The 279,346-nt window shown below is 47.0% G+C and overlaps 2 protein-coding genes, 1 long non-coding RNA gene and 2 pseudogenes across 6 annotated transcripts; 4 read left to right on the top strand and 1 right to left on the bottom strand.

Moving 5' to 3' along the window:
• Nucleotides 1-1,573: 1,573 nt before the first annotated feature.
• Nucleotides 1,574-17,912, top strand: LOC149915579 (uncharacterized). 2 transcript variants are annotated; one of them, XR_016471974.1, is made up of 4 exons: nt 1,574-3,014; nt 3,556-3,670; nt 11,139-11,360; nt 17,359-17,912. It is a non-coding gene; the product is annotated as an uncharacterized LOC149915579 (long non-coding RNA). The 2 variants fall into 2 exon arrangements; XR_016471973.1 differs by lacking the exon at nt 1,574-3,014 and having other exon boundaries at nt 3,319-3,670.
• Nucleotides 17,913-136,997: 119,085 nt separating this feature from the next.
• Nucleotides 136,998-256,189, top strand: RALY (RALY heterogeneous nuclear ribonucleoprotein). Of its 3 annotated transcripts, XM_090152250.1 has the most exons (10): nt 136,999-137,138; nt 175,138-175,226; nt 236,283-236,547; nt 240,971-241,043; nt 247,910-247,957; nt 248,102-248,262; nt 249,360-249,473; nt 250,290-250,435; nt 254,320-254,368; nt 254,513-256,189. In XM_090152250.1, exons 3-9 carry the CDS (start codon nt 236,292-236,294, stop codon nt 254,362-254,364), a joined length of 843 nt encoding a protein of 280 aa, XP_090008376.1. In that variant the 5' UTR covers nt 136,999-137,138; nt 175,138-175,226; nt 236,283-236,291; the 3' UTR covers nt 254,365-254,368; nt 254,513-256,189. The 3 variants fall into 3 exon arrangements, with proteins under 3 accessions (XP_090008377.1, XP_090008376.1, XP_031461543.1); XM_090152251.1 differs by lacking the exon at nt 175,138-175,226 and having other exon boundaries at nt 136,998-137,138; XM_031605683.2 differs by lacking the exons at nt 136,999-137,138; nt 175,138-175,226; nt 254,320-254,368.
• LOC149915578 (uncharacterized) lies at nt 213,522-217,525 on the top strand (annotated as a pseudogene).
• LOC149915577 (uncharacterized) lies at nt 218,596-222,089 on the top strand (annotated as a pseudogene).
• Nucleotides 256,190-265,777: 9,588 nt separating the features above from the next.
• EIF2S2 (eukaryotic translation initiation factor 2 subunit beta) lies at nt 265,778-277,916 on the bottom strand. The gene is made up of 9 exons (XM_031605681.2): nt 277,758-277,916; nt 273,456-273,636; nt 272,470-272,573; nt 271,149-271,284; nt 270,742-270,842; nt 270,176-270,324; nt 269,293-269,349; nt 268,182-268,267; nt 265,778-267,417 (listed from the first exon to the last, which is right to left on the bottom strand). The coding sequence occupies exons 1-9, from the start codon at nt 277,770-277,772 to the stop codon at nt 267,242-267,244; spliced, it is 1,005 nt and encodes a 334-aa protein (XP_031461541.1). The 5' UTR covers nt 277,773-277,916; the 3' UTR covers nt 265,778-267,241.
• Nucleotides 277,917-279,346: the final 1,430 nt, after the last annotated feature.

Genomic DNA, 279,346 nt, shown 5'->3' with positions numbered 1-279,346 from the left:
CCAGCTTGCTTTCCTGAGGAATTCATGCATCCTGACAGGAGTTGTCCAAGATGAAGAAATTCCTGATCACAAAATGCGTACGCACAAGAATGAGAACATGGCCTTGCTTCTCACTTGCAGAAGGGTCACAAGCAGTGTGAGTACTGCTTCTGTATTTCCACCTGACCAGTAACAGGTCTGCACCACTGCTATGGTTGATGGAAAATCCAAAGTGAGGCAGTGTGAGTTCTGTGTATGATCAAAATGTTTTTTTCAGAAAGCTCCACTCTGCTGTCTGGTCAACATCTTGTCAGTTCTGCTTCACTGTGGAGCACCTACATCCATTTGAGATGCCACCTGTGGGTAAATCAGCTACAGACGTCTGCTTCCCCTTTGCCCTTTATTATAGGTGTTATGTATCTTGTGGTCTGCCCCATATGAAGTTCTTGGTATGCAACTCACTGGAATTTGTCCAGACTTGTAGAACTGCTGCTCCTACCATCCTGCACCATCCTGCATACAGGTCCAAACCAAGCTGTGGGAAATTGTGGAAGACACTGGATTTTCAGAAGAATCAGAACATGGACATTGAGCACTGCTAACACTGGCCTTCTGATGCCCTGTTGCTTGGTGTATTCAGCAATTCTGATAAGTATTTTGTCATTCTCTACAGTGCCTTGGAGACATACACATGACTCCTGAGTCACTCCAGCTCAGTATATACAAACCACAGAACAGCAGAAATTAATGCTCTTGGTCACTACCAAGTCAAGTCAGATTAAGATCGATGATGTGTACATATAATTTGTATATTAATTTTCTGTTACTACCCTACATGCTGGGGAACTCTTAAGTAGGGGTCACAGGCCCAGCTTTTATGCAGGTGGGTTTGCCAGCCTGTCCAAAACAAACAGAGGGCATTGGGTTTCATGCAAGTGATAATTTGTATGTCTCTCCAGGACAGCAGTCCCTTTTCTCTTCCTCAAATATCTTACTGATAGAAGGGCTGCTACCGAGTGCTTGGTTTCCATACTTGTAGGGCAATACAGTTCATGAGGTAGGCACCAGGTATCAATTGATGTATCTAGCCCATTTTTTCAAAACCGTATCTCCCCACATGCACACCCAGCATGTGACTAGGAAATGTCATGGTCCCTGTGACAGCCATTCAAACAGGAACATAGCAATGCTGTGCCAACAGACTGAACTGCAGAAAACCTGACCCAGCTCAAAGGGGCAACTGCTGCCTCTCCTTCATCTGGGGCAGCAGCTCTAACATCAGCAGCATTAACTATTCACTCCCTGATCATTTCAGCCAGGCAGAATTAGGAAAGAACTGTAGTGAAGCTCTTGGAAAGGGCATAAGACATGTTGCTTCAGGGAAGGACATCTGTTGGCAAAGAGAAAGGAAAACAACAGCAAAGCAACCTGGAAAGGATGGAGAAGAAGCAGGGGAAAGAAACAAGACTGGCCTGCAGCAGGGAAGATTCTCTCTGAGCAGAGTGGATCAGAGGGGATTTTTTTTTTCCTCCTTGCACAAAGTTTTGACTTTCCATTGAAAGCAGAAAACCTCAAAAAAAGAAAAGAAAAGAAAAGAAAAGAAAAGAAAAGAAAAGAAAAGAAAAGAAAAGAAAAGAAAAGAAAAGAAAAGAAAAGAAAAGAAAAGAAAAGAAAAGAAAAAAAAGCTTTGTTTTCAGCAACTGTCAACAAAAATGGATGTCAGGGGGAAATTCTTTACGGAGAGAGTGGTGAGGTACTGGAACAGCTGCCCAGGGAGGTTGTGGATGCCCCGTCCCTGGAGGTGTTCAAAGCCAGATTGGATGGGGCCCTGGGCAGTCTGGTCTAGCATTAGGTGGAATGGTGGTGGCCCTGCGTGTGGCAGGGGGGTTGGAGATTCATGATCCTTGAGGTCCCTTCCAACCCTGGCAATTCTGTGAAAATCACTTTAAAAAACAAATCTTGGGAAAAAAGCAAGAAAATAGCTGAGGAATGGCTGATTCTCTGAGATACAAACCTACCACCAAGAAAAGCATGCATTTCTTAGATAGCAGTGGAAGAATCTGCTAGAACTTGTCTTCTGCTTTGCAGGGGAGAGAGGAGCTCACCCATACTTGTCTGAGCAGCACCAAACACCAGACGAACACAGCTGGCTCTCTGGGACCCATCTTCCACTGGTGTGCAGGGGCAGGAGCAGCTCAGACACAGGCAAGGCTTTGAAAGGGGTTGTGTAAACAGGCTGGATAAGCTGCAGAGATGCTTTATGTGGCAGAATAAGAGAAGAGTCATTTTGGAGCTCTCTGCTGTGCAGCTGCCCCAGGGTGCAAGAGGTGAACTGAGCCAAGGAGACTGAAGTCAGAAGAAAACTGTAATGGGCAGAGGCAGGTCCTGAGCTGTTGAAAAATCAAGAGCCAGCCCAGGAGATGCTTTATATATATATATCCCTAAACAAAAAATAACAATGAAGACAGTGATGGACTTCTTGTGAGGAACAAAATGTTATGTCTTCTGTGGCAGTGGATACACCTCACCAAATTCATACAGTGAAGCTGTAACCCTGAGATAACTAGCTGCTTCTGAATAGCCTCTGTGCTACAGAATTTGAAGTCAGGGCTGAGAACAGCCTCTTGATGCACTCAGGGGCAAAATATTAAATGTAGAGGTTGCAGGTGGAAGCCAATACTGCTATCGTGACCTTCCTAACATCTGTAAGTGCACTGGGGCCAACATAGATACAGGCAAGCTTTAGAGAAGGTCTCAAACAGCTGTCAGAGACAAAGGAACAAAGCAAGCCGACAGACTTGCTGTGGCAGTTTCACAAGCTCAATCAATTTTTGGCTGAATGGAATACACAGAAAACTATTGTCTGAGATTTTTCCAGGACAATTAGACAAGGATGAAAGGTAATGCAAAAGGTGCTGGCATGAACTCAGCTCAAATCCAGACTGGATTAGCCCAAGCTAAAAGGAGCCCAACCTAAGCTTCTATCACAGTCTCGATCACAAGGATGTCTGAGAAATCAAGGAGCTCTCATTATGGTAAGAGATTAAAGATCTTGATTAATTTAATACAGCAAAATGTAGGCTGGGGGGAGGCAGTTACTGCCTGTATATGCATGGAGAAAAAGAGAGAAACAAAATAAAAAAAAGAAAGTATTGTACTGAAGTCTAGCTTCTATTGCAAAAGTAGACACAAACATAATAACAAGCAAATAATATATAGAATGACTTAATGAACTGTGATTAGAAAGGAGAAGATAATTCCTTACCATCTTGGCAGTGAAGGAGTCTCTCTAACTGAGAATTGCTCTACCAGATGAGTAGCAGAGAGACACCTGGGGAAGAGCAGGAAGGAGCCCATTCTCCCTAATGTAGGTGGTGGATGAGTAAACTGTCTGTAAAACCCTACACTACATGGAGACCTAGGGTGGTGCTGTCAAAGTGAAGGCATTTGTTAGTAACCTCATAGAAAGGTAAGAAAAAGTGTGTTTTTGCTGTTGTTGTTTTTTTAAAATTAAAAACAAACAAACAACACCAAGCACCTTTTCCATCCTATTTATTTTTCTTTTTACTTTCCTAGATCATCTGCTGTTGTTTTGTTGAACTGTTTTGCTGCTGTTATGTCTGAATTCCTGCTTCCCATTTGCAACCTCAGAAACAAGAACTTGGGTAATTGGATCTGATAGAGCCTGCAGGTAAAACTCCTCATTTCATGTGACTGTTTTCCACATCCAGTATCTAGTCTATGCTAATACAGGCACTTTTCAGCAACTTTAATCTCTGCTAGCTGAAGTAACACTTGTGAGGTTCCCTGAGACCCAGCTGTGCACCCATCTCTCCTCATAGAAGAACCATCCTTCTGGAGGGCTGCCATCAGACCCTGGCAGCGACTGCTTCCCAGCCACCTCCTGCACCTCTCTGATAGGTAGGATGGATCCTGTCATGATCCGACAGTTGAATCCTTTGGCCTTCATCAACTTGAAGAGAGATCAGTCCTCATCTAAACAGTGTGGAGGCAATAAAGCCTGAAAGAGCAGACAAACAAGAAGGCTGAACAAAAACAAGTGAATAAAAAAATAAATATTGGCTGTGTTGCTTCAGAAAAGCACTGTCTGGGGAAAATTGTGTAATGCTATAATTAGATTTTATCATAATGCATCTGAGGAAGGAAGATGAAATGTGGTCACAAAGAAACATTGTCTGGCACAAAATCTCACCTTTGAGTTTAGTTTTCCATCTTCGGTAAAATTGGCCTCATATCGGTTCCTTGTATGTGTTTTCATTTTTCTTAAGCTTTTAAGAGCTATAAAGCAGACACTTCATCTTGTGCTCCCATCTTTGATCTTCTCAGGGTTCATTAATGGAGCAGGGCTGGTTGGATTCATTGCCTGGATATCTGCCACAGGAGCTCAGATGAAGGCAATAACCAACGGCAACATTCAATCCTCTCTGCGGGGCAGCTCTGGAGATGTACATAGGGAACAGTTTTCTGAGCTCAGTCTTTTAGACTCTGATCTGCTTCTTTGCTGTGCTGTAGATCTAACTTCTGAGACTTAGAGAAACATGCAGTTAGGAAGGAACACTTGGAGGTCTGTAGCCCAAAGGTGAGCTGAGTGAGAACCATTTGCATCAGGTTTTTGAGGGCTTTGTTCTTTGAGTATCTCCAAAACTAACAGTCAGTATTGAACTTCTGCTCTAATATTTGATTAACCTAATGGGGAAACACTGTCAGGGTTAAAAAGTTGTGTCAGTGGTTCTGTTTCTGTTGGGGGGCAGTGAGCTATAAATGATATATGGAATCAGAAACAGGTTCTGCCTGTTGTGTTGCACTGGTACATGATGGGGGCTGGTACAGCCTTTGATGGCCTTCATTCATCTCCCCTCCTGCTCACTGAAATCATCAAATATGTAGGCAAAAAGAGCCTCTGGCAGCAGCAGGCAGGTTACTCCTGCTTGAAATAAGCAGAAATCCAAATCCTCAAAGCTTGACTTTCACCAGCGTTTTCTGTATAGAGGATGGGGTGCACTACTGGACCTGCTCCCACCATAGGATATGCCAGAGGTAGCTGCTTAGTGAAAACCATTTACAGCTGTACCTGCACTATGCTTCACCTTTGCAAGCACAAAAGCGAAGAGACAAAAGCCTCTTATCTCTTCTCACTCTGTTTAGCTCAACTTCTGTCCCCTCTGCTGGGTGTCCCAGCTTGGAATCTGCAGGGAAAGCCTTGGGAGGCTGCAGTGTGGCTCCTGGGCAGTGCAACTGGTGCGTGGTGTATCTTGCTTTGCTTGGGAGCCCTAAAGGCTTTCATGCCTGCACTTGCAGTCACAGAGGCTCTGCTCTGGTCCTCTCCCCAGCAGCAGAACCTGAGCAGTGTGCTGCTCCCCAGTATGTTTTGCAGGTTGTTTGCTGCAGCCTTTTCCAAATCAGTCTGGTGGAATAACGAAGCACAGTAATGATTCATGAGCTGTTTTATGTTGGCTCCTTGCAGTGCTGAAGGGCGAGGCTGTGAGCTCAAGCACTGCGCTGCTTATCAGCGGAGCAGAGGGACAGAGCACCCTGTGCTGGGTCAGACGTGTCCCTTTTATGTAGCCTGATCTGGCACCCCATGCCTTGAAGAGATAGTGCTAGATGTCTCATCTAATAGGACATCTGCCATGTACCTTCCTACAGCTTTCATTTAAGGTTATCTGTAATACAAGGTTATGTTCGCTGAGATCCCGGGAGCAGAAAGCCTCTCTTTCACTGTTACTCTGCACAGATTGCCTTGATGGCTTGGTAAGTGAATTATGTAGGAGACATTACACTGTGAAGAACTGACCTTGTCCTTAACCTCAGCACATTCTTCAATTAATGCCCTGCAAGATAAATTAATTCTATTAATCCATACAGGCCTCAGAGCAGCTGAACTGGGATTTCTGCGTTTCTCACTAAACCAAATTCTCCCTTTCCCTTCCTAATGAACCTTTTGCTTACAATCAATAGAAAAAGGCTACTTGAAAGCAAAATGAAACAGTGCTTGCTGTACTTAAAGCATGCTTGCCCCCTGCAACCCAGCTGTGAAGGAGGACAGATGCTGAGAAGCTGCACTGCACTGCTTTTTGGCTTCTTGACCATCCCTCAGGCAGAAAACCCACTCCACTAGCAGGGCACAGAGCTGGGATGGAAACAGGGCCGTCTGACTGCAGGGAGGTGTCCAGCAGAGATCCCCCAAGCTGTGTCTGCTCAGTGCAGGTGCAGCATTCAGGCTAATGCCTCAAACACGGGGGCCTTGGGAATGCTTCAGTGCTGCCCGAGCATCGCTGCCGGTGATGTACTGAGCGCTCATCCACTGAGCACCCCTGGTATTCTGGTTTATTTGATTATACTTTATGGGGCGGACATGGTAGCTGTCAGTATTGGCAGTATCTAAGATGTATAGGTGACAAGAAGGGAGACAATTTCTCATGGCATAATAATGACGATTAAGGATGGGATTCCTCCAAAGCAATCAGGGAAGTCAATGAGAGTCAATAAGAAGTGGGTGCCTCATTTCCTTAATGTGCTTTTGAAAATCCTAGCCTAAAACATTGGTATTTCATATGGACACATTTAAGTCTGTACAGGAGAAGTCTCAAATCCTTTCTGAAAACCGATATGCATATTGTAATTGGAACAGATTAAATATGAATATCCACAGCAGCTTAACCTCTTATTCTTCTTATTTAAAAAAAAAACATCGGGTGTTTCAATCATAAGCAGCTACATCCTGCAGTTAATAGTGGGCCATATCCAGACCTGTCAGCTCACACAGCTGCCCTGAGTTGAGCAGAGCAGTTCTGATCTACCCCAGCTGGGGATGAGAGGCTAAGTGTGAGATGTAACCAGAGCAATATTATCAAGTTGCAAATATATTCAGAGAAGTGCTGGTTATCCAGTGCTCAGCATACATAATGTCTCTGTAGGCAGCCAACATTCAGACAAGAAATAGGGCACACGTTGTGAGCAGTGAGGGTAATTAAACTGTTGGAGCAACTTACCCTGGGGAGGCAGCAGCTCTCTGTGGTGTGAAATTCCTACACTGGGAAAGAGACCATTGGAAAGAGACAATCTAAAGCAAACAAAAAGTCAGTTGCAGGGATCATGATGGGGAAGTCCTGTTCTGAGTAAAAGAGGAGGTTAGACTTTGATTACCCTGACGGACTCCTCCAGGCTGCATGCAGACATTGTGTTGCTGATTCTGAAAGGCAGCAGCAGCAGCCCAGCTTCTCAGGGTGCACGTGGATTTTCCCTTTTTCTCTGTAGCAGCTCGTGCTCACTGATCACACGTCTCATTTTGTCTCATTTCTGATGAAACTCCAGGTCTCTGTAGGATTCCTCATGGAAAAAAAACTGCATCTCACCTGGTGTCACACCAGCACTGTTACACCCAGCTCGATTCATCTGCTTTCAGTTAGAGCTCATCCAATGGCTGTGAGTGCTTGGATGGCTGTGCTCAACCACTTCATTAGAGTCCTTTGCAACAAAGCCTCAGCACAGATGACGTCCCTGTAAATGTATGTGCAGTTCTGGCTATTTCACACCTCTCTGACAGCAGAGACTTGCATCGAGCGGCTCACCACATGATACATCGGTGGTGAGAAGGAGGGAAGAGACAAAGAAGGAGAAATTTGGACTGGTTTATGAAGACTGTGGAAATGAATTTGTATTTGAATGCTGACAGACTTACAGCTGCTGACAACTTAAACCTATGCATTTTGGAGGACGGTGTTTCATCAAATGCTCATCAGGTACTCTGGAGTGGATTTATGCAGCCAGCAGTAATACAACACAAAATGTAAGGTAAACAGGGTGGAAAGTAAATCACCAACTCTCTACTAGCAAATAAGAACTCTTCATGTTTCGGCTGACATATGCAAATGGAGAGGATGGAGGCATGTATGGCAGCGGCTCGTCCTTGGAGCTGCGGCTGTGTCTGAAGCAGAGCTGGGGATAGAGATGGCACCAGGAGTCCCTGCAGAGACCTCTGCCACTGCTTTGTGTCTCAAAGCACGGTTCGCTGAAGGACTTAAACCCCTTAAGCATGGTGGGATAGCAGCTAAGGGAGAAAGGTGCTGTTCTTGCACAAGGGCTGGGCTCGGTCGCACTGGAGGTGCACTGAACCCAGTGTGCTATCCCTGCCGAAGGCTCCTGCTCAGGGAAGCCCTCCAGAACAAAGCAGACTTACAGTAGTGCTGCACCAAAACAGACTGCAATGCTGATACTCATGGTTAGCAATACAGCACAGCAAGGATGAGATCCTGCTGGGGAATTACTTACGTGTGGCTTCAGAAAAAGCAAACTGCTCCCATCACATGCTTGTGCAGCTGAGCAGCCCTTGAGGCTGTAAAACTGCACCATCTTCAGTAGATCCCACTGGTGAACCTGCTCTGGATCAGCATTCCCCCTTTGCAGTGCTGGCTTGAGCTACTGTGTCTCATCCAGTTCCTTGAAATCTCCAAAGCCGCTCTGGCTCAGACCTGCCTGCTGCAGCTCCCTCACTCCACATCTTCCTCCTCTCATGTCCCACCAAAGCCTCCCCCTCCTTCTCTGGGCCACTCGCCCAGCCCTGGGTGCCATACATGATCCCCACCCACCTGCCTGCTGTCCTTCAGGCACCCAATGCTATGAGTTGAGCTATGGTCTCGTGATCAGCTTCACATTACAGCCCCTGGACAGGACACCACCCATGTGTCCTCCCTGCTATCACCCTCCTCCATTTTGCATCAGCATATGGGGTCCAGGTTCCCATTTCCCCCACCAGGAATCAGAACTGGTCTGGTCCAGGAGCTTCATTTATACCTTTCTGTCTTTTCCTGGGTTTGATATGATTTGAAATACTCTGGGGGAGGGGATGCAAACACATTTCCCATTACGTGCGTATCATTAGCTTTTCCCTTTGTATTCGTGATTTAATAACTTCTGAATCTGTCACAATCGGTGTTGAAAGGAGCGTGGCTGGATGTAATGGCATGATTTGAAAAGAAATGCTAAAAAACAGGAACAGTCAGCATCCTTTTTAGCAGATGTAGAGTGAATAATATTTAGGGACGTGTTTATAAATCAGTACACCCTTTAATTAAGCAAAACATTTTGCTAAGAAAGAATAAATTAGCAATTCATGGCACAAGGCTTGGCCTATTATCAAAGAGCTTGTACACGATAAAGCACAATTGCCTGCGTGTCTTAAGAGCTAATTATCAGTAACTTGTTTTATTCTTATTTCAGAGCTGCTTGTGAAGAGATGAGACAAAAATCTACATGAGGGGCATGGGCTGGTGGCTTGGCTTTCCCTTGGCTCTCTTTTGAGGCTGCCTTGAGCAGAAGGGCACCTGTGGCTGCTGTGCAGGCCCAGGCTGAGGGGAGGATTGCTCCCATCCAGCACGAGGCAGAGCCAGCACTTCTCTCTTACAAACTCATTCTGTAATGCTGCAAAAGTTATATTAATCTTGGTTTCTTTTTCACAAAGTGGGGATGACAGCGCTGCTGGGCTGGTGGAGGTGTGCTGAGGATGGAGACATGAGGCTGAGATGTTTGATGTGGAGATGTTTGATGTGGAGATGAGGCAGACAAGGACCAGGAAGAGCCTGAAGAGAGTGAGCAGTGATGGAGTCTGGGGTTCCCAGTGCAGCTCTGCATTGTGCAGAGCCTGTGGCACACAGGAGGCATCGCACAGATCTGAGGGAAGAAGGAATGCCATGTGCTCTATCAGAAACCCAACAGAAAGGCAATAGGGGCCTCAGATCCCAGGACCGGAGGGACGTTGATGTATAAGCCTCAAATATTTGTCTCTTGGGCACATGCCAACAGAAGAGCTTAAGCACGCCATGCTGGCACGAGTGACAGGATTATGAGCGGTTTCAATCTGATGCAGATGGTCTTCCCATTTGCTTCCTTGTTTAAACAGCAATTTGGCAAGTTTGTCATTCATAAAGCTTTTATAGCGCTCCACATGCTTCTCCCCTGTGGCCCACTAGGAGCTGCTTGGATGTTTGTTGATGTCTGGAAACACGCATTAGTCTTTAATGAGGTTGTATTCATATTGTTTCCTTTGGTCAGAGGAGCCTTGGGAATTGCACACTATAACATGTATCCCCACTGAAAAACCTGCAGCTACCCACCAAAGCATCACTTGATGCTCAATGCACAGCCCAGCTACTGGAATGGGGAAGAGAGGAGTGCATTGAGATGGGCTGAGAAAAAGCTATGTGAAGTCACAGGTGTTACTCAAAGCAGAGGCATTGGAGAAGAATGGAGACAGGGCTCAGGCAGCCCCATTGCAAGGCACTGCTGGACGTGGAGCAGGCAGAGGGCATTCCCTTATGAGCTGGGGAAAGGCTGAGGAACCAGCTCAGAAGGTGATGTGGTGTGATGTGTGTGCTTCCCACACCTCGGATAAGCTCTTCTTTTATTAACCAGGCAAACAGACTGCAGGAATCCTAAAGGGTTTTGTTTGCCCACAAGTAGTATCGATGCAAAGCACAACTGAAGTATAATCAATTAATAGCTTTCGTGTCGTTTTGCTGAGTGTAAAACAGCAAAGCATCACGGCTTGCATTGGCACAAGCTGCTCAGATATAAAGGCAAGTAAATATTTAGCCAATAATTTTGATTTTGAGCAACAATATGCATCTTTATTCCTTACTGGCTTGTTTGTGTTCTTAATAGCAGGAATAAGGCACGCTGGGGTATCAGTCTTTAACTCAGCATATTCTGCAGTGGGACATTGTCATCTTTGCAGAAACTCAAGAAAAAGTCTTTGGCATTCTGTACTCTGCAGGTACCTCATCCAGAGCTGCCTATGCTCATGTATTCCAGCAGTCTTTTCTGTTGTAATTAGGACCTGCCACAAATACAGCTTGTGGACAAGGACTCCTCATCTATTTTTCTGTCCCCTCAGAAGAAACCCACACAGTTTGTTATAGATCAGTGTATTTATAGGCTTTGCTCCATGGCAAACAGGCTAATTTTTCACCCTTTCCTTATCTGTATGTACTTGCAAAGACCATGTTTCATGTTACTTGATGGAGAGATGTGAAAACAAGAGGCAGCTGGAGGTCAGACAACGGCAGGCAGGTACCCATAGACTTACCTTGCTGTGGGACCTCTGCCAATGCATTTAACACTTCTGATCCTGTTTCCCTCAGACGTTGTGAGAAGATAACACAGAAAATAACACAGGAGCAGGACTGGAGCCCCGAGAGGTGATCAGCTTTGAGCAGTGTGACACCCAGGCAGCAGAGGAGCACGTCTCACCGAGTGATGGTGGTGGTGGTCAGTCCAGGCTCATGGCAGGGCGAGGCACACTGATGTTTTCCATCTGGAATCCAAACCAGACCCATTTGGAAGGCACAATGGCCAAGTACGAGGTAAGCTTTGCAAGGAGACTAGAACAGTTATACTGGTGAGAGTGGCCACAGCAAAGGTCCATGTGGTATCTGCCTCCAGCCACGGCCATGACCATGGGAGGATGTGAGAACAAGGGTGGTATCTATTGTAATACCAACCAATTCCATTTCAGAGGCAGCTTGAGGTGCAGCCAGGGAAGCTCCCAGATCAGCTGTGCGTGAGGATAACCCAATTTTAAGCATCCTGAGAGCTCTGACAAGGTGCTGCCCACCACTGTCCTGCATTAGGGGGCAGATGTCCGAGCACTGAGGTGCAGGTCTGTCCTTCTATCATGGGTGTTTTTTGCTCTGCCTGCTCCAGCCTCTATTCTGTGCGCTGAGAGGGCCTGGAAGAGTTGGGGAAAGCAGCTTTTTTCCCTTTGACATAAAAGCTACTCACAAATTCATCTCACAGCTCTGCGTGTCTGCTGCCATACAAATGCCTCTCTTTCTTGACTCTGTCTTTGTACGTCTCACAGAAAATGTATCATCAGGAGGATATATTACGACATTTTTGCAATACTATCCTCTGCAGCATATTGCAGAGCATCCTTCAGTGGATTTCCTTCACGTGCAGCTCCTGCCATTAGCGTTGTGAGTTCTGCCCAGAGAGATGTACTTAGAGGTAATGGGTTCAAAACACATGCGAGTTATGAAGTGGAGTGAGAGGTTATGCAGTACTCTTAAAGGATTTCAGTGGAGAGAGTTTGAAAGAACCACCAGCCTTGGTATGTGGGGAAACAGCCCTAGAACTGAGGCTATACTCTTTTTCATGCTGTCATCTGATCACTGTCATTTGCTCTGAAAACAAATCACCTTAAAAGAAAGGATTAGACAGGACCTTTGCCTATATTGCATGTTTCATTTTTTCTTTCAAATGAGATGAATTAATACAGATAGGAAATTTGCTGAGAGTATTATAGGAAAGTCATGCACACATGGAAAGGAACATTGAGATAAACCCCTTGATTGAATGTAGAAGCACCAAGCTGTTAGGGAACCCCACACCTGGACTCATCAGTTCTCCCATGGGAGCTGTCCTTGACTAAAACATTGCTTTGTGCTGTCAAACAACAGTAAATAGCAGAATGTGTGTAGGATTTTTTTTGATTCTTTGCCTGTTTGTTTCTAAACAAGTGTTTTAAGGCGCAAGAAAGAGGGGAAAAAATATCTGGGACATCTGCAAATAGCAGAGGGATCACCAGGTCTGCTGTAGCTGAGAGAATGCCATGCCCTGGGTTGGGCTTCACCTAATAGACGGAGGCATAGCAAGACTTGTTCTGTGTTTCTGTCCAGGTGCCTTGGCCTCTGTTTTCACAGGCTGAAGGATTGAGCCATGCATGTATTCAGAGCCCATACGTCTTTCTCTACAACAGTGCATGCAAATGCTGGGTTCAAGCTTTGCTAATGATTGTCAGAACCTGCAAAAGGATTAGAGCTTGGTATTCGCAGGCTAACAAAAAGAAAAACAAAACAAAACAAAACAAAAAAGCAGAAAAATTGGCTCCAGACTTCTGGGGATTGGTGAAAAATTGTGTTTATCTTATTCTTAAAGTGTTTTTCTCCTTGAATCTTTTGTTGTAAGTTTTCAAATGAGACCTGCAAAGAGGACAGCCTAAAGAGGTGTGTTTGCCTCCAGAGCACGTTGTGTGGCCACCAAGCAGCACTCATGGCCTCCTGCAGCCCTCAGCTACCCAAGGAGCCCAGTGGGCATTAGGGGATTCTGGAAACGCACTAAATAGCAACAAGAGCAAGTACAGAGATGTTGGGATAATGCGAAGGAAAGAGCAAATGTCACTGGGTGGGAGCAGAGGAACACACAGAAGACAAGAGATGAACACTTCCAGCATGTAGCCTTGCTGCATTTTCACTGCAACCACCACTATGTCATTGCTCAGAAAAGGTGGAGGGGAAAAATACAACTGCAAGAGCTGAGGATTCTACAAATCACCAGTTATCACAGAGGAGTGAATCTGTCATAGGATGTAGGAGGGGAATAACCCCCTGTGTCTTCAGGAGAGCCCCACTCCAGCACTGCTAGATACCTAATTGTTTTCAGTGCTGTATGTTTGTACAATGTCAGTGATAACGACAAGCATGAGATGAGGTATTTAATCTTCTTGGAATTCAGTTTCCTTTGTATTGCCATGGCAATGCAAGGAAAAATTTGATCACTAGCTGAGACACTCCAGTAAAAATTAATACAGCTTCTGCCAAGGAGAGGAGACTGACAGCTGTGTTTGTAAGCCTGATTTGAACCTTCTGTTTTCCATGTTATATCAAAAGCCACGAGCCCAGAGAAAGTTGAGGGAAAAAAGAAAAATCTTACAGCAACATAAGAGAAATGCCTGAAGTTGAGAGAATATGTTTAATTCTTACTAAATTGGCATCAACGTCTGTAGCTGACTGCAAGGCAAGAAAGTCCAAACTCCCTTGAGGCAGCAAGTTCTAAAATAACCTCCTACTGCAGCATTTTGCTGTCAGAAGTTCTAACTTGTGACTCTGCTCATCCTCTGTAACATCTTCATGCTCACTGGGGCAGGATCTGCTATTTTATCCCTTGTTTGTGACATAGGAGCAATAGACCCATGTCTGAGGTCTCTCATGCCAAAGTAAAAAGAGCCCCAATTTTAACATCCAACGAATTTAATGTTCTTTATTCCCACTCATAACTATGGTAGTAATTATTCTCATAGTTCTACTCATGCCTTAATAAATGTTTTAAGCCTGAGCAAGGGATACAGGTGTCCACATCAGCAGTCAAGTGTGCAAGTGGAAGGTGGCATGAAATTAAGTGAAATGATTCCTCCAAGCACCATCCTCCCATAACTGACCAAGAAAGCACCTCTCTGAATGACAGATCACAAACCTCCTCTCTGCATGTCCTCATTGGTGCTAAGGGAAGAGGACACATCAAGGATGGTCTTCTCTTCACTGTTCCCACTTGCTTCTTAGAAGCTGTCCAAGTACCACATGTTGTGCACGTGAGTCAAGGTGAATGTTCTTCGTGAAGACCCAGAGTTGATGGGGATGAGAAGAGGAGGTGTGAGAATAGGGCTGATGTGCACTGCAGGCAGCCAAGGAGCTCAGGTGGTCTCAGCATTTTGAGCTTGATCAGAATGCAGACTGTTGCTGCCCCAATTAATCAAGAAGAATTGAGGTTGGCTCAACCACTGGAAGCAGAACTCATTTGACAGTAAGGAGATTGTTCTCTAAAACTTTGTAAAGGTCCAGAGTATGATAAAGCCAACAACATCCATTGATAGTAGTGAGGGTTGCAATGTTCATGCCCACAGACGTTTGTCCATCGTCATAAGAGTCATGGATAAGGTCAGCTGTGACAGCTTCTGCCTACAAAAGCTTCTGAATGTTTTGAATTGAAGCCATTTGAGTAAGTGCCAACCACGATGATGTTCACCTTGTCAGACTAAATTGTTTGCCACCGCATTTCTTGGTGACATCTTTGGGCAGAGCCCAACCAATGGTTAACACAGTGGGATCTGCAGTTCAGTTCAGTCATCTGGAACAAAGCCACAGCCTGTCCAGCCCATAACTTAGCAGCTGTGACAGTACTTGAAAGCCAGACTGACATCTCTCTAGCTCAGACACACATTCATGTCAGCTCTTGTAAAGTTTGCATGCTGGGGATCTTTCTTTATGCAGGTGATTCCTACGGGCATGTAGACTTCTGCCTGCAGACTCCTGCCAGGGTTCAAAAAAAAAGCCTCCAGTTGTAACTTTCCTTTTTCCCTACCTAGCACTTTATTGCAACTGGAAATGTTTCATAAGGCCACCAGCCTAATTGAAAAGATACTATCTGAGATACTCTTCTGAAATATGTATGCGTTTAGAGTTAACTGTACATGCAAAATAGAAATATATGCATATGTATGTACTTACAACCATTTTTTCTATTTTTGGCTGTATGAGCACATTTCCTGGGATCAATTTAGATTCTGATCTCTGACAAATTAGTATGCAGGACTAATATTTTCCAAAGGCATTTGTTTGTGAAAAAAATGCATATTCAACTGCACGTCCAATTTGCAAGTAGACTTTCTGCACTGCTGTGTACTGATCAGGAATTTCATGGAAAATAAGTCTGTCCATTTGCATTACTAGTTATCTGATTTACCAGCACAGTCATTCATGCAAGCTAGACACTTGGGTGAATTTAGATTTTGTACATGCATGTATGTAGCTAAGTCTATTGAAAAATCTAGGTCAAACACTGTAGAGAACTTTTGGCCTGACTTCTGTAGTCACAAGCACTTTGCTGTATAAGAAATTGATTCTAGCACATTAGAGAAAGGGCTAGAGGAAGTTCTGATCAAATGAAACAGATTTATGTAACTCAGTCTCCCCAAATTACAGCCACTGAGAGTTTCTTAAGTGGAGAACTTCCCATTTTGTTCAGCTCCATTAAAATGGAATCTAGCAGTGCCACCACTGTAGCACAGTAACAGAGCACTGCAGTTTGATATGCATCCTGCTGTTCCACTCTGAGGTTCAAACTTGAGGTTGAGGATTGATCTAGTTTTCCAGGCTTCCTTTTCTAAAGAAGCGAATGGGAACTTCTGCCCTCAATTCTGACTCACGGTTATCCTTTTTTTCTCTAGAAGATTCCTTACATTTACTCAGTGGGAAAACATATAGGTACCGGTAGGCAGTATGAGTGAATGGAAACATCACCCTATGCTCATGCCTTTAACACAAATCTCAGCTTGAATGAGTTTTGGGGAGGGAGGGAAGGGAATAACCCTGTTTCTCATTTATCACATATGGCAAAGTTTGAGGTCTTTGTGAAGGTGAGACTTCAAATCGTCTCTTTTTGTTCAGCCCATCAAACATGCCAGCATCATCACAGCAATTTCTGAAGATAATTTATTGATTGATATAAGGGAAACACAAGTACAACATACTTAGATGGTTCACATGTCTCTAGCTTAGCTCAAATAAGCTCAAATAAGTCAAGAAGAAAGACATTCTCCAGCACTCAGGTCTGCTTGACGGAGTGATCACATCCATCACAGTCAGACCGACTTAAGCTTTTACATGACAAGAGCCTGCTTGTCAATGGCTTTAGATTTGAATAATATAAATAAAGAGAAAATCCACAAATATAAAGACTAAGCCAGTGGATACAGAGACTAAGCACTGTGGAAAGAGCCACCAGAGCCATCTATCCAGCAGTTTTAGGTAATCACAATGTAGGCTGCATCTCCCACGAGATTCAGAGATCCTCCTCTTCACACATTCCCACCAATCTATAAAACATCTCTCAGGAAACTTAGGAGTACTACTAAAAAGGTAAGCGACAGAATTCCCTAAAATTAGGTGTACCAAATATGTCATACCTCATTTGAAAGGGGGAGAGCTCCTTGCTTTCACTCCTTCTTGCATCAGTGTGTCACACAGTCCTTGCAAAACGCCAGGAATAAGTAGGTAACTCTGGTGCTCAGGATGCATTTGTCTAGTCATTAATTCAGAAGGCATACGAGGCACTAACTAGCTGGAGGGAGGAAGCCTGTGCCAGCAAAGAAGGGCCTGCTGAATATATAACAAAAAGTGAAGACTGATCTCGGTCTTCGCAGACCACATCTGCATGAAGATGTATGTGTCAGGAGAAACATGGCTATCCAGAAGGAAAAGCAATTAGAAATGGTAGCTTTTGACAGTAAGCAGTTCCTACCCAAGAGGGCTGAACAAGTATCCCTCCTTCCTTTTTGCTAATGCAAAGATAACGTATGAAAAATGTCACTCAGCACAACAGGAGAACGAAGACTGGCAGTGTGAGGGAAGGAAGGACCAAGAGGAAGAGCTGATGAGAAAGCTCTTCTTCCAGAAATGCCAGCCCTGATGTGAACTGTATGGACATGCTGAGGGACAGCTGAAATCTGACCTAAATACCAGTTAATGAATTTGATTATTGAACTTCACATCTTTCCAAAGTAACCTTGTTTCTTCCTTTCTGGTCTAGCGCAACCAGGAGGAGTTTGAGGTCTGCATACAGCCACAGAGCCATGGCCCCATGGGATCACAGAGATATGGTGGGACAGCTGACCCAACTGAAAGGCTGCCGGGGTGGACATGGACTTTTTTAGAAAGAATGGGGCTGAGGAGAGAGATGGGAGGTCATCTGTATGAGAGCACAGGAGGAGTACAAGGTGAGCAGGCAGAAGCTTTCCTTGGAGAGCATAAGCACAAGCCTTGGCTGGGCTGCTGGTGGCAGAGGGACAGCTGGTCTCCAACCCAAGACCACACAAATTCAGTACGTTGGGGGAAGAAAACAGAACTCACGCTGAAATATTCATGAGAAAATACTCCATTCACAATGTATGCTTGAGATTGCAAAGTCCTCAGCAAAGTACTGCCTGTGTGTGTGTTTGTTTCTGTACGCGTTTATATGCAAAAAGTCTGTTGGTCAAGTTATCCTTTCTTTACACTGTGTCCCTTTTTCTGCTTTATGAAAGATTAATGACACTGAAGAAGTTCTAGACACCTTGTCCAATGGGCTAAAGTAACCAGGATGAAATGAGAATGGAGGTCAGTATTTCCTCGAAGGCAGATCCTTGCTTTCGTCTGTCCCCAGGGACAGCTGGAGCATATGACAGCAGGCAGGACAGGAGCCTGCAGCGATGCTCCCATCCTATTCAAAACTCTAGGGATAAACAGCAGAGCTTTGGCTCTGAGCCCTTCATTCCAGCAATCAAACCCACACTGGCAATAAATCAAGTGGCAAACCAGTGTGTCCATAGATCCTGCCAAGTCACTTTAAACCGCAGTTGTTGGGTCTTTTCTGTGACATTTTGATGTATGTCTTTGGCCCATTAGAAAAATAACTTCATTTCCAACCACAGTTTATGTAGTGAGACAATTCTCCCCTTCATTGAAGATCCCTCTAGATAGTCAGACTGAAAAGCACACGATACTTGGCTCGGGTTAGAGGTAAACAAGCTGGCATTGTGCAAAAGCCCATTTCTCAGGGATCTGGCAAGACAGATCAATGCTGAGGGGTGACAGCAGCTATGAGGGCAATGAATGGAGACAGCAAATACAGCAGAAAACACGAAGCATTCCCTCCGTCCCGTCTGCAGGCAGTAAGGGGCAGCAAACACTGGTCAAGTTTTACCCTGCAATTACACAGATCATCTTTTCAGGTTTTAAGGATTTTGTTGGATTTTTTTTTTTTTCTGTTTGCTTGTTTGTTTTTTGTTGTTGTTGCTTTTGTTGGACAGTGCATCTTTAAAGATGCACAGAATGACCACTCCAATATTGCCAGCAGCTGTTCTGGTTCTGTGGGTCCCTCATCTTCCCAACTGAGGAGGAACAAAATCTCTGAGCTGAACCAGACCTCAGGCTGTGTGGTGCCCGTTCACACAGGGACTACACTTATACACAGCTCAGTCACCTGCCATAAATCTGTGTAGATAAAGCCAAGGTGGGATGCACATCCAGCAAAATGTCAGCATCACCGAGTCCAGGACCCTGCCACTATGAGCAATGACATTGCAGAGAAAGAGGTAGGAGTAGCATCAAGAAATTCAGAGGCAAAACTGAACTCAGAGGTAAAAATGAAGGGCAATAAATAACCAGAATGTGTCCCACTGTGGCTGGGAGCCCTTCAGTGACATGCAATTTCTCCCTTTCCTTCCTGGCCTCCCCAGTTTGGCCTTGGGATGAGCTGCTTAGCATTCTTCAAGAACAGGACAGGAAAAAAGAATCATTTGGCTGAATAATGGCCTTTAGAAGAACATGGAAGATTTTATGAAAAACTATTGGCTTTTTAAAATGCATTTCTCCTTTTTTTGATTTTTCAGTGATGTCCTCTATCAGTCTTTTTTACTACAGAGTGCAATGTAAACTAGGCACTTGTTTCTCTGCCAGATTTTTTCTTTTAAGATACTTCTAAAATCAAAACACTATCAAAATAATTAATCTACAGAATATTTACTTTTGAGAAGATGAGGTGTGTGTTTTTTCTGAAGGCAGATGCATGGAGAACAGTTATTCAGCTCTGAATATTTCAGTGTGCAGAGTACAAGACAGACTGCTCCATAGCACGCCCCATCCAAGCTCTGCCCAGACACTTATTTTCCTGCACCAGGTGCAAAGGTATCCCATGTTCTCTCCTCTCACCAGCCAGATTCCTCGTTCTTACTCTGCTTATGAATATGTAATGCAGCTGGTGCAGGAGCAGCAGCTTGATTACAGATTTCCAAGCCATGTGCATTGCTCCCCACCAGCTCACCCAAGAGCTTTGGGCAAAGCACAGTGTACAGGATTTCCAAACAACACAAAGCAGCAAAAGGCACCAGCTAGTTGCACCACAAAAGACTTCTTTGTGCTCACCTCATCAAATCTTTAACAGCTAATATTTTAGGAGCGATATCTGAGAAGTTTTTTGAAGAACGGCTTATATGATGGTTCTGTTAACAGCAGCAAGAACATGCACAGGGAAGTTTATTGATTCTCTTTATTGAGCTAAGTTTGCTTCCTAGAATTCAGAGTCAGAGGTGGGCTGTGACTGCAATACTGAATTACCATGAGCTGCCCACACGTTGGAACCATCCAGAGGTGCAGCTGCCCTGAACAGACTGCCTAATCACAGCAGGCTGCAGCTCTAACCTGCTCACGAGGGAGAGAAATGGAAGCTAGAGGAACGGAAGATGGGAGGATTACAGAAGGTTTCATTGGTCCTCCCTGTCCATGGGCCGTGGGAAAGTTTCTGCTGCTTGATGTATTTGATGGGTAGATCAGGAGTGGATCATGAGACAAGGGATATCTGAAACATGGAGGGCCAGAGTAAGACATTTTGGGACTGGGGTGGGTTGTGTCATAATCCAGTGCTTATTCCTTTCCCACCTCAAACCCTTCCTGTAAAACCAGATCCGATTGAAGTTCTTGATGTCTAGCTTCTATCCAGCAATTACATGTTAATTTTGCTGGTTATGCTGTGTTCCAGCAGACATGCATTGCCTGTGCATTGCATTACCTTCTTCTAAAAGTAGTGCTTAGAGCAGTGCTCAGCCTACTTAGAGCTTCCTGAGCCAAAGCTGGATGTTGAGGTGGAGTGTGCAATGGCAGAGACAAGGAGAGAAATGATGTGCACAGAAGGAAAGAGGAAGATCCGGCAGGACCTCAGAGCTGGCTGAAGAATAAGTGCCAGAGGGCAGGGGAGGAGGGCAGCCAGCCCTCAGGCTGACACCACACACAGACACCACACACCTTTTCATCCTCAAGCATTCATAAAATAAAGAAAAATAACAGCCAACTACCTACTGCTTCCTCATTGCACAGGCCACCCTACAGATCACCACAACCTGAAGTCTGAGAACGTCTGCTCTAGATCCCTCATCCAACCAGCACAGCACAGCACATGGTTATGTGGTCGATATCACACAGCAGGAACCAGCCATGTAAAACCACTTACAAGCACACAGGCATCCCCACCTGATACATGTCTTAGAGCTACATTCCACCCCAGCACTCCCAGCTTCTGCCCTCTCACAGAGGAGAGTTACAGACACCCCAGTGTGTAGGAAGAGCAGAACCAACCCCAGTATCCCCTTCCTGCTGGCTTCCAACCCATCAGCACCAGCTCCACTGCTCTGCCCAGCCCCAGGCTGCATTATTCTCTGCTCCATGCTGCACCTGATCAGAGGCAGCCTGCACCTCACCCTGCCCTTCCAGCACCCCTTCCCTGCTTCACCACATTTTCCTCCTCCATACAGCCACTTCTGCCACTTAAAGAACGCCTCCTCTGCTCCTTGTCATCTTGGACAAGCTTGTTGTGCATGGATAAGCATGTCCTCTCCCAGGTTATCACTTGCCTCCTGGCAGCACAGCTGCACTTTCTGAGAATTTACAAGTCTATCTGCTTAATAATTCCTTAATATGCATTCAGCATCTTGTGCTAGCACAGGTGGGGACCTGAAGAAACTCAGTAACGGCCTTCAGCTGTTCTTTCCCTTCAGTCAACCTGTGTGTAAAGCCTTTCCTCTATGTTATACAGGGCTGACTCCAGCACCTCATACAGCAGCAGCCATTCTACAAGAAGTTAATGTAATAACAGCATAGCATCAAGTTATTTTAGGTGTGTGCTGGCTTCGTGTTTCTTGCTGTGTAGTTATATCTTAATCCTTTTAAAGTTCATTACAACTGTTTTAATTTTAAATAGGATCATTTCAAGGTAAAATTGATTTCCGAGCTGCTGCATGAAAACCAAACATGGATTTCTCCTACACTGCATTCACAGCAGTTGTGTCTTCATCCACCTGCCACTGAAGAAGAGAATGAATTAGTAAAATATAAAAACAAAAACAAAATTAACAATTGCTTCTTTGAAACTCTTAGTTTCAAAGGTCTGTAAGACTGTTCTTACATTGCCATGTCCTAATCACAGTTGTATCCCATTCTAGGGAGAGTTCCTTGAACTTAATAATCTGGATCATAGAATCATAGAATCTTTGGATTTTCCTTACTTTGAAATTTAACTCCATAATGCTGAGCCTCTAATGCTTGTCTGTACAACACTTGCAACCTGTGGTTGCATGCTTTAACCTTGGCTGCAGATAAGTGCCATCATTCTGAACTTTTCCACTCTGTTTATACAGAAATGAATATTATTTTTGGCTCAGCATTGTCCTCAGTCCTCCTGTTCTGCATTCATTTCTGCCCTGCACTATCACTGCTGTTTAATGCAGTATATGCACAGCAGACATGGCCAAATGCTTTCCAGCTCTGGATAACACCTTTCAAGGGGGCAACAACTTGGGAAACTCCCAAATTTCCACCTTTCTGCTCCATATATTGTCCCACCATCTTCCCTTTGCAGCTGCACATCCTCCTACCCTGCGCAGACCCACGAGTCCACTCCCCTCCCTCTTTCTGATGCAGAGGTGATTGTAGTCCCAGTGTGTTAACAATTATAATTAGTCATTAATCATTTCCCAGCTGACACTCTGATGTTGTCACTGGGGAGGCACAGTAGCCCAAAGATATCCTCAGCTGGGATTGAGTATGACTTCAGCACAGCTTTATTTTATTAAGATGAACTTCTGAATGAAGACATTCAAGACACGTGTGTGATTGCCCTGATTACTGAGCTGCTTCAGCTTCGTATGTAAAAATTGCTGTGATCTCCATAAAGGTCCCCTCCGTTAGTCTGATTTCTCAGGCTGCACTCTTGATGTAATGGGGGAATTGTCTGGAGTGACCAGGGAAAAGTGCTCGGGTCAATCTGCAATGCAGTAGGAGACCATGCTTAGTATTAATGCTATTTCATTTCTATTCCTAAGAGATCTCAATTGTGTCGAGTCTGGACCATAGCAGGCACTGAGCCACAGTAGATGACAATTCCTAACATGCGGCAAATGCTATGAAGGAAAAAGGCATAGCTGACTGGCAGTGCAACATTAAGTAGCACCACAGTTTTCCGCTATTTTGAAAATCTGAATGTTTTCATTGGGTCTATCTCCAGACCTTAGAGCTCATCTTCATCATTGCCCTCTGCCTCCTTCCTACAGCTGTAAGGCAGTGCTGTCAGAAGTGTGGGTGTGAAATATGGGCTTCTCTGGATAGAAGTGTGGCAGAATCCCTGTGAAGAAGGCTCAAGGATGTCTGAGGGAAGAAGTGAAGAGTGGTCAGCTGATGGTTTGGGTGTAAGAAATTGCCCTGAGTGACTTCCTCCAGAAATGTTCCTCGAGACATTTACACTGATGTTATTTTTGATCTGCGAATAACAGATATGATTCCTTCAGCAAAATCAAACGTGATGATGAGGGCCTGAGAAATAACGTCATGTCTCTGGAAAATGGCAGAAGGAGCTCCGTTAGGGCCACGGGTGCACAGGAATCTTACTGGAGATGTCTGTCCATTTGTCTGAGCTGCCCCTCCACCATCAGGCTGAACCCATGGGCAGTGCCTGCAGGTGTGCTCACACAGTGACAATGGCCATTGAAAGCTTTCAGCTTGGGATGTGCAGAAGAAAGCAGCAAGCAACAAATGCCCACACACAGCTCACTTGTAGAAAGAGTTCAAAGTAATTCCTATAATTCACGCTTGAACCCTCAGCTCTTGGGTGCTTGACTTTGCCAAGCAGCATCAGCAAAAGCTGAATGAGCATTTAAGTTGTCCTCAGGAAACAAAAAAGCAATCAATAACTGTCTCTCTGCGTTCCTCTCCTTCTCCCTTCCCAGGGAGGCAGCCCTGTTCCCACCCAGATGCTGATCAGGCTGAGATCTACCTTCAGTGCAGCCACTGAGCCGCTCACTTTGCTCCGTGTGAGGTGGCACACAGCTTCCCAAATTGTACCCAGCACTGTGCCTTCACAGCAGAGCTATTGTGGGCTGCAGCCCAACACACAGCAGGGAGTGCAGGTAGAGGCAATAGGCACAGAAATGGGCATGGCAGTGCTGGGCTGGTGGCTGGATGAGGTGATCTTTGAGGTCTTTTCCAACCCTAATGATTCTCTGATTCAAAGCACAGGTGTGAACACTTGATGCACAGCAACACGGATGGTTTCAGGATAGTAAACGGATGCAGGAGCATGTAGCAGACCACAACATTGATTTTCACTTTTAAAATCCAACTTTTCTCCATTCATTTTTCCCCACAAAACTGAGAAATTGAAAACCTGTCCCCTCCTCCTTCCCCTCCCTGATTTTGAAGACCTTATTTTGTGGCTAAAAAGAGCTGCATCTTACTGTAAATATTTATAGCATTTCAAAACCAATACTTGAATATTTTGCTGAAGAGAAAATATTGAATTTTTCCCTATTCATGCTTTTTGTTGTTGTTGTTGAAGGAGAAAGCCAGACAATTTCAGCCACACAGAAAACGTTCTCATTTGGGTCAGACAGCTATTTTGAGCACAGGACTGATAACCATCTGCAGTTATCATCCACAGACAATTGGATGAATGTTCCCTTGCAGCCCAATAGGGCAGGTCACTGGCAGCATGTCTTACTCATTAAAAGCAAAGAGTAGCATGGGGATGTCACAGAACCCACAGCAGGAGCAGCATGCGGAGCCGTCCCTATCACGAGGCAGTGTAGGTGGTGACTTCTGTCAAAAACCAGCCCAGGAGGAGGTATAATTAACAATCACCTCTTCATCCCATAAATAATGGCTTTCAGGGATGATAGATGAAGAACCTGAAGGTGCAATACATCTTCACATTAAGCACTGCAGCTCCGTGTCTCTGCTGCTCCGTTCCCGACTTCGTTGGGAGGCGGTGAGCTATCAGAACTCAACCTGACGCGTCTGCTTTGCTCTGAAGGCTGTGCCCCATCTCCAGTAAATTACAGACCAAACTTCCCGGACTGCCTCCTTCCCTTAACTTTTCTGAGTCACAGTTACGTGCACCCCCCTATATACCCATGCAATATATATACCCATGCAAATATATGCATATAGATACGTACACACACCACATACACACTGTTATTTATCCCTCAGACATCAGTGTCAACCTCTTCATAACACATTATTATTCTATCAGGATCATTCCAGCTAACAAACGTTAGAGGTACAACTGCCCCTAGGTCTCCTGGTATGATGTACATTAAAGTTTAATGCTATATTGATGTGTGCATTGTGTTCCATATGAGCCAAGCTGTTCCATTAACTATGTGCAAAGGGCTATGAAGTTATAACATTTATCTCCCCGGACGCTCCAGATTACTTTTTCCTGTTGCATGCCTCCAAGGCTAAACATCTAGTCCTCAATTTACGTAGAGCTGTTAAAATTTTTAAACCTCTGTAAATGATGAACAGTTTATCAGTGTAACCGTGTTGTTGTCAGCCCTGGCTGGGGAGGATGAAGGAATGTTGGCGACTTTCCAGTGGTCTTTCTATTTTATTTTTTTTTTTCTTCATGTAAAGCGTGAGTTGGGTAGAAACAGTATCCATTATTAATAGATAAATGTTTTATTGAAGATATAAAGACCACAAAGATTTGTAACTTTAATAATCTAGATTCTTATTTTAAATTCTGTAACATTATTATTTATTGAACAGCAGAGGATATTTCTTACAGGATCGCAGTTGGGCAGAAACACAACAGAATGGTTCACTCCATGCCATCCAGGGTAAAAATATTTCCGGCAGGCTTCAGAGCATCCCAACAGGACATTTTTTCAATATATTTTAAAATAAATTTGTCACTAGCTGTTTCCAACAAGGCCCATACATTTTCCAAGGGAACTCTTTTTTCTTCACTTCACTTCACTTCACTTCACTTCACTTCACTTCACTTCACTTCACTTCACTTCACTTCTGTTGCTGCACATTCTGCAATGTCCTCACACCGCATTCTGCAAACTCACATTTCTGTGAGCATTCACATTTCTGTGTTAAGCCAGTAATGTTTTTCTTCTTTGCTGTGCTGTAGCAATGTGATACCTGCATTTCCTCCTCTCCGCAGGGGGATCTGTTGCTCTCAGGCAACTGAGTGAACAGAAAGGGGAAAAGGAACATAATTTTGAATTTCATTTCGCTTTCCCTCCTTGGATTTCATTGCATGTGCTTTTGTCATGAATGTTCTTCCAGCACTTACCAGACATCGCTGGGGCGATGTGAGTAACTGTTCTGATCAAAGTAAGGTTGGAAGTCCAAGGAATTTAAAATATAGAGTGATATAATCTGAACTAATTTGAGTTACAATTATTTATTTCTAAATTTGAGGGGAAAAAAATCATTTGAGTACTTTAAAATGATGGAAGGGTTTTTGGAAATAAATAAGCCAAAAGAAAAGCAATCAGGAACAGCCCAGTGCAACTGTAGCTGGCAATAGTTTCATAACAAAAAGACCTCAAAACTTGCACTTTCTATCTCCAATAGAATCATAGAATCACAGAATGGCCTGGGTGAAAAGGAGCACAATGCTCATCCAGTTCCAACCCCCTGCTATGTGCAGGGTCACCAACCAGCAGCCCAGGCTGCCCAGAGCCACATCCAGCCTGGCCTTGAATGCCTGCAGGGATGGGGCATCCACAGCCTCCTTGGGCAACCTGTTCCAGTGCCTCACCACCTCTGTGTGAAAAATGGCAGTGTTTCTCAGAAAACAAATCTTCTGTTTGCTAAAAGGAAATGTTGTGTTTCCATCTAACTTTTCTTTACCTGAAAAGAACCAGAACAAAGTGCCCTCCTGCATCTGACAGTGCTGATGGCATTAGGAAATTTAAGACATCCAAAACCTTCAGCATGATCCAGCCCAAAAACCAGAATACGGAATTCCTAAATCTCACATCAAACCTCTTGGGATGGTCTGCCTCATGCTTGTTAGCAAACCTTTATTTTTTTTTAATTTTGAAATTCTGGTTGAAATTTTGAAATTCTGGGTGAAATGTTCCTGTTCAGGTCAGCACTTTTCTCATACAATATTTAATCTGCTATAACTACGTACCTACAAACTTATACTACTGACTCCATATAGGCTTTGTTCAAAACTTAAACATGGAAAATTTGTTGCTGGAAAAAAAAAAAAAAAGGCAAATTTTGTTTGCCACTTCCTATTCAAAATCTGAAATGATCCATTTAAGGGTTTTACATTACATCTGATCCACTGAGGAAATGTTGGGTACTTAAACAAGGCCCACCCAAGGGAGGGAGCAATTTCAATATACTTTTCCAATCACGTTTACCATAATATAGTTCAAAGTTGCTAAGGTATCGTATTTCAATACTTTCTAAGTGAACATTTATGGTTTTGATTTTTGAAAACGATGAATTTCAAAAGGTTGTGGTTACAAAAAAATAGAAAAAAGAATAACCATAGAACTATCTTAAACCACTTATTTAACTGTTTATTAACCAATACCTATTACTTTTCCCTCTATTTAACTATTTATTCATCTTCTCAATCAAGTGTTTACCAACATTTGAGCAGGTCAGAATAAAGCTTCAAGCTGTAGGAGCGCTGATGATTTTGAGTTTAGCTCATGGATGAAGGAGGGCCATTTGGTGTCCTTGAAGCTGCAGAAATCCCATGGAATAAGATGTCCAGACTCCTCTGGCAGCTTCTGGTGAAGAATGCTGTTCCAGATCTTGCAAAAATCATTAAAATTTCATGTGCTCCCTTCCACGCCAACATGTAAAATCAACTGTAACTGTCTGGACCATTAGCTGTTATTTTTAGAAGCAAAATTATACCTTGACTCTGAATGAATATTGCTTATGTGGAACTTAATTTACCAGGAAATTCTCCAATATTGCTCATCAGATTGGTTTAACACATTACATTTGGCCAAATACTGCCGAAAAAAGTTTATTGGGCCATGAATGTACTCATGATTTTAGTGCATGGGCACAGCAGGTTGTGCACGGCTGGTGGGCATCATTCAGAACAGCCCTGCTCAGCTGGAACCTGGGTTTCACCGTGCCCCGTTTGTTAAGGATGAGCAGTGTGTGTGGTGGGTGGCATTTATCTCTTGTTTATGTTCTGCCTTAAATGTGAGGCTGGGCATCCTGGACAAGTTTTAGAGCTCCTTCTGGACATGAAATTGTAGGTCATCCTTAACATATTCTGCTGACCCATGAGACAAATTGTGTTTCTATTAAATCAAGCCTTCAAGGAACATCTTCCCTGACTTGACAGTGACTAGTTAGTCTCACTTGCAGCAAAAAATTATGGAGCGACAGGCATCTGACAGCAATTTCTCAGTGCCTGGGATGGAGTTTTCCTTCTTGTTCCTTGGCAGGTTGCAGAGTAACAGCAGCAGTTTATCAGTATGTGCTTCAGGGAGGGAATTTTTCGTTTCACTCCTGGCCTTTTGCAGGAAACCATCTCTTGATAGCAGAACTAGAAGGTGTGGAAAGCAGAGATAGGCTTTCCACAGCAGGAGAATCAAGATTTCAAATCTGAGCCTGTTTGGTGGAGCTCAAAGAAAAGGCACAGAGAGCCCAAGGGGATGAAAGCTCCAGTGTGAGTTGGAGTATGCTGCTGTGTGTCCCAAGCATTGGAATTAGGGAACGTGGAGGATGTGCTGTGTTTTGACATTGCAGGCAGTTTCTTAGGCAGTGTTCCACAGCTGTCTGTTCAACGGGGCATGGAAACAGGACTGTAGTGGCTAGAGGTGTAACCTCTTGGCCCATTGGTCTATTGGGTGGTAGAACATAGAGCATTTTGGTGGGATTGAAACTCTTCTGCTCATCCCAGCACTCAGGACAGGAGAAGCAGAGCCCTGAGCATGGCTGCTCACAGCATTCATTCATCCCATCCCTGCTCTGAGGTGATCTGGAGAAGAAGAGCTGGTTGAGTGGCATCTTAGTGTGGAAGATTCCTTCAGCAGTTGGGAACAGTAGATATGAAGATACATCTAAACCATTGCATTTGCCAAAACTTATCAACCAACAGCTAACCAAAATCACACAGAAATACTTTGGGAGATAAAAACCAAGAAGCTTGTTGGTTTGATGGGTTGTTTGCTAGGAGGAGGTTTTGGTTATTAACAAATATGGAGTCATGTTGTGATAAAAGAAATGATGTAAATGACTGATTTCATTAGCCAATAGTATTAGGAACCTTGATGTATTTTCAAAATATGAGTGAAGAAATACTTGAGAAATAAATACGTACAATAGGTGAACATAAAATCTCAATGGAAGGTGAGGACACTGTAACTTTTTTGGTTGCCTGTGAATCCAGATCACATCAAGAACAAATGAGCAAAGAAGGAAATAGACTGATGCGCTGATGGAAAGCCACTGCACTGGGGCTGTCACAGAAGATACGTGTATTCTGCCTCCTGGTTCCTGCTCAGTACCTCTGTAGTGTTCCACAGTAATTTCTAATATGGCAATCTCAGCAAAAGTAAGTGATGTTTATTGGGCCCTCTCTCATATCAGATGAACCTGATGGTGGAGGATATCTGTCTACTACCATTGCTAACAGCAAGCTTTGCAAGTAAATTTGTGCATGGTATAAAATGTTGGCTTGAGTGGGAATGCCTTGGGCCGAGGGTCCCACACCACAGTCATTTCACTCTGAGTTTGCCAAATGTCCCTTAAAACACTGGGAAAATGCTGTGATCTGAAGATGAAAAGTGCTGAGATCATCTGCTGGAAGATGTTACAGTTGTGTGTGAGCTGGTATCTAAGCACAGCGGATTATCTCTCAATCTAATTAAGTTTTTGCATATAGAAGGATTAAATTTCATTTACAATGAAGAGTTATTTCTAAAGCTGAGGAGACACTGTAAAATTTGGTAACTTTAGAGTACTGGGATAACTCAAACAATTATTTCATATGCTGAGACAGCAGAAAAAGAAATGAGAAAGCCAGAAAGCCAGTAGGAAAGAAAGGTGAGGTCAGGAAAGAGCTCCAGTTTGTTCCTGGAGAGGGAGAGCAGGGATTGCTGTAAGAGAGCAGCAAGGCTGCAGTGGGTGACTGTATTGCTGGGATCTCTGCACAGAAGGATGAGTGGGTTGGAAATCAACAAGCCTCTGCTATTTCTCAAGGCTTCATCTCCAACTGAGGCCCCAGTGCAAGAAAAAACACAGTTATTCACATTGTCTGTGTGGTAAATATGAAGAAAAAGCACAACAACAAAAACTTGCCCCTAAAATAATAACAATGAATTGTAATGAAACAACAAGATCTTGGTGAAGCTTGCTTAGGTGTTGTGAAACAGATGAAATGGTGGAAGAGTCGGGTGAGAAGAGGGTGGCAGTGGGCTGGAGCTGGACTGCATGATACTCCTCCCACCATCTTGCTGCTGCTGTGAGTGGGGAGGACAGAGGATGCTCACAGCTCCTGTGATCTGAAAGTGCAAGCACTGTGGCCCCTCCAGCCCACTGCATCTCTTTGAGAAGCCTGTCCCTCCTCATCACATCCAGTGCAAAGCCCTTACTAGGGCACAGGCATGGAGGCAGGTCCTTACCTGGTCTTGTAGCACCTCTCAAGAAAGTTGCATCCTGTGTGTTCACAGGTCCCCAGGTATCAGATCCTCCTCATCTGGATGTCACTCAGCTTCTCTGTCCCTCAGGTGCTTCCTCTTAATCCTCTTTGTCATCAGCATTGGCTCCAATTGTACAGCTCCAATTGTACAGCTCTCCCCATGCACCACGGGAAGGTTCAGCTTAGACACTGAGAAGATCAGATTGGACGTTAGGAAACATTTCCTCTCAGAAGGAGTAGTGATGCAGTGTCACAGCTGCCCAGGGAGGAGGAGCAGCCACTTCTCTGGAGGTGTTTGAGAACTGTGGAGCTGTGGCACTGAGGGACGTGGTGGGCATGGTTGTAATGGTTTGGGGTTGGACTAGATGATCTTAGAGGTCCTTACCAACCATATGATTCTGTGTGCCCAAACTGAAGCCACACAAACCAACTAATGGCAGATCTTCAAGAACTGTTTTATGACTTCCTCCCCTCTCTGGGACACCAGAGCCACCAGCTCCACAGATACAACAGCAGACATTCTCTCCAGGGTAATCTGCTGAAGATTTCAGCTGCTGCCACAGCTAGATGCCTTCCTGACATTTCTGCTAGTTTATGATACTAGTAGCAGTAGGCAGAAATTTCGTCTTGGGTGGCAAAGAATTAACAGATGCTTTGCATCCTGGGGCGTACAGGATGAGTTAACATCCACTCATGCTGGCATGAGCTGTAGCTCTAATTCCCTTTCGTGCTAAAATTAGTATGATGTGAATTCAGATAATGGCACCCATGGAAGACAGAGCAGGAACTTAGTAAATTTTAAAAAATTAATGTCCGTCCTTAAGGCATCATCTTGACTGTTATCAGATTCATTTCCATTTTATCTCAAACCAGAATTGCTTAGAGCCAAATCCTCACAATACCTGGATCGATGGACCATCAGGAATTGAGGAGGAGTGCTCCTGTTAGAACTGCACAACACACCAGAAACATGTTTTGTGGACACTGCCCAGACAGAGATATCAGTGCTCCATCTGCAATAACCCCAGCAGCACGAGCAGGCTGACTGGTACAGCCCCTCGGGGACAATAAGGCAATAAGGCCACCACTGAAGGAGGACGATGATTTGTCAAGCGGAGCAAGTGCTATAAATGGTTTTATTGCCACTTGTTGGGAAGTGCCTTGCTCTTGGCAGTGATGGAATCCTTCCGAGCTGAAGATACTTATCTGCAGGGATAAATCACGACTTACTTTGCTTATGGAAGAACTGGAGCCTGGTCTGGGAGCACAGAGCACACATGGACTCCCAGGGCAGCTCCCGTGTTAGTTTTGAACCTGCAGTTAGGGCCGTGCAGGGGAAGGACAAGGTTAGGGTAGGGTTAGGGTTAGGGTTAGGGTTAGGGTTAGGGTTAGGGTTAGGGTTAGGGTTAGGGTTAGGGTTAGGGATCCTGTGTCTGGAAGCCCCAGCAATAGGAATGATGCCTTGAGGCCAGAATGGAAAAAGACTGGAGTACTCCAATTCGCACCTCATCTGCTGCTCGCATTTCCCTTGGCCATTATTTATTTCCCACACAAAGCATTCAGGAGACTTGATCCTGACCAAGAAGAGCTGATCCTTTGCACTCAGGGCTCAGGGAAGAGGAGCTGGGCTTGTCCCCCTGGCCTGGTCCATCTCACCAAGCCATGCTTTGCCCACAGACACAGGCATCAGTGCAGAGCAGGTTTTGGAATAAGATGAGAGAAATCAGGAGACGGAGCTGCTGCAGGGTCTGAGAATGCTTTTGTTTGTGAGAACAGATTATATGTCACTTGTATGTCTTGGTGATGTAGGTAAGGCCCAGATCAGGCCCAACCAATCTCCATCCTCCTCCTCCCTTCCTCCATCGCCCCATTTTGAGGCAAACACCAAACTTGCTGAAAGCCAGCAAGTGGCAAACATGGAAGTGCTGAATTGCAGCTTGAAAAATGACAGAGAATGATTATTGCTGTCCAGGAGAGAAGGATTAATACATCAGCCCAATGCAAGACTCATATTTTGGGCAAAGTATTTTCATACAACTGAGAATCTACATCAATTTTCTCAGCCACTTGATTCATAGAGAAACAGTGCTGAAGAAATAAGAAAAAAAAAACAAAAAAACAAACATAATAACACAATACAGGCTCAGGGCTTATTTTATCAGTTATCATATTAATGTGCAGCAAGGCACCGGTGGCAGGAAGAAGCTAATTCTCAGGGCATGCTAATAAAAAACGCTGAGCTGAAGCAGAGGATCTGTTGCTGATTTTCTGCTTTGCAAACTGCCTCCCTCCATCGGGAAGGGTGAGAGATCTGACCCAGCACTTTGTCTAATGGGAGGAGGGGAGCAGTGCTCTGCCAGGACTCGGTGCTGAGTGTGATGGATAGGGTGGCTGCTCGGCGTCAGGCAGGGTGCAGAGGGGCCTCAGTCACATCTATTAAAGCAATCCATTTTCCCAGGTTCATTTGGCACTCACTCTTTGTCACCACACTTGTTACCGTTTCCTGATGGTAAATGCTGGGGAACTTCAAGGTATTTGAACAGTCAGAGACGACAAATCCCTACTAAGAAGAAAGTGTAAAACAGCAGGAGAAACATGTTGGCTTCATCCTGAGTGCACATTAAATACACTTCACATTTGTCTAAGGAGATAGTTAATGGGAAAACGGGCTCTTTAATTGAACAGGCTGAGAGTTTCACGCAGCTGCATATAACAAACGCTCAGGAGAAAGCCATTTTTCTAGGCAGGGATCCTATCCTGGGTGAGGCAGGAGGGAGTATTTCTTCCAGAGAATTAACAGCAAATGCAAGTGGCTGGTGAGGACAATCCAGCATGACTCTTTTCCCAGTGCAGCTCTATTTAAAGGAACAGAAAGGGGCTCGGATCAGACATTCAGCCCAAAACTGGCCTAAGGCAACATAAAAGAAGCAAGTTATTTTTGTTGTGCTTTACAGCTGTCCCAAAGCCCAGGGCATGCCAACTGGTGTGTTCAACTTGTCTATGTCACTGGAGCCCGCTGTAAAGCTGCTTTTACTCCTGCTGGGATCCTTGCTGGCAGCATTACTCACCAGGACACTGATGCATCTCTGCAACATGTGCTTCTGTCACCACTGTATCTTCTGCCAGTCCCAGTGCACGTGGCAATATTTGGTCCATTTGAGACCATGATCCAATCATGGAAAGCTTACCATTATGGGGCTGCATGCAAGCCCCTCAGCATCTGGCCTGGTGCCTCCTGGGTCAGTCCTTCCCATCTGCCTCTAAAGCAGCAGGTATCCACACCTGTTGCAATAAGGTGCCAGCCACAGTAGCCCAGAAAACTACTCAGGAACTCTGTATGGGTTTTATAAAACCTCTTTTCCCTGACATATGAGGCATGCTGCACATGTTCATTTGCAGTTGCATCAATCTTCCCATCTCTCCTTGAATCTCTCCTGCCTGTATGCAATCCTTCAAACCCATCTCCTGCAGCACAGCCACTTCACAGTTTAAAGAGCATTTGAGATCCTGGGATTAACCTGGATATTATTTTCCTTTACTTACTAGGAATGTCGTACAGGCACATAAATCACAGAGGGAAATCTCTTAGCTGTCCAGGGTACACAGGTGGTGGGGGCACTCCAAAGCAATGCACCAGCTTTCATGGTCATTGTGGTAATTAATAACACAATAATTAAATGAAGAAAGCTCATTATTGGTGTATCAAGGGAAGGGACAGAGGTACAAATGCAGAGACTGAAGGGATCTCCTCTGTTGGCATCTCCTCTTCCTTCTGATTCCTATCACATCAGCATATTAAGCTCCGTGATAAAAGCAGTGGCTTTTCCCTTCCTCGCTTCCCAGTGGAGGTTGTTGAAGATCTTTCCTCATCATACATCAAGGAATATCCTCATTTGCAACCAAAATTTATATTTAGCCAACTTGTTCTTGTTCTGTAACTTAAATCATCTCTCCCTCGTGAGGCTTTCTCTCTCCCGTGAACAGCAGTCTCCTCTCTTCTCTGATGGCATTTAAGGCTGAGCAGGCTGCAGTAGCATCCCCTCCCTCAGCAGCCCTTTTTTTCCCTGTATCTTCATTATTCTTTTCCACGGCTGTAAGCCTAAAAGCCCTCAGTCTGTGCAGAAGTCCAGCAATGCCATGGTCTGGCCAAGGGCAGCAGCTGGGGATGGCCAGGAGGCTGGTGGGCCTCGAGCGTTGGGCAAGGATGTCTGGAAGGAAATGGTGCCAAGGGGTTCTAGTCCTGACTCCAGGTCGTTTGTTTCAAAGGTGGGATTTGCTTGAACATGAATGGAAACAAATAGTACCAGCTAATTTCAGCTGCTTCTGGATGGGAATCAGGAGGCAGCATCACATCTGGATGCCAAAATGGGAGCTGGATCTCCCTGTGAGCTAAATAGGATGCCAGAAACTCTGCCTTCACCTCCCAGATCACCTCCGCACCTCCTGTCTTAAAAGCCTGTGCTCCAGGAAAGTTGGAGAGCCTCAAGAACAAGTTTTTAAAGGCCAGACTGAAACAACTATTTTAATATTCATAAGGCAACCAAACAAAAGATTTCTCCCTCCTTAGAAGACAGCTGTAAAGTTATTTAAAAGAAGAAATTCCTATCCCCAGACAGCAGCACTGGTTGTAAGATGCCAGTCTCAATGCATGCTCCCCGGTAATTTTCACCAGCTCTAGTTTCCAAAAATCAATTTAAACCCCACTGAGATCAGTTGGCAATAAGTTTAATATGATTTTGATATTTCCTTAAAGAAGAAAAGAAGTTTTACAATTACCAGGGAAAAAAACAGACCCTTCCATCCCTCTATTTACTCCCCTGCTGTCCTTGCATGCACGGAGCTGAAGTCATCCGGGAGGTGTTTATGATTTGTTTTATGCTTTCTCTTATCCTTCACCTACGTTAGTAGGAAATTTTATTTAAATGGCATTTTCTTTAGCACTGCTATCACAAATCCACTGTAAAGCCATTTGGCATGCCCTGTTTCCAGAGGCGTTCTGAGAAACGATTTATGGCTTCATAGTAGTGACTGGTATTGCAGCTCTGTTCATGCTTTGCTAAACTAATGTCTGCAGCTAAAAAAAAGCAACGAACCCCAGCCCACAGACATCCCCAGCTGGTTGCGTTCACGGATCTGGAGATTCACAAACCAGTGAGCGCTCCCAATTTGCCAAGCAGATGAATTGAATCAGCATGCAGAACTTCACCCCATAAACTGGGTAATGGGAGCCAGTTATTGTGGTTCACGCAGTAAATGCCCCCAATTTGCTGCCACATGAAAATAGCTCAAACCTTTCATTGCATCTGTGCTGAAGAATAGAGTTATGTGAGCTCCAGTCATTGGTGACGTGAAAGTTTTTGTCCATATGTGGCTGCTTTGCAGTTTCATACCACTGACTCTAATAGTGGGTTTTGTTGGTCTTTTCAAATTACTACAATTTGTCTGTGTTATTTAATGAGAGTGTCAGTAAGCCCTCCTCTGGAGCCGACCTCCACTTCCATCTGTCCATGTTCCCCAGATACAGCTGATGTTGAGACACAAAGCTGCTGAGGCAAACACAGATAATGGTGCTCAAATTTTTTTGTCCCATTTCTTTGCAGAAGGGTCATCTTCTTGTCATGCAGGATGTAAAATTAGAAAATTACCCTCTCGCAGTATCCTTCTCCAAGGCATAAAGAAATAGCCTGGGCAGTTTCTGAATGTAGCTGATAACCTTATGATCTTTCCTCCCATTCTAGCAGCATAAAATATTTGTAGCTCCGGCCCCCAAACCACCATGTGAGAGGACAAAATAGAGTTAAGAGCAGTAATTTTCAAGAGCATTGGCTCTTTCAAGCTGTTCTATTCAGAGACGCATCAGAATCTCCCTACAAAGAAAGAAGGCATCAAATAAGAGCTGTTATCTTTACATATGCTTCCAGCTTGCAGTGGTGCAGGACAGCTGAGAGCAGTGGGTTGCACTAGCCTGACTTCACATGTGGGGCTTGGCAGTGTGTCTTAGACATAGAATCACCGAATCGTTTGAATTGGAATGGATCCTTAAAGGTTATCTAGTGCAACTCCCATGCAGTGAACAGAGACATCACATCTCATCAGGTGGTCAGAGCCCCATGCAGCCTGGTTTCTAATGTCTCCAGTGATGGGGCACCCATCACCTCTCTGGGCAACCTGTGCCACTGCCTCACCACCATCACTGGAAAAAAAACTTCTTTCTTACATCCAGTCTAAATCTCCCCTCTTTTAATTTGAAACCCTTTCTCCATGCCCTGTCACAACAGACCCTGCTGAAGACTCCAACCCTTCCAGATACTGGCAGGCTGCTACATGAGACATGGCCAAACTGTTTGTAATTAGAAGAAAAATAAAAGGTCCACAACATTACTTTTTAAAACGGTCTTCGGAGTTGCAGAATTTCAGCTTCCTCTGATTCATGGGGCATCTCAGGCTTACTGATGTCTACCCATTAAAAATTGGCTGGATTCAGGCAGTTATGGTGCAGATGAAATAGAAAGCAAGACACAGAAGAGAAAAATAAATCTAGGCAAATCTACCTCAGTTCTGCTCTTAGCTTTATTCATTCCAATCTGTAATGCATTTCAGTGGGCAGGCTCGACATTGAGCCAGAGCCATGTGTCACAGTGCATCCTGTCTATGAAAAGCTGGAAGAGAGAAATACTGGTGAATGGAGAGCAATGGCTGAGGCATGGATGAGTGGAAGGCGGGAGAGGTTGGGCTCCAAGAATGGAGAAAGGGTCAGTTTTCTCTTGCTGCCCACTCCAGCTGAGTTTTGGACCAGTGCCCTGTGTTCTCAGCTCTGAAGGCAGCTCTCATTGACTTCAACACTGAAAGCAACCATCTTAGGTTGCTAGGCCTGCTTAGACACCAGGCCAAGACATGGCGGTGCTGTGGCTGGGGCCTGGTCAGAGCCACTCTGGGACATACAGAGGGCTGCAGGGGTGCAGGATCAGAGCTCAAGCTGCCTTTTAACATCACTGGTAGATCTGAAAAACCAAAATTCAGACTCATCTAGTGAGAAGTTTGCAAAAAGAGACATCTCGCTTGATTTTGAATGATGTGTTTCATTTAATGTGGAGAGAAAAATGTCATTTTCATCTTTGAGGATGGAGGGTACCAATGCTGATGACATGGGAGAAACTTTTAAAATGAAAATTATTTTCAAAGGCAAAAAAATATGTCAAGTCTTTGAAAACATGGAAATGACATTTCCATTTCGGGAGTGTTTTCGTTCCACCCTCCCACCCCCCTACACGTACTAGCTTCATTTTCCTACTAATGCACATCTCATAGAGTCAGGAATGAAATCACAGAATACTTCAGGGTTGCCAAATTTGCATTTCTTCACAGGAGAACATTTCTAATAAAGTGGGGTCCCTTAAGGTGAGACACATCCTGAGCTGTTGAAATGTCTCCTGGCAGAGCAGCTCTCCTGCTGTTGGGTGCGCTTGCTATGAAGCATATGTGACATACTCTACTCCCAAAGTCCTCCCCAGTCCTCAGATGTCATCACCTGCAGACAGATCTGTCCACAGGTGATGTTTGAGGTGAAATCTTGGATCTCTGCTCGTCAATCTGACCCAGCTTTCACTATTTCTCCCACTGCACAAGAATTGCAGCTTTCCTTTTAAAGATAAATAAATAAATAAAATAAAATAAAGAAAAATAGGTTTCTAGGCCAGATAGGCTATGAAAAAAAAAAAAAAAACATCTTTCAGCGTGACAGCATGATGTCATCCAGCACCAAGACTACTTATTTTTTACTGCAGCCTTGCTGGAATTTTCCCAAGGTCTCTTCAGAATCATCTGGAGCATCCTGAAGAAATATGGAGGGTGATGAGAAATGTGGGAAAGGTCTGAGAAGCCTCAGAAAAATGTTGTGGCTTTGAAACTGGACTTTTGCTTTTGGAAAGCCTCTCTTGTGCTGGCTGTGCTGTGGTCAGTAGGTCCATTAATCCTTTAGGAAGTACTTAGACATTTGCTGGCACCACTGGGCTGTTGTCTGAAGGGTGCACATGGGCTGCACATGGAGCAGCTTTGAGCATTGGCTTGGGCTGTGGATGCCCACCATAGAATCATAGAATTGCTCAGGTTGGAAATTACAATTTAGCTTCACAATCTTGATAATTTAGAGTTACACCTCCAAAAATACCACTGTGGAACGTACCTATATTTATCTCCCTACTACTCTCAGGCCCCATCACACTGTTCTGACAGCACTAATTAGTCAGAAACCAAGTTTAAGTGCTGTATTACAAGCTTACATGTAGAAATTTCTGTCCTGGGCTGAATGCTTAACTTAATGAGTGTTTTGCAGTACTCATAGCCTTGCCCTTTGTCAAATATCCATGGACGTGGGCTTTTGTTACACAGAGGGTGGTGAGGCACTGGAACAGGTTGCCCAAGGAGGCTGTGGATGCCCCATCCCTGCAGGCATTCAAGGCCAGGCTGGATGTGGCTCTGGGCAGCCTGGTCTGCTGGTTGGTGACCCTGAACAGAGCAAGGGGTTGGAACTGGATGAGCATTGTGGTCCTTTTCAACCCAGGCCATTCTATGAGTCTATGATTCTATGATTCTATGATTATAAACTGCTACAGCATCCTTATGGATTTATAGCCTACAATAAGAAAATTCTCACAGGAGAATGTGTTCCCTCTTGGAGCAGAATGCTTGCTTTGTGATAGCAGGTACATTTTGGTGATTATCCGTAATTTGCAGCAAAACTTGTCATTTTCATAAAAACTCCGCAAGAATATAAATGTGCACAGGTCACAAATGTAGATACATCATTATTCAAAATGTTTTGACCCACAGTTCTGATATGTCTGACTGGTTCTGTTTCCAAATTTACTATTTGTTTTATCCATCATTGCTTGCTGATATTTCACAATCTCATATCAGCTTGAATATAGAACCTCAAAAAACCACCAAAATGTAATAAAAAATTTTGGAGAACAACAGGAAACGTTCAGAGTTTGAAATCCTGGTGAAAGTGCAGGCATTGTTCTTATTTTACAGAAATATTTTGTAGCATCATTAATTTGAATGAGTTTCATATTGACAAAGTAGAAGCTTGTTTCAGAGATGTTTCATTTTAGCAGGTGCTGACTCCTTGTTGAAAATCTCAGACACTGAAGTCACAAGCTCTACCATAAAAATGAGGCTGGAGAATGGAGGCTGCTCTATTCCACCTGAAATAAACTCCTATGTCCTCCTCCCACACGTTTTTCTATCTGTTCTTATCCCTCATCCTTCTTTTTTTCCACTGTTACTGACTCAGCAGATCACCCTAAAATTTTTGTTTCAGGGGAAAGATAATCATGGTTAGAAGGAGCAGCTTACACCAGGAATTCTTCATGTCTTATTCTCTAACCATTGGCATAGAAAGCTGTTTATCCATGCTTTCATTCCATATTATAGACAGCAAAGTTTTTTCTTTCTGGATGCATTATTCCTAATAACTTCAAAGGATGAGAGGAAGAACAAAACAGTCATGGTTCAAAAGCATCTTGACTTCATGCATTTCTCTGTGCAGAGCATTAGGTCATGTCTTAAGATGCTGTGTAGTATCCAGTGTACTATGAGCACCTCCACAGAAGCAGCTCATATTGGTGGTTTTAAAAGCAATTTTGCAAGAAATGAACTCCACATACACCTGCATGTCCTTCCTGCACCCACTCCAGCAGTGTGACCCTCCTTGAGATCACCAGTAAAACCTCTTGAAAACCCAGCGAAGGGGACTGAGCAGGTCTGCCCATGGAGCTGGGGGTGGCATGGGTGGATTTAATACATTTGCTTTGGGAAACTTCTTTATTGCTTATTATATATGAGGAGGCTCGGTGTAGACTGAATACAGTAGGAATTCTGTTTTCCTCTTCATCGCATTTATTGCTCTCTTCCCCACTTCTCTGTTTTAATCCTGTCTCATTTCAAAACAGCAGTAGAGTGAAATTAATTTCATTATAGTAATTCACGTTATTAGGTACTATCTTCAGAAGCAGTCTGGGATATATGAAAACAAAACACAAAGTGTTAGGGAAGGAGTCATGGCTGCTTCTCCTGAAGGACCAGATCTGGGAGCATGCAAGGACCCTGGGGTCCCAGCAGGTCTCCAAGACCTGCGTTGTGGCAGGGCAGCAGTCACCCTTCTCTGCTGCATTTCTGACCATCAGCGCTTGCCCAGAGCTTGCAAAGCCAACCCTATGGGTCTCCTGATGAAGGCAAACATGGTGCACTCTATCCAGCCAGTCTAGCCATTGCTTGTTGCTCTGGCCAATTGTTTCTCAGAAAATCCCACTGGCAAAGGAGAGATGTGTTTGCTCCCAGATAGCTTTTTCCAGTATTCTCATCACCATGGTAACTAAGCAATTTGTCAACATTACTAGAATTAGCCTCACAATGAAGAGAGGGCAGTGCCATCACCTTCAAAGAAAGGGAAAGGTGCTGTCAGACACAGGACCAGATCCTGCATCAGCACAGGGAGCACCACCACACAGCAGCAAGGGCTGCCTCACCTGCCTCATTCCCATTCCCATTATCCCTCCATCTACCCAATTCTGTCAAAGTTATCCGTCCTCTAATTCATCTGAGCAGTGAGGTGCCCACCCATTTAGCAATGGGAAGCTGAATAAAGTGAGGCAGAACTGTTGCCCCTTCTATAGGATTTCTGTCCACCACACTATCTGTAAATGGCTGCAGGATAGGACACTGCTGGGGGAGAACATCCCAGCAGATCTGTGTAAGTAGGCCCAAGGCAATTTTCCAGCCTGAATTTGAGATGGTCTCCCATAACACTTCCCCATTAGGAAACATCTGTCTGCTACTCTTAGGCTGGAATGGCTGATAATAGTCCCAGTGTAATGGATCATGCTGAAGAATAAATGAGGATACATGTCACATTGGTGGCATTCTAATGAGATGATTTCCCATCCCAAAGAAGGCCAGGTCTGGGCCATCAGGCAGGAACACCTCTCATATATCTTCTCCACATTCCAAAGTCCTTTTCCTTCCAAATATCTCCTTCTCCTTCCAAACCTAAGGCAATTGTTTGGACTCAGAGAATTGTTTTGCCTCATCACCTACCAAGAAGGATCCAAGGGACACAGTTTAGTGGGCATGGTGTTGATAGGATCATGATTGGACTTGATGACCTCAATGGTCTTTTCCAACTTCTATGATTCTGTGATTCTGAGGTTGGAAGAAGTCACGTGGCTTCTGTAGGGAAACACTGAGTCTGAACAGCACTAATTGACATTCAACTTCAAGAACACTCTTCCTTAAATAAATAATTAAATAAATAAATATGTAAATTAAAAAAAAAAAAAGGGGGTGGGGTGGGGGGAATATAGAGAGAGAAATAAAAGCAGAAAGAAGTTAAAGAGCATGGAAAATGCATTACGGCATGAAGTTGTCAAATGGCTGTAGTTATTTTCACACTTTTTAGCATCCAGACTCATCACTTCTGGATAAACAGGCTGGCTGGACCACAGCTGGCAGAATGGATTATGGGAGAAGCCAGGCTAGAAGGCACAATTTCCCAGACTGGGTGAGGAAATGGAATGGTCTCATCCCCTTCTCTCTCACTGTTGTACCTGCTCACTGTGGTACCATACAACCCATGCACACATCTTAGCCAGGTGAATAAGTAAGGCACTGTGAGCTTGAACTTGGTGTCTTGGAGACACAGGATTCATTCACAGAATGCAAAGGCCTTGCAGAAGTCCAGGTGGATGGCATCAGTTGCCTTCCCCTTGTTCACTGATTCCATCACTCCATCAAAGAAGACCACCAGATTGGCCAAGCATGACCTCTCCTTGGTGATACCATGCTGGCTGTCCAGATCACCTGCTCATCCCTCATGTGCCTTAACATGTCTTCCAGGAGGTTCTATTCCACGATCTTTCCAAGCACAGAGGTGAGGTTTACTGGCCTATAGTTCTGGAGTCCTCCTTCCTCTCTTTCTTGTAAATGGGAATGATGTTTCCCAGTCACCAAGGACTTCACATGAGAGCCATGACTTTTCAAATATGATGGAGAGTGCCTCAGCAACCACGTCAGCCAATTTCCTTGAGACCCTGGGATGCATGTTGCCTGGCTTGTTAGACTTGTACACATTCAGTCTCATGAAGCTGTCTTGGACTTGCTCCCCCAGCTCCCACCAAGAGGTTCGGGGATGTGAGAAATATGAGAATCCTGTCTGCCAGGGAAGACTGAGGCAAAGAACTCACTGAGTATCTCAGCCTTCTCCATATCTGCTGCAGCCAGTTCTGCCTTCTCATTTAGCAGACGAGGTACACTCCTCCTTTGGCCTGTCTCTTCAGACCAGGATACTGATAGAACCCTTCTTGTTGTTTCTAACATTCCTCAAGTTCAGTTCCATCTGTGCCTTGGCTTTTCTAATCCCACCTCTATGTGTCTGGATAGCATCCCTGTAAACACATCCTTGTTTCCACAGCCTGTATTGCTCTTTTTTTCCCTGTTTGACCAGCATGTCCTTTCCAAGCCATGCTGGTTTCCTGCCTTTCCTGCCTGCTTTCTTATCCTGGGGGATGGAGAGCTCTTCTGCTCTCAGAAAGGCATCCTTAAAGAGCAGCCTGGCTCTGCTCCTTTCTCTCTAAAGACTTCTTCCCAGGAGGTCTCATCCAATAATTCCTTCAACAGCCTGAAGTTTGCTGTCCTGAAATTCAGTGTCCTGAACCTCCTGTACAGGAGCAGCATGTGCAGCCCTGGCACCTGCAGCTGTGCTTCCTCCTGGGGCTGCCACAGGGACAATTCTGACCCAAGCTGCACACAGCAGTGGTGGGAGCTGCTTGGTGGTGACCCACCCTGCAGGCAGTTGGAATGTGAAGTGACACCTGAAGTTCAAATACTGCTAATAGCTCTGCAGAATTAGCAGTGGGGTTCATTTCAAAGGGCACACCCCTTACATTACATGATTGTCCACTGGAGTTTAATTCCACCAGAAGATTTAAGTAGCAATTACTTTACAAGGATGCTACGTGCAAGGCTGGGAAGCACCTAATCATTGGCTCATAGCAAGAGGAAGGAACTGGAAAACAAATTGCCGCTCAGCTCACTGCCCAATCTTATATCAGTGGTATTTCTGGCTATATATGAGGATTGCAGGCTAAGAAATTTAAACTTTTTGCTGCAGAAGTCTCCTTGGAATACATCATCCAACTCCAGCCTCAGATCTTTGGCTGGTAGAGGACTCTCTAAAAGATGTTTTTGGAAGACTTTGATCAAAACTGCACAAATTTGGTAACTTCCCAGACATCCTGTTTTGTAGAACACAATGGCAAGACCCTCACCAGCTCCACAGACAAACCCATTCCCACAGCATCCTCTGGCTGTGCCCTAAGGATAAAGGGTTCAACCTGAGATCCAGGGGCCACTTAGACCACAAAAGAACACAAACATCTACCAAAAAAAAAAAAAAAAAAAAGTCATTTAGCTACTCTCTGCTCAGCAATACATTGTTTAACTGGATTGAGATGCAATTCATAATCATAATCATCCCTCAAAAATCACCTTATTTCAGTGAGTTCCGTGGAGATAATGCTAAACCAAAGAGCTGTGCTGGATTACTCTCAGTAATAACACATGGATGGAAAAACCGTGCAAGGTTTAGTTTTAGCAAGGTGACATTAGTATAATAGGAAGCTCTTTTGTTGCATTAACAAATTACAGTAATGGTGCCTGGCATTCCTTTAAATAAAATTCACATCACAACTTTATATCTCAATAAATAATAATAAGCATCTTCAAGCATTAGTGGACACATTCCACTTTACTGAAAAGTGATATTAGCTGCCTAATGCAATCTTAATAATACCTCAGCTTACAGCTGATCTGCATCAAGCTGTTCTTGGTCCTTGATGATGATTTCTCTGCTTGCGTTAGCATAAGGCTTTCTTACAAGTCTTCCTACTTTTTCGCTCTCTTTTCTCCATTGGGCACTTGCTGAAGGTATCCTCAGACCAGGAAGAGAGTTCTGAAAGAATTTTTTTTTATAGTCAGTGATTCAGATGCACATGGGAGAAAAAAGCACTGCTCTACATTGCTCTTCCTGTAGTCCTCAGGGTTAAATCATAGAATCACAGAACGATAGAATGGCTTGGGTTGGAAGGAACCCCAAGGATCATCAAGTTCCAACCTCTCTGCCACATGCAGGGCCACCAACCTCCAGATCTTTTACTAGACCAGGCTGCCCAGGGTCCCATCCAACCTGGCCTTGAACACCTCCAGGGATGAATGGGGCATCCACAGCCTCTCTGGGCAGCTGTTCCAGCACCTCACCACCCTCTCTGTGAAGAACCCTGACATGTAATCCAAACCTCCCACCTTGAGCTTGAAACCATTCCTACTTGTCCCATCACAATCAACCTGAATAAGAAGTTACCTCTAGCCCCAGTGGATTTACACTAGAGGAAGGACAAGGTGAAGCACTGACTTCAATGCTATTAGAATTCCACCCCTCACATTCACGGACCACAGGGCTGCCTGGTCTCCATGACTCATTCACCTGTTGGCTCTTCTGCCATTGGTGCCAGGTGTGACACTGCTTTCAATGTTCCCAGTTCTCATCACCAGCATGGGTGGTACCAAGGGGCTTTCAGACAGCTCTGCACCAGAGCTGCTTTGCAATCCATCACCAATGCCTTCTGCTCTGTGCTTACAGATGCTGTGGTCATGCATGTCACCAATGCAAGAAAGGGGCCCAACTGCAGCCCCCAGAATCCACCCATAGGATGAGTAGAACAGGTTTCATTGGAACAAATGAAATACAATATTCCTGCTAAAGAAGTGTTCTTGTCTTTTTATTGGTACCTTGAAACAGGCATCAATGTTGTTCCTTTTTTTTTTTTTTTTTTTTTTTTGGAAAGGCTGTAATCAGCCTTATTTAAATTGGTTTGGTCTTTTGCCTCATGGCATCACCTTGGAACTTGTTCTGTAATGTGCAGGATGATTTTCTGAGAGATGTATGGGCAGACACCTTGGATTCTTTCAGTTTTCATTAATTTGATTCCTTCCAGGCAAGAAGAGGCTGTAATAATGTGATAAAATGTGGAAAGTGGTGACATTTAATATCATAAAAGAGCATAGATGGGGGTTGGTGTTTTTAAGTGTCACTAGCATATTTTTCGGAGGCAGCCCAGTCCTAGGAATCAGAGCTCTGAAATAATTTAATCCTCACCTGATAAAAGGAATCACTAGAAATAATTCACTCCTTGTCTTATTGCATATAGGTTAATTTGGGAGCTCATTATTTATTTGGCAAGTATTTAGCATAACAAATCAACTTCTAGTGACACTGCAGATGAGGTAATTTATACTGAAAGTCAAAAGTAGATGAGAAAAGGAAGATTAAACTTAGTTATTTTATGAGCAGACTGCTTGGGTCCCATTGCGTTACCCAGGAGGGATGGAGGGCAGTAGTGAGCCTGGCTTGGGTTTCCCTTCTCCATGGCTCTTTCTGGGAACAGAGACAAGCAGCCCTCTGTGCCCCAGTGATGAAATGAGCACGTTCTCCACCATTTCATGTCTTCTTGTCACTGGTTGTAGAAGTCAGACTAACAGCAGCAGTTTTCTACATAAAGCTGTTGTAAGGAAGTTTGAGTGGAGAGTAAAGGATCTGCAGTAGGTGAGATTCGGTTATTTTCTGAATTTGGCTTAGTAGTACAGGAGAAAGGTGGTTTCTCAAGTGCAGCCTCCATATATTTTTGTATGAGCTTGCACAGAGCCACAGCAAAGGGAGGCAAGGAGATGGAACAGGAACACCCCTAAACACGTTCAAGTTTCACTGGTTGCTGCTGCCAGCCCAAAAAACAGTGCTGGAAAAAGCCCCAGAAAATTGGAAGAGAAAGAGGAAAGCGGTTTTGCTTTCTGCTTCTGTGTTTTTCATTGCAAATATGGAACACGTATGAAATGTGCACTCCCCATCTGCCCTTGCACAATCCTGGCTGAGTGCACAGTGGAGAGCCTTGGCCAAGGACCCACGTCTAACTCACCAACCCATCCTGCTGTGGTATCATGGCCAGGCAAAAGCCATGGGGGTCTGCCTGGTTTATTGTCCTCGGTCAGGCTTTCACAGGGATCAGTGTCACTTGGATTTGCACTAGCAAAATGAGAGAAAGCGTCAGAAAGTAAAACTTTTCAAGTCAATGTTATCTAGCAGAAACTTCTTGCCTTTCGTTTTCTGTTGCTTTTTTTTTTTTTTTTTTTTTCAAATTATAAAGAAAACGACTCCAAAATAAGTCAAAATTTCTTTTTGGAGAACACACAACATTTTGGGGGTGACAAGAAACCAATGGCAGGTGCTTATGTCTCATACACTGAATGACAAAGGATCATTTTCTCATTTTCTTTGCCCTGAATCCTTTTGTTCTCTAATGTCTCAGTTTGGCCACCAGAATGGGAGAAGGAAAAAAAAGTATTTGTCTACCTTTAGGAAAACATTGGAAATTCACAGACACCTGCCAAGTGCCCTTTGCCCAAAGATGCTTACAGGACAATATTCCTAGAGAGCAAGGAGCATGTTATAGGTCTCTGTGGGGCTACTTCCCTGCCTGTGGGACATGGAAAACCTCTGCATTGAGTTCTCTGTCCTGTTTGCAACCTTGTGGCATCAGCAGAGAGCTGCATCTGCCATCACCCAGCTCAGAAACATGGTACAGTATGTAAAAAGGTGCAGATTTCTGCCACCATCAGACAGACCAGCTAAACCTGAGGTCAGTGCAGCCAGAAGTCATCAAAGGGAGCAGAAGTGATGCTCTTTTTATGGCATTATTTTATTTGGACGAGTCCAACTGAAAAGACTGAAGGACTAAATTTGCTATCGATCTAGTTAGGTGACCAGTCCTTAAATTAATTGTTACAATCTATAATATGCTCCCTGCTGGGTTTCCTATAAAAGTTAGCTTCAGAATGACAGGAGCACTGAGCTGTGCTGGCACCCCCTTCATACAGGCTGATAGGCTCTCCTGACCTGCAGAAGATCTGTTGCTTCCTTAAGAAAACCCAGCAGCTCTTGCTGTTGTGGTGAAACATCCCAAGATATCTCAGTCATATTCTATTTCCACAAGTGCATTTCCTTTCTTGTGAGGTCTCCGAGTGATGCAGAGCAGGACAGGGAGGCATACATAGTCTCACCCAGGGTCTGTAGAGAGGACAGATAGACTGCCTCTGAGTAGGGATCAGATCTCAACGTGAATCTGGGTTAGTTTGGTTCCCAAGCTAGAAACAGCTTTTGGGCCTTGCCTTCTCTAATTAGATTCCTACTTCTGCTTAAGCACCCTCTCCAGCTGCCATGAGCCCCATGCACACATGAAGACAACTTTGTCTCAGCTCCCAGCACAGTCTGGGAGTCATGGGAAAAAATGTGCTTCAATCTAGACTAGTTTTCACCATGTTCTGGTGATTATGCTCCCATGTTCCCCCAAAGCAATCCCCCCATTGCCAGCAACCCATGAGACTAAGCCCCTTAGGGACAGCCCTGGGGTCACTGCAGGGATGTCACTGAGTCCTGTAGGACGGTGAGGAATGCATGTGCACACACAACAATTGTGTGTATTCTTGCCTTCTCATGTTTGCACCCAGTTGTTAATTAACAGCCATAAAAGCTCTACAAACATTTAAACAGACTTTGAATAGCCATGAAAACACAACTGCAACGTAAGCCACCTAATTAATATAACTAAAACATCAAGCTCTGAGTCTGCACAGGGGATCAACTGCAGCTCCTCCTGAGCCCTGACCCACCCTGTGCATTAAGATAATGTAGTCTTAATGCCATGTTCTTCAGGGGACAGATGAGTGATGGCAGTGAGCCCAGGCTGCTGGTTGGGCATTGCTGTGGTGGCGGCCCTTTGCTTTGTATGAGAAACCAGCAGGAACAGCTGGAATTCAGGGAAACATCTTCACTGCTCCTCTCTCCTCAATTTCACTGTTCCTTCTAAAGGAGCCCAGGAAGGCACCAGGCTGGCTTGCAGCTCAGGTGATCTCTCATTGAATGGGGATGGCTGAAAGTTGCCTCAGATGTCTGTACCTGCAGTGTGTGTAGAGAGGCAGACAGAGATTTTTCCAGAAAATTCTGGGCAAAAGAATGCTCTGTGTTTCTTTAAAAAAGGCCTTCTCAGAATGCAGACTGCAGGGGAATGCAGAAGTGGTGCTGGAGAAGTGTCACACCCTGCCTCACACACAGGGGGGGGGGGGGAGACATGTAGTAACACACAAAGTTAACCTTAGAATAGATAGTACTATTCAGAGCCCCATTTTTGAAGGCAAAAATGAGGAGTAAATACAAATGCAAAGTGCTCAGTTTGATTGTGCCCTCGAGAGATTTTTCTGTGCCGCTGCTGAGCTGGTACTATACTAACAGTATCAGTAAAAGCTTTTCCAGCAGCAAATGCCCCTGTGCTGGAACAGCTGACCCTGATGCTCCCTTCTATCAGCCATCCTCTTTATTCAGAGCACCTGCTTGTCTGACTTGTCAGGACCACTTCATGCAAGGTCTCTAAGCATCCCCTAACAGGAAAAACTCGTGCTCATCACTACCTTGGATTAGGTTCAGACAGAAAACCCGGGGAGAACAGCATCAGATTAACTACCTCAAGTGGAATAAATTTGATCCTAAATCTCATTGTTAGTCATCTGGATCACACAATTGCCCCCAGCTCTGAAGATGAATCAATCACCCAAATACCCACATAACCTCCAGCGGGCATATATATGGAGAACTAGAGAGCCACTCCTGTGTCATTATCCCTTTGAATCTCTTTGGGATTAAATGAACCTCTACCAATAATACTTCTGAGAGCCCTGTCTCTGCGTTAAGCCCTGTGCTATTTTCTCACACATGTGTTTATTTGTTTAGCCCTCTAAAATCAGAACACAAACTTCTGCCTTTGCCTGCCCTCTCTTTCCCAATCCCTAGGACAAAGCCCTGTATGGGAGTAGAGCCAGGAGCTCTCGCAGGGCTCCATCCTCCACCTACAACAGGCTTGCAATAAAAGCAAACATCCAACAAAGCCTCACAGATAACTCAGAGGTTCCAGATATCCTGACAAAGCCAAGAAATAACTCTAAGGGATTTGTTCTAGTGCCAGAAGTTTCCATTTTTTACATGCAGCACTTGGTATTCCCCAAACCTGCATTCCTTACTCTACCCCTCTCAGTGCTCTCTGCTGGCTTAGATCACCCAAGGCTCTGGGACTCCTTTTAAAGAAGTTGTGCACAGTCTGCAGTGATTTCAAGCCTAATAAATAATAAGATTACCATATTGGATTTCCTGGATTCTTTGCACTTCTCATGTCATTCCTCTGCTACTTTGCAAGGAGAGCTGGGTCTGTTCAGCCTGGAGAAATGCAACTGAACGAGGATCTCACTGCTAGCTGCAACTGATAGAGCCAAACTCTCAAATGTAAAGAGAGAACAGACACAAGATGGAACAAGTGGCACTGCAGTCAGATGTTAGGAAAAAGAATCCCTGTGCGGGTGGTCAAATAGTGGAACAAAGCATAGAATCTTAGAATGGTTGGATTGGAAGGAGTTTACAGACCATTTAGTTACAAACCCCCTGCCATGGGCTGCCCCTCAGCTCAAACTGCCCAGAGCCCATCCACAGCCTCAAGCACCTCCAGGGATGGGCACCCACAGCTCTTGGCAGCAGTGCCAGTGCCACGCTGCCTCTGGGTAAAGAATTTCCTCTCGTGTGACGTAAATATCCCCTTTTTTCAGTTTAAAACCATTCCCTCTTGTCCTATCACTATCAGACCATGTAAAAGTCACTCCCTTTCCTGCTTATAAACTCCCTTCAAGAACTGGAAGGCTTCAGTAAGGTCTCGCTGGAGCCTTCCCTTCTCCATGCTAAACAAGCCCAACTCCCTCAACCCTTCGTCACAGGAGAGGTGCTCCAGCCTCTGAGCATACTCTGTCTCTCTTGACTCACTCCAACATCTCCACATCCTTCTTGTGCTGGAGGCTCCAGGCCTGGATGCAGCATTGCAGGTGGTACCTCACAAGTGCAGAGCAGGGGGGGACAATCCTCAGCCTCCTTGATGATGCAGCCAGGATGCCATTGGCCTTCCAGTCTGCCAGCGCACACTGCTGGCTCATATCCAGCTTTTGTCCAACAGGACCTCCAGGTCTTTCTCTGCAGGGCTGCCCTCAGTGAGATTTCCCAGCCTGCACATATATTTGTCATTGATGAAGATATTGAAGAGTACTGGTCTCAAGTCGGACCCGTGGGGGGCACCAAGCATCACCAGCCTCTACAAGAGTCAAGAAAAATGGTGGAATCTCCATCTTTGGAGATATTCAAAAGTCCACAGGACCATATCCTGAGCAGTGTGATGTATTTGGCCCTGATAGGTCATAGAATCACAGAATCACAGAATTGCCAGGGTTGGAAAGGACCTCAAGGATCATGAGTCTCCAACCCCCTGCCACACACAGGGCCACCAACCATTCCACCTAATGCTAGACCAGAATATATTTGGAATACAGAACTTCTGAAGTAGCTTCCTAGCCACCTTATTTTGTGTTTCCAAGTATTCTGTGATTCTTTAACAACAAAACAACGCATCCCCACCTTGAGACTTTGTCCTTGGCCCTCCAGATAATGTGCATTACAGCAGCTGATGGACTTGCTGATGGAGGGCTGATTGATACCATTGAGGTCAGCATCTGAGCATCCCCCATGCCCAAGCAGGAGAACTGAGGGATGGGCCCTGCGTGGGGACCCACCAGCAGTGCAGAGCTCGTATATCAGGCAGGCAGATGTCAGTGGCAGACATCAGTCACACTGCCTCAGCGCCATGTGGTAAAAGAGCCTGCCCAGTCAGACAGAAGGGAGCAAAGCTAAAAAGGAACAGAGCTAAAAAAGTAAGCTTGGCTCCACACTTCATCCTGAAGGTATGTGGTAATTTATCAGACCAGATATGAATAATTAAGAATAACTAATCAGATGTCTCCTGGCAGATAAGTATGCACACTCTCTGGGTCTCACTATGCCTCCCCTACATTATGGTAAGCACACTGCATTAACAGCATTACTCCAGACGTGGTCCGAGTCATCCCAAATTGAAAGACAAGCAGGTTTTCCACGAGTTTCCATCCTCCTATAGGTAATTCACCCACATCCCTGAATGGCATGGATTTAGCAGCATGAACACACCTTACCCCAGGGCCAACCATGTGTAGCTCAGAGCACCAGATAATCACCATTGGCCCCATTAAATGCACCTCACTGAATGGCAGTGCTGGGACCACGGGGACAGTGCCATGCCAGTTGAGGTTAATGAGGTGAAAGAGCAACATGCAGAGGGTTATGTTATTACACCCTCAGTTGTTTGTGTGATTAATAATGTAAAATGACACCTCATTAGCTTCAGAAAAGAGAGAGGATAGGTACGGAAGTCTATTAATGTGAGATAACAAGGAACGGTAGCATTTCAAAAGACAGCAGTATTTATCACAGTCCATTTGAAGCTGAAATATCTGAAATGCGCGGTGTTGTTTTATAAAGCTCCAAATGAGTCTTCCTGCAATTGTAAAACATATCAGGATCTTTGTACTGCTTTTAATCTGTCAGTTCACCTTCAAGAATTTAATGAACTTGTCTAGGTTACAAAATGTTTTATTCACGACAAAGGCTGATGCTATCATAGAAGATGTAAATCCCGAACTAATAGAAGCTGAAGTTGATAAAACAGCAATTAATCCACACTGAGAGTAACAAAAATTAACAAACTGCTGTTCAAATATTTATAGCTGGAAAATTCTGCTGAATGTTCACTGATGCCGTTTTGAAAACTGACTTTGAAAGTACAACACCTGGCTTTGCAGATTGCTCTCCCATACGGCGTGCACTGGGACAGAAGCAGCCCTGGTGACAGCAGCACCCGTTTCCAGAGGGCAGTGTGGGAGCACTCATTTCTGATCTTCTCCTCCTGTTGTGTGCTATCCTGAAAATGTATCAATCATAGACTCATAGAATGGCCTGGGTTGGAAAGAACCACAATGCTCATCCAGTTCCAACCCCCTGCTATGTGCAGGGTCACCAACCAGCAGACCAGGCTGCCCAGAGCCACATCCAGCCTGGCCTTGAATGCCTGCAGGGATGGGGCATCCACAGCCTCCTTGGGCAACCTGTTCCAGTGCCTCACCAGCCTCTGTGTGAAAAAATTCCTCCTAATATCCAACCTAAACCTCCCCTGTCTCAGTTTCAAACCATTCCCCCTTGTCCTATCACTATCCACCCTGGTAAACAGCCATTCCCCTTCCTGTTTATATGCTCCCTTTGAGTATTGGAAGGCCACAATGAGGTCTCCACGGAGCCTTCTCTTCTCCAAGCTAAAAAAATGTAAACTCTTTTCTGTTATAGATGGAGATGTGGGGTGGTGGGGCAGAGAATAGATTCACTGAAAGCCATAACTCTGCAGCTGGTGGATACCATGCACACTTCACTGCACTTGCTCAGTCTGATTTAAAAATTGGATATGCCATATATCCAGAGCGGCTCACTGGCTCTGGTGTTAGAGATTTTCTCTGCAGAGCTCTGTTGACTCAGTGGAAAGAAAAGATAAGCTGAGGAAAGGATGCGTGCTCCTGTAGAGTGAGGAGCTGATGTACATCACATTGTTAAAGTCCAGGCATGGTCAATTAATGTAGATACCAGAGAAGCATATTGAGAAGACCACAAATATTGGGAGAGCTGAGGAGGAGACGGTTCTTCTCCATAAGGCAATACCAAGGGGATTTTTCCTGCACAGAGCAGTTTTTCCCTTACTGACCATCACACGATAATATTCTTATTCTGAAAGTGTTTGAAACACACAGCACTGGTCAGGAAATAGCTCCATGGTTACAGAGGTGGGTTGTGGAGCTTCTCAGCTGCTTCTCAATCATAGAGCATTAACAACAGAGACCACACCATTAATAGGAAGGAGAGAGGGAGGGGATAGAGAGGGACAGCCCTGCTATAACACTACCCAATAAATCTGACCCTCAGTAGATGCAACTTGTCTCAGTGCTGCGTTTACCCTTATCTCCCTCTATCTGGATTACAGACCATTCATTGCAGATCTGCACTGCACTAAAAACAAGAGGCGTGCTCCCAGCCCGTTCCCAAACTCTGCTGGAGTCAGACACCCAAAGAAAGAGGAGGAAAGTGCATGCAAACCCTTGGAGGTGGCCGCTCATGGCTGCTTGCAGTCATTTCCATCCCGACCAGTTCTCCCATGCCAGAGTAAAAATTAAAGCTGCCATTTCACTCTGCAGGCAGACACATTTCATAATGCATGGACAGCATATATTTTATTAATTCTGTTTTTTTGTAGATATCCATTTGCATAAGGTTCATCCTTCCACGAAGCTGCTTGTGTTTCCTCTCCCCTTCTGTGAATGCTACAGGTTGATGTGGGGCTCTGAACAGATCCCACAGCACTCTGTAGGTAAGACAGCAGCAAGGTCCTTGGGGCAGAGCTAGGGAAGCCAGCCTGCAGAGCACAGCAGTGAAGGTAATGTGGGGTAATGCAAGCCTCATAGGCACATATCCACCTCTTCAGACAGCCAGGGAGCTGTGTGTGATAGTCACCTGAAACCCGTTTGATGGCATATTATGTTTTCCTTCAACGAGCCTTTTGGAAGCATCGTTTACTTGTAGGATCCAACTGGTGAAGGGGAGAATGAAAGAAACAGTGAGATTTCAGCACAGAATGCTTCTTTGTGTGCTGACGGATGTGTGATAAAGCCCCATTTCCTTGGAGGCTTTGCTACTCTCCCGATCCCTCCTGCAAAACACTGCATTATACCCAGGTAGGTGTCAGTGCTTGTTGTGTGCATAAAGCTTGAAGACTTTTGGCAGCTGGGAGCAGAAGAGGAGCCAGGAGGGGGTAGGAATACCAGTGGGGGTCAAAGGAAAGAGTGATGCTTCATTCATCCATGATCCTCACTGGCTGCTCCTTGCATTGCTGCATTGCAGCACGGCTCAGCAGTGCATTGGTGTGCTCACACAGCCTGCACTGGTGATGCCAACAGCATCTGCTCAGTGAAGCAGCCTGGGTTGTGTCCTCCCACACGTGGAGGGCAGCACGTGGGCACTGGTTGTGACTGTTGCCTGCCTGACCCCAGCAGCTCTCCCACCTGCACCTGGTGCTTCCATTTCCATTTAAATGCTTTTGCTACAAGGTGAAAAACACAGGGTTATGGGACAGGCAAAAGTGCAACTTAATAATGTACGAGCCATTTAGAAACAAGTGGAAAACAAGACTGTCTACTAATAGCACCGTCTGGGGACCAGCACTTACTGCACATGCAGCAGCCATAGGGACTGAGCTGAGGCTACATGAGGGCATAACACAGTTATTTTTGGAGCAGCGTTTCCAAAATCTTTTGGGCTTTCAGTACCTCTCTCAGAAGCACGGCCTGAGCAGCAGTGTTCAGCCATTCTTTTGCTTGTGAAGCTGTGCCATTTCCCAAGGTCAGCCAGGAGAGCGAGTATAGAAATCTTCATGTTCTCCCCTTTGGGACACTTTATACCAAATAAGAGAAGGAGAATGACAGCACCTTTAAGTGAGACAGTCTCAGTAAGAACACATCACATTAGAGAGCATGAACAGAATCAGAAAGTGGCAGATCTGTGCTTAGGGCAAGCCAGGACTGGGGGAGACATGGATTGCCTTTCAGAACTACAAGATGTTTTCAGGGTCATATTTGTAAAGCATTTCTAAAAGAAACTGCAGCACATTTATCAGAAGAAACAGCAAACTTGAAATCAACATCATCCTCTTTTGCTATGTCAAATCAAATGCCCTCATCCCCCATCCTCCATTTCTGTCTTTGTCTAACCCTAATTAGCAAAACACTGTAAGGAATGGAAGTGGATTTTTACCTATTTGTTTTTGCCAGAGAAAGTTTTGACCAGAAACAGTTGATCTACCTTGGATTTTTGTTTGTTTGTTTGGTTGGTTGGTTGGTTGGTTGGTTGGTTGGTTTGGTTTGTTTTCCTCCAGGCCCTGTTGGCAAAGATGGAAAAGTACCTCAACCAAGGGGGTGGAACTGGATGGTCTTTAAGGCTCCTTCCAACCTGAGCCATTTCATGATTCTATCCAGGTCACCTTATTTCTCTTTCATGGTGTTGATTCAGACCCAAAAAGAAAAAGGAATTTCAGGAGGTGTGATAAATAAACAATTAATACGAATAGCTATTGAAAGTTCATATGAGTGTGTATGTTTCCTTCTTTGTAATTATACACTGTACACGGAGAATTGAAAATGGTATATATGAATATACACCAATATAAAATGGTATATAGGAATATATAATGGTATGTATATACATGAAACCTCAATAATTATTGCTAAGACAAAGGTTTTGGAAGGCACGCTGTATGGTCCACAGTGATGAGGAGCTGTGGCTATGTTATAATAAATGTGGTTATGGTTATGAAATATGTGGTTATGGTTAAAATAAAGCATATTTATACAGAGGATATTCCCACGTGCCTCACAAACACGAGTGCAGGCAGCCCAGTGCCAAAACAACACTGTGGAGTCATGGCTGCCGGTGACAAGAATAAAAAACATAGATTGATTATAGCGTTAATTACACCTCTGAGCTACTTCACAGGGTGAGCTCAAGGACTGCTGTGCAGACAGACAGCAAGCAGCAGAATGAGGCACCAACAGGCTACAGAAATCCATACTCCTCCTTGCCCTTGAAGGTGCCTGCAGCCTATGGATTGGAAATGCAATTATTCCTGTACATGTGTCCAACCCCCTCTATGAGCAAAGGTAGGAAATAGTTCCTTTCAGTCGAAACACAGTGAACTTCTGGCCCCATGCAGTTAGAAGTCAAAGCAAACACTTCACTGTTGGTTTCACTCATCTTGGTGTCTTCCTATGTTTTAAATACTGCTGTGATATCCAGGTGGCGGAATCAAGAATAGTCAAAGCAAAACAACTGTTTTTATCGTGATGGGCAGCAGATGGACTTCTTCTTGTCTTTTTTTTTTTTTTTCAATGCAAAATTTATATATATAAAAGATGGTGTCATTATTTCAAGTTCAATATTGAAGAGAATGAGACTCACTCAGACCAAAGCCCTTTTGGCTTTCCAATGCTGGCTGCCTTCATTCCTTCAGTTACTGAGCTTGTAATGAGAAAATACTGGCAAGCAACTCTTAAACTCAAGAGAGCATTATTTTTCTTCAAGGATGTTAGAAAAAAAAAAAAAAAGTAAAAATTCCACGTTAGAATTCTTATTTTAAAAATCATATCATAGACTCATAGAATGGCCTGGGTTGAAAAGGACCCAATGCTCATCCAGTTCCAACCCCCTGCTATGTGCAGGTCACCAACCAGCAGACCAGGCTGCCCAGAGCCACATCCAGCCTGGCCTTGATTGCCTCCAGGAATGGGGCATCCACAGCCTCCTTGGGCAACTTTAAACTGCTGGACAATCTTGACATGGAAATAACCAATACATTTTTTTTATTAGCAGAGTTAAAAAATAAAAAATGAAAAAAAAAAAAATCTTGTTTTGACAAATTTTGTGCTACGAACAGAGTATTTATGAAGACTGAGATCCATCTCAACAAAAACCTTGAATTTCATATAGGTGACTAACTAGGAGTTTATGTAGAGTGTATACTGCCCCGCTATTCTTTACATGGAATATTTCTAAGCAAATAACTAGAACTGCTATGGAATATAAGAATATATACTATCACAGCAAGCTTAAATTTGGAGTTGAGCCAAACAACTGTATACTGGGAAACTAATAAACACTAAGGAAGAACAAGAATACATTGCAAATGTATTTTTTTTCTCGCACCACATGCTTTCAGAGATGCTGAGTCGGTACCTTGGCATTTAACCTGCATCTTGCTGTTACCTGGTAACAGCAGTGACCTTATTTCACAAGATCCAGGTGTACATGGGAACAACCACTTCTCACAGACAGATTTAGCTTGTCCATCAGCCATGTGCAGGTACTCCTAATGTACAGATTTAATTTACTGCAAGCACTGCTTGGCAGGAGGAACAAGAATTAGGCGGTGCAACAAGGCTACTTATGCACTGCTAAATGAGCCCTATTGATCATGAGCATCCTTAACACCCATCTGACTGTTTCTCTCATCTCCATAAACTTCTCACATGTCCCCAAAGCAGGTGGAGGTGCTGATGGAGCTCCCTTGTTGTACACCAGCTGGGAGCAGGGTTTGGATTGCTCCAAAAAGACCAAAACGTCTTTTCCTGCAACAAACTACTTGACTGACCCCCTTTGCTTTTCATTTGAGACAGAATTATTGGTATCAGTGGCATTAGAAGCATTAGAAATGCCATAAAGGAAGGATGAGAGACTGTTAGTGCCCATCTGCAATAGAAGCTCCATTCTCTGGCTAATTCATTCTGCACGACATGTAAGAATTAAACACCACGCCATCAGACATTGTTGGTTACTGGCTGAATGTGGATGTTAGCACCACATAAGGAGTGGCACCTTTATGTCCTCGCTCTGCCTTTCAGCTGCTTTCCCACCTGGGAGGGAGGATAGCCTTCCCCAACCCACTCATTCCTATTTTCTGATGGCAGCAATTGCATCCAGTCGGCTTCATGCTCAATTTAGTATTATTTAAATGTCTACAAGAGGAACATTTGGAAATACACATTTTCATACACTTATTTGCTAATAGACCCTGCAGACCTGACTGCTGCAAACAAAAGGCAGATGTAAGAGGCAAGTATTTATCACAAAAATTCAACCTTCTGGATCCTCTTTTGTTATTTCCAGTGCCTTTGTTTTATTTTTTATTTTTATTGCTTTATTTCAGTTTATCAATCAGCAAAGTTGCAGAAAAATAATTCCTAAAGAGGACACAGACTTCTCCATGACTCTTAGTGCAGCTTGCAGCGTTAGGAGATGAAGGTCAATAAGGCCCATAAAACAGGGGAGGCCAAAAGACATGGAGCAAGAGTCTACAGGACACATGGCATGCAGCAAAACAAGCCAAAAAGAAGCATGTGAGCTGAAAGTATGCTTTAATCCTCAATGTCACACATATTCTTCCAACAGCTAAAATAAGCAACTATTAGCAAAGCTGCCAGAATTAGCAAAGGGAACAAAGCAAGGAGTGTAGCATGGCTCGCAGGATCTGCTTGTAAGTGGAAATGCAGCTTCTATGTGTGGAGCAGTGAAGAAACTCATCACCCCCTCATCCAGCCCTCAGGGTCTCATTATCCCATGGGACCTGGCTCTGTCATCGAAGTGAAGGCCTCTATAGGAGGACAAAAGTCATCAACCAGTCCTCTGGAAGTCAGGGTGACAGACTGGTTTTCTCTGATTTAGGGGACTGTTATCATTTTCATCTGACTGTTGGGCTGTTTTTCCCTTGAACAGAGATATTTTTGATTGGACTTGTGATTCTTTTTTGGCAAAATGAAGAAACTCATCCAGTGGGTGCAGGGAAATTAGGAAGTCCTCTGCCAAGTTTCTGAATGGGTGCAGGGGAACCCAGGCATTAGCATGAGTCCTCACAGTCGTGTTCTAAAGAAAAACCTCACAAGGATGTTCAAGGCCAGATTGAATGGGGCCTTTGGAAGCCAAATCTGGTGCCTGATTTAGTGACTGGCAACCCTGACCATGGCAGAGAGATTGGAACTAGATGATCCCTGAGGTCCCTTCCAACCGCAGCCATTCTGTGATTCTATCACTGTATGACCATCCACAGCTCCATCCTGCCATTGGCTTCCCCAACCATGGGGCCTCCATCACTGAATGCTCATCTCATTGTTTGGCTTCACCTGAAATACTGCTCAAGAAGTAACACATATATTTCCTTCTTCTCTAGACTTGGAAACATTGCTCCCAAAGCCCAGAGAGAGGATACTCAGAGTAAATTACATCCCAGAGAGAGGATACTCAGAGTAAATTACATCCAATTATAGGGACAGAGTTGGAGTTGCACTACTTTTTTCACGCTCTTGTACAAATGGAAGAATTGCTCAAGATGGTAAAAAAGAAAACTTTTTTTGTCATGTTCAGACAGGTCTCACCGGGATGCTCATTGCCTCCTGAGGCAAAAAGAAGGCTCCACAGCTACAATCCAGAATGGCTGACAGAAAACTTGATCTTTGCTTAAATATTTTGAGGCGGCTCAGATCCAGAGTGTGAGCAGCTGTTTGCATCTGGCTGAAGGAGTCTGTCCCCTCACACGTGGAAAGTAATCAAGGCTTCAGAAAACCTTTTGCTCCCACACTGGGGTAGTTTGGGACCAAGCTGGTGCTCTAGCCCCAGGCAAGGCTAGTTGGTCATCCTGAAAGCCATGCAATGAAAGAGGGCAGTGACTAACAAGCTATTGCCTTTAGGAAAAAAAGAAAGTGGGAGAAACCAATTCAGGTGGTAGGATATGGAATTCCTTGGAAGAGGTTGACCTCTTTCCTTCAACCACAGAGTCCCTCAAGGACCACTGAAAGATCTTGGGTATGGGCCTTTCATTTCTGCAAGCCTGGCTTCCAGGTCCCTCAGTGCTGTGATGCTACAGCCCATGATGGGCACCAAAGCCTTCCTGAACAGGAGTTCACATCCTCAGGATCATGTTCTCCCAGGTCTTCATCGCCTGCTGTCCAAAGGAAGTGGGAGGTGGCATGGGCTCCTAGCACCACTCACCAGACTGCCTCCAAAAATAGCACTGACAGTTTCATTTATTTCTTCCTTGAGAAGAACCCCTTCTGCTGCAGAAGGGCTGTGAAAGGCAGCTTCAGATGCTGGGACACAGCCTTGCTCCCAGCACAAATACTTCTCTTCTCTCTGACAGTGACATTTCTCTCATCTCATAGGCAGGCACTAGCCAGATTATCCATACTGGGCTCCCTATAGGCTTCTTCCCACCTGGAGAAGCAGGTGGAGTCCATCCAGCCAGATGAGGAAACTAAAGACACTAAAGGTAATACCAGAAGCAGGGGTGGAGAATGCCTCAACTTTTGACAGCTCCACAAAACTGCTTTGGCTATAAGTGCAAGCAAGGCAAAGCATTTTTAACTATAGGATTTCTTGGGGGAAAGAAAAGGAAAAGAAAAAAGAAAGAAAAAGAAAAAAGCCATTTCCATGACAACATGAAGGGAAATGAGGAAATTCTCATTTCAATGGAGAATGGTGGAAAGAAAAAATTGGATGGTGTGATAAGAACGCCCCTCTTCAAACACAGATACTTCTCAGAGAGGGGAAAACTCAGTGATTGCTTCTCCACTGCCTCACAGTCATTCACATCACAAGCCCGAGCACCGCCTTTGCAGAAGCATGATTAGACCATATATCCACAAGCATAAAGCGTTGGAATGAATGAGGGTCCTATGGCAAGTGCACGGAACGATTCATTCCTCCTACAAAAGTGACAAATAAGGATAATTCCACCTCATTTCCAAGATGACTTTTTGTCCTGGCTGCAATAAAACTGTAACAACTGTAATAGCATAGGCACACAAATTATCTTTTGTGGAATTACAAACCTCTGAGGAATTAGGCTTTTTAGTGCATATATCTACTTGGGTTTTATTTTAGGACAGTGCATGCAATGCAGAACTGCCAACCGCTTGCAACACAGCACGTGCAAACCAAATGGGAGCAACCACATTGAAAATGACTCACTGGATAAAGGACCTGCACCCCAGCTCAGCCTTTATCGATGGTAACTTCAATCTTTCTATCCTGGGAAAGATTTGTGATAAGGTTAAAGATACATCAGACTGTTCTTACCTTCCCTTCACATAAATTTACAACCCCAAGGAAACCTGTTAGGACTAGTGGAGATAAGAAAGGGCAGTCATATTTCCTTATCTGGAATCCTCTGGTTTATAGCACTTCAGTTTATGGTATAGAAGTGGTTATATTCCCAGAGAAAAGGTCCCCATGAACTTCATGAGTAGCTTTCTAAACATTCAACAGCCTCTTGAGAAGATAGTTACAAGTGACTGATGCCTTAAAAAAAAAAAAATTGGGCTCCTACCTGGCAGGAACACAGAGGTAGACAGAAAAAGACTCAAGAGATCATATAGTTACCCCTAGAGATGGCTTTTTCCATTGGATAGGAACACTCAAGTTTGTTTTGATCTCCAAAGCTCCCAAACCCCAGAGCGCCCATCCAGGCTCTGGTGGAGGCTCCATGTGGGAAGCAGTGCTGAGAGTTTGGCTGTAAGATTTAGTTCCTCTTGCGTGAAATTCACAACTGAGCCTATCTGCACAGCTGTTTGATGCTGTGCTTAATGTACTGTTTTGAACGGAATCATAGAATCATAAAGGTTGGATAAGACCACTAGGATCATCTAGTCCAACTGTCAACCCATCATCACCATGTCCACTAACCACTAACACTCAAAGATCCCTCCATCTTACAGCTATGGAGGTTGGTCTTCTCTCATTATAAGTTCACTGTTCACTATAGCTGTGTTGTGACTACAGCTAGGGCCAGGCTGCACCTCTTGGTCATGCTGGACAGGACTGTACCTTTGTGACCATCTTCTTCAACAGGCTGCCTAGAGAGGCTGTGGATGCCCCGTCCATCCCTGGGGGTGTTCAAGGCCAGATTGGATGGGGCCCTGGGCAGCCTGGTCTAGCATTAAATGAGGAGGTTGGTGGCCCTGCCTCTGGCAGGGGGGTTGGAGATTCATGATCCTTGAGGTCCCTTCCAACCCTGGCCATTCTGTGATTCTGTGATTCTGTGATTCTTGAACTCAGCCAACACCTTTCTGTTGTAATGGAAGAGGTGGTGAAATTACCCACCCTTAAAACTGAACTGAACCCATCAAGTGACAATTGCAAAGATCTGCAAATGACACCACTGTGCAGCCTCTCAGCAAGGCTGCATGCAGGAGCTCTGCAGCAGAGCTTTCACTTGTCCCCACTGGAAGCTATTGCCAAGATGCTGGTTTTTTTCAGCTGCCACCCAGAGAATCTCAGGATTTCTCCCAAACCCTGGGGAGAAAAAGAGCTATTCACCCTAATCTGAGAATAAACTGCCTTTGGAGAGAAACCCTTGGGCTACTGTGAGCAACTACAAATAGCTCCATAAACGCCAAGTGCATGGGGAAGGCTGGGACAAAACCCACACTTGGCAGCTCCCAAAATGACACTGCCAGCTGAAATCCCCTTCCAAATGCAAACTGGAACTGATTTCCTCTATGGACAGATCCACCAGAGAACACCACCTTATATTTCTGTTTATATAAGCAGTAATTTCTGTATGCCAGGCTGCTAATTCTATGGCAGATGCTATGTTGTCTGCAGACCCTTGTTTAACCTCAAACTTTGCTGAGAATACATTAGCATCTGAAAAAAAAACATGGGAAACTGCTTCTCACACCCAGGATAATGTTTTTTTATCCAAACTAGAGCATGACTGACAAGACCTAAACATATAAGACTGGATTCAATCCCCAATTCTACCTAAAATCGTTCTTACTTACTCCAGCTGAGATTTCCTTATTTCTTCTACTGCTGTTTGATTTATTGCTGCAAAACACTGAGTTTAGCCCACCTTACCTCTTCTGGCATCCTGCAAAAAATGTCTAAAATATGTGCTAGTTCAAAGAGAAATTGGAAGTACTTTCCAGAAGAAAGGAGCCCAGTGGTAGAGGCAGTGACCAGAGCTCCTTGGGATTCAGGCACTGTGCTGAGGACAATCCAAAATTTCTTATTTATGTAGATCTCAGTGAATGGAAAACATCAATTCTGCATCAGATCATCCCCATCTCACTGATTCTCTCATTGATATTGCCAGTTCTTTGTAAGCCTGTAAACAAAGTGCTCTATAATGTGCTTTTTTACTGATACTGAGCACAATCACTCTGACCACCACTGCTTTACATTGTCCTGGGGAACTCTCCTGTGCACAAAGTCTTCTGAAAAGCACACAAACCCCAGAACCCCAGAGCTGCAAAACACCATGATATCTGATTTTCATCATCTGTTTTCTCTGGTTGCTTTAAAGCCCATGAAGATTCAGATGCCCTCCCCACGTATAGCTTTGCTTTTCCAGCTGGGAACAAAACCTCCATCACTGCAACAGACCCATGCCAGCCCCTCTTCATGCAGCTAAACCGCTCCTCTTCCAGCATGCCATCCATGTTCTGGGTGAAAAGGGCTGCACCAGGTGTGTGATGTTGGAAAGGAAGGAGGAAGGCAAAAGATAAAGGGGAAATCTCTGCTGTTTGATCTGCCAAAAAGAAAATACCTAAAAGCTTTTTCCTTGAAGCTCATAAGGATGAAAGGAAAAGAGAACAATTTACAGGGTTTGTTCACTTGCTTTTCAAAATAAAACTGCAAAGAATGGCAAAAAAAAGAAACAAAAAAAAAAAAAAAAAAAAGAGAATGCCTTTTGCTTCTTTTTATCTGAGGACAGAATGCAGACAGCAGGGCTCATATTTACCTCTCATTTAGACTCAATAAATGTGTCCTGTGAATACATTTTTGGAAACTATTTTTCTTAGGAAATACATTTTATTAGCTATTATTGCTCAATTTGATCTGGTTCTTAAAGGACTCTCGTGGCTTGTGGGGACAGATGAAGAGGAGTGATTCATGACTCACCGTGAAGATCTCACTTTATACAAAGCCTGATCAGTCACTTCATAAGTTTTTAAGGCCATGTGAACACACTGGCGCAGCTGAGACCTGTCTGAAAATGCATGGGGAGGAAAGATAGGGATGTAAAATCAGGTTTTTCCACAAGCATGACATCAGTGTGGACATCCAGGGCTTGTGCAAATGCTTTAGTTATCAAAACAAAACACAGAGGAGCTTTCTTTCCACCCTGCTCCTCTGTCCTCCTCTTCCCCTTTCTATAACTCAATGGGTTCAGAATAAATTTGATCAGGAATTGCTATTTAATAGCTCATTCACATCCAGTGGACAACATTGCTTTATTCAACAGCAGTTGATGTTGTACTTTTACTATCAAGGCCAAGCTAGAAGCACTAGAAGAGAAAAAGGCCACAAAGTGCTTTCAGCTCCCTGGTGCACACAGAGTACTTCAGGCTGTACAGGTTCCTTAAAGTTCTCCTTCAGTGACAACAACACAGCCACACTGATGCATAAGTAGATGCTCTGCAATGCATATTCTCCATACAAATATATATTCTGTGTAGGGATATATATGTGAAAAATATTCTTATGGGAAATATGTATTTTTCCATCTAAAGATAACATTCCGAATGGCAGAGCCATTTTCTTGGTCATGCTAAATGACTTACTACCAAAATAATTCTTTGAATAAAAAAAATCCATTTTCTTTTCCCATTATACACTGGAGAAAAAGAAAAAAAGATGGAAAAAAAGAAAGAAAAAAAGAAAGAAAGATGAGTGAATAGAAGAACTAAAAGGAGCCAGAAAAGGAAGCCACTCATGCCATAGCTACTCCTACCTACCCATCATCTGGAGGCCAGATTTTTCAAGTATTTTTACAATTTCCTTTCCTTCTTCTCCCCTCCTTTCTCTCTAAAACAGTAACCCAAACCTGGAGATACTTTATCAGTAACTCACGTACTCAAACGCATCCCTTTCCTTCTCACCTTACCTGTAATGTGTTAAACAAACCGTTACCAAGGGATGTTTCTTTGCATTAGTTTGTGCAGACGTAATATACTCTCATCTTTTGCTGGATGAAAACTTAAATGAAGGAAGCATTTAGAAAAATACCAACTTGTAGAACACAAATTGCCCTACATGAAGAAAGCTGCAAAATATTAATTAAAAGCAAACACACACAAACCAACAAGAAGGAGGATACAGCTAATTGTAGAATTTAATCACCAAAAAGTGCACCTGCTCGATGGAAGACCAATTATTTTCTTTTTTTTCTAAAAAATTTTTATTGCACTGTAATTAAGGAGCTTGAAGAGGTAAGTGCACGTTTTGTTAGATAAATACATGAAAGGCAATCATACTGCTCTCTGAAGGCTGAGAGATTGATGAAATGGGAGGTGCTGAAGGGGAAAATTTCTGTGGTGCTATTTCAGGGAAGTAATATGAACAACAGAGCTGTACCTGACAACTCGACCCAACTTCTGCATGACCACTCAGTGCTTTAAGGAATGAGGCTCAGCAGGAGCAGATCTCAACCAGTGACGGTGATGGGGTTGGGCCAATACACAAAGCCCACCACTGCAGGTCGACTGCCTGTTTATGAAGCAGTTGCAATCATCTGTGCTTCTCACAAGAAACAAAGGCAGAAGTCTGGCCAAGCTGGGGATTGCATTTTATCAGCTCAGTGGTGATTCAGTCAATTCTTGTAATGTATGTGGAAGCTTATTCGTTTGCTCGCTGCAAGCACACAGACAAGAGCAATAAAAGCAATAGCAATGCCACCAGCAACACAACCTGAGTAAGAGACAAATATTGTGACAACATCACTTCATAACACAGAAGGGAGCTAGATCTGCTTCCTGCTTGGTCTCTCATGTCCCCTGAACGGGGACAACATGCTTCTCTAAATTATCACAGCTTTACTTCAGGGAAGTAGGACACTCTCCATCATTTGAAGATATGCCCTTGCATGTGTTTAGAATGTGCTAAAAGTAAAAACACTTAACTTGTAATACAAACCTGCTAAGGCCCTATTTCATAGAATCATAAAATACTCTGAGCTAGAAGGCACCCATACAGACCACTGAGCCCAACCCGGCCCCACACAGCAGCACCCCAACCCAACCCCTCCGGCTGAGGTTGGTGTCCCAGCGCTCCCCGAGCTCCAGCAGCTCAGGCCGTGCCCGCTGCCCTGCAGCCTGTGCCATGCCCACCGCCCTCTGGGCACAGCCTTTCCTGACCCCCAGCTGCCCCTCCCCTGGCACAGCTCCGTGCTGTTCCCTATAGGACAGCATGAGGTCCCAAAATATATAGGCAGCAACAGAATCAAACTAGAGGGAATTTCACTTTAAACTCTGCACCTGCCATTTAGCTGCATGAACAAAGCACTGCTAAGTGGGAATAAGAGCAGATATATTCTAAATTGCTCTACAACCTCCAATGGCAGGAAATCTGCTGGCAGGGCTGTCACTTGGAAACAAAACTCATTGAAGACTTCAGGCAAAACCTGCATTTCTTCTGTTTCTGTCAAAAACATGGTTTTTGGTGCCAGCCTTGACAGCTCCTCTCCATTATAGCTGATGTCCAGCAAAAACAACAAAACTTGAAAATCAAAAGCAATGCATTCTAGTTGTATGGAAACTGCTTTTCCTCCACCCTGAGCTCCCTAAAGAAAGCTGAGTGAGAGAATAAACTGTACTCCATAATGCAAAAAGAGGAATTGGGGTCTTCTCTTTCACTCACTTTTCCAAAAAATATACAACTAGCCCAGCAAATCAACATGATTAAGGGTGAGAAAGGGAGCATTACTGCCTTTCCAGATATTGCACTCCTGTCCAGCCCAGAAATGAAAAGGTTCTATTGTATTTGTTAGACAGGAAATTCTTTATAATTAAGGGGTACTTTCATAGTCCACAATGCCTCAGACTTTTCACAGAATCATAGAACAGCTTAGGTTGGAAGGGACCTTGAAGATCATTTAGTTCCAGCCTTTGGCCATGATGATCCTGAGAGATGGCACAGCTGATAGCCCCTTTTAAAATCAAGCTCTAGCAATTAAAACCAAGCTGGAAGCTCACAAGGCTTTCTCATCGCTGAGCTGAGACTGTGATTTTCTCCATGGATGCATTTCTCCATAGATGCACATATAGCATGATTCTATTTATCCCCAGGCTCTGTCAAAGGCCAAGTCTGCTGACACACTGCATGTGCATTTTCCTTGTGTCTTACCCTCTTCATATTTTCCTGTGTCTTCTTTGGTCCTATCAGCTCTTTCTTTAAGCTAGAGAGACCTATTCAGTGACATTCTTGTGCAACTGAAGAGATGATTCTCAGTTCATTTTTCTTTGTGCATCATTTGGTTCACAATGATGCTCATGTACTGAAATTGTAGATGTTTCAATATATGCATGCTACTAATGATGCTCTTGGGTAGCTATCCATGACAAGGCCACAACATACATGGTCTCAAAGTACGTCTCCAGAACCACTCAGTCATTAGCACAAATTGCAACACTGGTGTCCACAGAAACATCCATTATACCATTGTGTGCATCAATGGTCAGTGAGCAAACCTTCCAGGTCAGGAGCCTCTGCTGAGAGGAATTGGTACTCTTTACAAGTCCCATGAAAGCCTTTGATATGGAATTACGTTTCTACCAGCTCTGGACTTTATGCTTGAATGCCAGACGGCTGTGGCCTCAGTTACCCAGAGTCAAGGCAAAAGGAGATGAGGTAGGACAGCAAGTGCTCTCCGACAGACAAACAAGAGCTCAGACAGATGAGCGTGCACTGATGCTGAAAGAAATCCCAGAAGGCTTTAGCTGGATGAATCTTGAGGTGAGCTCAACTCCAGTCTCCTGTGAGTGTTTCAAGTATAGGGATGGTGAGCTCCTCCCCAGAAAGCTGGGGTAGTGGGTGTGGGGAGCCAGGCAGAAACTCTATTTCCAGTCCATGGACAGCATTCTCAGCCAGCCTCACATGGCAGATTAGCTCTCAGCAACACTCTTGCTAATTCAAGATGATGGTCCCAGAAGCTCCTAACTCATTTTCTGATGTTTCTCCACTCTTGTACCCCGCAGGCTACATCTTCAGATATGATGAAAGATGCTTTACTTAGTTTAATTTTGCCCCAAGACATGGCAAACCAAGAAAAGAAGCCAAGACAAGCTCTCATGTTACCAATAAATGACAGAGTTAGACTGTCTTGAAGCACAGGAGTTAGATGAGCTTTTTCCTTGCCAGACTAGAGTTTAATTTTCCATAAGAAAGTTGCTGAGAAGTGTCTTGGGGAATATACAGAGAATGAAGGATTTATAAAGTCACATTTTTTCTGCTTCAGTTGCTGGATGCTTCCCTACCAACTTCTTCTTTGCTCTCCTTTGTGCCCAGCTCTCCAGCTTCGCCAGGATCTGCAGTGCTGAGTTGACATCCACCACATGCAGCAGCAGAGATAAGAGTCAGTATAACACAATATAGTATGGAATCAGGAACATTTACTGTGTCATTGCTGGCCTCAATAGGGATAGAGAAAAATACTGTGCAGGGTGGGAAATTTAGAAAACATTCTTTTCTGTGTTACCAAGCATTTTGGGAGCCCTTGTTCTGCAAGCACAGCAACCACACAGCACTGCAAGTGAGCTATGAGGTTCAGCAAGCCAAGATGTCTTACATGGAGTTAGATAACTACTGTCAATTTATGCCTGTATGACTATTATATTTAACAAGGATAATTTAAGAACATCCCATCCATCAGACTCCTTCATTCAGGCAACATGGCAACAAGTATGGATGCAAAGAGCTTAGACTCTCTGAAAGCAAGGTGTCCAGAAACAGCTTTCCTCTCTTCCTTTGTGGGACACTTCAGTATTTCAGTTGTGTCATGTTGTAGATTTTCCATTGGTTAGTTTGTTTTCTTTCATGTATCACACTTTTTTTTTTTTTAATTGTTTAATTACTTTGTTTTCATGGCAAGCATAAAGGTAAGCCCCAGCCAGTTCATGCATTGTGTAATTAATCATATCAACACCACATACTAACTGCATTATTCCAAACATATTCAGGCATTTCCAACTGAAGTGCATCTATACCAACGCACGCAGCATGAGCAACAAGCAGGAAGAGTTGGAAGCAATTGTGAGTCAGGATAATTACGACCTTCTCGCTATTACCGAAACATGGTGGGACCACTCCCATGACTGCAGTGCTGTGATAGATGGCTGCAAGCTCTTCAGAAGGGACAGATGAGGAAAGAAGGGTGGTGGTGTGACCCTTTTTATCAAAGACTGTTTTGATGTTGAAGAGCTTGGGGTTAGTAATGACAGAGTTGAATGTCTATGGGTAAGGATCAGGGGGAAGGCTTGTAGGGATGACATCTTGGTGGGGGTCTGTTATAGACCGCCTAGCAGGATGAAGAGTTGGACAAAGCATTCTATGAGCAGCTTGTGGAAGTCACGTGATCGCCATCACTTGTTCTCATGGGCATCTTTAACTTCCTTGATATATGTTGAAAATATAATACAGCACAGAGGAAGCAGTCCAGGAGGTTTCTAGACTGCAAGGAAGATAGCTTCCTTATGCAACTGGTAGGAGAGCCTACAGGGGTGGTGCCCTGCTAGACCTGGTCTTCGCTTACAGAGAAGGACTGGTGGGAGAAGTGAAGGTTGGGGACCGTCTTGGGCAGAACGACCACGGAACTGTACAATTCTCTATTCTTGGAGGTGTTAAATGAGTGACCAGCAGAACTACTTTCTTGAACTTCCAAAGGGTGGACTTTGATCTGATCAGGGTGCTTGTAGCACGGGTCCCTTGGGAGTCACTTCTTAAGGGTAAAGGGGTCCAGGAAGCCTGGATGCTCCTCAAGATGGAAATCTTAAAGGCACAAGAACAGGCTGTTCCTGAGTGCTATAAGGCGAGCCACAGGGGTAGAAGACCGGTGTGGATGAGCTGGGAACTACTGTTGAGACTCAGGGAGAAAAAGAGAGTCTATGTCCTCTGGAAGAAGGGACAGGCTGGTTGGGGAGATTACAAGGGAGGAGCTAAGGTATATGCAGGGAGGAAGTTAGGAAGGTAAAAGCCCAACTTGAACTCAGATTGGCCACTGCAGTAAAAGACAATAAAAAATCCTTTTATAAATATATCAACAGCAAAAGAAGAACCAAGGATAATTCTCATCCTATACTTGATGCAGCAGGGAATGTGGCCACTCAGGACAAGGAGAAGGCTGAAGTCCTCAATGCCTTCTTTACATCTGCCTTTAATAGCCAGACCAGTTATCCTCTGGGCATTTTATGCCCTGATCTGGAAGTCTGGGACTCTACGGAGAATATAGCCCCAGTGATTCAGGTGCAGACAGTCAGAGAGCTCCTCCTCCATCTGGACTGTCACAAGTCCATGGGACCGGATGGTCTACACCCTCGGGTGCTGAGGGAGCTGGCAGGGGTGATTGCTGAGCCGCTCTCGGCCATCTGTCAGCGCTCCTGGTTAACTGGAGAGGTCCCAGAGAATTGGAGGCTTGCTGATGTGACTCCCATCTTCAAGAAGGGCTGTAAGGAGGATCCGGGGAACTACAGGCCTGTCAGCCTGACCTCGGTACTGGGGAAAGTAATGGAGCAAATCATCTTGGGTGAGATCGCACGGCATGTGCGTGGTGTCCAGGGGATCAGGCCCAGCCAGCACGGGTTCATGAAAGGCAGGTCGTGCTTGGCCAACCTCATGTCCTTCTATGACTGGGTGACCAGACTGGTAGATGAGGGAAGGGCTGTTGATGTAGTCTAGCTAGACTTCAGCAAAGCCTTTGACATGGTCTCTCACAGGCTTCTTCTGGGGAAACTGGCTGCCCGTGGCCTGGACAGGTACACACTCCTTTGGGTAAGGAACTAACTGGCTGGAGGGCCATACCTAATAGGTGATGGTTAATGGAGCTAAGTCCAGCTGAGACCCGTTACAAGTGGTGTCCCCCAGGGGTTAGTACTGGGGCCTATCTTGTTTAATATCTTTATTGATGACCTAGATGAGGGGATTGAGTGTACCCTCAGTAAGTTTGCAGCTGACACCAAGTTGGGAGGTAGTGTTGATCTGCCTGAGGGTAGGGAGGCCCTTCAGAGGGATCTAGAGAAGCTGGATCGCTGGGCTGAGGTGAATGGGATGAGGTTCAACAAGGCCAAGAGCCGGGTCCTGCACTTCAGCCACAACAAGCAGCGCTACAGGCTTGGGGCTGAGTGGCTGGATGAGTGTGGAGAGGAAAGGGACCTGGGGGTGTCGGTTGATGCTCGGCTGCACATGAGCCAGCAGTGTGCCCAGGTGGCCGTTAGGGCCAACGGCATCCCAGCCTGCACTAGAAATGGCGCGGCCAGCAGGAGCAGGGAGGTGATCGTCCCCTGTACTCAGCTCTGGTGAGGCCGCACCTCGAGTACTGTGTCCAGTTTGGGGCCCCTCACTACAGGAAAGACATTGAGGCCCTGGAGCGTGTCCAGAGAAGGGCAACGAAACTGGTGAGGGGTCTGGAGCACAGGCCTTATGAGGAGCGGCTGAGGGAGCTGGGATTGTTCAGTCTGGAGAGGAGCAGGCAGAGAGGAGACCTCACTGCACTCTACAACTTCCTGAAGGGAGGCTGTGGTGAGGAGGGGTTTGGCCCCTTCACCCAGGCCACAAACAGGACCTGAGGAAAAGGCCACAAGTTGTACCAGAGGAGGTGTAGGTTAGACACGAGGAAGAACTTTTTCTCTCAGACAGTGGTCAGGCACTGGAATGGCTGCACAGGGAGGTGGTGGAGTCGCCATCCCTGGCAGTGTTCAAGAGGCGTCTGGATGAGGAGCTGCGAGATATGGCTTAGTGCTTGTGGTAGCAGTGGTAATGTGAAGATGGCTGGACTAGATGATCTTACAGGTCTTTCCAACCTTGTGATTCTATGATTCTATGGTCTATCTGCACTGCACATTAGACCATAACCTCCTCTTTGCACTAGTTCATGCTCTGCACACCTTCCTGCCCCATCCAACTCTTCTCATTCTCCAGCAGCTAATCACACTGATGCTCAGGTCCTTTCCCAGAGGACATATGGACCAGGACCTGCACAGCAGTACCTCTTGATCACAGTAGGCCTTAGTCTTGCCTTAAAGCACTGGGGAACCTTCACCCTGCCTCCCTGAGAAATGGCAGCTCACACCAATGCAGCCAGCCCCAGTGCCAGTACAGACAAGGCACTCTAATCTTTGCTTTGATGTTCAGATAAACCCCAGTGGTAGATATGAAACATGTTCTAAATACAATTAGTTATGTTTGCTCTAAACACGATTCAACTTGTGATTAGTTATATTTGCTCTTCACTGACTCTCTTCCCTTGTCCTTAAATGCCTTCCACCCTCCTCACCCATAGGAAGAGCGTTCCAGGTGATCTGAACTGCTGGGATGTGACCCAGTCAAAGTCCAAGGCAGCCTGAAACTTGAATACACATCTCTGAGAGCCAACAAGACCGCGAGGAGTGGACTTCCCTTGTCTTTATGCAAATAATTTCTGTCTTACTAGCCCTTGTGTTTTGGAAACCTCCAAGAATCAGGCAATCTATTCTGGTTCTTCACAACTCCAGGGACTAAGCAGTCTCATCCAAGATGGTATAAAAGATTCAGAAACCATCAGACAACTAATTGAAGAAGCACAGAAAATGCTCAGAGGGTCCAACTTTATTCTGAGAGGTCCCTATCTGTCTACCCATCACAGTGGGGGTGACAATCCAAAGCCCAAAGGATATCTGCTAGAAGACTCTGCTGAGCTGCAGTAGATAGCATCTCACTGGCAGTCATTCCAGAGTGCAGTCTCACCTTTATGGTAGTGCAACGTTCTGCAGGCTATTTTGATGCCATTAATAATGGCTTTGTTCTTTCCGTTCTCGAGCTGACAGTTCATTTTTCTTCCTACAGGTTCTTGTCATCACACAAGAGAATATTTACATCTGCCTATACTCTGTGCCCGTGCAGTCTTCCAGAAAACTGGCTCATTGGATGTGCAGTCTCATCGGAAGGAGAAACAAGAAAGTGCAATTTGCATCAAGGATGAGTGCAGTTTCCTTGTGGCTCCCCCAGTTTACTTCCAACTTTCCCACTCATGTGAAACCAGAGATCCAGCATTACAATAACTCAAAAGTTTTATCTATAAATGGTCACCTTTCCATAAACTGCTGGAGACTTACAGAAAAACAATTTGGGAGCTCTTTTGATTAGTTTGCTTGGGTCATGTTTTCAAGCAAGTTTCAGCAAGGCAGACAGCTTTAAGCTTGTCAGATACACACGAGTCCAACAGCTTTAACAGAGCATCCTAATGGGAAAGTCAAGAAACAGTGGTGAAGGTTGACAGTCTCCCTTAGCTCCAGAAGTGGGACTTCCCAAGGATCTAAGAGAGACAGAGGCAGTGTCTTGTTTCAGTTTCCACTGAAACGTGGAGAAGCAGCAAGGGCACAAGGGATGTTTTGTTGACAACGTGTCATTGACAGCAAAATAGGAAAAACAATCATGCAAAAGCCACGCTTTTCTTTTCTCAGCAGAAGTCGGTTGTACCTCTTGAATGTAGGGCCAACAACATGGAACTGAGAACCACAATCTTTCAGGTTTAGGTAGAACTAACAGTAACACTGCTCATGGCAATGACAGGGTTAATTACACTATAGCTTTTCCGGGTTGTTTTTAGAGTCTGGTGCTTTTTTTTTTTTTTTTTTTTTTTTTTTTCAGTTCTAGGATTTCCAAAACTAGGAAGCAATTGATTGTTTCACACTAACCAAAGGGCATTTCCCTCTTTGGCAAAGCACTGAAGGAACATGTAATTGTGTAAACCCCTTTGCTTGGGGATCACATTCATGCTGAAGATGATTCTGTTCCACCTGGCAGACACTGGCATCAGTCCCAAGCCCAGTGCAAGTCAGTGCCACCAGACCTGCTTTAGCTTATCTCAGCTTCATATGATCACCACTGATCCCACTGAACTTATCCCCCTCACTAAAGTCTCGTCTGTTGTGCTGTGACTCATTGATTGCCAAGCCAGCCTGTGCTTGCCTTTATGTTTTGCTGATCCTGACTTGACTTCTTTGCTGTACCCAGAGCTGCTTCACCACAACAGACATGGAAGTGACTGGCTGTCCCTAGTGACTGCTACTGTACTCACTCTTCCCATCCCAGTCCTGCAGGTCTGCCTCAGGATTCTGCCATGTGCCTGCTCTGCTGTCATGCCCTGCTCCTAGTTTATAATCCCCCCTGTTATTTCTGTGTGCTATTCTATTCTAATGATCTATTTCTAATGCAAGGCAGCCTTGGAAAATACCCGTCCTGAGGGCAGCAGAGCCAGGTGGTGGCACAGTGTACTTCTCACCCACATCTGCTTCTGTGGAACAAGAAAACAAAACTGACACTTTGTGCAAATAGAACATTAATTCTGATGACAAGGTAATAATAAGGCTAGTATATCAGTACTAGGGCTTTTCTCGTTACATACGCTATGTAAATTACATGTCATTTTTACAAATTGTAAACTAGATGGATGACCAGTGAGATGTTTACATGTGTGACTTGCAACTGAGACTTCCTCACCACTGAAGCAGCATTACTGAAAGCAAATGCACTGGTTGTAGCAGTTGTCCTCCAAGTACAACAGTGGGAGAGCAACGCAGTTCCAATTCAGCATGAGTGAATCATACTCTTCTCCTTTGAAGTGTATTAATAAGATCAAAACATGATTTCCAGAGCCAAGAGGTGAAAATTAGAAAGTCTGCTCAGAAAGTCTACTTTCCCCAACAGAAAGCAAGTGACCCCTGCTTTAATTATGGCAAAATCCCAGTTTGTTGGGTCAGTCCACATGTAAAATGGCAGATTTTGCATTAGATCCTTACACTTAAAATCACAATGATTAGTGGTAAACACAAAAACTAAGCTCAAGTTTTTATTTCAAGCTGATTATAAGTAGGTTGCTTTTAAAGTAATGCCTCCTATTTATTACCATGGAAACTACAACCGATATAAAAGAGCACAATAACACTGTTGGATAGAGCAAATTCTCAGCTACAGACCACTATTTTTCAACATAATCACCTCCATTAGCTGTGCATTTTTGTCAGCAATGGACAAGTGCCTGCATGCTGTGCTTGTAAACGTCTGTATCAGCAGAGGTGACCCACAGTCAGTGGGACCACTTCTGAAACACACCGCCTCACTGTGCTCCCACCCACTGCTTGGTCTTCATAAACCTTCAGCAAGTGCCAATGAGTGTCACTGGGTGACATTTTTTCAGCATGGAGGAATTCAGTCCCATCCCTTTGCTCCATACACACTCCCATGTCAGACACATTCTGTCGGACTGCCCCTCTGCTGCCATCTGTCACACATGGAATGTGCAACAAAATGGAATGGAATATTGGTGGGAAGGTTCAACCTTTATTGCCATCCCACCAATATCCACCTCTAGCATTGTGGGCCAACATCATAAAACAGGAGGCATTACTTTCAGACCAACCCTCATAGCTTTACAGCTGAATTGAGTTCAACCATTTCTGGATGCACTGTGGTTCTGGTCATTTTCCATTATTTTGCTCACTGTAGGAACCACATTGTAAAGGCAGTGGGAAATGCAAAGAGAAGTGATTAAAACAACAGAAAGACACCCATCCTTTAGAATTAATGTTTTAAACATTCATCATCAAATATGGAGAACAGGAATAAAACAACCTCGAGGACTGGATTCTGTTTGTTACCTCCCGATACCTGAGGGAAATCACTGCTGAGAGAAGCGTTAGATAAGCAGTGAACGAATATATTTTTCATATTCTCTCCTTAATACAAATAATAAATTTGGGTCACTCTTTTCTGTGGTGATTTTAATCACTTTTAAGAGCATTCAAACAGCCTACAAACATATATGGAAAAGTTTGAGTCTTGAATTGCCTTAAGCGTGCCAAATAAGAGATAAATTAGACTACAGGATATGAGATGTGTGCTGAGAGGCAGGCACACCACTACTGGAGATTCAGCCTCCTGTCCTCCACACTTTCTCTTCCAGACTGCCTGATACTGGAATGTTAGCTGCACTTATGGCCCCTGAAGTTACTGAATTTATTGCTTTTATTGCTTTGTTTCCCTTAATTCAGCATCAACCTGCTCGTTCCAGTAAGTGAGAAAGAAGGGACAACAGAAAGAAAACAATGAAATGGGGAAAAACAAAACCAAAAACTAACAGCTCACATAGACACAACAGATGTGTCAGCATCAGCTGCCTATTCCTAATCTAGAAAGCAGTTCAACTTTTTGTTTTAACCTCTTGGGTTTTGTTTCAGAGTCCCATGGCTATTTCAGGCTCCAGCCAACCTCTCAGCAGATGCTCACAGTCAGGACAGAGAATGCAGCCAAGTTTTGTCTGGTGGGCTGATGGAATGCAGAGGAGCTCCTACTGAATACCCAAACACCAACTCCTTTCCTGAATGAATCCACTGCACCCAGGGAAACCCTCCTGTAGGAGGTATTGGTGTAGCTGCCACTTGTCCTGCCTGCAGAGCTACTCAGGGACCAAACTCTGCTCCTACAGCAGCAGCCCCAACAATTCCCAGCAGTTTAGGAAGCTCAGTCTTCCTGAGAGCTGGAAGTCACATCTACAGCAGCCAGGAGAGCTTTTGTACTGCAGTACTGCAGCAAAACTGCCACACATCCAGAAAATACTTAAAACAATGCTGGCTTGGAAACTCCAACCAGCTGATACCCATTTTACAAGCCTGGGAACAGTGCTACAGACATCAACACTCATTCAAAAATCCTGCTGTTGATTCTGACCCAGTGACATCCTGCTGATGTTCATCCTCCCCAGTATCCCAGCACAACTTGGCTGACAGGCTGTGCTTTTCCCAAATCCATAACCAATACCTGTTACTGCAGTTGGATTTGCAAATCTCAGAGCACCCAGCCACAAGATACCAGCTCCACCTCTCCACACCATCTAGAGTTTATGACACTCCCATTGCCCTAAGCACAGATTAGCCTCTGCTCAATTGTTTCAGAGCAGATGGACCAATTTACCAAAACCAGAATCTGCTGAGGAGCACACATGTAAGGACTCACTCCTTATGTATACGTAAGGATAGATGGGATTCTTCATGTCTGCACATCCTTCAGCAGACAGAAGAATGAACAGGACATCAAACCAGCTGATTTCTGGGGCTGTTCCTACTCATTCAAGCCTGCCTTACCACCCCCTGCATACTACCGATCCTTTTGGGAGTCCAGCAGTATTCTTTCCATTGTTCCTTAATACAAGAAAGATAGATTTCCATTATTCCCTGTGTGCTGGACCAGCAGTCCAACTAAACAACGGGGAGCCATGGCTGGGCTGGCTTTTATAGCGCAATGTCTGTGAGCTCTCATAAAAGGTTTTGCCTTGATATATCTTCTGGTGCACTTGGAGGGCCTTAGATCAGAGCGACAAAGTCCTTTTCAATTGAACAAGTTCTCCATCTATTAGCAGATCAGCCAAGTATTCCAGGAGGAGACTTGCCTGAAAGAAAGAGCTGTTCCTTTCAAGCCTCACGTCTTACGCTGTCAGAAAGCAAGAAGTGTAGTGAAAAGAATGACCTGCCCTGGGAGCATGTGTTTGGTGACAGGTTCTGAACTCAGAGAGCTTTGGAAGGGCATGAACATGAGCTGCAGCAAGCAGATCCTGATTTGCATCCCACACGACAGCCATGATTTTGAGATTCTCAAGTGGATGACACCTATTGCTCAGTTTGAGGTACTGAGAGCTGCCAACGGGAGAAGAGGCAATCAATTCTGGGACTAGAAGCTACTTGCAAAAGGTTCCTTGGCTCTGCAGCAGGATGAAGGCAAGTGGCTGCACCTGCTCTGTGGAGCAGATCCTCACTGGAAATGCCCCAGAGGCCAGAAGAGTTCCCAGTGTCACCTCCCTCCAGCTGCAAGGATCTGATCCAAGTGCAGTGATGGGGCATCAGGAAAGTGAACAGAACTCTGTGCCTGAGTGGGGATAAGACAGGAGGAGGCTTTGCCCTCCCCTCTTACCTCCCTATCCTTGCAAGCAGAAGCATCTTACTGGCTCACTGCCTCTGGGACAAACCCAGCATGTAAAGTTCCCCTAGTTTTCTGCTTCTCCCCCACATGTGTCCATGCAAAAGTCACTTTCCTGCACAGCATTTGGACTAATCACACCCTGAGCAAGGGCGGTCTCAAACAGCACCACAAGGTCTTATGGGATACAGCCCTTGGCTACACGTAGGCAGGTCGGTCCCATGGGAAGTGCTTGGTGGTTCCTCTCTGCCAGATTAAGGGATTCTTAGCCCTCTGCCTCTTTTGGAAGGAGAGGAGGCTGTGAAAGTGGGCAATGCTGTGAACTCATGGACTCTATCTAAGAGCTTCCTGTTTTGCTATCAGTTTAAACATGGTCACTATATTAAGCTGCACATCATTGACTCAGCAGCCTTCCTGGGAAGTCTCCAAGGCTTCTTGCTTCTGAGCTCGTGCTGTGGCAATGTTCCTGCTCCCAGCCAGCAAGATTTGGGAGTCCATAGAGAGGTAAAGTTACACAAATTGCATTAAAAAAAGACACCACCACAATCTCTATTTCCTCAGTCCCAAGGACAAGCACTCCATTCATACTTAGGAGAAAGCATGGCTTCTCTTTGTGGCTGCATGCTCCTGAGCCTCCTATCCCCACAGCCCTCCCTCCCACCACCTGCTCCCCATGCACATTCCCCAACACCACAGAATGAATAAGGCCACCACTTACGTGAGCATCGTGTTACAAGCGTTTGCAATGGGACCAGTGGCACCGCAGCTGTTGCTGGCTTAAAATAAGCAGAGTTGCTAGGTCTGATTGTGGTGTATTGCAGAAAAGGTTTCAACGAAGCTTTGTTTCTGCCCTCAGCAGAACACTGAAGAAGAGCAAAACTTCAGCACCATTTATCAGAGCTTTATAGAGCTTTTAGAGCACTGTGAAAAATACTTTCCATAGTCAAGGTGATGCATTTTATTATGCTCATCTGACAGCATAACCTTAGCTTAACTCCAGGTTAATGGAACTTACGGTAGCACTGAAAGATTAAAAATTACCAATGAGCAAAAAGAATTCTTAATCTACTTTTTTTTTCCCTTTTCCTTTCAGAAGACAGTTAAAGTTGTACAACCTTAGATTTGACCTCAGGAACTGAGCTGCCAAAGCAAAAGCCCCATGAACTATGAGCTTCTCTGGAGGGCTCCAAATTTAACCTATGGGTGCAGAGGTTGCTCTGGGGCATGGACTTGTTCACTGCATGATAAAGAGCTCATGGTGATGAGCACAGCTCATCTCGGTTACATTATGGCAGTCAACAGCAATTCCCCACTGAACATGGAGCAGATTTCTGCCACACAGATTAAACAAAATAATAGAATCTATATCAAAAAATATGCCAGAAATACTTTTCTTGAGAAATAGTTTCATGGCCATTTTTAAATTAACAAAATTCAGTGACACTGGAGTGTGCTGGAACTTAGAAGGAGCTTATTTGCTCTTGGTCAGACTACGTGGTGACCTGAAGGCTTCTATAGCTGAATGCATGGAACATCACAGTAATACTTCCTTTCTGTGTCTCTCCCATGGCTGCAAAAGCCCTGCACCAAGACCTGCTGAATTTCCACATAGATAGAGGCACACAGCATAGGAAATGCAGTCCTTCTCCTCTTCCTAGGTCCTGGGCACATGCTGAGACTTGGAACTGTCCTCATGATGTCTACCCCAACTGCTCCTGCCCACAGCCTTCAACTCTCCAAACTCACTCATCCCTTATCTTCCACCTCAGTCATTCCAGACTCCAGAGCCCTCAACTCCCCACTGCTCTGGTCCCACCCGATCCTCTTATCTCCTTAGCCACCAAAGAACTCAATGTCTACCATCCAAATTCTCCATACCACCTCAGGTCCATCCCAGAATTCCTCCCATCTTCCCACTCTACCCAGACACCTCCACTATTTCCAGCACCTGGACCTGAATCTGTATGTGACCAAAGCAACAAAACTCCAGCACCACTGCACAGCCTTGCCCAGATGCACCCTCCTATTAGGAAAGGAATGGAGACAGAATGGCCATGGTCTCCTTTACATCATGCCACAAGGATGATTTGTACAAGAAAGGGACTTGAATTTTAATATCCCTGGCTTGCAGCTGATATCCCTCAGTTCTGTGGCTGGCTAGGAACGAGCATCACCTGATGGTGAGCACCATGGGGCAAAGAGGAATCCAGCTCTGACATGGGGGTTGCTGTGCTGAGCTCTGGGGCTCTGCCATGCTGCCTACTCAATTCAAACGCCTTATAAACCAAGGGAAACGCACAACAATCCTTCATTCCAGTTAAGTCCTATCAATATCTTTGTTCTTGCTCTACCAGCCATGCCAACTACTACAGTTCCTCCTGCAACAGGTAACTATGAGCCATCCAAGCCTCTCTCTTTGGGTAAGCAGTAAGCACTGCTGTCAGGGCACAGGATGGATGCAGCACCACCTGGTCTCCTGGCAGCAGCCCTCACCCACTGGGCTGTGATGGAGACAGGGCCAGACACGATGCCATGGAAACCAATGGTAACTGAGCCCTGCAGGTCAGTGATGAATTTCAGGGCCTGGGGAATACAAAGAGGGTCTATTGGCATATCTCTTACACAAGAAGCAGGTAACGCAAAATGTTTGCATGGACCCAAACGTTCCTGTGAGATGAGAGCATCTGTGATCAGAAACCAAGCCACAGCCATAAAGCATAGAAGCATTGGCTCCTTTCTCCTGCTGCTTTTATTTCTAATTTTGCCCCAAATATCTTTCCAGGCAGCAGGAACCAGCTTTACTTCTTCCACATTCCACACTGCTCATATAAGGGAAGTGTGAGGCATGCCACCTTCCTGAATTCCCATATCTGTGGGGTGTTCATGGGTTATATTCACCTCAAATTACAGATTGGTAAACAAAAATTAGTACTCTGCTAACAGTAAGGGATAACCTCAGAGTTTGTCTGGCATGCAGAGTTTGCTCCCTATATATGAGAAAAGTGCATTTATAAATTTATAGAGTAGAGATATAGGCCAAAAAGAATATTTAAACCACATTCAAGTTCCAGGAAAAGCTCTCTTTGACTTCCCTAGGCTTTGGATCATGTTCAGGGAAATTAAGAAAGTTGCCAAAATTCACACAGCAAGTTTGCAGAAAAGCCAGAAGCCAAAAGCTAGATTTGCCAAACTCCAGCATTTGTGCTGAAGCCACTCTGCTGCTGGAGGTGCTGGAACAACAACAACAATCTGCCCGAGTGTGAAATTTGAGCTACCAACCTGGCAGTGTTTTTATTTCTCTGACCTATTCCAGGATTTTTTATTTCTCAGATCCAGGATTTTCCTTGAGCAGGAAACAATTACAGAGAAGATTCAGCACAGTCTCTGGACAGACTCTAGCATGCCTAGGGTAACTCTATAGCTACGGAGGAGAAGGAAAGAAACTCTGCTTTCCAGGAATTAGGACATAGACCAAATGGGGCAGTGATGAACCAAGGATGCAGCATTATGCAGCTGAGCACTGAGATTTCTGGGCTGTGAGCCTAAAGATGCTTTTGCCTTTCTGGAGGTTGCAGGAGACCTCTGTCCCTCTGCTTTGCCTCCACTAGGATTGCCAGCCTTGAGTGGTCACCCACATACCCACCCTTAGTGGGGCAGTGCAAGCTGATGGACATTGCCCAGAATACATTCATTTCACCACTTCAGTTACTGTGGATGAAAGAGGAAGAATACCTGAGGATGTTGGTCTGGCATTGCTTTGTTTGTTAAGCTGAAAATTCTGGCTAAGGGGCTTTCCCTAAAGAAAAGTAGCTGTTGCTGTGAACAGCAGAGTGTTTGGAATCACTTCATATATCAACAAAATGCAGTCTTCTCCATGGGGAAATGCAGCAGCAGTTTACAAGCAGCAGCAAGGAATGAAGATAACACATCCAGTGAAAACTGTAGAGGAAACTGTATATATTTGCACACGCAGACATCTGATTTTGGCTGAGGTACTACAGTGAATTGCTAGAAAACTATCACAAAAGGTTTTCTGACTAAATGTCCTTTAGTTTGATCTGATACAAGCATCTTCTGGATGGAGAGAAAGGGAGGCTGTTTGAAGTAGGACATTTGAAAATAGACTATTGTATTCCAAGGGGTTTTATTTAAAGATTTCTTGTCACTGTTCTAGGCTCTGAAGATCTATTTTTATGCCTTTGTTTTCTTTTGAAAGAGAACACGTTGTTCCAGCTGCCCTATGACTAGCAAAGACGATTATGAAAAGGGAAAGAATTGAGCATTTCCTTCTCTTCATAGCCGAGGAATTTGCATCTTATAATAATGGCTGTAAATTTAGGAGAGTTTAACAGAGCAGAAAGCCCATACATTCACTGGGTATGGCAGTATCTCCCCCACACAAGTTGTGTTGTATGGAGGACATAAGAGATCAACAGGAGAACTTGAGGAAGGACGTGTATTTGTGGAGGGTATGTTAAGACCTGAAACAAGAAAATGCAGCCATCCTTCATGATCATAGGCCTTTAATCCTCATTTTATAAAGGTCTGGACCAGGTCATAAAATGCAACCAATGCTCGGAGCCTGGCCACACTGAGCTGTAAGAATGACATTTTAATTTGGAGGTGGTTGCCCTGTGGAAAGATACAGACATTTGAGATCTTACAACAAGTCATTTGTGTGCTGTACGTAACAAACAGTATTTCTGCAGGGTCTAATGCTGTATTACAAATTCTAACTGTTCATATTTTAATCTCTGTGACCAATGGAAGTCTAATGTATGGATAAAATGACAAATATGACTTAGCAGTGCCGTCTTTCTACACAAAACAGTGGCTTGACCTCAGCTGGACCTGCCTGCTGTTCACCAAGCACTGCAGAACAGCTGGTAAGTCTTGGCAGAGAATCACAGAGCAGTAATGGGAATGATTTTTTCCACTCCTGTGGAGAGAGAACAAAAACATGAATGTACCTTAGAAAGGAAATGACCTGCAGAAACTATGAAGCAAGAGAAGCAAAGTCCTGAGAGGTCTAACAGAGGAAGAGCAAATAGTGTTCTTTGCCATTTCCCCATGAGTTAAAAACTGGTAAAACAAGATCATACTATTCTGATTCATCTAATTAGTGTTTATAAGTATCTAAAGAGAATTGGGAGGCAAATGGATGAGGCCAGGCTCTTCTCAGTGGTGTGTAGGAATAGGACAAGGAGTAATGGCCTAAAACTGGAGCATAGGAAGTTCTGAACTAACACAAGGAAGAACTTTTTTACAGTAAGGGTGATGGAGCTCTGCAGCAGGCTGCCCAGAGAGATTGTGGAGTCTCCTTCAATGGAGATATTCAAGACCCAGCTGGATGCCAACCTGAGCAACCTATTGTGGGGAACTGCTTTAGCAGGGGTTGGAAGGGACTTCAAGAGAGCATCAAGTCCTGTGGTTCTGTGGTATGCAGTTCCAGACTCCGGAGGAGAACACCTTTTCCCACATCATAGTGACTCTGTGGGAGCTTCCAATGTAGGAAGTCCAAGGCGTTGAACATAGGAAGCGAGAAGATACTTAACATGCTAATGAAATATAAATATCCATCACTGAAGATACTCTTTTGAAAGAATATAAAATCCAATTTACAAGAAGTAAACAGATCTCAGCTGTTAAAATGGAGGCCTCAAGTTTTCATGCACTAGGATAAGCCTCTAAGGCATAGAGTGAAGGAGCCTTATACTTTCCTCTTTGCATCAGAAAAAGGAAAATAAACTGAAAAAGGCTCAAGAATTACCACAGTGGACCTGATCCATTTCTGGCAAGGAGAGGCAGATGAGATAGGAAGACGTGAAACTGCCAATTAACACTGAGATGGAAACAGTACAGTGCAATGACTGTGTGGCTGCTCGGTGTCAGCACTCCTTGCTCTTTAAAAGTCATTAGATTCCTTTTGTGGGGACTTTGTCATGATGTCTGCATAGCAAAATCAGCCTCAGAATGTATCTCAGTGAAGCAAATGGGATAGCCAGTAATGTATGACTCAGTGTGAGCTTTTTCAGCAGTAGAAGCAAACCGAGAAAAAAAGACTAATGTTTGAGAAGAAATCATTTTCTGACCAAACATGCTATTCTAGAATAATCAGACCAACATGGATTTCTATTGCATCAGCAGCTGATCCTCCGAGAAGGAGAAAAAAGGGATGGGTAAGTTGGTGTCATGCTTCAAGTTTCTCTAGATTAAACATTTTGATTTTTCTGAAGTGGTTCAAATAATGTTCTTTGATTTGACAGACAGTGTCTGTAAAAAAAGTACTCTATCTGCTCCTATTTGAAATGTATGCTGTCAGTGAGGCAGCTGAAGAACGAATTCTGTTTGTCTCCATCTGAAACATTCACATTTTTGGCCGCAGAGCTATAATGCCGGATTCTGCACAGAACTGTGGTTAAAAGAGCACTCAGGGAATGTTTTCAGAAGAGTTTAACGCTCATCTTAACCTTCCCCACAACAGCCTTGGAGAGTTGGCGGTGTGCATCACTGAGAGCACAACCAGACAAAAAGAAATGTTTGTAGCCACACAGCCTCTCTGCAAAGTGATCTGACAAAAGCAGCCTCCCTGCTCACCTGTTTGAATCACATTGTGTTAATCTGCCTTGCCAGTCTTAGCACCATAAGGACCTTCAGGAACAGCTTCTTTTCATGCAGCTCAGTCATGCCAAAATTGAGCAACAGAAGCACTGTGAAAGAGGGGAAGTCCCAAATCCGTCTCCCTTTTTCCCATGGCTTTGCTTAAGTGTCTTGAACATGAACTCTGAAATGAGACTGTCACACTCCTTCAGGAGCACTGCCCATCAGCTTCCCAGGCCAACTCACTCTGCCTACCAGGACCAACCTTACCAGAGTAACTGTGCTCAATCCTTCTGTTCTTCCCTGTTCTCCTTGAACAGTAGAGCAGCAGATTCAGTGGGGTAGAAGAAGGCCCCACAGATGACTGTGCACAGGCTGGAGGGAGGCTTAGCAGGCAGAATTGAATGCTGTGCACAACCACTATGCATGCACAGGTCTGAAAACTCAGTCCTTGGGAGGTCCCTTCCAAACTCAACCATCTCTGTGTTCTCTGAACTCCGCCTTTGCCACAAAATCCCAGTGCTTTCCAATTCTGCAGGTTCTGTAGGGCTTCAAAACCTTTCTGCTGTTGGTCCTTTCCCACTCTTCTCCTGCTGTTTCACAGCTGGATATGCAACAGAACCCAGAGCTCAATACAGAAGTAGGACCGTGTCAGTGAAAGGAATCAAGCCACATAATATTCTTCAGAGATGAGAACAGCATAGGGTTTTACGAGGGAAAAGAGGAATCAGGGATGGTTTGAATAAAATGTGTAATTCTGAGGCACAGCAATAACAAGCCAGAGCAGAAGCTGACAGCACCAAGCTACTGCTTTTGTCTGGGTGTTGTCAGTAATCACTCTTTTCCTTTATTCCTCTCATCTCTTTGCTGGGTTCACTCCAGGCTGAGCACTTGTGTTTTTTCTTGTGCAGAGACATGGCACTTAGATGCACATGGGGTGAGTCTTCAATCAACAGTGCTTGTTTGCTTCTTCCCACCTTGAGTGCTCTTGTGTAGCTCAGTTTTGCTGTGAGAGAACAGTATTCACTGTTCTGTGAACAGGTCTCTAATTCAGCTTCTGAAATAGGGGAAAGCAGAGATGCTTCAGCATGCAGTATAAAGACAGACTACATGGGAGAAAATGAAGTAATGGCAGTGTCCTAGAGCAGAGAAAGGAAGCTGAGATCTTCAGGAGTCAGGAGAATCAGTTGACTTCCTTAAGGGAACCACCTTTGGACATGCTGATGTTAATGTCTAACTTAATATTGCAGCAAATATTACAGCAAACTGTTTGTGCTCTCAGTGAGAAGTCAGCCCTCCAGATCTGCTCAGCTACTCTGTGCTCCACACAGTTCCATTAATGTAGCAAACAGCTAATTTCAATATTGCCATCTAGTTTGTTTCTGTTTTAAGAAAAGGGAAGCTTGAGATTGGGCATAAAGAGAGCTTTCTACTTTACTTGCATTTTATTTTCCAGCAGTTATCATTGCATGGTGGGCTGTAAGTCATTTGGAAGAGGGCTGGCTTGCAAACCCAGGACAGATGTCAGACATGGCAGAGGAGAGAGGTGACTGATCTGCTCTGCAGAGCCTCCACAAGCACTGTTTATTTGCTGTGTGCGCTCGAGCTACTTCTGCACTCCATCACCATGGCAGCTTATTGACATCCAGACATCCTCACAGACACCCTTGTGGCATCTTCCTATGACTGCAAATGAGGGGAATGAGGTGAACGCAGAAGACACCCTGAGCAGGGGACAGTTCACAAAAGAGGCAATGTAAAGTGGGAATATATATGAGGGGATACTCAGGGTTGGCTCAGTAGCTACAAACAACAAACACAACTGCTGAAAGAAGACAAGGTCTGGACTTGCTGTGTTTTCCCTAAAACAAAGAAACCACAGCATTATTCTTCCATTGCATATACTGCATTCAGATCAAGTGTGAGTTCTCCAGAGACGGGTGCAAGAAGTGGTCATTAGGTGATATCTGTCCCATCACACACACGAGTACATCAGTCATGCACAGCGGAAGAAATGATGGCTTGGGAAAGGTTTAAACATGGTGATTTTTAACCTTTCTTCTGAACATCTTGTATCAAGAAATGAAGGAGAAAGAGCAGAGCAGAGCCATGAAAAAGGAATCAAAGATTACCTGCCTGCGGGTTGGCTTCTTTTGAACTGGCAGCCACAGAAATTTCCATTCCTACAAGCACAAGAACAACCACAGTCTAGAAAAACAGTTTTTCTGGTCATGCAATAGAACAGGTATCAATTGCAGAACTTGGTGGGGAAAAAGCCAACCAAATCCAGTTTCTATATCAAATTCCCAAAAAATCCCAAAAGATCCAGTAGATCTACCAGTAGATCCCAGCTTTATCTTATCAACAGCCAACAAACCCAGATTTATGAGCACTAAAGGAGCTGGAACATCTCAAAATGCTGCATGAACACACATCCCAGTCTGACACCCATCCTATGCTGCTGGATACAGCATGGACAAGTTAGGAGCTTCAAGAGCTCCCACTGCATCACTGAGAACCCTGTTTGGATATGAGTTATCCATATAGCCAAAGAGAATTAGTAGTACATCTATCTGTAAACCTTAAGGCAGCACTTACTGACTAAGAACCAGCAGTGATTGCCTAGTTGTGTTAGTAGGAAAACCATACGTTAATTGCAGCGTCTGACCAGGAGTCCACCTGCTGGTTTTGCTCAGACTTGTTGTTTCCCAGTATGAGTGTTCAACTGAAAGAAAATGGTGCATGCAAAAACAGCACTGGGTCCTGGGGAATCCAGCCTTTCTCTGCAGGCAAATATTTCCTGTTTTGACTGATTTTTTTTTTACATTGCATACAAAATAAGTGGACGGAAGGGCTGGTCTTGCAGTCTGGAGTCCCCCTAGCTCTGTTGTTGTCACTAAGCTATGTACCACATACACCATCTGCGTTTTTGTACAGGCTGCAATCCATACCAGCTGCTCAGAGCTGCTCTGTGCTCAAGCAGGTCCAAACCTCAGCATCTGCTTCACTGCTCCATGGAGGAGATCAACCACAAGACCCTACAAATACTCACAGGATATGGCACAGAGACAAATTACCCACACTGCAGCTGTGCCACAGTTGAATCTGAGCAAAGTGGGGAAAAGCACCACTGTGGCCAGCACACATTTGTCTGCCATTCATACTGCTCAAGCAGTGGGAAAGTAGACCATCACTGGCTTGAATCTCAACCGTGTTTTTCCAAGGCAGAGCCTGCTCCTCAGGTGCCACTGATTTCTCATCTCTCATTTCCAGTGGTTCCAGTGTCAGTGACATGTTGAAAATAAAGTCAGCTGCCAAGCTGCCATGTGTGCCAAGTCTCCACAACTTACCTCCACACACTTCTCACCCTCACCCAGCAGAAAATATTTGAGGCAAGCTTTCAAATAGCCTGCTGGAATAAAACTCAGTGATCTTTCCCACTTTCATCATTGCTTTCATCTCTGCTCACTTTGTTCCATGCTGCGTGGCACAGAGGGCAGGCAGAAGCTGCGGGGAAAGGGAGCTGAGCACCTTGGTGGTCACACAGCCCACGAGGCACCACCTGAGCACAGCACAGCACTCTCCACAGCCACGCATGTTAACTGTGGGGACACGAGTACACAGCCCAGGGAAAGGGTCCTGCATAGCGTTTGTGCCAATGGAGGTTCAGGTTGGATGTTAGCAAAAATTGCTGCTCAGAGTGGTCAGGCATTGGAAGTGGCTGCCAGGGAGGTGGTGGAGTCACTGTCCCTGGAGGTGTTCATTAAAGAGTTAAATGTGGTAACGAGGGATGTGGTTTAGTGGGCATGTGGTGGGTTGATGGTTGCAGTAGATGATCCTAATAAACTTTTCCAACACTAATGATTCTTATATGCCTACACACAGCATCCAGGATTAAAAAAAAAAAAAAAAAAAGGAAAAAAAGGAGTAATGAAGAAATCAAAGCTCAAGCCCCCAACCTCAAGACAAGATATGACCAAAAAGACAAAAGCTTTCAGAGACGAATAAATTAAGACAAAATGCTGGAATTCATGCTTAATCCTTTCCAGGGACTGGAGCTTTGAAAAAGAAGAACAAATTATGTGAAGAGATGAACAGACACTGTGACAAAGGCTGTATTTCACATATATCCTTTGGAACATGTCATGTGGATCCGGGTACATTTTAGTCTCCAGCACTGCAGCACGGCTGCTGATCTGCAGTCCAAGCAATGTTTGCCAGTGGCATTGTCAGTCAGTAGCCTTCACTTCCACTGAAGTCACTCTGGAAATGCAACTCCAGTCTTTCTGCTCCGGAGTCAAGGAGTCAAGAGCAGATGCTATCCTGTTTGTTTCAGAAGCTGAGAAAGCAATGCAGACAGAGCATTAATCAAGGCAGGTCAACAGGAGGCCCTGCACCACCGAGGAGCTCTGCCTGGGAGCTTCCCACTGCCCTGAGTGTGTTACAGAGAGAGCCAGTGCAACAAATTGTGTAACTCACCCACTCATCCAGCTGATGGGAAAAATACACCAGGAGCAGAAAGAACAGATTCAGCAGAAAGGAGCCTCTGCAGGAGGAGCAGTGCTGGGAAGCAGAAGTGGCCACAGGGAAATGGGGGGAACCAAAGGGCAAGAAGAGCAATTGCAAGTGGTGGGTGTGGAGGGGCTGCCCCGATGGCTGTGTGTGGGCAGAGCACTGCCCTACAGCTCTGTAGCCCTAGCTAAGCAGCACAGTGCTCAGAATATCCCCAGCTTCTCCGTTCATTCCCTCCCATGCATGGAGGGCAGAATAGAAAACATTAAACACAGCGTGGATATACGGCTGCTGCTGGGTGTGCTCATGGCAGCAGTGCAGGTAGAAGCCTGCTCCTTCCTGCTGGGATAGACCCTGTTTGTGCTGCACGAGGGTATTCCTTGTAGACTTTGACACATGGTTCATCCATTGGCAGCAGGACAGGTTCATCAGCCCTGAACCCACAGCCTGTAGGAGCACTGAGTCCTTCTGCATGCAGAGACCATCTTACACCAACACACCCACAGGGTCACAGCCAGCCTACCCATCACGCTGCTTTTAGTAGCAAACCCATTGCTCTCCCTTAATGCAGCTGAGGAGGAGACCTGCAAATCCTCCCCACTGTGTGTGAGTGGATTCTGCCCCTCACAGCTCACAGTCCCAGCAGCAGAGCAGTGCAAAGGAGCAGCTCCCCTTCGGTCCAACCTTTTGATGAGAAAGATGCTCACCCGCAGCTGCCAGTCAGTACATCAGGCACCTCATTATGTTTTAAAAGATGAAATGAAGGAATTGACTGAAATGTCAGGCAGCAGCCTCTTGTCCTGCCTTTCATGAAAGAATAAGTTTAGAATAATCATAAGTAATAATAAAGCCCTGTCATCTCTGCAGTTCACTCCATTATGTAGAATGGAATGTGATAAGAATTCGCAGAAGAAAAGGCCACATTGTCTCTGTCCAGGTTCACCAATGGCCTCTGGCAACCCTTCATCTCAAGGGCAGTTACAGGGAAATGCTGCAGCACCATAAAATCATAGAACCACTAGGGCTGGAAAGATAGATCTCTAAGATCACATATTGCAGCCATCAGCCCCTCCTGTGATGGCTCTAGACCACATCCCTCAGTGCCACATCTTCCCTTACCTTGAACACCTCCAAGGAAAGTGACTGCACCACCTCCCCGGGCAGCTGTGCCGTTGCATCACCACTCTTTCTGAGAAGTATTTCCTAAAATCCAACCTGAACCTCCCCTTGTGCAACCTGAGGCCATTCCCTCTCATCCTATTGCTGTTACCTGGGAGCAGAGGCCAACCCCCACCTCACCACAGCCTCCTTTGAGGGAGCTGTAGAGAGTGATGAAGTCTCCCCTGAGCTCCTCTTCTCCAGACTGAACCATCCCAGCTCCCCATTAGAATTGTGCTCCTGATCCTCTCAGCTTCTTCCCCTACACCTGTGCCATTTTTGATTGAGTCCCACAGACCTGTTCTCCTAAAACGCACATGGGCAATGTCAGGGCAGGAGGAACTGCTCAGCCTGGGAGCGATTAAACTGACGTAACGCCTAGCAGCAGAAATCAAGCAGCAAAACATTTACAAATCACCATGCTAACAGCCAACTACTGGGGCAATAAATCAGGTTCACCGGGTCCATATTTCAAAATTTGTTCCAGTGTAGGTTTGGCAGAACCCCTCCCTCCCCCCTTCTTTTCTTCTGTTTCAGCTGAAGGAAATGAATGGTTGGACCAGAAGGATTCGGGGCTGATCCTGCAGGGCTGCTCCAAAGGAGTGCAGGTCTTTAGCAGCATTGGAGATGCAGTTTCTGGTTCCAACATCTCACTCAGACTGAAGCTGTCCTCGATTAGATCTGAAAGAGGAATTAAAGGTATTGGAGGTGTTGGGAGCACATCTGAGAGACCCTGAGCACATCAAGGCCTCTGATTTTAGCACATTAGTTTAGAATTCAAAGCCCTAAATATCTTCAAATGCTTCAAATTACCGGAATGTTTAGATCAAAAATCAAAACAGACAGTGGAGAAAATTTAACTTCTTTTACACTCCGTTTCAAAGCGCCAGGTCTTTCAGACTGATAAAATTTGACCATTTGAAATTTTAGCTTTGTACAGTACAGCAGCAAACTGTGCCAATTAAAAGATGAAAAGGGGCTTTTTGCCATTTCAGGAAAATATCAGAACGGTAACATTCTAAGGAGAAGATGATCTGAAACAGAATATCATCAAAATAATGGCAATATGGTGAAGCATTACAATTTTAGCAGGACTGCTCTTGGCTGTAGAAGGCAACAGAGCTCCTCCTGACCAGCTCTGCTGTGGGAGGTTGTTTTTTTCTGGGACTTTCAGCTCTGGACCTAAGGTCTGGAAGGGCAAGGAACCAACTAAGTGACACAACAGCTTCTCTTTTGAACTGTACATCAACATTTTTTGACCCAAGATAAATGTTGACAAGCACAAACTTCAAATTCACCTCTCACCTGAAGAATAGAAGACTGAAAATAGGACTTGGAGGCAGTGACTACTAACAAGTGGTTTGTGTAAGTGACATCTTTCACACAAGATCCGCGGTACTTCTGCCTTCAGTCTGGCTTTGGTTTAATTATTTTATCAAGAAGACAATCAAGAAAGCCAGAGGTATTGCCAGTGCTGACAGATGCCTGCACAAGGCCTGACGACTGGTAGGATTCAGACAGGCATCACAGTGGTGCAGGTACAAAGGAAAGTAGGGACTGAATAAGGAGGAAAAAATATCAGCTTAAAAATTATTATGTTTGCAGCACTGTGCGTGAAGCTGAACAAAAGGGCTGGTTGTCCCTAGAGCCAGGTGAAAGTAGGAGAGCTTCTGGTGCAAGGAAACACCTCTTTCATTGCATTGGTTGGGCATTATTGAAGGGGGAAACAGTGGCCCAAAGAAGCTGTGGGTGCCCCATCCCTGGAGGTGCTCAAGGCAAGGCTGGATGGGCCCTGGGCACCCTGGTTTGGTGGGGGGCAATTAGCCCACAGCAGTAGGGTTGATTCTCAATGGGCTGTAAGGTCCCTTCCAACCCAACCTATTCTATGATTCTGCAATTCATTTCTTTTCTAAATGTATACATGTCCCACGATATATATTCTTTACAGCATTTTTATGAGCTTCTTTAGCACATCATCCAGTGTAATAACAGCATGGTAATTTTATTGGCTGCATGTCCTGGCACTTAATTATAATCCTGTCATTGTCATTTGCCAGCTTGTCTAACAGAATAACCTTGCCATGTGGATGACATCCAATTAAGAAAAAGGGGGGAGAAGGAAGGAAAAAAATACAAGTATGATATAAATATAAAATACAATTGCTTGATGGTTTTGTGATAAAGTCCCTAAGTTACAACTCTGCACAATGGCTTCCACTTTCATCTGCAGGCTTCTCGAACACGTGTTGTGTATAGATCTTCTTCAGTTCAAAGACTTAGCTCTCTTTAAGAAGCCTTTTATCCCCCTTTTTTTTTTTTTCTGGGTCAGCAAAACCAAGCTCCAGCCTGGCTCTGACAAACATTTACTGCTGTCAAATGAATGGAGTTCTTCCCCTTCACCAAGTGCAGGTACAGCTCCAACCTGCATGGATAGGGCTGGCAGAAGATCCAGAAGAGAAAATACAGGTGGAGAACGAAGTACATCTCAGAGAAATTTAACACTTGGTCAGAAGGCAGCAGTTAATTAATCTTTAGTCTTTTGTATTTTCTGCATGGACTCTGTTTTCTATCCATCCCTGCTTCTGCTGACTAACAGAGAATGCACAGCTGTTGAGGCTGGCACCCTGCTCCAATGCAGCCTTTCTCACCAGCTCCCACCCAACTGAGATTTTCTCCAACTGAGAAAATCTGGCAAATCCAGCAACATCTCATCCCCCACCTCTGGAATACTCAGTATGTTCCAAGACTCAAATCAAGCCTTCAGGCAGTGTCTCTTAATCAAGCATTTGTGGAACTAAATTTACTTTGGCTATCCTATGAGTATCTAGCATGGGTGCCTCAAGGAAGCTGGCACTACAATGGCTCACAGCAACAAACACCAAGTAACAATGCCTTGGCTGAGCTACTTCAAGACCAGAATATCCCCTTAATCACAAATAAGGCCACTAGATACATTTTTCCATACACTTGTAGCCAGGTATTAGATAATTACATGCATTATTAAATGATCACTACCCAATCTTATACTTGAGCATCACAAGAACTAAGGAGACATTACAGCTACTTCACGGCTGCAGAAATTCCAGCCCTACAGACCTCAGAGAATGTAAGATTGGCACCTGCTGTGCACTTGGTGGTCTTTTCCACAGTGTTTGTGTAACTAGGATAAAAAGGGAAATGAAAGAGCTCCCAGCAAACAATATCTGCAGTACTGTTAGACACCAGAACTTCTTGCTGCTGAACTGTTACTTACACCAAATCTTGCCCTAAGAAATTTTCATAGCTTCTCAGGAGAAAATTTCCACTCCCACCACTTCTTTCTTATCTATATATCTTTTCCTGCACCTACCAACTCCCAGCAGTGCTATGCCTCAGGCTCTGCCTGGCTCTTGGATACAGGCAGAGTGAGTAGCAGGAGCAGCGTGGCATTGCAGATCACTGCTTAAAGGCTTAATATTTTGTCGTGGCTGTGTTTATTCATCCCAGATTGCTTTGGCTGAGTAACTGTAAGAAACAAAACCCTGAAAAAAATAAACACACAAAATGGAATAAGAGTAAGAACCAAAGGGCTTGGGGTACAGCTTACCCATTGCATTGCTTGGCCACATGGAGAGGGAACAGCTGGAGTGTCTACAGGTGGGAGCAGGACAAACAAAGTTCTGTTTTTCCTTCTTTTCAGGAAAATCAGAGCTTTATTTCGAATTTTGGAAATAAATTTTGTTTCTCTTCTGGAGGAGCTGTAAGAAGCCATTGTGCTCTGCAGAGTGGATGGGATAAGAGGGAAACCCCACACAGGGAGGTTTGAGTTAATGGAACATCATGGAGAGAAGAAAGACTTGTTTTCCCCCATCCAGAAAATCTCAAGAGGATAAAATCACTGCATCAAAGCTGGACTTACAAGAGCTTCAAGGTGAAAATACCAGGAGCTGGGGAAGAAAAGGTAATCAGCTTGACTCTGCCCAACGCAAAGCTGACATTGGCTCTGCCCAACGCAAAGCTGACACTGCCACACCTGGGAAGAAAGGTGAAGAGAAACCGTGCAGCTTTAATGCATTTTACACTAAGAGAGGACAACTTGCATTTAAATTGATTTACGAGTATGCACACTGAGGTCTGCATCACTTTAACCAAGGCAATTAAAAACCTGATGTTAGCTTAATTGGTTCAAGGTTTACTACAAGCAAGGCTTAAACGCTGAGATGCTTCTCTGGGAGAATAGCACACTGAGCTATTTGTCAAGTGTCTCAAAGGCACATGCCCCTGTTAATGTCCTTTGTCTCTGCTGAGCACACCACTATAGCAAGCAACCTAGACAAAACCCCTGTGATAACTGAGGACTCCTCCCAGGGTGATTGAGGTCTGTAATGCTGAATTCATTATTTTTCCAACAAGAGCTTTGTGCCCAAGTTGGAATTTTTTCACCTGTAACATGGTGCCAAGTTCCTTCCCTTCCTAGCTGCTATGTTAAACCCTCAGACAGATAGAAAGCCAGTGTCAAAGCCACATATCATTTTGCTTCTGTAAATACAGACCCAGAAGATGGTTAGGATATCCACAGTTGGTTCATTAGTCTTCCCAATCCTAATATACAGAGGCTTCAACAAAAGCTTTTGATTTAGCCCGTCTTAGTTGGGATATTGCCTTTCTTGTTCTTCATCAATTCTTTGTGTCCTGTAAACAATTTCTCCTTCCCTTAGTATAATGTAAGTACCTTAATTGAATGAATGTGAACTGAACCACACACCTGCTAGCAGGGGTGAGCACACCAAGCTGGGAGAAACAACACCTCCTGCTCCGCTGTTCTCATGCTCATTTGTGGATCTGAATAGGAGCCAAGTCTTCCACAAATATGTCTTTCCTGCTCTTTCACAGAAATTTCTGTGTAGCAGTATAGTAAGTGAGATCACTAAGCAGACATTTCTCAACTACTACAAAACATTCTTAGGCTTAAAACATTTTCTGTCTGTGCAAGTAACGTACAACCTACCTGTGAGATCATCTCCCACCATGAAACATTCTTCTTCGTTGCTAGCTAGAAGCATTTTCCTGGAAATGGATGATTTCATGCTGTGCTGGGAAGAAAGAAGCTCTTGGTCAAATAAAAACTAAGGCTATAAAAAAACTTTCTTAAAGCCAAATTTCATCTGATCTCCTTAAAAATCCATCTGTGACCATTGTCTGATGACTCTTTCACTTCTCTGTTTTTTCATTTCGTATGAGATTCTTGTCTGTTTGAATTCTGCTTGGAAAGACTGTGGTGGCACATTCCTGAGAACAGAGCTCTTATTACATCCAGGCACCTTGAAACACAAAATACCTCCTTACCACTTCTCCAGACGCTTATAGAAGTCCTTAAGAATCTCCAGCTCTTCTAAGATTTCCCATCATACAATCTCAAACAGCTTGGAAAAAGAACATGCTTTTCCCATACCCTATTTCATGTCCTCATCTACACAGTTCATCTATTTAGAGTTTGCACATACAAACACACATCCATCCTCTAAGTATTCCTTAAAGTGAGTTGCATATTTGGAAGGAATCAGCACATCTTCCTCGGTCCCATGGATGATGTAGCAACTGGGAGCATTCATTGAACATCAGTGACATCAGCACACACGGTCTGTTGGCCCAATTTATGGGCACAGATAGAAGAGGAAAAAGAGAACTAAAGCAATGAAGCCAGAGCAGGAGCTGACCACACAGGCAGGTGTCTGCTCTCAGATAGTTCAGGTAGGTGAGAATACAATCATTAACCACTACAGCAGATTGCCAATACCTGGCATGCTTTCATAGTAGAAGTGAAAAAAATACATCCAGTACTTATTAAAAATAATTGTTTTTGTGGCTACACTTTAGCACTGGGGTCTGGTTTGATGTGATGAACCAACCCCAACACATCAGTGTTGAGAGAGCTCTCCTTACCTTGAGATTCTGATGAGGGTTTATTCCACCCCTGTCCCTTTGATGCTGGAAGTATTGCTAGTCCCCATCACCCATGTGTTTTTATTCATCATCAATATGTAAGGGAGCGTTTTCCAACTGATCCAGGCAAAAGCCTTTCATTTAGCAACTGGAGATCAAAGTTAATTTGTTTGTATCAAAGGGCTTCACAAAAACACAATTAAAAATATATCCTCCCAATTATAGTGGCTTTCTCAGAACTGCAAACAAGTGAGACAGGATCAGAGCAAGAATGCCCTGTAGCATGCTTCTATCTGATGCCTTGGCAGGAGGCAGGCCAGCACAAGGAAAAGGAGGAGAGATGAAGGGTGTGGAGGTCAGCTCTTCCCCACAGACTGCACAAACCTTTAACGAATTTTGTTATCCCAGCTTTGTACCCTTATTTTGGATGCACTTTTCAGAAGGTGACATCCTTTTGTTTTGGAAAAGATTGAGTTCTGGCAGACACAGGAGCTCTGCACTTTCTTGGGCACAGATGTGGACTTGGTGATGACTGTAGCTGAATGCTGGGGTATGTTCTACTTCTGGCACAGGTCTGACACGAGATTCCTGATCAGTGCTATTGACAAGGACTGTGCCCAGTACAATCCCAAGGCATGGCATTCTGCTTAACAGAATTACCACAGACATAAAACTACGTGCATTTTTTGTGTGCTTCTCTAAAAGCAATAAGCTTAGTTTCTTGTTTTTCTTGCTGCTTTGCCACCTGAGAGCAACTGTGAGAGGAAACCTCTGCCCTGCAGAGAAGAGAGGACTTATCAGAACTTGCTTATCTATTTCTGTCACAGAATCATCAAGATCTTGCCCATAATGTACCTCCCTTTGGTAATGATCCATATGGCCAGCAGACAATTTCCAGGCTTGAGTCCAAGCACAGAAAGCTTAACACTTTTGTATTAACCTTTAGCACAGCTCTTACTATGCTGCACATCTCTACTTGCACTGTTTTCCACCGAGAGTCACAACTCCCTCATATCAAGAAGAAAAAAGCCAACAAACTTGTTTTCTGCTTTCGTTCAGGCAAAACTTGGCACTCTTCCCACTCATTTCAGAGGTGATTTTAGCATCATCTTGAAATTTACAACTGGGATTTCATAGGTTTCTTTATCCTTTGTGGTTGGGAATGATCTCATGGTATTTTTCATTTTTCTCTGGGGCAACCAATGAAATATTTTCCACTTTATCCTTAAAAAAGGACTGTAAATTCTTTAATTCTTTAAGCTACTTTCCAATTTTGTTCTGAACATTTCATGTAGTAAACAAGAGAAGAGGAGCACTCAGAACAGATTTTTTACTTAAAACCTGCCTACTAAAAAAAAATGCTTTATGTGTCCAACTTGACATTTAGTGTTTAAAGAGCTGCCTCGGCAGCATATGAATCATAGGAGGAACTGCAGATCGGGAGACGGGCATTGATAGAAAACATGTCAACACTGTCAACAGCACATCCCTAAATCTGTGACACTTCACCAAAAGAGACTTTGTCAACTCGGATTATGCCAAAACACACAGTGAAATCCACTTCAGAGGTGTTTAACAAAGGATAGTTAATCACTGTCCATCAGCACAGACTTTGCTTTGGGCGATGGGAGTTGATGAAGGGTTAGAGTCTCTTTGGAGATATTTTTAGCCTAGTTTCCTAAGGACATCAGTTCTACATCATTATGCTGCCTGTCTTGGCTCTTCCAGCCCAATTTTCCAAAGGTTTTCGAAATGGTTGGCTACATTTTAAAGTGCAAAGGGGAGGATGTTTTGTAGATACGTGATTATCTCATCAGTCTGCTGAAAGACAGAGTCCTAAACTAGCACCAAGCAGAGAACAAGCTTGATCCCCCTTGGCATTATTTCACCAGCTGACCAGCAATTGCAAGAATATTCCAGCTACCGTGTGGACGTTTCTCTGCACTGTAGGAGACCCTACATAGAACATCCACTGTGCAGTCGAGACAGTTTTCCATGCAATGTCACCATACATCTGGAGAGCCCCCATCCAAGGTCAGCCACTGTTGGATGCCAGGTGGTTGAGAACACTGATCAGCAGGAGAAAAGGAGGAGGGAGGTGGACTGCAAGCTCCCAAGAGGAACGCTGCTGTTAGAAAGGTTTGGAGCTGGGATGGCTCCAAGTCATTCCCTCCTTCTTCCTACAAACTCAGTTTTTCGCCATATTCCAGCAGCTTGTTTTTAAGTGCTGCCATTCTTCCTGCATGAAATATTTTATGAACATTTTCCATAATTGAGGCAATTTTCTGTTTCTTTCAAAAGGAATCACATCGAGAAATTCAGGTCAGTTCACAAAGTTCAGTATCTATAACAGAAAGGAAAAATTTTTGGCAAATATTAGTGTACAGCGACTGCAATCTGTGTTGAGCAACCACAGGATTTACAGCACGGATTTAATTTGCAGGTTTGTCTGTTTTCCCGTAAGGCTTTTTAAATAGGTATCTAATATTTATATCTGCATATACAACACTTTGCTGGGAGTGATTACGCATTTGCAATGAGACAACAATAAGATGCATTTACTTTATTTGTTGTAGTAGTTGTTTCATTTGGAACGTTTCAGCACGTACTGCAACTTCTGTTTATAAGCACTGCTGTCCACCTAGGGGCTGGAACAGAAGGTTTGCTCATGAGTTGCGTGTTGCCAGCTGGTGTAAACAGGGATTTCTGAGAACACTCCCTGTGTGTGGCAGGGAGTAAGAAGAAGGTCAATATGTTGTTACAGGGCTGCTTCTGGAAAAAATCATGCTGGTTTGTTAAAGTTAAGGTCCATGCTGCGAACTTGTATCAGCACAGCTCTTCAGACACGCTAGGTGTTGAGTAAAAATAAAAGGCCCCTTGCCAGGAATTCGATGCTGTGTGCAGAAACATTTGTGCGTATCAGCATTAGTGTAGTTTTGACCATTTTGGGAGCAGAGGTGGAAAATATCACCCCGTAAATAATGTTGTTGGAAATGTGTTCCCTAAGCAGAAGAACAGCATGCAGCCATGTGACTCACCAGGCCACCGCATGAAACTGTGACTCAAATTGTGCCTGTCCCTGTGATTAAGAGAGAAACATCTGAAAAGAGACTGAATTAGAAGTAGGAAATGAATGAACTCGAGGCAGGATGCAAGTCATTCAGGTGCACTGCCTTAATTCATTTGGCTTCTCGTCTCACAGCAGAGTAGCAGATAAGAAACCAACAGATAAGAAGCTAGTGGTGTTCTATGCAAATTATGTTAAAATTCTACATGATTTAGCAGAATACAGCAATATAATTCTTTGGGATGAAACTGAAAGACTATAGATTGCTTTCACAGTAGATGAAAGGATACTCTGTATGGGTTTCCTGAGCAAGGTCTGGAGCTCCTGGAAGTTACTGCTTTGCCTGGGGGCTTTTGTTTAAGAAACACAACTTCTGGGGGCAAATTGCAACAAGACTTAAAAATAATGCCTTGCTCCTAGTGCTGCTGCAGAGAACCTGGATGATTAGTTATGAGCACTTGCAGGAGTACAAAACCCAACAGCTGTTTCTTGTAAATAGAATTTTCACCTCTTCTGGTTTTTTTGTATCCAAACAACATTGTATCATAGTTGGTCATAGCATTGTTAAGAATGCCCAGGTCAGTCCCCAAAAATACAGACTCTCATGATCGTGGGATGCTTGCAAATCAAAGCACTAGGCTTCTGCTGTCAACTCTTGTCTCCAGCCCCTTCCTTTTTCTTCCTTCTGTGCTGGATTTCGGCTGGCCACCAGGAATGCTGCAGTAGCATCCTTATTTGCACAGCAGCTGCAGCTCCTTTCTTGTTGCTCTGGAACAAGCAGTCAGACAGCTTGGCATAGCCACCTCCTAGTGAGCACTCCTTGAGGGACAAGAGGCTGGAGCCAACCAGTGCTATAAAAATGCAACGAAGAACGCATCCTCCTCTCTTGAAGCAGAAGAGGTTGGGAACACTGGGCTTTCATGGATCTGGAGGAAGAAGAGACCCAAAAAGTAAAAGGTGTTCTAGGAGAGCACCACGAGGCAAGTGCAAGACAGAAGGTGATGTCTGCTGGTAGTGACAGACACAAAGAGGAGGAGAGAACTGGGGAGGAAGAGCATCACCATCAAAGCTAAGGGAAGAGATATATTGCTGATTTATAAAGGCAGACCTCATAAGTCTGGAAGCAAAGTTTATGGGAGAAGCTACCCAAAGAACCCAATTTACTTGTGCTGAGTGGAGTTCTACTGCTATTTCCTACAACAAGAACAGCATTAACAAGGAGCCACAAGCCAAGCCACACCTGCACAGTTCACCTGTCCACATGTCCCATGCAGCTGAAGTGCCACCCAGCACTGCCCTACAGCTACCTGGAGATGATCGGTCCCTTCCTCCCTGGCTGCATGTTAACAGCATCATGCACACATGGAAACACAAGCAGTGGCCACTGTAGTAAGTGCTGATGGGAGACAATTGCTCGATTCATTTTTTTATGAGAATATCTGCACAGGAGAGCTTCTTTTAAATCAAGGACCCGTAGGAGCAAGGCTTCAGAAGCATATGGTCAGTGTAAAGCTTTTTTTTTTTTTTTTTTTTTTTTTGCTGAAACATCTGTGTAATGATCACCTTCCTCTGTCTCAGAAGCTTAGCCCTGTTACTTCTGCTCTGAAAGAAATATTCATTCTAAAACGTACAGTAAAGGAGAAGATTTTCACAGGCAACCTGCAGTGAGGTACCAGAGCCCCACAGTGCAGCAGTGGGAGATGAGCTTATGATGCCTTTGTGCAGTCTCTGAATTTGCCTTTATCATTTAAAAAAGCATGTGATTTTTTCCTAACTTGGTTTTGTTACTTGTTGAAAAAAAGCAGAGCTCACCAGGAATATGGGGAGGGGAATAGACTCAATATTTTCCCTAATCTGAGTTCCTGATGACCAATTTTTAAAACTCTGTTGTTTCATATCTCTCACATATATGATGGATATTGTGACATTCTGCGGATTTCTCAGGGTTGCCAGGGACTAAATTCATCATCTGAGTAAAACATCTCAACTCATGACAACTAACACAGGCAGCTGTAACTTCTACCCAACCTCAGCAGGAAACGTAGACAGAAAAAGAAAGGATGAAAATGATGGCGTGAATGCTTTGGGCACAGAATATGTTGGATGCTGGAAGAAGATTGGCCGCCGGGTATAGGAAGACAGAAAGAAGACCAACAAAGACATTAAGATGGTCCTTTTTTCAGCTGCTCGTGCAGTGAATGGTTGTGGGATGTTCAGAAAACAGACCATCCCCATTTGGTCACTCCAAGGGAGGTGTGACAGGATTCTCCTCCTGGAGTCATGTGATTACAAATGCCATTGCTGCCAAAACTAATTTTCCAGTGCTTGCAACTGCAAAGAAACCTGTAAAAAGCAATTCCTTTTTTTTTTTTTTTTTTTTTTTCCAGAATCCTGTGTATTCTGCCTTGATGAGAGTCCATAGAGAATTAGGGGGAAAAAAAAAAAAAAAAACCAACATTTTTTGTGCCAAGAGCTGCATATAAATGATCTATGAATGTTTATATATGTGTGGTCAGGTTTGTCTGGAGCCAGCAGCAGCTGTCCTACCTCCAGAGCTTTGAGATCCTTCCAGACTATAAGTATTAATAAAGCAAAGCGGAGTAGAATTATCATTATTTTCCGCTTTATTCCTTTAATTTAATTTCATGCTTCACTCTTGTTTTGTTGGTGTTTTGTGCACCGGAACATTTGTAATCACTCATTATTCTGGTTGATAGAGAATGCATAATGTTTTAGGAGTGATATGACATTTACATTCAGTTATGAGTTATTAGATGTCTTCTTATAAGTGGTGAAGAATGTCAGATCTTGACATCTTGTATTTTGCATATCAATTAAAATGCTTTTGTAGCTTCCTCTCAGCTGTTCACTATCGAGACTCTTACCTTGAGATAGAAGCATCCACACTGGCTTCATAACACGTACAGAAATAATAATTACAGCATCCATTCATTAACTCACATGCTGCAAGCACAATACAGATGTAAGGCGTGATTCTGCATCTTTATTCATGTGAGTGTTGCTTTAAAGTCAAGGGATCTATTCCTGTGAGAAAGTACGACTCAAAGTTGCAAAAACAGGCCTTGAACATATTGTAAAATGGAATTACAACTCAATTTAACTATCACTTATAAGCTGGAGCCTGCAGAGTAAAGAAACGGGTAGCTTTCCCACTTAATAAAATATTACTGTCATTACTTACCGTGAAAACGGTTATTAAAAACCTAAGATCCCCACGAGCCAGCTGCAGCCTGCTGCTCCAGCACCTCCATGTGCAGGAAAAGCCACTCACACAGCACACCTGGCTAACAGCTCCCAGAGCATCCCTCCCTGCAGGGCTGATTCCCAGCACCAACCAGAGCCGGGCGCAGTGCTGCTGCATGGTGCTGATAAGGGTGCAGCCCCACTCCTATGTGAGGCAGTGATGAGGCATTAGGCATCCCTATGGACATCTGCACGCCATTCACCCACATCCCACCCCAGCTTCTGGGAAGAGACAGCATTGGTAGCATCTCTTATACCCTCCAAGAAAGTTACTTAAGAAAGGAGGGGGGATTTCTGTTTTGTCCTCATATCCTTTTAGCTCCACAAATAGATACACTGAAAAAAAAAATCGTATGCTCCATCTGTGTGGTGTCATTCCTTTCCTATGGGTTAAACTGCATAAAATTTGTATCAGAAGCACTTAAACACACCGTGGCAGGAAGGGAAGCTGCATGTGAATGCCACACACACTGCTCCTTTTATCTCTGTCTCTGAACGTTGCATGGAGGAAGAAGCAATGTTTCAAGACTAACTGCATATTACCACTGACTCTTAGCGAGACTGATAAACCAGCTCCATCCTGCCCTAGCTATAGAGTGCCAACAGACAAGAAACACCGAGACAGAAGTAATTTTCCCACGTCAAGCAATTTTCTACAGCCTGCTCAGCTGCTGCATCTTTGATTTAAGCCTCTGCCCCTCCAAAAGGAAGCATCAGAGCATCCTTTCCAAAGGCTATGGATGCTGCAAGCAATCCCTTGTTGCATTCATCGTGGATACAAACATGACAAACAGTGGAGAGAAAACAGTTAATGAAAACTACTGGTAAATAAAGAACAGGCAGAAAGAAGAGCTGCACGGAGGAGAAGAAAAGAAATCCACAGCTACATGGAGTAACGTTCTTGCTAAGCAGATTATGTCCAGGTAATCTTTTACGCTGCTATTTGGGTACAGAAGAGACATTTCTCTCCACGTCAGTGCTGGGAGCTCTCCCTAATTTTGCACCAAAAGGTGGCAGCACTCTAACCACCTTTCATTTGTTTGTCCCTATTCCTGAGACACCTGGAGAAAAGGAGCTACGAATCACAGCTTGCAGAGTCAAGCAAGCATTTCCAAACGTTCCCATGAACTTAGACCCCATTAAATTAACCTTCCCCTTTCCATAGTTCTTTCTTGCTTTCTCTTTAAAAGCACTTCAGAAGCTTCCCCTTTTAAGCAAACAATACACCATGTCCACAGAAAGCAGCTTTGGAGCCCCCAGGTTCAAAGGATGCCACTAGAAAGGTGGGCCATTCAGTAGAAGAGCAGAACTAGCAATGCAGATCAGCTATTAGCACCCTTTCAAGATGAAATGAAAGGAAACAGTTTCAAACACTTTGTAATTCAATGCAAAAAAAAAAAATATATATATATATCTCCACAATTCTGAACAACACGATCCATCAATGGGAACATGCACCCAGCTAAAAGCAGAGAGCAGCCCAAGCCTGTGAGAGGGAGTGCTACAGGTTCATCTCTAGCTGTGATTCAGCTACAAGCTCAGGAAAAATAATGTGTGAGACTGAAACTTTGGGGAACAAAGTTAACAGCACACAGACATTGCAGCACATGAACTGCAGCAGCAGCTCAGCAAGCATCAGCATAGCCAACACACTGACTGTCTGGGAGACAAAACAGGAATGAAAGAAAAATTGCAAATCATAACCTCTCGGTAGCAGACTACTGTAGTTATACACTGATTCAAAACAGGAGAACAGCCCTGAAATGTAGCAGGTAGTTTTTTACTTATATCTATCAAGAGAGCCATTGCTTTGCCCATTTTCTTCTTGAAAGCAGCAGGCAAAACAGACCAAGCTCAAGTATGAAGTTCTGCATAGATATCACAGGATTAACTAATGATTCCAGCTCGCTTTTGTCCTCAAATACGTTTGAGGATCATGAAGAGGTTAAGGTGAACACCTGACCTTGTAGGTCTGCAGGTGCTATCTCCTCTGCCCATCCCATCAGCCCAGCAAAATATGTACGTCTTTATTTCTTAGCTAAACACTGAAGGCCAAAGAGAGCCGTGCCAAGGACTTCCCCAGAGCTCATTCACTTGGAATATTCACTCCTTAATGTCTGTGGGTCTGATCAGTCACCCAGTGCTACATTTGCACTCTCATCTGCTGTTAGAGATGCTGTTAAATGGTGCAGACTCTACAAGTTCATGTGATGGGCACCTGAGCACTCCTCACACAGACTCTGCACATATACAGTCCCATGCCATTCCTTGCCATTCCCATAAATATTCATACTCTCTTTTCCTCACAGAAGTTCTCACAAACAATATTGACTTCTGTGAATGCTGATGAGGAATGGACAGAAAGGATCAGAAGTAAGTTGCTGGAAAATTGTTATTTTGATAGGAATAAGTGTTCACACTCATCTCTTTGCTTTCCTCATTCAAGCATACACTTGCAGAAGCCATCCTTTTCATTATTAATTGGATTTAGCTTCCTCTATTTACAGAAGATACCTTTTTGCCTAGCAGGACAAGAAGCGAGTCAACACGACACCATTAGGAATAATTACATCTCACTTTTTGCACAGAAATAACGCATTGCCCCGGCAGCTGAAGCAAAATGCATCAATTCCTGACAGTTTTAGTTCTAAAACACCACAACTTCCCTTACCAGAAGTATAACGGGCAGGATGTGATTGCAGCCTATGGCTGGCAAGGGATTCATGTCAGTGCTGTAACAGCAGCTGATGGCACACTGCAAATGGCTCCCCTGCTCTACGTCCCTCTGACAACATCACCCAGCCACTGCTCTCAGGCTCCTCACGCACCATCAAAGGCTTTGGAGGGATCACTCAGGACTCAGGGATCCTGTGCAGCAAGATCATTGCGTTGCAAGAAATGGGAAGGAAGAAATGAGAGCTGGTGAAGAAAGACTGTCAGCAATTCTGGGCAGGGAGCTCATCCTTGTGCTGGTTGGTCTTATGCTACACGTCCAGGAGTGAAAGATGCTGTTCAATCACCTCATGGGTAACTATAATTTATATCAACTCTTTTGTTCATCGTTGGAGAATTTTAAGTGGCTCACATCATTTGGGACTGCAGTTCTGACCTACCTTGGGACATGATTCCCAAACACACTTTAGCACACGCTGAAATGGTTTCCTGTCAAGGAAAGGTATCTCAAATCACATTTAATCAGCCATGCAGCCTCCTGCTGCCCAGGCAACACGGAAATGGATGATAACCAGACAGCTGCAGGGCTGTGATGCCAGCACCTCAGGGAGGCTGCAACAGCAGACACAGGTCAGCCCACCTTCTCCTCGGTCATCTTTGGCAGCTCGTCCTGAACAACGTCCCACCCCAATACCTGCTCTTTCCCCCACCACTTTTACCTATTCCTCTTTTCACTCTGACCTTCCCCATAAATCTAACCAAGCAAGGATGGATTTCTCTGGCATCTTCCTCCATTATCTGGAGTTAAAGTTGTTCCCAGCCACCCGGAAGCTCTAAGTCTAAAATTGCTCTCCTAAAAATACATTTAATCTATTCCTTGTACTTTGTATAATGCAAATATAGCTCCTTTTGATAATGTCTTGGTTCTCATGCACTTGTCACATTTAAGTTATTTTATCCATGCACAAGCTTCCACTCAGCTCCTGCTGCATTTTAATGCGATATTTGGACGTTTCCCAGTCTGCACATCCCCCTCCAGTGCCACCCCAGAGGTCTGGTACCAACTTCCTCTAGGCCTTTGATGGAGAGCAGCCAGACTGTTCATTAGCCCGTTACAAAGCTGCTCATCAGTCCCACTCCCAAGTTCCCCATTACTCCAGTGGTATAGCTGCAGTTAATTGGGCTGCATATTTTTCAGGCCTGGATTAGCGTTGCTTCAGCCAACTGCTAATGGTCCATCCTGCAGCGTATCGCATCAAGTCTCCCTCATGCCAACGTAGTTGTGTTTCTGTGCTGGTTTCAGGTGTATTCATTGCGCAGAGGGGAAAGTTTTGGCAAAGCGTTCAGCAGTCCTTGTCTGTGGTTCTGCTGCAGCAATGGCTGGGCTGGGAAGAGGTGGGGATGATGTGCTTAGGGACAGGGCAGGGGACAGGCCTGCTTGTCTGGGGCTGTGCCTGCTGCCTGGCAGCCTGTGCCATGCCCACTGCCCTTTGGGGCAGAGCCTTTCCCTGACCCCCACCTGACTCTCCCCTGACACAGCTCCATGCCTGTTTCTAGTCACTTCTCCCTCTTTGCAGACTGACCACAACTTGCTGGTGTGGTAAGAAGGAGGGCTGAGCTGCAATGGGATCCAGCACTACGAGTCTGTGAGTGCAGGGGTGCAGTGGGGTGCTGTGAATGTGCAGGACACCTTTTTTCCAGCCAGCCTTTGTTGTGGATGAGAAACCCATCTTCCGCAGATGATTAGAAAGTAAGTGGAATTACTCAGAAGCCCAACTCCAGGAAGATGCAGAGTGTGTTGAAAAGAATATTCATGACATATTCAGACATTCAGTTCTAAAACTTACAAGTGAATGTAGCCAAGCACTGAACAGCGTGGTGAGGAGAAGAAGCAAATGCTTTGTGCTCCCTGAGCTCAGGTGGGTTGCGGGGTCACCAATTCTGAGCCACTGGAAATTAAATTCTAAAACCTATCAAGCCAAAGAAAGATTCCTTGCAGGGTTGCTGGAAAGCTTGTTACAAGCAAAGATCAGAGCAGTGGAGTTTGCCATCTCCCCTACAACTGCACTAACAACAGGCCAGAAAGGGAGGAAATAACTTCCAGCTCCTATTCCATTACATTTTCTTTTATCACTTTGAATACCATCAGCGCTTCCAGCCTTGGACTCAGCATGTGAGCTGCTCAGGGCTGCTCGGCCTTTCAGCAATGGTCCAAGCAGAGGCCTCAAACCTGCCTTCAGAGGAGGTTTCCCCACGATAGCAAACAGCGTGGTGAGAAAAAGGACAAAGCAGCATGAGTGGGACGGACCTGGGCCTGACGTGGGCCCAGAGAGCAAAGTTATGCCTAATACCCACTGAGCAAGTTGTACTTCAATATTTACTAGGAAATACGCTGATTGCACTGAAGTTTCTGAAAATATGTGGAGAAACTGATTTTGCTGAGCTGACCCTTCTGAAGGCAGGTATGTAAGAACATAACAAATGTACCAGAGGTAAATTCCATGAATATTTGATCAAAGATACCTGTGCTTCTCAGCCCATTCTTTGCTTCTGTGCAGGGGATGTAAAAGTATGTTCCTCTGTAAGTTCAGAGGGCAGCACGCAAGGATAAGGAGGTACCTATGGAGAGAAATCATGCCAAGGAATGAATGCTGCCACTGCTGGCATAGCACAAAACCACCACGGGTCTGAATGGCCCCAGCAGGCTGCTGTCATGCTGTACCTTCATAGCAGTATTGATTCATCAATGGCTCAGGCATTTTGAGGCTGTACATAATCTAACAAGCCCTTACGGGATGCAGCCTGTTCTGCGTGGCTTCATATGGATGTTGAGAGCCCGTTGTTTTTTCTATGCCCCGTTCTTCTTGGTTTAGTGCTGGACCCATCCTATTGCTATGAGCACATCTGTTTTGCAGCTAGGAAAAGAGGAAGGTGGCTGCTCTGTGCTGCCTGCTTCTCACATAGCACAGCAGCACATCTACTCACAGAAAGCACTGCAGCTCTAAGCCCACAGAAACCACTTTGCCGTCCTCTCATCCCACGTGTGCTGGAGGGGACAAAACAGAGACAAGCTTGGGACACAGCTGTCTTAGGTCCATGCCCTGGGAGATGGCTTTGCACCCAGAAGTCCCACGCAGGTTAAAGACCATCAGTGAGAGAGTAAAGCAAAACTTTATAGTTTGCCTTCAGAGAGAAGTGTATGCAGAGGGAAGGAAGGGACAAATCTCTGCAGCAGAGAGGCACGTCCCTCCAGCAGATTGCTCTTAACAAATGGGAGGGACTGGGAGCAGGTGGAAGGCAAAGGATTAATGGTTGGAGTCCAGAGGAGACTGACAAAGGAGCTTGATAAATATTACCCATCAGAGCATCAGGGGCATATGAATGAAGGATGTAAAAGCATGCTGTCTAAAATTCGGCCGTTGTGAACACAGCCACAGCTCTCCACAGCTATCTGCCTCTCGCACTGTTTTCTCACCTGCTCTGTTTCCCAATTTGCTCAGTGCAGAAGGGAAAGCAGCTTTCTTGCCAGATGTTTCATGTATTCCCCAGAAGTCCCTTTTTAGGCTCTCTTGAAGGAATGATATGGGCAATTTTTTTGTTGTTGTTGTTCAATTTGTTTCTGTTCTTCTACAAAGGGCACTCACCAGGAAAGAGAGTCGAAAGTGATCTTCAGTGATTGCCCAGCCTGTCTCTGGGTTAATGATCATTGCTAATCTCAGCTGACCCTAATTCTGTATGAGAACGTCCTCTAATTCTCACTGCTACATAATCTGAGAAGGTTCCAGAAAGAAGTCGTCTGTGTACATCTTTGCAGGGGACAGATAGTAAAACAGTTTGTTCACACTTCCTGCACAGAGACATCCCACCGAGCTGGTGTGATCAGGTAGAAGGGAGAGGCTATGTGATTACCTTCTCCTCACTACTTGGCGATGAATGGAGATCTCTGAGGGCATACTGGCTTGGAGACCATTCATAAGAGCAAGTGGGCAGGAGAAGAAGGTGAAGAGCCATCAGCAGAGCTGAGGGACACCTGAGGAGTTTCCTGGCCTGCAACAGGGAGCAGCTCGCAGCCCAGATGCAGAGGTGACAAAGAGCAGCCTACAAAGAACAGGTTTCAACTCAGAAAGTCAGGTGCAACCTGAAAGGAAGATTTGTTTTTGAAACTGTAGTTAATCTCACTAGTCTTGTTCTGGTCTATTATTTTTGCATTCTAATAAGATGCAGCCTCAGCCATTAGGAACCTTGGGTATTTCTTGCTACATTCATTTAAAACAACAGCAAGAACCAAAGAGGAGCACACAGGTTCTTGCCCAGGGCTCTGGCAGTACTGCTGCCTGCTGAGGCAAGTGCCCACACTCAGCTCAGTAACTGGCAGTGAGTGTGGGATGGGAGTGCTATTCGTGATTAATTCACATCTCTGCTCTGCCTGCAGCTCCTTTATGCTAACACCCTGTGGAAACCTCAAGGTACGTCTGTTCAGGAAGACTCTTTTCCAAGGAAAGGCTCTAGTATCTCCCTTGTCTAAATGCACTGATGGGTAAGGGGTGCATTAACTGACAGCACTCCTGATGCACCGTCCCTAGATGTGGAAGGCTTAGCTGGCCAACACACACCCTGCACAGAAGGTCCTGGCTTTGCAGAGAAAGGTGTTAGCACTTCACGTGAGCTGCTCTTTCTGCATTTGGCACTGCTGCTAAGTATGAGGGATAGGACAGTTTGAATGCTGCCTTGCAAGGGAGGGCTCACACAGGTTTGCATGTCTGGATTCTCCCAGGAAATCAATGCCTGCATCCAGTGTACACAGATATCATGGAGCAGATTCTCTTGTTCATGTCTAAGCTCCTCCTAGGCAGCATCTCTGGGTGCTCCTATAGAAATGAGCTTTGCAGTGAACAAAGTGAAATATCTCTTTGGGGCTGGAGCTCAGAGCTGCTGCCTGCATGCACAGCACAACACAAACTCCTACAATCCCAGCTGTATTTCAGCCAGCCCACTCTGCACACCTGCAGGCTGGGCATCTCAGCCCTGCTCTATGGATCAGACAGGTGAGCTTACTCAAAGCCATTGATTTAATTGGAGATCAATACTCTGAAAATGGAACTATCAGTTTCTGCAAAGTGTGACATACAGTGGCATTTAAGGTAGAGCTAAGTAGAATTGCTTCTATCTCATTGTGCAGAATACTAACAGGAATTGATTTCACCCTGCTAAGGCCTGTGTTCATTTATTCAATAGCAGAGAGGGTTTTTTTTGGTGGTTGTTCCTGATTTTGAATGCTTTGCCCAATCCCACGTTTGAAGCAAATGAGAGAGAGAATCAGCAGACCCTGTGTAAACTCCAGCCAGCAGTGCAGGGACAAGAAGGTTTCAGCTTCAAAGACTGTTAGCAGCTGAAGTCCAAAGCAACTTCTGCATTTGCTCACCCTCTGCCAGCTCAGTGCTCTCATTGAGGGAAAGGCTGCTCGGCCATACAGAGCAGGAGGACAGCTTTGCTTTATGAGTGCATTGCAGGGCAACACACAGGGACAGTGCCTGCTCTACACAAGGGCATCTTCCAGCATGGCAGGTCTGGGGGACTCTACTGGCCTCTCAAGGCTGCTTATGTGAGATGACACAGTGGCACTTCCCAATTGTCCTCACCTCTCAGAAAATTCTCCTTTCTGAAGGCTGCAGGGACAGTCTGACAATAAAAACCTACATAAGGTTAAGACTACAAAGTGGCTTGGATGATCCAAGGAGGAGGAAAAATGACTGCAAATGAGGAAGCTACCACTGTATTAATGCATACCAATGCTTAGCAAACGAGCAACCCATTCCCAGTGACTTGGGTCAGAAGAGCAGGGCTGAGATACAAATCACTCTGCTGTCCCATCTCCACCCAATCCCAGCCTGGATCAGCAAGAGTTTGATCCTGCAGATCATCTACCAAGCACTGCTTGGGGCCCAAAGGCCATACTGAAGAATTCTGCAGGATGCATCTGTGTTATCACCTTAAAATCCCATCCATTACCCTCTGGGCTGGATTAGATGCAGCCACGCACTGCAGTCAGCAGCATACAGCAGTGCCCTCAGTATGGCCTGCATTACAGTCTGTCTGACAGCCCTAATGTGCAGCCCAAGAACCAGCTGAGCCCAGGATGCCAATCTCCCATCTTGTTAAACAGCTGTTGCATTCAGAGAGGCACCCAGATCAAGTTAGCTGTGCATGAACAGAACCTAAAAGTGTAACTCCGCTCACAGGGCACTATTTGCAAGCAATAAGCAGGGTTAATCACAGGCAGGGGGAGAAGATGACTGTGTCACACAGCATTCTCTCTGCCTCATCTAAGGGTGATTTGTGCATCCTTTTCTTTTGTTCACAGAATATTCATTAGAGGAGGAAGAGAAGCAGGTGGTGACACTCTGGTTTAACAAATGTTGCAAACCAGAAGGGACTCATTTCTTCGTTCAGCAGGGTTTGTTTCCCATGTCATATCTGTCGCATTGGGTACCTTTGTCCTCACAGGCTGTTGGGGCTCTGGGTCCCATCAGAGTCACAGCTCTGTCTCATCCTGCTGGGACTGCCCAAATCCCACGTCAAGCACATGTCTTTACCTGTGATTATACACACATCTTCCTCCTTTATTGTCATATGACAGGAAAACACAGCTCATCTTTTACATCCCCTAAGGTTGGAGTCTCACTCCATTCACCCTCACAAATCCTGGAGCCACTCCATTAGTTGGGCTAATTTCAGCCTGCCCAAAACCAGAGGGGCCCCAAGAGGGCTGGGAATGTTCCTCTGCTGCCAATAGTCGGAAAGAAAGGAAGCAGCATCTCCATCGATTCCATCCCTATGGTGATGCATGGCAGTATTCCGCAGTCATCTTGCTCACAGTATTTCCCACAGGCTCTGGTGTGAGCTGCTGCACTGATTCAGCTGCTGTCAAGAATTTCCATAGCTCAACTCTGCAAGAGAAGAGAGACATTAATGTCAGTGCTTAAAAATTCATACTCAGATTCAGTGCTTTAGCCTGCCAGGGATATTAAGGCCAAAATGGACCATTACGGTTATCTGGCTTGATCTTCCTGATAACCCAGGCAAGTAGAGCCCACACTGGGATCTCTACATCAAAGCCATTGACTGGCAGCAGGGCTGTGTTGGAAAAGGACAGGGACCTCAGCTCACGGGCTCTGTACCCATCTCTCAGTAACCTGAGCCCATGATTTAACCACTGCTGCTGCCCAAATGTGAACTTTATTTCTATCTGAATATATCTAGCTTTTACCTACAGCCAAATTCCTGTTATTTACAGGGTATCTTCTACTAAATTACATCATTTCCAGCGTTAGAAAAAAAATAATGAACTGCTGTTTTAGCAGTTATGGATCATAACTACTTGTCAAGAAAGGAAATTAAAATCTGTCATTTCACCTGACAACAGATGAGTTAGATGTTGCAGGTCTCCAGAACCATGGGAGCAATGTCTTTGTGGTTCCTGTGTAGATGGTGATTGATACAGGTGTGATCCAATGGAAGAAAAATGATTGATATGTTTATTACGTGAAGTTCAGTTTCAACCACTTGGACTCAGCCTTAAACGCATTAAGCCTTATTTCAACTTAAATGGGGCACAGCTCAGCAAATTGCATGTGGAGGCTCAGGGCTCTGACTCTGACGTTGGAGGTCCAGCTCTGAGCTGACAGAGCCCATCCCAGAGAGAAATGGGTGACCCTACAACACTACACTGTTTCTGCAATGAAGTCAGGGAACACGTGGCAGCATTTTCCTTCTGAACGGTATGTCATGGCAAAAAGAATTAAATTAGGTTGGATATTAAGAAGTTTTTCACTCAGAGGGTGGTGAGGCACTGGAACAGGTTGCCCAAGGAGGCTGTGGATGCCCCATCCCTGCAGGCATTCAAGGCCAGGCTGGATGTGGCTCTGGGCAGCCTGGGCTGCTGGTTGGCGACCTGCACATAGCAGGGGGTTGGGACTGGATGAGCATTGTGGTCCTTTTCAACCCAGGCCATTCTATGATTAAAACAGAAAAATAAAACCTAACTCCCCCCCCCCTCCCCCCATATTTAACAGTTTGGGTTCAAAAACAGCACCCAGAAAGGGTTAAATGCCCTTTTAATTCCCCACTGTTGTGCTCCCTGAGCTACTAATCAATGTAGAGTTGCCAGATGACCTTCTCAGCTTTTTGCGACAGCCATTTAGGAATTCCTGATTCATTATCTTCTCCACTAAGCAGCTCCTGCTGCAACATCAACACACTCACAAAGGTTAGTCAACTAATGAGACTTCCTCATAAAACCTGTGAATGGGAGGGAGGAGGGAGATGATTTATTTAAGCGGTTAAATGGTTGCAAACAAAAGAAGGCATCTTCTTTGGAGCGATTCCTTAATTCAGGTGTTTTTCTGAGAAAAAAAAAAAGTTCAGTTTCCTTTAAGGATGACATATCTATGACAGGATTTCTTTTTAAACGCTATTTTGTTTAATAAATCATGCAAATTGCAGCATGTAAACTAGAGCATTACAGACAGGCTGGTAAATAATTAACAGTCTGTTTGCGTGAAGGGGGAGAAAACACCCAATTCAGCACATTAGGCAGGAAGATGAGTGTTTATCCTTATGAGGGGAAAATGGCCAGATCCTAAAATACCCCTGTTGGTGTAAGGAGGGAGGTGGTTTGTGCTGCTCTGAGCTGGGGAGTGGAAGGCAGGGTTTTGTGAGCTGCAGCAGGCACAGCAGCTCAACTTGTAAGTTCTCCTCTGCACTGAAGTTTTGCAGTGGATAGATAGGCGTGCTAAGTCTAGCATCCTGAACAATGGATGTGGTTTTTGTTCAGGGCGTCTTCTACTGACTTCAGTGAGGTAAAGGATGATCACTTTTGCAGGGACGTCGCCTTCAAAAAGCAAATCTCAGAGCAATTGGTAGGAAAAGCTCTTCAAAGCATCTGTTGATGTCTCAGAATCCACTCAGACCATCAGCAGGCTTTAATTTCAGGCAGGGTGAGTTCTGCTGTTGTTGGGTGTAGTGTTCAGCCAGCTCGTACTAAAGCCAAAGTCAGTACAGCTTTGTGATGCTGGAGCTTGTTCTCTCCCCCTGAAGCCCGGTGTCTTTGAACCTGCTGTAACAGCAGCCTCTTATCTGGGTGCTAAAAGCAACTGAGCAGGGAGTTACAGAGACTGGAGGGGAAAAAAAAAAAAAAAAAAAAGTCCTCCTTTCCTTTGCAGGGCTTTCTGCATAAATGCCTCCAGGCACATTAAAGTGAAATATGCCAGCCAAAGGTGCTACCTTTGCGGTTAAATTGCCACGGTGTGATTTATTTGCCAGAATCACAAGGTGCTTTCAAGCCACTTACTTACGGTAATATCTCAGTGAAAATAATAAAATTATCAAGAAGCAAAACACATTAGAAAGAACAACTTGCTGCTTCCTCAAAGTTCCTGGCTGCCCCAGCCCTCCCTGGCCAACCACTCTTATTACCACTTAAGGAGCAGCTGATGATTCTGTAATGCGTGTGCAAATTATTTGCCACGACTGGAAGCTGGATGTGGCAACAAATAGCTGCGTTATGCCTGTAAAATGGGTTGTCCTTAGGAAAAATAGCATCTGCAGGCCTAGCAATGCAGCTTTGGTCTAAAAGAGCCATCAGCATGGCAAAGCTTTGCGTTTCTGTACTGCCAAGTAACAAAGGGTTTAACGGCAGCATCTAAACATTGATTAGCCTGTGGCTAATTACAGAGCAGCTCAGTAGGTCAGTGTTACCAGCTGTGCCTGTGGAGGACAGAAATAGGATAGAGAGGTGATCTGGGGATAGAGCAAACATCTGACCGTGTTCCCACCTGCTGCGCCCATTGTGCAATCCTTCCTCTGCTTTGCACACCTCCAGCACCCAGCGGTGGCACCTGCATGGAGATGAGGTGACATAGCAAGTGTCAGGCTGTGCACAGGCTGATGGAGGTGGGGAGATGGGGCTGGTACAGTTTGTGTCCCCTTTGCCTCAGTCTAACACCTCCTGAACATCCTTTGCACAGTTTTCCTACGGAGTCCCCTTCTTGGGTAGTGTTGAAATGTCAGAGCCTGTGGTCTGGCTGTGTAAATCCCCTGATCTGCTGCTCTGTGGTGTTTTGTACGGTGTTCTGCTGCTGCTGCTTCTCTCTCCTTCCACCTTCTTCCGAGGGGACCACAGTCCTGCTAGCGAGATCTGTCTGTTGCTATGGAAATCTTTGTCACAAATGAAGACTTCATAGCAAGGCAATGGTATTAAACCCAGACATTTACATATGCCTCTGGCTCTGGGGGGGTTTTGGGTCTCTCACTGCTCGCTGGGAGAGGTGCAGCTGCTTTCCCATTTCTCCCAGGGTGGTGCTGCCATAGAGAGCTGAGGAGGACCAGGAAGCTTCCCCAGCTGTGCTCCTGCAGCTCCCTGTTGGCGTGTGGGGCAGCAAGCAGTCCTGCAGCACTGATGCCTTTCCCTCAGAAGTGCAGTGGAGCAGCAATGGTTGGCAGCTGATGGAGTGAAATCAGAGAAGAGTACAGGACATAGATATGCAGGGTGGGCAGCTGCTGAGCCCAAGCTTGCTACAGAAGCATGCAGCGCCCTGAACATCAGCGTGGGGAATTAAACTTCCCCTGGGAAGGGGGATAGGGGTAATAGGAATAATCCAAACGTGCCATCTTTGTGTAGCATCTCCCCCAGGCATTGCTAAGTTTAGCTGCATCGCTTCCAAGAACTGCTCATCTAAATCCCAGGGCCTGGCTTTGAAAATCTCAGCACATCCCCTGTACTGCAGAATCAAAGCTTCTTCCCTGCTGAACGCACCTTTGATCAGAACTGTGAGAAATATTTGCAACCATGTGAAACTTGAATGATTTGGGGTTTCATTACACACTTGAAACTCAGACCATTTTCATCAAAGGCATTGCTAAAGTTCACCAACCTTCTAACAGAACCTTTGATGGTTTATGGCGTGCATTTTGTGTGCAGCTCGCAGGTTTGCTAGACTTTCTTTAAGTGAAACTAGCTGAAAGTGGCTTTGACTGCATTTTTGAGAACCTGGAGTCATAGAAAATACAGCCAGCTGAATTTTGTTGCAATTACAGCTGCCGCAAGCTGTAATCCCAACATGAAGTAATTCTGATGGAAACAAATACAGAGGGGTTGTGGTTGTGTCCGGGGGAGGAGGTGACAGAGAACACCAGAGAACTCCTGTGCCCTCCAGGTTGGACAGTCCACCGTCACAGCAAGGTCTGGCACTTCCAGGTGTCCAGAATTCCAGTACTTGATGCTGATGAGTCCCCTGTCCTAGCTCAGCCTGGAAAGCTGCACTTAGCAAGAGCCCAGTGCCTGGTAACATGGGGCTCTGGAGTCCATCCCATCCTTGTCCTGGCCCTGGGACCCCAGCTTCCTACCTGGCACCATTTGCAGAACCAACTCAGAGCAGCCATTCTCTGCTACAGGTTTCCATTTCAGCTTTTTCCTTTACGCATCTAACTTTTCTATGGAGAGGCTAGAGCTTGCTTCAGGCTTCTCTTTTGTCCAAAGGCACAAACCCAAGCAAACAGAGTTATTGCTCTTCTCTTCTGGCTTGGAAGAGAGCTGGGAGGTATTTGCATATAGGGATGAAAACTTGCTTTAATCAACTGAAGTAAGAGCCTTTGAAAATCATGCATATAACTGCAGTACAGCAAACTGTGGTACTGTGCTGCTGGAGTGCCCTGAGCAGTGCCAGAAGTGTCCATCCAGCACCGTGTGCATTCTGTAATAGGCAGCTTCTGTGTTGTGCAGTGTGACTATCTACAAGAGTTCCTTATCTGCTACACGTAAATTACCAATGCTTTGTTCTAATTAGCTGTGTGCTTAGCTTGGATCAAAGCACTGTGCTTTGAAATGCATCATTTTGTTTTAAGCGTGACCTGAAAACTCATTTTCTGGGTACTGATAGTGCTCGAGGACATGGCTTGCTCACCTCCCCACCTCTTTCTCTGACTCTTTGGCCACCTCTTCTCACACAAGGAAGTTCTCATCTCAGTGGAAGCTGCAGTGCACTATAGCACAGCTCACAGTGCTTGGCTGTGGTGAAGAGCAGAGCTGGAAATGAAGCCTGGGGAAGCACGGAAACAGGCTGGCTGACGAAGCAGGGACATGCAGGCTGGGCTCCCCACGATGCTCTCTGCCCCATGGGGACACAGGGCAGACCCACAGCTATGACAGAGACATGCAGAGCTCTTCAGACACACCACGGGCCTCATGAAGATCCTACCCCAGCACAGAGACAGCTGCAGTGACGGGAGCTGTTGCATTTCAGGGCGAGCTGAAAAACATGCACCTACTTGTAGTGCTCACATCTCCAATGGTCTGGGATGCTCAGGCCCTGTTGCTAAGCCATTCTTCCTTGGCTGTGTCTGAGCACACTGAAGCAGGCAGCCCGATCGCCCGGGGCTGGCGGTGCTGCCTCTAATGAGGGCATCAGGGACACGACCTCCCTGTTGCTGCCGCTAATGTACAAAGCAGACGGGAGCAAACCTGATTTGCATCAGCTGAACTGAAGTGACGTGAGAGCGAAGCAAAGTCATGTGTTCTCATTAGGAAGCTCAACAGATAGGGATGAAAGTCATAAGGGACAGCAAACTCTGCAGGGCTTGTTTAGTTAACGTGATTAGCGCCAGCTCCTCCATCTCTGCTCGTGTCTCTCTCTCCCATTACAAGAATGCTTTTCTGCTTTATGCCTTTTCTTTATTTAATACATCAGAAGGAAGTCTACACTGATTTACTCCATCTAACCCTCTTTGACTGCTTGCTTCTCCTGGGCACTGCATATGTGCTGTGAGTGACCATTGTTCTGCCATATGGCCAAAGGGAACAGCTAACAGGTGAGGGCAAGAGGCAGGATAGGTCTTACACCAAAGCAAAATAAAGGCTGAATGAGAGTCTGCATTAGAGCATGCAGACAGGCAATACCATTTTTATTTATTTTTTCCACCCAGGGCATGGCTTGCCTGGTGAATCTCCACCTCCCCAGAAGTCAGAGGAGGAAGATGGTGTTTGGGAAGCAAAGGCAGGTATAGTACAGGTATGGCAAAAAATTCTGCTTTGCATCCAAATAAGATTATTTTTTTCTTTTACTAAAATGTAAGTTATGATTCTAACTGCATCTGAATTAACTCCCCATTGCTCACCTGGAGTTAACATTTTGAGGAATCCTAAAGTGAGGTTTCTGGATGCTTGCTGTTCCCAGCAGGGCTGCAGAGTTACACACCTCCCAAGTTTGGAAACCTGTGGAGGTGCAGAGGGCAGCGAAGAGGCTCGCTTCTGTGCATGATGGATTCTTTGCTTGTGGTGCTTGTTGAGCACTGCAGCCTTGTATCTGAGGGCTGTCTGCATGTGTGTGTTCCTGGCCCATTACAGACATGCCTTAGAGATACCCCTTCAAGGAGGATTTGTTACAGGCATTGGTTTACACGTGCAAGCAGGACACAAATACAGCAGGGTTGTGTTTTTATGTACGGAATTGAGGGTCAGACTGGGATAAATTGTTCTACAAACTCAAGAACACAGGGAAATGGAAGCAGCAAGTGGAAAAGTAGAATGAGGGTCAGTTATTGTGAATTGAGCTGATCTGAAGCGGTGAGATGAAGGATGGCTTCGGTATTACATCTGGGATACTCTGCACACACTGAGACGAGTGAAGTAGGGATGTCTAGGCAAGGCTAGAGATGTGACAGCAGTATGGGCTTCTCATCATGTCAAGGAACGCTATAAAGACAGTGAAAGGGCACAGGACATTGTCTAGCATCCCAAATTACAAGTTTAGTACGGTTCCTGGGTTTTATCCCAGGCAGAAGCCCTTTCTACCCAAAGATACAAGTCAACCAAGCAAGGGTTGTGGAAGTGAAAAAGGAGTGTTCAGCCGAGGAGCCATTGAGAAAGGGGAAAGGTGCAGTGTGCAAGAGGGAGCTACTGCTACCTGTGATGATCCCAAGATGTATAGGGTATGAGAAAGAGTGCTAAAACAGATCAGATTCATGGGCCAGTGGGAAGGGATGGTGAAGCATCATTTGTCCTCTGCTCAGACAGCACCAAATAATGACACATGTGACAGTTCAGGGCCAGGCCATCCACGCACACAGCTTAGATCTGCACCAGCTTTTGTGTGGGTGTGTGCATAACGTGCATCCAGATCAGCTGCGATGTGTGTATGGTTGCTAACGCGTGTGTGCAAACCATATGGCATGTGAGAGCAAGTCAGCACATACTTTGTCAAGAGGACAGTCAGAGAAAGCAGTTCTCCCCTCCCGGTGTGAACAATTTGTGCCCTCTCTTATGCCAGAGGAGAGAGATTCGGAAGGAGCTAAGAGCAGAGCAGCAGGTCCGTTGGGAAATGAGCGCCTGTCAGACTTGGAGATTAAATGAAAGCATGACAAATCTGGATCATTCCTGCCAAAACCAACTTTGATTACTTTATAATTCAACATGTGTTACCAGCTCCTATTATTAGAAAGCCAAACTTCCTCCACTGTGGGAAGAGGCTGAGATGGAGCTTTCTAGCCCTGTATAAGTTAATTACTGTACACATGTTAAAAGCTGCATCTGTCTTAGTCAATCTAGTTGATTATTCCAGCACTTTATTTTTAGTTATCAAGGTGAAGGATGACAGTAATGTAAGTGGAGAGCTTCCTGCACATCTTGCTCAACTAAGTGCTCTCCAAAATCAGCTGCATGAGATCTGGTGGGACCATCAGCCCCTGGGGCCTCTGATGGACCACAGGAAAAATTTGTGTGATGTGCTTTGACTATGGAGCTGCAGTGGGGAGATTGAGACCTGGCTGTTAAAACTGGCTGTGAAAACACTGAGGTTGTTGATTCTTTGTGAAAGTCCATTGGCAAAAACTTGTGATCATAGAGTTACTAAGCAGCCTGGAGAAGCAGCAGTCAGATGGCAACGGCTCTCTGTAGGGATGTTCATCCTGGTTCCTCATTGGGAAACCTGGTCAGGGGGTGGTAGAGAATGGAAAGAGTATGAGGAGATTCTCATCAGCTCTAAAGCAGTAAAACTCTGAAGAGAGTTTATTCTCTGAAGAACTTTCTTGGAGAACTTGACTTCCTGAGCTTGTATTTATAGGAGCTTACCTGCTAGCAGTGTATCTTCTACCTTCAGCAGGGGTATTCATAGAATCATAGACTCATAGAATGGCCTGGGTTGAAAAGGACCCCAGTTCCAACCCCCTGCTATGTGCAGGTCACCAACCAGCAGCCCAGGCTGCCCAGAGCCACATCCAGCCTGGCCTTGAATGCCTGCAGGGATGGAGCATCCACAGCCTCCTTAGGCAACCTGTTCCAGTGCCTCACCACCCTCTGGCTGAAAAACTTCCTCCCAATATTCAACCTAAACCTCCCCTGTCTGTTTAAAACCATTCCCCTTTGTCCTATCACTATCCACCCTTGTTAACAGTTATATTATGAGTTCCAGCTGTGGTTTCACACAAGTGTGTGTTTGTGACACCTGATGCAGTGAATCAGGTATCTCTTCAGCAGATGAAAGGGAAATCCGAAGGGGTGGACTGGCAAGGTGGCATGTAGCAGTGTGGTAGGGTGATAAAGTCTGATAACAGATCAGACTCCTCTGAGTTGTGTGCAAGGACCCACTGCAGGTTTGTCATTCTTACGGTTCCTATATTTTGATGTATATATACATATAAATATAAATATATATATATGTTTGCTTATCTTCTCCTGCCACTTGTGGAAAGATGCATCTAAAAAAAGATGGTTGGGTTTTATATACCCACCACTTCTTCAGACAAGGAAAGCGCAGGCTGGGGTACAGCCACCAAGGGCTCCTTGTTTCTCTAAGCCCCTGTGCAAGGTCTGAAGCAAAAGCAGTGCCATGCCCCACAGTTCTGGCACATGCTGGGATGCACTGAGCTTTTGTTCTCCTCCTTTGAGCTGTGGACGTGATGTGAACTTACTGTTGTACCGTTATGGGACATGCAGTTTACTGGCAGTACCATAGCAGAACATAGTCTCCATGTTATTCTGCAGGGATGAGAAATGTGAACATACAAGTCTGGCACCAAGATCAGTTTCTGGATTGCTTCTGTCCTAACTGGAGGTCAACTCCTGAGATAGGTAGAGGAGCCAGCAGTGGCTCCAATCCAAAAGCAGACAAATTAGACTAAAAGAGAGGTTTGGGAGGGGAATTAGTGTCCCTTGGGGCACTATCACTGCACAGCATGGTTGCTTTGTTCCCTTTCACCCCTCTATTTACAGTCTGGAGCCCATGCAGTGGGTGCCTCTGGGATGGCTACCGTGGGAGCAGAGCAACCTCTGTGGGCAGCAGAGCTGTCATGTCCGACTCCCACTGGCTGAGGGAACATGTTCATTAGAAAACAATTAATGGTGGTGTGATAGAGAGAACTATCAATCAGCGGAAGATGAGCTTCAAAAGGTCACAGCTGCTGTATTTACTCCCAGGAGGTCTGTGAAGCCACGGTGGTATGAGTGATGGAGAACACCACGTCCTGCTCGCTGGCTCTGGCAGCCCACACAGGGCTCTGCTGGATTCACCTTGCCCAGCTCTGCCTGCCCTTCAGCCTTTGGGAAGCGTTGTTCTTCCCATGCCCCATAGCTCTGCCATTCCACACTGCAGGCTTCCATTGGTGCTGTATCCTCACAGTTCACCAGCCATCCTGGGAGCCAGGCATGCAGCTGCTGTTGGCACAGTGGGGAATTAGACTTGACTTTACTGTTCCTGTAAGCCAGGAGGAGTGACTGACATGGTGAAAATGCTTCTACTCAGTGTGAGTCTTTGTAGTCCTGCAGCCCAGGGATCAAGTGTTCAAATACACACCCCAGGGGAGCCTACTCCCATTTGAGCCAGAGCATCAGCAGTGAATCCTCACCTGCAGTGGGATGCCGGCCCGCCTCCTCTGCCCCCCACGCAGCAGAGCAGTGCCAGGTGAAAGCAGATGAAAGATCACTCCTCATTTGGTAACAAATAACTTCCAAGCCCATCCAAGAGACTTTCAACTTAGCCGCACTCTCTGCTCCTTTCATGTCTTCTTTGTTTGGTGGGTGTGCTAATGCAAGCTCCAAATAAGCATCTGTACCCCTAAGACTCGAACAAATAGGGAAAGGATAATAATATCTAAGGATTTACAGGAAAGGTTAAAAAGGAGCCAGGCTATAGAGACTGCTGAATAGAGGTTTGCTTGAGTGATGTTACAAAAGCAAAAGACAGAAAAATCCTTGGAAAATGCCTCTGAGCAATGATTGCTTTCTCAGAAAGCTTTGCAATTAGGCATGAAACAATTCCTCACAAGCTTGTAAGATGCACTAAAGATGTTATTATGAAATAAGGAAGGAAGATGGAATAACTTGTGATCCCCTCCCTGCGCTATCTCCCTCATCTCTGTAAGTCCTTCCTCAGAAGGTGGTGTAAGCAGTTGGCCCCAGCTCCCCGCTGCCCTGTGCTGTGCCAATGGTCTGCAGAACGTGCTGTCCTGCCTGCACTGGGCAGGAAAGGTGAATTGAGCTTTGTGTTCATAGCATCATCCTAAGGAGAAACCAGAGCCCTGACAGCACTGACTCCTCAGGATCTGTCTGAGACTTCAGGACACATCAGAGCTGCTTCCCTTGCACAGCAAGGTTGTCTCATTGCATGTAGAATGCAGGGAGCATACAAGTTTAAGCAGCGGTCAGTGTTTCCTCACTTCTCCAGAGCTTTGGTGTAGACTGACCATTGCTGAAGTCAGAAATGCCAACACTGTGTTACTTAAATCCATTCCAAATCTGATTGGTATCTTCTACTCAGCTACAGCTTTTTTGCAAGCAAATGCTACATACAACTGTGCCTTTCTGAGAGCTGAAAAGTTAAATAAGGATTTGGCAGCTGGAATACCCATGGCATTGTGAGTGCTGAACTTGGGCATTTATTAAAGCAGGTTTTTTCTCTCTCTCTCTCCCTGCAGCCCACTGCCCTTGCCAGCCAGAAGACACAAGCTTGTCCAGAGCAGCTCCTCCAGCCCCACGTGCCCATGAGATACAAGTGGCAGTGGTGCAGGAGCTGCTTTCCTATGGGTTGTCCTGGGAGCTGGGACTGTAGCAGGGCACAGCTGATGCACAGTGATGATGAATAGGGTTGCATTCAGTCCCCTTAGCCTGGCTCTGCTCCCAGCCAGTGCTGGTGTGTGTGGGGCAGGAGCGGCCTCCATCCCCAGGATGGTGGGAGGCTGCCTGATGGCCAGGCACATCACTTCCCTCTGGATGCCATCAGACTGAGCCTGTGCTCTTCATGGCTCAGAGGTGAGTGCTAGAACATTCCTGTGCTGGGGGATCTACTTACTGGTGGAGAAGGAACTGCCACTGGTGTGTCCTTCATAATTCTTCTCACTATTCTCATGTCTGGATAGCTTTTAAAGCCCACACGGTCAAGCCAGAACTCTGAATAGCCTGATTTGTTGACAAAGAGAATGAGTGATATAATTGCACAATACGGCTGTAAACTGAATTATTGAACCTACTGAAGCACCATAAAACCAATGAACTAGAAATTAATACTGTCTCCAAATCCCAGGCAGAGAATCAGGCCGGCCATAATCCTGCTTGCTACACAAAGTGAGGGGCAATGCTGGTGTGCCATGGAGCCCAGGCTCTGCTCTGAGATCACTCTTATGACTGCTGCTGCTTCTGAAATCTCCAGCCCATTACAACCCTTCTTCCTCCTTCCCCAGACCAAGTACCAAGGTGCTCTTGGGCTGTCGTTATCCTTTACTTGGTTTGTCTCATCACAAGGATGCACAGCTTCCCACCCCTTGCTAGAGGTGCCTGCAGTGGAAGGCTTTGCTGAGAGTGGAGATCACCAGCACTAACAGTGAGCATCAGCAGAGTTGGCACAGCTCCTGCAGTTGTGCTGTTAGAGAGCTCACTGTGCAGCTCCTGCTCTAACAAGGCAGATGAAAGCAAGCAGGGCCCTTGGATTCCTTGGATTCCTTAGCCTTCTTCCTTGCTGAGGCTCTGCTTTTCTTGAAGTCTGGGGGAGGTAACTGAGCCACTTCCACAAGATCTGTCTTCTCATCATAAAGCCACCATCTCTGGTGACAAGGAGGTCTCTCCATCCCATCCATCCCCCTGACTGGGCTGGGGACCCTCCAAATGACAGGGGCTCAGCCCTGCACAGAGCATTCTGCTATTGCTGCAGCCAGCAGATGCTGGTGTGAATGCCCAATCTAAGAGATGGGCCAGGGCGTAACAGCCTCCTTCTGCTTCTGCCAGGCAGCACCCCCAGATGTACCTGCTACGTATTTGGGGAAGAATTCAGTGTGTCCTCCCTTTGCACTGCAATAGTTCACATCCCCACCAAGAGCTGTGCTGAGCAATGAGCTTTCCAAGCGAATCCCTATTGAAGTGGTACAGAACATGGAGTCCTTAGGTGGGGTTTTCACACTCACAAACAAACTCACAAAGGTCGGGATGTTAGTAGAGGAAAACTGAAGTTTCTTTCTGAGGTTTGCTGCTAAAGAGAATTGTTTGGTACCGAAGGAAATGTGTAGGTTTCCTGCTCTGACATTTGCTTTTATATCTCAGTTGAACTGTGGGTATTGTCAAGCATTTCTTTTGTAAGTGCATGGATTAATTAGCTGTAGGACGTGATACATGTCCTGAGAAAAACACTTTGTGCTTTCTGATGCTGCCTTTAATGTACAGCCTTTGGCAGGAGGTTTTCAGGAACGTTCTGGTGACTCATCCTCAGGGTTGAGCCTGCGGCCCCATTTACCTGCATGGAAATCAAACCTTCCTGCTAGTGCGTGAGTGGTGTTTGGTGAATCAGTTTCTTTGAAAGGAAATCTCATCCTTCTAGAAGATGTTTAGTCTTTAGGGCAGGCCTTAGTAACCCATACAAGGTGCAGCCTTCTTTAAAGACAGCAGTGATTCTCCCCCATCCCACTGAGAAAAGGGTGGAGGTGGCCTTTATGTGTTTGCAGGGCATCAGGGAGGATGAAGGAGCAGCCAGGACAGATCACAGCCCCAATCCCTGCACTGCTCAGGAGGGGAGATAGGAGACAACGAATGGGAGGGAGGTGTTTTTAGTTTGCTTTTGGTTCTCACTGCTCGAGCCTGTTAGCAATAGGCGACAAATTACACAAATCCACTGTGCTGAATCTGCTTCACCCGTGACAGTAATTGGTGAGCGATCTCCCTGTCCTTATCTCAACCCGTGAGGTTTTCTCATTGTTTTTCTCCCTGCTTTGTTGAGGAAGGGCAGTGAGAGAGCGGCGCGGAGGTGCTGAGCTGCCTGTCAGTGTGAAGCCATGTCAGCCATGGCGCCCTGTGATTCCAGCATCACAGCATCACCAGCGAGGGATGGCTTCAGCATGAGTGGCTCTGGGAGGCTTGGCAGTAGGTTAGATCACCATTCAAAGGGCAACACCTCTAAAAAAAAATGAAAAGCTCAAGTCAGAAGCAAAGAACAGAATCTATTGGGATACCCCAAAATCTCAGAATTCGTGGATCCTTCCACGCTCGAGCACTCAGCGTGAATTAAAGGTTTCAGTACAGCTCCTGGTGGAAAAAGTGCTCGCATCACCACTGGCACTAATTGGCTCCCTTGTTAGCAGCCTCAGAACTCAGGCAAGGAGCAAAGTGCCATCCTTCCCAAATCTCTGCAAGGCCCAGCAGTTGCGGGATGGCTGGAGGCAGAGAAGTGTGTCCTGGCATCCTAACCCTTCTGAGGATCCTATTGTTAGACTTCACTTTCCAGGCCTGCCAATTTAACATGAAGCTCTCTTAAAATTTTTTTGTTTGTGATGGAAATGTCACCCTGACGGATTAATTGAGCTGTAACGTATGCAAAGTAATGGGAAAAAGAACGCGGTTGCGTTAGCTGGTGTTAATGCTGCAAATAGGTACTGCTGCCTGCAGTGATGGCTGTCTTGAATGCTAAAGGATCACAGTCCTGGGTGAACCAAATGAGGCATTTTAATGGGGAAAAACATCATTCTCAGCTCACCTACAGGTGAAGGAAGAAGAAACATCTGGGAAGTGGCTCTGTGGTGAGCGCTGTGGTTCATCTATCAATATTAATAATAACACATAAAACTGTGACTTGCATATTATCTCCCAATGAACAGAAGACAGAGACTGAGTTCCGTGTAATTTAATTTCAATTAGTGCATCGGAGCTTTTTAAAGAATGGACTATATATTCTTCTACAGTTACTCACAGACTATTAAACACAATGCAGAAAAATTATTATGTAAATGAGAATTATCTTATTGGCTTTAGTATCTTTCTCTCTCTTCCTTCCCCAGGTAATTGGGTAGGTAGATGTTGGGAAAAAACAGATGATGGGAAACGTGAATAATGAAATCTCTGCAGTGCTCTTCCCTTCGATGCAGAAGCCCAAAATATATCTGTGTGTCAGTTTAATTTAATTTGCCGTTAATTAGCTTAAATAGTATTCTTACCTTCCTTTGCTTTTGCTGTGTTTCTGTCCAGGCTCTCATTAGGCAGTGTGATGAAGCAGGTGCTTGTTCCAAATATGTAAGTGCCTATTTACATTACAAAGCTATTCCTAGCACTGCTTGTAGAGGAAATTGAAGTCTTGTCCACAGATGCAGCTGATGGGAGAAGGAAAGCAGCACCTTGTTTTCACATGCTTAAACTCCAGAACATTAATTCCCAGTACTACCAAGACCAGAATTTAAAACAGAAAGTACAGAAGCATCCAGCAAGTAAGCAGGCGTGTGGCTTTCCCCAAAGCAAAGTGGACAGCAGACCATGTGAGGTCCTGGAGGATTTAGATGCTCAGTTCCCATCCATTTCAAATGTGTGACTAACACCTAGACAGGGATATGAAGATTCCCCTTTAATGAATGTCTTTCAGAAAGGAAGTTACCCATTATTTAATTCAGGTCAACAAAAGAAACGTAACATGTAAGGTTGATGTTATTGGTGTGGATGGGCAAAGTGTGGGCAAAATGGGAAGAGAAAGAAGTGATGGTAAAGGCAGCAGGGAGGGAAATGGACACAGAGAAAGAACCCGGAACAGGGCAATGTGCTTTCACATATTGATATGGAAAAGTTATAAATAGAAACAAATGCATGGTTGTGGAGCTAATAGGGCTCGTGTTTGCAGGAGAGCAGTGTGATTCGTTAAGAATGGGAGAAAGCAATTGCTCTGAAAATAAGGAAATACTTGGAAGGGACTGAGAGAACAGAGGAGGTGCTTTGGATGCAAGTGTGCTCAAGGAAGAGAAGTGCAGCAGCTCTCAGCCTTTGTGCCATGTGCCCCTGGCAGTGCAGAGTGAGGCAAGAAGGGCAGTGCAGAGCACTGCAATGGTAGGAGTAGCTTGGGCAGAGGAAAGCTGCCTCTCAGACCTTCTGTTCCAAGCACTGTACAACCCAAAGAAAACAAATGTGTCTTCTCTCTCTTGTTTTCAGTTCAGCAGCCTTTGCAGCTTCTTGATTTTTTTTCACATAGGGAAGAATGTCTGAACCCCAGCAAGTATCCCAGTTCTGTCCCCAGCTGCCCCTGGTGAGGGGTGAGGTGCAGTGCTGTCAGATCAGAGCATTCCTCATCTCTGTCTGCAGGAGAACCCAGATCTTTGGATGCCTCCATGACTTCAGCACTGATGAAGAAGGAAGATAGTCAGATAACCTGAAAAATAAGTGTAAAGGCAAATGTGGAGGGCTGTAAGAAGGAATGGCTGTCATCCTCCAGCTGCCTTCCAGCAGAGCTGCCTGGAGCTTGCAAAGCTCAACGTTTTCCTCTTTTATTGGGAAGTCTTCTCTTTCTGTTGGCAACTCCTGGTGCTGCCTCAGAAAATAACTCAGCAGCAGCAACTGGGAGAGCAGTAGCAGCAGCTCCCCGGAAGGAGGTTGAATCTGTGTCAGCTGGTGAAATGGGCTCTTCATCCCTCCAGTGATCTGCCATTGGAGGTGAGGTTCATCAGGTCCCATCCCTGCAAGTCACTGCCTCTGTGCTTACAACCCATGCACAGCTCAACAGCAATGGCTGAGAAGAGCTGTTGATGTTTTGATGTTGGTATCCACCGTGGTTTTGTAAAGGTTAGGTTGAATCTCCACATGGGGTGATCAGGGTTATTCATTTATGCTACTGACAGCAGATGCCTCACCAGGTCTGCCTGCAGCCCCAGGAATGTGGCTGTGTTGTTCCAGACCCCCAAAAACATCTTCCAGCATGGGCACTGGGAGAGCTAGCATGGTGACCTGCCTTGCCTGACCACCTTATTCTGCCTTTCCTACCATTCATGTGCTCTGTGGGGTCTTGGTCACAGTGTAGGCTGCTGGGCCCTCCTGCCCTCTATCTGGCTTCTGCCTGTTTTTCGGCTCTACTCTACCATCTCATGCTGTTTCCAAGCAGCCCAGAAGACCATTGCAGCAGATGTCTATACAGTCCATTTAGCACAGGTTTGATCCTCCTCTTGGGATCAGAGCATCAAGCCTTGCAGCTCATGCTGAACTCTTGCCTTGGCTGGAGCTCTGCAGGGGAGAAAACCCAAGCTTTGATCGCAGGAGCTGCACTGACAAGCTGTAGGCAGGGTTTAGAGCACTCCAAACCTATCTCTCTTGGCTTCTGCTTCCTCTCCTAGTGTAAATGCCCCCAGCCATCACACAGCAGTAGAGAGACTGTCTGGTTCCCCATCTCATCCTGGGTTTGCTTGGACCACCAGAGGGATGACTGCAAATCTTCAAAGAGAGAGCAGCATGCACACCATCCTGTCCTGCAGCACTTGTTGCTGGGTATCTACACTCCGGATGGAGAGGATCTCTTGCAATAGCTGTGTCTGACATAGTACAAAACAGCTGTGAGGTTTGAAGAAGCAAAACTCCACGTCTGCTTAGCAAAGTGTTGTCCCAATCCATTAAGAGGCTTGGCCTTGCTATACACTACCACCGTGGATGGCTTTGTAGGGCAGATGGAGACTGAGGTCTCCCCAGTCTCCCCTAACAGCTCAGTTGTGAGGATAACCTGCAAAGAGTCCATTTGTTCAGGCTGCCCTGTGATCTGATTTCACACTCCATGTTTAGCAGAGCAGTTCTTTCCCCTTGAGCTGCGTTATGTGCTTTGCAGTTACTTCTCTAAAACGACTTAGTTATACACTTGGTACATGTTATTTTGAATTCTCTTGAAGATCAAGGACACTACAAAGCCAGCAAGATAAAATTAGCATCTGAGATGTAGCCCTTGCCTGGTGTAAGAAATGCAGATCAGCCTCACTTACGGTGAAGGCTGGAAGGTGAATTTCATTTATGTCTTCTTTTCAGTAGACCTAGTTCTGCCATCCCTATTTGTTTTGAGTGTCACCACAGCCCATAAGCTGTCCCGGCAGCTTCTGCAAGGCTGCTTCCAAAGAGAGGTATCAGGCAGCAGCACCGATGTGGAGCTGGACCTCAAACTGATGAGAAATCATTTTGCTTCAATCAGTTCTTATCTCCTTGTGGTGCAATCAGAGGATGTTTCCAGAAGTCAAATGGGAGCAGTCAGGCTCAGGTCCATTTCTCTGCAGTTCTCAGAAGCCAGTGCTGTGTCCAGACTGAGACTGCAAAGGACTGCTGGAGGTGAGAGCACAAGCAGAGCACAGCCTCAGATGTGACCCAGAGAGGCGCTGTGAGATGGGAGCCATTGGGAGCCACTGGTGCACATTGTGAGACACGTAGGGGGCATCTGGCTGCAGTGGGTAAGTGCTCCCTGTGGGAGGAAGCAGAGGGTGCTGAAGTACATTAGAGATGAGCCTGGCAGTCTCTGGGAGAAGCAAGACCCATATTTTCAAAGTGAGATTAGGTCACTGTGTGGGTCACCCCTTCTAGTGCACCTCTTCCTATCTATCTGCATTCACTTGTGAAATGCCCCGCTGTCTGTTTGCAAACAAGCTGAAAATGGGCAGCCCTTACAGCGTGACTTTGGTCCCATCAGAACCCAGGGGTGCAGCATTACCTTCTCAATCCAGAGCAGGAGGCAGCTGCAGGTTTACCCACACATGGAGACTGAGTCAAACCCTTTGGGCTCTGCAGTCTTCCTGCCCAGCAGGTCAGCTGTCAAAGCATTAACCCCAGCAGCAAAGGCTGTGTTTGAATCTGGTACATCCTAATCTTTTAACCACGGAGGGTCAATCGAGTTGACAGAGTCCAAGGGGCAGGGAGGTGGACAGACTGGAAGAAGAGCAGCAAAGCTCCTGGGAGTGTGGATGGGTTTTTGGAGGGGACAGTCAGGATTAAGAGACCTACTTTCAAAGCTGTTAAATGGTTGTAGATGCTTGACTGGTCATCCAGAAGTTAACGACCCTCATAATCCCCCTGAAGAAAGAGGCACATTTTCTGTCTCTGAGCAGATACTCTGGAACAGTTCCACATTTTTCCATGGTATTTGAGATTATTTACTGAGTAAGCCCTAAGTTGAGTCATTGACTATCATAAATGGGTGTCAGTCCCTTGATCTCCATTGATTCCTATCCATTTATGCCAACGAAGGATTATTCTTTCAAGAAAGTGGCTATGAATATCCGAGCTTTAAAGGCAAAGTTGTTTTAATTGGACTCATAGGTAACGTGTTTCATATTTCCCAAAAGAATACTCAGTAGGATGCATTCAAATCCACTTGCAGAAGGTTACTGACATACTTAAAAGTAGGTGTTTCAAGGAACATTGCTGTCATTTCTGCTGGTGTATTTACAGCAAGCCAGCAAGAAGCAATGCAAAGGCATTCAATCTGGAACCACTGGCACTGTCATCCATACAATAACAACCAGGAGGGTCTCAGTAATATCATATGCAACTGCTTTCTGTGTTAATGAAGGTAATATTGTGCACTGAACTACAGATGGATGCGTGCCACAAACTTCATACCTGATCCAGGCTTCAGTATCAGGGCTTTCAGATCCAGGTTTTTTTGTTTGTTTGCCCCAGTATGGAAATAAGACTGCCAGGAAATTTTCAATCTGGGGCCAACTTCTGCTGGCAAGTTGGATTCAGGCTGATGCCTTTCTACTTTTCAGAATACACCAGAACACTTTGCCCTTGTTCAGAAATACCCAGACCGTAATGCAGAGGAGGTGTTCTGTTTGTGAAACAGTCCTGCACTGCTGCTGCTCACAGGGCACTGAAATAATAAAATGAGGACCCAAAGGAGAGAACAGCATAAGCTGCCACAATGAGAGCTCGCTGTGCCAGCATGACAGGGACTGAAAAAACTGATGAAGTGATGATATTGTAAGGATTTCTGCTGCTACATTCAAGTATTTCTTTCCTAGGGAAAAGGATAAAGTCCTCACAGACTGTGGATGCCTGGGGTTCCCCATACAGGGATAAGTACCCAGCAGATTTGCTGCTGAGGCTGAAATACCCAAATAAAAGACAGCCAGGAGACAGGCAAGGCTTGGGATTTTTAGTTGTGAAATGCATAGAGAAACAAGCAGCCATCAGTTCTCACAAGTTTGCTTGCTCGCCTTCTCTCCCTCCCCTGATATCTGTTGGATTACCAAAAATAGTTTAATCCTATTGTTTATTCTTGGTACTCGGGCTCCATCAAAGCCACGCAGTGTTGTGCTAAGCACTGAAATGCATGAGAGAGAGATAGGGCCTGTCCCCAGAAGGTCAGTAAACACAGGAGATAGGAGAAATAAAAAAGGCAGTTTCAGCAGCATAAGAAAACAGGGAAATGACCGTGATTAAAAAGAAAGACTGTGAAAAGAGGGATTGTATTTCACCTCTCCAGCATCTGTGTCTAACAACACCAAAACGGTTTAGTTGATCCCCAAGTAGCCATCATTTGAAGCCTCACACTTTTCTTTCTGCTCTTCTTCTACATTTCATTATGTTTTCAGATGAAAGTAGCCCTCCAGTAAATTACTGCAGTGTGTTTTTCCTCTGCTGCCAACAGATTGTTTCCCTGCTCATCCTCAGCCCCTCGGCACGCAGCAGCAGCAATCTGCCTTTCATTAGGAGGGCTGGGAGAGCTCTGCATCCTCACAACAGCTTCTCCTCCAATGCTGGGATTGATGGCAATCACAGTGAGTTCCCTTACCTGTCCTAACACAACATGCATCCGTGTGTGGGTACACCCACACATCGCTTTTCACTGCCTGCTTTCAAGCTGATGTGGAAGCTGTGGGGAGAAGATGAATGTTATTTGCCAGTAAGGTCTACTAATTACAGGACGTGATTTTTAGAAAAAAGAAAGAAGTTGTTTTCACTTGCAGGCTCTGCAATCTGTTTTGAATTAGGAGACACTCAGGATTAGAAAGTGTTTTCTCATTAGAACAAATGTCATAGATTTAAAATCCTCTTCATTTAAATTCCTCCTGACGTTCTTTGGCTCGAACAAGAGAGCTCTTAATGTCCATTTTAATTAAAGCATTTCAGTGGGATTCCAGCTGGGCAGCAATGACAGCGGGTCTGTCAGAAGTGGATGTGGCCCAGCTGAGAAGGGGAACTCCAGGGTGGGAACTTCAGCAGAAGCCATCTCTTTTTGTGGTTGTTCGTTAAGGAGAAGGACTGAGGGAAACGCAAATTAAGGTCTGCTTAGAAAAGTGATCCCACACTTAAGGAGGGCACAAATACTGCATGGGATGCGAGGCACTGCCTGCAGGTGCTGGGTTGTGCAAAGGGCTGCCGTATGCTTCCCTGAGCCACCCTGTGCTTTTCTCCCCTTGCTGCCCTACCTGTGTGCAGAGCGCCAGCAGTTAGCAGGTTTGCTGGCTGCAGGCTTTAGCATCCCACCTCTGCTGTCAGGTTTCTCCTCTTTTTCATCCACTGCCCCCCAAATTTCTCATTTCTTTTCAGGTAAAAGTTTGGCCTTCCCCACTCAGTTCCTACGAGAGCAATACATAAAGCGCTGGAAAATGGAGCAGCATCTCAGCAATTTAACATTGGTTTCCTATAATATGGAGGAGGAAGGGGAAAGCATGCAGATGGGGAATTGGGTTGTTTGGTGCCTCAATACTCTTCTTTCCCACCCCAGATAGCACCGATGCCCTCCTTTCCTAGGACCAGGGAGGGACATTGAAGAGGGAAGAAGCCCACCCCCATCTACTTCTGTGATCTCAGGTGGAGTCAGGGCTGGAGAGGGACCAGAAAGCCAGCAATCAACATGAGTGTTGTATGCCAGCATGTCTCCATGGGCATTGACAGAGAGGCAAACCGCATGGTCAGAGTCTCACCAGTGCAAATCATAGAGTTCCACTAAAGTCAGAAACTTCGCCTGGGTTCACACCAGCATAGTGTCATGGATTGCTCTCTCATTCATTGAGCGGTGAATAAATCCAGAGACAGTTAATAATGAAAGACTATTAAGATAAGATTTAGTCTTCACTGTTCTTGTGCTTCCGTGCCCTGCCATTTGTCAGGCACTCAAATCAAGCACATGAAATGTCAGCCCAGGAACATTGCTGATCCCTGTCCTGGTGGCAGATCTATTGGTACCCCAATGGAGAAGAGCTACCCGTGCAGCCATGCTTGCCACACACCACCAGCACTTCTGCTCCCTCTCTAAGCACTGCCACTGAAACCCATCGCCTTCACATTACAGCTCATAAAAACAGTTCTTGCTATCAGAGCTGGGCAGTTTTCTCGACCAAAAAAGCACAGTGGCCTACAACGAGTTAAGCTTTCTGAAAGGAAACGTTCTCAGCTCAGTTGTTTAACCTCCCAAATCTAGGCAAAGAGGTTCGTTTTGAATGGCACTTCACAGTGACATTCTTTATGTGCTCCTCGCTCCCCACCACGTTCATTGTTTTTTGCTCTCTTTAGAGAGAATCCTGTTTCTGCTCTCACATTCACAGCTTACAAGTTGCTGAGTATGTTGGTGAGGAGGAGAGAGTGTTTAAGAGTATCTTTGGCGACGCTAAGAAAACACATGAAAATAAGTGCAGGTTTTGTTTTCAGACCATCTTCAGCTGCAGCCCTTCCCCAGGAGGATGGCTGTGTGCATACAGCAGGGCCACGCCACAGACAGCTGCTTTTTGAGGTGGTGTTCACTGAGTGTTTCTCTGTTAACACGGAATTGGATGAGCCTCTGTTTCAACCCCCCCCTCTCCTTCCCCCCCAACCCATTTCCAACATCCTTTTATTGCTTTTAGAGTGGCTTTGAGATGGGGTGGAAAAAGAGATCTGACAGCACTAAGTTCCAAGGTCAGTGTTGTTCACCCGCCTCTGTCATCCCACTGAGCTCACAAATTGGTGTTAACACCTCCTGCAAAAAAATAAAAATAAAAAAGACATACGGAAAGAGAACTTTGCTCACACTTGGAAGCAAACCCATTGCCAGGGCTATGACTCCAGCAGGACTGCAAGCAGTAGGCAAAACCCAAAGCCTGTGGTCTTCAGTTCCTGCCAGCAGTCAAGCAAGCAGGAACGGGCAACATCTTCTCTTTAAACAACACATAGTGCACATATATATTTTTTTTTGCTTCTCTTTTATTAGAAATCCACTTTTGCAGCAAGTTAATTTATTCATGCTCTTTAAATAGCTGCTCATAGCAGGGTTTCCTGGTGTGGAAAGCACAAATTATTGAGGACCCTCTGAGATGCACCCCAGCCCAGCAATTCTCTGCTGTGGGATTCATAAAATCTATTATTGTTGCTGCAGATTGGCCATGGTGTGACTTCGGAGAAAATTCTTTCTGTGTTGACACTGTTGCTTGTTATTCTTTCTGTACTGGCAGAACAAAATGAAAAATTTATTAAAAACTGAAGAAAAAAAAAAAAAAGAAAAGAGAGAGAGAGAGAAAGAAAGAAAACCGACGTCCTTTCTCTAGCTCCCTGCACAAAAATCAAATGTAGGAGACTGAATAGGGCTATGGGGAGAGTGTGGTGAGAGAGTTAAACGTCTGAAGGGCTCATAGCCATGCACTCAGCATCCATGTGGATAAAAAGGAGTGCTCACCTCCTTTCCAGGACACAGTTTGCTTTCTTCAGGAGGTTTCAGCAGGCAGTGACCACTTAGCAGAGCTCCAGCAGCCATGCAGCCCCAAGCAGACCCCCAGCTCTGCAGCTCACATTCCCCTACCCACACATTCTTGCCCATGCTGGGGGCAGATGTGGATGAGGAGCACTGTCTGCTCTTCCACATCAAGATCCCACCCTACACCTGGGTGCCATTGGGGCTGGTGATGACTGTGGTGTGGCACAGCATCCTGGCATCCAAGCTGGGATATCACGGGCTGGATGGGGGGGCTTTGTAAAACACAGCAAATGGGTGGCTGGGCTCCAATGGGGACAGGGGTGGGCTGCACCAGGGTCCCCTCTGAGCTGAATTCTCCTGGGGCTCTGGGGATCCTCAGTCCTCTTCCCAACCCTGCTGTGGGTTTGCTGTGCACGGCTGTAGTTTTTTCTTCTCATGCTGGGTCTTGATTCCCACGATTACCTCTGCAATGCTTTCCCACCCCATGAGGGTGACAGACCTCAGAATTCACACCTAAACATTTTTAAGAGCTAAAAACCAACACAACAAAACATTTAGAAGGATCTCTGCTCAGGAATGTCACAGAGGAAGTGTAATTCTTCTTGTGATCAAGAGACTCGGCTTCAAAAGCATCCAAACTGCAGCTCTCTGTGGGACACCTTTCTGCAGGGTTATTAATAAGGAATAATTGTTTTAAGTGCAGAAAAGTGTGTGCACTCTCCATTCCCTTCCAAAACCCCTGCATCGTTTGTCCTTAATGAATAATGAAAGATGCTTTTGTATTGCTTCCCACCCATCGTCTTTAAAGTGATTGTTAAGCAATAATAAATAAGACCTTAAAGAAAGTCAGGTAGAGCTGGTTTAGAAGGAAATTTAATTCTGGACTAATATGAACAGCACCTGCCTCTATGGGAGAGTGGGGATGTTACAGGGCTTTTGGTGGTGGCTTTTGCTCAAAAGGCTGAATTATTGCTAAGTGATTCTGAAATGCACAGCTGCACAGAGGTTAGTAGGTACACTTTGGTCCTCCTCCCGGGGGGAAGATGGCAGCTGCCATGCCCAGGACACACACGCTGGCTGCACCATTCCCTTCCCCATCAGAGGCGATCTATCTTGGGAAGGGAAGCCCCAGCAGGAGGCAGTTTGCTGTGGAAAAGCCAACACGTACTGCTGGGAAGCTGGTGCAGTCGTGTCTCTCCCTTCCGTGGCAATCCGCTCTGCAGGGGGAGAGCTGAAACTTGGATGGGATTTGGGCTCCTTGCTACAGAAAGGACACCGAGATGCTGGAGTGAGCAGAGAAGGATAAGAGAAGGCAAAGGGACAAGGAAAAGAGTGATGGGGAGTAGCTGAAGGCGCAGGGCTGCTCCGCCTACCGCTGCCTGACACAGGCTGCTGTGAGGTGGGGGTCTCAGGGGATATGGCCTCAAGCTGCACCGGGGTGGGCACAGAAAGAGCTCCTTCCAGCAGGGGTTGGGGCGGGTGAGGTGGCGGAGTCGCCAGGCCTGGAGGTGTAGAACCTCAGTGAGTCCGTGATTCTGTGAAACTCTTTTGGCAAGAAAACACCTGATCGCTGAGATCAACCTGCGAGCACGAGAAGCAGCCGAGCACAGCACAGCCGGCTGAGAGGAGGAGGGGACGGGAAGCACCCGAACACCGCCGGAACCGCTCTCGGACTCCTCGGGCTCATCGCCGAGCGGCTGGTGGAACCGGGCTGCGCTGTGAGCACGGGGAACTGCGATCCTCGCCGAGCACCGGGGCGGCAGGCAGCGCAGGCAGCGCAGGCAGCGCAGGCAGCGCAGGCAGCGCAGGCAGCGCAGGCAGCGCAGGCAGCGCAGGCAGCGCAGGCAGCGCAGGCAGCGCAGGCAGCGCAGGCAGCGCAGGCAGCGCAGGCAGCGCAGGCAGCGCAGGCAGCGCAGGCAGCGCAGGCAGCGCAGGCAGCGCAGGCAGCGCTGCACCCTCCGCCGCGCAGCCGTGGTTCGGCCGGCGGGAGGTGAGGGAGCGGCGGGGCGGGGCGGGCTCCGCTCCTCCTCCTCCTCTTCTTCCTCCTCCTTCGGCGCGGGCAGTGCTGCTGCGCGTCCTGCCGGGCGTCCCGCTGGAAACGGGGGTTTTGCTGCACGTGAGTTCGCTCTTTTTTTTTTCTTTTTTTTTCTTTCACTTCTTCCTCCCTCTCCTCCCCCGACCTTCCGTCGGTTATTATTTTATTGGATTATTTTTTTTTCTTCATCTTGTGAGTTTTTTCCCCGGTGTTAATTGGGGGAAAAGAAGCGCGGCGGTGCCGGCACCGACAGGAGGACCAACTTTGCGCGCTCGGTGCGCGGGCGCTGAGTTGGGGCTGCGCGGTTCCGGGCGGGTCGGCGTGGGGAGCAGCGCAGATGCGCGTGTGCGTGTGTGTGTGCGCCCGTTGTGGTTCTGGGTTGTTTCTGTGCGGGTAAACGTAGCGTTTCTCGGGCAGCCGCTCCGCCTTCTGGTGGCACCCCGGCTCTAGCGGAGAGCGAAGTCGGCAGCGTCCGCGTGTTTTTTGAAGGGAGAAAAGGAAAATGTCGTTCCCCGCCCGCAGCACCCAGAGCCGGGCTGGAAGGGAGCGGCTCCGGCGGCTCTGCTGGCCCCGAGCGGAGCTGCGGCCCCGGGCCGGGTGCTGTGGTGCTGCGGGACCCCGCCGCCTCCGTCCCTGCCCGCAGTACCGCTCCCAGCCGCGCTTTGCCCACTCCGTCCTTCTGTACTTCGTTCTGATTTGGGCTCCTTGCTGGTTTTTTTTGTTTGTTTGTTTTTTGGTCTTTTTTTTTTTTCCCCCTCCTCTAAGGCGCGGGGTTGGGAGGGGAGGAAGAGTTTTTCTAAGCAAAACGAACGGGGATGCCGTGGATGTGTAACGCGGAAGGGCTGCCTTTATCCGGTTATCCCAGAGGAGCAGAGCAATGAGTGAGGAGCCCATAAGCAGAGCAGACCGTCAGGCTGACCCATAGCGTCTGTGATGGCATCTCGTTGGGGTTCCCTGCTCTGGGTTTGGCTTGGCTGTGCTTTGTAGGGTGCGGGTGGTAGGAGGGGTGGTAGGAGGGTGCACTCACTGCTTGTGGGCAGTGCTGCCGTGGCCTTTGGGGAACTGCTCAGCAAAGGAAGGTGAGTCTCCAAAGCATTGCTTTCTCGAGAAGAGGCAGATGTGGCAGTGAGTGCAGGCAGGAGGCTTTATTTAGGAGTTGTAAAGAGAGGAGTAAAGCTCTTGGAGAAGTGCAGCTACCTGGAATAAGCAATGGGGGTGGATCCTTCTGAAGGATCAGAACCTGACGTGTTTCTAGCAGCTGCCTGCATCTCAAATGCTTCAATAAAGGCAGCAGAACTTCTGGTGTGTGTTCCTGGCTGATGGCTGCGTGAGGAGCTCTCAGACTTAGAAGCAAACCTGCATCTGCTCAAGGAGAATGTCTGGAAATAAAACATTTGACATCCTGCAGGTGCTGTGGGGTTACACAGCACTACGTGCGTTAATTGCGTGCATTGGGAAGGGCTGTGTTTACCTTGAAGTGAATTTGTGGCTTTTCTTTTCTCATCCCCTTCACACTGAGTTGCTGTTCTGTGTGGTATGGGGCTCGTGGTTTTCAAAGAGCATGGAGGCATTTCTTTAAGAGTGACTGCAGTGAGGAAGCCTTGTGGGGATAGAAGCATCACGAGTCCAGCTTTGGGCTCAAGTTATGATTCCTGTTCATCCACTTCTTCAGTCACAGCTTGAGGTCTGTACTGGAAAGGCTAAAAACATCAGAAAAGCATGCTGGAAGAAAGTGCACTGAGCAGGGGTAACATGAGAATAACTGACACCAGGGGTTGGTGAGGCATTCACACACCTGCAGAGGGGGAGGAAGCATCAGATCAGTAACAAGTTGGTTCTTTATAACTGCAGAGCTTTAATTGTATTGCTTAAAAAGCACACGTTTAGGATGATTTTCATACCTGTGCTTGCAGCCGAAGCTGAATCTGCGGAGTTCACGCTGATGTGGGTAATCTGAATCAAGCTGAACAGCAAAGAGCCTCTTAGGAGAATCTGAAACCCAGTAGGCATTTTTCAGACCTGAGTTATGTCACTTTTTTTAGAGGTGCCTCAGGCGATTGCATTTTAAGAAGACAAAGCTTTTGTTTTCCAGCTGGCCTAGAAAAATAGCAAGGATGAATCCAAAGCAAAGGCTTTCAGAAGTTGTCATTTGTGATTAAGTTGATTCTGCTGTTGTGCGCAGGGATGCTGCTGCCTTCCTTGCAGTCGTGTGAACTGTGCCTATTTTTATTTTTGCCACCAGTCCTAGTCTACCTGTTTCTGTTTGAATCAAGTGAGTCATGTTAAAGCTTCTTGCTCACATGAGTGTGTATTTAATTAGTGGGGCAGGTGTTTGCAAGCTGCATCTCTGTTACAAAATTAATCGTGTGTACTTTACGAGGGGCAGAAGAGAGGTGACACCAGGGCAGGGATTGACAGCTGCATGTGATGTCCAATTCTGCATCTAAAATACTGTGCTTCTGAAGGCCCAGGCTTGTAACAATGAGCAAAGACTGCTTTCCTTTGCACATCCAAGGGAATCCACAGTTTGCATGGAAACAAGAAGTATGTGTGCTAATAGCCGATCTGAAACTCTTCTTGTGGCTTCTGGTGTTCCCTGCAGCTGAGAACGATGGCAGTTAGCATCCCGTGGCTGCCAGGCTGACAGCCTACAGCAGAAACTGCATCTGTGGAGCTGCAGCCTGAGCTGGGGGTGTGGAGGACACCACAGGGATGCTTCAGCGCAGACAACGAGAAGTGTGTTCCTGCATTCTGCAGTTTTGCAAGCTCCTGCTGAGGTCCTTGGTTTGAGGAATGCTGCTGATGACATCTTTTTCCTAAAATGAGAACAGTTTCCCTCTCAGGAAAGCCTCACAATCTTGTAACAGCATCGGCCCTATTATCGTGGTCCAGAGCTGTATGGCAGAGGAGGAGGATGCATCTTGGGAGCTCTGCCCTCATACTTGTGCTGCGTGCCTGGCTTTGCTCTGGATGTCCATGGGAAGGCTATAAGGGCAGTGTGAGTCATAGCTTTGGCTCCTGTGTAGCACTGACACAACCAGTGCTGCCATGCTCCCTACGAGGTCACTGTACCTTCCCATAGGGGAAGGCATGGGAGCTGACACTCTATGTATAGGAGTGCAGCTTCTTCTGCTTCCCTGGGAAGGCTTGGGTTCTGCTCCTGCAGCAGCATAGCATTTTCTTAAGGCAGTACTCTTTACAATATGTTGAAACTGAATGCTGGCTTGCAATAAGGTAATGTGTGAGGTGAGGCTTGGTCCCCACTGATTTCAGGGGCCACTTGCAGAGTGCCAGGCACTGGGTCCAGTAGCATTCCTGCTCCTCCAGCAGTCTATTTCTTAACATAACCTTCTGTAGTCTCAACCAGTTGCCTCACAGTCGTCTTTATTATTATTTCTGAAAAGTCTGTTTTTAAAACAGAAAGCACAGTGTTAGTTGGTCTTCACAGAAGAGGGCTGAGGTAAACAGCAGAGATGCCCACAGGCTGCGTCAGCATGAATTCAGCCATTCCATGGTGTGTTAGGGTTTGGAGCAATAGGGGCTGGAAAGTGGCAGAGCATTATCTGATGCCTTTGCAAGCAGTTCATGTTCAGGCAAATGCAGCCACGGTAGGAATGAACGTGAACTCATCTTCTGGTTGCTGCTGCATGCTGCGGAGGAACGGGCAGGTGGGATGCAGTGGTTGAGACTGCTGAGCACATCCCCTGCTGTGCTGAGATGGAGCAGTCGTGTCCTGCTGGGTCCCACTGTCCCTGGGGGGGAGGGGAGGGGGCAGGATGTCCTTCTATGCAAGGATCTGTGCCTTTCTGTGGATGTACTGAAACCCAGAAATGTGGGTGGCTTCTTTGTGAATGATGGCTCGCTCTGGAAGCTGGGAGCAGATGGATGCTGTGATTTACGAGCAGGTTCCTGAGCTCAGGACTGGAGCAGTGAAGGGCACCAGGCAGGGGATGTATGGCTGCTGCACTCCTCACATGGCTCCTGCTGCCTTTCTCAGGCAGTTTGAATCTCCTCTTTCTTCCTGCTTTTAGCAAACTCTTCTGGGAAGCTGTTTGGGGAGGGCTTGTGAGAAAAGTGTTCCTTCAGGATGTGGGATGCACTGGTTCTGCTGGCTGCCCTGTGTAGGGGGAGGGCCTTGGATTGGGGGGCTGTCAGTGTGAGCCCCTCATGTGGGTGAAGATGAGGGGCAGGTGCTGCTGCTGGCTCTGCGTGGGGACTGTGCACTCAGCTGTGGCAGTGTGGCACAGGAGAAGTAGTGTGGCAGGGCTGCTTTCTGGAGTTTGTAATGGCTGTAAGCACCGCGGAAATCCTCCTGAGCCTCTCCAGCCACTTAGGCTTTGTTCTTTTCACTCTGGTTACAGAATTTACTCTGAATCATGCTTATTCATTTCAGCGGAGCAGTAAAACTTTGCCTTGTGCTTATGCTTGCCAGTAGCTACCCACGTCCTGGTGTTTCCCTGCAGGCACAGGAGCCATTTCTGCAGATCACACTGCGAGAGTGGAACCAGTTTGGAAACTTCAGTGTCTGTAAAACCACTGGGAAAGCTCTGGTGCAGGTACTCACACAGTCCAGGTGCATTGCTTCCCTCCAGCAGCTGTGTGGGGCACAGGGAATGGTGAAGAGAAGCTCCTGGAGGTGCACTGCTGTAGGATTCCATGCAAAGCCCACACCAGTGAGCAGCTTTGACAGCATATGGGGAGCGACTGCTGCCACATATGAGCATCAGAAGTGGGCATGGCTCTTCTTTCCTGGTAATGAGGGGCAGTACTTACCTGCAAATGGGCTCCCAGCTGCTTTGCTACAGTGCACGTAGTGTTTTCGGGGAGGTGCTGGTAATAAGCCGTGGTTTGGGAATGCCTCCTGTGAGCAGAACCACACCTGGTGGTAGGAGAGGAACAGGAAGGGCTTAGATGGTTTTAATTAACATTGTTCTGTGGAAGAAATTAAATTGAGTCTCTTGCCCCGCTTGCATGCCAGGCAGGGGGGGCTCAGCCCCCCTGTGCTGGGCTGTTGGCTGCCTTCTGTTTGCATTGGGGAAATAAGCAATTGCTGTCAGCTCCTACCTCGCTCCTGGGACCTGCCTGCTTGTTTATTTTGGGCAGATTATTTTCAAATCACTTTGAAGATGGGCTCGAACACTGATCATCAGGGATAGTCCTTCATCTGTGTTCTGTCAGCAAACGTTGTGCAGTGTGTGTAAATTACCTCCCTTCCCCAAATGAAAAGGTGGGCGCTGCCAGAGAATGGAGCGCCCGATCTGGGTGTCTGCTTCCAGAGCAACCTAAGAGCTGCTGGCCTGTCTTCCCTCAGCTCTGAGCGCTGGGCTGTGGGAGGATGCATGGGGATGTGCACAGGTGAGGCAGGCTCTGCATCTGATGCTCTTATTATCATTTCAGTTTGCAGGTGTCACACCACCATCCCATTTTGTGCACTTCCAGCTGGTGATGTATGTCTGCTCAAGTGCTGCTTGGCGAGAGGGGAAAAACACAGTGACCTCAGAATTGATAGATTTTAGCCTTGTGTAGTGTAAACATCTATATTTTACGGCTTGTTGTGAGGAAGTGGTGCAGAGGACTGTGGCTCAGCAAGTGGAAACTAGACAACCCTGTCCGTGACGGGGATTGGAACTAAATTATCTCTGAGGTCCCTTCCAACCTGAGCTGTTGTGTGTTTGAGAAAGGAGCCTGCTTTGGGGAGCTCAGGCCCTGGACTGGTGCTGGGTGGATGCTGGTGCAGGGAGTGAGGGCGGCTGCTGCTGGCTGGCTTCTGAAATCCCAGCCAAGATGAGGCTTTTCTTCTGACCCTCAGATTTATTTACTTTGTCTGCAGACCCTTGGTGTCGTGAGCAAGGGGAGTCTCTAGCAAGTAGGCTAAAGAGTAGCTGGTAAAATAAATGCAAAATGATTAATCTGCTTGTTCTTATTTATTCCTTTAATTTTATTTCCATTTGCAGTCTTTATCATTTGACCAGGTACCAAAAGTTTTGGAGGCCTTATTTTCATACCTTTGCATGCAGTATAGCAGTATCTGAGGATCCGTGCCCAGAACCAGTGAGAAGGAGCTGTGGCTCTGGAGTTCAGGCTCTAAATAGATGAGAGGTAGGAGGGCATGTGACTGGGCCTGACCTTGGTGGCAGTGGAGTTGGGAATGACGCCAGCTCTCCGTGCTCCCAGCTCACCCTCCTGGAGGTTTGTTCTGCTGCTCTCTCAGCTCTCCCCCCCCCTTCACCCTGCCTGGTGTGCAGGCAAAGCTGGGGAGCTCTGTGTGCCCAAGCCCAGCCTTCTAGCTGTCCTGCCTTTCCCTGCCTTTCTCCATCCTTGTAGCTTTGCCCTGTCCTGGTTCCTTTCGTCGTGGAGGAGCTGGGAGCCTCAGCAATGCGTGGCATGTGACATTTAGCACGGAGCATAGCAGTCATTTTAGCAAGGCTTAGCATTGGCTTGCAAGGAGGTGACGCTCTGCTAGATGCCTACCTTGTGTAGGAGCATGGCTACTCTGCCAGGACAGCACCAGTTTTATCTCATATTGCTGTATCTGCTTATTTTCCTACCTTTTTTCTCAACGTAAAACTCTTAAAGGAACAAACACCTGCTGCTGGCAGGATGACCTGTGTGTGGGCTTTCTTTTGGGAAAGAGGGGACACCAGAATGAGGGTTGGGGTTATTGCAGTACTCAAAGGGCACTGGAAGGTTTTGAAGCTGTCTTGAGCACGTGGCTGGGTGGTGCAGCATCCCCCGGCAGCTGCTCGTGATGCTTTCAGCCTAGGTACAACAGTACCAAAATAATCTGTAGAGAGAAAAGTGTAATGAAGGAGAGAAGCAGCAATGCCGAGCTCCCATCTGAAACCCTGCGCAGCCCTCCTGCGCACGGCTGCTGCTTCTTCACATGCTTTTCCAGGCAAAGCAGGTGGTGCTTAATATCTTTTTTGCATACAAACCCACTGCGTGCAGCGTAAGGCCACTCACATCTGTGTGCTATGTAGGTCAGATGCCTGCTCATCCCTTTACAAAGACCCGAGCTGACAGCGTTCCCTTCCTGCAGTGACGGGGAGGGCGGCCACGTGCTGCCTCTGTTGGAGCCCTGCCGAGGGCACAGCCCCGGGGGGACCTGCATGCAGGTAAAGTGTTCTCCTCTCCACGTGCTGCGAGGAGCCTCGTTGATGAAAGATGAATGTACGCTGCATGTCAGGGGTTGATGGAGTGTCACATCACATTAGCCTTATGGTTCAGAAATACCGAACGCTTCTGTGCTGCACGTCTAGCAGATGCCTTTTGCTTTGCTCTGAATGAAGAGCGTGTCTGTGCTTCTGCTGCTGGAGTTATTAAAACACAAATCACTCTCCCTCCTCCTCCTCTCCCCACCCCCAGCCAATCTTGTTCTGGTATTTCGTGACCTTTTCTCGCTTAGGTTCTGTTGGTGGAGGATAAAAGGAGTTGAAAACAAACAACTTGTCTTGCCCAGAAGCACGTCAGGAATGCAGTGTAGCGCTGAGTCTCCCTTTTTGCTTTGATGGACGTGGTGCCAGGGACTGATTTTGTGTTTGTCCTGTGGAAAGCGCTGTCTTAGGGTGAAAGCAGTGGGGATCACAGATGGGGCTACTGCTGATCTCCCACTGGAGCTGAGTCCTCTGAGCTTTGTTTGCCTCCAGCCCTGGCAGATGGTGACCCAAGCCAGCCCACTGGGCTTCTACGTGTTCTGCAGTTCTTCTGTCTTGAAGCTGTGTGGGGATGCAAAGACTGGTTCTCTGAGAAGCAATACAGAAAACTTGGGAATGTGACCCCGTGGGACCCTAAGCATCCATTGAAAATGGACAAATAGAGGATCTGTGGTTTATTTTAAAACTGAAGAGGGAACTTTGAAGCTTCCTCTCCCAGGGAACATTCAAGTAGTGTCTCTGCAACCTGAATTTCTTATCCCAGGTGAAGCGACCTTGTGAGCAATCATGATGGAAATGGTAGCAGATGAGGATCAGAGCAGATGAAGATGGGTGTAGGAACATCCTTATACAATCCATTGTGGTGTGGAAGATATCTCTAGTATTAAAGCCGATCTGCTTGTTCTACGAGACTATCAAGAAACGTCCAGGATAAAAGAAGGGCTGTACCTGTCATTTCTTCCTTCAGCAGGTGAGAGGCATCCCTGTTTGCTGAGAGTCTCAGAACTGGCTGTGAAGTTCTGCACGCTGAAGCAGCTGGATGAGTAGCTGGCACTTGAGGAGCTCTCAGCAGCAAGCAGGTCCTTGTGACTCGAGTAGTGCATGCAGGTAGGTGGGGAGCACTAAGGCAGCCCTGGCTGTCATCAGTTCAGGAGCATTGGTCCTGGAGGTTGGGGAGGGGTAGGAACAGGCACCAGTGCAGGGAAGTGAGCTCTGGGCTTTGTGGAGTAGCTTGGAACAGAGACACAAAGGAAGCATTCGGAGAGACATTGGAGGAAAAAAAACCCACCTGCACATCCTGTGCAGGGGTTCTAGCTGGAATCTTAGTGTGTAATATGTGAACTGAGCACATGGAGTTGGCTCAGCACAGACATCTCTGCTGGAGAGACCACCTTGCTAAGTGCTCCCTGGCTGTGCTCAGCTGGAAGAAAAGGGGCAAGATGTTTCCTATGGCTGCTCTTTCCCTTCATCCTAAATAAGATGAAGTGTGCATTGTTAGGGAAGCTCCTGAGTGCAACCAATCTCTCTTTAAGTCCCTGCTGACTGACTGAAACTAAGAGGAAACTAATGAAATCCCTATTGTTGCTACATATTTTTTTGACCTTTAAAGGGAGAATGTGCTGGTGAGTCAGGAGACCCTCTGGGAAATCTGTTCAATTTGTTTTGGGCAAAAGGTGAACTGAGATGCTGTGGTGACAGTAGCAGTTTAAAAATAAAGGCAGAGATCAGAGCTGTGCAGAAACCTTGCCGTGCTGCTGTCTCTGGTTTATGCACAGGCACAGAAGTGGAGTCCCCAGAGCTGTCAGGTGGCTCTCAGCTATTCTGGTTACAAAGCAAATAGAGACGCTGAAATGTTTTGCAATTTTCTCCTGGCTTGATTCTAAAGGCAGGGTGTAAAATGCTTGTTTTCTGAGCAGAAGAAAGGAGGTGAAGAATGCTGTTCCCTGTCCAGCATCTACGTAAGAAATGAAATGCTGGTTTTGATCAAAACGAGAGAACTTGAACATTTCTGAGGCAGTCAGTGCACTTCGTTGTGTTGCAGCTTTGCCCTTCAAGGGGACTGAGCCTATCTGAACCTGTGCTATTTTCATGTAAATTTAGAATTAGATTGGAGGAGAGGAGTTAAGGCTGAGCTCAGATGCTGCTAATAATCACAGAGTTTGGAGGAGAACAAGATTTGTTTTGTAGTTGTATTCATCAGGACATGTAGTCGTGGATAAATGACTGTTGCTGTACCTGGTTTGAAACGCAGGCCTGTTCTTTACAGATGCTGAGGTTGGTTTTCTTTCCTAATGAAGACCTCTGGTTTGATGGTCTTATGCTGAAAAAACCTAATTTTTGGTGTACTGATGTTTTCAAGAAAGCTGTCCCTTACTGTTGTGATGCTCACAGCTGCCTTTTAGCTCTGTTGGGAGCCGGATTCCCAATACATGCATGGAGCCCACCTCAGTGCTCTGTCAGTGCTGGTGTGGGACGTATCTGCAGTGGCTCCTGGGCTGAGGGTTGGACAGTGGCTTCTTTGGAGGAACCTGGAGCCTCTCCCAGCTGCTGGTCTGGGCATGGTTAGGAAAGCTATGGAACCACAGCAGTGTTTGTATGGCATCTGGAGGCAGGTGGCTCTGCATCAAGCATGTTTGTAATGGCAGGATGGGTAGGAATTCAAGTCCTGCACTTGAACTGTTAGCGTAATTTCCCTGGCACCCAAGCAGTGGGCAGGGAGCAAGCTGTCAGTAGGGCTTGGAGGAATGTCTGTGGTTTGAGGGCCCCACCGTGACTGTTCCCATTAGCCTGCAGCTCCAGTGTGCTGCTGGGTCGTTTTGCCAGCCCTGTCCTGCTGCTGCTCTTTGTGTTCCTACCTGAATGTGTGAGAAGAGGTGTGCTTTGATTTAACTCTGAACGTGTGGATTATTTTGACCTAAATCGTACAAGGATGCTATTAGAGCCGGAAATGCTGCGTTCCCTGCTGGCTCCAGTTTATTAAAATAACAAATTCATAAACAATAACTCTTCAAAGCAGTGTGCTAGAGAAGCTGCAGTGCTGTATCATGTATAAAACATGACCCTGCAGAAAGCAGCCTGTTCCTCCATGGTCAACTTGTAGTTCTGACCGCCCCTGAAGTAATGCTCAAAGCAGGGGATCTCCTGCTCCTCCTGAGATTCCATAAGATATGACACTAGATCTAATCCGTGGGATCTTATTTGTCCCTTGTAAGAGGAATCATACCCTTACAGATGTCAGCAGTGCCTCCTGTACTGGGGGATTTGGCTGCAAATTAGCATGAGTTACTTGATTTAAAGCAATTAAAAATAGCTTTGTCAAATTGTTTGGTCTGGCGTGCTTTATCTGTGCTGCAGTGGTGATGAGGAGCTCCTCCCAGCCCTCCAGAGCTTCCAGTGTGTGTACCACCCTGACTCCTCAGAAGGGCATCTGGGAGGCGAGAAAGGTGGGTTCTGTCTCAGGGATGTGGAAAAGAATGGTTTTATAAGGCTGTGTTGGTCACTGCTGTCAGCCCTGTACCCAGCAAAGTACGAGCTGTGACTTCAGGATGGATGTGGACTGCTTGGGACCTGTGTGTCTTACTTTCCCAAAAGCCATCTGGGGGAATGATGATGTAAGTGGGCAGCTCAAAGCTGTACATGAAAGATATTGCGTGTCTGTGTGTCCCCTCACAATTCACTGTTCCCCATGCTCAAAACTCCACGTGCATCAGGGCGATCATTTGGCATAGCCGGGTAGGAAGCTGAATCGGAAACCATGCTTTCTTCTTGGCACGTTTCCAGGGTAAAATACTTTTCATTAACCTCTGTTTCTCCATGGAGACCTTTGCGTTCTTCTGGCAACTCTTTTCTGCTCCTAGACAACAGTTTCCCCCTGTGTAACAGGTGCTCTCGTGACTTGAAATTCCGTGTTATTTGGGCATAGCACTTTCTTCCCCTCTTCCTTTTTGCTGCCTGAACTTCTCCAGGAATTCTTTCCTAAGATTTATTCTGCAAGATTTATTCTTGCAGCCATTTTAGCACGAGGGCCAGCAACAAAGCAGGGAAAAGAACCCTCAGCATTTCATATCGTGTGATCTCGGGAGCCCTGGGTGTCAAACCCCTGTGATGAACCCTGCCACGTCCCTGAGCAGGGGCTGGGGGCTGCTGCCCTGTGCTGTGTATGGAGTATATGGAGAGATTTACAGGGTGCTTCTAGGCTCTGCTGCACAGTGCGTGCTGCCCCTCTGCACAGAATCAAGGCAAGGAGCTTGAGATTAAAAGAGAAATAGCATTCTGTTCAGGGCCCCAGTAGACAATGTTGCATGCCTTGCATAAATCCTTGAAGTTCCTTACAGCACCTCTGTCTGGTGTGCATTTTAATTGTTTTAATGTTTTTCTGTGCTGCTTACTGTTACCGTCATGCAGGTGATGGCAGCGGTCTTGGAAAGGCAAAGTGGGGAAATGTCGATGGCAAACAGTGAGAAGATTCATAACCATACAGAGGTGCTGCAAGCCTCCATGCATTCTCTTCCCCTCCCCTGCACCCACTCTATGAGATCCATGCCAGGCTGGATGTGGCTCTGGGCAGCCTGGTCTGGTAGTTGGCAACCCTGCATGTAGCAGGGCGGGTTGAAACTAGATGAGCATTGTGGTCCTTTTCAACCCAGGCCATTCTATGATTCTATGAACTTGGGAGTGCCAGGTGGGAGCGTGCCTTCAGCCTTGCTCCGAGTAGGAATGGTGTCGGTGCTTCAGTACAATGTCTTTCCACACTTTGCAGGCTCTGCTCCTGTCCTGCTCGGTCTGGCTGTGTGCTGGAGGGGATTGATGGAATTCCCCAGTTGAGCAAGCCCCTCCAGCACTGGCGGTGCGGGGTGGCTTTTATGACTCCAGTGTTTTGTTCTGATTCATGACATTGCTGATGTGGGTGTAATAAGTGACTTGAGTGGCTGAGATGCTGTAGGCCTGATGTAAGGCTTTTCCCACTCTTTGCACAGGTCTTTGCCTGGCAGTGTAGGAGCAGCGTATCAGCAGGTGAGTGTAGATCAGTGTTGGTAACACAGGTCCTGTGTCAGGCGGATGTTGGAGCTGAGGTTGCACAGAACAGCGTGGGTGGCTGGGGAACACTCTGGCAGGGGGAGGTATTTCTCCTTGTTGAAAATACCCAGACTTGTTGGCTTTCTCTCTTGAACAGACCAATTTGCCTTCAAAGTTTGCTGAATTCATAGAATCCAACGTGAATTCTTGATCTTCGTGGTGGCTTCCATGCTGCTCCAGAACTGTGGTCTCCAGGTTACCTTTGTCCTTTGTCTCTATTGCTGATGTGCTGGAGCACATAACTGGCCAGGCAAGCCTGCTGGTGTTCCAGAAGAAACCTTAGCTGTGTCCATCCTTACTGCCTGCATTGTGGGCAGGCCGTGCTAATCTGCACTGCTATTTTGCTTGCTCATGGCATGTGTTAGGTGCTGGACAGACTGGGAGGCCTCTGGGCTGTCTGCTGCAGGCATTGCTTGCAGGCAAGCCAAAATGCAGCTCATTTCATGCTACTTGCAGGGGAATGGTGATATGGGAGCAACAAAATGAGGTGTTCAAGAATGTTTTATTTGCTGCATAGCCTTTTTCGTCCAAAAACACTTTTACAGCTGATGAGCCCAATTTAGCTGTTCTGGTATGAATTGGGAGTTATTTTTCTGATTTCACCACAGCTGCTTTGATTTGGCAATAATGTAGTGGAGGATTAAGTTCTGTGATAAATGGTGCCTCAGTGGGGCAGGAGCAGCTGCTTGTGGGTTTGGACCACACTACTCAAAAGAAGCTGTCTGACCTCATGAAGTAGCCCTAGTAATTTATCATTCATTGAAAAATGGCTGCCTCCTATTCTTTCTCCTCTGGACTTGTCCAGAAGTTCTTTGCTCTTTGCTGTCCACAAGTTAGAGCTTGTATGTCAGGGGATGGAATGGCTGAATACTTATGGAGTGATCTCTGTGCTCTGAGTTTGTGGGGAACCAGCTCTGTCACTTCCCTGGGCTGTGGGAGGTTAATCCCAGCTCAGTGTCAGCATATGGGAGCACAACGAGATGCTCGGTTCTGGTGGAGATCCAATCCCTGAAAGCAGGGCTGCAGGAAGGCTCTTCCACAGAACGGCCCTGGAAGGATTTGTGAGCACGTGCTGCTGCAGGAGCTTTGATTGCTGCAGTGATGCTTCGTCTCCACTCAGATGGGCTCATCCAGCATGATGTTGTATGAGCAAAGGTGCTTCCCAGGCCTTTGTTTCACATCATGCATGAATTGCTCAATTCCTTGCTTTGAGTGCATGCTGGAAGTGTGTGAATCTGTCAGATCCAGAGCTGCCTTTGGAAGGTCTCGCTAGTTTGGTTCTTGGATGTGATTCTAGCTGTACATGGCAGTTGCAGCACGTCCTTGTAAGCCAGCACAGGTTGGCCCAAAGCCCACCTCCATCCCCTCCTGTGGGCCTCTCCCAGAGCATCTATGGCAATGGCAGGGGGAACTGATGGGGCTTGAAATGTCCTCTGTTTTCCAGGTGCCACCTCTTCCGCCTTGGCATCTTGGACAATTTCCATAGTAAAGAGCATCTACCCGTAGAGCCAGCAGCTTTCTTATGAGCAGAATCTCTGGAATGTGAAATCCAAGAATTAAATGGCTTGCAGAAGCTCCTGTCTTCCGTCCCAGCCAGCTCTGATCACAGCCACATCCCTTCTCTTCTTCCCAGTGTGTAATGCAGAAAATCCTGAGCTATTTTTACAATTACAATTAATCAAGGAAGTATCCTCAATTGCTTTTTAATTCGGCATCTACCAGCATCTTTAGGGAGGAAAGGGGTTAGCAAAACTTCATTTCCCTGCATGTCTTTGGTCCGTGGCTGATAATTATTTTTAAACTGCCCGTGATGTTGTGAGTTGGGTGATTGTAGGTTATTTTTTCAGTAGTTGTCAAATGTCAATTGTAATGAAAGACTTCAGAGGCATGCTGTACCTAAGTGATTTGAGCCTCTGGGTGAAGCAGGCTGCTGATAGCCTTTTCAGATGAGTTTGTTTCTCTTTTTTTTTTTTTTGCTGTTGTTTGGCTGGAATGTCTTCATCAACATTAGTTGTTGAAGACCTTTTTTCTTTTTAAAGGCTAATCTGCTGCCTGTCAGCTCACCACAGAGCTAGTTGGCATTCAGCATCCCACACTGCAGTCACATTGGGGAAAAGGAAGTGCCTGTGTAATAAGAATAATTGAAAATTAATAGTAGATTAAATTAAAACATAATTAAAAAACACTAATGCTCCCTGCGAACAAAGGCTGATTCCTATAGGAGCTCTATGAATTGAGGAAGAAAAGTCTGTGACGCTTTCCCTGGGCCCTGTCTATTCCAGCCTGCAGATCATTTAAGCAATTATAATTTCACAGAGGTTTGATCTGGAATTGATTTCTTTGTGATAATTCAATTTAGAGGCTTGCTTCCTCCAGGGTGGAAAATGACAGAAGATGGAGTGTATGAAGCCTTAGCATTGTCCAGAGGCACATGGCAGCTGGTGCCGAGCCAGCCAGGGGTTCCCTTTGTGGGCGGTCTGCTGGTGGCCCTACAGCTGGTAGGTGCTTAATTAGGAGATGATCAGTATCAGCTTGGGCTGCGTGGAAAAGGAGCCATCAGAGTGCAAAGCTGAGAACTGGGTGCTGCTTCAACATGCTGAGATGTGGTTGAAACTTCACGTGGAATCCCACTGTCGTGACGGGTCTCAGGATGTTGGTGTCACCAAGACCAACATATCCACCCTGCCCTCTGCCAGACCTGTGTCACAGCCCTGGAAGGGCCCTGCTGGGAAGAGCTCAAAGCCTTTTTGGACAGCTGGAGGTGCTGCCTGCCCTGCTCTTGTTGGCTTTGCCTCATGTCATCCTTTTCTGCCAACCTCTCTGGTTCCCTGGTGATCTTACACAGGTCACAGACTTCCCATTCCTGCTGTGGGTCAGTCATGCTGAGGATGAAAATGCCTGGTGTGCTGGGTGGCTGCTGGGGGCTTGGGCAGGATAGGTGGCTAGAGGGCAGGTAATACAGGATGGATGCTGGGTCCTTCTTCCTCCTTGCTAGGGGCTCCGGTGGCTCCAACACATGCCTGGTGTCCTTGCTGGGGGCTTGGCAGCCAGTACCATTTTGGTTACATTCTTAGAGGGCCCTGCAGAGAGCCCTGGTGGGGCTGCTGATGATTGCCAGAGTGCAGCTGCCTGGGTCTTGTCAGCTGTGAGAAGAGGGATTCCCGTCCGTCTGTCCCCTCCCTGGCAGATTGTCTCACTCAACAATAAAGTTGTGTACACTGGAACAAGAGGAGCCATACAGGATATTTATCACTGGGTTTTGGAACATGTTGGAATGTCATTTCCACTCATACGTGCACTGGTGGCTGTGCCACCTGCAGCACACCTCTGCTATGTCTGTGCCTGGGCCCATGCCTGCTGAATGCATTGATGCACTTATAGAGGAACAGTGCATTTATTTCATGGCTACATTTTTTGCTTGACTCAACTTCTACCGTCTTTAGACCATCTAATCTCACTGTAAGACACAAGCATGTGTAGGATGCTCCTTCCTGCAACACGCTGTCACCTTTTCCATGGGGTTGTGCAGGAAGGAGCAGGGCTGCCACTGATCAGTTGGCACAGCCTTTGCTTACAGCCAGTCATGGTGTAACCAGCCCTGCAGCTGCATTCATAAAGCATTACTTGGCATTGCTACCATGCAAAGATGCTCCAACGTGCTGTCCTGCTGCTGTGCTTAGCACTGGGCAAATAAATTCCTCCAGCCCAGTCCTGGTGGCTTTGAGAAGGCTGCTGGTAGCCAGACCAGGCTGTCATGATGGAGTGAGTGAAGGGAGGGTAAGGGAAGGCAGAGCAAAGGATGGTGAAATGCAGCAAGGCACACCGAATTCAGTGCAGAGTGAAAAATGGGATCTCTTAAAAAAAAAATAATGAAATTTGCTAAGCAACTACTGTGTTTCATTCCTCCCTTCCCAATTATACTGCATTAGAGGCTTGTGGCAAGTAATTCAGTCAGCTGAAACTGCTACTTGAAGGAAGAAATATCCTTTTGTTAACTTGCTCTCTTCTTGACCCAACACAACGTTTATTTTTATTTTGCAGCTTTGTGCACAAAGCCCCTCCGTTCCCCTGACCTCTAATGCTGTGTGTTCGGAAATCCTGGTGGGACAGCTGATCAGGCTGGGGTTTTGTTCCCCCATATCAAATTATATTTGCTAAAGTTTTGATTGCAGTTGCTATTCCAATAAAATGGAACCTGTTCGAAAGAAGGGAAAGGCTTTAAGAGAGACTTTTAGCTTTAATTGCATTTCTTAGGCTTGGCAGTTATAATAAGGAAATGTCAGGGGAAGACAAATAAAGAAAGAAATCCACAATTTCAGCCAGAAGCAGGCAGGCAGGGTTCATGGTTGGGTTATGCAACTTTTCTTCACAGTAGTGAGCACTTATTCAATGAACGCATTTATTTTGATCTATCTCACATCTATATTTAGTGAGGGGGGGGGAAGGGCTGTCCCAGCCCTGCAGAGCTGTCATTCAGCTCTAACTGTTCCCTTCAGGAACCCAGGGAGGTGAGATCCTGATGAAGTCCCCTATGGTGAGTGCTGTTGATGTGAGGGGACGGGGAGCTGTGTCAGTGCACTCAGTTGCACGGAGGTGAGGGAAGCCCTGGGGAGGGCCTTCAAGCATCCAGCCCCTGGATACAGACAGGTGAAGTGACCATGGAGACGTGCAGCGGGCTGGCACTCCATCAAGACGTTCGGAGTTGTGTGTTTCTTGACATAGCCCCAGGAAGCTGTGGATGCTCACACCTTGCAAGTCTTCAGGATTGGGTTGGATGGACTGAGCCACCCAGCTGTGGGGAATGATGTCCCTGGCTGTGGCTGAGGGTTGGAACTGTCAGTTTTGTGCTCCCTTCCAACCCAAACAATTCTGTGGTGCTATAGAAATGGAGCTTTTCCTTCATCTCTTCTGGTCCCCTTGGAGGAGCCTTCCCCATCACCGCCCTACCCAGAGCTGCTGTGACAGGTAGGGAGCAGGGCCCAGCAGCCACTGCACGAAATTGCTGGAAATGGGAATTGCAAGAGAGGTGAATGCTTTGGTAGCTGACGTTTTGACAAGAACACGCAGAACAGTGAAAGTATTTATCACAGAATAAAACTAAATGGAGAACATTCAGTGTTTCCCACTGCAGCGTGTTGTTTTGCAGCACCATTCCGGAACGTACTGCTGAGTGTCCCTAAACAACACATCAACGTGGGGATGAGTTTGATGGTTTGAAATACTGATTCATTTAAAACAAAAAACTCGCAATGTATTTTTTTTTTTTCCTGTTGTATTTCCCATTAGAGAGAGTAAGGGAGGAAAAACAAAACAAGGCAAACTCCAGGACGAGCTTAGCACGTTTTCTGAGATGGATCATTTAACCATATATATACACACATATAGATAGATAGATAGATAGATAGATAGATATGTATTTTACATGGGCTGAGGTGAACTTGCATGATAACGAGCTCCAATATATTAGAACAATGTTGGTTAGAGCACCTGGGTCAAATTGAGCTAATTGGAACTAACCTCGCTAATTCCATACCCTGATTAATTCATTGTGCTCTGAGAAGTCTGTGGAAGGGCTGGAACAAAAATGAGTAATGGCTTTAAGCATAGCTATAAAGTAGTTACATCCAAATACGCTGATTTATGAAAATCATGTTATTTGATAGCTATCTTTTGTATGGATTTGGGGGTTGATGCTGACCCATGAGCAATATAGCTCTGAGACAGGACCTACACAGCTGGGATGTGCACAGTTCTATCCCAAGTACTCTGTGGGGCTATTCCACATATTTTTTTCAGCCTAGAAAGTTAATGCTGCGAAGGAATTTGTTTTATAGAGGAATGCAGAGGGGTTCGTGTCTGTGAGGATCAGTGCTTGTGAGGTGGAAGCACCCAGCTGCCCACAGGGGCAGTTCTCATCCTACTTCTCCTAAAGATCTGAGAATCATAGAATCATTAAGGTTGGAAAAGACACTAAGATCATCCAGTCCAACTGCAGCCCATCCCACCATGCCCACTGACCGCATCCCTCAGTGCCACATCTCTGTGTTTCTTAAGCATCTCCAGGGACAGTGACTGCACCACCTCCCTGGGCAGCTGGGCATTTCCTAATATCTAGCCTGTATCCCCCCTGGCACAACTAAATACTGTCACATCTGATCCTATTGCTGTTACCTGGGAGCAGAGGCCAACCCCCACCTCACCACAGCCTCCTTTCAGGCAGCTGTAGGGTGATGAGGTTTCCCCAGAGCCTCCTCTTCTTCAGACTGAACCATCCCAGTTCACTCAGCTGCTCTTCACAGGTCTTGTGCTCCAGACCCTTCACCAGCCTTGTTGCCCTTGAATACAGCTACTTATTCCTACCTATCTATACCATGAATGATGTGTGCCTTCAATTCTGCAGCTGCACCTGTCAGCTGGGTGCACCTGGGCTGGCTCTCTGCTGGGCTGTCAGCTGCTGCCCTTCTCCTGCAGGTCCAGCTGCTTGGAGCTGTCTGGCTCACTGGGCAAAACCTCTCATCACCATTCATTGTGACCTTCTGAAGAGTTTGCTTTAGTGGAATGTTCATTCCAAACAGCCTGGCGGGTGAGTGCCCTATCTCTGCAGTGGCAGGAGCTTTAGGATGCGAGTAGAAGGGGGGGGGGTCATGTTTGCTGTGCCTCCAGCTGCTGGATAGTGATAGGATAAGTGGGAATGGTTTTAAACTGAGACAGGGGAGGTTTAGGTTAGACATTAGGAGAATTTTTCCACCCAGAGGGTGGTGAGGCACTGGAACAGGTTGCCCAAGGAGGCTGTGGATGCTCCATCCCTGCAGGCATTCAAGTCCAGGCTGGATGTGGCTCTGGGCAGCCTGGGCTGCTGGTTGGCGACCTGCACATAGCAGGAGGTTGGAACTGATGAGCATTGTGCTCCTTTTCAACCCAGGCCATTCTATGATTCTCTGCACTGCTCTCCTTTACCTCTCTCTACCAGGCTTTTCTGTGCCCACCCCTGGTTAAAATCTTATGCTTCTTGGTGAATCAGCACTGTCTTGGTGCTTTATGGTGGGCATTTGTATTTTGCTGTCTCGCTTTGAAATATTGCTGTGTCACGCTCCAGCCTGCCAGCAACAGACAGAGGTATTGAATAGAGGGGGTGGTGTGGCTTTGCAACCAGCTGGATATTGCTGTGGTTGTTGTCTCTCCCTGGGAGATGTGGCTGCCATGAGCTCGGTGCCCTCTGCCTCCAACCTGTGTGCTGCTGGTTGGAGTTGCCTGGGTGCCGTCTGCCCAGCAGGGCCACATCTCCTCCAGATGCAGAAGCTAAAAGCACGCGGCATTGCCTCTCTAATTGAAGTAGAGAGGAGCCCAATAAAAGCAGCTGGAGAGAGGTGGCTTTGCAAGTCACAGGTATCCTGGCTTGAGATGTGGGTGTGAGGGATCCACAGCCGTCATATCGCCTCCGCGTTATCTGGTGATGATCGGTCTGAGCTCTGTAGAAGCCTTTCTGCTGTGTCACAGAAGATTTCCGGGCTCGTGGTGTAAGAGAAAGGCCTTGTTAGTGCTCATCTGCACAACTTGCTTTCTGGCACGGTGGAAAAATGCACATTTGAGACTGTTGAGCTAATAGACTGGAGTGACAATGATACAGAGAAGTCTGGCATCTCTGTAGTGTTTCTGCATCAGTGATGAGGCAGAGATAAAAAGTCGCAGGGAGGTTTGAATTAGGCTGGCACTGAAATCTGAAGGAAGTGCTCGGCTGTGGCTGTTTTAAGGAGGTTTTTGTGGGGAGGGGTTGGCTGAAAATAATGGGTGAACTTCAGGGGACAGGGCAAACTTTGCACCATCCGCTCTGTTGCAAAGAGACAGCGAAAGATGTTTTTCCTATGAATTGAAAGAAATAAGGAAAAAAAAAAAACACTTCAGGTGTCAGGAAGACCTCTGCATCCCGGAGGAGATGTGGTGCAGGCAGAGAAAACATCTCAGCCTGTGTCTGAGCTTTCCTGCTCCTGTGAGCCCCAGATTTCTGGTGCTTGTCCATGTGGTGCCAATCATTACAGCATCTTCTAAGCTGCGTAGCAGCCTAGCACAATAGAAAAGAGTGGAACGTCTTTAATTGCATCTTCTCCTGTCCCTAGACCCCAGGAAGGAAGCCAGCCTTGATCCACGATAGTGGTTGCATGTGGAAGAGACTGTGCCCAGTAAGCTGATGTGCTGAGAAATTAGGCTGGGTGTAATTTGTTGTGGAAACTTTTTGTTATTGGAAGAAGGCAGTGGGTATTTTTTGGCTTTTGGGTGGTTTTTTTGTGCAAGAAGAGCAGCAGCCTGGCAGACACAGGAGAGCAGTGCTGGATGCTGGGATGCTGGGCTGCTGGTGCTGTCTCTCTGGCTCTGAATTGCCGTGGGGGATGCTGCCAGCATCCCCTCTTCAGTCCAAGCATGCCTCAGCGAGGACAGGGCAGCGTTTGCCATGCTTGCACAGTGTTCTTGCTCTCTTGAAATGTGAGGCATAATGTGAAGGCGAGATTATACTTAATACACTGAGTTTAAAGGCAGGACTTTGACACTTGCATGTTTATACTTCAAGGGTATTTTGTCACATCTGCCTTCTGTAGGCACTTCTGAAAAGCCAAGCATAACATAGCAGCAGGAGGGAAGGCAGAAAGACAAGCCACGTGTAATGCCAGCAGTAAAGATAGGTACTGAACCTTATGTGTAGATACTATCACACAAAAGTACGTGGCTCTCACAATGCAACGTGTTTCATGTGATCTAGCTTTAGTAAAGTTTGTTTTAAATTCCATTCTAGGAGAACGGGCAGTAAGTAGGATGTAGCAGGTGCAGCAAGAGGCTGTGCTTTGCTAAGCTGCCATGTCCTGGCTGGGTGCAGGCACACAGGAGCTAGCTCCTGTTGAAGCAGGGCTGTGGTCCTGCCTTCCTCCCTAGAGCATGGAGCATTGGGGGACGGGTCTGTGCTGCATCCCCCGGCACACAGAAGTAGAGATCCCACTTTGATATCCCTGCCTGGCATCTCCAGCAAGGCTTCTGTGTTTTCTCAGCTGCATGCGTCTGCTTAGCTGTGTGAATCAGAAATATTCCTCCAACCTATTTTTGTTTTCCCTTAAGCCAATGGAGATGGGAAATCAATTTTGAACAAATCAGGCTAAATCCAGGAGTCAGAGGAGTACCTGCCTCTGAAATCAGAGACAGTGGATGATGTTTATAGAAATGGGGAAATGCTTGTTTAATCCAGTCTGCTGAGGACCCCTGTTGAATTGGGCTGCCTTGTGCTGGGGGTCCAGTGCAGGGGGGTCTGAGGGTGTTGCCTTGCAGGGGATGCTCAGCACCAAGGTTATGCCAGCTCTGCCCATGCCTCCCTTCTCCCTCTTTCTCACCTTCCTGCAAGGAGGACAGCAAACAAGAATTCTTCCTTTTGCAGGCATCTCCTGCAGTACCCAGGTAGGCACAGGCTTCTCCAGCTGGAGACCCAGGCCTATGAATCTCCAGCGTGTGCTGGAGCTCTGCCTTGAATGCAGATCAGAAGGATGCTGTGGGCAGGGTAGGAGGTGTAGTGCTCACCATTTGGTGCACCAGTTGGATCACGTATGGGACCTGATGCCATCAGCGTCCCAGGACATGGTTTTTCTATAGTGCAGATACAGCCTTTGGGAAGTTTGGGAAGCTTTGACAGTCTCCTTTGGAAAAACACTTGGAGTTCCATTGGTGACCAGCCTGTGTTGCTGATGTCTGAACAGTGTGACAGCAAAAAACCACCCTGTGGTTGAAGAGCCTGTGACTGCATACAAGTGGCAACTGGAAGATACGATCCAGGGACTGTGGGCAGCGCAGAGATGTGGTGCTGGGGTGCAGACCCTGCTTGTGCTATGTCTAATTGCTTGTAGCCACTAATTGCACGGAGGAGGTGCATGCAGGCCTTGCTCGCGCTAAGGGGAAATATATGTGTGCATCCTCTGCTGCTGGGCTGCACACCTACATGCCAGGAGCTGCTGGGTCAGATGCTGTCTCTGTCTCTGTTCCTTCTTTTTATGATACTGGCTGCTGCTCTGATGGTGAGTAAAGGTGTTAAGAAAGTACACCTTGCCATCCGTGCTAGAGAAAGATGGGTCTTCAGCTGCTGTGTGCTACCTGCTGTGCTAAGGAAGAGGCTTTCTGGAGCTAACAGGCTTTCTCAGATGTTCTTTATTTGTCAAATGTAACTGGAAATTAGGATTGCAGAGTAGGATTCTGGGTTTTGGTAAGAGCAGGGCTGGGTGGTGGTCCTGGAGGGAGTTTCTGCTGAAGAAGCAGCATTATGAGCTCTGTTCAGGCTGACTTAGCTCCACCAAGCAGAGGGTATGTCCACGGACCTCTGAATTGCCTGTATGGCTGTGTCCTGACCTTCCTTTTGAATTCTGGTGAGAGAGAGAGGGATGTGCTGCTGCAGAGAAAGGCCTTTCCTCCTCTTGCCTAACCCCAGCAGCCCTCTGTCCATCAATCACCAGGAGAAAAATTGAGAGCAAACACAAGCTTACAACTCCTTTTCCCTGCTCACTTGCCGTCTCTATCAGCAGATCCTTCAGTCTGATAGTGCAATATCTTTCTTGGCTATTTTTTCCTTTATGTTGCCCCAGAGACCCTCATTCAAGCAGTGCCTCTCACTGGGCAAAGCGCTCCTGCTCTGTGTATTGATCTGGTGAGTAAATAATGATTTGGAACTAGCAAAAGTCTCTGCTACAGTGGTTAGAATTTTGTTATTTTTTTCCTCCTTGGGCAGCTAAAACCACCTGTTCCTGTGCGCAAATGCAGTTCCCATCTGCAGGGGCACCAAAACCTCCTTCGTGCAAATGCTCCTCCTCCTCTACTTGGTGTCTCTTGTTCCAGGAGCATGACTAAGATTTTATCAAGGGATCAGATGTCCTACAGCTGCTTTTGTGTGCCTCACGCACGCGGTCTGCTCCGTGTGTATTTAGAGCAGAGGTGATGGGGAAAGTTGCTGCCTTCTCTCTTTGAAATAGGACTGCCAGGGAAGATGGTTGGGACCATGGTCCTTGAAAGGCACAGAGCTGAGTGTGGCTGGCAGCAAGCACAGCAGTAACGAGCCATGCTTGCTCCTGTCAGCTCATTGGCACGATGTTACACCTCCCTGATTTGCTGTGAGTCTTCGGTTTGGCTCTGCAGCTGTGTGCTTGGCTTTGGCATCCTACTCTCTTCCTAAAGACACAACAGTGATGGACAGTTGGTGTCCCCAGCAGAGGGTGGGAGGGATGATGTGTCGGACCCCCGCGGAGTGGGGCTGTCACATCTGCTGGGTGCCGAAACAGAACTCAGCAGGTGGTGACAAACTCACATTAATCTTCTTCCACCTACACTTAAGGACACAGTAAGACTGTTGTTGTGAGGATGGCAGAAGGGTCTGCCTGTCCCAGTCTGTGATGGCATTTTCAGCACCCCAGTTCCTGTCTGTGCATGGGGGTGCAGAACTGATGTGAGCTGTTATGTGCTGAGGAGCCTGGAAAGCCAGGGTGCCAAAAGTTAGGGGCTTGGGGGGATTGGAGTGCTGGCAGACAGGAAGGAAGTGCTGCAGCAGCTAGACTGGCATTGGGAGCTATTCAGACAGAGGGAAGAGCTCAGGATCCCATTTAGATCTTTTAGAGTCCTGGTAGATTTCTCATGTGGGAGAGAAGCTGATGTAGGGCTGCTAAGTAAGACCCTCTCCAAAGCATTGGATGTGAGCCTCACGATGTTCCCTCTGTGCACAGAGGCCTCCGCCTGTCCTGGTAGGGTTACAGCTTCTGTGCGTTGCTGCATTGAGCCAGAGGGACCCAGTTGGAAGCCACCAACAGGCTGGAGACTGCAGCAGTTTCCTCAGTGCTTTGGTCACGTCTGAGCTGTCTGGACCCCCAGGGTCCGTAAGGGCAAGGTTCTGCAGAGCTGTCCATGGCAGGGCCCCACTTGAAGCAACGGGGGAGAGGCTATGGCTGAAGTTGGAGCATTCCATAGGGTCCCTGCACTCAAAACATCTGCAAAATCTGCTGCACAGTCATCAGGCTTTGTGAGCAATTCATACTTTGGATCTCATGGAAGTTTCAAGTTGTTCTGTAGGCAGTGCATCATGCAGAAACCAGGTGGGGGACAGGACTGCAGTGATTCCTGCAGCAGTAGGGCTTGCCCAGCTGCTAATGCGTGTGTTATGGTGAAAGAGGAGCTGGCATTTCCTTCAGGGATCTGGCATTTGGTTGGGCTGCTCGTGTCTTATCAGGTTGGTGAGCCTTCTCACTACTGGTGGCCATTTAGAGTGTGGGCAGCAACTAAAGGAAACAGCCCTCCCTGCCAAACAAGAAATTCCTGAGCATGCTGAAATAGCAAATAAAGACTGCCTTACAGACAGGGCCTTGGCAGATAGACCTGTTCTGGCAGCCCTGTGGCATTTCTGCTCCCCACCATGTGGGATGTGCTGTTCGGGGCATGCAGTTCTCCTGAGCGTATAACCATCTGCCCTCTGTTCATTGCCACCCTCTTTGTGCTTCTGGGTACTTTGTAATCACAGGTTTGTTTCAAGTAATCACTCCAATAGAGACACTGATTGAGATCTTTTTCATAAAATGTATGTTTTTTTCCATTACATTTTTGGAAAACTATAGGTGGCTTTCAAGGCCAGGCTGGATCAGGCCCTGAGCAACCTGATAGAGCTGTGCATGTCCCTGTTCACTGCAGGGCAGTTGGACTAAATGGCCTTTAAGGGTCCCTTCCAACTCTAAGGATCCTACGATTCTGTGGCTTCCATGCCAGTGTCCTGCAGTAAAAATGATGAGCTGCAAGAATTTCCATTCCAAAGCCCGTTTGGTAAATTCAGCTGGTCTCAAACTGCACTTTGTGTGAGAGGTGTTCACATGTTTGTATTTCACATATTAGGACGTCGTGGTGGCTCTAAGCAATTTCAGATGCCCTCTGATAGAAGCTTGGGGTTCTCAAATAGAACATACCAAAACCACGCCGTGCAAGAAGTTTGAAAACCGCTTGTCACTTTATTATGATCATCCTTAAATCAAGCAGGAAACGCGATACAGTGAGATGTGAGCTTCTGTGTGCTAGGATAGAACGCCTGGTGTGGAGGGCTGGGGCTCAGCAGTGGTTGTTGGCTCTGTCCTGCAGTGCCCTGAGCACTGTGCAGGCAGTGAGGAGCAGGGCTGGGTTGGGACACGGGGGGGGAACAGGCAGGCTCAGGTTCCAGGCTGTAAACTGAGCACTGGAGAGACAGGAGCGGAGTTCTGAGAGCGAGTGCCTGCATAGCCAGTGTTCATTCTCAGGTGTAATATGGAGCTGCCAGGTCTGGCTCAGGTGTGTGGATCAGATTGCTGCTCATTGCTCCACTCTGATTTTTTTTTTTTTTAATTATTTAGTTTTTTTTTTTTCCCTCAAGCTCATTTTCATTTTATAGAATCATAGAAAGGTTTGGGTTGGAAGGGACCCTTAAGGTCACCTCGTTCCAACCCACTGCTATGGGCAGGGACACCTCCCTCCAGCCCAGGCTGCTCACAGCCCCATCCAGCCTGGCCTTCAATGCTGCAAGGAAGTGGGCATCCACAGCCTCACTGTGCAACCTGTTCCAGTGCCTCATCACCCTCACAGTAAGGAATTTCTTCCTGTTATCGAGTCTAAATGTAGATAGTCAGCCCATCACCACCATGCATACTGTGCCACATCACAGCTTTCTATACAAATACCCTTTGCATTTCTACCTTATTATAGGAACATCTTCCTCATTATTTGAGATTTCTGTGCTCCCGCTGTGCTTTGTTTGTTTTCTCTCCTTTTCAGGAGGGAGTCACAATGCGCTGTGTCTCATTTCGGGGCAAGCAGCAACCCCACGTAGCTGGGAGCTGCATCTCCTGTGGATGCTGCACCCACAACAGCTCCAGAGATGGGTTTTTCCCAAACTTATCATCTCTCCCAGTCTTGTTTTCCAAGTGGTTTGGATGATGAGCTGTCGGAGTTGTTCAACTTCAAAAAAAAAAAAACAAAAAGTTTGAAATTCAAGCGGTGCTGCTTGGTTGTGATTGGCCTGATAAGTTAGAGGGCTTCTGAGAGTCACTCTGCGGTGTGATTGCAATGAGCAAATGAGCTCTTGTGGGCTGAAAGCTTGCAGGTGGGAAGCAGTTCAGTTCCTGCAGACAGGGCTGGGAGGAGTTGGAGCAGTGGGGGCTGTGTGCCTGGGGGAGGCTTGGGAAGAGGAAGAGAATGAGGTTTTGCTTCCTAATTTGACTCTCACCTCGTTGTGCAAATAAACATTTTGTTTAAATCAGCTCCAGGTATGACTGCAAACATCTGTTAGGGGTCCTTCACGTGTTTGTGAAGGAGTTACTTTGAAGTGCTCCTTAATCAAATGTTGTGTCTTAGCTGTGTATCTCTCTTGGTTTTGTAATGCTCCCTCCTTTCCCAGCCAGCGCAGCACTGCTGCTTGAGAGGCAGTGCAGTGGAAAACCTTGCAAGAAGGCTGCCAGGGAGCTTTATCATCTCCAAAGACTGGGGCTGCACCTTCTGTCTCATGCAGCTTCTCTCAAACCCTGCCATAACTCAGCAAGGCTGGAGCTGAGCCCGTGCAGAGTTCATCTCCGGAATGGAAACTCGGGGAGCTTCTCAGAGCTGTGATGCAACAGGGAGAGCTCAGCCCCTGCCCATAGCCATGCCTGGAGCTGCAGAGGGCATGGGGCTATTTGCACAGAAAGGAGAGAGCACCTCTTGGGTTTGGAGATGTCATCCCAGGGCAACCAAAGGTCTCAGGGAGCGCTTTGGTGGAAAACAGGAAGCAATGGGGTGGGTCGGTGTGGAGGTACATTGGTGCTGCTCACCATGGCACTGGGAGGGGACACACACTGAAGCACCAGGAAGCACTTCGCATCCAAGGGAAGGAATGCATATGGGAAGACATGGGGTTTACAATGTGAGTTATGCAGCACTGCTGTCAGCATGAGGCTGGATGATGTTGATTTCAAATTTAGAAACATTCCTGCAAGCAGGAGTGGATTTAGGGAGAAGCCTCCGAATGCAGGTGTGTCCAACGATGGGTAAATGTGTATTGTCCCAGTTTTCTGCTGGCTGTTTTTGTGGTGGCTGAGCTGTCCTGGAATTAATCAACTCCTCTGCTACAGAGGCAGTGGTACCCAGGGATCCCAGAGAGAATGAGGGTATCACTCTGAGGAGATGCAGCTGTTTCAGGGCAGTGCTGAGATAAGGAGTAATAAGATGTTTCTGACAGAAGGCATGAGGGAACTCAGTTTCTCTCACGTGCACACGTACATACAGAGGTTCCAAGATATCTTTCTGTCTTATATCCACATAGATAAAAGCAGCTGTTTGCTCTGAATCTGAACCTTTAGCAGGTATCATATTTGTTGGAAAAATGCCCTCTCCTTCCATCTTGCTGGTAGGATTTGATGGAGAGCTGACGGTACTTCCCTGCAAATGAGTGGAATAAGAGAGATTTGGTTGTTTTCTGGAGTTTTTTTCTCTGATTACTAATGCCAGGAGACAGTAAGTAAATAAAATCCATCTGCTTGAAACATCAGGGTTAATTTATTTGTGTATCAGTGGCACCCCAGTGGCCCCCTGCTTTAAGCTCAGTTCATTCCTGGATACCTGAACACTGCTGTCCTGATGCTTACCATGTGGAAGGCAGCTGTATCACCTCTCAGCCTTCGTGTGCTGGGCTAAAGAAGCCAAAACCAGGCAGCCACTTGTTGACGTTCTTGCTTTTTGCCTCTGGAGCATGAAGCTGCCTGCAGACAGGCTCCGTGCCCAATGCCCCTGCCACTGCAGCACTGTGAGCTGAGCTGGGCTGGTTGCACTGGGGTTATCCTGGCCCTGGGGGTGCTTTCATTCATTCAACCACGTGCTCCCCCAGCACTGTCAGGTGTTTCCTGTGCAATTGCTGCACCAGCATCCCCAGGTGGGCAGGGGAGGGTGTGAGCAGCAAATACCAGTTGGAGCAATCCTCTCGGCTGTGCAAAATCTGCCCAGAGTTTGAGTTACACACCCCGTGTGATGGCTCAGAATCAGGGCTGTCATTTGTTTCAGGTTATGGGTTAGTGCTGGGAGCTGCAGCGAAGGCTGCTGTGATGATACAGAACCCTGTCAAGCAATATATTTTCCACTGTGTGAAATAATTCGTCGAATTCCTAATTACACAAATCTAATTAAAGGCTGCATGTAACGGCTATGCTTAATCATAATGATACACCCATTTCATTAAAAAAAAAAAAAAAAGAAAGAAAGAAATTGCTTGTGTACAACAAACCATCCAATTTAGCATGGAATTAATGCACACCTCCCTGGCTGGAGCTGTGCATGGCACCAGGTCTGTGCTGGATGTTGGAGCTGCCTTTGCCACAGGTGGAGGCCAAGAGAGGCTATAGGATGGGGTGAGAAGAGACCCCCCCCAGGGCCACCAGCTCCAATGCATTGCTCACAGGAGCTCCAGCAGCATTCCTGTAAGAGGACAGCTTGCTGCAGCATGCCTCTAGCCTTACTGCATGCCATCAGGCACCGGTTGCAGGGAACAGATGTGCTTGTAGGCTTGAGTGGAGCTTTCTATTAATGTTTCTGCAGCAGCTTATTGCAGGAATCACTCTTGCAGAAGCAACGTGGGCTCTGTGCTTTGCTTAGCTGGAGTGCAGAGTGAAGTTGGTCCTCCAGCAGCAACCACGTTTCTGGCAGGTACGCAGGAGCTCGGCTATTGGAGAGGGGAGCCGGATATATGGGACAGAAGGAATAATATCAGGGCAATGAGGTTAAATAGACAGATAATTGATTTTTTTTCAGCGCTGGTCTCGGGTGTAAATCCATTGAGGTTAATGAAGTAACGCAAATTAAATTGAGCAGCGCAGTATGAAGGCTCAGCCTGGCGTGGAGCCTGCTCCAGAGCTGCCTTGCAATGCTTGATGGCTGTGTCTTGGTGTCAGCTTTTCCCTCATTTGTGCTGGCTGGAAGGAGCCGAATGCACACAACCATTTTAACTTCCAACCAGGAAAACAGCAAGTCAGAAGCACACCTCTCATCTTGTTGCCTTGAGTCTGTGTACTCGTGGAGCCCATGTCGGATCTTCGGTGGTTTAACAGAGCTGGGAAGCGTGTGATTTTTGCTTCTTCCAGCCCTGCATTGCTGTGGTGTCACAAGAAGCCCTACGAGGCCTCACTGTAAGTGGTGTCTTCTGGATGAGGTGTCACATAGCTGTCACAGAGGTACTTGTGGCATCTTGGCAAGTCTGAGCTCTGGAGAGCAGATAAAATTCTGCCCTGGATCGCGATACCCAGCCATGGGTGAAGCTGGCCATGTTAGCCTGGCTTCCTGCTTGCAGCAGATAGATGGCTGCTGTCTCAGGTGGCACAGGTGGTTGATTCATCCACTGTGTTAAAGTGGTTTGGTAGTAATTTGGTTGGGATGGGTCTGCGTGCCTGGCTGTTCTCCAGGCCCAGCTCTTGGGGACATCCCAACCCCCTGGGACTGATGCTGGCATTGTACAGCTGTGGCCAGCAGTGTGGCTGCCTCAGCCATGGCTCAGTCACCATCCCCATCCTTATACGACTGTGACCTGCCAGTTGTGCCCCCTTTTTTTGGCACCAGATCCGCACCCCATGCCTCTGGCCCTGTAGCACCTGCAGCACTGCACAGGCCTGGCCTGGGGCAGGACCCATGGGGGGGCACAGCAGGCTGCTGCACAATGAGGCTGTAATGTGTCCCAGCACACCTCAGCCAATGGTGGAGCTTCTGGGAGGGATTTACAGCGTGAATGCCCCAAGCTCATGACAGATCTGAGCAGGGATCATATTAGGAGCTTGGATTTTACCAGCTGCAAATGGGGATAATGCAGCAACAGCTCCTAACGAGTCCCTGGTGCTCTGGCATTGTGTCAACACAACCCCATTTGCATCCCTTGCCATTTCACTGGGTTCCTGCCTGGTGTCCTGCTTGGTGTCACAGCTTGAAATAACCCAAGGAAAGGCAGTGAGCCTGCAGAGAGGGATGGGGAGAGGGAACCCCTGGGTCTGCCTGAGAAATTGGACTCCTCCAGCTGGCAGGAGCCCGTCAGTCATGCAAACAGCATGTGTGAGGCTGTTTCAGTCTCTCTTGCTAGCTGGTCTCTGGCTAAATAAATAAACAGGCTCTGTTTTTGTCTTCAGCCACCCTACCACCACTCTTGCTAGCCTTGACTTTTGACTTGTCTCTGTATTTTTAGCCGCAGGACACCCTGTCCCCAAAGCTGGCGAGGACCTGAGGTTGCTCATACCTTTCTGCACACACAGATCCAGCCCTCAGCCTTCACCACGTCCCATCTGTGGGAAGGGGAGGTGTTGGTCAGCACACTCCTTCCCCACCGCATCGCTGTAACTGAGCTCTGGGGTCCCAGGCTGTGAATGTGGCTTTGGAGTTGATCTCGTTGGTGGCTGTGCTGAATAATGTCTTCCTGGGCTGTCACAGAACCCACGAGATTTATGGTGCTGTAGGCTCCCATTCTTTGAATCTAGAACTGAAGGGCCCCAAGAAGTTTACGTTTCTATCTTTTGTCTTGCTCATAAACAGCAAAATAGAGAAGAAGAGCTGCTTGCTTACATTCAGCAAAACGCGATGTTTCTTTGTATTTTACACAGAGAAGATGGGGGCTGGGGGAGGGAGTTTATTCTCTTTTAAATAAAAGCAGAAAACGGTTTAGCACAATGTAAAATTAACTGTCACTTTGAATAACTGATCAAATGTTTTCCATTTGGAAAGTGCTGAAGTGAGCGTGTGCTTTGTTGTGCATTCTGTCACGATGCTCCCCTGCCATGGGTGTGCAGGAGCAGCCCTGCCTGGGGCAGGCTCACCTGTGCATGTAACCACTCCTCCTCCTGCATCCCCCTGCTCCCCAGACTGAAGGCTCAGCTCAGTGCCCTCCTTACCCCTCCCTTTTTCTCTACCACAGGCTTCATTCCGACACTCGCTTCAGCACGGATTTCAATTTAAGCATCCGAGCAGTTCCCTTGATGTAATTAGGGCTATTTGTGTGCTTGGAGGGAAGCGCGCTCTGAAGCACTTTGGATGGAGACGTTAAAAGCTCATGCATTTCAACTGAGCAGTAAAATAGGTTTTATGGGGGCACCTGGGGCTGCCAGCCCTGCCACTCATCCCAGGAGCTGTGTAAGATGAGCCTGGAATTGTGACGCTCCCCACTGCTGTGGGCTCAGTGTCCTGCAGGCTGTTGTTTGCGCTGTGCTGACGTGGGTCTGTGTGAGATTGGATGACCACCTTATCTCCTGGGAGAGCCACTCAAGGTCACAGCTCGTTCTGGCTGTTCTCCTGGGACCCACAGCACTGCTGCTCCAAGTGGAATGTCTGCAGTGTTGCTCGGGTTGGGCAGGTGTCCTGCAGCTGGTGTGAATGTCCTGCCCGGGGGCTGGCTCTCCATCCCCATCCCAAACTCATGGGTGCCATCATGAGGAGCAGGCCGGGATGGAACAGATGCAGGTGTAGGTTTTACTGGGCAGGAGGCTCCATGAGAGTCCAGGGGACTGGGTTCTGCCATAGGCTGCCAAGTTAGTGGCAGTCATAGAATCACAGAATCACCAAGGTTGGAAAAGAGCTGAAAGATCAACCAGTCCAACCATCCCATCCCCTCAGCCATTCCCCTTAACACTTGTGCTCCAGACTCCTCACAGCTTTGCTGCCTGTCTCTGGACACACTCCATGGCCTCAATGTCTTTGCTGTAGTGAGGGGCCCAACGCTGAACACAGCACTCGAGGTGCAGCCTCACCAGGGCTGAGTACAGAGGGACCATGGCTCCTCTGCTCCTGCTGGTAACACTGGCTTGAGCTTGTCCTCTGCTCAGTGAAGGTGGCATTTTCTTGGCACTGATGTGATCACGTTTGGAGTGCTGGCTCCAGTGCTGGTCTGCCCAGTATAGGAGATGTGGAGCTACTGGAGAGAGCTCAGCAAAGGACCATGGAGATGGTAAAGGGGTGGAGGAGAGGCTGAGAGCTGGAGCTGCTCAGTCCAGAGCAGAGCAGGCCCAGGAGATCCATCCCATCCATGGTCATCATACCTGCAGGGAAGTGCATGGCTCCATGAGAAAACACTTCTGTGCTATGCAGGTGATGGAGCACTGGCACAGGGACCAGAGGGGTTTGGTTGTCTCCTCCTTGGAGATCTTCAGAAGCTTTTGGACGTGGTCCTGTAGTTTGCTGCAGGGGCTGGATCAGGTGGACCCAGAGGTTCCTTCCAGCCTCAGCCACGCTCTGTCTCTGTGCTGATGCAGTTATCCCACTGCAGACCAACTGGGGAGAAGGCACTGTGTGCCATCCCAGGGACTGACCCTGCTGTGCTGGGCTCCGCTGGCTCTCGTTTGCAGTTCTGTGGGCAGCAGTATGGTTCCTTCATAAGAGACTGCTGCTAGGTTTGCATGGGCATTCTTACCTGACCTTCTTGTGCAACCGGTGCTGCTCAAGGTAATAATTTCCTACCCAAGTGCCAATCTGAGCAGAGGAGATATTTTCCATTTTTGATTGGCTCTCCACTGTGCCTGAATTAACGGGAAAATGGACTGCAACTAAGGTGAGGCTATTGAAGGTAGAGAATGACAAATTGGCTGTAGAGCATGGCAGCGATGAGCACTGTCAGGGGTTCACACACTGACCTTTATCTAAACAGAACTGTGTGTAACAGATAAGAATATTTAAAAATAATTAATGTCACATCAGCGCCGAGAACAAAACGACTACATCAAACGGGCAAGAAATCCACTGCAAATTACTCAAAAGGGAAATGTCAGGCTCTTCATATCTGCAGCCTGCCTTGTGCCGATGGTGCTGGAATGAGAAGGGAGGGCATGTGAGTAAAGAAGCTATTAAAAATGATTTAGAGAGTGGATAATATACGTATAAATGAGTGAGGGAATGGAGAATGGAGCAGAACAACGGCCGGCCTGCTGGACTGGACCTGTGGAAAATCAAACACTAAACTGAGCTGATAATTGGGTGCAGGGATAAACGTGTGTAAGCCAATTATCCCCACTGCTGGGGTTTTGACAGGTGGCTGAGGTTTCCCTTTCCTGTCCCTCCTGTCTCCGTGGGCTCTTGCTGCACTGTGCTTCAGCAGCACCTCCTGCTCTGGTGGGTTTTGTCCGCTGCAGCTGTAGAGGTGGGGGAACCACCGCTTGGAGAGGGATAGGAGATGGTCTGAATGCTGCTTCCAGGCCAGGGCTGTCCCTGGAGGTGTGGGGAGAGCTGAGTGTTGCTGCCTGCAGAGAGGGTTGGTCCCAAACTCTTGCCCCCATGGCTGAACCCTGCAGCCCATCTCAGGGCTCCTTGGGGTGGGGGCTGCTTTCCTGCAGATCCTGAGAAACCCACCTCACCCTGCTCCCTGCAGCTGCTCTTCCTTAGAGCTATTTATCGCCAGGAAATGACAGCAGGTGATGGGAGAAGATCCTGGAGCTGAGCATGCACAAATCTTGTAAAAAGCTCAGCCCTCACCCTTGACATAATGGATTACAGTCATCCTCGACTTCATTCCTAAAGCCAGTGGTGAAGCAAGGGAAAAAATAACCAGTTTTATTCTAACAGGGCCGTTGTTCTCGTTATAACTCAGATTTATCTGCAAGACCACCTGTGGAGGTGCCCTTAAGCCACAATTAATGGAGGTGGGGCTGAGGAGCCCAAGGTTGAGCAGAGGGCATTGAGGAGGGTGTGGGAACTGATCCTGTGCTCCTGCATTCCTGCTGCCCCATGAATGGCAGTGCTCTCCATGCCCAGCCTGCACTCCTGCAGCCACCCCTAGTTCTGCTGTCAGCATTTTCATGCTGGGAGGAGGCAGCAAGGTGCTTCTGGATTAGCAAAGATGTGAAAAATAGCTTTCCAACTGGCTTGGTCACCTTTTGACAGCAGGAGAGAATTTATAGGCAGAAGATGGAGACGTGATTTAAAATTAGCAGCAGCAAAGAGCTGCGTCTGTGCCCCTTGAAGTGGAGCAGAAAAACTGACCTATCCCTGAGCCCAGCCATGGCTGGGACGTGGTTTAGAGTTTCATGTCTCAATTACAGAAAGAGCTCAGCTTCTTGCATTGCTTTCCTGCAGGGAAGGCACAGTGCAAAGCTGGGCTCTGCTGATGCAGCCAGTGAGAGCATCTGATACACTCAGCTGCTGTGCAGTCCTGGCCCAGGGCCGGGTGAGCAGGTGAGCTCCAGTGAGGAGATCTGCATATTGATCCAGCACAGGGAAAATGCGACATTAAAGGATCACTGGAAGAATAAAACCACACTGGTGTGTTGCTTAAAATGAAAACGATGGGCAGCTGCTAATTAGGGTGCAGTAGTTAACGCTCGTCCCCATCTCCCATAGTCCCCATCTCCCATAGGCAGAGAAATGGCATTTGTTAGGAAGAAAATTGACTGTTCACATCCAAGGTGTTACCAATACCATCCAGAAAGGCACAAAGGCTGGAGATCTCGCACTGCAGTCATCGCTTTTTGAGGAGATAATTGCAATCACATGAAACCAAACCAGCAAACAACCCAGTAACCTGGAAGCATGGAGCTCTCCCTGATCCTCCTTGGTTCTGCTCTCTGCCGGAGGTCCACCTGAATCCTCATTTGTGTCTCAACAAGCGTTTCATTACTTTGCTCTTTACTCCTGCAGCATGGAGGAAGGATGTGGATAACCAAAGGGACAGCAGAGCCCTCTCCCATCCGCCTCAATGCCCAGGGCACCATCAGTGCCTTCGTGTCACTTCTGGAGTTGTGAGCTGCACTATCACCTGCTAGCAGAAGGGGCTGCATCAAGCTGAGCCTGATGCTTCATCCAGCAGGGAACAGACAGGCAAAGTCATTACTGGAGAGGAAGAAACAGGAGCAGCAGTTTTGCTGTTGGCATCTCTGTGTCACGTGAAGGCAAGTGCCAAGTTATCATCGCAGCCCTGCACCAGGAGGGTTTTGCAAGGTGCTGGAATTGGCTTCTTTTCACACCATGGGCTTCTGTAAAGCTGCCACTTCTTCTGTCCCATATCTTTTTTTTTTTTTTTCCTGGGAGAAAGGAAGAAAGAAGCCAAAGGGAAAATGAGTTTTCAAGCTGCACCATCTGAATCTTGCTGAGACATCCTGGTGGTGTCAACCTTCTTTATGTGCATCCGGAGCTGGTGTCATTTCACACCTGCTTCATTGCTTGTTTCTAAATGACACGTAATGGTGATAGGCGGCGTAAAGATGAAGCTTCATCCCCAATTAAATTGCATTTCTGTCTTTTCATTTCCTGCCCCAGTTGAGGAGGAAACCCCCGGGGAGCAAGATCTTTAAGTTTAATGAAGTAGGAGGTGCCTGCAGAACTAAAGGTGAACTTGTTTATAAGAAGAAAATGAGTGCTGATCTATAGTGTTTCCAGAATACTGTGCTTCTGTATGACGCCCCAGGGAGCGTTTCAGGTTATTGGGAATGCAGATGTAGGAATCTCAGGTCATCAGGTGAGAAAGCATTCAGCCCATGGCAGCTGTTCAGAAGTGGCTGTGTCCCATGTCCCCAGTGCAGCACAGGGCCGGTCCCACTTTGTCTTCTCTGGAGTCCCCAGCTGACCCCGCTCTCAGTGCCAGCACACTGGGCCGTGCTTGGCACATGATCTCGCCCTTTCTTTGGACTTCATCCCCACACAAAGTAGGGATGTGATCCAGCCGAGTCTCTCCGTGCTGCTTGGGACTGCGCTGTGCACCATCTCTGCCGCTTCGCTGTGCGAGTTCCCTTTGCTGCTTTATCAGAATTCAGCCTGCTGTGGTGAACCCTCGGCCCTGGAGATGAGTTCTTGTGGGTTTCTTTAAGGGTCTGTGATACATCTTAGTCAGAATCTATGCGATTTCATCCTTTATTCCTTCCCCCAGCTTCCTCCGAATGCCATCCAGTCCCGGTGATTTATTACTTTTCAGTGCATTTTGCTTTTTGTTGGAGAATTTATATTTAATTTTTATGCCTGTTATCATTCAGGGAGAGAAGGGAAATGCTTTGGAAGCTCAGAGTGAAAATAAAACAGCACATTTCAGTGCAGTTACTTTGTTTGAAAGATGTTTTTGTGTTTTGGCAGGATATTTACTTTTTTCCTCCTTCACTTTTCCATCATTGCTTGGAGTGATTCTAGAAAAATCAGAAGGGCTGAAGCCTGCTGCTCCTCCTGCCTGAATTCACGAGGACTCATGCAATAACAAACTTGGTGTAAGAGCAAGGAAAGTTCATCTTTAAAGTAGCTGTAGGTTTGGGAAATGAGGAGTTACAGACTAGCAGAAGGGGATTTTCTTTTCTTAGCCCCTTTGATATTGGTAGTAGTCATGAGATTCTTCTGTGTCACCTCCTGTACACCTCCCATGGAGCTGAACTTTTTAGAGCTCACATCTGGGTCTCACTTCCCATCCTCAGGAGCCTCTGATGCTCACTGAAGCACAGTGCTCCTCTGCCCCTCATACTTCTTTTCCTCCCTCCCACCCCCCACACACATTTCTTACCAGAAGTGGAAAGTTTCAGGAGCAAGATTAATACTTCTACTTCAATCAGGAGACCTGGGTGAGTTTGGAAGAAGAATGGGTTAAAGCATTGAGAACTTCATCCAGATCTCCAGTAAAATCTCTGCTCCTCCTGCCTGGGTGGGATTTGCTTCTGTGGTTCTCCATTTGCCACATCCCCAGCATCACTGGGAGATCTTATGTTCAGGGCTCTGCTCATCCCAAATCTTACCTCAGATATCTCATGTTTGCTCCCCTGCTCCACATCTATCCATGAACCCTGTTCTCCTGGCTGGCATCTGTGAACTCAGTGATTAACGTGAGATACATCTCTGGAGAGATCCAACAGTCCTAAATGATGGGTCCACTGAAATGGAGGGGAACTGAGGAAACACCATTTGCAAGTTCATTGCCATTGGGTTGTTGGGTGACAGCAACTGTGGCTACGTGGCCACCTGGTTTTAGTCTCTGTCTCTTTAGTACTTTTTCCTTTTTAATTAAAAGCTCCATTCCAGTTTGACCTTCTGCAGTGTCCCCTGGGTGCATCTGGCCCAGTGCTGCCAGCTGGGCAAGGGAAGGGGTTGTCCTGCTGTGCCCTACTGCTGCATAGTTCTGAGCTGCTGGAGCTCAGGGAGCACTGGGACATCACTCTGAGCCATAGGGTTTGGGTTGGGGTGCTCTGTGTGGAGCTGGGGGTTGGGTTGGTGATCCCTGTGGGTCCCTTCCAACTTGGGATTCTGTGAATGGGTTTAAATGGGTGGATTTGCTAATGATTTAGGATTGGGTGAATGGAGATTGGATCTGGTTCTTGAAGCTTGGGACTGTTCAATTGCTGCTTCATGGACTTCTCAAGGCAATACATCAGCACACTGCATAGACCAGCCAGGCATCCCAGCCCATGGCAGGGAACAGAGACCCGAATTGAAGCTCTCACAGTTCAGAGGGGACCCAGAGGAGTTGGTGTAAAGCAGGTTCAATCAACAAAACCCTCCTGTTTACTGTGAAATGTTTCATTTTGAAGAAACCCTCTTTTTCCTTGGAAGTCCCAGACCAAAAATCCCTATCTGCCTCTATCCATCGGTTACCCTTCTGCAGTGTTAGCACAATGGGGCAGGTACTGTGGGATTTCCTGAACCAGTCTGAAGTAAGCTGTCCCAAGTGTACAGCCCTGTGAACACAACTCTGTCTCCTCAGCTTTGAGCTCCTGGCTAAGCAGCTCAGAGCCTCAGGTCCGAAGGGCTTGGGTCTGATCCGTGCAGACATACAGCCTGGGGCTTTTCTTTCCAGTGCAGCATACCCTCCTCTGCTGGGGATTAGAAAGTACTGGATTATCTGATTACCACAGCTGGTAGAAAACTCTGTGTCCTGATTCTTGTAGGACGAAGGTGAGACGGTTGAGGGGTGCTGCACCTGCTCCCAGACCGGAGACAGGAAGGATAACAAACCCAAGTGCCCACACCATTACCGGTGAGTAACGCATCCCTTGGACGTGGTGAGTGGTGTGAGAGAGCCCTGAGATGAATCCTGGCTGCTGCTGTGTGAGGAGAGGCTCCGTGCTGTGGGCAGTGGGGACACCTGGCATCAGGTGCTGCTTTTTTCCAGTTGATTCGGGCTGATGGTTTTCCCTTAGCACCTTCTGTGTGTGTTCTCATCCTGGCATTCGGGGAGGCAGAGGGGGAAGGCAGTGCTGAGAGCCTGCTGTTCCCTGCCATGCTGTTGGCAGCAGGGTCTGGAGTACCTTAATCACCCCCACGTGGGCAGATGGCAGTCTGTTTGGATGCGGTGGGTTCAGCATATTTTAATTTCTGATGCTTTGCTTATATTCATTCTAAAAGTCACGCGTGCGGTTTGTTGTGATGGAAGAGTTTGAGTGTTGTGAGCACAGGGGAGGGATGGGGGTGAGCCCTGGAGATGGCACATGAACAGCAGCTGTTCCCCTACAGACTGGGGAGGTCTGGTCCAACAGCAGCCCCAGCACAATGCCCTGCAAGCAGGCTGAGCTGAAGTAGCACATTTGTGGGTTTGTGGAGGGCTGGAAAAGGGTTCGGGGCTCAGTGACAGTGTGCCCCAAGTAGTACTGAGAAATGCTGGTTCAGGAACCACTGGTGCATTAGAAACTTGCTGTGCTCCCTGAGCAATGAAGTTGGGAAAGTCCTGAGCTGGGAGATGTCCTGCTGGTTTTGTGGGAGTTTTGTTCTGGTGAGCACACAGGAAAAGGAGTCCAGCTGAACTAAACATGGAATTTGCTTCAGCAGAGAATAAATGAAGATGTCAGGACTTACTGGGTGCACAGTGCATGATAGGAGCGTGGCACAGTGACCTGAATTCAGCAGAGGACTTTCGCCTCCAGTTCCCAGACAGATGAATAAAAGCAGCTCCTCACTTTCCAGTTCTGCTGGACTTGCAGCCGTGGTGTAACACACTTGTATGAATTGGGACTGTGGTTGAGATTTTCCTTGGGATCTTAAGTAGGAGAGGAAAGAGATCAGGTGAAACCTCTCGCCATGCAGGTTGGGTCTCTGCTGTTGCTTGGTAGGCATCACAATCAGAAAATAAAGATCCAGTCCTTCTATCTTATTTGGAAATCTGATCCGTGACACTCCAAAATAACAGGATTAGCCCTGATTCACCTTGAAGAGGGTGAAGGAGAAATGGAATTTGGCTTGTTTATGATTTGCCTACAACCATTTCCTTGCTTCATATACCTCAGTTTAGTAGCAGTGGAAGTGTCTTGCCACAAAGTGGGGCTAAGGAATTCTGACATACAGATTTGTTAAGCAAATGAGTGGACTAAAAGCTGCCTTCTCCACGAGCAAGCGAAACACTGTGCTCTGATTCCAGAGACCAGGATTGAACTCAGCAAATGGAACGGTGAGATTCAGCAGCATGGAAGAAACGCCTCAGTTTTTGAGCACGCTGCTTGGGCTGCAGCACCTCCTTCAGCTGGCGAGCTCATTCCTTCCACAGTGCTTCTGAACCCTTCAGCCCTGCTGGATCATTATTTGCTTTTCCATTTTTCACTTCTCCCTCCGGTTTATGGGGAGCTCACGGAATAGAGGTTGATTCTGAAAAGAAGTGTGAAACCACCTATTTCTTGGGGGATGTAGAAAAAGCTGTGAAAATGTCTGTTATTCACCTGATTCGAGATCACTGAGAGCAACTGGAGAATGGGGAAGGCTGATGGAAATGCCTGTTATTTCAGCAATGTGGAGGAGGTCACAGAAATACCTGTTATTGAGCTGACCCTTAAAGGGTTGGAGGTGTCCCATCATGGGAGGACGGGGAGCATCCTGTAAGGGTTTGGAGATGGTTGAAGTTTTCTGCTGCATTAGAAGCAGCCTGCATTGGAGAGGGCCATCACAGCATCTGATGGCAAATAAATCCAGACTGTAATCACTCGTCCAGGTTGTTTATCAGCTCTGGCGGTTCCTGTCCTCTCAGGATTAGGGCAGTGCTCGCTCACCCTTTAAGCTACGATCTGGCAGTGACCTTCTTAGCACCCTGTGGGCCGAGGAAGGAAGGGTTGTAGCAGGTTGCTTAATTTAGCAGAGGTGCTGTGGGTCAGGAGGGACGTGCAGGTGCCAGTGCTCGGGATGCACAGGTGAGGAGCAGCTGTTGGTGGGGCACAGAAGTTGTAAATGAGTCTAAAACATCCTATTTGTAGGACCAGCTTACCCTCCATGCCTAAGATACTTTTGCCAAAGAAAAGTATGGACTCTGGGACAGCTGATGGACCTCAAGAGGCTACCTCAAGCTGTAGTTCTTTCCAGAGCCTCTACAGGTGCTGTGAACCATGAGAAGAAAACATCAATGCCTCAGCAGCAGCAGCAATGTGCAAAGCTTGGAGAGCTTTGTCCATCAGCTGCTGGGCATCACTGCAGCTGGATGTTACAGACTTTGCCACGCTAACATCTCACAACAAGCACTGGCAAGTGCTTTGTACCAGCACAGACAGCTTTGCTACTCGTGGGTTGTTTCCTTTCTTTCTAAGCACTTCCTCAGTAAGATGAGATTATGTGATTTCTGCAGCGTGGGTTCTGAGTTGTGCATGCACACGTTCTTTTTTGTCTTTATTTTGCAAGCAATTGCCTCATCAGCAGGATTCCTTTGCAGCACAGGGATTGCCCTGGTGGAGCTGTGCAGGTGGAGGTGCAGCACTGAGCTGTTCAGAGCAGGAAGCTTGCTTGGCTGCTTGAGCCCTCGTAGCAGCGTTGTGTGTTTGTGACTGCGGACAAACGATCTGCTCTCTGAAGCCCAAGTGTCTGCAGAAGTGCAGGAAACTGGCTGTCTGCAGTGGTCTGGGTGTGCTTGAAAACCTCGGAGAAAGGGAGAAGAAACCCAAGTGATTGGAAGCACTCTCAGGCCGTTTCCAGGAGATAAGACAAAGTGTGGTTTTGCTTGAAAGGGAGGAAGGGCTTCAGACCTGTCCCCAAGTGCTCCCAGCTTGAGACAGCGGTGATAGTGTCAAGATCAGTTGAGTGCAAATCTTTCTTTGCCCCTTGAGACAAGCTTGTGATTGTTGTCTGGTGAGATGGGGCTGTGAGCCACGGTTGGGGTGATGGCAGCCTGGGCTGAGGAGACACAATGCAAATCTCTCAAGGGCTGCCATTCTCACGTCTTCATCTGCAACAGGAGAATGTGAAGATCCAGGTAGGAATGATTGCCCTCGTATCTGTGCTGTGTTGTTTGGAAGATGCTCTTAGGCAGCCAGTGCTGAGCTCATCCTCTGTGAGAGGAGCTCGGGGCCCTCTCATGTGGGGAACAAAACAAGTTTTGAGCTAGAAAAGCCATGTTCTCAGCAGTGAGGCCATCTTTGGCTGACGTGGAAGGAGAGCTCCTCAGGCTGGTTTTGGTTGATGACAAGGAGTTATTTAGTGGCTGCAAGCACCAGGAGTGCTCTCTGCAAAGCTCCTGATCAGCCCTGTTCACAGCCAGCTCTGAAGTTCTGCAGGACAGAGAAAACCTCTCTGTGTGCTCGCACATTTATCCTACCTGCACGGACCTATATGCTTTCTTCTCTACTGCTGTTCTCTCTTAACCTCTGTCCTTACTCCTCAGCATCTCTGCTCCTCTTCTGCTCTTCGTATCCTCTCTTCTCTGCTTGTGCTCTTTTCCTCTTCTCCACTTCTGTCTTAACTGTACCCTCTCATTTCCTCCTGCATTTCTCTTCTCCTGCCATTCTGTCTCAACAGCATCCTCTCATTTCCTCTCCTGCTCCCCTTCCCCTTCCCTTCTTTCTTACCTGCATCCTCTCATTTCCTTCTGTTCTGCTCTCCTCTTCTGATCCTGTCTCTTATCTGTATCTGCTCTTCTCTTTTTCTGCTCTTATCCTCTTCTGAGCAGGAACCCAAGCAGTTCTGTTCACAGGTCAGGTTTTCCATTGGGAGCCCAGCCCTGACACATTGCATTCAGCACAGGCCATGAGCTCAGCCCAGAAGCTCTGTCCTCATTCCTGCCCATGCCAGGCTTCCTTGCTCTGCTGGGGGTGCAGCAGTGGGAGATGAACAGAAAAAGGAACACGTTTTCATGTAGCTGACATCATCCTGTGCCCTGTACCTGCAACCTTGATGAACCAAAGAAAGTCAAGCATATGTCTGATTTTAAACCTGTTAATTCAGTCAAAGCAGGCTCAAATCCATGGGTTAGAACAGCCTTCCTGAGTCAGTGATTAAATTCTAGCGCTGAGGTGCTTGTCTGTGATCAACCCAAATGAGCAAGTAATTCATAATGAGTGCTGGACCTTAGAGTTACGTTCTCTGCAAATCTTGATCTTATCAAAATAGCGTGTCAGTTCAAATTATCTGATTTGGGGGGTTGTTTTTTAATTCCTGATTTGCCGTGTGAAATTACCTGTTTCTCAGAGCGTCTCAGTGTTTGAAGGTTAATTCTGACTGAGATAGTACATGAGTTAAAAGTGTAAAGTCTTTTCCCAAATAACTCCTCGTTGCACCAGATGGCAGAGAATCACGAGTCATTTCTGCAGTGGCCAAAGGTAACTCCATTCTCAAAGTTCAGGTGCAAATGCTTGCAGAATGGATCTTCAGAAGTCTCTGGCCTTCGAGTGGTCTGTCCAAGGTGCATCCCCCAGCTGTGGATATGCATTCATCCTATGAGTTAATGAGGAAACCTGAGTACTTGATATGGGGTGGGTTATATTCAGACACCCTAACTTCTCATAGAGAAAGAAACCCATGGGGACGGGTTCTTTCTCTCCATGTCCAAACCACCAGATCCTCACCATCTTGGTTTGTTTCTCCAACTACAAGGCTTTTTGTGCCTCTCCTGTCAAAAGCCAGCTGCTATCCACTCAAGGAGTATTGCATATTGTGGAGAGAGAGGCCAGAGGACAGGACTGAATGCCAGGTGAAGGCAGGTTGAGGACCATACCCAAGGGCCAAGCTCTCCATCCTAATTTTCCCAAGTTCCTTGGCCAGTTGGCTGAGCTTCAGCTGTCAAAGGCTTCCAATTACCTTGGAATTACCTCCAATTACTAATTGATCTGGGCCTCAATTTCTCAACATTAAGACATTAAAAGGGAATAGTCATTATCCCATGCACTGCTCAGGCACTGGGGACAGGAGACGAGAGCATCCCATGCTGCTCACTCTGTGCCCTCTGCTAACCAGGTGCAGTTTTCTGGCTGCCCCTACGTGTTGCAGAGCTGGAAGGTGAGTCAGCAAGCAGAAGGCAAGGGGATGTCTTAGAATGAAAACCTGAAAGTAAATCTCTTTTTGCACATCTTTTCTCAGCTTCCCCTTGCAAGGCTGTAGAGGCGTATGCTTGATGGGATGTGATGGCTCTGCCCTTGTCAGCTGCATCAAATATGACTTGTGAGCGTGGACTTTTTGCTTTTTGTAAGGAAAGAAATGGGAGTTAGCAAGGAGTGCAGAAAAAACAGGACTGCTTCCTTCATCAACAGAAATCCAGGTCTGAGATTGGTTTCAAGCCAGATTTGATTTGGAAACTTTAGGGAATTAACCCAAAAATTGCTTATTTTACCATCCCCCTTCTGTAGCATTTCATCTTCACACATGTTTCCCCTGTGAGGCACTGACCTTTTGCAGGCTGTGGTGTGACACGGGGAAGTGGCAGTGATGGGAGGGAGCTGGTGCTGCCTGGAGCTGAGGATGGACTGCTTTCCCCTGCATGCTGTGACATCCAGGGGATGCTGCGTGCCACACATCTCCGTGTTTATGCTGAATGTGTGGGGTAGGGTGTTTCTCTTCTCTGGATTATTATTTTTTTTTTTAATTTATTTTTGAGGATGGAAGTGGCACTGAAAAACACAGGGACAGTAAGGTGACTTCAGGACAGCATGTCTAACCTTGGAGGAACCAATGGTGTCCTTTGGTGGACAAGCTGTGTAGGGACAGGTCTTCCTACTCCCTTCAAAGCAGAGGGACAAACAGGGATTGCAGCATATGATTTTCTGCTTGCTCATTCTTTTCTACATGCTAGGAGAGAGCTGTATTATCAAACCCCAGTTTGTTGCTCTGCATTTCTCCCTAAAACCTTGGGTTTGCTGTATGGGCATCAGAACACAACAAGTCACGGGTCTCACACTGCATCCCATTGACCTCCCTTGTGTCATCCCCTCCAGAGGAGCAGGAAGCCTCACCTGCAGACCGTGACTGAAGGCTGAGCGCATGCCTGTGTTGCATCAAGCTCTTAGCTGAATCCTGTTTGGTTTTGGGGTTCACAGGCAACGGGAAAACAACGTGCAAAGTCTGAGTGTCACAGCACACCATTGAACAGTGGCTCTGTAGCTGGGAGGGTTGGTAATTAAACGGATTGTTGCTTTAAAAGTGTGAAGGGACCAAAGTTTCAAACCTCAGCATCTCACAGTGCTTGGCTCAGCCCCGCTCTGATATTTCCTTGTACCAGGCCTTAAGACCCCATTGTCGCTCTGCTCTGGTGCATTAGAAAGGACTGGGCATTTACCTTTAGCCTCTTCTGCCTGCATTGCAGCCTCCCTGGGACATTACCTACTATTATCTCTAGGTAAAACACACCATTGCTTCGCTATTTATAATCCAGTTTAAACAGAAGCCAGAGACAAGCTGGTGAGGGCAGAGAGAGGTCAGGGAGCTTACTTAGCTTTCTGCAGTGTTATTAATTATCCATGGCTTTCTGTCCTACTTCCCCTCTGAGTGCTCTCCGGTGTGCTGCTGGGTGCCACTGATGTGCATGGGTTCCTCTGTGCCACATGGATCCAAGCTGTGGTGCTGGGCTCAGCCTGCCCCTCATCACTGCCTTGTTATTGCATTACCCCTCCTGCTGCTGGAACGTAATAATAAGGCTTTGAGTGCCTTTATTATCTCATTTTCTCATATCTGGCATGTGTATCTTTTGCTTACTTCCACCTTCTCTGGGCTCAGGGTCTGACTGTCCATTTCAAAGCATGCTGAATGATAGGCAGGTGAGATCCAAGCTTGCCCAATTTTTCCTTTTCTTATGGGATTTGAAGGGCCTGAAAATATCCTCATGATTATTTCTCACCCTGTGCATAACCTTTATACTCTAAGGCTCTTCTGAAAGATGCAGCCCTGCTGCTCGTTAGAAATGTCCCAAAGGCAAAGCACCACGTGCACTGCAGTGGCAATTAACAGCCCTCTGATGAAATACTGATTTAAGGAGCTTTGTGGTGATGAGCAGGAAGAGGCTGGAGAGGCTTGAAGGAGCAGAATGGAGGCTGGTTTAAAGACCAGGGATGGGAGCGGGAGAGGAGAATGCTGTATTTTGGGCGTATCTCAACCAAAATACTCCATCTTGCAATGCCTCATTCCACAGCATCCCATGTGCAGTGTCCTTTCAGGCAGAGGTGTGCATGGAGACCAGTTGGATGCAGGTAAGGAGCATGCACAGACCAAGGATTGAGGCTCAGTGTACCAGGAGCCCGGATCAGCAATGCCGTCTCCTTGTGCAAGGTGCTTACTTTCTTCCTCAGCGTTTATTTCTTTCTCTTGAAATGCATCTGCCTTGTTTATCTGACCCTCACATGCGGTCACAGCCTTTACAGCCTCTGCTTTGGTTCTTATTACACTTTTCAAAACCTCTTCATTCCTGAGTTCTCTAATCTTTCCGCCAGCACCCATGTTTTATGCTTTGGTTATGCCTCCCTTCCTTTTAATTAATTTTTCACACTACCTTGCACTCCCTATTGCCCTCTTTTATTTAATTTATTGCTCACTAGCCATCATAACCCCTGGGCAAACCTTTAATTTATCTCTTCCCATGTCCCATCGCCCCCCTCTGTCCTTTCCCTTTATTGATTTCTCCAGTTTGATTTCACCCTGTGCTTGCCAACGTTGTCTCCTACTCTTCCCTTCCCCTGAAGATTGCTTGGCTGAATTTCTCCCCCCATTAAGTGACCTTGCTTCATTGCAGTCACTGGCCCAACAAATCTGAGAATGCTGCTTGGTGGGACCCCACCGTACTCACTCTTATTTTCCTCCCCATCCTCCCAGCATCTCAAAATGATCGCACCATAATTTCCATCCAGTTTGGCATAAGGAGGAAACGGACCTTTTTCCATGAGCCTCTTTCAAAGCGAAGAGGTTCGATGGCCACAACCCACCAACATCTCTGCTGAGCAGACCAGTGGTCTTGGGGCAGGGATGGACCCACTGGGGCAGATGCCGCCAGGTTTCAGCTCTGACCGAGGGGAGAGGTGTGTGCTCTCAGTGGCTCTTTATTCCTGCTGTCATCCTGGAGATGACAAAGTGTGCCTGTATCTCTCCTGGGGAAGCTTTGGCTGCCCGCAGCCCACTGTCCCTCTGGCCTGAAGCTGCATTTAAATGGCAATAAATGACTCTTCTGTCTTCCAGGTGCCCCCTGCCAGGCACAGCCCAAATCACAGCAGGTGGGTGTCCGTGGGCTCAGACAAAGGGAAATTTTAGCTTCACTCTCTGGTTACAAAATACTGAACGCTCTTATGTATGATCCATAAATAAATGGTCCATTAACTTACAGACCAGCTCCTGCCATTACCACAATGGGTTTGGAAAACACATTACTGCAGATAGGCAGGTAATTTTGTCATCTGCAACTGTGTGATTTGCAGTCGGAGCCCAACAGCTGGAGAGGGTCAGTGGCAGGAACCATGTGTATGTTTTTAAGATCCAGAACAGGTGTAAGATACGAGTATGCTGTGGCTCAAAAATATGATGATCTACACACATTTTTCCAAAGCTGTTTGCTTTGTTTGCTGTTAAGAAAACTTGAAACAGAAATAACTGCGGGGATAGATGAGTCTAAGGGAGTGAAATAGCTCTGGACAGCAGTGGGCCTAGACACATCAGTCCCCTTAGAGTGGTGCCCAAGCAAAGGAGGGTCCCCAGAAAGGTCTGTGCCATAGGAGACTAATCAACTGCCATTAGGAGACTAATCAAGCATTGTTGGTTGAACTGTTAGAATCACTGAATCATAGACTGGTTTGGGTTGGAAGGGACCCTTAAGATCACCTCGTTCCAACCCCTTGCTATAGGCAGGGACACCTCCCTCCAGCCCAGGCTGCTCACAGCCCCATCCAGCCTGGCCTTCAGTGCTTCCAGGGATGGAGCATCCCAGGATGCAACCCAGGATTCATTTGGCTTTCTGGGCTGCAGGTGCACATTGCCACCTCATGTTCAATCTTTCATCAACCAACACTCCCAAATTCTTCTCCTGAAAACTGCTCTCAAGCCGTTCTTCACCCAGCCTGTATCTGTGCTTGGGATTGCCAAGCAGATGCACCCAGATGCACCCTGCACTTAGCTAGGTGGATTATAAGTCACATATAGCTTGATCCCTAAGGGCCGAGCATTGTTTGACTAGGAAATAAAATACAGGACTTACATCACTGAAAAATCCATGAGAGCCCCAGAGGGAATCGTAGACTGATGGAATGGCTGAGGTGAGAGGGGACCCCAGAGATGAGATGGGGAGGTGGCTGCTGGTTTCGGCAGAGGGCTGTGGCTGGGTGCTGAGAGCAGTGACCCCTGCAGACCTTCCTGCCCCAGATGTGCTCTGAACTTTGGTGCCACAGCTCTTCATGGCATCGTTTTATTCTTCCCTTTTCTGTACGCTGCTGTTTTCCTAATTTCTACTCTCCCCTCTTCGTCCAAGTTTAAATGATAGATAGAATCATCCTATGTACTCTGAGACCAGATCATTTCCCACTGCATTCAGCAGCCGTGAAGCACTGGCCTCTTTTCTAAATTCAGAACCTCTCCGTCAGCCTGGCAGGAATTTTTCTTGTTACCTAAGAAAAGCAAACCAGCTGCCTGTTCCCTCCCTCACTTTACATCTGCAGACGCAGGAATATCCCTTTTTTAAGGTAGGAAGAGCCCCTGCCCTCCCAGTAGGAGCAGCCTGCACCTCATCTGAGCCGGCAGGTTTGTTTCCCTCCCTGCCAAAGGAACCTTCTAGAGATGACTGAGGCCACCCGGGTGGTCAGCATGCCATACCCAGCTCACATCACACTCCATTAGGTGACACTCTGGATCAGAACATCAGCATAAAGTGAACAGCTGTGTAGATGCAGAGACAACTCCTCCTGTGTTTGCAGCTCCGTCACGCAGAAGGGTGATGAACAGATCTATAGCATCCTGTTAGAGCCAGGAGAAGGGTCTTTTTTTTGCTTTTTTTTTTCCAAGTTTCTACTGAGAAAGCAACTGACAGGAAGGGATGCATAAAGGCTTTGGCAGTTTATCTTCTGTTGTGAATTGTGGTTCTTTTACGAGGTACCCCAGGCCCCTCGGCGTGGGGATTGATTCAATACATCTGCCTTCCCTGGGAAATGACATTTCTGCTTGTCTCCATAGGTCCTCTGCAAATAAGGAGCTATAAATAAACAACAATATCTGTATTTGCAGGGGGTAGAAAGCTGCATTTGAGCTTTTCCTTTGCACGTTGTAAACAGAAATGGACAATTAGGGCAACACTGTAAGGGAGAGCTGTGCGGAAATCGGGAATGCACCCAAATGCTGCTTTATGGCACATAAAACCTACAATATTGGAAAAGCACTTCATATTATTTTGCAGTTTGAGGAAAAAGCCTTTAAGTGTGTGGAGGAGCAGCTGACCATTGCACTGAGCTCTACCTTTCTGAGCCCACAGACGGGACTGCAGGTTTAGGACTCAATGGACAACGTGAGGTGTAAGTTTGGGGCTCTATGGGGATGAGGGCGGCTGGCAGTGCTTGCAGCCCTGGTGCTGCAGTTCCCACCTTCTTTAAAAGGATTTCCCAGCCCGTGTGCTGAATTTGGTGTGAGAAGGACCTGTATGAACACGTAACCTGCAGCTTTTCCACTGGGATTTTTCAAATCAGGCTCAGACAATGTTAGTAAGCTACTTTACAGTTACCTGCTTGACTTTTCAAGAGCATTATTCATTTTGCACTGCAGTCACAGATTTTGAATGCGAGATGCTTGTGGCTATGGATAAGTCAGCACTAAATATTTTAATCAGAGAAGGAGGCTGATCTTCTGCCAGCCTGGGTGTCTGGCACGTGGCTTTTTATTCAGATGAGCATTAGCCTGGGTGAATTCAAAGCCTGAAGGTCAGAAGTATTGGGGCCTCCCACCTACTCATAACAGACCTCAGCAGTAAAATCACATAGGGTTGGTTTTGTTCCTCTGGAGAAATGCTTGCAGGAGGTGATTGGGGAATGCTGTGAGGTTTGAGAGCCGGATCTCATGGAGGTGTTCCATAAGAGAGTCTTCCCATGCTCAGCAGCGGAGTGGATGTGACTTTATTGGGCTTTTCCAAGGGAAACAGCCGTAGAAAAATGGTTCCCTGAGCCTCTTTTTTTTTTTTTCTTTTTTTTTTTTTTACAACAGTGACATTTCTTCCTCATAAGTGTTTTTCCACAGAGCTGTCTCCTTGGTAAACTGTAATCCATAGATCAGAGCCTGCATCGCAGCGCTGCATGTGGCACGGAAATCCTTCACCATCTCTTATCAGCATCTAATTCAACTGCAAGAAAAAACAAAGCCACGGGATGGGCTCTGCTGCCAGCTCAGCCTGTCCTGCTTGTCCTTCGTCTGTCCTTCCAGTGCTGCCTTTGCACGTCCAGAGAGGGGAAATGGGGCACCCACCTGTTCAGGTGGGGAGCTGTGTCACACATACCTGCCAACCTGCCAGCATCTCCTCGGGGGAGCAGCCTGCTGTAGCTGAGGTGGGAGCAGGGAGGTAAGCTCCTTTCTCTGGCCCCAGAGTGTTCACTGCAGAAGGACTGGCTGAGCCGTATGGGAGCACTTTAAAGCTCATCCCCAAGTCCTTCTGCCCTGCAATCCTCCACAGGGATCAGTGCCTCAGCAGCCCCAGGGTGGCAGGGTGGAGAAGGTCTGTGTGACCAGCATGGCCTCAGTGCTGCAGGAGCTGGCTGCTTCCTCCTGCATCACAAAGCAGCTGCCGGTCGGGGCAGTGAGGCCTTCCCACACCATCCTTCCTTTCTCCATTCCTTTGTCCCTGTGATCTGCCTGAGCTAATTCCACTTACTTCTGTAGCACCTACTACAATAGGGCATCAGTCCCTCGGGCGGGTTTTAGGTTTTCTTTTCTTCATCTTTTATAGCATCTGTTTCTACCAGGACAATGCCAGAGCTGCTTCATTAGCGCGCTGAGCTCACCCAGGGGCGGTCTGCTGGCCAAACTGGAAGAGCATCCATCCGCACTCCGCTGACTTGTACTTTCTTCTTAAGCCTCGGTATTAATATCAAACTTGTAAAATTGCAAGGTATTAAATTTTTGGAGAGGCGCTGCTCTTTGTGTGAGGAGACAGCTGATGGAAGTCTTAATACTGCAGGTGGTGTGCTGCCAATCCCTTTAATGCTGCACAGCATTAGAGCTCTGCTAGCAGAAATATCCCTCCAGCAGGGAGCTCTGGAAAGCAGAGTGCAGTGCCTTTATTCCTGTGCACGCTGCTTTCCTGGCTCGGTGTTTGAATGTGCAAAGAATCTGCCGTATCAGTGATGCCTCCTATGAATTTGGATATTAGCGTGGGGAAAAAAAAAGAACAATTTGCCATCTCCAGAGGTAGGAGGGGGCTCCCCTGGGGTGGCTGTTCCCATTTGGTTGAGCTGCAGAACTGGGGTTCACTCAGAGGCTGCCCCCTGGGACCTCCCTGAAAACTGCAGCTGCAGTATCACATCCAGGAGCATCCAGCAATAGCAGTCAGGGCAAAGCGTGCAGTCAAAAAATACACAGTACGTTCTGTGAAGTGACTTGGTGAGTCTCAATTAATACCCTAATTGCCTTTTTTTTCTTTTAATTATTGACTCCAAAATGGCTAGGCTGAGTTTTCAAACGCTGCCAAATATAGAAGTGAAGGGCTCTTATTGACGTTTTGGAATTACAAATTATGTTTGTTGTGGGGGAAAAAAAAAAAATGATAAACTGTCTGTCTAATTGGTTGCATGTTGCAATTTGTGTGCACTTAAGTAAGAAAAATACAGCTATCGAGGGGCCCGTTACAGATTGCTTTCCTTTGAGTCAGCAGAGCTGTGAGCAGGGAGGAAAGCAGATCCATACCCTATCAAACCTGGGCTGACAAGGAGCTCTGTCCAAGGGGCTGCTCTGGCAGTGAGGTGCTGCTGCTGGGGAGATGAAGAGAAGAAAGTGCAGCACGTGGGCCTTGGAACCTCCAAAAGAAGCAGAGCATCTCCCAGCTGAGGTGGTGTGAGCTTGATGCGGTCTGAGCACACAGAGTGGGAGAAACTGTAGGTTTGTGGATGCAAAGAGGAGTTTGAAATTCATCTCCCCTAAAAACTCAATGTCAAAGGCTGACCTGCTTGTTTAGGACTGCAGAGGAACAGAAACTTCTCCAAACAGGGATTGCTCCCACCTTGCTTCCTTTCTTATCTGCCCTTCTACCTGCAGCAGCTCTGGTTTCCTGACGGATGGAGGAAAGCAGTACTGAGAGTGGTGAGGTGCTGGAACAGCTGCCCAGAGAAGCTGTGAGTGCTCCATCCCTGGAGATGTTCAAGGCCAGGTTGGATGGGGCCCTGGGTAACCTGGTCAGGTATTAAATGTGGAGGTTGCATTTGGCAGAGGGTTGGAGCTTGATGATCCTTGAGGTCCCTTCCAACCCAAGCCATTCCATGATTCTGTTATTCTATGAAAGTAAAGCTAGCACTGAAGAACAAAACCATGATACCATAGGAGGCAAGGGGGAGGAAAAGGAGTTCTCTGAAGAGGATTGCCTTGCTGCAAGTGTCCCAGTGCATGGAAAGGAGAAGGCATGTCTAGTTATAGAGCTGGGGTCTGCAGCATTCCAAATAGCTTCACCTGACAGTGGTCACTGGGACAGGGGAGGTGAGCTGCTGCTGATGTCTCCTTGTGACAGAGCCCTTGGGAAAACACCACTGAGTGCTTGTTAGTGCGGAAAGATTTGTTAACAACACCATTAATTAGAAGTGAAGCTTGTATTCCACGTGGCAGATGACTCTGGAGTTTTAAAAAGACCAACACGTAGATTAGGGGGTCTGCTCTTACTAATCTGATGAATCACAATATTTAGCATGGGGTTTCCTTGCAGAGAAAGCTGTTGGGGTGGTTCTCTGAAATCACTTTCAGCTGTGGAGGAGGAGGGAGATTTGAAAGGATGGATGTGAGCCTGGCGGTGAGCTGAGGTTGTGCTGGGAGGAGAGCAGGAACAAGACAGAGGCATATTGGAGCAGAAACATGGGCCCTGAGGGACACCGTGCTGACACTGAGCCATTCCACCCGGACATTGAGCAATTAAAGTGAGATACATCAAATGTTAGGGCCTTCTAAATGGTGCTGAACATGGCCAGCCCTGACAGAGGCATCCAGGCATGCCTGGAGGAGGTGAACATTGCAATGGATGGGGAGTGCTACACCAGGACATGGCTCTCCTGCCTTGCCACTGCTCACTGCTTTGCTTTGGGAGCTTTGCCTCTTTGGATTCCATTTTCTTTGGACTCCTGTGCCCCAGCTGTCATGGAGGGCTTTGCCTTGGGCTTCCCCCAGTGCAATACTGAGCCACAGCTGGAAAGCCTTACCTCTCTGCCATCCCATTGCAGCTGTATGAAGCAATATAATTAACAGTAATGCCCCCTACCAGAGGTGGAGATGTAGTTGATGAGCAACTGTAAGTTCCCTTTGTCATTCTTTTTCTATTTATTTAACCAGATGTGTGCAATGGGGGGCAAAGCAGCCCTGTTACTTATGTGTCGTGGGATCAGCACAGCAAACCATCTGTCACTTTGCAATTTGCTGACTAAAGATACAGATAATCAGCATTTTTCACTCACTGTACAGAAGTCCTGTAGAGTGTGATCCATCAGTAATGCAGTGCGTTTGTTGAGAAATGCACCTTTTTGTAGGCAGTAACACTGGGGAGCTTTGTTCTACAGAACAAAAAAATAAACAGAGCGGGTTTTAATTGAAGGATTTTTTTTTTAATTACTTTTTCAGTGCACATTGTCATAGAAGATATTTTATCTTCAAGCTGTCGTGTTTGTAGGAAGGTGAAAGAAAGCCTTGAGAAACTGTGGATTGTCACTTGGGCTTTAACCTGCAAATAAGGATGTTTGGAGGAGTATACATTTCCATGAGCTTTGTCCGGTATTTGCTGGGGAGCCCTTCCCAGCTCCATCAGTCAGTCAGATGTGGGTGGATGCCTCTGTGCTGTGGCTGTTCCCCCCACCCCAGGGCAGTGTCTCTCCGTCTCCATCAACCGCTGCTTCATTCCGTCAAGCATCTCATTTTGGAGGATCCCTTTTCCCAGCTTATTTGTCAAGGGCAAAATTTGCTTTCAAGCTCAGCCAGAAGAGCGTGGGCAGCAGAAGGTAAGAGTGACAAATCGGCACACGGGGGACAAAGTTGGGTCCTTGAGCTCCAGCACCATAGCATGGCTGCTGCTCATGTCTCACACAGGCAGGGCACGGCGCTTTTGCAGACCGCAGCTTAATGGACACCCTCCTTGAGGTGCTCTTGCCTTGTTTTCCTCGTGGTGCACATGCTTGGAGTCATGCAGGTTTGTGTCCCCACCGCCTTTCTCTTCTTGGCAGTCCCAGTGCATGCAGCTCCTTGTTGCAGCTGCTGATGTCCGATCTGATGCTCTCCAAGGGCAGGGATTGGGCAGCGGTGCTGGATCCCATTACCACCAGCATCTCATGGTGGGGGGAGCAGCTTGCTCTGGTGCAGTCCTCTTTAAACCCTTCTGCCTCCTGACGCTGACTTTTCCCAGGAGGATTTTTGTATCATGCCTATGCAAAGATTTTTGAGCCTCTAGCTTCCAGATGAGCTTTTCCAGAGGGCGGTTGTTAGCGTCAAGCCACATCTTCTCTGCTCAGCAGTGTATTTTTGGGAAGACCAGCAGCATCCTTTCCTTGGAGACCAGCCCTGCAGCAGTAAGGAGCAGCCCCAGGACTCCCCCAGAGGCTTCCCTGAGATGGCCCCAGGTGGGTCCCCTTATCATGGTACCCCTTTGAGCAGCAGTGCACAAACAAGTGCTTGGCAATGGCATTGCTCCAGGTTATGACTTTATTTTCCAGCCTCAGGGGGGAGGATAAACCCCAGGGATGTTCGAGGCAGCTGAGAAAACCAAGTGAGCAGGAAAACCTCTGAAGATGGTTAAGAGTTTATATACAGAGGAAGCTGCAAGAGGTGATGGAGTGCACAGGATTCCAGTGATGCTCTTCGTGGTTAGTGAGATAGCTGGGGATGTGACGCACAAACCTTGGCTCTTAGAGCCATGAGGGCCAGTGGCTGTGTTGGTGAGGTGGCAGGAGCAGGTCAGAGCACACATCCCTTGGTGCCAACTGCCAGGTGCAAGGAGTAATCCCAGCAGGTGGTGTCAGTGTGATCCAGATGCACTTACAGACGTGTTCACTGCACTTATGCTGATGGAGAGCTGGTGCTGGAGGCATCCGGCTGAGAGGAGACACCCAGAAAACAGCTTTATTTCCTAGAAAAACAACCACACCAGCTTGGCACTGCTCCTGGCAGCAAGCATGATGTAGAGGTGATCCCAGGAAGCTCAGCACCCCGCTGCATGCTGCTGGGCTGCCACGGGATGCAAAGCCTCCCCCTGGGGATGGCCCAGCAGCACTTCTGGCAGCAGTGACAGGAGGAGTAGCGGGGAAGGGATGGCAAACATCTCTTTCCTGCAACGCAGGCAGCTCGGATTTTAGCAGGAGGGTTTGCATAACTGCAGTGTGCAGATCGATAACGTGATGCACAGCAGCTGCTATCAGTAAAGTGCGCCGACGAGCCTCATTAACGCCGGCTTATGAGTGCAGTTGAGTGTAATTGTTCACTGTATTTAAAAGCCAGAACGGGGAAAAATTGCCAGAATATATCCTTGGTGTGTGTGAAATGCTGGAAATAATGGAGTGAGGGGAAAGCATTGGTGGTTAGAGCAGTGTGAAGGAGGCAGGGCTGTGACTGAGGGAAGGGAATAAAATGTTCTGCCTGGTGCCACGGCGTTACATCAGCAGCAGGCTGCTGTAGTGGGGGGTGTCCTTGCACATGGTGGGGGGTTGGGACTAGATATCCTTGGGGTCCCTTCCAGCCCAAACCATTCTGTGATTCTATGAGTGCTCACAGCATGCAGGGCGTCCCACCACCTGCCATGTGCTCGCCGTGCATCTCACATGGCCGTGGACAACACTGAGCCCAGAACCTGTGCTAAGATGTCAACAAAAGCTTCCCTACCTCCCCTTGTAACTTGCAGTGGCCTTTAGTTGTGTCTCTGTTACAATTTGTGCCCGTTATCTCATTTGGGTTTGTCCAGCTTTGAGTTCCAGCTGTCTATGCCTGTTCTGTCTTCACCCTCTTGGCTAAACATACCCAGCACTGCCACACATGGATGCTCGCAGCCAGCGTAATGGAATCACCTTCCAGTCCCCTTTTTGATAAGCTAAGTAGAACAAAATGTTTAATTCTCATACAGTCATAGAATGGTTTTGGTTGGAAGGGAGCCTTAAGATCACCTCCTTCCAACCCCCTGTTATAGGCAGGGACACCTCCCTATAGACCAGGTTGCTCACAGCCCCATCCAGCCTGGCCTGGAATGCCTCTAGGGTACAGGCAACCACAACCCCTCTGGACAACCTGTTCCAGTGTCTCACCACCCTCACAGTACAGAATTTCTTTCTAATATCTAGTCTAAATCTGCCCTCTTCCAGTTTTCTTTTTGTCAAGCATTTCCTCCAGCACTGCAATCTTTTTTTCGTGGCTGCATTCTCCACATTCTCCCTTTATTTTAATCTGTAAAAAGAGGATATTGGGCTTTGGTTTGGAAATCAGACACACCAGAGCCCTGCAGGTGGAGATGTGCCCAAGCTGCAGCCCATCACTGAGACCACCAACAAGCCAGATGTTGGTGATGGTCTGTGCTGGAAGTAGGTTGTTTGCTGTATGGTAACACCGAAGTGTTGTGGACATGCTTTGAGTGAGGACTGTGGTGGGCTCAACACACTGCATCCCCTTCCTGTTTATAAAGAGAAATAAAAGTAAATCAACCCCTTGAGAAGACTGTGGGTCAATACCCAGCTCAGTTTTGACTATATCATTTTAAGCTGAGCTCTTCTTAAACTAATTATATGAGTTACTCACCATAACTCATGCAGTAAGTAACTCGTAGCTCACCATAACTGATGTAAGACTTTTGATCAAGTTCAGCTCCAGGGCTTTAAAACCACGAGCTGAATTGGTGCTGCTGGCTCCTGCAGCCATGCCCAGAGCTCCCACAGCTTCGCTCCTCTGGAACAAACAGGAGGTTTCCCTGTGCAGCTTCCTAAGGTGAGTATTCCCTCTTTGTCACCCAGCAGCAGCACACCCCTTCCCCCATCAGATCTCATCTAATGCTGTGGTGATGAGCACAGCCAGCCTGCTGCCCAGATCAGGGCTGCCCTCCTGAAATCAAAGCAGCTGTGAGCTCTGGGATCAGCCCCTTTGGTAATCACTCCCATCACAGCTTCAGAGCCGTTCCAGGGATGGTGCATCCTCATTTCTTTTCAGCAAACCTTTCAGCGGACCCGGAGAGGGGTTATATTTGCATAATCTTGACTTTTCCTTTTTTTATCACCCTCTCATGATTTTTGAAAGCTGAGATATCTGAAGCGCTTAGCTCCGTGTTGAGCGCTTCATTAAATTTCAGAGCCCTGCTTTCGTAGGCTCCATTAATTAGACACTTGATTGAAAGTCTAAATCTGAAGGCTTGGGTATTGACTACAGCTTTGCTAACCTAAGGTGATCTGTTCAGTGTAGTTAAAGCTTGCCCAGCCAATTTCTTTTCTTAACGTCCTTCACCCTGCTATTAAACAGGCACCACAGATTGCTGCAAAGCCTTCATGTTTCCACTGCATCGGCTGCAGAGTCTCAAAGATTTATTTTAGCTCTCGAGCTCCATTGTTACTTGAGTTTTCTGCTGCAGTTGTTGCTTAATAAAAACTGCCTGTTCATTTAGCAGGCAGCACTTAATGACCAGCAGGAATTGTGTCTGGAATGCACTCCTAGCCTTGTGGGGGCTTTTTTTTTTTTTTTAAGTAGTTTTTTTGGATAGTTGTATATCAAGCAAGGAGCCCCTTGTCAAATGCCAGCCTGCCCTTCTTGTCTGCAATTTAGGCTTCAGCATTTCCATCCAATGGATATGGAGCTGTTCAGAGCCACTCTTCGCATGGACACGGGCATGCAGGTGGAAGGCAGGTACCTGATGTATGGGCCTGCCCTGCAGATCATGCACTGATGCTCCTCTGTCCAAGCAGTTATGGGATGTGCAGATACAGCCTGGCTCTGTGCTACTCCTCCACCCCGCATGGCTTCTGCATTGAGCACAGGCAGAGGGCAGCCAGAGAAAAAGCTGATGGAGGGGAATGAGGGAAGGGATGAGGGCAGGGGAGTGCCTTCAGAATGAGCTTCCTGGCTGCACAGCTGGGACTGGAGGCAAGAAGATGCTGAGTTAGAAGTGGTAAGAAGAGACTTGCCAGGCAGTGTATCTTGGTGGGATGTTCACAGTTGGGTCACTTGTCTGCGATAGTGTGTGCCCCCTAATTTCTCTGTCAGCCAACATCACCCAGCTTTCCTATCAGTGACCCACTCCATAAGGATGTGCCATCTCAGGTGCAGCTGTAGCCATTAACTCTCCAATGTTCTGCATCCCTGTGCCGCTCAAACCAAGCTGCAATATCCCTGCAGCTGTTATCAGGCCTTGCTTACTTTCCTTTGTACCACTTGCTGCTTGGCCTGGCTCAAACTCTACTTGTGAAAGGAACAACTTTCTGATATTTGCTGTTCTAGGCTCCCCAAGAGAAATCAGGATATCTCCCAGTGATATTAGATACATCTGTCTCATATTACTCTCCCTGGAGCTGTCTCCCATTCCTGGTGGGAGCCAGCTGCTCCAGCATCTGCCCAAGCTTGTACATCTCCTACCTCCAATGCCTCACACAGACCCATTTTCCTTCCCCCTCCTCCCAACAGCTCACACTGTTGCAATTCAATTAGCTGGCCCAGGCGAGCCTTCCTGTGCCCATTTTGTCCTGACAAAAGTGGCAATCAAGGTAGACAGTAATTTAATTTAATTTTCTTCTGAAGCTTTAAGTGGGATAATCCTAAAGCTTAATCTTGCCTCTGAGTCACAGACAGTGGCCTTGGTCACTTGTGAGAGCTTGTTTTTAGCTTCTTGTTCTACTCAGCATCTCTCGACATCACTCACGCATTACTCTCTCTCCTCCTGGTGGATATTTCTGACTTCTCTTTGTAGGTGCAGGACTGATGAGACCCACAGCTGCCTCGCAGCAGCTCTGTGCACGAGCCCACCTAGAAAAATTGAGAAATAGGTTTGTAGATGAAGGATGTTATTCCTTCTCCATGCAAATGTAGCATTTTTGTTTTCTGAAAGTAATGGGCATTTTCTGCTCTTTACTGCCCAACTCATCTTTCTGAAATGCATTCAAATGGGCAGTGATATCAGTGTGTTGGAGAGTACAAGGCTGCACAGAACCAAAGCAAGCCCCCCTTGGTGGTTTGCTGTTCACTTATTAGCTTTTGTAAACATCTTGTCAGGTGTTAGTTAACATTTGCATATGGGTGGCAATGATGTGCTATCATAAACTCTGAATGCAGTTAGCACACCAGCTGTATCAGCTCCACTTACAGATGGAATCAGGGCCCAGGAAAGGCTGAGTAGCTGGCTAGGGTTGCACATAAGGGCCTGAATGCAGATCCTCACATTCTCCTCTGGTAGCCCTGGAAGCCCCTCTGCTGCTGCTGGGACAGGGACTTTAGTGAAGGTGCAGAAAGTGCCTTGCCATCAAGGGGGAGCTTGGAAACAAAGGAGTTCAGTGTAGCAAAATTAGGTGGGGGATGGTGGTATTTGTGTGTGCAAGCATGGTGCCAGGTTTTGTGTCCATCCCCCATGCTGTGTTCAAACCACACAAAAGCATAACTTTGCAAAGTGGCAGTCTCTTGTTTGTTAAAAAAGCTAAAAACAAAAGCAAAATACTGAAGCGTTGGTGGCAACACACAGGGGAAAGCTGTCAGCTTGCAGAAGATGAATTGCTGATGGAATCCAGCAGAGCTGATGGCCCATGTCTCAGTGAGGGCTGTACTGGTGCACCCCAATCCACAGCACTGTGGGGCAGCAGCTCAGAGGATGCTGACCTCTCTCCTCCGTCTGCCTTGGATGTGTTTGGTCCTCATCTGCTTGGGGTATTTTCAAGTGCTAATTTGAGATTGTTGTTTTTGTTCTGGCACAGCAGAGCCCAGGTTTTGGGAGCTGTGCAGTGCTCTTTGGTGAAATGTGCCAGTGGGGATCATAGAATCATAGGATGGCCTGGGTTGAAAAGGACCACAATGCTCATCCAGTTCCAACCCCCTGCTGTGTGCAGGTCGCCAACCAGCAGCCCAGGCTGCCCAGAGCCACATCCAGCCTGGCCTTGAATGCCTGCAGGGATGGGGCATCCACAGCCTCCTTGGGCAACCTGTTCCAGTGCCTCACCACCATCTGGCTGAAAAACTTCCTCCTAATATCCAACCTAAACCTCCCCTGTCTCAGTTTCAAACCATTCCCCCTTGTCCTATCACTATCCACCCTCATAAGCAGCCGTTCCCCCTCCTTTATATGCTCCCTTCAAGTATTGGAAGGCCACAATGAGGTCTCTCCAGAGCTCTTCTCTTTTCCAAGCTAAAGAAGCCCAGTTACCTCAGTCTTACTTCATGGGATGGTGGGGACACATCAGCATCAGAGAGGGCAGTGGGGCAGCACACTGAGCAGGCACAGAGCTCAGCTGGGCTTGGTTTGCAGCCCTGCTAACAGCTGGTGCTCATTGGGTTCCTGCAGCTGCTGGAATCCTTGCTGCCCTGCAGCCTGCAGGGAGAAGTGGTCATTGTGTCACTGCAAGGCAGCAGGGAATGAGTTCTGCCTGCCCAAGGTTTCAGGATGTTGGTTCATAGAATGGCTTTATGCGTTTTTTATCAGGGACCTGGTCCAGCAAAACACTTAGGCTGAAGGGATGTCCTGTTGCATGTAATTAGTTTGCTCGTCTGCATGGATTGGAAGAAATAATTAACTGATTTCCTGGGTCAGCATCAGGGTGCTGAGTACCTTGCAAGCTGCTCCTGCCCCGTGTTTCAGGGCAGAGTATTTTGTGTGGGTTGAGCTGACCCATATGGCCTTTGCATTATGCATGTAAACCTAGCAGGGTACAGAATTCCTGTAATTTCCTTTATGCAACAGAAGGCAGCAAAGCAAACGAGCCCAGAGGAGAAGCCACTGACATGGGGACCATCAGGATTATTCTGGGGATATCAGCTTATAACAGATTTAGGTGGAGTTATGGTCCTATCCCACATATTGCTTCCAGTGAAGGGACGAGAGCAGTAAGAGGCTCTGGATGTGGGAAGATAATTAATCACAGGCTAATCTGAAGCCAGAATTAAGATGCAGCCTGATCTGAAGGCAGTGCCCTGCCAGCTGTGCTGGTGGAAGTGGAAATCAATGGCAGTTTATCCGAATACTGTGGGCTGTGAATGGCAGTTGCTGAGGAGTAGGTTGTGTTTGGTTCCATCCTTTAGCAGAGAGCAGAGCAGGTCTGTCAGGAGCAGGAGAAGCTGATTAGGTGAGAAATCAGGAATGTGGGAATTCACTCCTGCAGGAAGGCTGAGACCAAGCAGTGCTCAAGCCCATGTCTCTCATTTGCTGAATGCAGGGGCTTTTGTTTTATCACTGTGTTCTGCTGTATAATTTGCAGAAGGTGAAGTGCTGGGAAGGTTTTGAAGAATGGATGTCCTGATTTTTTTGGTGTGTCCTCCTGAGCAAGGAGAGGATTTAGTAGAGATGGACTGTGTTATTTTGGATTGCTTGAGCTGTTATATGCCAGAATGGCACCTGGCCTGGTAGATGGTTAAAGTGATCATCCATGGTGTATAAAGTGATTGTCCATGGTTCATAAATTGATGGTCCATTGTCTGTAAAGTGGTGGTTTGTAGTCTGAAGGCAGTGCAGCCACCATCACAGCCTGGGTGCCAGGTATTCCCCACCTCCTCTGCACATGGAGGTCTAATGGTGGTTGGAAAAGGGAGCAGAAAGGGGAGGAGGAGGAGAGGGAACAATCTGCAACTGCTTTGTTCTTTGTCCATTTAAAAAAAAAAAACAAAAAAAAAACTAGGGCATTCCTGTGGGACAAGCGTGTTACTGCAGTGTCCAGGTTGTGTTTGTAGGTGCTGTAGCCAGGTTTGCAAGGAGAAGTTGGTGATGCTGCACATAGGTGCAGCTGAGCCTTGTCTGTCACTGCTGTGGCCATCTCTGTAGGAGTGCACTCACAAATTCTGCCTTCTCTGCCGTGTTTCAATGTTAAATTAACCAATAAGCTGCATATCCCACTGAACACACGACATCTCTGCACTCCTCTGCAACCTGTGGATGGATGGATGGATGGATGGATGGATGGATGGATGGATGGATGGAAGAATGCGTGGATGGATGGATGGACAAATGGACAGACAAATAGAACTGGTTGGCCTCAGTTCAATAGTTTGGATGTCCCTATGTGGTTGGTATGAGCAGGAGATGTCATGTTTCTCTAAGTGGTTATGAAACTGGCTGAGTACCTTCTGCTGGGATTTGGGGCAGCTGAAAGCTGTCTCACAACTGACATCCATCAGCACCTTCAGATCCTGTTCAAGGCCAATGATGTGGGTGTACACATGGACTCTTTCACTGGCTACCTTCTCTCATCATCCTGAGTGTGAATATTTGGCTTACACACGTTTCTGGCACTAAAACATGGGCATACTCTTCCCTATGCTTTGGGTTCAGTGCTTTTCTCACTTGGTGTGACACTGTCACACTAGAAAAGCAGGTTCTGTGAGCTTTGTCAGCAGGACCTTTCTGTAGGTATTCCACCAATGATCCTGCACCTTCCTTGTCTGAGCAAGGTCTCTTTTTACCCAGACTGCACTGAACGGCTCTGTTAACATAATGGGACCGCACAAATCCCTGGACAGTTTCAGAAATCAGTGGGAAGTGTTCATTGTGCCGGACGTCTTTTTCTTCTGCAGTACACCAAAATGATAAACCAGAAAGAGGAAGCTGCTCCCCTGAGCTTTCTGCTGGGGCATTCAGCATCTTATCTGAGTAAGCAAAATCGCAGCTAAGCACACACACGGGCAGGGCCAGGCAGCGTGCAGAGCAGCTGGGAGCTGCAGAACAAAAGCCTCTTTGCACTCCCAATAAATTGGTCCCACGGGAATTTTGCTTTGAAATTATAATTGACCCAGGGAAGAAAACTATTTCATAGACTTTTGAACTCATTAAAAAACTCCATCATTCATCCGCAGTTTATTCTTGACACTTAATCAAAAGAAATTTAATGATCTTTCTAACGAACTTAATTTAACGTTGCTGGGAATGTATCTACTCCAAAGTGCACGGCGCTGCGTGTAGGAGTGGAAGGTGTTTATTAGCTCTGTTGGTTGCAGGCACTGAGCACCTCTCAGGAAGATTCCACAGTGAGGATCAACTATGTCAGCATCTTCTTTTGGCCGCAGACTGGTGTGCAGTTTTACATCTGTGGAGCCTTTTTTAGGAAGTGGAAGATAAGACAGTAGAGATGTGTGCAGCCCTGCTGCAGCCCTGCCCCACTGTGTGGCACTGGGCGAGTTCGTGGGCATTCTTGCTCTTCTTTGGGTCACTGCTGTGCCTGCTCTCTGCTGTTCTTTTGTGTTCCAGCAGGATCAAGGCTTTTTCACCCTTGGAAAAGGTAAAACAATTTGGTAAAGAATAACATAGGAACAGCTGGTTGAGCTAGTGGCGTTGAGGGGCCCATTCCCAGAGCAAGGTTTACTCTCAGTCTATTTTTCCTGGCATTTAGCTCAAGACATTTCAATGAAAGAGAAGATGCTTTCGCTTGGGAAGCCCCTCAAGGAGATAAAATTTCAGGAAAAAAAAAATACGCTTCCTATCCAACCAGCTCTTGAAAAACCTCCTTTGTAAGGAGGCTTGGTTTGGAGTGTCCTCTGCTCCAGGGGTGTCTGTGCAGCTGTGACACTTGCTGAGCTGTACCATAAAGACTCATTTCCACCTCGAGTCAAAATTTCTGCATGTTGTTCGGCCCCAAAAAGTGCTGCTGTGCTCACCCTGAGCTGGCAAGGTGCTGTGGAGAAGGGGATTAAAATGCCTCAGGTGGAGGAAGTTGTAAATACTCCAGTTTGGCAATGATCCTGTGTCAATCATCTGAGTATTGTCACCTGGCAGAGTTTTCCGTCAAGTGAGTGACGCCAAATAAAGTCTTTCTGAGCTTTCATTAGGTGAGATGCTGGTGTTAATGGTACGGTTAATTGGCTTCTGTGAGTGCAGAGCACATCTAGGAAGTCCATTGAATCATAGAGTCACCAAGGTTGGAAAAGACCCCCAAGATCATCCAGTCCAACCATCCAGTCACTAAACCAACCATGTCTCACTAAACCGTATCCCTCAACACAGTGTCTAAACGTTCCTTGAACACCTCCAGGGTTGGTGACTCCACCACCCTCCTGGTCAGCCCATTCCAGTCCTGACCATTCTTTTGGAGAAGTAGTATTTCCTAATGTCCAACCATGAGCAGCTGGTGCTGCTGGGGCTCATGCAGAGCAACCTTTGGTCTTGGTTACTGGACTTCTTGACTGAGTTGGACCGAAGTGTCAATACAAGCTGAACTTTTTCTATTGGTGTGTCTAAAAGAGTGTTCTCTGATGTCTAAAGAGGGTTGTAGTTTTGTTGGGGTCTTACCCAAGAGCGTCTCTAAGACCTTCTTAGTGATCTTCTCCACTGGGAGGAACCGGTGCAGTAACATGAGCAGCTGTCATATTTGCCAGGAGCAGGTTCAGGATACGCACGCTGTCCCAGTCTCTTCCTTTTCTCTTGGATTTCGTCTCCAACATAAGCTTTTCCCTGTGTCCATTCTTGGAAGGTCCTGTGAACCACCACACTGCACACCTAGGATTGATGAGAAGGAGGATGGTGCAGGGAAGCCAGCCAGCCCTGTGAGGGATATGGCCCCATCCCAGCCCCAGCACTCGGTCACCTCCAGCCTACACATGGCTTAATCCTGGCACCACTGCAGCTCCCACTCCTGCCATGCTGTCTCATACTCCCATGACTCTGCTCTGGCAACGTGCTGCTCCCTGGCAGCTCCGTGGGCATCCCACCAAGGTGCATCCTGCAGCCACTCCTTTGGAAGTCCCAGCTATGCATCTGGTCCCAGACAGAGTGGGGACCCTGCATGGCACCTTTCTTGGGAGTGCACAGCAGAGGTCCTGCTTTTGTGCTCCATGCTCAGACTAACCACTGTTAATCCACAGGCTGGGCATCTGCAAGTGCACATGCAGATGTGAGGCTGGAAACCAGGTCACTAAATGGAAAGTGACACTTTTCTAAGTAAAAATGAATAAGTCTCCCAGTGTTTCTTTCCGCTGCCCCTGCCTGTAAATCCTGCCTGTGCCGGGAAGCAGCAGGACTCCCCTCTGCTTTCTAAGCTTCTCAAAATGACAGAAATCCCTCCTTGGCAAATCCTGGCATTACAGGGGGATGGCTGGTCAGATTCGTCTCGCAGCACACGGAATAAGGAGGCATCAGGGGTTTATTCTGTCCGGTGGGGGGTGTTATGGGTGGTCTTAACCTGCTCCCCAGCATCACAGAAAGAGGAGGGGATGAGTTACTGTCAGGCATACAGCACCCAGGAGTAATGTTTTGGAGAAGTCATTTGCTTTCCCTTGGAAAGGTGATGCCTGATTTTGTTTTGATTACTTGTCTGGATGTGTTCATTTTTCTGTGTTGCAAGACTGCAGAGGAGCCATGGGAGATAGCAGAGCACAGATGAAGATCGTGTCAGGCCCAGTCTGGTGTTGGTGTCTTCAGCAGCTGATAGCAGCCTGCCTCACCAGGAGGGAGAATACCCCAAGATAACCAAAGAGATCCCCTTCAGAAACTCCTTCACCAGATCCCAGTCATCCTATAGAAACTCACCTACATTTTCTCTAACTAGAAGCATTTCTCATATGCATTCATCTCACTACGAAGAATTATTGTTGTGTAGCTCATGCACAAACCTCTCAGATGTGTTTGCAGCATGTGATGTTTTTTCAAGAACAAACAACGGACTGGTTCTGAAACGTTCACAGACCTTATCTTCCCACTTCCTAACCTCCAGAGAGCAAGTGGAAAATACTCAGTGCTTTCAAATGTTAATGACGTTTTGTGTTTTGAAAAGGAAAAAAAAAAAAACAACTAGACAGACAATACCTCCAAATCACTGTGTGATGCTGTCCCTGTGTTCTCCCATCTCTAGCCACTTTGTTCCCTTCATCTCGTTGAGAAGTTCATCCTTATGTCACACATCAGAGTTGCTGAAGGTTGAGTAGCTGAGGTGCTTTAAACAAAGCGAAATAAAGTTTGTTCCAGTCCATGCAGGGCAGTGCCAGTCTGCAGAGGGGATGCATGAGGGAGGAGCAGTGAGGAGCACAGGTCAGCACAGCACTGGGGACCACCTGCCATCCAGGACAGGACCTCTCATCTCTTGTGTCATCGAGCATCATGTGCCAGGAGGAGCCACATCCATTAGTCTGGCTATTGAGAGCAAAGGCAGCCTGAACAGTACCCAACAGATGACTGGAGTGTGCTGCTTTTAATTAAATATAAATAAAAGCAACACAGCAAAGGCGACGCTGGACACATCCACCTGCCCCCTTCTTGATGCTGAACACTGTTTAGCTGGAAGGAGACTTTTGCTCAGAAATAGGTGCACATCCCTGTCCTGGTGCATGCAGCTGCAGGGTTGCTGTGGGGCAGGAGGAGGGCAGAGGTTGGTTTCCAGTCAGGCTGATTGCAACATGAAAAATGAGTGAGTGTGGGGATTTGTCCCACAGCTGTAGGCTGTGGTGTGAGGTGAAAAGAACAGAGGGAGCCAGCTCTCCACCTGCCTTCAGTCCCCTGGAGTGTTGACTTTTCTCTCTTACCCACGTGAAACCTGAATATCTTTCATCTTTGTAAAACCCAGGCAGGTTGCTGGTGCCGGTGTGGATGACAGTGGTCGTGCATCCTTACTTTTAATGGTACAATCTGGGCTGTCGCTATGGTTTCAGCACTAACAGATCAAGCTGTAGGAGGTGAAGCAACCCCTGAGAGGAAATAAACCAGTGTTGCTTTGGGAAGGGATTATTAAGTATTATTTTGTTGTTATTATTGCTGCTTGTTTCATTCCTTCAGCCTCCAAGTGTTAGCAGGGCTGGTGATTAGCAGGGCCTGGTGTGTGGGCTGCTTGTGCCTGTGGCTACTCCTGGGAGGAACCCAGCATGGAGTGATACCAGCCCCTATGGCCACACCCCTGCATCACTCCATCCTCTATCACCTGGTGTCAGCATACCCTCAGCTGTCACCCCGCAGAAGATCGGTGTCCTCAGCCCATTTTCCAGATGGGAAGACCAAAGCACAGAGCTGCAGTGACTCGCTGGGGTCCCCAAAGAGAGAAGCAGAAATCAGCTGTGGGTCTGTTCTGTTTCAAGTCAGTGCTGTGTTCATCTCATCAAAACGAGCATCTCTGTTGTGCAAGGCAAAGCTTCGGGCTGTTCTGGCTCTGGAATAGCTTTATGCAGTGCCACCACGACCACTTGTCACTTTGGCTGGAGCTCAAGGTGACGTGGGGCAGTGCTCCTGTGTGGCAGCCCTTAACATCCTGCTGCAGCCTGCACTGTCCTGCTGGGGAAGCAGCCTCTGCTTGCTTACCTCTGTGTGTGCTTATGAAAGAAGAATAAGTGCTAGGGGATTCCTCTGTTAATGAATAGACCTGTGTGTGCATGCGTGTAGTGCAGCGTCTTACAAGTCCATCTCAGTGCTTTTTATCTGAGAATGAAAGTTAGAATGAGTAAAATATTGATTTCCCATAAAAGGGTTTTAATCAAGCGCCGTGACACCCCAAGGAGAACAGAGCTCTGCTACTACACCAAATTGCACTTCATACACCATCTATTTTTCAGCCACTGTATCAGTGAGGCTGCCCACTGGACGTGCAGCGTTGTGGTGCATCAGGGAGCAGGGAGAACCTGCTGGGGGGGCATGGGGGGAAGCAAGGGTGAGGTACCCAGCTGTGCCAGCTGTGTAACCAGAGGAGGTTACCAGGGGATGAGGTGATGCAGTGTCAACAGTAGCACGAGGGCTGCAGCTCCCATTCCAGCCCTGTGAAACCACAGAGGCCCCAGCAGAGCCCAGGATGTGCACAGAGACAGGCAGCCAAAGCAGGGCTGTGGTTGGGCTAATCCTCTGTGCAGGAGGAAGAGCACCAGGACTTCTTTACAGGCAGCAAGTGCTGATTTCCTTAATGAAGAAAGCTTCACCGAGTTCAAAATGGATGGCAAGTCTCTCTTAGTATGAAAAGTAAAGGGTCCATAGCATCTGAAGAGATGTATGAAAGGTAAGGAGGATGAATTCATTGTCTTCTTTGTGGCAGTTCTGTAAATAAACCAACCACTTGGCCGTGGGCCCCAGAGGAGCTCTGCTGATTGTTCATCTCAGTCTCAAGGTCCCCCAGTGGCATTTAGGTGACTTCAGGGGGTTATTTGGGCATAACTGACTGCTGGGCCTGATCTGTGTCCTCTGTCCTGTGGGCTTTGGAAGCCTTGGGGTCTTTCTGCAGCAGAACAGTGCTGGAAATCCTCTCCTGTAAGCCCAGGAGGAGACAAGTGCTTCCCAGGGCATCTCAGAGCCATGACTGCTCTCATTAGCACTGGCTGTGTGTATAAGAGAAAACAAAGCTGTGTTAAGGGCAGAGAAAGACCGCGCTGAATTGGGTAATGAACCATGATACAGTGAAGTGAATGGTGAAATAAAGCATGCTTTTGTGATGCTGGTGGTGACAGCACTTGAGCTCAGCTTCCCATGCCCTGTGAAGCCGGACCTTCCTGCTGCCATAGCTCACCCCAGGCTGGCACTGGGCTCCCAGCCCAACAGGGCTGTGTCTGCTCCACAACAGGAGTACTGCAGGATCCACAGCTTACCTCATCTCTGCATTGAATTCTAAGAACTCTTTCTTGGCTTTCCAAATTTGGAAGGAATTATCCAATATAAAGTTTAATCACCGGTACTCCACTTTTGGAAAGCATCTGATATGTTTCTTGACTAATGCAAGTCACCATGCCTCTGCATCTTACAACACTGGAAGTGTCTTTGCCAGTCCAGTTCTAAAACTACACAAGTCACCAGCCATGGCCAAATCTTCTGCCAGTATAAACTGGTACAGTGCCACTGAAGTCACCACTGACCGATCAGTTTGCATCAGTGGAGCATCTGATCCAGAGTTCTTGCTGCTCAGATTGCCAGTAGATTTTTATTTCATTAATGTTTTCATATTTTTATCAGAGTTGTAATTAGGCAAATTGTGTCGAGGGAGATTTTTAATAATAAAGTACTATTAGAAGTAGTGTTTGTTTTCTGAATAAGTGATATATCAGTTCTCACATAAATTACCCACAGGGAGGAAGCATATCTTGCTGCAGCCTCAGGCTCCTGCAGGTTTGCCAACTCGTGTGGTTTTAGCATGGGCATGAAGTCTGTTTTCTTAAAACCTCTGTTCCTGTAGGTACATCAGTTGCAAAATTTCTCACTTTCAGAAAGTAGTGGTGTATTTCTGGCCTATAATGGTGAAAACATGAAAACTTGGCTTGGTCTTGCAGATGTAAAAAAAAAAAAAAAAAAAAAAAAAACACAGAAGGCAAATGAAAACCACTCAAAGGTGGGTTTTTAAGAATATCAGGAATCTAAATACATGCCAGGACTTTGGCATGTAGAGGGAGCTTAGATGTAAGGTGGAATGGATGAGATGGTAAATCATCCACGTTGCACAGGTGGGATGGGTGTTCAGCTTTGTGTTGTGCATCATGGCAAACCAGATATACGATGTGCCCCCCCAGCGAGTCAGGCTGTCCAGGTCCCCATCCAGCCTGGCCTTCCACTTTTCCTGTCTAGACCCCTTCAGGTACTGCAAGGCTGCTGTAAGGTCTCTCTGGAGCCTTCTTTTCTGAACACCCCCAGCTCCCTCAGCCTGTCTCCATAGCAGAGGTGCTCCAATCCGCTGAGCATCTTCACAGCCCCCCTCTGAACCAACAGCTCCACGTCTTTCTTGTGCTGTGGGCCCCAGAGCTGAGTGCAGTACTGCAGGTGGGGCCTCACGAGGGCAGAGCAGAAGGGGACAGTCCTGCTGTCCATGCTGCTTTTGGTGCAGCCCAGCACCTGGTTGCCTTTCTGGACTGCAGGTGGACACTGCCAGCTTATGCTGAGTTTCTCATCCACCAGCACTTCCAAGTCCTTCTCAGGGCTGCTCTCAATTCATTCTCTGCCCAGCCTGTATCTGTGCTTGGGATTGCCCCAGCCTAGATGCAGGGCCTTGCACTTGGCCCTGGTACACACAGGCCCACCTCTCGAGCCTGTTTAGGCCCCTCTCGATGCCGTCGTTTCCCTCCAGCATGTGACCACACCACTCAGCTTGGTGTCACCTGCAAACAAAGACGCTCAAAACATTAGGTGGAATTTTAGCATCCAAATTCAGACCTGTCTGATCTGATTTAGTCTTAAGTGGTGCCTGGATATTTGTTCCAGATCTGAATGGAGTTCTGGACTCTTCTCTAGATAGTTGTCTCCTCCGTTTTGGCTCTTCTCTGAATCCAATCAAGCCTTAATAGCAGGGGCTACTAACTGGAATCCACATAGGGGTTATGACAGAACAGCATATGTAGTTCAGGCTGAGTTGCACTCCGAGTGTATCCTGCCCAAGCCATCTCCTTCCACCACAAGGAGACAGAAACCACTCTGGGTCGGGGATCTGATCATGGTTAACAGTGGCAGAAAGTGCTTCTCTGCTGCTCGGGTGTCAGCAGGCTGGAGAGGATCCTCATGGTGATGCTGTGGACTCTGGGTTTCATGTTTCAGTCCAGTGAGGTGGTGCAGTCACTGTCCCTGGAGGATAGATGTGGCACTGAGCGGACATAGTTACTGGGTATGGTAGGGATGGCTCAATGGTTGGACTGGATGATCTTAGTGGCCTTTTCCAGCCTTTATGATTCTGTGATTCACTTCAGAATAAACAAACAAACAAACAAACAAACAAACAAACAAACAAACAGCAATAGATCGAGGACCTGAGTGAAAGCTGTGCCCTCAGGAACCATTTCAAGCATTTCTGGGAGCCAGATGTTCTCAATGACTTGCACTGCTGTCTTTTGTTTTCATTGTGCCCTTATTTACTCCGCACCCTCCTTTTCAGCCTCCACATTTGGGAGGTTCTCATTATTATGCTTTGGTTTAGCTCCAGTTGCCTTGGCTTTGTAGCAGAGAGCCAGAAGGCATTAGCACTGGGCTCTGGGAATGCCGCAGTGCTGCCCTGCCTGCTTTCTTTCTGAGTACTAATTTGTCCACCAGGAGGAGGTGAGGGTGTGCACTGTCACTGTCTGTGCATTACTGTCCTACCAGGAGCATCCTCCCAGCCCCGCATCCCCAAGCGGAGTCAGGTGCTCATGGCTGGGTTCTTCCAGGAGTTATCTGAACTGCTGTTGTTTTGATTAGAGTGGTTTGTCCTTCCCTGTCACACATAATTTCTGTTACGATGGCTCATTTTTCTTGGCTGTAAGTGGAATTGCAGAAAACAGATAAGTTGTCTTGCTCTTCCTGGCTGATGAATCACACTGCTTTCCCTTTCACGTCGCACGCTCTCTGGATTCACTGTCGCCTCTGCTCCACAATAAATACTTTCCTTCACCCAGTGTTTTGTAAATCTCTCCCGAGGCCTGGAAAGTTTTAAAAGCGCTCTGTCAAGTCACACCCAGTGGTTGCTGTGAGAGCCAGCAGAGATGATGCCCTAAGAGTGAGCATTTCAGCCTTTTACGTGGCTTTTGCGAGTAAATGGAAAAGGCAATAACAGGAATAATGCAGGAGCACTGAGCTTTTGGGTGAGCATGGAGGATGTGACAGCCCGATGTGGCTGTGCTGCAGGCTGCTGGCGAGGAGGGAGATGCTCCTATGGGTGTCTTTGGTCACAGTTTCTTGTAGGTTGGCCCCAGGATGGGAGGTGATGGTGCAGCCTCAGCAGCTACACGGCTCAGCCCTTCTCATTCTGTAGTGCTCCTTCTGTGAAGCAGATCCTTGGGTTGATCTTTGCAGCCTTGTTCTTGCAGCTCTTCCAGGCTAAACTGGTTTTACTGGGAAAAGCCTCATGTCTGCACCAGAGGCATTTCTCTCTGCTGGGGCTCTCAGCACACAGCAGGGCTGAGCACTGCTGGCAGGGAACACTGTCCCCACTTGTGTCCAGGTGGGCACAAGAGCCACCAAAAGACCCTTGGAGAAGGGGACTCTGCACTCAACAGGTGGATTTGGTCCCCTTCTCACCCAGCTCTTGAGACACAGCCACCCATCTTGGTATCAGATGTGATGGGGTCGAGGATGCTTCTCCCTGGAGCCACAGGACCTGGTATCCAGGAATGAATCACTGCTCTGACACCCACCAGCAAGTCCCTGGGAAAGCTGGAGGCCACTGCAAAAGCCCTAAGTGACAACCCAGGACATAAATCAGGAGCGAGCCTGGAAATCAGCAATTGTGAAGGCTCTCAGTGCTAGGATGTGATTTCAGTAATTACTGATTTTTCTGCAGGAGAGAGCCACAGGCCAGATTAGGAAATAAGACCTCTTTGTGTGCAGCGCAGTGCTGGAGAACCAAGGAACAAGCTTACTGCAATCCTATGGCCAGAGGTGGGCACTGGGGAACTGGAGATCCTAGGACATGTTTGCTGCAGGCTCCACTGCTGGCACTTGGAGTCTTAACCAAACTACTTGAAAGCATTAAATACTATTAACAGCCCAAATCTGTCTTAATTTCTTTCAGCTCAGTGGAGTTTTTGGAGTATAAACAGGTTAATAGGGTTGGTGCTCCAGTTCATACCCTCCATCACAGGCCTATTTTCATTATGGTTTATGACACGTCAGGGGAGGCTGAACTACATAAAATTAGTAGGCACAACCATAAAATTGTGGAGACGTTTCTTTTTATGTCCCATTTTATATGACTCACCCCCCTGTGGCTACTCTAAAACACAGCCTGGGCTGTCGGGGTGCAGCCAGTAGCCGTTCTGCTGCCATTAGTGTTGGTGCTATTGCAGTTCCTTGATGAGATCACACATGGTAAACATATGATTTGCACAGGAAGAAGACTTTAAGAAATGCTTAGTTAGCCACGTGGGCTACTTGGGTCAACCACATTGAGGATGTGGAGATTTCTTGAGGGAAAAGTCTGCCTATACCTGCATTACAACAAAAATCCTGCGTTGGTTAAGCAGAATTTCTTTACATCTCAGGATCAGCCATTCCAAAGCATCACCGGGTTAGTAATAGAGAGATGGATCTTTCCCACTTGCTGACTTTTACTGCTGTCCATTCCCATTTTGTATTGGGTTTAGGGTTTTCTTGGCACCAAAGTATCTGAAGATTGGGAGCTTTTTACTGGCAGAAGTAATATGTGACTTCAGATCTGTTCTCTGCAGGAAGGAAGTTGATTACAGCTGGACGCATATCAGAAATCACACAAGAATTGGCTGTAACACACCACTTCTCCTGAATCAGCCCTTGGAGTAATCCAGAGGAGCTCCAGGGCTTGTTGGTGGTCTTGGTACCACCACTCTGGGACCACCTGTCCAGAAACATGTAGATGTGGCACTCTGGGATGTGGTTTAGCAGTGGACTTGTACTGTTAGGTAGATGATTTGTCTTGATGATCTTAGAAGTCTTTTCCATCCTAAATTATTCTATGACTATAAATTTTGGAAGGATTTTCTCCATGCCTTTTTGCATCCCACCCATTCCCCTCTGCCAAATTTGTGCCTACGGAGAATGGAAAGGAGAAAATAAAATAGGTGCACTTTATCCCTTCTGCAAGTGCTCATTTCCTAGTGTGATTTTTCACATGCTTTTGGAGTAGTTGGCAGCCTACCCTGAAATCTAATTTTTAGTCGATGGACTACTCATCTGGAAACTTGTTTCCCAGCTTTACTCTAGCAGTGCTTTCTTTATTCACTGTTCATGAAACTGTATTCTCTACCCAACCTACTAACTCCATTCATGGCATTCACCTAATTTCATATAATCATAGAATAATTTCAGTTGGTAGGGACCATTAAAGCCCATCTAAGTCCAACTCCTCTGCAGTGAACAAGGACATCTACAGCTTGATCAGGTGCTCAGAGCCCCATCCAGCCTGACTTTGAATGTCTCCAGGGATGGAACATTCATCACTCTCTGGGCAACCTATGCCAGTGCCTCACCACCCTCATTCTGAAAATTATTCCTTATATCCAGTCTGAGTCTTTTTTAGTTTGAAGCCATTTTCCCTTGTCCTGTCACAACAGAACCTGCTCAAAAGCCTGTCCCCTTCTTTCTTACAGCCCCTCTGGGTACTGAAATGCTGCTCTCAGGTCTCCCCAGATCCTTCTCTTCTCCAGGCTGCACAGCCCCAGCTCTCTCAGCCTCTCCTTGTATGGGAGGCATTCCATTCCTCAGATCATTTCTGTTGCCCTCCTCTGGATGTGCTCCAGCTGATCCACGTCCTTTCTGCACAGAGGACTCCACATCTGGATGCACTGCTGCAGGTGGGGTCTCAGAGCAGAGGGGCCCATCTCCCTTCTCACCCCGCTGCCCATGCTGCTTTGAATGCAGCCCAGGATCTGGTTGGCTTTCTGGGCCACGAGAACACTGTATAAGATACACACTGGTACTTTTACATGGGATGAGCAAACCATTTCATTGGTCAAACAACCTTGCTTCATAATAAATTCTCCCACTTTCCCACAGAAGAAAATCCTCAGTCCATTCATTTTTCAAACATCACTTGTAAATTAATACCTCAGTATTTTCCAAAGCCCTTCACTTCCCTCATAACTTGTAAGCTTCTAATCCCTTTAATCTTTCTCGTCAGGAGATGTCCAAGCAACAGGGAACTGTGTAAAGGTTGATCACACTGGATTCCTGTGTGATGTCCTCCTGCACCATGCTCCTGGTAGCTCTGTGGTGACACGTTACCCAGCTGCTGCAGGCAGATGAATGAAGGGCAATGCCAAAAGCATGAGAGAATGATTTCATGGGTTGAAAGCAAATTAGGAAAAAAAGGAGCTCTTTTTAAAGCCGCTGCTAGTGTGTTGCTGTATGATATTGTACAGATCACTTACCCACTCAGTGAGTCCCTTTCCCCTGCCATCTTCTGGGATTTTTACCCATTTCCATCACAGAAAGTTGGAGATGGACCACCCATCTCCTTCACTGTACAGCAACAAGCATGGGAACCAAGGATGGCTGTGCATCCCAGTGTAGACAGCACATCATATCCAAATTGCTCACGGGACAACCTATGCAGGGCACCATGGCCAAATTTGGGGTTGGCTACAGTTGTTACATGCACACCTATTTAATGTATGTGTTTGACCATCTCCACTTCATTCAGCTACAGTGCATTTCCCTGAGATTTGAACTGGTTCATTAAAGGGTATACAGTGGAATTTCCAGAAGTGCTGGGCAGTGGGCAACTAAACTCAAAAGGATAGACCAGAAACATGCTGGAAGCATCAACTGTCTAGTCTGGGGCTTAACGGTGTATCTGCTGTGTAGTCCTCTCAGCCTCTTGGCTTGGCAGGGTGGATTTTTGTTTTGGCAAAAATCAGTTCTAGCTTTCAGGGAATTTTGCCTGAGCAAGGATCACAAATTCAGCAATCTGACTCCCAGTAGCACTGTTCAGACTGCACCAAGCAGAACTGAGCCAGACCTGACTGACTGTCCATGCTCAGACAGGTTGCAGGTAGTGTATCAAGGGAGCACAGGGACGACAAGGAAACACAGAAGTGCCAGTAAGGGCATGAGAAATGGTTGCCATAACATGGACATAGTCATCTGTAAGCTGCTAGGCAGGTTACAAGTTGCCACCTGCCTTTCTTCTCTCCTGGAGTTAGGAGCCATCCTTCATGCCCTGGTGGCAATGCAGGAAGAGCCACTCTAAGGTCCTGCTGTGCAGTAGGAACTTCCTTAGGCAGCCAAGCTCTTCCACCAAGAACTAGCCAGGAAGGACAGGTCTGAGATATCTCTGCAGCTTTGGGCTCTCTGGCAGTGGGAAGGTGCACCATGCTCACTGTCTAGCTTAGGTGCATCATATTCCACATATGTCTGCTCCTAAGGTTAGTCATGCTCACTCTGAGCTTAAGATCTTCCTCCCAGCTTACCCTGCAAAAGCTTGCTACAATATGGTTCCTGTCCCCCATGGCTCTCTATCCTTCAGCAACATCTTGAATAGCTCAACATATCATGCCCACACAGTGATCCAGGAGGTTGCCATCATATTTCTGGGTGGCCCAGCTCTGCTTCAATCTCCTGGCTTCTGCCTTTCTGTGTAACAGAAAGCTCAGTTTGGGCTTCCATTCTGTTCTCATGCTGTGCCTGCCCAGCTGTCTGCACAGCAGGATGGGCTGTTGGAGGTGTTCTCGACTGTGGCCCCTTGGCCTCTGTGGACCTCCACAGCAGTCTCCAATGGGATTTTGCCAAGCAGATCTCTGAACAAACCAGTCTACTCTCATAATTCCAGAATGTGCCAATTTTCTTGCTCACTTCTCGTGGGATGTTCAACTTCACAGGCTCATGGTCACTGCCACCAAGATTTCCTTTATTCTTCCTGTCTGTGCCAGCTGCTCCGTGTTCATGAGTAGCAAGTTCAGCAGAATGTCTCCTATTTTCTGCCAGTTGAGTCCCTGCACACTGTCCCTGTGCAGACCCCCAGGCAAGCAACAACCTATGGTGACATCATCATGTTGGCCGGGGGGGGCCCTGTCCCCTAGCAGGGTGTTATCAGGAGCTGTCACCCACTCTGATGCCATTGTGCTCCACATGCCACCTTCTGAACATGTTGCTGTCCTCATGCACTTGGATATTGCTACATGCTTGTCACGGAGTTAACTAGATCAATCTATGCCTGTGACAGGGGGCAGTAGGCCTCTGCCCCCCACCCCCCCCCTGGCCCCACAAAATGGGAAGGAGGGAAGGGAGGGGAAAAAAAAACAGCGGCAACAATCTATGGAGGAAAACTTATTTTACTAACTGTGATATTGGAATGCAAGGTAATACAATATAATATAATCTAATTGAAATTGAGACTAATAAATCAAATAAGATAGGAGAGAGAGAGTTCTCAAGACCGAGTCAAACCAGGTGGGGGGCAGGGGCCTGCTGCCCCTGTCACGGGCATAGGTTGATCTGGTTAACTCCATGACAGATTTTGGTGGAGAATGCGGGCTGATGGTGGACTACCATGGCCTGAATGAAGTCACACCCCCACTGAGTGCTGCTGTGCCGGACGTGGTAGAACTCCTGTATGAACTGGAGTCAAAAGCAGCCAAATGGTATGCCACCATTGACATTGCGAACGCCTTTTTCTCCATTCCTTTGACCAAAGAATCTAGGCCACGGTTTGCTTTCACCTGGAGGGGCGTTCAGTATACTTGGAACCGTTTGCCCCAGGGGTGGAAACACAGCCCAACCATTTGCCATGGGTTGATCCAAACTGCATTAGAACAGGGCAGTGCCCCTGAGCACTTGCAGTACATTGATGATATCGTTGTGTGGGGCGATACAGCAGAAGTCGTCTTCACAAAAGGAGAGCGAATAATCCAGATTCTTCTGCGTGCTGGTTTTGCTATTAAGCAAAGCAAAGTGAAAGGACCTGCTCAGGAGATTCAGTTCCTAGGTATAAAGTGGCAAGATGGCCATCGTCACATCCCGACAGATGCGATCAACAAAATCACCGCTATGTCTCCACCCACTAGCAAGAGAGAGGCACAATCTTTTCTGGGTGTAGTGGACTTTTGGAGAATGCATGTTCCAAACTATAGCTTCATTGTAAGCCCCCTTTATCATGTGACGCGAATGAAGAATGAGTTTACATGGGGCCCTGAGCAGCAGCAGGCTTTTGAACAGATTAAACAGGAGATAGCCCGTGCCGTGGCCTTAGGGCCAGTACGGACAGGGCAGGATATAAAGAACATCCTCTACACTGCTGCTGGAGAGAAAGGTCCCACTTGGAGTTTGTGGCAGAGAGCCTCAGAGAGACCCGAGGCCGACCCCTGGGATTCTGGAGTCGGGCCTACAAGGGGTCGGAAGAGGGCTACACTCCAACTGAAAAGGAGATCTTAGCCGCGTATGAGGGGGTTCGGGCTGCTTCTGAAGTAGTCGGTACTGAAACACAGCTCCTTCTGGCACCTCGACTGCCAGTGTTGAACTGGATGTTCAAGGGAAGGTTCCCCCCACCCATCATGCAACTGATGCCACTTGGAGTAAGTGGATTGCATTTGTTACCAGCGCGGATGGGGAACCTCAGCTGTCCAGGGATCCTAGAGGTCATCATGGACTGGCCTGAAGGCAAAAAGTTTGGAACACCGCCAGCAGAAGAGGTGTCACGAGCTAAAGAGGCCCCACCATACAATGAGCTACCAGAAAATGAAAAAAAATATGCCCTGTTCACTGATGGATCGTGTTGTATTGTGGGGAAGCATCGCAGATGGAAATCTGCTGTGTGGAGCCCCACACGACGAGTTGCAGAGGCCACTGAAGGGAAAGGAGAATCAAGCCAATTTGCAGAGGTAAAGGCTGTCCAACTGGCCTTGGATGTTGCTGAACGGGAGAGGTGGCCAATGCTTTATCTTTACACTGACTCATGGGTGGTGGCAGATGCTTAATGGGGGTGGTTACAGCAGTGGGAACAGAACAACTGGCAAAGAAGGGGTAAACCTACTTGGGCTGCTGAGCTGTGGAAAGGTATTGCTGACTGAATAAAGAATCCCACTTTGGGATCCTCGGCGGCCGTGTGAGGGTACGCTGTGTTCCGGCACCCAGATCCTTCTTGAGGCTCTTCTCTGGGACTGGACCCACCTGTGACCCCTGGGAAGAGCCTGCAGGGTGGCTGCAGTTCTTCCAAATTCAGGCAGAGCAGCAGATCTGTAGAGGTGCAGAGGGGCACGGGTATCTCAGCCTTGCACTGTTTGCAGATTGCCCCGAGTCATTTTCCAGCTGGGGCAGGCAAAGCCCTGCTCAGCCCTCTGCCCCCCTGGTGCGTGCTGCCACGCAGTCACACAGCTCGGGCTCTCAGGGTTCTGGAAGTTAACGGTTTCAACAGCCAACTTCCTCCTCGTTCCCCATCCCTGTTTGCACTGGGATTCCAGGCTTACAGTTTAGCTTCCAGAAAGAAAGAGACGCAACAACTGCTCATTTCAGGGTGTGTGGATGTTTATTGTCAGTGCCCAGCTCCCCCCGCGCCCTCTCTGTGGCAGGAGGGCCATCCCAGCTGTCGTCGTAGCGGAGGTGTTGTGTTCTTCCGGCACTCGGCGCTGTTTGCTGGGCTCTGTGCAGTGCCCGGCTCGGTGGTAGCGGCGGCCCAAAGCCGGGCACCGTGGGCTGACCGAGGCTGATGAGCGGGGGACGGAAGGATGAGCTCGAGCTGCCGGTGGTCTTCTCCGGCAGCGCGGGGAAGCGACGGTCGGCCGGAGCTGAGGCGGAAGAGCCGTGCGGTGCCTCAGCCTCTCCCCGCCCGCTCTTTCCGTCCCCGTGCCGTTCCCGGCTGAGGTCGGGCCGCCCGCTCACAAGTCGGGGTGCCGCGCGTGCTCTCCGGCGCCCATCTGCCGCTCCCGCGCCGCCCGCCTGAGCCATTCGCGGTCCTCGTCCTCCCGCGGTGGCTCCTCGAAGCGGCTGCGCTGGTTGGGCTCCCCGTGCCAGGAGGAGCTGCGCACCAGCGGGCGGGGGGACCTGGAGCGGCTGCGCCGTGCTGGGACGCTGCGGGAGCGGTGGGCCGATCTTGTCTCCTGCCGCTCCCTGGTGCGCTGCAGCCTTCCCGGGTGCCGGCGGGTCGGGGGGCGACCCGAGGGGCGCCAGTCCAGGCACTGCTTGCTGAGGATCCTCCGCCGGCACAGGGGGCAGTGGGCGCTGTTGGCGGCCCACTGCTGGATGCAGACCCTGCAGAAGATGTGCCTGCAGGGCAGGGCGCGGATGGTGTCCACGATGTGGTCCAGGCAGATGGGGCACCGCTCCTCGCGGGCCTCCACCGGCCAGACCCACGCCTTGCGCCTCCGGTTGGGAGCCGCCTCCCGGCTCATGGCTGCGGCTGCCCTGGCGCTGTGGGGCTCCAAGGATGGAGTGGGAGCCCCAAGGATGGATTTGCTGGAGGCTGCCTCTTGCAGAGCAGTCGGCAGTCTCCGCGCCTCCACTCACAATAAACTCGCAAGACTCCGCTGTCTCACGCACTGGCAAGGTCTCAGTGTCTCGTGCTCCCACAGGAAGACGCGCACACCTCGAGAGTCGCCAGCAAGACTCAATGCAGGCTGGGCCCGCTGGGTATTTATAGGCACCCGGCCATTGTGAGGTCATGGGCTGAGTGTGACTCCGCGATGCCATCACAAGAGCACAGACAGGTGGAGGTTTGCTGCCCGGTTGTTGCGGCGTTCCTATTTTTGGCATTTGCCTGTCCCAGTCCATCCAAGGACTTTCACTGGGACATGTTCACAAGCAGTGACAAATAAACGATTGATGGAAGCCACCAATGGAATGGATTTGGTGTTGCCACTGATCAGTGCTGTACTGTGACCATGCTGGTGTTTGATAGCAGTGCTAGCAAAGTAAATGCTCTGCTGGGTGTTTTTCACCAAGAAGTGGAGGGGCAGTGCTTAGCAAGAAGGGATCCCTGTCTTGGTGGGAAAGGGGTAGCACAGCTTCTCTGTTCCTCTTGTCTCCTCAATCTCTCTTCCCACCCCTTCTCTGCACCCTCCAGGACTTTCCCTTACTTCCCAACCTAATCTGTTCCCTTTTGGGGTGTCTTTTAACATGTCTTGTTTGGAGAGTCATAAACATCAGTCATGTGTTTATAGCATGTTCCTATTGGAGGGTGTTATCCTACTCAGGGTATGAACTTTAATATTAAATTTCAGCCTCCTTCACGTCACTTGTCTGTCATTAGTTCTCCTGTCTTATTTGTGGGTTGGTTGGGAGGTGAATGTTTGCTTTGCTCTCCCTTTTCTGGCCAATGTCCTTGTGGAAGGAAGTCTTTGTCAGTCTTCACGTCCCTTGCCAAAGCCACCTCCAGGTGTGCTTTGGAGAGTGTTGGCGGCCATGGGGCTTCTCTGCAGGGCTGCTTTCCAGCTGGTCACTCCTCACGTGCCATGGTGCCTCGGGTTGTTCCTCCCTGAGGGCAGGACTTTGCACTTCCCCTTGCTGCAATCCTTGAGATTCCCCTCAAGCCGTTTCTCCAGCCCGCCCGGATCCCTCTGGACGGCTGCACGGCCTTCTGCTGCATCAGCTGCTCCTCCCAGTTTGGGATCCTCGGCGGCCGTGTGAGGGTACGCTGTGTTCCGTCACCCAGGTCCTTCTTGAGGCTCTTCTCTGTGACTGGACCCACTTGTGACCCCTGCAAAAGAGCCTGCAAGGTGGCTGCAGTTCTTCCAAATTCAGGCAGAGCAGCAGATCTGTAGAGGTGCACAGGGGCACGGGTATCTCAGCCTTGCACTGTTTGCAGATTGCCCCGAGTCATTTTCCAGGTGCAGCTGAAGTTGTTTCACAGCACAGTTACAACTGTATCCCAAATGCCTACAGTTGCTGATGGCCCTGCTGGCATGTAAGCATCTCATGCTGCCATCTGAATGTGGTCATTCAGCTTGCAGCCCTGTCTCTTAGCTTCATTACCTACCTCAGGTCCCTGCCTCACATCACAAACTCGCATTTCACTCCTGTAGCCTGATCTCTGCAGTGAATGACTGCATATTAATAGTCTGAAACTTTAAGGTTTCCCTCCCCAGCAGACTTCTCTGGTAACGATTCTAAGCACCGCGGCATCTCTCTGTGTCTTAGACTCACACAACGGCTTAGGTTGGGAAGGACCTTAACCCACTCCATTCCAGCCCTTTGCCACGGCCAGGGTTTCCACGGCGCAGCTCAGGCATCACAGGCTCCATCCAACTTGGCCTTGAATGCCTGTGGGGACGGGGCACCCACACTTCTGTGGGCAGCAGTGCCAGGGCCTCACCGCCCTCTCTCTGAGTAAAGAGATTTCTCTGTGCCTGGAACCTAAATCTCCCTCTGTTTTGCTTAAAACTGTTCCCACATGTCCTGTCTCTGCCTGACAGTGTGAACAGTTGCTCTCCCTCCTGTTAAGCTCCCTTTAAGTACTGGAAGACTTGGAATCCAGAAGCAAGAGGCATGAGATTGGCTTGTAAGCACAGCTGGGTACAGACTGAATGCCTGCATGGGCAGGTGAGCCTTACAAGCAGTAATGAGCCGCCTGTGGGGCAGAGTCAGTGCCGTGATGGCAGGGGATGGCTGCAGGATGGGCTGGGCTGCGTGCCTGCGGGTTGGAATGCCAAAGGTAAGCTGTGTACAGCCATGGTGGGAATTACTGCCACTGAATGCAGCGTGAGAAGTTGGTCGAGCTGTAGTGTTTCTTGTAGGCAATGAAACCCAGGGAGGTTTGCTTAGTCTAAAGTGTGTGTAGGGTGGCACTCACATTATGCATCTTCCAAGTGTAGCAGCAACAGCAGTGATCAGATTTATGCAAGGGAAAGTGACTTTTCTTACTTTCTGGAGGCAAAAACTGAGGGGAGGTGTTTGGAAATGCTGTTACTGATTGATGATTAAAAAAGAGGTTGCAGTAACATCACGTCCAAGTTTTTCTTAGTTGTCCAAGGAAACCAGATGCCAGGCCTCGTGCTCACTGTGTTGGGTTAAATGCTCATCTCGTACATCCAGGTTATGGCTTACAGTAGCACCTCAGACTGTTTTCTGGGGGGAACATAAGCCACGTCAGTGCTCTCCTGACTGACACAACTGTCTTGCTTCCAAGGGGCTGCTGTCCGTGTGCTGCTGCACAAAGCCACGGGCACACCTAACGTGCCCTGTCTTCAGCATGGTACTCCACTGTACCATTTAAGCGTGCATTTATAAGAGAAGAGCAGCGTATTTAATTCCTGTCTGCACCAGATTAGAAAAGTTGGGATGTGGCAAACTGCAGCTTGCCTCTGGCGGGAGCTCGGGCCGCTCAGCCTCGTTTGGTTGCACAGGGGAAGTGCCATAAAAACTAAGAAGTGTGCTTGAAGTTGAATCTAATCATCCATGCTGCAGCTGGGAGTCACCTGTTTGCATCCAGCTTAATGTCTGTTTCCAAACATGCTGCTTTCAACCTTGCTGACGCTTTGTCTTATGAGATGTGAGCTTGAACAAAACACTAAAGTTTCAGGCAACCATCGAACGACTTGGGTTGGAAGGGACCCTGGGATGCTTGTCATCTGGCCCAGGGTGGACTTATGCACATTCAGTTTTACCAGGTACCTGTGGCAGCCTCTGCTGTGGCCATGCCATGGCCACCTCCATGGCAGCCCCACGCTGCCCTGCATGCACCAGCAGCCCCGACAGGGCAGCTGCAGGCAGAGAGCTGGTGCCCAGCACAGGGGCGCTGGGCAGAGGAGAGAGACGGGCACCCAGGGAAGGGTTCCTGGTGTGGGAGCTGAGTGCAATGGGGTCACGGTGCTGCGAACAAACAATTCCATGCAGGACATACTACATGGAGAGCTGGCACCCAGTTAGGTGGTAGCTGTCTGAGGGCTCAGAGTCTCAGGGTTCTGGGAGTAAAGTGCTGCAAAGTAGTGGCATCTGGGTTGCTATACTGTTTTCTTTTTGACAGCCTTACGCTGTTCTGTTTCCAGACAGCAAAATCATCACATCGTGGTGGTTCTGACTTGATGGTGTTGCATCACAAAGCAGTGGTCAGCCTAAGCAGAATGAGGGAGCTTTTTGATATCTGTGTTTATCATTTGCAATTAAATGCCTTAGTCCTCCTTTCTCAAAGCAGCAGCAACTCAGTTGCTTTCAATTTTTAAGAAGCAGCTCTTTTACAACAATGCCTTCTTGAAGAGGTATTCTCCCCACCTGCTCCAAGAGGGCAAGGCCAGAGCTGGCCTGAAAAGTAGACGCCCAGCAGCACCTTCCGTGGAGCAGATGTGAAGGAGAGCTGCCCCAGAAGCAGCCCTGAGGCTCAGCCTGCGTGGCTGGCTGCTGCCGGGCAGGACAGGCCTCATCTGCAGCAGCTCCAGAGGAGGACAGGCAGCAGCAGCATCGTGGGCTCTGTGCTCCCCAGGTGCCGTGCCAAAGCCCCTGCCTGGGTCGCTGGTGGCCGTCAGGTGCAGTGGCACACGGCCGGGCTGTGCTGCAGCAGCAGGCAGAGCCCTGCTCAGCCCTCTGCCCCCCTGGTGCGTGCTGCCACGCGGTCACACAGCTCGGGCTCTCAGGGTTCTGGAAGTCAACGGTTTCAACAGCCAACTTCCTCCTCGTTCCCAGTCCCTGTTTTGCACTGGGATTCCAGGCTTACAGTTTAGCTTCCAGAAAGAAAGAGACGCAACAACTGCTCATTTCAGGGTGTGTGGATGTTTATTGTCAGTGCCCAGCTCCCCCCGCGCCCTCTCTGTGGCAGGAGGGCCATCCCAGCTGTCGTCGTAGCGGAGGTGTTGTGTTCTTCCGGCACTCGGCGCTGTTTGCTGGGCTCTGTGCAGTGCCCGGCTCGGTGGTAGCGGCGGCCCAAAGCCGGGCACCGTGGGCTGACCGAGGCTGATGAGCGGGGGACGGAAGGATGAGCTCGAGCTGCCGGTGGTCTTCTCCGGCAGCGCGGGGAAGCGACGGTCGGCCGGAGCTGAGGCGGAAGAGCCGTGCGGTGCCTCAGCCTCTCCCCGCCCGCTCTTTCCGTCCCCGTGCCGTTCCCGGCTGAGGTCGGGCCGCCCGCTCACAAGTCGGGGTGCCGCGCGTGCTCTCCGGCGCCCATCTGCCGCTCCCGCGCCGCCCGCCTGAGCCATTCGCGGTCCTCGTCCTCCCGCGGTGGCTCCTCGAAGCGGCTGCGCTGGTTGGGCTCCCCGTGCCAGGAGGAGCTGCGCACCAGCGGGCGGGGGGACCTGGAGCGGCTGCGCCGTGCTGGGACGCTGCGGGAGCGGTGGGCCGATCTTGTCTCCTGCCGCTCCCTGGTGCGCTGCAGCCTTCCCGGGTGCCGGCGGGTCGGGGGGCGACCCGAGGGGCGCCAGTCCAGGCACTGCTTGCTTAAGATTCTCCGGCGGCACAGGGGGCAGTGGGCGCTGTTGGCGGCCCACTGCTGGATGCAGACCCTGCAGAAGATGTGCCTGCAGGGCAGGGCGCGGATGGTGTCCACGATGTGGTCCAGGCAGATGGGGCACCGCTCCTCGCGGGCCTCCACCGGCCAGACCCACGCCTTGCGCCTCCGGTTGGGAGCCGCCTCCCGGCTCATGGCTGCGGCTGCCCTGGCGCTGTGGGGCTCCAAGGATGGAGTGGGAGCCCCAAGGATGGATTTGCTGGAGGCTGCCTCTTGCAGAGCAGTCGGCAGTCTCCGCGCCTCCACTCACAATATAAACTCGCAAGACTGCTGTCTCACGCACTGGCAAGGTCTCAGTGTCTCGTGCTCCCACAGGAAGACGCGCACACCTCGAGAGTCGCCAGCAAGACTCAATGCGGGCTGGGCCCGCTGGGTATTTATAGGCACCCGGCCATTGTGAGGTCATGGGCTGAGTGTGACTCCGCGATGCCATCACAAGAGCACAGACAGGTGGAGGTTTGCTGCCCGGTTGTTGCGGCGTTCCTATTTTTGGCATTTGCCTGTCCCAGTCCATCCAAGGACTTTCACTGGGACATTTTCACAAGCAGTGACAAATAAATGATTGATGGAAGCCACCAATGGAATGGATTTGGTGTTGCCACTGATCAGTGCTGTACTGCGACCGTGCTGGTGTTTGATAGCTGTGCTAGCAAAGTAAATGCTCTGCTGGGTGTTTTTCACCAAGAAGTGGAGGGGCAGTGCTTAGCAAGAAGGATCCCTGTCATGGTGGGGAAGGAGCACAGCTGCCCTGTTCCTCTTGTCTCCTTAATCTCTCTTCACGCCCCTTCTCTGCACCCTCCAGGACTTAGCTGCATACGAGGGGGTTCGGGCTGCTTCTGAAGTAGTCAGTACTGAAACACAGCTCCTTGTGGCTCCCACTGCCAGGCAGAAAGAGACCGCCCCACCTGGAAGGGTCAGATCCCATGAATTCCGTAATGTATAGGGATGGGTGCCTGGAACTGGAGCATTAACACTTTGATTCCAGTACACTACATGATGTTTTGATGTGGAATACTGAAAACCAAAAAGCATAAAACCATGACAGTGCTCAGCACTTATCTCCTGCTTTGCAGCCTCAGCAGAGCCAGGAGAAGCCGCAGCAAAATTGATCTCAGTGCAGGATTGCAGAATGTAGAAAGAAGTGGCCTCATGGAAGGTTTCAGGCAGCAAAAAATCATGCTCATAATGATAAATCACGTGTTCCTACTGCAGATCAGTGTTAGTGAGCTCAACAGAGCAGTCATACTTAATTGCGTGAGAAATAATCTCTAGGTGTGCACATAGGGAAAGAGCAGCTAAAGGCACACGTCTCTGTTTGTCTTGCTGGCCACCTGAAGTTAAAACTTAGAGTTTTTTGCTCCCACTCAATGAGAATTAAACCCCTAACAAGACAGAAGTATCTCTTCCCTGCTGAGTTTTAATGATGACAACAGCATCATTGGGGCTGGATTGAAATGAAGGTCCATCTGTAGTAGTAACTGTCAAAAAATGAATGAAAATGTGGATTTAGCTTCTAAGACAGTTTGAAGCAGAACCTAAACATTCTTTAAATGGAGAAGCTTGGTATAATTTGGCAGCCAGAGGGACATTCAAGGTGGTAGCACCAACACTAGCCATAGCAAGGCAATGGGATCAGCTCCTGCTTCTGACAGTGTATCTTGGTGATGGTGATGGTGATGGTGATGGTGATGGTGATGGGAGGAGAACCCCCCTGGCAGCAAAGTATTGGAGGGGAACTAATGCAGCATGTGCATGAGCAGTCATGTGTACGTAAGGAGCTGAATAAATTTGTTGTCAAATTACCTCTGTGTCTGACTGCCTATAGAATTCAGGCAATGGGACTGCCCTGAATTCCCTGCTAACCTAACACATAAATGGCAACAGGATTTGTAGGAGAACCATCCATCTTGCTTTAAGAATGTGAGAGAAGCATTTGAAATAAATAGTCTCTCAGGATGATTGCCAGTAATGGTAAGCATTCCTATTTTGTTTTGTTGTCTGAGTTTTTCTGGCTTCAACTCCCAGTTGTTGGATGGTGTTGTGTTTTTGTCCACTTGATTGATAAATTCTTTTTGTGATCTCTGTAATGGCACTGAGAGCCCCCAATCAAGTCATCATGGAACTTCTTTGATGAGCTGCAAAGATTTTGTTCCAGGGATGTCTCAGTGAAAAACAAAAAACAAGAACAAACCCATGTTTTCCAGTCCTTAAGTAGTTCTTATGCCTGAGCTGGCTCTCATCTGTCTGTGTTTTCCTTGCCAGACATGGATTCCTCCTAGGAATAGTTCCGCCAGCACCAACAGCAGAATTATTGATGCCCTCTCAAAGCAGCACCAGTTGTGTGGCACACCAGGAGGACTCTGTGCTGTTGGTTTCCTCTGGCCTGGACGTTTCTTAGTTTAGCCAGATTTTAATCCAAGCTGCAGTTATGATGTTCACATGTCTTAATGAAAACATATCCACAACTCGGACATAATAGAGAAGGCTACATTTATCTCATTGATAGTATTATTGACTCTATACACACAACTCGGCATCTTATTGTAAAATGATCTTGCTATACTTTGACAAGATCAATTTTCCATTTGTTGATTGGCATTAGTTATCTTACAGACATTATATATTGCAGCTATCTCTGTCAGCATTTGCATCTGTGGGTTTCTGTTCATCAAAGTGATTCACAACCATGAGCAAATCTTCATGATTTCATATTGAATAAATAAAACAACCCTCTATGCAGATGTGGACTGTGGCTTAGAGAGGTTAAAAGAGAAAGAAAGAGCATTTCTGCCAGCTTTCCCAGGTAAGGGGTTTTCATGTGTGCTTCAAAGGGTGAAGCCACCCATCGCCACCTCTCATGGCTGCCTCCCAGTTTCAGCTGGCCTTGCAGAGACAAGGCACGCCTGGGCTTTAGTTAGAAGTTAAGAAATGAAGTAACTTAGGGGGAAGTGACTGCAGTGATATTTATTTACTCCACTGTGCTCAGGAGCCAGAGGTCAGCAGGCCATGAAAAGAGCTGCAGGAAAGCTAGGAAGATAAACAGCACTGTTTATGAATTCTTTCTTTGTGAAGAAAAAAAAAAAGGTTTAAAATAGCCTGATGTGATAAAAACTGGCTTGGAGCCCCATAAGCTGCAGGTATCAGAAAGCAAGGCATCTTTTTTCCCATATCTCTGGTCCTCTGGTGCCCACAATGAATCCCAAAGGTTTCCCTGGGGCGCTGCTCTCGTGGAGCTGCAGTACATACCCAGGGCTGGGATATCCCCTGTTGTTGCAAAGCACAAACTGCCACGTGGGGACACTGCCCTTAGTGCAGCCCTGAGCCCACCAGCCTCTTCCAGAAACCCAGAGCTCGTGGAGATCTCCCACCTCCCACCTGATGATGATGAGAGTTCTTGTCAACCCCATGGAGCGAAGAGCTGTTCTTTCTTTCCTCACCCTCTTCCTTACTTTGGCTTAGTAATGGTGAGAGTCCATTTTGAAGTGAATGCTATGTTCTCATTATTCCTACCAAAGTGTTTAGGGTGCATTTGCTGTCCTCCCCTGCAGATGCACAGTGGGAGTTGTTTTAGCAAAATCCAAACAGAAGGTCTTACAGTATCACCAGGTGCCAGGAGAAAAGGCCAGTTAGCAGTGGCTGCTCAGTACATTAAAGCACTTGGCATTAAATGTGAATGCCGAGTTCTGCCCCTTTGCCATTGCACACTCGGCTGTCAGTTTGACCTATCGAAATTAAAGTCTTGGGGTGAATGGAAGATTGGAAAACACTTAAAAATGAAATTTCCCTTATTTCACCATGTCTGGCGAGAACACTGGTGGTATTTTGCAGTAGTGAGTTCCTGAGCAATAACTGAGTGGTGTGAAGAGGTCTTGGTGTGTTTCAGACTCTTCTATAAAAGATAAATGCATAGAAATACAAAGCCTTTTCCTTGCCCTTCCCAGAACCAGGCTCTCACAAAACCATTTGGTGTATCACAGGGGTTTGCCCTTTCCGTGGATGCTTCAGTGCGTGCGCAACTGGGTGCGTTCTGCTGTAAAGCAATGCAGTGCCTGCCTTCTGAGAGCTGAAAATAATGCAGACAAACTCGTCCAAGCAGGGCATGGGGAGCTCAAGGTTATGAAAATGAAATCATTCTTCTTTTGCTTTTCCAATGACTGCTACTGTTAAAATGAATAATTGTGGAGTGGCCATGTCCAGACAGATCTGTTTCTGCTCGCAGTTCTTGGTGATAGGCAAAGATGCCCTGTGCAGCAAGGAAAGCAAACAGCAGTTGAAAGTCATGCTGATTCATTTAAGCCTCCGAAGATCCGTGGGCAGGGCTGGTAAATGCAGCCCCATGCAGCTGATTTTACTCACAGGATGGGGTTGGGTGGGGTATTCCCAAAGGCAGGATAAATGCCTGCATGCTGCTGTACAGAGGTCAGGAAGGTGAATGGAAAATAACCAACCTCTATATATGAGGACATCAGACAGTTCCTTTGAGGGTCTCAAAGACAACTTGGTGCCCAAATGATGAGGAGCATTGGTCCTCCTGCTGGATTCATGGGAGGCAGGTAGGTGCTGGCTGCTGCCATATGCAGGCCAGAGAGCTCCCAACACAGTAGCCTGGTCCTTCATGACAATCCTATGACCAAGTCACAACCATAGTACCGCATCCCTGCTCTGGTGTGACTCCTCCAGGACATGGACTTGGATAGAGAAAAGCTTGGGGTCAGTCTTGCCCACACATTTTGGTGGTACTGCTTTGAGTGATGCCAGGCTGGAGAAACTTGCTGCCCCATATGCTCAGTACTGATGCCAGGAAGCCATTTGCTCACCATTTTGGTGTTCCCTCACCTCCCTCCCCACCAGCCACCTCCATGCAGGTGTGGAGGGAGCCATGTGGGAGAGCTTAGACTTGACCCAGGAGCCGGACATCCATAGCTGCCTGCTGGCACAGGGTCCAAGCTGTGCTCCCCCTTTTCTCAAAGGCAGGGAGAGGCTTTGCTGACTGGAAGAGCAAGATTAGCCATTGCAAGTGCTCCTTCCACCATGCCCAACAAATTAAAGCCAAAGAGACAGTAAAGTGCTATGGGCCATTACCCCTCTCATGGAGGAGGTTAAGTGTGATGAGGGCCAAATTGGCACTTAATGGGATTTAATTGATTTTATAAGCTGTTGTGTTAACAAGAGACTCGACGCTGTTCCCCCTCCATCACACAGATGGGTTGGTAACATCTGATGTGTGCCCTTCTTGACCCAGGATTGTTCTCATCTTGGTAGACCCCAGCTTGGCATGTAAAGCACACAAGTGCTGGGCCCCAGGGCAGCGGGTAGCAGGAGGACACTGCAAAACTGTGTCCTCCAACACTGAGTGGTAGAGGAGCTCCCTGGTGTGGCTGGAGGCTCCCAAGGTGAGCACTGAGCCCTGCATGGCTTCTGTGGCTGCTCCAGGGCAAAACACTTCTCTGCAAGTGGCAGGCAGGGCTGGGCTCTGGCTGTGTGTAGCCTTCGCTACTGTGCTGCAAGCAAGAAAAATGAGCGTGCTGGTTTTTTTTTTATTTAGCTTTTGACTGGGCTGTAGAGCTCCTGGTCCTGATCTGATGCTGATCGGGTCCCAGTGGCCTGAGATCCTGCAGCCCATCAGCCCTGCCTTCTGCTTGGGAAACTGGGAGTTTCTACCTCCCCAAAGCAGGCACAAAACATAATTGACGCTGATAAAGCTACATGCAGCAGCCAGCAATCCCTGCACGCATGCAAAGCGTTATATATTTATTGCTGACTCCCTCCCAGCCGATGCTGTGCCACTGGAACTCGCCAGCTCTGACTAATGGTCCCAAAGGCCGTGTGGGATATTTGAGTTGCTTTTCGTTTACAGATTCGGTGGGTCCCCGGTAATTGGAACACGGCAACTTCTAACACATAACAGATGATAGCAGTGGAGGGCATTTGTCATTGCTTCACTCCCCTGCAGCAGGAAAGGCTCATAAGTCACAGCTGACAAATCTTTTAATGACTTTTGAACTTCATTTACAGGAAAGGATGGCCATAATCAACAAACAATGATGGCTTACTAATCTTTCTGTATTATTTTTAAAAAGGGGCTTGCTTTTTTAACCCCTGTTACAAGAGCTTAGTGCTGCAAAGAAAAGGATGATGCTGTCCTGGAAGGTGTGAGGGGATGAGAGCAGCATCAGTTGCACCATCCTGATCCATCACTCACAGCCACATCGTACAGAAAGGAATCCATCACTGGCGTGATGTCACTGTTGGGGAATTGGAGCAGCAGGTGGTGCACCTTCACTCACAGTTTTGGCTGACGCCAGGGACAAGATGGTTAGAGTACCACTGGGCAGGTAGGAGCAGGTTCAGAGGGCAGCATAGGAACAGATGTCCCTGCGTTGAGCCAGGCTGTGTCTTAATCCATGTGTCTATGTAAACCAAGGGAGGCAAAGGCCAGTAGGTGTGGAGCAAAAGAAAAGGTAATGGCAACTGATGTAGGTGATACCACAACAGCCACCCCAAGCAGCCCAGCTGCTCTCCAGGTCTCCCTGTCCTCACCACTGGCACAGGAGCATCCCTCCTCTGTAGGGTGCTTTCCTTGGGGTGAGGGTGCTGCTGCCTCTCTGCCCCATGCAAAGCCGTGAGTGCAGCATTCAGGTTTGAGCAGATCTCACAGCAGGTGGAGTGGGAGCCCACAACCAGTTGAATTTACGGAGATATATGTCTTAATCACTGGTGTCATTCTGAGTATTTAGACTGTCTGAAATAATTTTCAAAGGCAGTCAGCTGATAATTAACTCCAGGAGAGGACAAGAATGTCAAGAACTTCAGCTGCTAAAAAGCAGAGGATCAGCATACCGAGGGCTGCACTTTCCTCTGGTTGTGCCTCCTGAGGCTCCATCCCATGCTCTGTTCCCCACTCTGCAAACACTGAGGAGCAGGCACTGGGCATCAGTGGTACCCACTGGTGTTAATTCCCATGGGGAATGAGGATGATCGGCTGTTGACCTGCATAGCAAAACATGCCTGGGTCCCACTGGGGTCTCGAGCTGCCCCTCTAACACAGGAGTATCCTCCTCACCGCATGGCTTTGCCAACTCTCACGGCATGTGGGGCTCTGCTGAAATCCCCAGTGGCAGGAAGCACGTGGTGGTGTGGGAATGCTCATCTTCTGCTTAGTCATACAGAAAAACATTCCCCCAGCTCTTCTGGCTCGTAGGGGTTGCTGGCAGAGCAGGGTGGTGAGAGGCTGAGCATGAGGACAGCCCCACTGGGAGCCCAGCAGTGTGGTGAGGAATTGATTGCATTGCCACACTCACCTCTGCCAAAAGGCAGGCAGAGATCTTATCATCATAGAGTCCTTAGAGTTAGAAGGGACCTTTAAAAGTTATCTGGTCCAACTGCCCTGAAATGATCTGGGACATCCACAGCTAGATCAGGTTGCCCAGGGCCTGATCCAGTCTCACCTTGAAAATCTCCAGAGGATGAACCTCCAGAGGATTGCACCCTCTCTGGCAGCTGTTCTTCAGGAGATGTAGCCCTGTCAGGTGATTAAATTATTGCTGTGGGGTCCCAGATTTCCCACTTTGACAGTGCTCCACTCACCCACAAGCCTTTGTCAGAGGGCTTCTTCAGCTCTCCATCTCCTCTCTGCACTTCTCAGGGAGACACAACAAGCAGCACAAAGATGCTGCTTCATTAAGCTGCTAAGAAAGTTCCCAGAAAGTTCACTTGCTGAAGATCTCACTTTCCTCATGAATAAATCATTTGCTGTTAAAACAACAGTGGGGCAGGTGGGGGGACTGTTCATTAAGGAACATCAAGTCAATAGGCAGCTGATGAGAACCAGTTTCCACTGTGTACAAGTGGGAGAGTGGGGGATGGAAACATTGTGTTTTCCCATTAGGCAGTGAATGATAAAGAATTAAAGAATAATTCTCAAGAAATTAGTCATGGCCAGCCATTAATGAGCATCTCAGTAACACACTAATGAGCTGGCTTCAGATGCCTGTAAAAAAAGGACTTTAATTAGATTAATACATGTAGCATTGTCCATAGCCCAGTAGGTAATCATCAGGTTTTGCACCAGTGGGATTACAGATGACATTCTATTTAATTGCTGTTTCCTTTTCATTTTCTTCTTCTTCTTCTTTTTTTTTTTTTTTCCTTTTAGAGATTCTTTCCTCCAAAGAATTTTGTTTCTGTTCTGGAACACAACCTAAATGTTATGCCTGGAATTCTGCATCTGAAAGTGCTGCCAGGCTGGGCTTATCTGAGTCAATTGACCTTTAAAATTTATTTTGCTGCTGTCAAAAAGAATGTGAGTCTGTTCACAGGAGATTCCCAAGACGATTAGAAGCAGAGGCTCCTGAAAAGTCGACTTGTTGCATATTCTGCAATCAAAGGATGATACAAAGTCTATTTTTAGGGGGAAAAAATGCCTTCGTTTTAGAATTATTTTCATGGAAGAAGTAGAAGTTTTGTGTGAATGGAACAGTTCAAGTTCCAACAACTAAAGAGGAGTGTTGTCTCACACCTTGAAACCCATGACATTGATACACAGGCTTCAGAAAATGCCCAAATTCTTGCTGCTAGCACAGCACGGATGGTGGGATGACTTTTACATGATGGTTTAATTGGCCCTGTATGCTGTCAGGTGCAAGGAGCTGTCAGCGTCTGGCTTCAGCAGGAGGCAGGCAGGCAGACAGGGCTGGTGCAGTTGTACTTGGCTTTATCTCAGGGTTTCCAGCCATAGGTCATCCCTTTATCACACTCACTAGGATTTAAGACCTTGACAAATAGATTTTTAAGCTTTCTATAGGCATGAATAATATGTAGGACAGATGGTTACGAGCCACAGCTATAAACTGTGTGCTGACCTGATAGACTTTGTAACTATTGTACCTTTAACAACTGATTAAATACTTATTAAAACAGCTACTGATTATTTATTGCTCCTTTACGAGGGATTTGCCAGATGCACTGAAATCTAAATCACGACCAGGTTTTCAAAGGATTGGCAGGATTTCTCCAGTTGAAAATGACTCGTTTTAATTAAAAATTATAAAAGCAGGCTCTTTGCATGGCAAGACGGAGAGCTGGAGGAGTATTATGAAGCAGCTAATTCTGTACATACTGTTGTGCACTCAGCATCCACCAGTCTGCAGGAGCACCGTGCATCCATCTGCACTGAGCCCCAGCTTTGGGGAGTTAGCACTTAAGAGTGGAGAGGTTAAGGAAACCAACTCAATGAAATAAGCATTGACCATTTTGGAGTACACCCCCAATTTCTGTTCCATTTGGGGTCAAACGGAGACAGCAGACATCCTCACACTGCCCGTTCCCCAAACGGCATCTGCTCCTGCATAACCAGTGCAACACCTGCAATGTCTTTATTTACTCCCTTCTTTTAATAACTTCCTGGTTCCCTAACAATCACAGTAGGGAAAACCAGAGCCATTTTCTCCAGAAAGCCCAAGAACTCGTTCCTTTCCAGTTTATTCTGCTTACTGAACCACACAGCATTGCGGAGGGTATTTCTGCTCTCTGGGAGAAAGGCTGAGACCCCCCAGGTTGCTGTGGAGGAGGTGCTGGGAACTCAAAAGCTATTAAAAAGATTGCAGGGTTTGTGTCGGTTATTAAAGCAGTGCTTCAGAGCTTGGCTCCAGTGCCTGGGGACTCACCAGCAAATTACTGCCAGCTCCCGAGGAGGAGTGATTGGCACCAGAGGTGGCGGGGAGTTCAGTTGTAGATGCATCCGCCTTTCTGTGCTATTGATGGGGCAGGGCAAGGCAGGCAGGCTCTTGTAATGCACTGTGTTTATTTAAGGCTACTTCTACGGGTAAAGGAGGAGCTGCTCCATTCAGAAATTGCTCCAAGCCAAGAGCCTGGCTGCTGCAGAATCACATTTTGACCTGAGTGAGCACATAACAGATGCAGAAAGAAGTGAGCCTCTGTAGCTGGGGCTTACCCCAGCAAGCGAGCAGGAGGCATTGGGGCCTCCAGCCCCAGCCCCAGAGGACACTGGGGAGCAGTCTGCCAGATGGGGCACCCCAAAGGGCTGAAATGTTCTTGGGCCCATGGCAAGGAGCAGCTTTGTCCCCTCAGTTCTCTGCAGGATCGGCACTTTTGTCATCTGTCTCAGCACAGTGCCACCAAGCTGGGGAAGGTTGGGCAGGGACTGGGACAGGATGAAAAACCGTGTTTCTCATTTTGTGAACAAGTGTGATAAGAGGAAAATAACAACCCAGCTGTATGTGGCCGTCACACAAATAAAGAGCTTTCTGCAAAGAGAGAGTGGTGGGGCTGGGTGCTTTTTCTTTGCCTTCTTCTTCTGTGACAGTTCATCACTAAGATGGAAGCCTCTGGGGTTTTTAGACACCTGGCTCTCAATTAAACAGCTAATCTGTGAAGCAAGGCACTTAAAGCAGGAAGGAAAAATAGCTTATCAAGTAAACCAGCTCTGGCCTTAGGCTGCTACCGGATTGAATATCAATATCTTTAAGGGATCCCTGAACATGAGTGACAGCAGGGGACGTGACATCGTTTCCAGCCACGCTGCCCCAGGTAGGGAGGAGAAGTGGGGAATGGATGCTGCCAGAGGCAGCTTGCACAGAGCATCCAGACTGTGGCCTGCATGGATGCCCCATGGATGCCTCATCGTGCTGAGCCCCAGCCTGGCACTGGGCTTCTGGGGCTTTATAAGGTTTTTATTTTATTTTATTCTATCCTATCCTACTGTATTTTATTTTATAGGGTTGTTGTTAGCAGTTTATTGGTTTTGTGGTGCAGGAAGGTGTGTCAGTGTTACTTCACACAATTGCATGAACACAGCAGCTGAAGCTTTAAGCAAAACAGCAAATATCAGGGAATTCTCAACCAAATAGAAAGATTTAGCAGAACTCACAGCTTTCCTCAGAAACTGGAAGTAAGCTTTGTGTCTCAGTTTCCCTTCCAGAAAGCAGAAATAATCATATTCATGTGTGCTTTGTGTTCTTTGAGGTCTGCAAGGGCCCCTTTATACATCCATTTGTCCGTGTCCAATTGATAAGAATCATTACTAGTTGCCTTTTTTCTTTCTTACTCTCTTTTGTGACTCAAGCCTGCCTTGTTGCAGTACTTGCTTGAGGGAGAAAGGTAAAATAATAGCTGTGAGAATGCATCCTCTAGACAGCTGTAGTTATTAGAATATCAGTGTATCACCACTGGTACCTGTCTCTGCTGTATGTATTTATATATACATATACGTAATCGGAGAATCGCCAAGATGCTTTGCCAAGGGCTCCCACTGTTTTTTATGTGATGTTATCAAAGGGATGGGAGCTCAAAGAGATCCTGTGCTGTGCTGACCACGAGGGAGAGCTGTGATGTTTTCATGGAAGTTGGGGTTGAGCCAGTGCTGGATTTCACCCGGGCGTGGTGCAGAGTGCTCTGCTGGTGTGTGGTTAGGATAGGTGTATTAGTGTGTGGTGATCAGCAAGTGGTGGTTAAAGTTTGGTTGTTACGGTAAGGATAGCAAGAAGTGATGCAAAATGAGTATTGTGTGCAAGAAGACAACGGGAATTAACTGGGTGGAAAGGGGGCTGTTTTCTCCAGGAAAGCCAGTAGTGTGTGAGGATAGCAGAAAAGTGCTTGGCACTGGCCTGTTAGATGGAGGATGTTGCTGGTGGGGCTGAAATCTCAGCCTGGACAAGTGCTCACAGATCTAATGGTTGAGGCTGTGGCTCCCATCTCTGTAACAACAGGGAGAGGTGCAGCAGTCAGTGGGCAGATGGCACTTAGGACCTCTGGTCCTCAATGGCTTCCTCCCAAGTCTTGCCTAGTGGTGTGGCCATCAGCTGGCCTGACCTGGAGTTTGTCACCCAGAGCCACCATCCCATCACTGACAAGCCACCAGGCACAGCTCTTTTTGCAGCAGAAACCATAAGGGAAGCACCTGCAGGTGCCATATCCGGAGCTGGACAAGAAAGATGTGAGGTGGGAGATGGAACCTGGGGGCAGGCAGTACTCCACATGGCACCTATCTCTCAGATGGTACCTTGGGGGTGCCATGGGAGATGTCCTGCTCCCCACCAGCACTCTCTGGGGAGTCGTTACCATTGGTCAGGGTGAGGAAGGAGCTCAAGGAATTCAGGCTGAAGGCTTCAGGTCCTAGCTTGGGAGCAGGAATCCTATCCCCACCTCAGAGAGGTCCATGCAAAGCAGGGAGCTGGTAGCTTTGTGCAGGATGAACTCCTGCCAGGACTTCAGGGGTCTCTTCTGAAGTCATTGTGTTAGCTGGCAAGCCCCTTGGTAACCCATCTGTAAAACAGGGAATTTGTGTCCCACCTTCATTAAGGTGTTGTCAGAGGGGTGTCATTCCTTGTAACTTGTCCATCCTAATGATGATTGAAGGTGAAGTGGAGGAGGAGGGGAGGGGGGGTGGAGGGATTGCTGCTGGTAATTTATTTATTCTCAAAGTGAAGATTCATCTGGTACCTGAGTGCCCACCTGGGAAGCATCCTCATCCAGCTCTTTTACTTTTAAAGAAAACACACAAAGTGAACCAGATCCCTTGGCAACAGCAGAGCTGGGTCATGATGCACTTGCTGAGAACAGGCAGCCCTTTAATTTTGGGGGAAAAGCCCTTGATTTACCCGAATCTTCCAGCCAGACCTTTGTGTTCTGCACATAGCATGGAAACAGCTTAACCCACATCCCTCCCACACAGGCTTAAAGAGCTCAGCACACTGATGTAATTGGTATTTACAGCTGCAAACAGCTGGTCAGAAATCAGAGCAGTATAAATAATACTCTCCTGGGCATGCTACAATTTGGGAAGTGTTTGGGCTAACAGCAGCTTTAGGGTTTTCCCTAAGCAGGAAACAGGATTATATTTTAATTTGTTCAGCATGAAAGCTGGGAGATAGAAACATCCATTCATGGAAGCACAGCCCAGATGAGGGCAGCTTTGGGGATGCTGCCGCAGGGAAATCATGCAGAGGCAGAGAGACCTGGATTTGGACAGTGGGTCCTAAAGGCACCATAAGTTTCTGAGGGTTTCTCAAGCAAGTGCTGTGCCAGCATGTTGGATCATGGTGGATGTTCACATGGGCTGGGAACTCAGGGCTGAGTGCTGGGTAAGACACTGCGGCACCATGAAGCCTACTCAGGCCTAACTCCACTGCTACACACAGATAGACTTCAGACCATGAAGGAGCTGAGTACCCTGACTTTCATGCTCTGAAAATTAAAAAGGCTGAAGGCTGGCAGTTGTGACTTGTCCATATAGAGCTCATTGACTACAATCAGTGTTAAACATCTCCTGTTTGCATGGGTCAGGCTGCAGGCCCTTGCTATGGAGCCAGGCCGCGTTCCTCGGCTATTGCAAACCCTGGAAACAGACAGCTCATGGTGACAAGCCCTGAGGTGTTGATGCTTGCCTCTGTGTATGGAAGTACATTCAGCCCCATCCCCTGCTGTGTGCTGGCTGCCCCCCAGCTCAGGCTGCCCAGGGCCCCTCCATGGCCTTGGTCACCTCTAGGGATGGGGCACCCACGGCTCTGGGAAGCAGTGCCAGGCCCTCACCACCCCTGGATAACAAGAAGGGGAAAGGGGACTTTGGCTCTTCGAAAGTCTTGCCACAACCCCAAAAAATATGTCGGGAAATGATTCTGTCAGTGAGGACAGAATTTTTTCAGGCTGGGCTGCAGGTGGGCAGAGCCCCCAGGACTTGGGGATCACAGAGAGCTGCCCCATGCAGCCAGGGAGCTGCCACCCATCCCAGGCCAGACTGCCCAGACAGAGATGGAGAGCTGAAGCCCCAAAGCTGGCTGGACTTCATCCCTAGCAGTGCTCAGGAAGATGTTGGAGTACCTGACAGGGGCCAGGGTGCTCTGCCATAGCCATGGAGAAGACCTGGGGAAGAGCAGCACCAACCATGTGCGTTGTAAAACAGCTCCCACAGCTCTGCACTGACTGCTCCTGGGTAAATATCACATTGTATGTGTGCAGCACACAGTAATGAGCCCCAGACAGCCCCTCTTTTTTTTTTGGAAGATGAAAATCAAACCAATATCTTTGGACAGCTGCAGGTTTTGTTGCATAAATAAGAGCAAGCTGCCTGATATCAGCAAGACTAAATTTAATTTAATACAGTTCCTAGCCCTGATCCTTCCTAGGGACTGCCCATGAGATACCCCAGGTGAGGACCCGGGAGGATCGTGCCTTGCAGCTGTGGTGGTGGCGGGCTGCAGTGCCTGCTTATGATTCCCAAGCAAACAGTGACATCTCCTGTTAGCTCAGAATGCAGCTCAAAGCCCAGCAATGCTAGAGAGCCGATATCAGCTAGAAGCACAGTGTTTCCTTCACCACGTAAATTTCATTGCTTGCTTCCAGAAAAATGAAGCCTTCTTCTATCTGCAGATGCAGATCTGCAGGGTCCAGGTTGTCCATGTGCATGGGGAGAGCCAGCCTCTGCCAGGGGAACCTGTGGGGAAGCCCAGGAGTGGGCATGAGCAAAAGTGCTGAATGCAAACTGCTCTAAAAAGAGCAGTCCTTAAACTCTAATTAAGTATAGACAAGTAAAAACTTTATTTTAATTGCATTAAAGCTTTTATTTGGATGTAAAATCTATTTAAATACTATTTTGTGCCTGGGAAGCAGCCAGCATACACGTAGAGTCAGCCTGATAAATGCATTTCTGCTGAACTTTGTGCTGGAGGCAGCAGCCCCTACCCAGCACAGAGGGGTCTCCAGAGGCTAGCTGTAGTTGGGGAGCTGGTGCCTTTGCTCCAGCCTTGCTGGAACCCTTTTCCCCCTCCCCTTTTTGTAAGACTTGGGTAATTCCCTTGCACACCTTCCTGACTCCTGATTTATTCATTCAGGTGTTCAAGATGTCATTGAAGGTGCAGACGAGCAACATAACGAACAAGAATGACCCCAAGTCCATCAACTCCAGAGTCTTCATCGGCAATCTCAACACAGCTGTGGTCAAGAAGTCAGATGTGGAGACCATTTTCTCCAAGTACGGCCGCGTGGTGGGCTGCTCTGTTCACAAGGGCTATGCCTTCGTACAGTACTCCAACGAAAGGCACGCTCGTGCCGCCGTGCTGGGTGAGAACGGACGCGTGCTTGCAGGCCAGACACTGGGTAAGTCTTTTGTCCAGGTGTTCTATGTGCCCAGGTGCAACAGGGGCCAGCTGCCCCCTAAAGGGTAGTCAGGGCATGGCTGGGCCAAGATCAGGCTGCAGCATTGATCTGTAAGTCAGGGTCAGGTTTAGGGATGGTGAATGGATTAGACACAGCCCACTGATGAGCCAGCAGGGCCATAGTGATGAGACTGGCCTGGGAGCATGTTGGTCCATGGGGCAGGAACAGCAGGGTCCATATCCAGGCACAGGCATGGCTGTGACAGTGCTGGAGACCAGCATCAGAGCTGTCCTACAGATCAGCAGTGAGGCTAAGCATAGCCATCCAGTTATATTAGTGCACTCAGGGCTGTGACCACAGCACTGCCTGGACTTTGTAGAGGCAGAGGGGACTCTCGATAGAAAAAGTGGCATCCTGAAATGAAGTATTGGACTGAAATAACAGCAGCTCATCACCTGAATGGCTTCCCTCAGCACTACCAGAGGACTTGATCTCCTATTTTTTTCACCATCCAGAAGTCAAGTGTCTCACCATTTCTGATCACATGGACATTGTCTGTGATCAGCAGAGATGAGCTTCTCTGTGTTTGAGTCTGAGACACCTGGTTGAGGTTGGGATGGAGGTACCAAGGTACCAGCCTTAGCATTGCCTTTCAAGAGAGGTGATAATCTAACTTGGACTGTCTCAGACCAGCTTCAGCCAGCTGATGTTAAATGAGATAACTCTCCCCCCACCAGATATGTGAAAGTCTCTTGTCTGCACTGCTGTGTGATAAGAAATAACAAACAAAACCACCCCAGCTGCTCCCAGCTGCATCCTTGTTTTGCAGATTGCTCTGAAGTGTCACATGCTGAGAAGCCTTTGTCACCAGCTCTAAGCTGAGAATTGGAACTGAAGGCAGTGTTCTTAATGAAAAATTGTTATTTCCAAGTCTGCTGCAAGCAGTGGCCATTGGACACACAGGGGAGCAATTTGCAACCCATTCCCACTCTGCTGCCAGCACAGCAGTCAGAAATAGGAAGTTCTGCTCTAAGTCATGTCTTTAAGCCACTGTGCTGTTTCCATCCATGGTTTATTCAAATACAGAAACTTTTCTTCACTTCTCTTGCTGTCAACACAAAGCAGAGCTGAGCTGCAGTGTGCCAGGGTTGCTGCAGCCCAGATGTTGCCCACATGTTTGCATCATTGATAGAAATGACGAGCAAGGTGCTGGGGAGCAGAGGAGCTCATGATGGCACTGCTGTCAGAGGTGCAGCTAAGAGAAGGGCGGCCAGCCACTTTGCTTAAGAGAGATGCCTATAAAAAGGTATTGTGATTGGAACTGTTTACTGTCCTATTGGTGCTGGTCCTAGAGGTCTGCCATGCCAGCAAGGCAAAAGAACCATGCTACAGCTGTGAGAACTGCACACACACTGGAGGAGTTATTCAGTTCCCTTTCATTTGCCTTCTCTTCATGATCAAGTCTCACACAGAAGAGTTCAGCATGCTTTCCTATAATACTCATGGCCCAAATGTGGATTTACTTCTCTTTCAGTGGAACCCAGCAGAGAGGAAGAGGTAATGATGCTGTACAGTGTGACTAGAAAATGCCTGCACAGAAAAAGTAGAAGGCCCCTACAAAAACGTGGCTTCACGGCCACGTGGGCTGTACTGAAGTGGAGGGAAAGAAAGGGATGGGACAGGTATGGGCATGGTAGGCGTGTTGCTGGTGAGGCTGTCCCTGCCTCAGTGCATGGGCAGGGCTTGGAGGGACATGCTACCATCTTCAAAACAAAACTTGCAGGTACAACCAGTACTGTCAGGCTTCAAAAGCAGCATTCTGAATGTAAGTCTCAGACTATAATGTCCAGTCCTCTAAGCACCTGGAGCGTGGTGGCTGGAGCCAGTGTCCCTTTCCAGCTCCATGCAGTAACTTCAGCTGGTTGCACATGCAAGCAGTATAGGATTATAGGAAGAGCAGTAAACCAGTGCTCTTCAGGCCTACAGCTGCATTCTGGATGGCAGGAGCTCCCAGGGAATTACCACCCATGCACTGTGGGCAGCAGCTGGTGAAGGGGGAAAGCACCTCCAACCTACTGGGAGGCAGCAGCTTGCAGTAGTGCAGGGCAACATGTCCCAGTGCCAGCAGGAGTTGTGTAGCAGGGCATCCAAATCCAGAGCCACTCCTGCATGCCAGGCCTTAGCTTGAGCAAGGCAGCAGCTCGTCTTTCTATCTGGCATCTTCTTCATAAGATCAGTTCTCTATCTGGATGTCCTAATTGCATTTTATTCCATCTTTTCTTATTCTTCTTCCTTTATCAGCAGACATGTAAACTGTCAGACTTGCATTTTAACTGATCAGCAAGATACTGAATGCATCATTAAACTGAGGAAGCCGTGTCTGCAGCCCATCCCTCACTGGGTCATGGACTGCTCTGCCAGGCAGGTCCTGGCTACCACTGTGCTTTCTGTAGAGGCTTTTAGAAAATCCAGTCATTGCAGGAGGCCATCACCACTTCAGTGCAAGAGCTCTGCACTTCAGGCTGGATCCACACCAGTAATCTGTCCCTGACATCTTTGCTAGACAAAGAACAACCTCCTCATTTCGTGCAGGAAGAGACCCCTGGTTATGGGCAGGGGGGGGATATATACCATGGTCTGAGCAAATGGATTCAGTGATGAGGAGTAGGGAGCCAGAATGGAAATGGGATACAAAATGTGTCCAGGCTGATGTGCATGCTGAGCTCTTGTCTTTCTGTGTTCATTGACAAGGGAGTCCTGGGGGTTCTGACGGCTCATCACTGCTGCAGGTCGAAAGTACAAATTTCCTACTCTGACTGCACACCGCAGTGAAGGCTCTGTGGTGCTATTTCCAGCAGCGCGTACCAGCAAATTGAGCTAATTGTTGTCATTATCCACATTATCCACCACTCGGCTTTCGTTGCATCTCCCTGGAAGGGTGTCAGTCAGCATGGTGCTGTCAGTTGCTCTCCGTTTTGCAGGAAAAGTGACTGGCAGTTTGCAAGATGCACCATGACAGCAGAATGGGTTCACAGCAGGAGAACTGGAGCTGAGCAGGGTTGTGCTCTGGGATGCACCATGGAAGAATTTATTCCTCTCTTCCTCTGTGGCATTGCCAAAGGCATTGTGATGTTCCAAAATGGAAAGACATCCATGTTGGCAGCAGCCATCCACAGAGCTGTCCTGTTCAGATTCATGTTCAGGCTCAGCATTCTTCTACATTTCCGTTAGCAGCTGAATATGGAAGGGTGGAGAGTGAAAGGCAGCAATGAAAGGAGGCATTTTGATCGGAACGTGTCCCCGTGCCAGCACACAGCATGGCCACCATGGGTAGTGGTCCCTTTGCTTGCAAGGAACACATTTCTAGAGCATGCACGTGATGTTAAGCACAAGTCTTGTGCTCAGCTGATCAAGGGAGCTACAGCCACTGAGCAAATAACTGCAATTAATTTCCAACTCCAGAAGCAAGATAGTAATGCACACCCAGATGGCTGCAGTTGTCCTTTCCTATCCCTGCCAGAAGAAACCTCCAGTGACTCAGGCTGTTGTGACAGGACAAGATAATAGGATTTCAGACTAAAAGAGGGAAGATTTAGATTGGATATAAGGAAAAAGATGGTGGTAAGGCACTGTCACAGGCTGCCCAGAGAGGTGGTGGATGGCCCATCCCTGTAGACATTCAGGGTCAAGCTGGAGGCTCTGAGCAGCCTGATCAAGATATAGATGTCGTTGTTCATTGCGTGGGAGTTGGACCAGATGATCTTTAAATATCCCTTCCAACTCAAAAGATCCTATGATTTGCAGTGTCCAGAAGCATCTAGACAGACTTATGGTCACTCTTGGTGCTGGCTTGCCAGGCTCTTGGCTATCTCCATGAAATTGGCTCTATCACTTTATTCCCACATCAAAAATATGTTTGGCAGTGAGACTGAGGAGAGAAATTTCCTCCACAGATTAGAGCAACCCGTTCTCCCTGCCCTTCATCAAAGATGTATCGAAGAGATCAATTGGGTGCATGCCCCTACACTTCATGCACTTTTTAATGCATCCCAGTCTAAAGCAACTTGTGGCTTGTGCTTAACACTCATTTTTATTCTAGAAGGAGCAAGGAATAAATTGGAACTACTGGCAGTTTTCTGTATTCTGTGCCTTATCATAACAGCACTGTGCTCCCCTGGGAGGCCTGCCCTGAATTTGTGTACATGGGTTTGAGCGTGTCCAGAGGCACTGACTTTGAAAATGAGTGTTTTGTATCTGTGTAGAGCAAGAGGAAAACATTTGCCTTCCTGTGAAGGTCCAGCAGGGACCAGCTGAAGGAAGGCAGGAGTGCAGCAGGTCTATCCCAGCAGAGTGCAGTGGGGCTGTGCCTCACTCCCAGTTCTCATGGGCACACAAGGTAATGTTGTGACTTTGTTTGTTGCAGATATCAACATGGCTGGGGAACCTAAACCTAACAGACCTAAGGGGCTGAAGAGAGCAGCCTCCACATTATACAGGTAGGTCACCACGAACCTCCCAGCCCAAGCTCTTTGGGCTGGTATTTCCCTGAAACTGCTGCCCTGATCTCCCTGATGCCTGCCCCAGGCAACCAGGCCATTCCTGTCTTGTCAGACTTTCTTCTCCCATGGCCTTTCCTGAGCCTGGCCCTTGCAACCCCACTCAGGGCTGGGCTTAAGGGTCAAATCAATGGCAGACCCAGGGCTGGCCAAGGCCTTTGTTGTGAGACTCCACCTGAGAATGGCCTGACCCAAAAACGGTGTAGGAAGTCATCAGATCAATGAGGAGGTGACCAAGGAGATAATCAGAGGAAGTCCCAAGGGAGCCAGTGATTCAGAGCAGTGAAGAGGATGCCGAGCATGGGGGCATAAGAACAAGTGGGACATGGGGTAGGTCTATGGGAGATGTAGGGTGTTACAGATGTCAGAGTGAGTTTTCAGTGCCAACTCCAGAGACTTCATTATGATTCTCGTGATAACTGATGATTTTCATTGAAGCCCCACAGTCTGAGTGTGGGAGAAGCTCACGTTCCTGCTCCTGAGGTTGCAGAAAGAAAAATCTGAAAAGGTATTTTGAGAGCACCTTGAAGGTTTAAGAACCCAAAAACAAATAACAAGATCCCAAAATGTGTTTTATTTATAAATTTAAGTGATTGTATTCACATGGAGACTAGGGCACTAAGTCAATATTTAGAAAGTGTGATGTTGGGAATACACGAATGAAATGAGTATCAGTGCTATAGGTGCATGTTGCAACAAGAGAAAATCATGAGAGAACTGTGGGTTTTTCTCTGAGAAGAAAAGAAGTGAGGGATGAAGAGAAGTGAAAAAACTACGATTCAGACTCAGTCCAATAGCACAGTGCTAGTAAATGGCAAAACTTAGCAGTGCAGTGTGCTGCTGACGTAGCTAAACCCACCAGAGCTTCAGAAACCCACCCACCACCACCCCCAAGGCATCTGCCGAGACCTTCCCTGAGCCTCACAGCTCAATTCTTTGCAGCATTCACAAGACAAATTCTCCCTCCCTTCCCCAGCCAGCATGTTCTCCCCTGCTTTTCCCCCTGCTTTGGCTCATAGGTCTAGCCAGGAAGGTGATGCTGGGAAAGGGAGCAGCATCACCGGCGCAGACCTGCTGCTCCACACGGACTATCACAAGTCCATGGGGCCAGATGGGGTCCACCTGAGGGTGCTGAGGGAGCTGGCAGGGGTGATTGCCAAGCTGTGTTTCACCATCTATCAGCAGTCCTGGTCAACTGGAGAGGTCCCAGATGACCGGAGACCTGCTAATGTGACACTCAGCTGTAAGAAGGGTTATAAGAAGGATCTGGGGAACTACAGGCCCGTCAGCCTGACCTCAGTGCCAGGCATGGTTATAGAATAGTTCATCTTGAGTGAGACCACACAACATGTGCAGGACAACTGGGAGATCAGCCTGAGGCAGCATAAGTTTACAAAAGGCAGGTCCTGTTCTTGTTTGGCCAACCTGATCTCCTTCTGTGACCAGGTGACCTGCATGGTGGATGAGAGAAAGGCTGTGCATGTAGCCTGTATAGACTGCAGCAAAGCCTTTTGTCACTGTCACCCACTGTCTTTTGGAGAAGCTGGCAGTCCGTGGCTCAGTTACACTCTTTGCTGGGTGAGACACTGTCTGGATTGCTGGTCCCAGAGAGTGGTGGTGAATGGAGTTACATCCAGCTGGTGACTGGTCACAAGTGTTGTTCCCCAGGGGTCAGTATTGGTATTGTTCAGTATCTTTATTGATGATTTGGATGTGCAAATTGAGCGCACTCTCAGTAAGTTTGCAGATGACACCAAGGTGGGGAAAAGTGCCTGGGGGTAAGAAGGCCCTACAGAGGGGTCTGGACAGGCTGATGGATGGGCTGAGGCCAATGGGATGAAGTTCAGTGAGAATAAGTGCTGAGTCCTGCATTGTGGTCACAACAACCCCACTACAGGCATGGGGCAGAGTGGGTGGAAAGCTGTGCAGAGGGAAAAGGACCTTGTTAGCTGACAACTGGCTGAACACGAGACAGCACTGTGCCCAGGTGACCAAGAAGGCCAACAGCATCCTGGTTTGTGTCAGAAATGGTGCAGCCAGCAGGAGGTGATCGTCCCCTGCAGCCAGCGCTGGTGAGGCTTCACTTTGAGTGCTGTGCTCAGTGTTGGACCCCTCGCTACAAGAAAGACATTGAGGCCCTGGAATATGTCCAGAGAAGGGCATTGAAGCTGTGAGGGGTCCAGAGCACAAGTGTTATGGAAAGCAGCTGAGGGAACTGGGATTGTTCAGTCTGGAGAAGAGGAGGTTCAAGGGAGACCTCATCACCCTCTGTAACTCCCAGAAAGGAGGTTGTGGTGAAATGGGGCTCAGCCTCTGCTCCCAGGTAACAGCAATAGGATAAGAGGGAATGTCCTCAGGTTGCACCAGGGGAGCAAACTGCTTGCGAATTGCTCCAAGAGTCTTAGTGTAGATTTAACCCAGCTTTGCCCTTAGCCACAGCCTTCTGGTTTTGCAGGAAGAAAATGTACATCTGTGCATCATCTCCACTGTTGTATGGAAATGGAGATGACACAAATCCTTCTATGTAGTTGAACACATACAACTTGCATGGTGCCATAATGCAAATCATTCGTTCCATATATTAGATGATAGAGCATTTCTTTGTCAGCATTTACTCTTCATCTCTGCCTTGACCACTAATTCTCTGTTGAAATGATCAGTGTTTCAGCCTTCCGGGCTGCCATGTAGCTGAAGAGAGAGATATTTGCTTCCTCTCACAGATATGGATGTGTTAAAATATGGGCCATAGACTGCTCTGAGCTTCAGCAGTATTTCATCCCAGGTTGATGACAGATTTAAACTTTGCCATCTGGACTAGCAGTGCTTATGCTATCTCGTGGAAAGCCAGGAACCCAGGTTTGCAGTGAGCTGTGGTTATAGCATTTCCTAACCATTGTAAATTTTTCTGAATGTTAGACTTCAAAAATCGCAGCACAGTAATTTATAGAAATGCTGTGTTAAACACACAAGATTATTTTTTCAGTGGTTGGGTTTTACTTTGCCTAGCTCCAAGTGTGCATGAGAGAGGCAAGTATTAGAGAAGGCAAGACAAAGGATATCTCATTTTGGACTAAAGGAAGCAAAAATCTTGACAGTCTTATCTGATCCATCAGCCCCAGGGTATGTTTGGATGTTTAACTGAAATCCTTTGGGAGGTATCCTCCCATCCACCTCCAGAAGGTAGAACATAACCCGAGGTTTACACCATCATCAGTTTTTGGAAGTGCTTTTGCAAAAGCCGGACAGACAGACAGTGGAAAACTTTGCTGCCATCACTGTTCTGCCCAGGTTCCTGCTGCAGGGCATTGAAGCAGACAGAGCTGTACTGACCACAGACCTCTGTCCTTCCGAGTGATGTTGGTGCTAAAAGGACAGGCAGCCTTGGGACAACCTGAGTCCTGCAGGAACCACACAGCGTGATGGGCACAGACCTCCACTGCCATTTCCACAGCCTGTGGTCACATCTGGACAATGTCCTTCAGCCCAGCTGGCATCCACATCCCTTATTGTACCCATTGCAGCCCAAAAGCTGCAGTCACACCACCTCCAGTCAAGCAGAGAGTGACACCCTATGCCCTTTGGTGCCAGATTTGCCAGCACAGGGCTGCGAAACAGCCCCAGGGAAGAGTAGAGGTGGACAACGGTACCCATGGGGTCCAGCACTGGTGAGGACTTGTGCAGCCCTTCTGCAGCCCCAGTGTCTCAGAAGTGCTGGGCTCACTTCCAGCTTTTCTCTCCCAACTTCCCAGCTAGTCGCAGGAGGAAAGAACCTCACTCCCGATGTGCAGAGCTTTAAAAACTCTCTATTTAACCATGGCCAGATTTTCCAAGTAGCTTTCCAGTAGATGTTATTTCTACTGCTGCACTAATTAAGGCTGTGCAATTGTTAGTAGAAGGGTGGAAGCTGAGCACAACGTGTTGCTTGTGACGATCGGCCCAGGTAATTAAAAGCACAGTCACTCAGCTTCACGTTGCTATTCAGGTCCATGCTCAGAAATGGCACCTCAAATGTAATGTAAATTCAGCACCTAAAAACAATTGCCCTTCAATTAGAAGTGTGTGGGTTCTGCACCTTTGTGAGTCATTACTAAATGTTATTTAATTGCTCAAGAATAGCGATGTAGAAGGAAAATGCATCAGGAGTCATGCTGCTTGACATGGCCTTACAGGATTCTGCTGCCTCTCTCTCTGATTGTCCCTGCTTTCATTTTAAAGGGCACAGTGTCACCAACTGATTGAAAAATGGCAAAAATTATTCACGTACATAAAGGAAGCCCTGTCAGGTCACTGAGTAATGATTCATCTACTGCAGGAAGGTTTATCCTACGTGCAGGGAAATTATCAGGTGTACACATTTCAGATAAATCACTGAAGCTAAGACTTTTTACTGGCATTTTTCTATTCTCATGTTGGAAGAGTTGCCCTTTGCTCCACGCCTGACTTCTAAGGCAGCTGGTAAGAGCATCCAGCACTGCCTCCCTCCTCCCACAACCTCCTGCAGGACTGGCCATGACCTGCATGGCGTGTTACAGCAGGTTTCAGACTTCAAAAAAACCCTCATTTGAGCCCTCTGCATTCCTGGAGGGCTGTATTGTGATTTCCAGGTATGAAAGAAGCTGAGGTCAGAGTGTTTGCCATCTCTCACCACACTGAGTCAGAGGCAGACTCCTCTCACACACATTCAGCCCTCCACTCTGTTGGGGCTTTCATGGGGTCTGGTTGTCTGGACTCCCTTTGTGCTTGCTGGATTAAAAAAAAAACTTCATTCACTGCAGTTCGCTTGACATTACTTCAGCTGTCTGCCTTTGGCTGTGATGAGCCATGGCCTGGAATTGCCTCTTGCTTGGATGTGTTGGGATGTGTTTACATTCCTGCTGGCTGAAGCTAAACAAGACACATCCCACTGTTTTGGGGGGAAGTCAGAACCAACTCTCCAGGATAATTAAGCATCTACTTCCTTTTGGAAATTAATTAAAGAATATTTGGGGTCAGAGCTGGATGATTCCCCTCATCCTGGCTTTCCACCCCCAAAAAATTAGTAGGTGGCCCTGGACCCCACGTCCTACACATGGAGTGTGCTGCAAGCAAACCCTGCTCTGAGCCCGTGGATCTGCTGGTGGGGAGCAAAGGTCTGGAGAAAAGCCAGCTCAGATCCAGCACCTCACACATGATACGGGTGAGAAGAAAGCAGTGAGGGTATTTCTGAGTTGTGCCAAATGCCCCCTATTTGAGTTGCTCATCAGGAAATGGTCTCAAGTTGCTTCATGACCTCCAAGTGCTTCCCAACAAGAGATGGTCCTGATTCCTCCCCCTCCAGAGTCCTTAAGCTGCATAGTGAGGTCCCCAGTATCCTCTCCTGCCCATGGGTACAGAGAGTATTGGTGGCCTTGCTGGGGCTAGTCAGGAGCATTTCACCTGAACCTGTCAGATCTGATGAATGTCACAGAATTGTAGCAATTTCATTTAAGTTGCAGCTAAAGAAAGAAAAAGAAAGGAAGCGTGGGAGTCTGACAGCATAGAAGAATCCTCATTCAATTTTCCTTTCAAATGACATCCTATTTTGATTCTATTCTGTGTTTATTGGATTCAAACAGAATTGGAGTCAAACATGCCTAGTGATCAAAATAGACTGGAGAGCCGAGGGCAGCTGTTGTTCTTGGAGATCTTCTGTATTTTCAGGCTTCATCCCAGGGCTGAATGGAAATAAAGTTATTGGTCTTGAAAAAATACATCTTCTCTTTCCATACGAACAGGCTGGTTATATTCCAGCAAGAGTTGATGCAGTAGGAATTACCTTTGCCTTTCAGCTGTGAAAAGCACGAGAGAGAATAAATACAGACCACGCAGGGTTTTGGATGCGAGGCTGCTGTGCAGCCAGCAGGCATGGTGTCTTCAAGACAGGTCAGAAGGGGAGGGTGCCAAACCAAAGCACAAGGTAGAATGGCCAATGCCAGCACAGATGCCCTGGGTTAAGGCTGAACCATGCTGTCCAGCAGCCACCTTGGCCAGCCACCCATCCTTTGTGTCACTGCTTCCTTACAATGCAGGACTCCACATTTACTCCCAGGCTACATACTTGAGTGCTCACTCTTCTCTCTTCCCAATATCATCTTGTTCCTATTAGTACTTTATGGTTTCACTACACACCTTTTGCTTTCAAGGGCTGCAGTAACCATTCTCTTTCTTCACAGCAGCACAGCTTCTCATGCAACCAGCAGTAATCCAGGCAGCAGCACACAGGATGTGGGGAGGATCTTGCTGTGTGGGGGGAACTTAAAACATCCTCAATAGCAAAGATGTTAAATGAATAAAAATCACCTTCTTTCTGACTTCTTCCCTACCAATTGTATATGATAAGAACAAGAATCGTAGCAGGGTAGCAGCAGGGCAGGTAGGGCTGATGTGGATGCAGTCCAAGCATACAAAGTGCAGGAGGGAGGGATGTCAGCAGTGCCCTGGGAGCAGGTAAACCAGTGCAGTACAGACACAGCCCCTCAGCCATGTTTGGAGCTCCTCTGCCCGGTGAGCTGGTGCTGGAGGGCTGCCCCTGCTCTGGGACTTGGTCTTTGTTTGGAACATGACATCCTCGCAGCGTGTGCGTGGACAATTGCCCCCAGCCCCTTTCTGTAGATGTTAACCCATCTGCACTTCTTGCTTCTCCCTCGGGCAGCCCCAGCTTCACCCAACATCACCCCCTGTGTGCTGCACGACCCCGTGGCCATCAGCTCTGTGAATGGGGTGGGTGGTGGCTGTAGGAATACCTCATCAGTAGTAATTAACCTGTGTCATCCTGCTTCTTCCTGCAGCGGCTATGACTTCGACTATGACTATTACAGAGACGATTTCTACGACAGGTGAGCCGGGGAGGCTGCAGCCGAAGGGGCATTTATGTGAGTTGTGAGGGGCAGGCATGGGTCCTGGCAGCAGCACCCGACGGTCTGACCTGCCAGGGCCCGGGCTGTGGTGCTTCAGCTCCTGCTTCCCCCGTATCCCTGCAGGCTCTTTGAGTACCGGGGCCGGGTGTCTCCGGTGCCCAGGGTGGTTCCAGTGAAGCGGCCGCGGGTCACCATCCCCCTCGTCCGGCGTGTGAAGGCAACTCTCCCTGTCAAGCTCTTCGCTAGATCGGCTGCCATTGCCAACAGCTCGGCCAAGCTGAAGTGTGAGTATGTGTGTGCAGAGCAGGGCCTGCTCCTGCCATCTACAACACGGCCCCCAGCCTCCAGCCGGGCACCCACGGGGCTGGGTGCTCCCGGGGCAAAACCTGCAAAACCCCAAAACACCTGCAACCAGCAACATAGGGAGGGCTTTTCAGAAGCCCACGAGTTGCAGATGCGGCGGGAGAAGGTGTAAACAGAAGGTGTAATCCACAAGGGTGGATCCTCACCTATGCCACAGTTGGAGTGATGGCACATCCAAGTGCCAGCTCCTGCCCCATGCGGGATGTTGTATGGTATGGGAGTATCCCTTTGGCCAGTTTAAGTCAGCTGTCCTGTTTCTATCCCCTCCCAGCTCCTCGTGCCCTCCCTCGTTGATAGGACAGTAGGAGAAACTGAGAAAACTGAAATGTCCTTGGCTATGTATAGCACTGCTCAGCAACAACTTGCATTATCAACATTGTTTTTCTCCTAAAACCAAAACACAGCATCATTCCAGACACTGTGGAGAAAAGCAAATCTGTCCCAACTGAAACTAAGACAGCTCCTCAGGGCAGGAAAGACACTGAGGTCATGGAGTGTGACCAGAGAGGGGCAGTGGAGCTGTGAGGGGTCTGAAGCACAAGTCTTATGGGAGCGGTTGAGAGAGCTGGGATTGTTCAGTCTGAAAGAGGCTCAGGGGAGACATAATAGTTCCCTACAGTTCCCTGAAAGGAGGTTGTGGTGAGATGGGGATCAGTTTCTGCTCTCAGGTAACAGCAATAGGATGAGAGGGAATGGCCTCCACTTGTACCAGGGGAGGTTCAGGTTGGATATTAGGAAATAATTCTCAGGAAGGCGGGTAATGCACTGGCACAGGCTGCCCAGGGAGGTGGTGGAGTCACCATCCCTGGAGGTGTTCAGGAAGAGGTTTGATGTGGCACTGAGGGCTGTGGTCAGTGGGCACGGTGGGGATGGACTGGGGTTGGACTAGAAGACCTTAGGGTCATTCCCAACCTTAATGATTCTATGATTCTGTGAGAGGCCCCAGTGCAGCAAAGGCTGTGCTCCCATTTCAGCCAAGCCCATGCTGGCTGACACCTCTCTGTCTTTTCCTTCCAAGTGAAGTGCAGTGAGCTTCAAACCATCAAAACTGAGCTGACACAGATCAAATCCAACATCGATGCTCTGCTGGGCCGGCTGGAGCAGATTGCTGAGGAACAGAAACAGTCCACAGGTCAGTTGGGTGTGTGCTGGGGCCTGGGGTGCTGCTTGAGGATGGGCAAAGACCATGTCAGAGCTGCTCTGCAAAGCCATTGTGGCGTGTAACATATTCTGAGCACTGACATTGAAGTATCTCTCCTGGGTTCCAGGTGGGGAGGTCCCTCAGACACAGAACAAGAGGTTTCTGTAGCCCCCAAGCACGTAGGGTGCTATGCTAACAAACAAGACAGAAGTCCCAGCCCTAAGGAGTTTAAAATTCTATTTGTCATTAAATTCTCAGCTCCAGGCCCTCAGCAGTTTCTTGGAGAAGTTGCTGCTTTGCAAAGGTACTTTGTTCTTCTCTCAAAACTGAAATTCAGAGTTGAAATATGGATCGTGTTTCAGTGGAAACACTGGTTTGTTCTTCTCAGTGTTTAGAAGGAGAAAACAGCACGGAAGTATCAGAGGGCATTGAAGCATCTCAGCAAAATAAGTGGTCAAAAAAAACTTCTGTGCTGCCAATTAATAGGGGCTGCCAAAATCACACACCCAACCCCCTCCAATTATAGAATGGGAGTTTTTTTTCTTCTACAGCACAGTTTGATTTTATTCCATTTGGATTATTGTTTGCGTTACTTCTGCCTCCCACACTCACTCAGAGGGATGCAGAAGGGCGGCCAGCTCTGCTGTTTTCTAGCAGCTCCTTCAAAATTAGCAAAACTTCCCATTGCAGAATAAACCCTAAATCCTTTATTTACACAGCAACTTAGTCCTGGGGCCCTGTGGATCAGTCTGATCAGGCTGCAGCCATCACCCCCTGATCCTGATGCCTTGGCTCTTGCTCTCACAGAGGTACGGAAGAAGGTGGATGGCAGCAAAAGCGAAGTCTCACAGGAAGACACAGCGTCAGAGGCAGAGGTCAACACAGAGGAGCCACTGAATGGAGATGAGGGAGAGGAGGAGGGCCTTGCACGGGATGAGTGTGAAGATGAACTGGTAAGAGAGGCTGGCTAGCGTGTCCCCAAGCAGGGGACCGCAGTTTTACCAGAACTCGTTAAACCCCCCCAGGACGTTTTCTCCTCCCAGAAGGAAATTGTTGTATTTAATCCCATGATTGTTCACAGCTTGTTCTTCCTAGCTGCTCTGTGGCTTGCAAAAGCTGTGACCTCGTAAATGCTGCAGAAACACTGCTGGGTTCTGAAATTCAGACTACTTTTATCTTTGATTTCAAAATAATTAATGAATGTTTTAATTAAGTTGCTTTGTTCCAAAGGAAGTGGGTCTCAGATGAATGGAAACGTGTTAAAGACAGACCATGTTGTGTTAACTGCACTTTCCTAACAGCATGGATTTGCAACGCCCTTTGTCCAAGGGACACCAAATAGCAGAAATGTGGTTATAAAGTCTCAGCAGGCCTCTGTGCGTGATGCTGAGCACCATAGCAAGGGCAGCAGTTTCCTCTGAGTGTGGCTAGCCTGATTTGTGCACATCAGCTTTAGTCCTGCCCCGAATAAGGACTGGTGAACCTAGGGAGCAGATTTTTGTCGGCCTTTCTCACTACACAGCACTGGTGGCACTAGAAGTGAGGATGGAGATCACTGTCCCTTTCTTCTGCCTCACCCCATCATCACTGAGCTGATCACATACCATTTCATTCTACCTATGGCCAAAAAGCTTAGGACACTGACCAGCTGTTTGCACTCTTCCACTCTACTGCTGGAGTCATGATGGATGAGGGATCTGAATGGGGTCTGAATGGGGTCTTTCAACTGTTTCAGTTTCAGGGGCCTCATTGCTGAAATCTGTGACCCCTGCTAAATCTGAGAAGAGATGATTAAGGGGAGACATCATAAGAGACTGCTAGAAGGAAGAAAGGCAAAAGCTGGCCTCCTTCTCTGTGTGCATTAGGATAAGGAAGGCCGGGTTTACATCAAAGGAAGCAAGTGATAGAAATTAGGAGAAAACTCACTGAAAAACTGTGATGATAAAGGGCACACAGGTTGTCAACAGAAAATATGGACTTTGCTGCCATTCGTGGGATAAGAACACAGACTGGAAATGATTTAAGAATCATAGAATGACGGATTGGCAGAGGTTGAAAGAGACCTTCAGGATCATCCAGCTCCAACCTCCTGCTGTGGGCAGGGACACCTCACACCAGATCAGGCTGCCCATCCACCCAGCCTGGCCCTGATAGGGCATCTACAGCTTCTCTGGGCAGCCTGTGCCAGCACCTCACCACCCTCATCATGAACATTTTTTTCCTTTTATCTAATCTAAATCTACTCTTTTCCTGTTTAAAACCATTACCTCTTGTCCTATCACTACATAACTTTGTAAGAAGTCCCTCTCCATCTCCTTCAAGAAGAGCTTATCAGGGATGGGTGAACAAGTGCACTGTTTCAGGCCCTAACACTTCTATTTTCTGTTATTCTCTGATTTGAAAGTGACATGGAGTTCGGAAATATTTTACTGCCTACTTCAGACAGGCTCAGATGCGCTCAGCATGAAGCAGGTTAATGTGTGGAACTTGTCTGCAGGGGTGTTTTCTTAAACACTGCAAGGCAAATCGCAAGGGCCATCCTTTACATTTTGCTCCTGACCTTAGAGCACTGAGCAGTTTTGAAGTCTTTCCATCTCCTGGGGAGTGAGTTCTTCATCCCGTGTCTTTGGCTTACAGCCTTCAGTTTACAGACTGCCACTGGGCTCAGGGGTCTGGGAGGGCACAAGACAGACCTAACCAGTTAACTGGGAAAAAAATGACCCTTGAATACATTGACCTTTTCCATCAGCTTTGTCATTGGGTCCCCTGCTTCACTGAGCAGAGGGCTTAATTTTTCCTTAGCTTTCCTTTTACTGCTGGTGTACCTACAGAAGCTCTTCTTCTTTGCCCTTCACATCCCTCACCAGTTCCAACTCCAGGCTTTTGGCTTTCCTAACACTTTCAGCTTAGCTGGAGTGACAGCTCTGTATTCTTCCCGAGTGGCCCAGCCTTGCTTTCACTTCTGGGTTCTGTTCTTTCTGTAGGAAGAAGCTTGGTTTGGCCTATGCTGTGCATTCTTGCTGGTCTCTTGTCATGCCTGCCCAACCACACAGCAGTACGGGCTGTTCTCATGCTTTGAGGCAGGTGGTCTTGAAGGAGACCCAGCTCCTCTGTGTTCTGTGAGCCAACAGAAAGGCTGCCTGTGGGATTCTGCCCAACAGACCCCAAATCTGCTCTCTTAAGTCCAATTCTGTTGTTTGTCTTAGTCATTTCTCCCAGGAAATTCAACTTCATTGTCTTATTGCCACTTCAGCCCAGACTTCTTTCCACCTTCACACTGTTGTCTGGATCTGCCTTGTTCATGGGCTGCGTGTCCAGAAGAGCATCATGCTGACCCCTTGTCAGTCAGCTGCATCAGGAAAGCTTTCTTGATGTTCACCAGAAATCTGTGGGGTTGCCTGCACCCAGCCCTGTTGACTTTCCAGAAGATTGGAAAGGTTGGTCAGGTTCATGAGGAGTACAAGTGCCTGCAAGCCAGGAGGCTTCCTCCAGCCATCCCCAGTAGGTGTTGTATCATGTGGCATGCACCAGGTGCCCACCACGATGTCACATAAGTTGTTCTGTCTCCTGATCCTCAGCCACATGCTCTCATGCCTGTTCCAAGGCAAATCTCCACGCATTTGAGCCCTTCCTTTGCCCAGGGCACGTGCCACCTGACTTGGTTTTCCTGAAGAGCCTGTTTTCAGGGCACTACACCTGCTTTCTAACTGCAGCTCTGCAGACAAAGAAGGAACCTTTGTTCTGCTGCCAGAACTCACAAGCCTCCAGGCTTCCCATCTTGGGAATCACCATCCGTAGCTCTTTTGGGCGCAGTCTCCAGCTGTTCCTTGTTCATGCATTGCACACTTCAGAGTTTTTCCCCCACAGGGGCTCTGTAAACACCCACTTGAGTTCCCTGATTGCACAAGGCTATTTCCCTCCATCAGTGCCTCCTGCTAACCAGGTTGTGACTGGTCTCTCTTGCCTTCTTTCTGGATCACCTGTTATCACTTGCAGACATCTCCTGGCTCCATTTCCATCTGTTCATTTTCAGTTCATGAAATAAAAGACTGCTGCTGAGCACCTAATTCATTTAATGATGCCATATTGCAGAATAGCTCCAGGAGGGCAATTTTCACATGCCTTATTTTCAAATCCACTCTCATATGGGGAGCAGTTCAGCACACTGCACTGCCATTGCAGCCTCTGGAGTGGTGAATAGCCTGAGTGTTACCCTGGAGGACGAGCTGTGCTGCAGACTGGTGCTGTGTCTCTGTTCACTAGCAGGCCTTGTGATGTTCCCCATTTGCCATTGCAGATCAGCCACCCCTGAGCATCTCTGTGCAGTTCCTGGAACTGCAAGGTCTGTGCTTACAGGTGTGGCCATTCCCAGGTCCAAATAAACTTCTCACAGTGCTAAAACAAGTCAAGACATATGGTGAAGCCCACTTTGTACAAATGCTGTGGCTACTTAATTCTCAGGTTAGCTGACCATGTGAAAGTCAGGGGTCTGTCCAAGTGCTCACTTAGCAATCAGTGCTCATCACTTGCAGCTTACACCTTGGGCTTAAAACCTTCCCCAGGGACATGCTGCTTTCCCACTGGAGGTCTGACTCTGGAGCAGCATAGATCAGACACCAGATTTCACACCACTACAGGAAGGTGGGCTTGATTTCATCCCAGTCTCTTTGAGCTTCAGCAGAAGCCAGACCTCAACACCAAGCAGGGAATCACACATCATGGGGTGACTGCCCACCATGGAACCAGCTGGTCTCTGCATGTGACACAGCACAGTGTCTGAGGCAAGGCAGGATGGGCACATGGTGATCTCCTGTCTCTGCTTCCCTTTCCCCTCCAGGAGAACAGCCATTACACAGACGTGGAGGATGCCAGACTACAGTAACCAGGTACAGCTCACACTGCTTTTTAGAAGCTGATTCAGCTGGGTCACTGATCAGCCCCTCGTTTCCTTTCCTACATCACACACTGTGTCCGTGAGGTTCCAGGAAAATGATGTACCCCTTTATCCTGTCCTTTGTCTCTCCTTGCAGCCCATTTAGAACAGCAGTGAGCAATGGTGTGAGGAAAGCACGAGGCTAAACCCTGCCCTGGCACGTTGAGCAAGACAAGCTAAATTGAAGTGCTGCTGTCATCTCTACCTGGCATTCAAAAGGAGAAACATGGCCCAACATCTTCCACCCATCTGTAAAGCAAAGACAAAGAAAACTCATCCCAGCAGATCCCCACGACCCCGTGCAATGGATTCAGAGCTCTGCAGCGAGCACAGGCAGCAACCAAACCCTGCGTGATCCATAATCACCCCTGGCTGGGTATGGACCCAGTGAGTCAGAGATGATACGGGGCTGTTGGCAGGAGAGGAAGGACAACTAAGACCATCTCAATAAAGACTTTTTTTTCCCATGCTAGGTGAGAGCCAGAGCATTTGGTAACTGGGGGAAAAGTACTGTCTCAGTTTGGACAATTTGTGTTCTCACACTTAAGGTCACTTTGAGGAACAGGATGTGGGGTGAGCTCTTCTGCCAGAGCGGTCACCTCCTGCTGTGGCTCTCATCCCATGCGCTGCTTCCAGGCAGACAGGAGCTGGTGGCTGTGCATGTGCTGTGCTCTTTGCAGCTGCTTGAAGAGAGGAGAAGGTAAGGAGATGCTGCCTGCAGGAGAGCAAGTGATCCCAAGCAGGAGAAACAAGACATGCGTCGTCTTCAGCCGTACAGCAGAAAAGAGGTGCAAGCATGCATCAAGCAGGTGGATGCAACCTTCTGGAGCAGCAGCTCCCTGGAAGGGCTGTGACCCATCTCCAGGCCCCTGCCCTGCTGCTCACATCTGTTCCTCAGACGGCTCTCCTGAGTCTCTGGGGACAGTGCTGTGCAGCTGCTGACCACCACAGCTGTGCTCCATCATCCGATGGCTCTGCAGTGCAGCTCCTGAGCGTGCTGAGGCCGATTACAGTGACCCCAGCACAACATGTGTGTGTGCAAGCATCTCTTTCTCCTGCTTTTGACCCATGCCACGTCCTGCAAGTAGGAGGCTGAAGCAGTCCTTTCTCACTACAACACCCAAGAAGTCTCTCAGCCCTTCTCATCTTGTTCCTTCCTCTTCCATGTGCTTATGCAGTTTTTCTGGGTTCAGAGGCAGATGGGGCTGAGACTCATGCAGCACTTTATTCAGATCAGTTGTGTCCTGCCCATCTCCCCTCTGTTTCCCACTCCCCCTCCAAAACACACACACAATCAGTGCTTTGAATCCAGAATGCTGTCCACACCTTCTCCTCAGTCCAACAGCCCATGTGCACCCCCCGGACTGCACAGGGTGCTCTGAAAGGGGACTCCTGCTTTCTGCTCCAGCGCTCAAAGCCAGACCTCTTCTACAGCATCTCTCTCTGAAGGGTGGAGGGGAGAACAGGTCATGGGGGCACCGCTTCCCTGCCCAGAGGACCATCCTGGAGCAAGCATGGCTCTTGAAGCACAATGTTTTATTTGCATTTCTTAGTTTTGAATAAGTCATGAGGGAATTAAGGGATCACCGTGCTTTCCCCTACCTTTTTCCGGTTCCTGTACACTTTATCCATTGTGTTGTACTGAGCCGTTGTAGAGCTGTTTTCTAGGCTTTGAGAGATGAGCTGCGGTTTTTGCTATGAACTGGCTGTGATGCTGCTGTCTGGGAGAAAGGTGACCTTGTACATACGATCCTGTATAATAAAAGAAAGAAATCTAAAGAAATCTAATTTGCTTTTGTTGTCTTCTCTGTCCTACACAGACACGTGCTTTTCTGCTGTATTTCACGAGCAAATCTTCTTTCCCTCCCTGAGCTTCAGCTCTGCCAGCAGGACTGGGTTTCTTTTGCTCAGGGTGTAAGGGCTGAGCTTTGAGAGCACTCTTCTCTCCATGCCCACCCTGAGCCCCATGCCCAGCCCAGCAGTGCTCCAGCTTGGTGCAGCAGTTGGTTTTAGGCCATTAGAGCATGGCCAAGGGCTCTTGGCACACAGCTGTTCTGATTCTGCTGAATTTTTGCAGAGGATGAAGGATTTGGGGAACTGTTAGGCAGGCCCTTGCCCGGCAGTTATCTTTGCTTTTAGCCGTAGATCCATCCTCGCAAGGTGAGTTTTGTATGGGACCGTGCAGCAGATCTCACAAAGAGGCAAAGGCAGAGCAGTGGGGTGGAAAAAGGGAACATTCCGCTCACTCTTCAGGCCATAGGGCAGCCGAGAAGCAGCCTGCAGGCTTTGCTGGGGAGGATCGCTACCAAGAGAGGAGCTTCACCTCTTCCTGCACACTGCTGCTGTCCCAGCCCTCCCCTCCCACCCCATTTTTCCATGCACGCACACCCACAAATGTGGGGTGGGAGCTGCATGCTTTGGTCACAGCTCAGCTCCTGAACCACAGTACTGACTCTGAACATGCTCTGCTGTCACATGAGAACAGACTGCAGGGAAGAGCAGAACCCCATTACTGGCTTTGCTGTGGTGGACTTGTGGTCCTTCTGTCACATCTTGTTAGCTCTTGAATGGCTGTGAAGTTGTCCCACCCAGTGCTCACCCAGCCACGTGGGAACAGCTTTCCCATGATGTCCCCTTCATGATGTCCCCATGGAGTCGGCCCCTGTCACTTGATGCTGCCCTGCTGGGATGTGCCAAGACAAGGGTTGGGCGTTTCCACAGGAGGAACATTTAATTCACCATCTGCACTCTCTGAAGAGAAGCCACCACTGTAGAGTGACAACTGAAATAAGTGTACATCCAGTTCCCATCTTGTGAACTGGAAGTTGTGGAAGCTTTTCCCCACCACCCACAAATGCAAGACTGCACTACTGGGACCTGTGAACATCACTTGCCTTCTCACATTTGCTGCTCCATTTGTCATCATGGTGACAGCAACATTGTCTTTGCTGGAGACAAATCCAGATGTTCCCATCCCCTACTGTGATGCCTGCACCTCCAGAAATGTGAAACATGTGAGGCTTAAGCTTTGGGCTTAAATGTGCTGCTCTGGATGGGAAAAGACAATGTGCAAGAATTTTTGGTGCTCTGCTCTTTCAGAGCAGTGGATGTTAGAGCAACAAAGCAGGGTTACTCCAGTCCCTAACACTCCTTTGGTCACCAAATCATTAAGGTTGGAAAGACCACTAAGATCATCAAGTCCAACCATGATGCATCCCTACTAACCGTGATGTGGAATACGATAACAAAAACCATACAACCATGACACCATGTCTCTCGTTACCACATTTAACCTTTTGCTGAGCACCTCCAGAGACGGTGACTCCACCACCTCCATCAGCAGCCTGTGCCAATGCAACACCAATGAGCTTCTGGACATGGAAAGACAACCTGCCAGGCTGAGATGCCTGTAGCCTTGCAATGAATTTCTGTCAGGAGACACAACAAAAGCCCCCGCTGACTTTAATAAATCCTACCACATGCTCGAAGTCCATTCATTGCTTTGGAAATCTTTATGTTATTGCAGTGGTAATAATAACCATGCCGGACACTGCCTCTATGTCATATCCCTCCTGGAACACCTTCCCATTATCTGTGGGATAATTCCATATTTTTTCTCACTCTTAAAGTTGTGGAAATATTGAGAGATGTAGTCAACTACCTCCAATGGCTCCCAGTGGGAACCAGCCATTATCCTCCAGGAAAGCACTGCCCAACCATGGATCAGATGTTAAGAAGCAAAGCAGAACCTTGATTAGCAACCTGAAAACATTCAAGGAACTGTAAAAATGAGGTGTGTGCTTAGAAAGTACCTGCTGGTCTTCAGGGTCTGCCTGGAAGAGCCCAGGGACCAGTGTAGCAAAGCAATGGCTCCTCTGAACTCTCTTCTTGGGTTTGCTCCACATCACAGTGCTTCTTCCCTGGTACTGTCCCTCCAACTGAAGCATCCTTTGAAGTAATCCCAACGTGTTTGGAGGCTGCTGGTTCTTCCTAGGCCAATACAGCCCAACTCACCCCACTCACAGAGGATTCACACTGCTTGCAGTCAGGGGCAGTCCCACAAAGCTCTTGGTTGGCCATGGCAGCAGGATGGGGCACTGGAACAGCCCTGCAGTGCAGAGTGCCTCACTCTGAGCTCAGTGTGAGCAGTCCTGGGGGCCAAGGCAGGCAGCTTCCACCATGAGCACCAGGACTGAGTGCTGGGAGATTTCAGGACCTCAAGATGGTGTTCACAGGCCGGGAGCACAAGCAATTGGGAGCTTGTTTCCACATCAGCATCTGATGTAATATTTGAATAACTGCATTAAGAACTGATGTGAAAAGATGAGATCAGGCAGGAGAAAGGACAGAACTAGAATAATCATAAATTGACCATAAGGGACTGTCTTTGTGCCTAAAAGTTCTTCTAAGACAACTCACATAGCCTTTGCTGATTGGGTGTGAACACAGAATCAGCACAACTTCCATGCATGGGGGGCACATCAGGCCCACATGGGCACTGGGATGGGCATTTGCATTCAAAAACCAGAATTTCAAGAGAGAGGGAGAAGATGCAAAGATGTGTTAATCAAAGCATGGGAAGGTGAATTGAAACCAAAAAGACAAAAAGAGTGGGATGTATTAAGAAAAGTGGCAGTGCCAGGTGCCTGAGGGGTCACCCAGCTGGTGGTGGAGTGATGCAGCTCCAGTCCCAGTGTTACCCATCACATTCACACCCCTCTGTGTGTTTTCCCAACGTGGCTACCTTGGAATTTCTCTCCCTTCCATGTACCACCAGTTGTGCTGAGCCCATCAGCATAGTTTGGGTGCTCAGATACCCACAAGGACTGAGCCCTAGTGGGCAGCAGCCCAAAGCACGCAGGAGATGAACAATGCCAACACCACAAGAACAACACCAGAAGTCACAGAATCACAGAATTGCCAGGGTTGGAAGGGACCTCAAGGATCACGAATCTCCAACCCCCCTGCCACACGCAGGGCCACCAACCATTCCACCTAATGCTAGACCAGACTGCCCAGGGCCCCATCCAACCTGGCCCCGAACACCCCCAGGGACGGGGCATCCACAACCTCCCTGGGCAGCTGTTCCAGTACCTCACCACTCTCTCCGTAAAGAATTTCCCCCTGACGTCCAACCTAAATCTCCCTTCCCTCAGCTTAAAACCATTTCCCCTTGTCAAATGCTCCAGAGCCCCACCAGCAAAAACAAGGACAGAAGACGTGTTCAGCTCCTCTAATTCATTCCAGATCCTCCTGTCAAACCAGTTTGCTGCATGGGATTTTCTTCTGAAAAACAGATCCCAGCTGCAGATGGTGACACTCAGAGCTGCGCTATGAACAGCTTTGAGAAATCTGATTCTAAATGAACCAAAGCAGTGATCCACTGGGAATTGTTCTCATCTGCAGAAAACCTTAATAGCTCATTTGAGGAGGGACTCCAGCAGGGCAGAACAATGCACACCCACCCATCTGCAGCAGAGACACCGCGTGCTGCCTTTGCGACTGCTCTTCATAGCATTCATCTGATGCCCAACCAGGTCTGGCTTACCCCCAACAGAAGCGTTCCCCCAGCAGCAGGACATACAGAACCTGCACTGCTCTCTGTGAGTGAGCAATGAGCACAGCAAAGAATGGGGCACCACCTACGAGAGGCACACAGCCACCTCCTTTGGGGACAGTCCTACCAAGAGCTCCATCACTGTAAGGAGCACAGATCTGCTTTTGTTGCAGTTGTTTCAGCCATTCTCCTGGCAGCAGGGAGCTTTCAGAAAACCTGTTGGAAATGCCATCTTTATACAGCAACATACAGATGCTTTTTCCCACATTCAAATTTTTGCTGGGGGATCATTTTCCCATTCAAGATGTCCCCATTCTTTTCTTTCCACAGCAGAAATGAGTGTTGTCAGATGAGCTCAAGGCCTTCCTCCCGGACAACAGCCAGGCGCTTTCCAAGCTGGATGCAACTCGTGTTGGCAGATACCCAATTTGGGCACTCGCAGGTGGTGCACAGAGAAGACCAAGCTCCCATATAGGCACTGGGACAGCACACGGTCTGTTGAATCCAACTGGGTCACCAAAGAAGCAGTAAGAAGACAGCAGTGCAGAGGGTAAGAGAAGAGCAACCCGCCTTACAGATGGAAGAGCTGATCTCCGACCACAAGGCTGGGAGCATAGAAGACACTGGGTGTCACACTGAAACACTCGGTGCCCCGCAGGTGCAGCACTGGGTGTTCCCACCCAATGGAGGCAGCTGAGTGATTCACAGCAATCAGAGAGCCGCGCTCACACAGCGCCGTTCCACATCCAACCCAGAACCAGCTCTGCACTCACAAAGCAACACTTTTCCCACTGCATTTCTTGCTTTTTTTGTTTTGTTTTTTCTTTATTTGCATTTCCCCACTTGCCCAACCCTCGCTTTCTATTATTACGAGGGCTGCTCTGAAAGTAATGTCTCCTATTTTATGGTGTTGGCCCATGACACGCCAAGAGAGGCTGTGGATGCCCCATTCCTGGAGGTGTTCAAGGCCAGGTTGGATGGGGCAGCCTGGTCTGATATTAAATGTGGGGGTTTGTGGCCCTGCATGCAGCAGAGGTGTTAGACTTCATGATCCTTGAGGTCCCTTCCAACCCTGGCCATTCTGTGATGACAGCAGAGGCAGATGTTGGTGGGATGGCAGTAGAGCTTGAACCTTCCCACCACTATCCCATTCCATTCTGTTGCAGTCTGACAGAATGGCATCTGACACGAGTGCTATGGAGCAAGGATGTGGAGCTGCATTCCTCCACACAGAAGAACTGGCACCTATTGACATTCATCAACAAAGCTCATTTACAAGAACAGCATGAACACTCTTATTCATCACTGCTGAAAATGTAGAGCTAATGGAGGTGACTGTTGAAAAATTGTAGTTTGTAGCTGAGAATCTATTCTACCAAATAGCATTATTATGCTCCTTGTACCTGTTGTCTTTCCCATGGAAATAAAGAGGAGGCATTACTTTTTTAACGCTGTAGCTGCTGCTGAGCAGTGCTGCACAGAGCCAAGGCTGTTTCAGCCTCTCATTCTGCCCTGCCAGTGAGGAGCTGGAGGGGACAGGACCAGGACTGCTGACACAAAGCAGCCCAGGGGACGTCCCACACCACATGATGTCATGCTGAAATATGAAATGGGAGGAGCTGGCTAATGATGAGCAACTGCATTGTGCATCCCGTTTGGTTTATTCTATTATGATCTCTTCATTTTCTATCCTATTTAACATTCATTATCTCAACCCACAGCTTTTATCTGTTTTCTAGTTTTCCCTCCCACCCCACACCACCCTTCAAGCCCAAATACGTCCTTTGTCAGAGTTGAGATTTAACAGCCACAGCCCCAGTCTCCGTGCATTGGTCTGGACGAACAATGTGCTCCAGTTCACTATGAGAGGGGGATGTCTGCATTAAAAACAAATGCTCAAAGACAATAAAAATGAAGAGCCTGCATGTGCTGAGAAAGCCAGTCCCAAGCATCCTCTCAGTCTTTAGGTAACCCCTCAATGGCAATCACAGCCTTGGACCTAAACAACCACTCAAGAGGACCTGAGAGACCTCCACAGAGTTCTTTTAAGTAGGAAAAAGGAAAATTCCCATCCTGTTTTGGCTGAGACTCGCAGGTTGAGAACCCCATTGTTCGAGAGCATCAGAAAGCGTGGGGACAAAGCAGGGAGAGAAAATGGCACAAGCTTCATTGCAGATGAACTCACATTCCCCAGAACGATGGATCATGCTGCAGAAGGGCTATTTTGGTGCTGGCCCAAAAGCAACACACAAGACCTGCAGCAGGCAGCAAGACCGTGAGCAGCAGGGAAAGGCATTTCAGTGCACAGAACTGAAAAGGATCACAGACATGCTTTTCACTTGCCTTTTGTGCCTTGCTTTTAAAAAGGAGCACATTCAGCTTTTCTCCTTGTAGTGGAAGTAATAAGATTTGTTTTTATTTTCCTCTTTTGAAGAAATGAGTTTTGCCACAGGAGGACTGTGAGACCACGTTAGGAGCCCCAAGATCCAGCCCCATCCCCTACCAGTGTAAGTATGCTCCATCCATGCTGCAGAGCAACACGTTTCTGCACAGAGGAAAGAAAGCAAAGGAAACCTTTGGGACAATTACCCAGAGCAACAAGCAAGGCTTGGAGAGGGGGGAAAAAAAATAAAAGGATTTAAAACTCATTTGCTTTGATACAGAATTTAGAAAATCCTCAAAAAGATTTTGAAAGCATTCATTGCAGATTTTCCCTTGCTTCCAACCCGACACATAAACTACATGGATGCCTGTAGAAATCCACACACACAGGCTAAATTCTGCTCATGGTTACAAACATTTTCCTCCTTTCCAGCATCCCAGCTGGCTGCAGTTTCAGGGGGGCCAGACACAGAGCTCTCTGTAGTTCAGTCTTAGGAGTCACTATGAAGCTTTGCTTTAATTCTAGTGCCCGAAAAATCCAAAAAACACCAACCCCCTCATCACTTATAGAAGCAGAACATCAGAGAAACCCCCATCTCTCAGAGGACACAGACTTACCACAGAAATGGAATGGACCAGGGGAGTTATCCACACATTTCTGTTGAGTGTGCAGCAGGAAAATGATTAATGGCACAGATGTCGAGTTTTTACTATTGGATTTCAGAAATACGCAGTGGTTCACAGTGCACAAAAAGAAAAATGAACAGCTGCACAAGGAGGAATGGAGCCACCGGTGTGGTCACAGCAGTAGGGAAAGAAGAAAGCATTTCTCTTCCTGCAGAGAAAAGCCTCAGGTCTACCAGCAGCAATGTTTCCGTGTGCAGCTTCACTTCCTCTGTCTAAAGCAGCACTGGCACTTCTCTGCCACCTCATTCTATGGTTTATCTTAAGTGCTTTCAGCTACCAACCCAAATAACAAGCATTCCATACAATTATAGAATGGCCAGGGTTGGAAGGGACCTCAAGGATCACGAAGCTCCAACTCCCCTGCCCCATGCAGGGCCACCAACCTCCCCATTCAATACCAGCCCAGGGCCCCATCCAACTGGCCCTGAACACCTCAGGGATGGACGGGGCATCCACAGCCTCTCTGGGCAGCTGTTCCAGCACCTCACCACTCTCTTGGTAAAGAGATTTGAGATTAGTTTTCCCAAGGCAGACAGAAAGGTACATGGGACAGGAACTGCAACCATGCCCTGTGCATGCAGAAAGAACATGTAGAGCTGCACGTGTCCAACCCACCCTCCACCAACAGCAGTCCAAGCACCTGCAGACTTGAGCTTTGGGCCTCCTCCTGCTGGAAGAGCAGAGAGCATCTGGTGTTGCCACTGTGTCTGACCTCTGTGTAAAAAAAAAAAAAAGCAAGCAATTGTCTAGCAAACTCAAGTGACTTTGCAGTTTGTTGTCCAAGCAAACTGACGTTGAACTGGTAACTCTTGTGTTTGCTGCTAAACATCTGCCTTCAATTCCTTCTCAAAGCTCAGCCTTCAGCCTCTTGGATGCTCTTCTGGTAATCTGGAATACATCACTGGAAAAAAACATGGATCAGAGGGGCAGCACAGATACATGGAGAACATTATTCAAAACACTACAGATAAATTATTACAAATCCAGCTGTCAGCATCACACACAACTTCATTCTCCTGACTTGCAGAACCTCCCTGCAAGTTTCTACTTCCATCCACCCTCTGCCAGACTATCAGCAGATGTACTTTCACCCTATTTACCACAGAGCACCCCCTGCAATTTGTGATAAACCTCCTTCTCTCTTCAGCACCCTTCAAGCTCATGTTTTTTCCTCTTGCTCATCTCAGATGACCATTTCCCTGTCAAACAGACACAAACCTGACACAAACCAGGGATTCCAGGGTACAAGGTATATGACTGGAGAACACATTCCTTGATGAACCACACACAGCTGTGGCCAGAAGCCTCACAGACCACAGGAACTTCTCAGAAACACCTCTCCTTCATTCTTCTTCATCTCATTTCAGGTCATAAAAAACACTGCTGCTTTAAATCCTTGCTCTAGACAGATGCTCCCATAAGGTGTGCTTAGGTCCACCCATTTTACTTGAATAGTGGTGTTAATTCAGAACAGAGCCACATGACATCAGCAGCTGATCCTACTGCCACCACAGCAAATCAGGGAATCAGGTCTGTTTTCATTTTTACCCATTATGTGGTGACACAAGCAAGTCCTTGAGTTTCAGCTCCCTGTATACACAACAGAAGTATTTACCTGGCAAATGCGTTAAAAAGACATTGTTCTTCTAAGGATATCAGTAAATTTCAGGCTGATTAACCACAGAATGACTCTATAGTTCTCCTAGGACCTTCAGTGATGGCTTTCAGAAGACTTTCATGGTTAGGGCTGGAGGTGTTGCATCTTCATTACTGAAGGGAACAGACCTACAATAGCTGAGATCACTTAAATAAAGCATAAAAACTCAAATACAGAAGACGTGGAGAAAAGCAACTCAACTGCATCACTGTACTCCTTAACTCCTCAGCTCTTACCCAGCCCCCTCAAACAGGGATTCCCTTCAGTGCCAAATGAAAATCCAGTTCCCACATCTCTACCTGCACCACACAGCCAAGTTGCATCTCACTGAGGAAAGGACATTGAAACAGAACTGTTTGCCTCCCAGTCATCCATGCCTGCACACAGGCCCATGGCAAACAAAGCTACCACCTTGCTCTCTTAAGAAATCCATTTCTAAGCTGCTTACTTACATTCAGCAGTACAACAAAGCCTTTTTTTTTTTTGCCTCTGAACACAGGACTGTACTTCAAACCCATCAGCCTGGTAAGCAGCAATAGCCACAAAACACACACAGAGGATTATATTTGTTTTTGAAGATACACTGGGAAAAAGGTGGAGGTTCTTATGTTTGCTTTCAATAAACAAGTATCTGCTCCCAGACACAGCAGACTTACGTGCCAGCAAAGTCCACATCAAGATGTTTTACACTCCATTAGCCATCAACACCAACGCCTGTGGGCTTTCATGTCAAGAGACAAAATACACCTATGAAGTGTCCATAGTCATCAGACCTCACATATGATGGGTTTGGTTTATTTCAATATTAACAAACTTTTTGATCCAAATATAGTGAAATTAAACTCTGCATTTAACCCACTAAAACAGCCTCAGCTTGCATTTATAAGATGGATGATTAATTTTTATGGACAATAAAATTATTTGAGTCAGGAAAGCATGCATGCAAAGAGCACTGAATTGGTTTTTTAGTTATTTTAGTAGGTCACTGAAAGAAGAAGGCAACCAGCACTTCTCCAGTTTTATTGCCAACAGGAGAATGCCTATTTGCTAGAGAAAAAAACAAGAATACAACAATAATGTTACAAGAGGCACTGATCCTGGCTTTATTCACTTAAAGATACATCCAACATTTGTTATAGCTCACTTGGAATTCATAATGCTTTTAAGAAACCAACTATAAAAATCTTGATTTTTTGCCTTACAGTGCTGTCAAGTTTTCAAATAGCAAGTAAGTGACTTCCCAGCAAAACTGTGCTGTGCATTAACATACGTACAAAGATTAAAACTTAGTAGAAACCCTTCAGTTTCTGGTACTTTGTGTTCACAACCACCACAGTTTTCCCATAGGAGGAAGCAACTCCGCAAAGTCGCAGGGATGCAAGTCAATAGTCCTGAGCTATTGCACCTCAGCCTGACTCTGCACCATTTTATAGATGGGTTAAATGAAAACAACTTCTATTAGTTTCCCATCCCCCCCAATACAGTACTCACAAAGGGCTCACCTTCCATTTGCATCTTTGTACTTGGCAACTGTAAGAAAATTTCTGCAGCACTAGAAAAAACAAGTTAGGGCAGCACTGTGTGCATCCCCCCAAAATTACTGATACTGGCTGCTAGTGGAGAGAAGTACATGACTTACAACCAAGAGGTGACACTGCATTAATCTGGAATATAAACTCCTTGGTAGTATGTTCCATAAATTCAAGATTTATCCAGAAGTGTGTTGCAGCCATCATATAATGATGTCACCTACTTTTCTATTTTTGCTGCATTTAATTTTTTTTTCTTAAAGTGATGAAGAGTGCAGGACTTAATATAAACATTTCTCTATTAGAAATTGCAAAATTTAGTACTATGATACTATGAAAGCTTATAATAGCTTATCAATTCTGTGTTAAGACTCAGCATCAATATGGTGTCTGAACTAGCTCAAGCTACAGTCTGCCTAATAAAGCAGTATCAACCTGTCCTGATGTCACTGCCAATATGTTCCCATTCTAAAGTGGCTATAAAAGCACAACCAGTTCTTATGTTGGTACATCACCTCTGTTCTGCGACCAATCTCTCTGCTTAATGACAGCCTACCTAAAGATCAACTCATTACATAAAACCAAAATAATCCTAAACTTCAATCTAAGTCTCGGGCACAGCTCAGTGATGTGATCTGCAGAACAGAACACCAACCATTCCCAGGAACTCTTTTAAGCAGAAACTGAAGGAAAAACCCAAATCAAAGACGCTCACTGTTACAGTATCTTTAATTTATCTCGTGTTTTACAGAAGTCTGAATGGATTAAAAAGCACCTCCTTTCCCATCACGTTCCTTACAGTTGGTAAAATATATTCAATGAGCAAATGTATGTGAACAGCTTGAGGATCTGCAACTTGCAAGGATTTCACAGACCAATCAATCAAAAGCCAAATTTCTTGTAGTTTTTACAATCTTTGTTTTAATACAATGGTAAGTAAATCCATTCCGATTGTAAACCTGTCCAGTCATATCTCCCCAGAACACTTTGCAAAATCCAGTGTTGATTAGCAAACTAGTTAGCTTTGGCACGGAGCTGTGCTCTCTTGCCTGTGACAGCCTGGAAACCAGTTTTGATGCTGGCGACGGAGCAGCGGGAGTGGCAAGTCTCACACTGCAAGAAATATAACCTGGTGTCCTTCTGTAGAATTGTGTCTGGTGACCGACACGTATGACAGGTGACATACTCCTCTGCAGGAAAGGAATTAATTTGTAGTTAAAAGATCATGAATTACCAGCAGGAAACAAACAAACAGACACACTCCACCAGTTCTTCAGTCTTTAGTTTAACAGTTGTTTTCAAAGGCTGTTTAAATTGATCTACTGAATTAGAAGCGGCTTACTGTGAAAAATCACAGAGGTTGAGACAACCTAAAAATTCCTCCCAGCTCCCAGGTTAACAAAGAGAGGGTTTCATCTGGTACATTGTGCACTGGCACCAGTGCTTTAAAAATGATCATCAGTTAAAGCTCCTCTCTGGCTTCCCATGACTTTCTTTGTTGAAAATTCCCACTTGTCAGCAAACCTTGTGAAGATACAGCACTGTCTAAAACAGCATTTTTTTTTTGCTGCAAATAGTCTGCAAGTCCCTTACCTAGCAGCACATATGCTTTATTTGTTAATTAACAACAAACTTGAACAGCAACAATTACTGTTCAATTTTTGTAGTCCTCATCAAAACTAAAAGTGAAAATTCGGATGAAGACAAGAAATTCTCAATCACTTGCATTGTTTTCCTTGGCACATTTCAGTGCCAGGACAGATTACTGCCCAGGTACTTGCTATAGTACAGTACATCAACCTTGACTTGCATTATCCCATTATAAAGTAACAGCAAAACCATCACTTGTTAGCACAGACTCTCCATGACATGCACACTGTGGGCCATACACAGACCACCAGTCACCAAATGGGGTCTGGGAGAAATCTGTAGGGGAAAAGGAAGTTATACTTACTGATATATCTTCTCAAGACGTTTTCTATCTGTTTTTGCTGGAATCTTCCTTTGATTACAAGCTGGTTGTTACCATCTATTGAGCCACTAGGTTAAAAGAAAAAGGAATGTGAAGTAATTGATTTACAAAAGATATCAAATGTTAAAAAGTATATGAAGTCAGGAACATGAATGAGATAACTGATGCATTCAAGGTAAGAGTAAGCCAGAATTACTTCATGGGAAAAATAGCATGTAGAATTCTGACAGCATTTTAAAATCTATACAAAGGTCACACAAACACAATACTAACTGCAATAAAAACAAGATCAATTGAGAGAGCAGTTTTACAGTGAAGCTGCCAAATTAGGAAATGAGAATTAGTACCTGCTTGTCTCACAGAAGTGACCAAGACAACTCTACTATTCTGTCTTACTAAGACACTCTCCTAGCCACTTTGACACAATAAACTGAACACATTTTCAGACTATAGTTTGCAAGTTTTTGTTTCACATCATCCAAAACTGAAGTAAGACTTTGTTATATCCACACTGCAATTAGATAGCTTGATTCTGTATGTCTACATAACAGTATTTTAATCCACAAGACAGATATAACTAGACAACAAGAAAGTACATTATCACAGCATGAGATAATTTAAAGGCCTTTGATATCAAAGGCCTTTAAAAGCACAAGCATTTTTTATGCTAAGACAAGAGAATTTTACGTGTGGCATTAGAGTGACTAGCTACAGGCCCTCAAAACTTCTATCAGATGGGCAGATATTCTCTTCCTTAGCAATTACATGCCTCAAGGTAATTATGAGCTGAAGAGCCATCCTCACCAATTGAGTCAATCAGCTCTGTGATTAGATCATTGTTTGAGAGAAGTCCTGGTTAACAAACCCAAACTGTTATCCTAATTGTTTCCCAGGACTGAGAGCTTTCCTCAGCACCTCTTCCATGAGCTGCTCTGTCTTCGATCACCCAGCACAGCATCTGGGTGTAGGAAAGGAGAGCCTGATGTTCAAGCACATATGAACAGATCTAAAATGAGGAATCTTACATTTGATCAATACCAACTACGCTGCCATTGCTTCCTGCATACGCACACATACAGCCCCATAGCCTTACCTTGTACCCAATTCTGCCAACAAAAATGCCAGGAGATGTTTTGGCTGACGATGTAATCTAAAAATATAAGTAAGGATATCTTTAACCCCTGTCCTCCAGAGAAATTTGATACCTATACAGAAATAGCAGGCTAAAATGATCTTAAATTATCAAATTTAAAAGGGCAGTGCCAGAGGGTCTGTACCAAACAGCAGAGGCAGACAATGAACTGAGGACACAGGAAAGTTGAACAGTCCACACACATGCACATACGCCATAATTAGAGAGTAATTACTGAAATTAAGCTGAAAGCAAGTTTTTATATCTCTGATTTTCCACTCAATCCCTTTGCTATCCACAGTGCTCTGCAAAAAGCATTGATAGCAACCCCTCAAATTTTACTGTAGTGTATCATCCAGATACTCAGTATGTTTGTCTGGACACCTACAAAACAAACCAGAAGTGTGCTCCTACAAGTGCCCACAATGAACAGAAGTAATTAGGACAAAGAAGCATAGGAAAAACAATACTGAACTCCATGGCATTTATCAAGAGAACAGTACTTGCAGTTTATCTCAAAATTAGAAGGAATATTCATCCCTGTTCCTGTATCCGAAGCCTTACAAATAAAAAGCATTGGAGACCCAACCACAAACTTGCTACAAGTGAACAGGTTTTGTTTCAGTCCACAAGATCCATGAAGCAAGCCTATCATACTGGTAACTAAAGTAAAAAGTAAGAAATTGTAACCTTCATAAATACTGTACCAAGAAAAATAGAGGAAATGAACAGTATGCCAAAATAGCTTTCATTTTGGTCTGTCTTTTGTCAAAAAGCACATATTCAACAGCTAACAGCACAGAAAATTCTACTATTTTTGACAAATGTTAAGAGTAACACTTACAATTTGCAGATATCTGTAAAATTGACAAAGGATGTTTTCTTGGTCCCTACTCTCACCACCTGCGGAGGCTTCATGACAAATTTCCTTTTTTCTCCAGCTACCATATCTGGGTTTTTTTCCCGCATGATGTTAAATACTCTATTGAGCAACTGCAAAAACAAGCAAATCATCATTCAAGATACACGAGATACTCACATTGCAGTACATCGCTTCTAAAATCCTGAGATAGCATTAACAATGAGTATTAGACCAAATTCGCCCATGAGCATCTCCCTGAAAGCTTCTGAACACACTTTTAAAATGTTCTGATAAATGTGAAGACTGAAAGATGCTTTCACAGGAGTTTTCTTTATAACCAGCCTGCTTGCAAAAGTCACCTTAAACATCATTAACATAGCCCCATATGAAAGTTAACTGTGACAAAAGATGCTCTGTTATTTTTGTCTTCACGTGCTTCTGAGTAGAAGCCTTTAATTTAAAGTTGGAAAGAGGACATATGAACATAAGGCTCTGCTCTGATATAGCATATTAACATGAAAGATACTTTGAAAGCCTTTTAACATTACCTCATCATATGTGTAGTCCCTTTCTGAGCCTGCCCACGCAGGTCCCGACTGAAGGCTAAAAGAAATTCCATCATCTTTTTTGCTATCTTCATCCTCAAAAGCTGTAACAAAAGTTGTATGGGATTCATTAAGAAAAAAACATTTACTTAACCTTGAGTGCACACCATTGCTCAAAGGTACATCAACAGAAGATTTTACTGAGATGAGAAATCTCTGTTCATCTGGCTAGAAGGGCTATCAGCACTTACTGTGGATTTAGGCTCCTTCTGTAGAACGTTTTTCTGATAATCACAACAGTGATAAGAGTAACAGATTAATTTTTAGAATAAAAGATACCCAAACAAGTTATTCACCTACAGAACAGCCTTTCCAGTTTCAAAACTTCCTTAACTATATTCTACTTTTACCTTCATCCTTTTCCAGTATTTCATCTTCATCTGGAAACTTCACAAACTTTTTCTTTTTCTTCTTATTGCCCAGCATGATGTCGAGGTCATCTTCGGGTTCTACCACCTCTGGCACATCTCCCTCAATTTTTAATTCCTACCAAAAAAAAAAAAATTAAGACTGCAGCATCCAGTATTAAACATAAATCTTCACTACACAGCATTAGAAACCATCTAGTATAGTGTGCTATCAGTATAAGTATTAGCAGTACCTACCACAGTCCTGAAACATACAGAAAAGAACAGAAACTAAAGTTTGTTGAGGAGAGCCCTGCACTAAAACACATGAAACAGGGACAGATTTTTCAGATGTCAAGCTTAGCTACTATGAGGAACCCGCACCTAACAGGTACCAGTTCTGTATTGAAACTGTATCTAGTCTACGCTACTTCCTTTGGAATACACTGTTTCCTTGCAGATAATGAATGCAGACAAGAAACTTTGAGTTAACATTGGCTGGTGAGAAACTAACACTGTATTTCATTAAAGGCAGCAGCCACATTAGGGTGCAGGGGAACAAAACCCCCTGCATGCCATGCACACTACTGAGAAGCAAAGCTGTGCTACCTGCAGCAAATCTAATTTATCACATTCCTTTCCTAGCTTTGTTACCACAATCCTTTCTTGGATGCAGGCATGTTCTCACAGAGAACACACACAGCAAGCACTTGTGCTGTTTGGGTCAGATCAGAGGGGCTTTTCCTCCTCAGAAGGCAAAATCCAATAGCAGGTCTACATGTAACATAACATTTATCTACCCTCTTGCTCTCTGGGCTTTCCAGTTACACTGACATGCGATACTAAATGATGACTTGGAATAAAACTTGAGAAGAGTAAAAATACCTTGCACAAATTCTGGAACACAGAACGGTAGCCAATCATTTCTAAAGAAAACATGAGAGTAAAAACAGATTTCATAGCAGATAAACACCCTTTATTTGAAGAGTGGCCTTTAGAGGACTGTTCTGTGCATTGCTTCTGACATCACCTATCTTCCTCTCACCTCAAAAGGGAGCTAACCTTGGTGATAATCAGCCCTTCCTGCAAGTCACAGAATTACTGGCTTACTGCAAATATCTGTTAGATTTTCTCATTTCCAGACAAGATGTCTTTGTGCACTAACATATTCAGCAGAACTACTACACAGAAAGGACACAGTGAAACTCCTATTAACTGCACCAAGACGTCAGATTGGAAACAGTTCCTCTACAGACAATCCCCAGAAAATGAAAGCAAGAAGGTTTCTGGCAATAGACAAGATGGCCTGGTTATGGGGACAAACCTTTACACCTTCTTCTGCTTCATCTATATCAAATATCTTCTTTGGCTTCTTCTTCTTTTTCTTTTGATTGAAGAAGTTCAAATCATCCAAGTCATCTGTTGCATCTAACAACAAGTGATTGGCAAAGGCACAGATGTTAACAACCACAGCAACAGCTCAGACTTTACAGTTTCCAATTCACATCCAAAGTCTTCAAAACATGACAGCAGGACACAAACAGTAACCTGTAGCTCCTACAGATATCCTTCATGTTTTAGGAGAGGTCATTCTCATCTATCCCTAGACACTGCAAGAGCTGTTTTACAATTTCAGTATCTTATAACTGCATTTTCTTATTTTCAAGAGTTGAATCTCTCTCTCTGTTATGCAAAAGAAACTAGTTACTTCTGAAATGATATTGGAAACACTGAAAAACTAAAAGAAAACCGCAGGAGAAAAGCATAGTTTCTTTGGCTGACAGTTGGAACCAATCTTAACAAGAAAAAAAAAAAAAAGGGATTTAAGTTAATAGCACTCCTTTACTCAAGTCATCTTGAAATAGCATTGGTCTCAACTTAAAGGCCAAGTCATATACACACACAGAAGCTTATTTTCAAATAAGATTATGAGTAACACTCTTGCTGTGGCATTCATAGCTGCCCAAAAACTAGAAATTTTTTTAGCCATATCTCTATTATTCACATTACAGCTTAATTGGAGAAATACTGCAACAACTGCATACAGAAGCAACTGTTTTAAGATTTCTTTTTTCACTGTCTCACACAGTGATTCTATTTGAATCAAAAAAGCAGAATTAACATAAGCTGTATGTTTGTGGACACAGTTTTAGGCAGGAGAAGCAAATTAGGTCTCTCAAATAAGCAAGAGATTATTATTATTGACAAGCTCCTGAACTATTTTTTATGACACCATGCTCTTGAAATGGGGTTTCTAGTCTCAAAATACAGAGGCACCCTACAGAGCTTATCTACACAGATTCATTTTACCTTTCTTCCTGCTGTCTTCTTCATCTGCTTCAACATCTTTGTCTTCTGTTGGCTCTGGTTCAACTTCTTTTGTTTCTGACTGCTGAGTCTCTTCTGTTTGTGTATCTGCTCCTTCCTCATCCAACATAAACGGCTTCTTCTTCCTCTTCTTCTTCTTGCTCATAGTAGGATCGAAAATCATCTACAAAAAGTCAAGAGTTCATTAGCAATACAATGACCTGGCTTCACCTGACATTCAGCATTTCTAAAATCTTCAAGCTTCCCTCCACGTTCCCTATGTTGACTGAACTGTCCTTCAGCTTCCATCTCAATCTGGGATTTTTCTGTACCTACAACAATGTAATACAAGTTAACTGACTCAAAAACTGAGCTGCTGTAAAAATATAACTGATCTTCTTCCCAGGCATAACTAAAAAGAGGATTTAAAAGAGGAGAGAAAGAAAAGGTTAGAATACCACTCAACAGCTTCAACTTCTGCTGCTCTTCCCCACCATAGCTAAGATTACTCAAGTTTCCTGTTAGCTATGTACCAGTTCAGCTGAAAATATATTACAGCTGTGAACCTTTCAGATCAGAAACTTCTCCATTTCATTGTCATTAGGAACTCTGATACTGAAGTAAGGCCACGTGTAGTGCTGTGCCATTCAGCACTACACACACACAAGATTAAGAACACCCATCACAGTAATTTCCAGATTCATTAAAAGGCAAAACTTACCAACAACTCTCTTGAGAAGAACGTTCTGGCCTAGGGAGAACCCTACAAGAAGCTGGTGCTACAGCCTGACCTGTGTCAGCTCAGTATTATGAAAAAGCAAAGGTCTCACCTCCGAGCTGTTGAGGAGTCCCTCAGCCAAGAAAGCAGCTTGCTTCAGCTGGTCACTAAACAAGAATGATTTTTAACCTACTCAGAAAATCAGCACAAGTTCTTCAGTTTTCCAACACAGGATTACTTCCTGCTACTTAAATTAAAATAACTCATGTTTGACATTATAGCTACTGGTCAAGTTTGTGACACGTCTGGACACGTTTTCCACATCACAGTGTGGTACAGATAGATGTACAGGCATATTTAATACTTCAAGCAACTGTAGATACTTAAGAAAAACTGGAGAAATGGTCTCATTATCTAATAGTTTAAAAATGTTTCTTAGTTTAGGTAAAATTTAGGATCATGAATACCCCTCTCTCAGAATAACAACCATTTCAAATGAGAAATTCTCCAACTTCTTGTTCATTATGTCCTCAAAGGTTTTCTTTCCATAAAGCAATCTTTTCCTCGTACTTTTCATTCTCCTACATGTGATGCTCTTGTGATACTCTTCTGATTGAAGATCCATCTCATAAAGGCTCTGAACTGAGACTGAGATGCAGTACACAGCACCCATGTAAATCTCCACAGAAGCCTGAGGCTTTCAGGCTGCTGCAGTGTGCCTTTAGTTGTACACAGCGTGCTTAGAATGGCTTTCTAAAAAGTCCCATTGGCTGCCTTCCCTCTCAGACACATGTATGAATCATGCTCCCACAGGGCGGAGCACTCGATGTGCACAACTGCTTACACTGTTTGCTGCCTTCCTCTTGTAACCTCTCAGGATGCTGACACAGGAAAGCTGCCTGCATAGGCAAGGGTGTACAGCTTTGGGAACAATCAAGCCAACACCACTTTCAAGACCAAGACTCTTCTGAATGCTGCAACTTTGAGAGACTCCAGACTTATCTTCTAGATCTTTTGCACAAAGCTGCAGGAATAAGATGATTAAATCAAGTGTAATTGCAAAGCAGGAATCACTCCACATAGAGCAAATCACTCTTCCTAATGAGAAAAAAAAAGACACTTCTCATCCTGAACTGCTGTAGGGTATATCTGGTCTCCACAAGAGACTGAGCACACTGAACTAAGGACAGCTTTTCGACTTTGGAGACTGTTTTAATGCTGAAAAAAATCTTTTTAGCAGAGGTGTGCGACTCTTCAACTGGCCTTCTGCAGAGGTGCGTGACTCCAACAGCTCACTTGGCTCTACAGGGACACCATACCCAACTCCTGCACCCTTCAGCCTGGTCACACCAGACTAACTGCTCTGAGGAAACTGAATACAGGAGTTGGACATCCTGAGAAGGAGATCCATGCCTGAACTATTTTTGATCATCAAGAACTTACATAAGAACTAAGCAGGACTCTTAAGTCACACATGACTTAAAAAAAACATGATATGAAGTAACTAACCTGCTAACCAGGCTTTCTGCCTTCCTGGGCTAGAAACTTCAGGAATTTCTTCATACTTTCTCTCTATTCAGTACATTTGATTAATCAAAGTGTTATGATACCATCTAAGTATAAAAAGTACAGGAAAAGTTGTAGGCCTACTGAAGAGACTGTAGCCTCCAGGCTAAATACACCAAAGCCTATGCTTTTACTACACTGAAATGAGAAATTGCCATCCTATTTCAGCTCTCAGAGCCAAATTCCCACATGGATTTTCATCTTCTGTAGGCCACAGTTTACAGAAATCAACTAAGTAAAAGATGAGGAAAAATATATATATAAAATTAGAGCTTCAAGTCCAGTTCCTAAGACAGAAACCCACGTCACTCTAAGTTACTACAATAGTGGCACTTGCTGGGGATTCTACCAGAGGTCACAATCCCATTTCATCAGTCTGAATAAACACAGGCGTGTCCACCAAACACAGACCAAGGCAGTACAGGTATCCCTACACTGCACTGCTCTCTGTGATAGAATTCTAAGTGATTTGTGACTAATCAACACCTAAACCCTCCAGTTGCTCAAAACAAAGCATTCTCCAGCATTATTTCTTTGGAGCTTCATAAAAAGGGCAAGAAAACCTTTCAGTTATCATCTAGAAGGATTTTAGATACATAATAGGATTTCTAATAAGATAATTAGAGTTTAACATCCTGCTCATCATTTGCAGGTTTTGAATTCTGCTCCTCACAAGCAGGACGTGTGCTGTCCCTCCTGGGCAGCACTCATACAAGAGCTGGTTCTGCCAGGCAGTTTTCCTGCTGTAATGGTCTGAAAATTTCAAGCTGCGGTGCAGTGCAACTGCCCATACTTGGAAGAACTCTGTGATGCAAACCAGACAAAGAATTCTGACATTTACACTACAGATTTGCCTTTTGAGATTCACATATTTTCTTCCTCAGCAGCTTTAAAAACAAAACACAACTATCACCTTAAAAGCTTACCAATAACAGTATGTTATCGGCAGCCACACAGAAGTTATGGGTGCACTCACTCTCAAACAGACTATTCAGAAGATCTACAGTGACAGCTCAGCTGGCTACTACCACTTTCATTCTGTCAGATGAAGCAAACCAGAAATGCAACTTAACTACACTGATCTCACCTTAATGTCAGAACAAATGCACTTGAGACAGAAAGCAGCTGATGTAATGGTCTTAATTTCTGGAATCAGAGCACTGTCTTCACATCAGCACACAATTAGACATAAAAATGCCGGATATTCATTCACAGCAGCTGAATAACCAGTCTCAGCTACCATTAAAGTAACTTGTAATTACACTGCTTGCTGTTTATTATGTCAGAGAAGTCGTGAGTTGCCCATCTCCAAGGTTAGAGTGAGCATACCTTGCTCAGAAATGAGCCATAGACATATCTGAACCAACACCAAAGAAAAACGACCAAAAGCAGCTGCCTCGTGGATTCTGTCAGTGCAGTTTCCCACTGGCCACATCTTCCATCAGGGTGCTCAAGGCTTCATACGTGGAAAGCTTTCCTTTTCCCATGAGAGAGACTGAAACGAGGTTACCAATGGCTCCAGCTACAACATTTGAAAGACTTCTCGGAGACAGCTGCACCCGCTCCCCTGAAAGCAAAACCCACTGCATTTGGACAACCGTCTAGTATCACTTGCTAAGACACAACCATTGAGCTGTCAGGGATGAAAGACGAGATATTAGAGCTCCAAAAAGAGGTAAATACTGAAGCCAAGCGCTACCGCCAAAGGAGCACGAGGCGCCCTGGGGACGCGGTGCCGGCACATCTCCTTCTCCCCCGGCCCCGCTGTGGGGGATACGAGCACGGCTCGGGGAGCTGCGGGGCCGCACCGCGAGGAGAGGGGGCTGAGGACCCCGAGAAAGGCCCCGAGGACCCCGCGAGAGGCCGAGGTCCCGCCGCCCAACCCCGGCCCAGCCCCTGGGTGGAGGCCGCGCCGTGGCCGCCGCAGGCCTCGGGCCCACGCTCCCACATGGCGGCGGCCCCGGCCGCGAAACGGCGCAGCCCTCGGACTCGGCTCCTTCCCCGACGGCGTCGAGCCTCACCTCGTCGCCCGACATGGCTGCGGCCGGGCACGGAACGGGTGATCGGATGAGGAGCGGCGGGGCTCAGGGACGCTGCCGGCCGTTGCCCGCGACCGCCGCGCTCGCCTCTTGCATCAGCGCTCCCCTCCCCCGCAACGCGCATGCGCGCCCGGCCGCGGTGCCTGCCGGGAGCTGCGCATGCGCCGTCGGGTGGCGCGTGGGGTTGTGAGGCCGCCCGGCGCCTCTGGAGAGCATCCGGTGCGGCCTGCCTGCTGCGCCCCGCGGGAAGGGCGGCCCTGTCTCACCGACCCCCTGTCTCACCGACCCCCTGCCAGTGCGTGTCGTTTACACATACTAAGGTCGCCTTCAGCCTTCTGGGTTTAGCAGTCCCAGCTCACAGCTTCACCTCACGTAACAGGTGCCCCCCAGCCCCTGGCTTCTACCCCATTCCATTTCCCCTCTGATAGCTAATGGAAGGATTTGCTGTCCACACACGACACCTCAAAGGACGCCTCGATGTTCTGTTTCCCAACCAGCTCTGAAATTAAAAGGTCGTTGATTTCATGCCAGATTTGGTGTTAAAACAGACAGAGCCATCAGCACAAACGTTATTACAGGGTGTTTTACATTTCAGTGTTTCTAGACCATTCACTTTCTCTCATCCCATAACTTCCCATTACACCGTGTAAACTTGTACCATTCCTTTTTACATTAGCTGGAGATCACGCACGCTGCATCATTTAACTTCTTCATCAGCTACAGGAAAAGACAGGTGGCCATCACATATCTTCAGCCTTCCTTTCATCCACCTTTCTGCTTGCCTCATTTGGAAATGATAACACACAGCAAAGCCATCCATCTGGAGATGCTTTCAGAACAGGAATCAGTTTTAGCTTTTCCCAGCATAACTAAAAAACATAAATTTTTTTTTTAAGAAATTTCTAAAAGCCAACTTGAAAAGATGACTTTTCTTTCCTGCTACCACCTTTCTTGGAATTCGCAGCATTTGTGTCATTGTCACTTCTCATCATGTGTCAGGGATAGTGTGGGTTTTACATTTATTCCAAGACAGGGTAGCTATATCTTATATCAACTCGAATCATATGCCTGACAAGTCTCATCCTGGCTGCTGCCAGTTAATGGGATGCCTGTTGCAGTGTCCCCCAAGGACACTGAGGGTCACTGTTCTCCATGTGACAGCCCATAGTCCTTAGGAATTCTGCTGTGCCCTTTCCTTTCTTGTCCCAACAGTCCTCTTTTCTGAAAGCTACACATCCAGCCCCTCCAGCCCTTTTTCTGAGGTCTTTTTTGTCTCCCTCCTCATTTTCATTTTTATCTTCTGCACTTACTTACTTATGTACATATTTCTTACTCCCAGTCCTGGACATAATACTTGTGTCTGGCTCCTTGGCAGTATGAAATAGAGCGGGATAATTATTCCCAATTAATACATCCCAGAATAAAGTTCACTTTTTTCTTTGTCAATAATACTTGATGAGCAATTGTAACCCAAAGGTTTCCTCTGTTTGGACTGCCTAATGAGTAATATACGACATAGTTGAGTACATACAGAAGAGAGATGCTGTCTTTGAAGCTCCTGGCTGCAGACA

This window comes from Phasianus colchicus, chromosome 17 (assembly GCF_987193195.1).
Source record: "Phasianus colchicus chromosome 17, bPhaCol1.hap1.1, whole genome shotgun sequence".
NCBI classification, from domain to species: domain Eukaryota; kingdom Metazoa; phylum Chordata; class Aves; order Galliformes; family Phasianidae; genus Phasianus; species Phasianus colchicus.
Note: the sequence above shows the minus strand (reverse complement) of the source record. Positions and strands in the feature narration are given on the sequence as shown.

What these genes read in the sequence shown, in the direction of transcription:
- RALY (XM_090152251.1), top strand. Translation starts at nt 236,292, where the DNA reads ATGTCATTGAAGGTGCAGACGAGCAACATAACGAACAAGAATGACCCC. An exon ending in GCAGCCTCCACATTATACAG is followed by an intron (nt 241,044 to 247,909) that starts GTAGGTCACCAC and finishes TTCTTCCTGCAG; the next exon opens with CGGCTATGACTTCGACTATG. An exon ending in ATGAGTGTGAAGATGAACTG is followed by an intron (nt 250,436 to 254,319) that starts GTAAGAGAGGCT and finishes TTTCCCCTCCAG; the next exon opens with GAGAACAGCCATTACACAGA.
- EIF2S2 (XM_031605681.2), bottom strand. An exon ending in AGAAGACAGCAGGAAGAAAG is followed by an intron (nt 272,574 to 273,455) that starts GTAAAATGAATC and finishes ACTTGTTGTTAG; the next exon opens with ATGCAACAGATGACTTGGAT. An exon ending in GGGACTACACATATGATGAG is followed by an intron (nt 270,325 to 270,741) that starts GTAATGTTAAAA and finishes TTGTTTTTGCAG; the next exon opens with TTGCTCAATAGAGTATTTAA.